The sequence below is a fragment of the Rhineura floridana genome, chromosome 2 (genome assembly GCF_030035675.1).
Source record: "Rhineura floridana isolate rRhiFlo1 chromosome 2, rRhiFlo1.hap2, whole genome shotgun sequence".
NCBI lineage: Eukaryota > Metazoa > Chordata > Lepidosauria > Squamata > Rhineuridae > Rhineura > Rhineura floridana.
The window spans coordinates 27,484,357-27,772,714 of NC_084481.1; the positions used below are offsets into that span (position 1 = coordinate 27,484,357).

The 288,358-nt window shown below is 42.6% G+C and overlaps 2 protein-coding genes across 8 annotated transcripts; one reads left to right on the top strand and one right to left on the bottom strand.

Annotated features, from left to right (window-relative positions):
* The first annotated feature begins 24,202 nt into the window (after nt 1-24,202).
* Nucleotides 24,203-75,274, top strand: STAT1 (signal transducer and activator of transcription 1). 4 transcript variants are annotated; one of them, XM_061608196.1, is made up of 26 exons: nt 24,203-24,302; nt 26,204-26,272; nt 27,670-27,751; nt 29,963-30,091; nt 30,655-30,799; nt 32,442-32,540; nt 33,873-33,962; nt 37,874-37,952; nt 39,098-39,192; nt 40,158-40,309; nt 40,825-40,983; nt 41,874-41,966; nt 42,471-42,530; nt 43,438-43,467; nt 43,577-43,667; nt 45,569-45,607; nt 46,066-46,149; nt 51,542-51,640; nt 53,425-53,560; nt 56,496-56,545; nt 60,923-61,017; nt 65,768-65,910; nt 67,285-67,470; nt 68,712-68,784; nt 71,408-71,504; nt 74,295-75,274. In XM_061608196.1, the coding sequence occupies exons 3-26, from the start codon at nt 27,732-27,734 to the stop codon at nt 74,316-74,318; spliced, it is 2,268 nt and encodes a 755-aa protein (XP_061464180.1). In that variant the 5' UTR covers nt 24,203-24,302; nt 26,204-26,272; nt 27,670-27,731; the 3' UTR covers nt 74,319-75,274. The 4 variants fall into 4 exon arrangements, with proteins under 4 accessions (XP_061464180.1, XP_061464179.1, XP_061464181.1 ...); XM_061608198.1 differs by having other exon boundaries at nt 24,228-24,307; XM_061608195.1 differs by lacking the exon at nt 26,204-26,272 and having other exon boundaries at nt 24,204-24,302.
* A 1,474-nt stretch (nt 75,275-76,748) lies between these two features.
* GLS (glutaminase) lies at nt 76,749-167,307 on the bottom strand. 4 transcript variants are annotated; one of them, XM_061608199.1, is made up of 18 exons: nt 166,862-167,307; nt 148,819-148,915; nt 147,904-148,025; nt 143,315-143,444; nt 141,515-141,594; nt 136,618-136,781; nt 131,336-131,394; nt 116,882-116,914; nt 115,345-115,403; nt 111,809-111,875; nt 111,278-111,328; nt 109,435-109,611; nt 107,455-107,586; nt 106,531-106,623; nt 86,005-86,066; nt 83,475-83,551; nt 83,318-83,381; nt 76,752-79,612 (listed from the first exon to the last, which is right to left on the bottom strand). In XM_061608199.1, exons 1-18 carry the CDS (start codon nt 167,206-167,208, stop codon nt 79,456-79,458), a joined length of 1,971 nt encoding a protein of 656 aa, XP_061464183.1. In that variant the 5' UTR covers nt 167,209-167,307; the 3' UTR covers nt 76,752-79,455. The 4 variants fall into 4 exon arrangements, with proteins under 4 accessions (XP_061464187.1, XP_061464183.1, XP_061464184.1 ...); XM_061608200.1 differs by lacking the exons at nt 76,752-79,612; nt 83,318-83,381; nt 83,475-83,551; nt 86,005-86,066 and adding an exon at nt 100,356-105,458; XM_061608201.1 differs by lacking the exons at nt 76,752-79,612; nt 83,318-83,381; nt 83,475-83,551; nt 86,005-86,066 and adding an exon at nt 105,321-105,458 and having other exon boundaries at nt 106,520-106,623.
* Between the last annotated feature and the right edge of the window lie 121,051 nt (nt 167,308-288,358).

A 288,358-nucleotide genomic window follows, 5' to 3' on the forward strand; every position in this document is an offset into this window, starting at 1 on the left:
TGGAGTGCGTTGTCATCAGTATGCTGATGACACGCAGCTCTACTTCTCCTTTTCATCTTCTTCAGGTGAGGCTGTCGATTTGCTGAACCGTTGCCTGGCCTCGACAATGGACTGGATGAGAGTTAACAAACTGAAGCTCAATCCAGACAAGACTGAGATGCTGTTGGTGGACGGGTTCTCTGATCGGATGGTGGATATATACCCTGTCCTGGACGGGGTTACACTCCCCCTAAAGGACCGGGTTCGTAGTCTGGGAGTCTTTTTAGACTCTTCCCTCTCACTTGAGGCTCAAGTAGCCTCGGTGGTTAGGAATGCGTTTTACCAACTTCAGTTGGTAGCCCAGCTACGTCCCTATTTGAGTAAAGAGGACCTTACATCAGTGGTACATGCTCTGGTAACCTCACGTTTGGATTACTGTAATGCGCTTTACGTAGGGCTACCTTTGAAGACAGTTCGGAAGCTACAACTAGTGCAAAATGCGGCGGCCAGATTGCTGACAAGGACCAAGCGGTCCGAGCATATAACACCTGTTCTGGCCAGCTTGCACTAGTTGCCAATATGTTTCCGGGCTAGATTCAAAGTGTTGGTATTAACCTATAAAGCCTTATACGGTGCGGGACCACGATACCTTGCGGAACGCCTCTTCCGATATGAACCGGCCCGTGCACTACGTTCTGCTACGAAGGCCCTCCTCCGGGTTCCAACTCACAGGGAGGCCCGGAGGGTGATGACAAGATCTAGGGCCTTCTCAGTGGTGGCCCCCGAACTATGGAACAGTCTCCCTGAGGAAGTACGCCTGGCGCCGACTCTGCTCTCCTTTCGGCGCCAGGTCAAAACCTTCCTATTCTCTGAAGCATTTTAAATTACACTGATTTAATTTTAAAAATGTTTATTGTGTTGGATTGTTGCTTGTATTTTAGTATTCTTTTGTTATTTATTGTATTTTTATGCTGTTTTATGTTCACCGCCCAGAGAGCTATTGCTAGTCGGGCGGTATATAAATTTAATAAATAAATAAATAAAATAAATTACTATTGAAGGTAGTAGTCATGCATAACTATTTATTAGTTGATTTTCACAGAATTATAGAATCATAGAACTGAAAGGGACGATAAAGCCATCGAGTCCAACCCCCTGCTCAATGAAGGAATCCAAATTAAAGTATACCCGACAGGTGTCTGTCCAGCTGCCTCTTGAATGCCTCAAGCGTTGGAGAGCCCACCACCTTCCTAGGTAATTGGTTCCATTGTTGTACTGCTCTAATAAGGAAGATTCTCCTGATGTTCAGCTGAAATCTGGCTTCCTGCAACTTGAGCCCATTATTACTTGTCCTGCACTCTGGGATGATCGAGAAGAGATCCTAGCCCACCTCTGTGTGGCAACCTTTCAAGTACTTGGAGTGCTATCATATCTCCTGTCAGTCTTCTCTTCTAAAGACTAAACATGCTCTTTCAGTCTCTCCTCATAGTACTTTGTTTCCAGTCACCTGATCATCCTTGTTGCCTTCCTCTGAACCAGTTCCAATCTGTCTGCATTCTCCTTAAAGTGTGGTGTCCAGAACTGGATGCAGTACAAAAGGTGAGGCCTAACCAGTGCCAAATAGAGGGGAATCAATACTTCACGTGACTTGGAAACTATACTTCTGTTAATGCAGCCTAAAATAGCATTTACCTTTTTTGCAGCCACATTACACTGTAATGGATGCAGCCACATTACACTGTTGGCTCATGTTCAGCTTGTGATCAATGACAATTCCAAGATCCTTCTCACATGTAGTACTGCTGAGCTAAGTATCCCCCATCTTATAACTGTGCCTTTGGTTTCTTTTTCCTAGGTGTAGAACTTTGCACTTGTTAAATTTCATTCTGTTGTTTTCAGCCCAATGCTCCAGCTTATAAGATCACGTTGAATTTTGTTTCTGTCTTCCAAGGTATTAGCTATTCCTCCCAATTTTGCATCATCTGTAAATTTGATAAGCATTCTCTGCACCTCCTTATCCAAGTCATTAATAAAAATGGTGAAGAGCACTGGGCCCAAGACCAAGCCCTGCGGTACCCCGCTCGTTACTTCCTCACAGTTTGAGAAGAAACCATTGATAAGCACTCTTTGAGTACGATTCTGTAGTCAGCTGTGGATCCACATGATAGTTGTTCCATCCAAGCCACATTTAGCTAGCTTGCTAATGAAAATATCATGGGGCACTCTGTCAAAAGCTTTGTTGAATTTGAAATATATTATGTCCCCAGCATTCCCATAGTCTACCAGGGAGGTTACCCAATCAAAAAATGAGATAAGATTAGTCTGGCAGGATTTGTTCTTGATAAATCCATGTTGGCTTCTAGTAATCACTGCATTGTTTTCAAGGTGCTTGCAGATTGACTGCGTTATAATCTGCTCCAGAGTTTTTCCAGGGATTGATGTTAGGCTGATTGGTCTGTAGTACTCAGGTGCCTCCTTTTTGCCCTTTTTGAAGATTGGGACAATATTAGCCCTCCTCCAATCATCCGGCACTTCACCCATCCTCCACGATTTCGCAAAGATAATAGACAGTGGTTCTGAGAGTTCCTCTCTCACTGACCTCAGCTCATTCTCAGCTTTAGCCTTCCTGACACCATTCCTGGAATTCCGTGATACCTGTCTGTACTCTTCCTTTGTGGCCTGGCCTTCCTTCCACTTTCTGTATGTGTCCTTTTTTGTTTTCAGGCCATCTCTAAGCTTTCTGTGAAGCCACACTGGCATCTTCTGCTGTGTTCCCCCTTTTTCCTTGACAAAATTGTTTGCCATTGTGCCTTTAGAGTTTCCTCTTTTAAAAACTCCCACCCGTCTTGGCCTCCTTCTCTCATTAGAGTCGCTTGCCATGGAACCTTACTTACCATTGTTCTGAGTTTATTAAACTTTAAACTGAGTTTATTGGCTTTCATGAAGTTCAGGGTACGTGTATAGCTACCCTCAACTTTCTCTTCCTTTAAAATCAAGATCCCAGAGTTCCTGTAACTACCACTTCATCCACCAAGTCATTTCTGTTGGTTAGAATCAAGTCAAGGATAGCCGATCCTCTAGTTGCTTCACTTTCCGTAAGAGAAAGTTATCTCCATCACAAGTCAGGAATTTCTTGGAAGGGCCATATTTGGCAGAATTTGTCTCCCAACAGATATCAGGGTAATTTAAGTCCCCCACTACTACTACATCATGCCTCCTTAAAACATTGGCAGTTTGCAAAAGTTTCATCTTTGTCTTCTCCTTGATTGGGTGGTCATTCCATTTTTATACATTTTTATGAAGAGTATTACTGGGGCCCATTAGAGCCATTCCCTCAGTTCCTCTTACTGTGCACAAGCCTTTGTTAGTCATTACTGCCAAGTTTACATCTCCCTCCCCCTTACGATTCAGTTTAAAGCTCTCCTGATGAATTTCTGCATGCTATGGCCAAACACATTCTTCCCAGTTCTTGTGAGGTGCAACCAATCACTTGCTAGCAGTCCATCTCCCAGGATTTAGATTACTGTATTTATATGCTGTCCTTTGCATAAGCCACAGGGCAGCTTCCAACAAATAAGATAAAAACAATACATAAAATACGTAAAACAGCACAATCCTTAAAATACACAACACAGCAACTAATAGCAACTTATTAAATAACAATTTATTAATAGTAGCAGCAGCAACTAATCCATTTACCTAATAAGGTCTCTCCTCCTCCTCCTCCATAACCAATCACAGCAATTTGTAAGAAGGGAATTGGAGAATTTGAAGGAGGGACAGCACTGTTGCGCCCCAGACACAAGGGAAGTTAGATCAGGAAGAGGAGTAAGATGAGGACAAGGCCCCTGGGGACTTTGTAGGAGGGGGGGCTCTGTCAGCCCACAGACTTCCTCGCCCATCCCTCCTGTTGAGGCAGATCCCGCCCTGTCTGCAAGTTCCCTGCTTGAGCCATTGGGAAGCGACCCTTCACACGCACCAACCGCACCCACGCCGGAATCCTCACCTGGCACTTCAAATGCTTCCCCGCCAACCAGCTTCCTGCTCCCTGAGGTCATGCCATCACCTAGCGAAGACCCACTGTCAGATTGGTCATTGGAGGCTCACCCCCCCCCCACGCAAGAAGACACAAGAAGAGGGAATTTCAGAGGGTGGAACTGCGGAGCCGACAGTTATGGGCAAATACTTTCCCTACTTAATCAGGTGCCCACCCAGACTCTAGTGCTGAGTCAACTCTCCCCACACGCTGCAGAGACTGCTTAGCTAGGCTAGCTAGGGCAAGTAGTAAGTCAGAATAGACAGGTGTATGAAGCACACTGCTTTGGATGTAACCATCACCGTAATAAAACGAGAATTAAACCAAGTCTCACCTCTATCTCGTGTCTCAGACTCTGGGCAGGACAAGCACAAGTGTGAGGCCAGTGGTCAAACCAACCAGTGTTATTTCACAGTATTGGCCTCTGAATGCCATTTGCTGAGGAGCACAAGTGGGGAGAGTGCTGTTGCATTCATCTCCTATAGTCCTCTGGATGGCCACTGCGGGATGCAGGACTATATGGGCCTTTTAGTCTGATCCAGAACGACTCATGTTCACAGCCAAGCAATCTAGATTTCTCACACCCAAACTCAGTATCTTCCTCTGTGTATGATTGTTTTATAAAACTAATTACAAAGCAACAAGAAATAGCTGAGTTACTGATAAAATTATATTATGAGAAGGGAAGGGACAAACACAATGCTACAAACTAAATCATAAAAATACATCAAGGTGGATCAAAATCAAATATCAGAATAATTAAAATGTTCAAAGCAAATATGAAAAAACACAAGGAGGAAATACCTCAGTATTGATAAATGGCAATACAGTGATGTTGCTTAGTGTTTTTCTTTTCTTTGGGTGTCTATGGGTAGAAACACACTCACTGTTCTACTGGTTCCAGTTGTTGCAGGAGCCCAACTGGGCTACCCCTGCTAAGCTCAATGCTGGGAGGCCCTATCTACCAACAGTCTCAAGACACAGAATTGATGCTTTGATTAGATAGCTTTATTTCAAGCAATTGCTTGGGAGGTTGCCCAGAGGTACAAATGTCTGTGCAAGCCCCCCGACATGTGGCAACTCTTCATCTTATATACCTTTAAAAAGTTACATGATTACACAATTATCACATGATGATAGATAACAATATGTCACTCAGTCCCATAACTTGGCATGAGTTTTCCTTACTTGGCATAAACAAGTAACTACATTTCTATGAAATATGCATGTCAAGGTAACTTTTCACTTCCTTTCACATACAAATTACTCCCTTTTCAATATGTCGCAATGCAAACAAGCACTTTGGTACATTTCAACCATTAACTTTTTCCTCACAGCTTTATGAATGCAGTTTCAGCAATATGCATACAGATATTGAGGCCTAGCCATTTTGGAGGCCTCACAAAAACCTGAACCAATATGGAAATTCTTCAACACAGTGCATCTCCACCTCTCTCCTCTGAAAATGAGGGCACACAACGCTAGACAGATCCTGCCCCTTTTTACTGTAAAACCTGGTTCGGAGCAGCTTGAGTGCATTTATTTTTTTAAAAAAATCAGCTTCAAAGAGATTTTGCAACTGACTGGCAGATCAACCTGTTCTCCTTCCAGGTGTGGCTAATGGAAATGCTTTGCTGTAGGCGACTAGTGTGTTTACAGCCTATGTAACCCAGAAATGAAAACCAAGTGGTAAAGAATGATCTGGTCTAGATGGATCCTTGACCAGTGGAGTGTCAACTGACATGTTTTTATGTTAGTTTACAGATAAATGTACATTAAGTGATCTCTCTTTTTAAAAATAACATAAAAAGCAAAAACAATGATGTTGGTCTATAAAAAAATAGTTCGAAATCCACAGTTGGGCAATATCTGTATTAGGACCAATGAAAATGTTGAAACCTTGCCAGATTTTTTTTGTAAGTTCTCTAGAACTGTTCATCAGGCAAGATGTTACACAAAGCAGGAGGTAGGTGGGTGGGCGGCTGGGTAGGGGGGATGAGAATTTTTTTTAAAAGTATCAAAATTAGGTTGAATGTTGCAGCTATGATGTCAGCTTACATACCCAGATCCAAGATGAAGATTGCAGGCTGAATAAGTCCTCAGGTTACACATCTAGGATTCTGCATACAGAAGCAATGAATGCACCCCATTCCTGAGAAATTAAAGTCTGGCTTGTAAGCCAGATCTGTTCCAAACATTAAATGAAATACACAGGTTCCAGGGTAGGCAGAGAGGGAAAGAATAGGGAAACATGACATTGTTTAATTTTTTAGTTATTTTAAAATTACTTTAAAATAAAAATTAGTTTATTAAAATGAACAATAGAAAAGATGAGGCTTTCAGTAATAACTACCATTTTGCGAGAGTTTTTGCAATGTTTAAGTAGAAACTAACAGACATGAAGTAGGGAGGCTGGTGAAAAAGCATATGCTAGACTCCTGAGTTATCTCTACAAGCCACTTCAGAAAAGCAATTCATTACTTGATGTTGCATCTGTAGGATAATGAACATGGATTTCTGAACTCACCCTTGGGGGGGTTTGGGGCAGAGGGGAAGCAGCAGCAGGATCTATGAATCCTTGTGAGAATCTCTGTCCATATGAAAATCTTCGTTCTAAATCTTGCAGCTGATGTGAAAAATACCAGCTGCCACCATGTGGAGACTAATTCTAAGAAATATTCAAAATACTACATTGCTGAGGTAAGATTGTCTTGTGATAACTTTTTGGGATACTATGGGCTCATCCAGACGACTGTATAATGTGCAATATGATCGCTTTGTGTATTCATTAATTTTAGGTGGTCCATACAAAGTCACCTGTTTTTCCGCATTTTCTCGTGGTTAAATCTGCATTTGCATTACCACAAAAAATGCGATTTGCTTTTTTAAATTGGGAATCATCCGCTGTACCTTCAGGTGCTCAGATACAATACCGCGAACTTTAGAGCTGTGGGCGTTTCATGGGCAGTTCTTGGGCGGTTCCCCATACCCCTTCCCTCGTTCCCAGCCAATCATGTATTTCCACTTTTGCGCATGTGCGTGAATGTCCAGGGAAAGCCCAGGAAAACTGAACCAATCAGAGCTATGGTGTGGTGTTGGGGGGGGCTCTGCAACCTCTACTGCGCAGATGCAAAAGTGTGCATTCGCGCAGAAGCAGCAACAGCCGTTAATTTTTAGCCAGTCTGTGAACTGGGCAGCTGCTTTGGGTGAGATCTGTAATTGTGGTTGTTTGTAAAGCCCCCCTTTTCTTGGCTGGTCTCACTCAAGTGCAGCTGGTTGGTGCAGGGAGCTCGCTTTGCTCTTTCCTCCTCGCTAGGAGACAGACAGACACACACAGGCACACACAGCGGAGAAAATCGAGAGCCTGGCGCTTTGCAAAGGGCCACAGGAAGGAAAGGGAGAAGGAGGGGGGGTGAAGGCAACGGAGCATCAAGTTTTGCCCAAAGTGGTTGGGAAGCTGCTGGGAATCCTCTCTTGGTGGCTCTTCTCTGATGCTGCCGATGCCACCACCTATGGAGAACGAGAGACAGGCAGAGAGAGAGCAAGAGAGAAAATGGGGAGGAGCTGGGAGCTGCTGCTGAGCGCTGCACTCTAGAAAAGCTCAGCATTTACCCTCTGCCGTTGATGGCAAGTGGGAGAGCGGCAACCAGCCTTGTGTCTTGTATCTCCAGAATCTTTAATATGCATAAAGGCAGAAAAGCATACAGTTGGTTTTGCGAAATATCGCAAAACAAGCAAAAAATAACACAGGAATTATTGGCATAAGCATACAAGTGGTTTGCTAGAGTGTCTCAGCCACCTGGAACCATAGAGACTGGTGGTCTACCTTCCTAGACATGACACATCTTTACTTGCTTTTCTGGAGAAATTAGTGGAATTTTCCAGCCGTCTGCATCTCCAAAAACGTATATACATAAAGGCCGAAAAGCATACAATTGGTTTTGCGAAATATCGCAAATACAAGCAAACAAAAATACAGGAATTATTGGCATACAAATGGTTTGCATGTTTCTTTTATCAGAGGGAACACCGCAAAGCCTGTGCTGGGCGCTTCAGTGCAGATTGACATAGCAGCGCATGAGGCTGTTTGCCTGCATTCCCTGCCCAAGCCCAGAGCGGCCACCTGCCGGGGGGGTATTTACTTCCCTTGGGGGCAGCATTCCTGCCACCGAGCCGCACAACGCCCTGCAGTGAATGAGCCCAGGGAATACGGGGGATTCGCCCGGCAATTACAAGCACTGATCCCTTGCACTGCCCACAATCCCCCTGGATGGTCAGGAGCACCTGGAGACACCCCCCCCAGCCGGCCCTGCTCCAGAGTGGTGAGCAGCAAGGAACTCCATTACAGCCACTACTACCAGACCATCAGGGAATTCAAACTTTTGCGCTCTTACGTTCAAGCGCATGCGCGTTATTGTGCTTCGGTGCAAAGAGGGAGAGGAGCATACATATTTTGCAGACCAATTGGCTGATAGGGGGTGGTGTTACAGGCGGAGCTTGGAAAAAGCAAAATGAATGTACGGGTCTTCCCCCTGCGTGTGTGGGTGCAAAAAAAGCATATTTTTTACATCGGGAAAGAGCAAACAAACAGGCAAAGTGGGAACTGTCAGATGACAAAGCGAATATGGAAAACATGGATTATCCGGGTCAGTTTGGACAAGCCCTATCCCTATTCAGATATTATGAAATGCAACATGCAACAGCAGAATGGGACTGTGCACATCAATGTCACTGCCAGCTCCATCCCGGACTTTTCCATGTTATCCCGTCCAGAGCCGAAAGAATGAGGCTGGAGTGTGTGTGCGAGTAAATCTCGTTTTATTAGAGTAATGGATACATCAAAGGCATTGCACTTCATAGGATACCCTAGACTAACTCACTGAAATCCCTAACTAAACTCTAGACATGCTCTGCAGCTTGTGAAGGAAGTTGACTCAACGACCCCCCACTGCGAGCGGCAGGCTTATATAGGAGATGTTTTTGAACGCAATCTCTGACTCCTTCATAATTCCTGTCTTTGCCCTGTCCGTTTCTCGCACCGGCGGGAACGAGGAGACAGGGGACGCGCATCCAACTGCTCATCAGAAGACACCTACTCGCGAGCAACAGGCTCGAGGTCAGAGGACGGAGCCGCACTGGAATCCGCCTGGGAACTGCTTGGAAAAGTAGGAGCTGGCACTGACTCTGAAACTTCCCCCCACTCGTTCTCTGCATCAGCTCGGCTCCTCGGGAAGGGCGTTACTCATGGGAACTGGCTGAAGAGCAGGCTGCCCCCCTCCCGTTCGCTCCTGCTCAGACACAACAATCCCCAACTCTGCTTCGTCTGGCTGCAGAGGTGCCTGAAACTCATAACTCCCCCCTTCCTGTCCCTTCTGAGCTGGCTGCAGTGTAACACATGTTGAGCAAGAATATTTGAAGGAGGATTGAATGCATATTTTGCTGAACTTTCTTAGGGTGGAATCACACTCACTGTTCTGCCAGTTCTAGTGCGTCTCCACCTCTCTCTTCTGAAAACAAGGACGCATGATGCTAGTCAAACCCCACCCCTTTTTACTGTAAAACCTGGTGGGATCATCTTGAGTGTGGTTTTTTTAGTTCAGTTTCAAAGAGATTTCACAACCCATTCCCCCTCCAGGTGTGGCTAATGAAAATGCTTTGCTATAGGCAACCAGTGTGTTCACAGCCTTAGAAGCCTCCCTATGATCAGAACCCTCACAAACGTTTAATGGATTATGTTGGTGTTTCATTCAATATTGCAAGCTGCTTTGGAAGCTTTATGGCAGAAAACCAGGGTATGATTGTAAATATAAATAAAATATTGGCCTACCTTACAGGGCAGTTATAGGGCTCACTGATACTATATACAGGACCAATCAGAGGGAGGGAGGCAGGAGAATCATTTGGCCTGGACCTCAAAAGGGGCCTCAAATTCAGACACTTGATATTTTGGCATTTGATAAGTTTCACAATTTGTTTTTGTGTGCATTGCACCACAATGTGACACGTGCTCTCAGATTAGAACTGCACATTTAAGCAAATAAGCAATGTAATTTGGTAAAAGACAAGATTTTGGTTAACTGATATAGATTTTGTCATATTAAAGAGTTAAAAATGTTCATAACTCTTAAGAAAATATCAGTCTGATGGGACAAGATTAGACCATGATGAATGTGTCCTCTCAGATCAGCTGATTATATAAACAAACCACTACTAGTGGCTGGTGCTGGATCAAGCGTGTGTTGAAAGGTAGAGAATTGTTACATTTTAGTGTCTTTGTAGTTTTCCATCTAGTTGACTAAGGGACTATGGGACAAGAGGACTTGAATGGACTCACCATGCATAAAAGCTAGATTTTTCCTCAATAATTGGTGCATTCACACAGAAAAAGGCTAGAAAAAAATCTAAAAAAATCTAAATTATGTCTCTATTTTCTCAGTGCCTAATTTCGTTTCATCATTTTTTGCTTTTATTATGACTACAGTCCTCAAAAGCTGGAAGTGGCCTGGGCTCATCTCAACCTCTAAAAGAGTCTGTACACATGAAGCATGTATAATGCTGTGATCCTTGATCATATGGGAAGCTTCTACACTGGCACCGCATATCCTTCAAAGCTGCTAGGGTGAATATTATACAGCCACGAGAGTGACTGTATACTATATAGCCAAAGTGGATTTTTCACATTCCGCAATGTTAAATTAAAAATACCCCCCTGCCATTCTAATGGTTCCTACAAGCTCATTTCAAAACAAAACCTTACACAACTTAGTCCTGGACTCAGAAACGCTTGCTTAACATCCCTCTCAATTTTCATGGTGATACACAAAATAGAGAGAATATAGAACTCAAAGTCTAAAAAGAGCGGGGGGAAACCCAGAGCCCTTTTGGACTTTTTTCTCCCAGAGTTCTCATAATCTGTTGAAATTTATTAAAAATCAGCCATGTTCACAGAGTACCTGTAATCCTAATACCGACCTTGTCCCATACTCTGACCTTCATCTTCTACAGTTTAAAAGTTAAAAAAAATGCCTGGCTGATTTTTAATTAATTTAAGAAATTTTGGCTGGAAGCCTATGATAATGCAGGGCATGCTCAGTAAGAACCAACTGTCAGTGTTCTAAAAGCCTCACAGCTGCTGTGCTTGGCTAATCAGAGGGCCACACCCACACCAGACTTGATTTCATTTGAGACAGTCATGGCTTCCCTCAAAGAATCCTGGGAAGTGTAGTTTGTGAAGGGTGCTGAGAGGAGACTCCTATTCCCTGAGAGAATGGTTTAACAGTCAGCCACTCTGATTGAAGGTCTGTGAGAGGAACAGGGTCTCTCCTAGCAACTCTAAGCACCCTTCATTAACTACACTTCCCAGGATTCTTTGAGAGAAACCATGATAGGCTTTGAGCCATGGCTATGGGAAAAGCCATGATAAATTATTTTAAATTGTGTTTTAAATTGTTTTTAAACGATGTGTTTTTAAATTTGTATATTTGTTTTTAATGTTTTTAGTTATTGTAAACCGCCCAGAGAGCTTCGGCTATGGGGTGGTATATAAATACAATAAATAAATAAATAAATAATGATTGTCCAAAGTGTAATACAGCTTTGTTTTAAATTTGGGTGGGAGGTAGGGTTGCCAGGTTCAGGGCCTGAAACTGATCCTGTATCTTTAGGAGAAGAGAAAGTCAGCCAAGTGCAGGTGTTCTTGCCACATTGTAATGGGCAAAACCACAAGGTGGAATTCTCCCTTCCCCCTGCACAACTTTTAAAGATACAGAAGACCTATTGGTTGCCCAGCCCAGCCTCCAAGAGGTCTTCTGTATCTTTAAAAGTTGTGCAGGGGGAAGGGAGAATTCCATGGTTTTTCCCATTACAGTGTTGCAAGAACACCTGCACTTGGCTGATATTCTCTGCTCCTAAAGATACAGGATCAGTCTCAGGCCCTGAACTGGTAACCCTAGTGGGAAGCTACATGTGCCTTCTGTAGAATAAAAAGGTGGGGGAAATGCTGAAAAGCAATGACACTGTTCACAATGTTTTCCTTTTGGAAAGGAAAGGGGCTTCCCTTCTGCCCAGTGCCCACCCATCCAATCTCCTTCCCTCCTCCCTCCCTGCCCCTCCCCCAGGTCAGTGTTGGACTATGACCTGTGAGACCAGGGCTCGAATCTCCACACAGCCATGAAGCTCACTGGGTGACCTTGGGCCAGTCACTGCCTCTCAGCCTCAGAGGAAGGCAATGGTAAAACCACATCTGAATACCATTTACCATGAAAACCCTATTCAAAGGGTCGCCATAAGTCCAGTCGACTTAAAAGCAGTCCATTTCCATTTTCAAACATGAATGCACATAAATAAATCCCATTGAACTAAAATGTATGCAAATGACCAAACCCACCCTCCCTTCTCCTCTCTCCTATCCCCTCCCTCTTGCCCCTTCCCTCCCGCTTCCTTTGCCCTTCCAATCCCCTCCTTCCCCTCCCCCCTCCCCCCCCTCCTCCCCCTCCCCTTCCTCCTCCCATCTTAATCTTAATCATGATTGCACGGAAGTAAATATCATTGAACTCTATAAGCATGCAAATGATCAAACGTGCCCTCCCCTCTCCCTTCCTTTGCCCCACTCCAATATGCTCATCCCCCTCCCTTTCCCCCTCCCCCATGGTCAGTTTTACCTATCCTAATCATGATTGCATAGGAGTAAATCTGATTGAACTCAATAATCATGCAAATGATCAGACCGGCCTTTCCCCTCCTTCCCGTTTCCTGTCCCTTCCTCCTCCCCTCCCCTCTTCCTTATTCCTCCTCCCCTGCCCACTTCAGCCCTCCGTCCCTCCCCCCCAGTCAGGTTTACCTATGCTAAGCATGATTGCACGGGAGTAAATCCCACTGAACTCAATAAACATGAAAATGGTCACATCTGTCCTTCTCCCCTCCCCCTCCTGCCTGCTCCCATCCTAGTCCTCCCCTCCCTCCTCCTCCTCCTCCTCCTCCTCCTCCCCTCCCCATCCCCTGTGGTCAGTTTCACCTATCCTAAGCATGATTGCAGGGGAATAAATTTGAATTTAAAATTGAAAATTTTTAATTATGTTTTATTGTGTTTTTGTATTTTAACCTGTTTTATTATGCTGTACACCGCCCTGGGAGCTTATTGCTATAGGGCGGTCTAAAAATGTAATAAAATAAAATAATAAATAAATCCCACTGAACTCAATAAGCATGCAAATGATCAATCCATTCTCAGCAACCTTGCACAGGATCCCATTTCTTACCTCCCGGATTAAAAAGCAGGGAAATTCACTAATAGGCAAAAAAACCCTTGCAGTTTAAGAACGTACCTATACAGATATTTATATCAAACTTTAAAAAGCAGGGAAATTGGGCAGCTGTAGTGAATGCACCAGGGGAGCAGGACACCTGACCTCCTCTCTGAGATATTGTACTGCCTTACAAATTTGTCAAAATGCAAACACAATTTGGGTTGGTCTTTCACAGTCCAATACACTTCCTGTGTAGCTTGGAAGAATTTGGTAACATGTGCCTCTGAGCATATGGTGAGTGGTGGCAACACCTGCAATCAGCCCAAATAATAGAAACAAGACATGTGCTGTGCTGATCTTCTTTTAGCAGGGAGGAAGCAACATTATTAAGACAGTTGATATAGTTCTGATGGTCACTTTAAATATGTCTCATTTACTTTGCAATTTTAGTGAAGTTTTCTATAGGAAATCATGTTCTTTTGCTTTTATTTCTATGAATATTTGAAGTACAGCAACACTTTGTAAAATTTACACTAAAAAAACTCCAAACATAATTGTGGAATAATGGCACTGACTTCTGCAGAATAGTCTCCAGTGGACCTCAGAAGTGTCTCAATTTGCACAAGATAAAACAGTGGGAGGTGAAATATATTCTAGCAAAATTCTAGGTGTGCTCTATGTTTTTAATTGATCGTGAACACCTTGCCTTAGATAAAGTGGTTTAAACATAGCAGGCTGAAAACATGCATCCTCTTTTTTCCAACAAGGAGGAGAAGCTCACCTAAGAACTTAAAATATCTATAGGGAAAGAAGTCCTCTAAGAACCTTCCCTACAGGAGAGACTATGCCAGATGACACCAGCCATCTAGCTGTTGCTGCTGGTTTTGCCGAGCTGACCTCCTTGCAGACTCAGGTTCCAGGAGAGGAAACCCACCTAAGAACATCTACAGGGAGAGGAAGTCCACCTAAGAGCTGTTGCTGTTGCTTTTGCTGAGTTGACCCAGCCAGTGAGACTTCTATAAGAGACCAACCTCCTTGCAGACCCGGGCTCCATCAGCCATTCAGTAATTCTGCCAGCATGTACCATCCTCCCCAGCTGTGGCAGCTGAGGGCTGGCAGATAAACGCAAGACTCCTATGGAGGTGGACTGCCGGTGGTGGGGTAGTAGTTGAGGAGGCGGCACCAAAGTTGATCCCCCCTTTAAGGGAGCCATTTAGGAGAACATAAGAGCAAGGGTCTGTAGTCCTGTGAAATGTAGCGTGCCCAGCACCCGGTTGTACCCGGTACCGACCTGTCCCAGGTAATCAGTTGAATTGATAGACACAGACGTTTGAAGATTTTAAGAGTCTTTACTGACTTAATTAAACAAGCATTAAACACACACTCCAGCTTCTCCTGACTACTGCTAAACATCCCCCACACTTAACTTTCGGTTTCTCCAAGAATATATACACTCCTCTGCCCTTGCTAGCCACATCTGTTGTGCTGACCTTGGCAGTCTTGAATGGAGTTTAACCCTGTAAGTGTCATTTCCACACTGTCTTTCTGTAAAACTACACAGTTGGTCTTCTGCATGGCCTACAGTTCCCACCTTTTACATAAAGACAGTCACATTACATTATTCTTTCCCATCACACAATGTAACATACATACATTTGTCCTTTACATTTTTCCAGTTACATTTTCAGGTTTCTGTTTCTCTTTATTTCTCACAATACAGTTGAGGTTTTACACAATATCATGTACAGTGGGCTACTCTTGGCTCAGGTCCTCTACCTTCCTCTTTCTATTCCTGTGTTTTCCCCAGATTAGTTCATTCAGAGCGTCCTTTAGAGGTATCTGAGGCTCTGTTTGCTCTGTGTCTCTGTTATCCACATTAGCATCAGGTTGTCCATTTCCCTCCTGTTTTATGGCCTGATCTATGCTTTGTTCAGTGACCGTATTCCCAAGACGGACATGTACTGTATGTTCCCCATCTTGCTCTTCTATTTCTATGCTATTGCTAAGTACCACATTTTTCAGACTTGGTAACCATACCCTATAACTTGCATTCTAGAAACCTAGTACATTTCCCTCCTGTGCTCTATGGGCCAATTTCCCTTGTCTTTTGCTTTTGGGTACGTGCACCCAGCACCTCGCTCCAAACCTTGCTATGTGTTGTAGCCTTGGTTTTCTTCCTGTAAGCTTCTCATATGGTGACATTCCTAGGGCTCTATGCAACAGCCTGTTTTGAATGTATGCAGCATACAGTATGCATTTCCTCCAAAACGCATTTGTCATCTCTGAATCATTTAGCATAGCTCTCGTAGCTTCTTGCAATGACCTGTTTTTCCTCTCTGCGGTTCCATTTTGAAACGGAGAGAATGGAGCAGTAAAGTTCTGTTCTATTCCTTTGTTTTCTAAGTATTCCCTTAATGCTTTGCCTGTGAACTCACCCCCCTGATCAGAACGTATCCTCCGTATAGGGACACCATGCTGCACTTCAATGTTCTTTATAAACATTTGTAGTTTCCCCTCTGCTTCATCTTTTTTCTTAAGCAGATAAACGGTGCAATACCTTGTAAAGTCATCCACTATGACCACAAAGTACTTAGCACCCCCTTGTGACTTTTGAAACGGTCCTGACAAGTCAATATGTACTAATTGGTATGGTGCGTCTGTAGTGCATTTCGCCTCTTTGTTTATGTGTGCTACTGTGGCTTTGGTTCTATTACATGTTTCACAATCAACATATTGCCCACACTCCTCCAGTTTCATATCCTCGCTGTTACTTGGAGTTTTCAATATTGTTTCATAATTTGCATGTCCCAACTTTCTGTGCCATTGATGTATGCAACTTTTATGTGGCCTTTTACATGCACTCATTACACACCCTGCATGCTTGCATTGAATGTAAAACAGAGAGTTTTTCAGGATCCCCTGCATACAGACCTCATCTCCCTTCAATATTTTACATTCCCTTTTTCATATGTAACAATGTAACCCATGTCTATCAATTTCTTAACAGATAGAATGTTACACTCCAACTGAGGCACAAATAACACATCAGTCATGATCGTATTTAACATACTTAACTTCACGGAACCTCGACCCAAAATCTCCCTTTTCGATCCATCAGCTAGAACAACGACTTCTTTCACGGGTTGCGAAGTGTGAAACAAGTTCATGTCCCTAATCATGGTGTGGGTTGCTCCCGAATCTAAAACCCATTCATCATAGTCTCTTTTGCCACAGCTTGTCTCTTTCTTAGTCTCAGCACTCACCAACTTAACGCTTGAAGGCTTCCAGCCTCGTTCTCTTCGCTTGGCTGCACAGTCTCTCTGTAGATGTGCTGTAGACCCACAATAGTAACACGCTTTCAGTCCATTTGATGCACCTTTGAAGTACGTCTTCTTACTTCCTCTTCGCTCTGTCTTTTCTTTTACTTCGATTTCTCTTCTTCTTTCCCATTCCTGAATAAGTTTTCCACCAACGTAATCCTCTGATAATCCTGCGTCAGACATGGCTTCCATCAATGTGACAAGATAATCCCAGGTTTCATCTAACGATGACAGGATGATATAAACCCTTTGTAACTGTGAGTATTCTACGTTTCTCTCCTATAGTTCAGCAGTCTTTTGAATTCCAGCAAATGCTCAGACATTGTGACATTCTCAGTCAGTCTCATTTGATATAACTTTCGCGCCAAATAAATTCTACTGTTGGCTGTTTGCCTGACATAAATTACGTTTAAAGCCATCCACATGCCCTTCGCTGTCGGCTGGTCTTTCACATGCAATAACTGAGAGTCAGATAATGCCAATATGATATATGCCCTTGCCTTTTCATCTCTGCATATCCAAGCTTGCTGCGGAGCTAATGGTGGGGCCGCATCAATCACCTCCCAAAGGTCTTCTTTCGTCAGAAAAGCTTGTATTCGGAGTTTCCAACTGGAATAATTCTTTTCAGTGAGCCGTTCCAGCAGCATTCCGGCTGTCAGTGAAATAGCCATCTTAGAGCAGCACTCTTCTGCTCACCTCTCGGCCGTGTTCTCACACTTCTGGCTTGCTTGCTTCTGGTTTGTTAGCCCTCGACCCGGGCTCTCTTCTTTCCACTTTACTGGTTACACTGGTCAGGCTTACTGGTTATACTGGGCAGGATGGGCCCATAACCCCTGTAGTCCTGTGAAATGTAGCACGCCCAGCACCTGGTTGTACCCGGTACCGACCTGTCCCAGGTAATCAGTTGAATTGATAGACACAGACGTTTGAAGATTTTAAGAGTCTTTACTGACTTAATTAAACAAGCATTAAACACACACTCCAGCTTCTCCTGACTACTGCTAAACATCCCCCACACTTAACTTTCGGTTTCTCCAAGAATATATACACTCCTCTGCCCTTGCTAGCCACATCTGTTGTGCCAACCTTGGCAGTCTTGAATGGAGTTTAACCCTGTAAGTGTCATTTCCACACTGTCTTTCTGTAAAACTACACAGTTGGTCTTCTGCATGGCCTACAGGGTCTGGCCTGTTGCCCAGATGGAGGAAGAAGGGCAGGGTCGATAACTGATGATTTTAAATTAATTGTTGTTGGGGGGTGGGTCTTTAGTGTAGTTGTGGGATTTTGAGGTGTTCTGGGTGGTTTAAGGGTGGGTGGCCTGCCTAAGCTGCGGACTCCAGCGTTAGGGGCATGTGTAAATCGGGGGGAGTGATGGGGGGAGGGGGAGACCAAGATATAACAAGGCTGGGTGGCAGATGTTGGTAGAGTGCTAGAGGCAGGCCACGTCAGGTAAGAGGAACTAGGGAGAGATGCGTAATATCTGTCCCATTCCGGGCCTGCCCAAAACCGAAAGATAGCTGGGGGATGCAGGACTCCATGTTCTGACCTTCGGTTGCTGCTGTGCAATGCCAGGTCCGTCACCCAAAAAACATCTCTCATCCATATGATATTGGATGAGGGCATGGACCTGGCATGTATTATGGAAACCTAGCTGAATGAGGCCGTGACTCCCATCCTTGAGGCCATGTGTCCAGCTGGGTTCCTATATGCGCAGCAGCTGAGGGTCGGAAGTTGGGGAGGGGGAGTGGCGGTCATCTATCAGGGGTCCCTGGTTCTCACCAGGCCTCCTCTCTGTGAGACCAAGGTTGCTGATTGCATGTACTGGAGGCTGGGCCCAAAGGGCAGCTTAGGGATTCTGCTCATGTACCGTCCACCCCGCTGCACGACAGACTCCCTGGCCAAGGTGCTGGAGGTGGTCTTGGATGTGCGGGTACAATCCCCAAACATGTTGGTGTTGGGGGATTTCAATGTACATTTGGAAGCCATCCTCACAGGGGCACCTCGGGACTTCATGGAAACCATGGCTTCCTGGGAGCTGCACCTTATTCCCACCAGGCCCACCCACATAGCTGGTCATGCACTTGACCTTGTATTTGTCTAGGGAGAGGAGGGGAGTGATCTGAAAATGGGGGATATATTTCTTACCCCCTTGTCATGGTCAGATCACTACTTGGTGAGGGTGGACTTCTCGATGCCACACACCCTCCGCGGGGGTAGAGGACCTATTAGGATGGTCCGCCCCATGCGTCTGATGGATCCTGATGGATTCCTGAATGCGCTTGGGGACTTTAGGGAGCCTGCAGACGGGCACTCGGTCGAGACCCTGGTGGAGGAGTGGAATGAGGTAATCACCGGGTCATTAGACCGGGTGGCTCCAAAATGCCCTCTCCCCCTGAATAGGACTCAGACAGCACCGTGGTATACTCCACAGTTGCGAACTCTGAGGCGGGAGGTGAGATGGCTAGAGCGTTGGTGGTGGAAATCTCGCTCTGATGATGATCGGACATGGGCTAGAGTGGCTGCGGCAGCCTACCATGTGGCGATAAGGGCAGCAAAAAAGGATTTTTATGCTGCCTCTATTGCGTCCGCAGAGTGCTGTCCCAGGAGGCTGTTCCAAGTGGTCCGAAGCCTGGTCGGTCTAGTTGCTTCGGAACCGATGGGACATTCTAAGACCTCCTGTGATGAGTTTGCAAATCACTTTGCGGATAAAATTGATCGTCTAAAGAGTGCGATTCCGCACGCTATGGATACAGTGAGCGAGCCAGAGTCGGCCAGTGGTTCTCCGGTGGTGTGGGATCGGTTCCAGCTTGTTCCTTCTGATGAAGTGGACAAGGTGCTTGCAACCTTAAGGCCAACCAACCGCTTACTCGACCCTTGCCTGTTGTGGCTCATTATGAGCTGCAAGGACAGACTGGGCAAGGGGGTCAAGGCGGTGGTAAATGCATCCTTGGAAGAGGGTGTAATGCCATCAGCCCTCAAGGAGGCAGTAATAAAACCAATTTTAAAGAAGTCCTCTTGGATCTCCAAGATTTGAACAACTTTCGCCCAATCTCAAACTTACCATTCTTGGGCAAGGCAGTTGAGCAGGTGGTGGCGAAGCAGTTGCAAGCACATTTGGAGGAAGTGGATTATCTGGATCCATTTCAGTCGGGCTTCAGGCCTGGACACGGGACTGAAACAGTCTTGGTCACCTTGGTGGATGATATGAGGAGAGCATTGGATAGGGGTGAATGCACCTTCCTCGTCCTCCTGGATCTCTCAGCGGCTTTTGATACCGTTGACCACGGTATCCTTCTGGACCACCTGGAGAGGTTAGGCATAGGGGGCACTGTACTGCAGTGGTTCCATTCCTTCCTGTCTGGTAGGTACCAGAGAGTGGCATTGGGAGATGAGGTTTCGGACCCTTGGCCTCTCACTTGTGGGGTGCCACAGGGCTTCATCCTCTCCCCGATGCTATTTAACATCTATATAAAGCTGCTGGGGGCTATCATCAGTAGATTTGGGCTGCAATGTCACCAATATGCGGATGACATGCAGCTCTATCTCTCATTTAAATCTTCACTGACAGTGGCTGTAGAAACTCTGTCCAAGTCCCTGGAGTCAGTGAGTGGCTGGATAGGAAGAAATAAGCTGAAGCTGAACCCTGACAAAACTGAGGTACTGTTCATGGGAGACAAGGGAAGATTGGGAGATTTGGAGCTGGTGCTCAATGGGGTACAATTGCCCCTGAGAGACCAGGTCTGCAGCCTGGGGGTCGTTCTTGACTCCCAACTGTCCATGGAAGCTCAGGTCTCGGTTGTAAGCCGGGCAACACTGTATCAACTCCATCTGATATGGAGGCTGCGCCCCTACCTTCCCAATCATCTGCTCCCATCAGTGGTACATTCCCTGGTCTCCTCTTGCCTAGACTACTGTAATGCGCTCTATGTGGGGCTACCCTTGAAAACGGTCCGGAAGTTGCAACTGGTACAGAATGTGTCAGCGCGCCTGATTAAAGGCAGCTGCCAGCGAGATCATATCACTCCAGTGCTAAAAGAGTTGCACTGGTTACCAGTTGCTTACCGGGCACAATTCAAGGTGCTGGTTTTGACCTTTAAATCCCTACATGGTTTCGGCCCAGTCTATCTGAAGGAGCACCTCCAGCATCATCAGCGATGCCTCCCAACAAGATCAGCCTCAAAAGACCTTCTCTCCATCCCACCAGTTAAAACAGCCAGACTGGTGAGGACTAGGGAGAGGACTTTTTCAATTGTGGCCCCCACCCTGTGGAACTCCCTCCCAAATGATCTCCGCCATGCCCCTTCTATGATGAGTTTCCTCCGAGCCTTGAAGACCTGGCTCTTTAGGCAGGCTTTTGGGGTGGGCTAGGTTTTACTATTATTGCTTCAGATTTTTAATGTTTAATGTATTGTACGTTTTATTTTGTACGTTGCCCAGAGTGGCTGGACAACCAGCCAGATGGGTGACTAATAAATTTAATAATAAATAATAAAACAGGTAGAGTCATTGCTGAAGTGGCAACATATTGTAATCAGTCTGATTTTACATCAAGCAGCAGTTTCAGATTCAACTGTTAATGCACCCAAAATAGAAATAGAACATAACCTCCAATTTGAAACACAAAAGGCTGTCTTCACCATCATATGACATTGACCAATAAAAAGACTTTGAAATTAATGAAAATGAATTTGATACAGATTTCTAGGATGAATAATGAGGGAAATAAAATTTTCTGGTTTAGATTCTCTGTAGAAACATTAGTAACACAGGAAAGAAGCAAAGTAAGAACACCAACAAACATACAAAAATATAATTCTCCATCTTTGGAGATGGCAGGTGTTGCCACCACTCATCATATGCTCAGAGGCACGTTACCAAATTCTTCCAAGCTACACTGCAAGTGGATTGTACTGTGAAAGACCAACCCAATTTGTGTTTGCATTCTGACAAATTTGTAGGGTGGTACAATATCTCAGAGAGGTCAGGTCTCCTGCTTCCCTGGTGCATTCACTATAGCTGCCCCATTTGCCTGCTTTTTAAAGTTTGATAGAAATATCTGTGGGCTATAGGTATGTTCTTAAACTGCAAGGTTTTTTGCCTATTAGTGAATGTATCATATGATCACATGGAAGCAGAGAGCAGATCACTTACATACACCATCCATGTGGGATTCCTCCACATGGGGAACTGAGTTTTGAACTTTCATGCAAATGAGGAACTGGAAAATAGTAACCAACTTCAGTATCCTTTACTTGACATATCCTGCTGCTGTTTTCACAAGAATGTGAATACAGATTTGGGCACCCTGGCACCAATTAAGCCCTGCCATCTAATGTCCAGCAGACACAACAAATTGCATCAGTGACAATTTCTTTCAATGCCAGTATTCATTGATTCCTTGACAACTCCCCTCTGAACTTCCTGTTTTTTTGTCTGGTTCTCATAATGGTTGTCAAGTCAACTGCAAGCCATATCGCATTGATCAGAAACAGCTTTTTTTCTTTTCTTGGATTCAGAGAAGGGTATTGAAATTGAAAGGAGGAAGAATAAAAACAGCCCTAGGGGCCACTTCCACTCTTCGACACCCCCTCCCCCGCCACTTCGGATCCTTTTTAACTTTCGTTTTCATCTCAACAGATGCTTTCCTGTACGGGTCCCTCTTTCTCAGAAAACACTTGTGGCTGTGCTGTTCCAGGAATAGCTTGCTCCTCCCGCCTCCCCTCCCTACTGTGTCCTTTTACTGGAACAAGCCAAGTGGGGCCCGGGGGCTGTCTTTGTGGTTTCCTCATATTTGACCTTGCACGTTGCCTTACTGAAAAGCTTATTAATACTGATGATCCTTTACAGACCTCTGCTTCATAGTTCTAGGGTGGAAACTGTGGCATCCATGAATCACAAAAGTTATACACAGGAAACTTTCTTTTGGTCTAAATGCATCATTTGCGGGGAGAGAAAGGGGCAGTGACACCCCCCCCTTCATATCCATAGTTTAGTAAGAGTTTTGATTAAGCACATCAATATTAATGTAAAAGAGGGGGGAAATGTATAACTGAAAGCAAAACAAAGGAAGTTTTGAAAAGGAGGCATGGCATCCTTTGCAGAAGTACAAAACTGTGGAAGAAAAGAGGTTGCAAATAAACGGAAGCTATAATCCCATACACTTTTACCTGGAAACAAGTCCCATGGTACTCAGTGGGATTTTCTTCTGAGTAGACATGCATAAGATTATGCAGTAAACCCCTTCTTGCTGCAGTCGTGGGGTCCCCGTGGAATTATTGAAAATCCAGCCTTCCCTTTCCAATCGGAGAACTAGGAAGACAAGAGACAAGCTGGAAGAAGATAAAAGAAAACTGAGATGGAAAAGAGAGGTTACAATCAACACTTTTTTGTGTGTCTGAACTTCTACTGGGCAAGGAGGAGTCAGGTAGAGCACCAGGTCGCACACTGCAAATGCCACTTGACAGACAATGTAGCTGTGGTGGAAAATCCCAAACGAAAACAAACATTTGGAGACCCTCATCATGCAATCAGGGATATTGTCATCTGGGATCTCAGGGGGGTCTTAGACTCCTTACTTTTTGGGAGCAGGGTCCCAGCAGGGTCCCTATGTCTCCAGCATCTTTTGAGCCAATCAGCATGAAAGGGGAGTGTGTTAGCCACTGAGAAGAGTCTTCTTTCTTGTCATTTCCTGCTGATTGGAGCCAATCAGAGTGAAAGGAGCTGAGTCAGCCACTGAGAAGACTCTTTTCAGTAGCTAACTCTCTTATTGCTTATTGGTTCCTAGGGAGGTCTGTTGTGGGAGAAGCAGTGCCGGATTTAGACTTGGTAAGGCCCTAAGCTATATAAAGCTTGGAGGCCCTTTGTTAAAAAATTACACCATATCTATCTATCTATCTATCTATCTATCTATCTATCTATCTATCTATCTATCTATCTATCTATCTATCTATCTATTCAGTACACATAAAATTTTAAAAGCCCCCCCAAAAAATTCTGAAATTTTTTGAGGCTCCTGTCGATTGTGAGGCCCTAAACTGTAGCTTGTTTAGCTTATGCCTAAATCTGGCACTGGGGAGAAGGCATGAACAAGGATCTCATTCTCAACGGGGGGGGGGGGAAGGATGGGAGGGATGTGGCTGTGACTATCATGAAGGGACACTGCACTTCTGAATTTGCCACTACACTACTGCTTAAAACAAACAACCATAAGAGGTTTTAATATCTTGTAAATCTGTATTGTAACACGCTGCAACAGCAATGATAAATTATGTCCAGAAACATCTGACGGGCGAAAAATGTTCTAAGAATTAAAAAAAAAAGAGGGGAAGGGACAGACGAAATAGAAGAATAAAGGGGGCGAAGCGGTGCGGGGGGAGTGTAGTTTATGAAACGTTCGCAAAAATTAAAACAAGATCAAACCACTACCACACGGCTACTACGCAGTGCCAGCTGGGCTTTGAGAGAAAGACAATAGGGCATATTTCAGCCGAGGAGGGAGGACGGCGAAATCACGATAACAGCCTCAATTATAAAAGAGGATGGATTTCCCCCTTTGATTGGTTGCTCGCTAAAACCAGCGCCTCGTTGATTGGTCGATGCCTGTCGCTGTTTGCTATTTCCTACTCAAAATTACTTTCGGTTTTGCCAGTCAGCGACGACTAGAGTGCAATAGCTGTGGCGGAGGGGTCTGACAGTTGTTGGACCAGCGGAGTAAATATAAAAGTAAGGTGCGGTTTACGTTCGTGGTTGCACGAAGGGGTAGTTTCCACGTCTTCTCCCACAACCTTTGATAGTTGCCTGGGGTGGCTTGGGAAAGAGTCCTGTGGGGTGGCTTGGGAGTATTTTCCATTTTACCATTTTTATCGGGAATGTGGCCGATAATAAATCCCTGCTTCTTTTGTGGATCGGTATATGGTATACCTTTGGCCCGCCAGGCATGGGAGATGGATTCAAAGAATGGCTTGGTGAGGGAAAGGTGGGAGTTTTGGGATTCAGGTTTGGCCCAGGGTTCGTGTGTACATTATTATATGCCCATTGTTCTGCATGGGCCTTATTCATTCCTGCGTCTGAGTGCATCGTTTCTCCGAAAGTAAAAAAGGCTGCAATCCTTTGCAGATGTGAGAGTAAGTCCTTTCAAAACCGGTGGAAGTTACTTATGAGTAAGCATGTTGCTTTCTTCGAATGTGTTGCAAGCTTTGGGTGTGTTGAAATTCCATCTGTTTCCTGAATTCTAGGTGTTACCAAAAAAAATAGCGGAAAAATTATTATTAAGATGTTACAGATGGGCTTGGGAATTCCCAAAACACTATCTTGGTCCAAACTGTTGCTTGACCTGGGTCAGTTCAGAATGCATTGAGCACAATCCAGACCAAATTAAGCGTTATTAAGTCCCATTGATTTCAAAGGATGACCGGTTAAAGCAAGTATGTTAAATTTTATTGAAACCAGTGGTGTGTGAAATTGCTTAACTGAGGGGCTGGATTGTGCTACTTTTCTGAATTAACATAAGCCTGATGGATCATTTCTGAAGTTTGCTTGGGCCTATCCAGATGGAGAAACGTTTTGGGATGGACCAGTAGCTTATATCTGCAGATATATATGTCATACCTACATTTCCATTCTCCCATTTATCAGGAGAATCCTGTACTTGGAAGTAAGCCCTGTTGCACTGAATGGGACTCGCTCCTAGGTAAATCAGTGTGGGATTGCAGCCTAAGGCTACAATCCAATACATGTCTATTCGGAAGTAAGCTCCATTGGATTCATTTGGACTTACTCTCAGGGAAGTGTGTATTGGAACGCACCCTAAATTTACTTCCAGACCCCCATTTTCAACCATTACTTGCATGTCCTCCACTAGCCTTTTCAACTCCCTGTTGCAAAGGCAAACTATGTGCGTTGCTCATATAGCTTTACAAAATCCAGTGTTTCTTGGCACAGCATTTTTGTTTGTTTTTTTGCACAGCTGTGCCTGATTAGTAGGCAGACTGTTCATTAGCTGACAGAGAAGGCTTGTGAATAAGCACACAAAAGTTACTAGCTTGCAGAACTTTTTTGCTACTTCCTTAAAAAGCTAGTAACCTGCATTTCCATGCTGACCTCAAAGAAAAGGAAGCTCCCTCCTGTGTGGTAGCATGGAAACATAGGCTACTAGCCTCTTAGTAGGCTAGCACACATACACAAAAAGCCTTCTACACAGTGAGCTGGTAAAGGAAGGATGGCTTACTCTGTCCATTTGCTAACCCACTCACCTGCATGGAATTCTGTGGTGGCCGGATGAGTTGCTAAATCCAAGGCTTTCGTACAGCCTGTTTCTCTGTTGCTACACAGTGTGGCATAGTTTAAGTATACATTGATAAGAACATTACAAAGGAACCTTCAGAGATTCATGGGTGGATATGGAGGGATATGCTTACATAGATGTCAACATACTGGGTTGTATAAATTGTACTGCCTGTACTCTACAAAATATAAATTGTACTAGGTGTAAGGTACAGATAATTACTTTGATTCTTTATTTATGAGAATATTTATAAATTGCCAATTCAAAAAATTTCAAGGCAGTGTATAATAAAGTCATGTAAAAATTACACATAAAATACTTTAAGCCTTCTTCCTTACAGATAAAGTTACACACGCGCACACAATCCATCGTGCTACCACTGATCCACAGCCTGACTCTGCCAACATAGGTAACCTAGTCCTAAGCATTTTAGGAATGTGTGTACTAACAACCTAGGCCTGCACCTCTGGGTCCAAACTATCCCTATCCAGGAATGGCCATAGCTGGTGTACCAGCTGAAGCTGGGGGGAAAAGCACTCTTAGCCACTGAGGATACCTGTGCCTCCATTGACAGTGATGGATTTTAGAGTATTCCCAAACGATGCACCTGTTCCTTCAGGGTGAGTGCAACCCCCTGAAGAGCAGGCAATCTGCCTATATCCCAAACTTGGGAATCGCTCAATCATAGGGCTTCTGTCTTCCCAGGATTCAGGTTCAGTTATTTAGCCCTCAGCCAGCCCATCATTGACTCCAGACACTGGTCCAGGACTTGCATGACCTAACTTAATTCACATATTGCGAAGAAAGTGGCATATTGCACCAGACTGAATGACTACCCCAGTGGCTTCAAGTAGATGTTAAAGATCATTGGACACAAGAAGGTACCCTGAGAGGCTCCATAGTGCAAATTCTAGGACTTACAGTCATCCAAAGCCACTCTCTGTGAATGGATCTGCGGCTAGGAAATACAAATTCCCATCCCACTGAGCCAGTCCAGGAAGATAACATGGTTGACGGTATTGAATGCCAGTGAAAGGTCATGTAACAACAGCAGGATCACACTCTTCCTCTCCCTCGCCTGATAAAAGTCATTCATCAGGACGACCAAGGCTGATTCAGTCCCAAAGTCAGATATAAATGGGTTAAGATAAGCAGTATCTTCTGCTAAGAATGCTTGCAGTTGTGCAGCTGCTGCTCACTTGAGCACCTTGCCCAAGAAAATACTTCGCAACCGGCTAATGATTTTCTAGCATAATTTGATCTACTGTTGCCTTGTTTAGGAGCAACCATAGACTGTTTTTAAGCCAGAGGCATCTCTGCTTCTTGTAATGAGACATTTACTGCCACCTGCCCCTCAGTCAAACCTCCCCAGATAGTTTTAATCAGCCAAGATGGGCAACAGTCAAGAGTGCATGTAAGCAAAAGTATGTTAGCAAGCACCGTATCCTTGGGCTGCATCAACTCAAACTGATCCCACAAAACTTGGTTAGATGAAATATTGGACACTTCCTCTGGACTTGCTATAACAGTGACAAGATAACTGTGGTCAAACGATTTTGCCCTCAAAGAGCCTTATCAGTCACGTTGGGCATATATATGCTATGCTCACCAGCCAAGACTTTTAATATGAATTGTTTTCATTGGTATTTGTAAGGCCTGATGCATATAAAATGAAGGTTTGATGTGTATAAAATAAGTGTTTAATCGGTTTTTGAAAGTTTTAGCTCTCCCTTGATTTTTATCATTAGCCAGTGGAGTAAATCCTTTGATGTTTGACTGTATCTGTTCCTTAATGACCTTTTTTAGATTGTCACTCTCAACACTTGCGAAGCAGTAGTTCCCTGTCCGTTTCTTGGTCAGTGATCACCATGGCTTGTCTTCCTGAGGGGTAAGCAGTGTTAATATGTAAAGCAAAAACAACAAAGTCTTGTTGCACTTTGAAGATGAACAGTGCCTAACTTGCTGTAGCTAAGCTTGGCATTTGAACCAATATATCTGTAGTTCTTGCACAATTTTTTCTCAGACCAGAGACTGGCTGCAGTCAGATGTGTTGTTTTTTTATAAATGTTTGCAAATTTAACAAATGAGAGAGGGGGAAAGGGGGGAAAAAGAGAAAATGATGGAAACAGAAATAATATATACATTATAATAATCCACCATCAACTTACATTAAGGATACAATAAGCATCAGTACATACATTCAAGTGTAGCCAGAGCAGTAAGATCCTCAGACAGTTTATTCTTCCAGGCTCGAGGTATGAATCTCTTTGTGACCATAAGGGCTTGCAGAGTCCACTTTCATTGCCCCGACGCCTCATTTTTTTTTAATCGTTCCCCCCTGCCGCTTCTAAAACTTCAACCCTTCTTCTCCTCCTGCTTCCTCAGGGAGAAGACGCTCCTCCTACTGCTGCCTCTAGAGGAGCATCTAGAACGTCTTTTCTTCGCTCTCCCTCCCCACCACCCTGCGAGGCCACTTTAGTTTTTGCAGTTTCTTTTTTAAAAGATAAATGAAAGAGGGGGGAAAGGAAGGACGGCAGTGGGAAAGAATTTGTACTCCCTTCCCCCCTTTAGGGCTTTTTTTTTTTGGTGTGTATTTTCCCATTTTCCTGCAAGCTGATCTTAGAGCCCCCACCCCGCCCTGGTCTTTTCGGACTGTGAGAAGCTGTTGGTGGCGTTACAATGAAGTCTTGGTGGGAGACGCTTTGTATTTATTTATTTATTATCCCCCCCCCAAAAAAAGTTTTTTGTTTGTTTTTAAATCTGTTCATTCAGCTCAAAGAGCAAAGCGCCTTTGAGTTGTTTTTTTAAAAATATAAATATAAAATTGGGATCCAGGGCAAGGAAGAATCGCAATACCTTTCCAAAGAGGAGCCTGGGTTAAAACTGACACGAAACTAACGAAGGCTGCCTTGACCTGCCTCCTGTTGCTGCTCCAATCATTCTCTGCAAAGGTTCAGAGGAGGGCAGCAAGGATGATCAGGGGACTGGAAACAAAGCCCTATGAGGAGAGACTGAAAGGACTGGGCATGTTTAGCCTGGAGAAGAGAAGACTGAGGGGAGATATGATAGCACTCTTCAAGTACATTAAAGGTTGTCACACAGAGGAGGGCCGGGATCTCTTCTCAATCGTCCCAGAGTGCAGGACACGGAATAATGGGCTCAAGCTGCAGGAAGCCAGTTTCTGACTGGACATCAGGAAAAACTTCCTGTTAGAGCCGTACGACGATGGAACCAATTACCTAGAGAGTAGTGTGCTCTCCAAAACCGGAGGCATTCAAGAGGCAGCTGGACAGCCATTTGTTGGGAATGCTTTGATTTGGATTCCTGCATTGAGCAGGGGGTTGGACTTGATGGCCTTATAGGGCCCTTTCAACTCTACTATTCTATGATTTGCAAATGTCAAGGATTTTGGCAATATTTTAGTGTTTCTAGCAAACACCTGTGTGAGTTTTGAGGTCACACACTCCCCCTACTCCTCTTCTCCTTCAGCACAGCTAGGAGAAGAGTTAAGAACTTACATTTTGTTATTAACTGTAGCTTAGTGGATCATCCAAACCCAAGTTGTGGTTAATCTTAACTATGGTTAGTTGAAACAAGCCAGCTTCCTGAACTGTAGTTTGAAGTTGTCTTGTATCAACAAATTATACTTAAGACTAATTACAGCTTGTCAAGGATTGAATGACACAGCAAACTGTGATTATTCTAAAGGAGAAGCTTTTGAGGGGGATGGGTGAATGCGCAAGCCTGAGACTTTATATGCTCATTCTTGTAATGCTAAATTGTGGTTTAACATTATGTCTGAATGATTCTATTGAAACCAGGATCTGATCCTGGCTTTGATTTCAGGTTGAGACAACCTAAGGCTACTGGTGATGACTAATATTGATCTTTTTCGATATCAGCAGTAAACCATAGTTATCACTAACCATGAAAGGGAAGGAAAATGTGTGGCTGGGGGACTACATGGGCAGGAGGGGAAAGGTGTAGTTCTCCCAATGTACATGAATTCTGAACTGGGCTAAAAATCTCTGCTGAGGTGTGTGTGGTAGAGAACATTCTGGTGAATATTCTAAAAACTATGCACATTTTGATTCCACAGAGTGAGTCAGTGGTATAAACTACAGCAGCTGGATTCCAAATTCTTGGAACAAGTGCACCAGCTATATGATGACAGTTTCCCCATGGAGATCAGACAGTATCTGGCACAATGGCTGGAAGCCCAAGACTGGTAAGAGACTGACTTGTATGTAAGATGTCAATTAATTGGACAACGGTCCAAAGTAAGAGAATGATTCATGGCCAAAATTGCTCCTGTCAAAAATAATAGGCTTTAAAAAGTGGCAAAGATTGTGCTTGCTTAGGAAATAAGCTCCATCACAATAAAAAAACAGCTTTGGTAAGCAAAGACGTTTCACATTGCACAAAACCAAGATCCTGAGATGTAAGCAAATTGAAAGCAACATCCTAGGTTTTGTGCTAACGATGAAGGAAGGATTGCTTCATTGGCATGATCTTGATTCCTGGTGTTGGTCAATGGTCATCAGCCAATCCAGGACATAATACTGGTGCATCAGTCCACTTTATTCATACCTGTTGGGTGCTAGATGCAGTATGGTGTTATTAAAGGGTTCACTGGGATTGTGGCTGCTAATCCCAAACCGAAGCTGACTACTGAAGGGCAGAGGGAAAAGCACAGAACTTTGCAAGAATGTTAGTGCTTAAGTAAGTGGCTGAAAGAGACTGAAAGTGAAAATGGAGGAGAAACCCATCTTCTATTACTTTATATCCTAGGGATCATGCTGCTGGTGATGGTTCGCTGGCTACCCTCCTCTTCCAGAACCTTCTGTCTCAGCTGGATGACCAATATAGCCGCTTCATGCAGGAGAACAACTTCTTACTGCAGCACAACATCAGGAAGAGCAAACGTAATCTGCAGGTATATTGTCTGTGAACGAGAGGTATTTCAATCTTTATAAAAGACCATACAACTTAGGCATATGGGGAACATGCTACCCGCCAAATATTGTTTGACTCCCAACATCCCTATCCACTGCCCATACTGACTGGGGCTGATGGGAGTCCCAATAACATCTGGAGGATCAGGCAGGTTTCCCATGTCTGCCTTAGTGTCACTAATTTAAGGAACAATTTTTCTGGATGTAGTTTAAGGTGTTGGACTACGACCTGGGAGACCAGGGTTCAAATCCCCACACAGCCACAAAGCTCACTGGGTGACCCTGGGCCAGTCACTGCCTCTCAACCTCAGAGGAAGGCAATGGTAAACCACCTCTGAATACCGCTTACTATGAAAACCCTATTCATAGGGTTGCCATAAGTCAGAATCGACTTGAAGGCAGTCCATTTCCAAGAACATAAAAAGAACTCTGATGGATCAGGCCAGTGGCCCATCTAGTCCAGCATCCTATTTTCACAGGGGCCAACCAGATGCTCATGAGAACCCCACAAGCAGGACCTTAGTGGACAGCACTCTCCCCACTTGTGATTCTCAGTAACTGGTATTCAGAGGCATACTGACTGTGACAGTACAGGCAGAACATAGTCATCGTAGATCTTTGATGTCTCAGTTGGAAAGCTCAAAGTTTACTACCTTATTCGTCTGTTTCCTAGTCGTCTTGCCTTATGCAAGCCAGCCTCACAGTGCCATTATGGGAATGTAACATTAATTTGATACAGCTCTCTTGTGAAGGGCAGCGATAATAACAACATTCCATAAGCTCAGTTTCCAGGGAATATTTCAGCGTTCATTTTAAAAAAAATAACCTTTCATAGTATCCCAAAACAGTGCTGGAAGTTTTTTCTGTGTACATACTACTGAAATGCATGATTTCAGTCCAAGAACACTGGATAAATGAAGGGTTGTGAGACCCAGATGGCTATGTTTCATTGAGAGAATGACAACTTTTCATACCAATCTTACCTGGTTCCAGTGCCTCTTTCAATTTCAGTTACATAGATTATCCCTTTTCCCTCCCTAGCAGCAACATGAATGTCTGCAGTCACTTCACAGTCTATATCAGTGTGTATTATGGTCCTGAAAGGTTTTAGTGTGTTTACAGATCAAAAGTATTGTTGGCAGATTTTTTTCCCCTTAATGTTTGCTCAACACTGCTTGGTCCACAACTTTGGAATGTTGAGCTACTCACACAATTTGGGATGCTGGTTGAAAGCTGAAGGAAAACTACTAGCAAAGCTTATTCTTGTTGGCTCTTGGGCTGCAACAAGCTGGTTCTGTGGGAGATGTTGGATGCTTGTGACCTAGCTGCAGAAACTCAAAATGACGAGAAGAGCATACAGTTGCACAGGCTTTTCCTGGCTTCATTGCATGCCCAGGTGGATGTGTGAATATGCTCTGCTTCTGCTTCTTGGAAGTTCCACTGTTCTAAGGTAAACCTCTTGAGCACTGAGCATCTTTTTATTTATTGGCTTTGAAGAATATCAGTCAGTATAGTTTTGTTCTATGTTGTTGTTGTTGTGTTGTGTTTAATGTAAATATAACAAAAAGAAAGATAAGATACAGCATCAGCTTACATCAACCTGTTATTTATGTTGTAATCTAGACCACTTTTGAGGAAGATCCCATGTTCATGGCCATGATGATCTCCAAATGCCTGCATGAAGAAAGGAGAATCCTTGAAACTGCTGTGTCAGCAGATCAGGTAACTTCCCTCGTTGCCTCTTCATCTCTGGACTGGACAAACAGCATCACATAGTTGAGAGATGTCCTATGGAGCTTTGCAGCTGCATTCACACAGCAGATCTAATGGAGTGTTGCCCCAACACTAACATCTTTATGCAGAAGTACATATTAGACTTCCAGCCAGGTTACCTGAAGGATCTCCTCCTCTGACATGCATGTGCCCAGATCATGTGATAATCTTCAGAGGATTTTTTCCTTTGGTGGTGCCCATGTCGAGTGAGGTGTGGATGGCTATTGGGGGAAAGGCCTTCTTGGTGCTGGCACCTCAGCTACAGTATGATCTCCCTGCAACTGAGATAGGCTCACTTGGTGCCACCTTTGTGGTCTTTGGGAAACCAGGTGAAGATTTTATTTTCTCAGGCCTCTTTAAACTTTGTAATCTTGGTTACATGTTATGTTATATTTTGGTTATATTTTATTTTCTAGTAGAAAGTTGTTGTTTTTAAGCTTTGTAATTAGGCAACACATGAAGTGTAGGTAATTTCTCCTATATGAACAGAGGGGCAAGCAGAGAGATTTAACATCAAGCCTGCAGTGTTCATGTTGCATTGTGGATGTGGGTCTGGAAATGGATTGGTCCATTCAAAGTAAGCATGGTCAGTAGCTAAATCTTAGCTGTTGTCTACACCTCATCATGAAAACAGTCATTGGCTCCATGATGCAATCCCCCAACTTGATGCAGTGTTTTCTGCATCAAGAAAACAAGTGTTTCCTGTCTGAGCCTCTTCTGATTTAAGCCCTAATGAAAATAAAGGTGGTATAGTGATTAGAGTGTTCCCCAGGACTCAAGCATAGGAAGCTGCCTTGTACCGAGTCAGGCCATCTAACCCAGCATCGTCTACTACACTGATTGGCAGCAGCCCTCCAGGGTTTCAGACAGGAGTCTTTCCCAACCCTACCTAGAGAGGTCAGGAACTGAATTTGGGGGCTTCTGCATGCAATACATCTGTTTCGCCACTGAGTTGTGGCTCCTCTCCTGAGTTCAAACCATCTGCCCTGATGTAAAGTGCCCTTGATGGCTTTCAGTGAGCCGTCTCTTGTAGGGGAGAAGAAGCAGTTGACACTGTGCTGGTGACAGTCTCTTCTTTGTGCCCATTTGGGTGTTGTATCTCAAGGATGGAGGATCTGTGGCCCTGTAGTTGTTGTTGGAACTCCCCTCAGCCCCAGCCAGCATGGCCAGTGGTCAGGGATGATGGGAGCTATAAATGAGTGATATCTGGAGAGCCACAGATTCCTCAGCTCTGCTGTATTTTAACATGCATTGTTGAGTCTCTTCCCCCCCCCATTACAGATGCAATTGGGGAATGTGCAGAATACTGCGATGCTGTGTAAAGTGAAGGAGCTGGATACAAAAGTCAGAAATGTGAAGGACAATGTCACTGTAAGTAAAAACCCCAATTGTTTAAGCTTAAACTTGTCAGCAAGTTGTGAGCAAAAGGTATTTGATGTTTTCGAAAACTCTCTTAGAAGGCATGCTGAGAGATGCAAGAGCAAGACAAAGCTTTCCTTTCCTTTTTTTTTTTTTTTTTACAACGTTTGGACAGGAGCTTACCATTTTACACACAGACTCTGCCTCACCAGTGGTGTAGTCAAAATTGATTTTACTTGTGCTCCTGCTATCTCATGGGAGCAAAAGCTACTGCAACTTGTCATCCAAAGAGGGTTTTGGCTTTGGCCCTTTCTGGACATAACATTTAGCCACGCTTTGTTAATCTAAACCAGCCTCTCTCAACTTTGGGTCCCCAGATACTGTCACGCTACTGTCCGCATCCTTCCTAGTCAGCATGGCCAATGGGAATTTCCCAGCAACCTCTGGGGAGCCAAACTTGGGGAAGGCTGTAACCATGGTTAAATGTAAACCATGATTGTGGTTGTGAAGCTATGGTTTAAAATGAGTTCGCAAAACCTCTTTTGCATTATCATGGTTAAATGTAGTCCCAGGGTATAGTCTGGGAGCATCTGGAACTGAAGAGTTGCTGAAACTGAGCAGATATGGACCTGTTTCTTCCTCTGAATGGGAGATGGCAGGAGAGTTCCATCTAAAAGCAGGACACAAATACAATATTTTTTAAAAATGATTTTTTGGGGGTGGAGAACTGAATCACAAAATTGGGGAAAGTGTGAATTTCATACAGTGGCTGTGTTTCGGTTTGCAGATTGGTTTGAGGAGTGTGGATTAAGTAGTTTCTCATTAAAATGCAAACAAAATTGAATTTCTCCCCCATCTCTACTTCATATGCAAAATATAATAGTTGGATTGGTAGGACTCGGTTCTTTGACCAATGCACATTTGTCTTCCTAAACTACACAAATGACATCCTGCATTTTAGACTTACCTTAATGTTTTTTTACTTGCCATGGCTGGCCATGGTTAAGTATTGAATCTGCAATGGGCAGTGCCACAGTTAAGCCTGTTTTGTTGCATCTCTGCATCTGAGGTGACCAAGAGGTCTTGCTAGTGTTTAAGAACATAAGAAGAGCCAGCTGGATCAGGCCAGTGGCCCATCTAGTCCAGCATTCTGTTCTCACAGTGCCCAACCAGATGCCCATGGGAAGGCCGCAAGTAGGATCTGAGTGCTAGAGCACTGTCCCATCCTGTGGCTACCGGCAATTGTTTTTTAGAAGCATACTATTCTATGGTGGCAGAGCATGGCCATCATGGCTATTAGCCACTTATAGCTTTATACTCCATGGATTTGCCTAATCTTTCAAAGCCATCCAAATTGGTGCCCATCGCCGCCTCTTGTGGGAGTAAATTCCATAATTTAACTATGTGCGGCATAAAGAAGTACTTTCTTCTGTTTGTCCTGAATCTTCCAACATTCTGCTTCATTGAATGTCCATGAGTTCTAGTGTTGCATGAGAGGGAGAAAAACCTTTCTCTATCCACTATTTCCATGCTGTGCATAATTTTATACACTTCTATCATGTTGCCTCTGACTCACCTTTTTTCTAAACTAAAAGAACCTCAAATGCTGCAACCCTTCCTCATAGGGAAGTCACTCCAACCCCTTGATCATTCTGGTTGCCCTTTTCTGAACCTTTTCCAACTCTATAATATCCTTTTTGAGGTGAGACGACCAGAACTGTACACAGTTTTCCAAATGCAGCCGCACCATAGATTTATACAACGGCTTTATGATTCAGTAGTTTTATTTTCAATACATTTTTTAGCATGGAATTTGCCTTTTAAACAGCTGCCATGTGCTCGGTCGACATCTTCATCAAGGTATCCACTATGACCCCAAGGTCTCGTTCCTGGTCAGTCACCTCCAGTTCAGACCCCATGAGCGTATATGTGACATTAAGATTTTTTTGCTCCAATATGCATACACTTGTTTACATTGGAGTTCATTTGTCATTTTACCACACTTTCACTTTGGAGAGGTCCTTTTGGAACTTTTCTCAATCCTTTTTTTGTTTTAACAACCCTGAACAATTTCGTATCATCAGCAAACTTGGCCACCTCACTTCTCACCCCAAACTCCAGATCGTTTATGAATAAATTTAAAAACACAGGCCCCAATACTGATCCTTGGGGGACTCCATTTTTTACATCCCTCTATTGGAAGAACTGTCCATTTATTCCTACTCTTCCTTTCTTGCTACTTAACCAATTCCTGATCCACAAGAGGACCTTTCCTCTTATTCCATGACTGCTAAGCTTACTGAGGTGTCTTTGGTGTGAGGTAAGTGTCAAAGGATTGTCCTCCTGGGGTCCCTTGCCCTCAGCACCCCAAGGGGGGTTCTTTGCTTCTGAGAACTGTCCCAGCACCTTTGAGTCTCTGCTTCTCAGGCAAACTATCCCTCCTTCAGGATTAAATCAATGGTAGAACTGCCACCAGCCCTCTTTCCAGCTTCCTTCTCTGAGCAAGGGGATCTCAGAGAGCTATGTGAGTTCTAAGGATATTAACCCACACTAATTATCAGTAATCAGTAGCGTTCAGCGATCAAGGACTGGATTTAGAATCATTAGTTTCAAGCCAATACACACCATTTATAAAAGAGTAGTTTATTTAAAAGAAAAGAAAGGTATGTACAAAAAGAGAGCAGCAATTGTTTCCTTAAAGCTAATCACTCTCAGCTGGGCTACACGAGATACATTGGCATAACAAAGGTGAGAGGTTCAATACAGACAAAAGAATATAACAAAGAGCTTACTAAGCTAAGATTCTATATTCTCAGTAGAATAGCCTGGTCCCCCAACGGCTTTACCCTGTAAAACTTCAGGCTAGTCGAGATAGATGGAAATAGGGAACCACAACTGAAGGAATATTCTTCATTTTTATGGAGTTTCTCGGTCCACAGGGAGGGAGGTGGCAAATAGCCATATTCCGCCCCTGCTGTGATCCACTCCTTTGAAGCCTTTGAAGATAAGGGGACTAGACAGCATCACCCAGGGGTCCTGATCTACAACACCCCCTCTTCCTGACTTTTGATCTTCGGAAGCTGGTAAGGGATAACAGCTAAGGTTCAGTTGCATCTTCTTGCAAGGTTGCAAATTGTCTGTCTGACACTGAGCCGCAGATCTCCCTCAGTAGGGTGACCCAGGGATCCACAGACTCTCAGAATTCTCTCTGGTTGACCCATTTCAGCTTGACCAAGGTTAGCTATTCTTGACAGTAAGTTTCCCTATATGTGCCTTCCGGAAGTAGGACTTAGCTCTGCAAGCATGAAAACATTGTGCATTTAGGATCTTAAACAGGGTTAAAGCTAACCATAGTTCAGTGCTAATGTCTTCAGTGGAGTGCTGGTTATCCTGAATGTCTAAATTTGTTTGCCTAGACAATTCTTGACTAAAGAGTTCCCTCCGCTACAATACGTTTACTGTAACAGAAAGTCACTGTGGTATAATGATTAGAGGGCTGGGTTAGAAATAGGGAGACCTGGGCTGAGATCTCTGTTCAGCTGTGATATTAGCTGGGTGACCTTGGGCTAGTTGTTTTCTCTCTCGGTCTGACCTTACCCCTCACAGCAGCCTTTCCCAACCAGTGTGCCTCCAGATGTTGTTGGACCACAACTCCCATCTTTCCTGACCATTGGCAATGCTGGCTGAGGCTGATGGGAGTTGTGGTCCAACATCTGGAGACACACTGGTTGGGAAAGGCTGCCTCACAGGACTTTTATGAGGATAAAATGGGGTAGAAGGGAGAACCTGAGCCAGGAAAAAGGATGGGACAAAAATGTAACAAACTTAATGGAATTTCTTACGAATTTGTTGCTATCTCTAGTAATACATGCAATTTCCCATTGAATAAACTTGAATGTCTAATGAGGCTGTTGCTTTTTCAGGAAATTGAGCAAATAATCAAAAATCTGGAGGATGCACAAGATGAATATGACTTCAAATATAAAACCTTGCAGGTCAGAGGTGAGCAATTCAAATTTGCAGCAATTCTGATGAAATGCTGCTAGTCAGTAATTGTCACTTGAGGATGTGCCTAACCTTTCATGTAAAGCTTATTTCAGAAGACAATATTTGAGTCAAAAGTCCATTCGTTTTGGGAAAGTTCAGTTACCACTGTTTTCATCGTATGTCCTTAAAATAGTTCAGAAAACCTTGGGAATACGCCTTTTCTCTCTGGAGCAGGAAAGTGCTTTCTCAGAGCATGAATACAGGAGTGCACATTATTTCACATTCATTTCACATTTGCCTTGGAAAGCAAATGTAGGGAAAGGTGCAATTGAAAGGGAAGATTGTCAGGAGGAAGAGAGGTTCTTAATCCTTTCTGTATGTACTGGTCCTTCCCTATAAACGCTGCGCTCTGCAATTTTAGAATTTCTACCTCAACTGATATCTGAAACCAGAAGTAAACTTTGTGTATGTTGTCTGAGGGGGTGGAGCTGAGAGGAGTGAGAAAACTTAGTTAAGGATACCTCCCACCTGCTGATTTGCCTCTGTAGGAGCTCCCTATGCCTTATCTCAGAAAATGAAGGTTTGGGCAGGGTCCACAGAAATCATTTTGCTGCCTGAGGCAGAACAGCAAATGTGGACGTGGCGGCTGGCTTAGTTTGTTTTGGCACCTGAATCAGAAAATCCCAAAAGCACCTCTGCCAGGGAGTAAAAACAGAGCAATCAAACAACATTTTGTTGCCCTTTCATGACACCCGAAATCATCTGCCTAAGGCTCGCTCTGAGTTTGGGAACATTAGTTTCCTGAGACAAAGAGTGTAATTCCACCTTGAATGGTTTACTTCTCTATTGAACACTACAGTATATACATTGCAGGCTTTGAAAATGGTTCTTGGGGAACTGCTAGCAATTCCATTAATGAGAAAGTTGAGCTTAAAATCTTCGTCCGTCATCCTAATGTGGGGAGAGGGGTCCCTGGTGTTCAGAGTCCTGCTTTTGAAGAGGGCAGAAATTCACTGGTAAAAACCCAGAACTCTTCCCTCCCCTCCATATTCCCTGCTGCTGTGACATGCAGTTTTACTTTTCTTTTTAAAAGTTCAGCAAACTTCTGAAATGCTTGGGAAATACCATACACATGATTTCTGCTTTGATATGTTTTGCAGAAGGTGAGGCCAGTGGCTTGAAGACAGACGACGACTATACAATGGAAAAAATGCAGCTCCACACTATGTATTTGCATCTTGACCTCATGAGACAGGTGATTCTTTCGAGTAATTGTGGAGAGGCATCGTATACTTGTCTAAATTGCTGGCATGTGCTTTTCCCCTCCCCCCTCCCCATTACTTGGCTTAGCTTAGGGGTGGGGAACTGGATTCAGCCAGTTGATTGGATTTTTACCTCCCCAACAGATCAACTTTGAGAAGTGAGCAGGGCCAACCCACCTGTCAGTCATCTGACATCATAATGATGTCTGGTGACTACTTCAAAGGAGCTCTTCGCATTCATCAGTGCAGAGAGCCAGCCCCTTTGAAGGCACCCTGTCTGCCAATCAGCTGACAAATCACCTTCAAAGGAACTCTCAGCACCACTTTATAGAAGAGAACCTGGCAATGCTCAGACACACACACCCCAAACCCAGGCAAAACACAGAAAACACCCCCTCCCTTAAACAACCTACCACCAAACACCTCCCAACCCTCAATTAAAAATAATAATTAAGTTGGAAAGGGTAGTTGGCACCATGGGGGTTGTTTGAGGGTGCAGTGGTGCCTATGGGTGCCACACTGGGAACCCTAGCCATAGGAACAGAGGAAATTGTCTTATACTGAGTTAGGCTGTTGGTCCATCTAGTTCAGCACTGTCAACACTGGCCAGAGGTAGCTCTCCAGGGTTTCAGCCAAGGTTTCTTTGCAGTCCTAGCTGGAGATGCTGAGGATTGAACCTGGGCATTTACTCTACTGCTGATCTGCTACCCTTCGACATGCATTCTTTGCAACTCAAAGGCTCGGACCTGAGTCTTCCAAAGTTGGTAAACTGTTGGCCTACTTTTATCCCTTGGGCTTTCATCCCAGAAGATTCCCAGTGTAGGCCATGTAAATGTCTGTAGCATGTTTGAATGAATGATATTCTAGGAGTGAAACCTTCAAATGCTGCTGATAGGAACACACTCTGTTTTTTAAGAATGCATTTTTTAAAAATGGCTTGCTCTCTTGTCCCCTTTAGGATGTGCTCAGCAAGATAACACTTTGTCTGAATGTGACAGAACACACACAGAATGCTTTGATAAGGGAAGAACTGGTTGAATGGAAGCAGCGGCAGCAAATGGCTTGTATTGGAGGCCCGCCCAATGCATGCTTAGACCAGCTTCAAAACTGGTAAGTCTCTTAAGCAAGACACTGTGAGAGCTGCCTGTTAAGAGCTGAGCACTTGCTGAAGAATTTTGTATACAGGACATTTTTTGTAAAGCTACCCAAGAGTCCTTGGGGAGGGAAATAATGTTTTGCAAGGACATCACCCTTGTTTTTGTTCTCAACCAATATCAATAGTGATGGACAATCCACACATTTTACAGACAGCCATTGCATGCAAGGCTTTTTTCATGTACCTGCTGGAGAGATGGTTACTGCTGGGTTGGAGAGCTTAGGAATAGAGATGGGCAACAGGATCCAGCTGGTGGGCTGGATCCTGAGCTCCCCCTCTGCATGTTGACTACTTTGTTAGGTGGTTGGAGACTCTTAAGTGTGCTTCTGATTCGTCCTTTGCAGCACAGCTTGCATTCAAGCCACGCCTGCAAAGGAACATTTGTGTCCCCTGGCCCCAAGGAAAGAATGTTTTCAATCCTAGGCCTGCTATGTAGCTCCATAAAAATATGTAACACTTGTAATGGCAGGTTTACTACAATAGCTGAGAGTCTTCAGCAAATTCGTCAGCAGCTGAAAAAACTGGAGGAGCTGGAGCAGAAGTTTTCGTATGAGGCAGACCCCATCCCCCAACAGAAAAAAGGGCTGTATGAACGGACGATGGGCCTTTTCAAGCAACTCATTCAAAGGTATTATTTCTAGTTGTGTAAAGTGGTGGAGCCACTTGTAACGAGGAGTGGCTGGTTCCATTAGCAGATATGTCCACCTGTTTACCAATATCAGGATAATCTTTTTGGATGCCTTCGGTCATTTTCTTTCAAATCATACATTTGCTACTCCCACACAGTTAAACAAAAAAAAAAAAATCCAAAAAGAGAGGCAATGGATTGGACAAATACAGAGTTGAGCTGACAGCATTCAGTTTTTAAACTCTTTGGCTGTTCTTCACTCAGTTTATTAGTAGTTTGCCCTATTGAGTCTTCAAGCGACTTAGGAAAAGATCATAAAGCTTAACACAGAATCAGAAAAAAATGCATTGCAATAAAAGTCATACCAAAGCCTATGAAAAAGGCCCGATGAAACAGCAGCAAAAACCTACCACGAATAGTCAGCAAAATCATCATGTGTCAAGTGCCTGGGAGAAGAGATGGGTTTTTACCTGGCACTAAAATGACATTAAAGAGAGTGCCGGACAGATCTTGCTGAGGAGGGCATTCCACAAATGGAGCCACAATCAGAAAGGCCCCCTCGCTTGCTGCCTCTCTCTGAACTCCTTATAGGAGGCACCCGCAAGTCAGCCTCAGATGGATAGGTTCATATGGGAAGAGGCACTCCAAAAGCTATTGAGGTTCTGAGCTCATGGCAGGGTTGGTGTTAGGTCAACAGCAGTGGCTTGAAGGAGGGGGAATGGGAATCCTTGTTCGATGTACTGATTCATCTGAATAAACTTTTTTTTTAAAAAAAGGCTAATATTAAAATTGATTAGATTTTTAAAGATGTCAGTCTTTTTGTACATATTGCATAATTCTCACTCTCGTATTGAGGCAAATTTAAACATCCTTCTCTATTCCTTGTCCAGTTCTTTTGTGGTAGAAAGACAGCCTTGCATGCCTACACACCCTCAGAGACCGTTGGTTTTGAAGACTGGAGTGCAGTTCACAGTAAAACTGAGGTAATTTTTTTCTTAAATTTATTTATACCAAGATTGTTGCCCCTTTAGGTTTAAAACAACAACTTTAAGGAACAGACCATTCCAATTCAGTTATAATGTTATAACTTCAAACAAGGAAGAAAATGGTACTTGTCTCTCACCACCACCACCAGCAGTTCCTCCTCTGATGAAGAGCCATTTCTTAAGAGCACTTCATGTTAGGTAGTGATTGAGAGGATACACAGCCACTACATGTGGCAGTTCCAGATGTGATTGACTTCTGGCAAGTGCACACATGATGAAGCTAGATGGGTAGCACCTTTTCAGAATGTGCACAGCCTTCACAACATTTTAATGTTCAACATATGAATCAGCTCTCCTGTTCATACATGGGCAAAGATGTTTGAAAAGAAGCTTCTTTCCCCAGAGTCTTTGGAAATTGCAGAAATTGCAAGGCTCATCATAAAGTTACAGATGGAGTGACTTCTTCAGAACATGCGAGTGATACCTGTCTTGTATTTGCAGATTGCTGGTGAAACTACAGGAGCTGAATTACAAATTGAAGGTGCAGGTTGTATTTGATAAGTAAGTGACATAATACATGTTATTGACATCCAGATCAAAATAACACTTTCTTAACGTTGAAGTATCAGTCAGTGGTGTTTTACTTGTGCCCTTTTCCCTCTACCCACTTACTACACCTGCTTTTGTTCAATGTTACTAATCTTGTGCACACTTGCTTTGAAGTCAGCCATATTGTACACAGCGCTACTTGTGACTTGGATTTGATAATGGCAGTAGCATAGCTGCATTCATGTTGGAGTAAATATTGATTCCTACAGATTTTGATGTAGCAGTGATTGGAATTGGGTGACTGTGAGGATGGGAGGGTATTTCTCTGTAGGTCGGGGGTGGAGAACCTCTGGCCTTCTATTTGTTGCTGTACTACAGCCCTGCCCACCCTGTTACTGGCCATGCTGGCTGAGGCTGATGGGAGTTGGAGTTCAACAGCATCTGGAGAGCCACATGTCTTGCAGTCCTGCTGTAGGTGCTGCCCCCTTTTCCCCAATTAACCTGTGCCAGTTGATCCCCATTATGCTTCCCGAAGTTTCACAATTCTCATTTTTCTATTTGACGCTGAAAGGAAAAGCTCTGTTTTGGTTTTCTTTCTCTTGATGGGTCCTATCTATTACTTTTTGAAAAATTATATCCTGCACTATATTATTTATTTATTTATTACATTTGTATACCACCCCATAGCCAAAGGTCTCTGGGCGGTTTACAACAATTAAAACATTAAAAACAAATATTCAAATTTAAAAACACATTTTTTAAAAAACAAACATTTTTTTAAAAAACATTTCTTCATCAGGGAAGTTTACCACTGCACGAAATCAATAGAACTGAAGCATCCACAAAAACTACAATAAAATGGAGAAATTCTCCGTATAGTTCTGCATAATGGATTTGACCTTTTTTTCTCCCTTGGCAGAGATGTCAGCGAGAGAAATGCAGTTAAAGGGTAAGCTGACTCCTTTACTTGTGTATGCTGCTGCATTTTGTTGTTGTTGTTACACAATAAATAGCTTTGTTTCAAGGGCTTTTTTAAAAAGAAAACTGTCTCACTAAAGATTTCGAAAATTTAACATCTTGGGGACGAATTCCAAAGTGATGAACATGGAAGAGTCAAATGGGAGCCTGTCAGCAGAATTTAGACATCTGGTAAGAAATACCTCTTTGGTATTCTGACTTCCAAAATAGCTTTGTTAAGGGCCTGTTCTCCCATGAAGGTTTTTTTATGCTCTCTGTGCTACTAACATTTGTGTGACAAAGGAATATATAGTCCATTTCTGCTTGTATATGTCACATGCATCCATCCTTTGGGGCTTAATGAGTTTTCCATTATCCTTTCCTGATAATTCTCTTGTTCTTCCCTTTTATGCTGGAGCTTTTTGATTGTTTTCTTTCCTTTTTAATTGCATTTTGATTAATTTTGAACTACCTATTTTTATTTACTATGAATGTGTACCTGTGTATCCAGGTTAATGTCTGTAAATTTCTTATAGGCCAAGCTAAACTTTCATAACAGTCTCACAGCCTGGTGATTTAGCTGGTCTATCTCAAAGTCTCCCAGGCTCCACGTCTCTGCTCCCTTCCCATCCCCAGCAAACGGTGAAATTTATGAGAGGTTTGTGGGTGGGCAACAATTTCACATATTCAGCGCTTGGTTAAGGGAGAAGGGGGATTTAAAACCAAAACGTTCACGATTCACGTGAAACATAATTGCACAATATTGCCATTTGTGAGTCTGGTACTGTAGGAAGCTGATTTGTTGACTAACTTCATCCGAAGCAGTCTTCATGAGAATCTGGTACGTTGGCAAAATCATCGGATATTATGGATCCTGCTTTTATACTTGGGGAGGTCCTGGGTGGGATCAGAGCTTGGAAAAGTTACTTTTTTAAACTACAACTCCCATCAGCCCCAGCCAGCAAGTCCACTGGATTGGGCTGATGGGAGTTGTAGTTCAAAAAAGTAACTTTTCCAGGCTCTGGGTGGGATGCACAGAAAACAGCAAGTTGTTGCTGATGGAGGCCACCAGATCAGTCCTCTATGCCACCAGACTCTTGGCAGCTTGCCAGGCATTTCTCTGCCTGCCTCCTAGGATTCTGGCCTGACCACCTGACAATATGATTGTGTCCTCTTGTGCATGGTCTTCACAAGGTTAGATGACCAAAAAAAACCCTGGCATTTCCACTTCATTGTGTTGGTTTCCTACCCCCACACACACTCCCCAGCCTGGCCTAGCCTATGAGCACCAAAGCAGGACTATATTTTCTTCTGATTGAGAGCTCGTCTTTTTCAAAGTACTCATGGCAGGCTAAAGCATTTGTTCATAAGTTGATCCTGATCGCTGTCTAAATAATAATTTTTTTCAGCTTAATGACCTGAACCACCTTGAGTATGTCTTTTAGGAACAGACAGGCAGGATATAAATCTCCACAAGAATAACATGAGTAGCCATGCACTTCTTGGCTGCATGCTGACAAGCTTCAGGCTAAATAGAGAAAGCATGGTGAGGGAAGTGTGAGTCACGTGTGCTTGGATACCATCTCCAATCCAGAGCTCAGAATCATTTTATGTCTGTAGCCCTGTAGTATCTTCACTGAATGGCAGTCATTCCCTTGAAGATTTTCCCAGGCCTGATGCCAGTGATTAAACTTAGGGCTTTATACATTCCATACAAAGTATGAGCTGTATTGCTGAGCAATTCCACTCTCTTCCCTTCTCACCCCTGAAAATCCATAGGAATAGTTTAATATTTCAGCACTGGTAAATGTCAGCTGTGGTAGTCAAACACTATACATTCTACAAACCCACAATAAATTGGGAGAAAAGGCAATAGCTTAACTTCAGTGGGGCCGATGGGAGATATAATCCTAAAAATTTCTAGAGGGCCCCAGGTTGGTGAAGTCTGGGTGAGAACGTTGCTCACCTCTGGCTAGTTAAAATGAGTGCCATGATTTGACAGTAGACATGTTGGTGTTTAAAACATGCTTTGATTATTTAGCATACAAAGAAAATAAATGTTACTCACTCTGAGATATTTTCTTATTCTGCAGCAATTAAAGGAGCAAAAGAACGCTGGAAGAACTAATGAGGTAAGAGGAATCCACACCTGCGCCATTCATTTTGCTTGCTCGATTTTCTTTTGATAAGACATCAGGATTAAAACCTGCTAATAAACCAGACCTCATCATTCTGTAGATCGCTAACCAGAAGGTACAAAGGCCTTACCTTTCATATAGAATGGGTGGGGAATGTTTTTGGCCTTGCGAGCCAGATCTTTATCTCCCCTACATCATAATGGTGTTGGGTAAGTGACAGGTGGGTTATCCTGCCCGCTTGTCAGGATTGGCTTGCAGGGGTGGGGGAAGATGGAGAGTTTAGTCCTGCATTCTGCAGGGTTCAGGTAAGCCAGCCAGGTCCTGTCAGCCCCAGCTAGCATGGTCAATGGTAAGGGTTGATGGGAGTGGCAGTCTGACAACAACTGGAGGAAAAAGGTTATGTATTTCCCATCTTAAAACACTTCCTGTTCTTGTTTTAACATTTAATAAAGGGGCCTCTCATTGTAACAGAAGAATTCCATTCTCTCTGTTTTGAGACTACGCTGGAACAGAGTGGTCTTATAATTGACCTTGAGGTAAGTGTATTAAGGAGGCATAGACATGGAATGAAAAATCAGTAACTTCATCCACATGGACATTCTGAAAGGCTACATTTCACAACTTTTTAAGCACAATTTTCTCATCCACATTTTTCATGGGAACAAGTTAGTTAGCACACAGAGCCAGACTACATGTTACATGCAGTGTAGGCAATGTTTCCCTTGAGGCCCTTTTGATCACAGAAGAAACTGTTCTCCCTTGGGTGCAGGATGTCTCCAAGTGAGTTTAGACTCCTGCTATTGCTCAAAGACAAGAAACTGATACTTCAAAGTAAGTTATTTGTCTTTCCTTCCTGTTGAGGCCCAGTTCATTTCCTGCCTTTACTTAGAGCACACCTGCGTTTTGTGACTCCTCATGCTTTTATCTTCTGTCTCTCATGTAAACCTTTCATCTGCCCTCCCTTTGTGTTTTAGCCCGTCTCTCTGCCTATATAAAAAAGAAGGAAAAGTTTCAACTTCACTCCCACTTATTCCTTTCTCTCCCTCCATCCTCACTTCTGTGCATCACTCCAGAGATTGGAGGGGGGGGACTCTTAAGCATCCTACAACACTGCTCAACCAGATGAGACAAATGGAAGGGAAATGTCCGGCAGTAGCTGGAGCTTAGACCCATGACCAATGTGGCAACAACACTGGTGGCTGCAAAACAAAAGGATTAACCTTTAGAGGCAAGGCCTTCCAAATGTGGCAATAGCTGCAGCCATAATGAAGTCTCCTTTCCAGCCCAATCCTGGTGCCACAGAGCATGATGCTCTCTTGTGAGTCCCTACTGTTAACTTTGGTCTCAGAAGCTGCAAGCACATTGAACTGGCACAGAGTGAAGGCTCTATTTGATATGTGGTGTCAGACCTCACCCAACTCACCTTCCCTCCCAAAGTGGAGCAGTGACAAGGAACAAGTATTGGAGATGGGACCCCAGCAGCAACTGAACATGAAAAGAGGTAAAGACTTCTCCCTCCCATCAGGCTGAACATACAGTATCTCTTTCCTTGCCTGCTCTGGACTCCCCACAACTAAGCCCACCTATGTTTCCCCTTTAGCAGGCTGCAATCAAGCAGATCAAAGAGGTCCTATTAGCAGACCTTAACTAGAGCCCTAAGCATCATTGAATGGAGTCTTCTGGCAATCCCAGAACAGCCCACATCCACAAGGGCTTCTGTGCTTCCATATCCAAGACCATCGGTTGGATCCATCCCAGTCCTTACATCATTGTAGTCTATGGTTAAGTCTGAATGGGTTTCTCTTCCACAGAATAAACAATTATGCTAATAAATGTTATGTATTAGAGCAGAATTTCATGCACGGTTGAAACTTCCAGCCATGGATGACCCCATAGCAGGTCTGTTATTTCAGTCTCCCTTTGTAAAGATGGCAATGCACAGCTATAAGACACTACGAAGCATAGGATTCACCTGAAACATCGATATTATACAGCCACAAAAGTGGCTGTATACTGTAGTCAGCATGGATTTTTTGCATTCCGCAGTGTTAAATTGAAAATACCCCCTGCCATTCTGATACTTCCCATAAACTCATTTCAAAACAAAACCTTACAAAAGTTAGTCCTGAACTCAGAAACATTTGCTTAACAACCCTCTCAATTTTCATGGTGATACACAAAACAGTCAGAGAGAATTGAGAGTTCAAAGTGTAAAAAGAAAAAAAAACCAGACCCCTTTTGGACTTTTTTCTGTCAGAGTTCTCATAATTTTTTGAAATTTAAAAATCAGCCATGTTCACAGAATACCTGTAATCCTATTACTGACCTTGCCCCATACTCAGACCATCATCTTCTGTAGTTTAAAAGTTAAAAATGCCTGGCTGATTTTTAATTAAGAAAGTTTGCATTGAACTGAATGCTAAGGCCGGGCATGCTCAGTAAGAACCAACTGTCAAGTGTTCCAAAAGCCAGACTCACAGCTGCTGGGCTTGCCTTATCAGGGGCCCGTACCCACACCAGACCTTTATTTCACTTTAGACAGTGATGGCTTCCCCCACAAAATCTGGGAAGTGTAGTTTGTGAAGGGTGCTGAGAGGAGACTCCTATTCCCCTGACAGAGGTCCAGTGGCCAGAATAGTTTAACAGTCAGCCACTCTCATTGAAGCTCTGTGAAGGAACAGGGCATATCCTAGCAACACTCAGCACCCTTCAGTAACTACACTTCCCAGCATTCTTTGGGAGAAGCCATGACTAACTAAAGTGTAGTAAAGGTCTGGTTTGGATGTGGCCAGTGACAGGTTTGGTTTAAATTTGGGTGGGAGACTACATGTGTCTGCTGTAGGATAAAAAGGTGGGGGAACCTCTGAAAAAGGATACTGTTCACAATGTTTTCCTTTTTGAAAGGAAAGGCGCTTCTACTCAATGCCCACATATCCAATCTCCTCCTCTACCCCTCCCCCAGATAAGTTTCACCTATCCTAAGCATGCTTGCGCAGGAGTAAATCCCACTGCCTAAAAAAGCATGCAAATGATCAAATCTCCCCTCCCTCTTCCCCCATGGTCAGTTTTACCTATCCTACCACTATGACCTGGGAGACCAGGGTTCGAATCTCCACACAGCCATGAAGATCTCTGGGTGACCTCAGGCCAGTCACTGCCTCTCAGGCTCAGAGGAAGGCAATGGTAAATCATCTCTGAATACCACTTACCATGAAAACCCTATTCATAGGGTTGCCACAAGTCACAATCGACTTGAAGGCAGTCCATTTCATTTTCAAGCATGATTGCATGGGAGTAAATCCCATTGAACTCAATAAGCATGCAAATGATCAAAGCTGCCCTCCCATCCCCTCCCTTTTGACCCTTCCTCACCAACAAACCAGCCTTCCATGCCTGCTCTAGGAGACAGTAGCAATTCTGGCTCGTTTCTGGGGGAGGACAGCCACAGATGTTTCTCCTAGCCTGGCAAGCCACAACCTCTGGGCACTTGGAACAATAGTCTTGCTTCAAGATCTAGCTTCAGGTGACACCACCACATCTTTCTCCAGAGTCCTCATCGAACACAAAGCGCTTCATCATACAAGCAGCCATAGACATAGAACAGGTGCTCATATAATAGGTGTGGTGCCTGTGTGGTGTAGTGGTTAAGTCGGAATCAACTTGAAGGCAGTCCATTTCCATTCCATTAGGTATCTACTCCATATTCTTTTATGTTCCAAAGAAGAATGGATCAGGAAAGGTGGTGCTCAACCTCAAGTACCCAAATTGCTTCATGAGTTACAAGAAATTCCATATGGAGACTAATATAATCAGAGCCCTTACAGCACACAGACCTTTTTGTATCTGTGAACCTCACAAAGGCATATCTCCACATTCCAATTCATACCAATCAGTGGTGATTTCTACACTTAATTTATGACAGGCAGCACTATCTGTACAGGGTTCTGCTGTTTGGACCTGCCTCAGGCTCCCAGGATCTTTACCAAGATAATGGTGACCCTTATGGCTAGCCTTGAACTGCAAGGTATTCCTGTCTCAAGTGCAAGATGATGTACAGATAGTCCTGGCAGCTGTCAAGGACCATGGCTTTGTAGTCAACACCTGAAAAAGACATCTATATCTAACAAGCTGCCTCCAGCTTATCAGGTCCATCAAACAAGGGTTCATCTCTCTAGCGCATGATAGAATCCAGAAAATCATGGCAGCCATCAGACTACTCATATCAGCCAGGGCAGCAGATATGATAGACTTAGCACAGTTTTTGGGAATTATGGAATAAGCAATTAGGATTACTTTGTGGGCTCCTGCCTGCTTCTTGCTGCCACATGAGGACAACATAGCCCACCAATATCACCTGCACATCCTCCTGATGGGTATCAGTGCTAGCCTGGGGGCCTGATCCACTCAGGGCCCAGTCAGAACAGATTCTGGGATACCAATATTAAACAAGTCCGCTTGTGTGGAAGAATTACAAAGGATATTGATTATACAGATGGAATATATATGCAAACTTAAAATATTAAAAGCAAGGAAAGCTCACAACTTTCAGTTTGTGGCCACAAGCCTTTCAATTGGTGTTGCACTGGTTCTCCGGGTGCAGTGTGGGTCACTCCATCGGTCTTGGTTCCCTCAGCAGTGAGCACTCTTCTGACTCCCAGGGTGAGAACAAAGTGCTAGTCTGTCATTTTAACAGAGCTGTTCCTCCTTCTGGGAAACAGTCACAAACTGTTAGTCTTACCATAAAAGGTTGGTTGTAAGTATGTCTCCAAGGCCACACCCTAGTCATGGCTGCCGTATTTCTCATACTAGCTCTGGCAGTTCCATCATGGTCTTATGTGCTGGGAGGACTTCTCTACCTCATGTCTAGGTTCTTGCTCCCTCTCGCTCTCTTGACTAACTGAGGCCTATATAGCAGCTTGTTCATGGAACGGAACTGAGGCCTCAACAAGAAGACAAACTCCTTTGAAGCTTCAGAGTTTCCTGTCTCTGAGTGATAGGAGGAGCCAAACTCATTTGGTGACATCTTTACACCTGAAGAGAAACTGTTTTTATTTTTTAAAGTTTTTAAGAAAACTAAGCAACAGTAGATTGTCCAAAAACATCAGTCTCTTAACCAGAGTCCAGTACTTATTTGCCAGATTACATAGGATTTTGAGTTAAGATTGCAGTCCTTTGTACATTTACTTTAGGAGTCATTGCCATTAAATTTGGCGCGTTTTACTTATGAGAAAACATGCTAAGGATGTTTCTGATTCTGGTTGCAGTCACTGCTAAGGCCTTCATGTGTGTTCCACAAGAGGCTTATGGAGTGCTGATGTACTAATGGCGCATGAAAGATGGATGGTAATACAGTTAATAACCATTCTTTTTTTACAATAGAGCTGATTTCCCCATTATTCTGGTACACTCTTGTTATATTCAAGAGCTGATCCTTCTGCAGTGGTTATCATCATCAGTGCTACCCAGGACAAAAGGCTATGTGGCAGCAAGTAGGGGTGGGGGAATTTAGGTAAAAGGTTTGTCCTTGATGAGCCCAGGAGCCAGATTGTGAATATAACACTGCACCTTTGTGTTTGTTAAATAGTAAGCTGGATTGGCCCAGTTGTCCCTTGCTTACCAAACTGTGCAGTTTACTTTTAGGCTAGAAGCAATTATATAGTTTGGCTCTCTAACTTTTTTTTTTTTTATTCATCAAAAAGGTTTGAGAGTAGAAACTGAATTACTTGGTTCGGATTCTCTGGCTTTGGCTATAATATCTAAATGTGTCAAATATCCAACCATGCTTTGTTCATTGAAGTGGTAATGAAGTGACATGGCTGTACAAAGGATCATAATATTGTGCCTCCTCTTAATTTTTGCATCTCTTTGTTGATGTTTATAATTCTATAGGCATTTGTTCAACTTTTCCCTGCAATCTTTCCTTTCTAGATCACCTCCCTTCCTATTGTTGTGATTTCCAATGTCAGCCAGCTACCGAGTGGATGGGCTTCCATTTTATGGTACAACATGCTGACGAATGAGCCCACGGTGATTTTACCAGGCTTTTTTTTTTTTAGTACAAAGGGGGAAAGTTGAAAAAATATTTTAACTGTATTAAAGCAAACATTATTTTATTTTTATGTCCAAAAAACCTTTCCAGAGTGGCTTACGTACAAAGATCAATAATGAGACATGACACAAAAGGAAAAGGGTTGTGAGAGAGGAGGAAAAAAAACGAACTCCTGGATGCCACTAGTTCTTAATTACAAAGGCTGATACCTGGTGTTAGTCATATTCATAATAGATCCGTTGAAATCAGTGGACTTATTCAGTGGGTCTACTCTGGGTATGACTAACATTGGATATTTCCCAAAATTCTTTGGACAACCAGCTGGAATGGAAACAGTCCAAGGAAAAGAAGAGTCAAAAGCTGGCGATATCTTAGCAGGATAGATGGGAGTGGCCCTGCTTCCTTTCTCTCTACTGCAGCCTGATGGAATGACTATTGTTAGGTGACAATGGAAAGAGAGAGGTAGCCTGATGGAGTCTGGCTTCTCAACAGCAGTTTTGCAATTTTACTTGGGTCTTCCTGTAAAATGGTACATTTTTAAAATTTAACCAGAAAGCTCTATTGGAGATGAGATTATTATATTCCTCTTCAGTAACCTATGCTGAAGCCTTGATTGGATGTTTTAGTTTTTGGAGTGACTATTCCATTAATATTAGCATTATGGAACTCTATATACGTGACACATTCTGGAAGTTTTAACAAAAGCAGTATTTTTCTTCGTAATCTAAATTACACAGGCAGTGTGTTCCCTTGCCTGAAAAGAGACATGTACAAAAATCACTTGTGTTTAAAAATAAAAACAACCAGTGGTTGTCTGTTAAAAATTGAAATGGTTTGAGAGCATACAAATGAATTGTACAGTTGTAAATCTTTTTTTAAGAAAGAAAAATAGAGGAAGAATGCAACAGAAAATGCAGACAGAAATTTCTGAATGTGTTAAGAAGCTGTATATAACAAAACTGGGAAAAGTTGAAGAATATACTTATATTCATAGCCAATTCCTAAAATTTAAGATGAGGATAAGTAACATAAGGGCAGGGTGAGGGAAGATCATAATTTTAAAAAATGCAGGAAGTTTTTTTCCTCAAGTGGAATAACAGATCATGTTTACTGAGTGTCCATTATTTTTAGGATTAGCTATTCCATAAAATCTCCTCTCTCCCTCCCATTCCATTTGCTTGCCTTGTTTGGGAATCTAAAGAACCCTTGAAGTCTGTGCAGCCATTTCTCCCTGGATTGCCCGTTTCCTTTTCCCATAGCAATGCTTTGTGCTGCACTAGAAGCCACCTCCCAATGTATACCATGTTTCAGGAACACATGACTTGAGTGAGAAGGGGGTGGAGTTTCCCTGATTGGGGCTGTAGAAGCTTCCCACATAGTTTATTGGGCCTAGCCTGTGAGAGCTAATGTGTTGCAGCGCTTAGCATTTCAAACTAGGACCAAGGAGGCTGGTTCAAATCCCTGCTAGCCATGAAGTTCATGGGTGACTTTGGGCCAGTCTCAAATCTGTTTTATGAGGGGAAGATAGGGGCATGAAATGGATGGGGGGGGGGAAGAAGTATCATCATAACAACTATTACTATTATTATATCCAGCAGTTTCCAGGTGACTTAAAACAGCTTTGAAACAATACAATATAAAACAGATTTTAAATCATACAATGTAAAACACCTGCCATCTGAGCTCCTTGGAAGAAAGGTGGGGCACACATCAAAGCAAATAAAATTCAGATTCTAAGTCTTTTCTTTTTTCCCCTCTCTAGAATGTCTCCTTCTTTCTGAATCCACCATGTGCAAGGTGGTCTCAGCTTTCTGAAGTGCTCAGTTGGCAGTTTTCTTCTGTCACAAAAAGAGGACTCAACGGAGATCAGCTGAACATGCTGGGGGAAAAATTGCTTCGTATGTGACATTAAGTATTCCTTGCACCAACTTTTTTTTTTATGTTGTGCACCTTCCCTCTATGTTTTATAGGTTATATAACTCCTTTCTTTCACTGGACATGTTTACACATGCCTGTGCCTGTGTCCATAGTAACCATTTTGTGTTCACATCCCCGGCACTTTTTTCTAGGTATGAGTACCGGCACCTCATTTTTTACCCCCCACAAAGCGCTGTAGCCATGATGTAAAGGTTATGCTGGATTTATTGTCGGTGACGGAACAGCTGCTGCTGCTGCACACATTTGGCATGCATTGTGGGGGCTGTGTGCCTGTTGCACTGAATTCTATACAGATTAGGTTCCTCAAGTATGGCACAAGAATAAGATATGAAGGGGAGTTTGTGGTAGCATGCTAAAAAAATTAGATGCATGCAGGGTTCAGGTTGTGCCAGTGGCACAGGACTGACTCTTGAGTGTTTCTGCCCTTAGTCTCACATCCTCCTTTTTTGTATTTAGTGGTATAATGTATATACAGCATACCATTAAAAAAAACTTGAATGGTTGACAAAGAATACAATAATAAAAATGCACCGCTAAAATCCAAGAAGTGCATAGTATCAAAATATTTAGTAAACTTCTAAATTGCAATACTGAGCAGGGCTGTCTGAAAAAACTTGTTTCTCAGAACATTCATTTCATATCAAACGTGACAACATAAGAAGCTGCCTTTCTCCTGAGTAAGACCGTTGGTTCATCTAACTCAGTATTGTCTACACCAGCCTTTCCCAACTAGTGGGCCACCAGATGTTGTTGGACCTCAATTCCCATCTTTCCTGACCATTGGCAATGCTGGCTGAGGCTGATGGGAGTTGTGGTCCAACAACACCTGGTGGCCCACTAGTTGGGAAAGGCTAATCTACACAGACTGGAAGCAGCTCTCCAAGATATCAGACAGGAGTCTGTCCCAGCTCTACCTGGAGATGCCTGGGGATTGAACCTGGGCCCTTCTGCGTGCAAAGCAGATGCCCTGCTGCTGAGCTATGGCCCTCCCTGCAGCAGAGCATTTTATTATAATTTATTAAAACTAACCATTTGTGCCCCTCTTCTCTGGCACACAAGGCCTAGCTCACAAGACTTTAGTTTAAAGAAGAAAGTAGCAATTTAATAAGTAATCTAGAACCTGAAGTCAGGACAGGGTGGGGAAACATAAGTTGGCAGATAATCAAACTCAATAGCAAGAAAGTCAGCAAGAAAGTCAAACATGAGGCAAAACCAGGCATCCATCGTGTCAAATCCTACAAACAGGTTAGTTTTGCTGACCTCCTTTTTAGCGCTGATCAGGAGCCAGCTGAAGAACACTTCTTAAAAAGTGGTTTTCCTTCTTACAAGCAGAATGATTTACTTAATAGACTGCACTCTGAAAAAGTCTGATATGGTTGCTGCCCCTAAGGAGAGAAAGCCTGATGCTTAAATAGCTGGCAATTCATCTTCCTTAATGCCTGACAAAAATGGGACCTGGGAGGCTCCAGTTTCTTGGGCAGACTCAGTTGCTGATCACAGAATTAAGAGTCCTTCTTCCTGAATCCACCATGTGCAAGGTGGTCTCAGCTTTCTGAAGTGCTGGGTTGGCAGTTTTCTTCTGTCACAAAAAGAGGACTCAACATAGATCAGCTGAACACGCTGGGGGGGAATTGTTTCTCATAGTGCGATGGGTGCCCCCATTGACTATTGAGCTTTATTACCTTTCTGAAATATGACAGGAATCTGTCATTCAGATATGTCTATCGAATTAAGATAATTGCCATCCAATAATAGCTTCATGGAATATGGTAGGCTGGTATAGTAAGCAAAGGAATATGTCATTTTTCCAGTTCCTTTAGCATAACTGTTTTACAGGAAATGTAGGCATTGAGTTATATTGCCCAAGATCAATAATGGCCAACCTGGTGGTCCAAAACATCTGGAGGGCAGCTCTCATCAGCCCCAGCTAATAGTGTCTGGGGCTGATGGGGGCTGTAGTCCAAATCATCTGGAAAACACCAGGTTGTCCATGGCTGCTATAGATAGTTCCAGACCTCACCATGTTAACGTAGTCTGGGCAGCTAATAAGGGTCTCCCTAGTTCTGTGGAAATAAATCTCGGCCTCCGTCTGCTAGTAGTATTTATTTATTTATGATAAATCATTATTTATAATAAATCAAATCAAATAATAAATAAATAATAAATAGTACTACTTCCCTAAAGAATTGTGAGCTGTTCACTGTTGGGATCTTGTTGAAATTTGAAAGCTTTCCAGTTTTTGTAATTATCAAAACATCCAATGGGTCAAAAACTGAAACAACAACAAAAATACTTAGTCTTAATTAGAATATAATTAGGGAGGGTCTGGGCATTACAAAGCATTGGCAGAGCAACATTGCATTGGAGAAGAGGACTGAGGGGAGATACGATAGCGCTCTTCAAGTACATGAAAGGTTGTCACATAGAGGAGGGCTGGGATGTCTTCTCGATCGTCCCAGAGTGCAGGACACGGAATAATGGGCTCAAGTTGCAGGAAGTCAGATTTCAACTGGACATCAGGAAAAACTTCCTGTTAGAGCCATACAACAATGGAATCAATTACGTAGAGAGGTAGTGGGCTCTCCGACCCTGGAGGCGTTCAAGAGGGAGCTGGACAGCCATCTGTGGGGAATGCTTTGATTTGGATTCCTGCATTGAGCAGGGGGTTGGACTTGATGGCCTTATAGGCCCCTTCCAACTCTACTATTCTATGTTTCTGTCAGCAGTTTTTCATGGGAGTTCTTCCTCACACTTTGTCCCTGGGATTTAAATTAATTTTTGTGTGTTCTTGGGTTGTAAGAGTTCATTTGTAATGTTGCATGTGATGCAGCTATATAAGACTAAGTAATTATTATCTGAAAAGTAAGTAACATGGTGATAACTTGTTTCCTTTAGCTAACGGATGCACTGCAGATGGCCCTATTACTTGGATGAGGTTCTGTAAGGTAGGAGTTACTCTTTTTTAAAGGGGATGGAATCCAACAAAGCAAAGCACTGTTCAGACCCGTTGATACCAGTAGGAGACTAAATCTTTTCCCATTTTAAATGGATGAGTCTGAATTGTGATTAACTGGGGCTGTATCCTAGCCATGATAGATAAATAAGAAAGCTTCTCTTGAAGAATGTAGAGCAGCTTTTGCTCTCTTCAAACACATGATTATATGTTGCTCAGAAATAGGATGTGCCCTGGAGGACCGCCTCCTCCAACCTGGTGTCTTCCAGATATTGTTGGGCTACAGCTCCCATTATTCCTGACCATTGGCTGTGCGGCTAGGGCTGATGGGAGTTGGAGTCCATAATTTTCAGAAGGCACTAAACTGCCGTAAGAGCATCATTGAGCTGCTTCCTGCACTGAGCCTCAGCCGGTCATGCCTTCTGCTTGACACTGCAGAGTTCCCAATACATGGCTCTTCTGAGCCTCCTGTAGATGGGATCCAGCAGACGTCCTTACTAAGCTCTTTGCACACAGGCTGTCTGTGCTGCTTCAAGCAAGAATAGCTTGTCCATTGATGTCCTGGAGAGGAATGGACCACTGGATCACTCTCTGGAAAACATACTTCAGAGGTGGGCAGGCTTCAGGCTTGTCTGATCTGTTTCATTGTTTAGTAGAACCCCAAGATCTACTAACCAGAGCCAGATGCAAAAGACAAAGAGAATTAAAGGTGCTTCTGAGCACACTTGATTTCATTACCAGAGCTTGAATGGAGTTCACAGTTGTTTCATATGCAAGTCCGCTTCTGGTTAGTTTTCTTCCTTTCAGCAGGTGGGAAAGGCCATTTTCTCATTGATGTTGCTAGATCAGCAAGGGTTTCTTACTGTTTATCAAAAGTCACTCAGAGATATCCCAGTAACCTGGTGTACCTTCTGCCCACCCCTGGCATATGTAATTGCTGAGTGGAGTGCTGAGAGCTGGTGGGCAAGGGGAGAGGAGGGCTCAGCACTATCATCTGAGGATTCAGAACTTTTTGAGCAGGAGAAGATGAACCATGCCTGATATTAGCAACAGAAGGGCTTGCCTTTCTGTGTGGCTTGAGTTGAGATTGGAGGTACAGTAGGTGTAGATTTTGCTTGCCTGGGTTTGAGACAGACAATGGCTTTCTAAGAGAGTTTAAGGTTGCATGATAAAGGCATTTGTTACCTCATCTCAAACGTAGGTTTTTGAGCCACTGCAGAAACCTATGTGTGGAGACCATGGTGGACAACAGTGCCTCAACTGTGTCATCGTCAATGATTTGAAAAAGCTGTTATTTGATAAAAGCAATCCATCTTGCATCTTATTGTTGTGCCAGTTTGCCAGCCTTATCCTGGCCTGTAGTTAAAATGGCTGAACACCAAAGCCTTGTGGGGATTTTTTCCCCTTGACATCTTTTTTGTTAACCTGCTAGCAAGCAGTTAAACGTTTGGTTCCCCCCCATCACTGTGACTTGGTGATTTTACAACACATCTGTAACAGCTTACAGTTCGCTTCGCACCTTCTTATCAGCAGAAGGGGCCTGGTTCCGTCAAGGCCGTAAAACTCCTTGAGTTTGTTATGGGAAACCAAGAGGAGGCGCCAGGTGCTGTGGGAACATAGTTTTTTCATCCCTTTGATGAAAATGTTAATTGTCTCCGGCTGGGTGGAAGATTTCTTCCATAAGAAGAAGCCCAGAACTTTGGGTTAAGTGTCCCACTTCGGAGCACCACCTTGCCTCTTTGGTGATGTTCTGTTGTGGCTCCATTTCCATCCTGACTTGCAATTCCCTGAGGGGAGAAGGCTATCCAGCTAGAGATCCTATGGTCTGTAAGTATAGCTTAGGCCAGAAAGCTTTGTTATTTTGACTTGTGCCAAAAACTTATCTTACTGTTTTTCTTACCAAACCTTGCCCGTTTGGGTGTATGGTACCAGGATTCAATTTGCTGCTAAAACTTACTTTTGTGCACCTCTTTGTTCTTCGTAATATTTTTATGCTTTTCTTATTTTTCTTTTTTAATAAACTTCAATTACTTTAACCAACGTGTGTTCGTTCCAGAGAGAGGGGTCAGTTCCTAAATTCAGTCCTTGCCATTCGACTACAACTACCATGTAACAAAGGAATGTTTTACCTGAGACTTTAGAAGGGGCAAGGAGTATATTTAGACTCTTGCCCTGAGAAGCTCTGGTGTTTAACTGGGCTCTGGAGTTCCCTTCGCCCCAGAGTAGCTAACCAGTTTGAAGGGTGGTGGCAGTTACTACCTTGCAGGGTTGGTGTGAGCGTGCACAACCTTGGTAGAGCAGGATTTGCTGGGATCAATTGCCCAAGGCTGGGAATTGACTCCTGGGACAGTGAGAGCAGACGGGGAGGGCTCCCCGCTTTCACTACACTTATAACTTTGCATTCTCATAAACCGTCAGCGGAGGGCACTAATTAGTACAGAAAAACCCTCAACCCAGCTTGGGTGTTTTAATATGGTGTTCTTGTTAATTGCAAGCAGAGGGCACCAATTGGCATTGAAAATGCTGCAGTTGCCTTGTAAGTGTTCAGTGTACTGAGCAACAGCCTGTTGTGGTTGTAGCCTTACTGATGCAAGTGGGCTCCAAGGAGAAGATGGTGAAGGGAAGGTTACCCAAGAGAGGATGTATTTTCAGAAGGGCAGGCCATCTTGAATGCACAACCCAGACAAAATTCTACTGCTGTACTGTAGTAATTGCTGTTTTGTGCTATTCATGTACCACTAGTGAAATGAAGGGCTGTAGAGACCCAAAATCGTAGAGAAAGGATGCTGGGTGTTTGGGGGATGCCCCTTTACAGAATGTGTGGGTAAGCCCTTAGATCAGGGATAGGAAACCTCCAGATGTTGCTGGACTACAACTCCCATCAATGGCTATGCAGGCTGGGGCTGATGGGAGCTGGAGTCCCAACAACATCTGGAGGGCTGCTCAGGTTCCTCATCCCAGATGTAGACAAAGTGGGGATGAAGGGATAAGAGCAGCACCTGATAAAATGGTAGACGCAAGAGAGGAAGAAAAAATTGGGCACTGATGACAGGGCCAAAAATACTCTGCTGAATTGGATCTGCACAGTTGACAGATCTAAGTAATTACAATCTGAAGAGTAAGGAACATTGTGATCACTTGTTTCCTTGGAAGAGGAGGAGTAAATTGAAGAGGGGGAGGGGTTACATAGCAGAAGGTGTTGTATTGGGAGTAAAAGAAAGTGACAGAGGGCAGCTGTTGGCAGCAGATTAACTTTAATTGAAATGATGACAGTGCTTCGGTGCCCCAATGTTGCTGAACCTTTCTGCTTGGTCTGCATTGGACCCAGGCCTTATAATGCCACCTTGTTTTCTCTCCTCCCCGTGAGGCTGCAGGAGCCCTTCCCAAGGGAGATGGCAATTGTGTGGGGATTTTGCTCTCATACCATGCCATTTTCTACACTACTTTTCTGCCAATGTAATTTAAATAATGACTGACAGCAGAGGTGGGGAACCTGTGTTCCTCCAGATGTTGCTGGATCATATGGCATTTTTAGGCCCTCTGTAGTTTGGGTCATTTTAAAGAGAGGCTCTGGCTGCGTACACACTATACACTTAAAGCACATGACTTTCCCTCCCAAAATTCTGGGAAGGATAGTTTACCCCTCACAGAACTACACTTCCCAGCACTGCTGACAAATGACAGTTCTCTGGATTGTTTGGGAGAAGTTACGTGTTTTAAATGTATAGCGTCTATGCAGCCACAGAGACATATGAGCTGTTGCGGTGCAATCTCTGTCGATGGCAGAGTGTCCTCCATAAAACATCAACACTCTTTGCTAGCTTTCACAAGGCTTGTTCTCATGTTACACTGAACAGAGGTACAGACTGTTGCTACATGTATTCAAGTGTTTGTGTGAAAGAGTGTACATTTGTTGCCTTTTGTGCAGTTCAACTACTTTGCACACAGATTTTACACTCGTTGAATACAGTGTGTGAACACCCTTCCACACAATGGGCTGTGCTACCTGAACCCTCCCCATATCTGCTCCAGAGTGTCGGGAGAAACCCCAGAACAGCATGGGGAGGGGAGATCATTCTGTCAAGCAAGCAGAGATGCTTACGCTGACGGAACGATTTTCTTAGCACTATATTGAATACAACCCAATAAGAGTTTGTGGAGGCCTTGGCACTTGTAAGACTTGCATGAATACTTGTGAGGATGTGAAGGGGTTAAAAAAACAACAACAGAAGACCAAGAACAACTAACTGTTAGAAAACATTAGAAGAACATCCTTGATATAATTGATACTTGTAATATATGAGTTCTTTTGTAGCTAGATAAATTGGCAACTTTTAACATGCTACTCTTTTGTCTCCTTCAATTTCAGGAAAACATAAATGATAAAAGCTTCCCCTTCTGGCTGTGGGTTGAAGGGATCCTTGAACTCATTAAGAAACATCTTCTCTTCCTCTGGAATGATGGGTAAGAGTTTCAGAGGCTTGTAGAGGGAGTGGAAAGGGTTGAAATCCTAAATAAATATATTTTGAAGGAATTGCACTTCGGTGTGGGCATCTTACAGCAGTGTCTTACACAGAAGTAAGTACCATTGAATTAATGAGATTTATTCCCAGGTCCTTATATCGGACTGGAGCCTTAATTCTGTTGGCAAAAGTTCCCATTAGCACAGGTTTTGCCTTTTGTATGAATTTCAGTTTGATGCCCTTAAATATTAAAATGGTCCTGGAAATCAAATAAGGCTTGAAAGGAAAAGCAATTCATTCCTTCATAAAGAACCTGAACAGATACTCAGGACAACATAAATCGGAACTTATTTTGGAATTGGCTTCCTTTTTCACTTACTAGCCCTTTGTATATTGCCTGACCAGGAAATGTCCTAGATTGTTTGTGAGGTTAGGTTTTAGGGTTAAATCATCTACTTTTTAAAGTTTTTAATAGTTTACTTTTTTAAAGTTGGAGTCTTGAAATTAAACGTGTTGCTACTGGAAGAAAACACTTTCAGGGCTGCTAACTTGCTAAAGTTTTATTTTTAAAATCAAAAACATACTTAAAGTTAGGTAAGGACAGAAGCATTCATGCAAGATACACTGTACAATACACTGTAAATAAGAAGGAACTGGAACATTCCAAAACAAATTTACAAACATTAAAAAGTGAATACAGCAAAGAGCATCTCAAAATTATTTATGTAGGGTTGGGCCTTAGCTTATAATCCTAGGCACACCTAACAAGGAAGTACAGTAGGGCCCCACTCATACGGCAGGTTAGGTTCCAGACCCCTACCGAAAACTGCAGAAAAGCGGATCAGCTGTACCACGGGGGTCTGGAACCTAACCCGCTGATCGCACCAGAGGAGGAGAAGATCAGATCTTCACCTCCTCGGGTGCGATCAGCTCCAGCGGGAGTCTGATCGCGCCAGAAGAGAAGATTGACTGTAGCTCACTACAGCTGATCTTCCCCTCCTTGGGCGCGATCAGCTGGAGTGCACAAGTCTGACTGCCCCTGAGGAGGATAAGATCAGCTGTAGCATGCTACAGATGATCTTCCCCTCCTCAGGCGCGATCAGCTCAAGCGGGAGTCTGATCGTGGGCGAGATCAGCTGGAGTGCGGGGAGCTCCAGCCCCCCCTCCAGCTGATCACCCCGCTGGTGCCGTATTAACGGAATGCCAAAAAGCGGGGCCCTACTGTAAGTCCTATTGAAAGAAATGAGACTTGTTTCCATGTGAGTGTGTATAAGACATTGTTGGAAAATGCACGTGCAACATGCCACAAAATGTTGCATTCTGGAGTGTTCCTGTTCAGGGTTCTGGCCAGCAGAGGCTTACACTGTTATTTATTGAGCTCTTATAGATGAAAGTCATATTATGGAATCTTATAATTTAATGATTTTTCTATTGTGTACATAGCTTCATATTGCTTTCTATTGGATTAAGTTGTAATAGCAGATTATTGCGTTGGAGTTGTCCCTAAGAGCCCCCTGTTGGTTTGATTTAATATGACCATCTTTAAGTTAGGCCTGTACTGACTGAGAAAATAGACTACAACTCAGCATCCCTTATCATTGGCCATGCTGGCTAGGGCTGATGGAATTTGGAATCCAACAACATCTTCAGGGCATCTCACTGGCTATCTCTGCTTTAGCATTAGTTATGAAGATTGATTTTAAACTTAGGTTATCTTCTAAAGCAAGGTGAGGTATCGCTCATATTTACATACTGAGCATTCTTTACAACCTGGTAAATATGAGAATATCAACAGAAACAGTTTTACATAGGTTTTTCTGAAGGCTGGCAACAATAAATATCATTGGGCACAATCCAGGCAAAAGCTGAGCACTGTAAAGCCCCACTGATTTTTAAAGACTTCTTATTTATTGAATTTATATCCCAGGGCAAAAAACATCAACAAAACATATTTAAAAAAGAATTCTAAAATCAGTCAAAAGTTAAAAACATTATTTTGTGCAGTGATGTCCAAGTTGTCAGGAACAGCTGTCAAACGCCTAGACCAGCGGCTCTCAAACTTTTTTGGTTCGCGGTGCACTGTAAAACATAAAAATTTTCTGGTGCACTTCATGTACAAAATTAAAAATATATTAATATATTTTAAACTATGAATAAAAATAAACTATAGAAAACTTACTTACCCTGTACAAATGGGTTTCTTCTCATTTTTAAAATATTCTTTCATAATATTTGAGGCACACCTAGCCACCTCTTAGGGCGCACCAGTGTGCCTGGGCGCACCATTTGAGAATCACTGGCCTAGGCACACAGGAATGCTTTCAAATTCCTCCTGAATGCCCTTCATCAGTCTGTGCTTCACGCCACTCAAAATCAATGAGGCTGAAGCATGCTTAACTTGCTCCATGCCAAACAAGGGCATTATGCATATGGAACAGTCCTAGGAACAAGAAGTGAAACAGAAGCACAATGGAAGTGATCTCATTTTAAGTGAGGAAGATTTAAGGGCAGGGATGGGGAACCTGTGGCCCTCCAGATGTTGTTTGACTCCAACTCCCATCAGTCCCAGCCAAAACAGCCAATGGTCAGAGATGATGGGTGCTTGAAGTCCGGTAACATCTGGAGGGCCACAGGTTCCCCATCCCTGTTTCAGGGACGGTTCTCATAAAAGGAGCGTAGACGACTCATCACTGTCAAAACACAGTTTAAAAAGCTTATTTTAGATCTGCTGGTAGGCTCTAAATTGCAGCTCTCTAATTAATTGGGTGAACAGTAATTGCTAGAAAGACCTAGCTCAGACTGTGAAACAGCATACAGTGCTGAATTTGTATCCATTTCTCAAAAACAAATTTTAATTGCCCTGAAATTGCTTTTTTATAGAGCGAAATAAACTGTATCTGGGAAAGAAGTCGGGCATAAATAAATCTCTAGAGAGCTATTGTAGCTTGTTATCTGTTGCATATCCAACATATTTTACTGAGAACGTAAAGCGTTTTTTAGTTCACCTTGGATTGCCTTCATTATGAAGGGTACATAATGAAAAGTGGAAATGGAGGGGGGAGGCAAACAGATCAGGATCTGCTGGATGATTTGCAGGGGGGAGGCAAGAGTTTCTAAACAGCAGAAAGGTTCTTTCTTGACCTCTCCATTGTAAATTAAGGTGCTGAAATGAAGAAAGTTCAGGGGGCAGGTTGTATATCTGTGAGTTTCTGAGTTTCCTAGTTGTACAAGACAAATTTCCTCTTCAAAGCATGGAGACAACACTGTTTCTTTAAAATCTTTTTAAAATAAATATCTGTCATGGCTAATTTTGAGCTGATGGATTACCTCTCAGCCTTTCTGATCCACACCTCTAAAATATTGCTACTAATTGGTTGCCTATGACCAGATCTTTGTTAACTCTGCGGGACAAAGATTTGTGTTAGACTCCCTGATCTGTAGTAACTCAAAAGAAATCTGGTTTTGTATATGTAGATCAGGGGTAGAAAGCCTTTTCTTTTCTTTCCTTTTTGGAAGAGGGCCACTTTCCCTTCTTGGTAACCTTCCGAGGGCCACATGCCAGTGGTTGGTGTGGCCAGAGGCAAAATTTGGCAGAGCAACAAACATAAATCTTACCTTTATACAGTAGGCTAATTTCTACCCATCTCTGTCTTCTATCCAGACAAGCAAAAGGCACTACCAGAGTTCAAGAACGTATTCTAGTCAGAGGCCTTTGGGAAAAGGGATTGATTGTTAAACCACTCTGGAAATTGTAGCTGTGTGAGGGAAATCAGGATCTCCTCAACACTCTTAGCACCCTTAACAGACTACAGCTCCCAGGATTCCTTGGGGGAAGCCATGAAGATTAGACAAATTCATGGAGGACAGGGCTATCAATGGCTACTAGCCGTGATGGCTGTGCTGTGCCACCCTAGTCAGAGGCAGCATGCTTCTGAAAACCAGTTGCCGGAAGCCTCAGGAGGGGAGAGTGTTCTTGCACTCGGGTCCTGCTTGCGGGCTTCCCCCAGGCACCTGGTTGGCCACTGTGAGAACAGGATGCTGGACTAGATGGGCCACTGGCCTGATCCAGCAGGCTCTTCTTATGTTCTTATGTTCTTATGGCTCTTTAAAGTTGTACAGGACTGCAGGGCCCGGGTTGGTTTAGAAGTCTTGCTTACCAATGGGAACTTTGTAATGCTTAAAGAGAACGCTGGCCATAAGCAGCAACAAGCAACTGGGAACGCTAATCCCGAAGCAGCTTTGGCAGTTGTAGCACTATAACTCTTGAGGACAGCCGTTCCTAAATTGGGGATCTCTGGATGTTGTTGGGCTTCCACCTGCCGTCATCCCTGACCATGACTAGCTATGATGGCTATGTTCTCCCTCTACGGTCAGAGGCAGTATGCTTCTGAATACTAATTGCTGGAAACCGCGGTGAGGGAGAATGCTCTTGTGCTCAGGTCCTGTTTGCGGGCTTCCCAGAGGCATCTGGTTCGCCACTGTGAAAACAGGATGCTGGACTAGATGGGCCACTGGCCTGATCCAGCAACTAGGCTCTTCTTATGTTCTTATTGGCCATGCTTGCTGGGACTGGTGGGAATTGGGAGTCCAACAATATCTTTAGGGGCTACCAGGTTGGGAAAGGCTCCTTTAGGGTCTTTTTTCCCCCCGGTCCTCTTGCCTCACTAAGAGGGTCAAGCCCGGTCAGAAATGTATTTGTGTGCTTTCTCAGAGGTAGACCGTGTGTGTGTGTTGTTTTTTCAACATTTCAGAAGCATCATAGGCTTTATCAGCAAAGAACAAGAACGCATCTTGCTCAACGATAAGCTAAACGGTACTTTCCTCCTGAGATTCAGTGAAAGTAGCCGAGAAGGAGCAATCACTTTTACCTGGGTAGAAGAAGGGCCAGGAAATGGTAAGCTAAAAAATGGTGTAGTGGTTAAGAGTGTTGGGCCGGGACCTGGGAGACCAGAGTTCAAATCCCTGCTCGGCCATGAAGCTCACTGGGTGATCTTGGGCCAGGCATTGTCTCTCAGCCTCACCTGCCTCACAGAGTTTGTTGTGGGGATAAAATTGGGAGGGGGAGAACCATGTTTGTACGCCACCTTGAACTCCTTGGAGGAAAGGTGGGATATAAATGTAATAATAAATAAATGAATAAACTCTCTTTGCCCATGGAAAGGTTCACCTGCTGACCTGCCCTTCCCATGGAGCAAGTTAGGCCATTTTTTTTCTCATTGGGACTCTCCATAGCCCACCTTCCATCACTGTTTTGAACAAGAACTGATAGCACTTCCACTGAAAGTTTCTGCTTTACAATGCAGGGGAGTGACAGGCAGAGCAATCCAACCTGCTCCCATGCCAGGCTGGTGTGTCCGTGTGTGTGAGTGAGTGGGTTGGAATGAGCGGAGATGTCCCTCTCTGCCCAGCTCTCCTGGCTAAGCCGGGCTTCCACTGGCTGCTGAACATGTGGGAGGGGCCACTGGAAAGCCCCAAAATGGGGGCGTTCTGAGGGTGGGGAGGGGGGTTCCAAGGGGGCTTGAGACCTCTGTCCTGAAGCTCTCCTCACCCCACCACCCTGACATGGTAAATTTGGGGAAGGAAGGGCATGATTGTCTCTGGCCCGATTCTGAAGGTGTTTGGTGCAGACTCCTGGTGTTGCATGAGCTATTTCCTCTGCAGTAACAGCAAAATAAATTTTACTGCAAGGCATTTCACTTCCTCCTTCATCCATGTCCCCTTTCCCCTAACTGTCATTACATGGTGGTTTTGTTTATGTATATATTTTTATTATTTATACCAATTGGGCCAGAGAATCAGAGATTCCAGCTTCTGAGTTGCACCCCAGTTTCCAAAATTTGCTGTCAGGAATGTGCCCCCACTTCCATTTTCATTCTTTTTTTAAAGCAAGTTCTTCCTGTGACCACCTTGGCAGAATTATACAACGAAGCCTTGGCAAGGTTTTGAGACAATCTGATAATGGATGAAACATTGAAGGAGAAGTTGCCAGTCTCTTAGGACCCATGCTCCTGTTTTAACAGCCACTGGACATGGTGTAGTAGGCACAGTCAACCTTTTAACTCCAGTGCCAGGGAAAAAACTCCTCACCTGCTAAATTTCTCTTCAGCTAAAGGCACTGCGTGGGAGTGGGAGAGCACCAAAATCTGAAGGGGAAAAGTTAGATACTAGCACTTTCCGTTCTCTTCATTTCCTACCAGGCAAAGTGCACTGAAGGTTGGGTTTTTAATCTTGCTTTTTAACATTTCCACCCTTTTTTTCTTTTTGCCAGAACCTTCCTTTCACTCAGTGGAACCCTATACAAAGAAGGAACTTTCTGCTGTTAGCCTGCCTGATATTATTCGCAGTTATAAGGTGATGGCGGCTGAGAATATTCCTGAAAATCCACTGAAATTTCTTTATCCAGATATTCCCAAAGACAGTGCATTTGGAAAATACTACTCCAGGCCCAAAGAGAGTGAGTAGTTTCTCTTTTTCTTTTCTTGCTTTGAAAAAGCCGTGTTATGGTTTGTTGTTATGTGCCTTCAAGTCGATTATGACTTATGGTGGCTCTATGAATCAGCGACCTCCAATAGCATCTGTTATAAACCACCCTGTTCAGATCTTGTAAGTTCAGGTCTGTATCTTCCTTTATGGAATCAATCCATCTCTTGTTTGATCTTCTTCTTTTTCTACTCCCTTCGGTTTTCCCCAGCATTGTCTTTTCTAGTGAATTATGTCTTCTCATTATGTGTCCAAAGTATGGTAACCTCAGTTTCATCATTTTAGCTTCTAGTGATAATTCTGGTTTAATTTGTTCTAACACCCAATTATTTGTCTTTTCAGGTCCATGGTACCTGCAAAGCTCTCCTCCATTACCTGTCATTACTTTAGTCTTCTTGACATTCGGCTGTAGTCCTATTTTTGTGCTTTCCTGTTTAATTTTCATCAGCATTTGTTTCAAATCTTTACTGGTTTCTGCTAAGAGTATGGTATCATCTGCATATCTTAAATTATTGATATTTCTCCCTCCAATTTTCATACCTCCTTCATCTTGGTCCAATCCCACTTTCCTTATGAAGTAGGCTCTATAAAGTTTCAGTAGCTGGATTCCTAGCAGTCAGTGCTTGCTCATTTTAACAATAATTTCTGATAATTGTAAACTAAATTAGGAATGATTCCCTGTTTTTTCCTGACCCAAAAGTGGGTCTAGAATGCTGGTGGCAGCTGGGGGAAGAGGGGCAGCTGTGTGGAACGTTGGAGGGGAGATGCACCAGGTGTGTGAAGGGTTAAGTATTTATCCTTATCCAGTGCCCTTCAGATCTCCTCCCTCCCCTCAACTTGGCTGCAAAACATCTAGTTCTGGGCCTGATAATGTATGATGTGACAATTTCTGATATAGCCAGTGTAATTTCAAAGTCGCTGATCGTATGGACAGAATCATTGTTAGCATTGTCTCCAGTCTATTTTTGTTGTAAACGTAAGTTCTAAAGAAACAATGGGAATGCTTTTATTGTAGGAGTGGAGACTCTGTGGCCTTCCAGATATTGTTTAACTCCAGGTCCCATCATCCTTGACTTCTAGCCGTGCTGGCTGGGTCTGATGGGAATTGGAGTCCAACAGCATCTGGAGGACCACAGGTTCTCCATCCCTAAGTAAGGCCTGTACGGTCACTTTTTTTAGTTACTAAAACAAGATTTGTGTACGCTTTCATTTCAGCCTCAGAACCCATGGACGTAGATGGTGGAGGAAAAGGATACATCAAAACTGAATTAATCTCGGTGTCTGAAGTGTGAGTTTGCTGAGAAGACACCTGAATGTACTTTTAAAACACTGTGATAAAATCTCAGAATGAAATCCCAATGTTGTGACAGGGTAGAAGTCACACACACACCTTCCTTGCTGCTTCTGCAGCTTAGACATGTGCCTTCAAAGTGACCTCTGGGGACCAGCAGAGCTGAACAATGTAATTGGTTCATGCCTGTGCTGATTCCGGAAGCTACAGCATGGACCAATCTATCCCCCAGACACACCAGCACTTATTGATGCCTTTGCCACTGCGCACCACCTCTCACCTGCTCACAGTTGTCTCTTTCCCTTGGAACAAAAAAAAAAGATGCGCATGGAGATGTCAAAATAAAATGTTAATATTGGATATTGGTATAATGTGCTTCTTTAACAGTATGTATTTTGAAAGGATAGCCAGATCTTCACCTGAGGAAGGGAGACTCTCCAAGTGAAGCTCCCAAAGAAATAGTTCAAAAGCTGTGGGAATGACTGACAGAGACTGGGCTGAGGGCTGGGCTGAGGGAGGTGATCTGCATAAGGTTGTGTGGTTGCATTGGCGGTTCATCTCAAGAAACGGCAATGCTTTAGGCATCTGCCTAACTGGGGAGAGAAACCTGCTCTAGATTGTCTCCCGCTCCTCTGCTTGCTCAGGGCAATCTTCTTTCATCTGCCCAATCTCTGTATTGTCTTTCTGCATGCTCCTGTCTACTGCCTTTATTCCTTTGTGCAAGATCCCTACCTTCCTAAGTCCAAAATTACGCCCTCCATTCACTAATTCTACCCTCTCTTTGCTGGTCTTTCTCCTTGGAACTCTCCATCTTCAGGTATCCATCCCGTGCCTTCCATTAGCATATTTTAAATGTCTGACGAAAAACTCTCTTCACCCTTGTATTTTTGTCTTTAACTGATCTACCTTTCCCTCCATGCACTCCCTTTTCTAAACTCTCTCTAGATTACTTAGTTTGGAAGGCTGGAGGGCAAGCCCTCTGTCTCCTTGTATGTGTTTTTAAACAGTACCAGTTCTTTTATAATAAAAAAAAAATTGCTGGTTTTCCATCCTAAAGACTCAGTTTACAACAAATAATTGAGAACTTGGTATGCCATAGTAAGGTGCTCAAAATCAAATAATGTTTTAGGATTCTATCTTGGTAATCAATCATGGGATAGGCTCCATCTGTTTTGTAGCCTATCCCATAGTACGGCATCATTGACCATATTTGGGTAAATGGGAGGAGCTATAGCTCAATGGTAGAGCATGCAGAAGGTCCCTGGTCCAGGCCCTGGTAGGGGTAAGAACGTTCCCTGTCTGAAGCTGTGGACGTCCACTGCCTGTCAGTGTGAGACATGTTCCAGTGTTAAATAGGTTTTAATTCGGGCTAGTGCCCAACTTTAAAAAGATCTTGTTGAATGAAAAATGCGTATTGATCCATTGACCATTACAAATCTTATTAATCAAATGTATACAAATTTCAATTAAAATTGAATTAGTCTTGAAGGAAAAAGCAAACGTTCCTAAGATGGCACCACCTTAGAAGAGGGTCTTCTCTAAGTGATTGCATTAAAAAAAATAATGTCTTGTTCAGTTAATCAGGATTGCCTTTTAAAATTGATTTCAAGGGTACTTAATTGAATTACAGCTTGCAGCCCTAGTTTTTAATACCACACAGGCCAAGGTTCCTGACAGGCAACATAGGTGGATCGGGTACAGTAATGTCATGGGGTTTTTTAAATTATGAGTGACATGGAATAACTGGAAGAATTTTGACGGCCTCTCTTCCTTATAGCTTGTTTTGATCCTCTTGCGTGTTCCCATTGTGTCTGCATGAAGGAAGAAATGCTCTGAATAGTTGAAACAGGCCAAAGATACATTCTGTCTGTAGCAAAGTTACAAGGCTACTAACCTCATATATGTTTTTTCTGGTATGCTACTTTTTCTGTGTGGTCTATAGAGTATTCAAACATGTGGTTCCCCCCACCCCACCTCCGATTTCAATCTGAATTTGTGAAGCAGCTCTTTTCAGGCTGCTTCTATTTTGCTATGAATACCTGCGCATGTAGTGCATCAGGTGTGAACCATCCATGCAAGTAAGGATATCCCCACTAAACACAGGCGTGACACATGGCTGTTGAGGAAGAATGGGGATAGCGCCCCCCTTGGGTTTAGGTCACATTTGGTTCACTTTTGCCTCAAGTATTTGCAAGGACAGTGCTTGGCTTAATGAAGGATATGATTATAATTCTATTGTGCTCTGAGGCAGTCCGATTGTGTGTTAGCCGGGCAAGAAACAGGTCTGCTAAGCAGCGTATCTTGCCTTGGGCATCATTTTATGGCTTCCAGCACTTTAAACCTAACACCACTATCTTAGGTATCCTAAAGTTATAGAGGTATCCTATGCTGCAGATATGAGGAACCTGTGATCTCCCATGTTGTTGGATTCTCAGCTCTCATCAGCCACACGCAGCATGGCCTATGGTCAGGAATGACGGGCGCTTGGAGTCCGACAACATCTGGAGATCACGGGTTCCCAGCTTGCCTATACCAGGACTAGAGATCCACTGGTATTCCCGACTCACTAGAAACAGTCATGTTCTTCTTGCGTTTTTTTTTGTTCCTTCTTATCTTGCAGCCATCCTTCCAGACTGCAGAGCACAGATAATCTCTTGCCAATGTCTCCAGAAGATTTTGCTGAAGTCAGACGGGTGATAAGCCCTGCAGAAATTATGGTGAGTAAACAACAGGACAGGCTGCGTTTGAAGCCTAATTTACTCAACAGGGGGCTTTCCTCAGGGAAGACAAGTGCAGGACCCTCAGGGCATGCCCAGCGTCGAGCTCCGTGGAAACCCCGGAGGGAGAGGGAAGCGGAACTGCAATGGCGGCAGGAGAGTCCTGGACAGAGCTGACAGAAATTATTGGACTACAGATAGGGCTGATGGGTTTGCAGGTGACTCCTACTCAGCAGCAACAGTTCAGAGTCAAAAGTGCTTTGGAGAAAATTGATAAACGTCTTTTGCCTTCATTTTCGGCTGGTGAAGACTTTCATGTGTTTTTTCAAGTCTTCGAGCAAGCCTGCAGAAATCAGGAAATTGCTCCCGAGCTGTGGATGAAACTGTTGCGTGGACAAGCTGATGGAGAACTCATGGAGTTGTTGCAAACTCTAGTTGTAGAAGAGGAGAATGACTACTCTTTCTTTAAAGCAGCGGTGAAAGAGCATTTTGCTTCAAATACGGGCTTTTGCCAGCACAAATTTGAGAATATACAAAAGATGGCCAAGGAAAGCTATGGTGCTTTCTCAACAAGAACCTTGAATACCCTGTGTTTGTGGAAGGAAGCGGCAGGAGTTAATACTGTGGAGGAGTTCATGGACCTGATGGCTAGAGAAAGGTTCTATAAAGGACTCCCTGCAGACTTGGCAGTTATTGTTCGGGACCAAGGACCTAAGACCATTAAGGAAGCTGGTCTACTTGCCGACAAGCTAGGTGCAAATCTTGTGCATGACAGTTCGAGCCAGTGGCTTCACCTTTGCTTCAAAGAGCAACAACGGGAAAAGACGACAGAGGCATTAAGGAAGTTCTGGAGCCAGCCAAAGTCACAAGGGGAGGAAAAGAATCCATCCAGTGCACAAGCATCTCCTACTCCCCCAACTTATCTCGTATGCTTTAATTGCAATGAAAGAGGACATGTAAAGCACCAATGTTCCAAAAAAACCCAAAAGCCAGCTGGAGCGTGCCCCAAAGCTCCTACGGTTGCGCCAGTGAGCTGTGCAGAGATGGCAGGACAAGGCAGGGTTGAATCCCCCGAACTTCCTGTACAAACTTCCAGAAGGACCAATGTGGAAGAAGGGATGGGTGGTGAGCCAAGCGCTGCCGTTGCTCAGCCCAGTGGGGTGAGTGTTACTAAGCAGCCCCAAGGAAAGGCACAGGGGGAAGGGCTGGGAGGACAAGCTTCGGGAAATATTGCTATGACTCTCATCCAGCCTGGACAACGGGCGTGGTCTGTTAAACAATTTAGTGAGCCAATTTATATCAACCAGGTTCTTGTTAACGCCTACCAGTATTCTGGTGCAGAATTGAGTTCTGTGGCAAGTAAATTGGTTCAGCCACATCAATATCTACCAGGGGTGAAGTTTGCTGTTAGTCCTTACAAAAGTGAGGCGTTGGAAGTTCCCGTGGCTAAAATTCCCATCCGCTATCAGGGTGAAGAGTGGGAACACACCCTTTTGGTCCACCAGTCTGGTAATCCATGGATTTTTTTACTTGGGAATGATACTGTTTTTAAAAGACTTTCTATGCAACCAACAAAGTCAAAAGCTAGGGCAGGGGCCTGTGATGGAAGAGTTAACACCTGCCAGCTGTCTGTGGATTGGAAGAGCTAATCCCTCAAGGCATCTCTCCCAATGAACCAGTCCCCATAGCAACGCCTGTTGAAAGCAGGGAAGCCGAGGAGGAGGGAGATAGCCCAGAGGCGGTGAATTCTTATGCTGATGCTCCTGCCGCTGAGGTAGATAATGCATTGTTAGGGACCACCATTGCTCTGTCTGCTAACTTTTGTTTAAAGAAGTAAAGCTGCGAGTTTTCTGGACAAATGGATAGTTGTATCAAGAGTTCATTCTTCAAGGGAATGCACTATGTTGGAAGCCAAATCCAGTTCTTAATCACTGAACACTAGTATGGTTGATAAAGTGGTCTAATTCCCCAGAGCATTAACAATAAGTCTGCTCTAGGAAACTGTTGGCACTCTGAGGTCCCCTTCCTCAGAGTAAGAAGCTGGAAAGGGGTGGTGGCAGTTACTACTGGGAATTTACTCCTGGAGGAGGGAGAGTTTGCTTGGGAAGCAGAGACCCAAAAGAGTTGGGACTGTTCTCAGAAACAAAGAACCCCGCTTGGGGTGCTGAGGTCAAGGGACCCTAGAGGGACAATCTTTGACAAAACACACCCAAGAAATTCACACACAGTGCACCCATCCCTGAGAGTAACTTGACCTTAAATGACACAGGCAAATACTTCTGCCTGCAAAAGAATTAATAAACTCTACAGGTGTGCATGAGCAGCTCATCTCCAGAAATGAAAGCTGGTCTTGCGTAGGTTCAGCCGTTCAGCTATTAGCCAAAATTGCTTCTGCATATATATTTATTATCCACCTTTCTTGGAAGACCTCCAGACATTGGCTAGCTGTAAGCTCTGTATTTCCTGTGCTGAGCAGGGCCGTAGACCAGATGGCCCACAAAGCCTCCTTCAAATCTGAGTCCTCAAGGTAACATAGCCTAACTTAAGGTGAAATGCGGTGGCTTATTCAAAGCTACTCAGTAAGCTTTATAGCGGATGCTAGTGCAGGACTTCTGCATGCGTATATATCCAAGCAACCTCATTTGAATAATAATGATTAGTACTCAGAAAATGGCTCTTGAGCTGGTTAAAAGCAGGTTTGTGGAATCAAATGGTCTGTGAAAGTGTGCAGTGTAAATTATGAGTATCATTCTTCATTTTGAGTTGGGTAACCTGTTTTTTCTTTTCCAGATATGTTCAGAATATGCAACATAAGAGCTGCTGGGTACGCCTGCATCAAGTCTTACGTCACTTTCATATCTACAGCTAGTGGAGGACCTATTGAGGCTCTAGGAGGATGCAGCATTTGGTCTCTTAGGCTGTGAATATGGCTCTGCATAATGTATCAGTACCATACTGCTTTGTTTGCCGAAAGAGCATCTAGAAAACTAAAAATGCTTTTGTATTCCTAAAATAGTGGTTTAAACTAGTAGTCCAGTACATAACTTATTTTCCTGCAACTCTGTTCTGTGTCAGTCCAAATTCATGGCTAAGTTGTTTTTTAGAAGTAAAATTCCAAACAATAAAGGGGGGGGCGTGTTGCATACATGCCAACCTTTTCCCTGTAAAATTGAATGTTCTTTCAAAAACAAAACACCAAGAATGTTTGAGAGAGGGTGTGAAGTGTAAGACTTAAGTACATCTTGCCCTGCAGAAATCCAGTCTGGTTCATTGCTGCCTCAAACAGAGCAGGGCTTATTGGCAGGATTGTAAGGGGCAAAATACATTCAAAGCAGGACTCCTTTGTGTGACAGGTATAGCTCCTAAGGGTACAGCTTGTTTATTTGGAATTATGTCCCACTCTGCTCCATGGGACTTAACTCAAGTACATTGCTTTTAGCCCCATTCTAGCACTGATGGCACCTTTTGTTGCCTTCATGGAACAGGTGCCACTAGCCTTGGTGTGGGATCAAGTGAAAATGTGTTGCATGAGGGGGGGTGAGGTAATGCCAGAAAAAAAGATCACTAACACTGCAGAGCGTTGGGGGAGGCAGTAGGAAGACAGAACTGAATGCCTCCTTATCCTGTAAGATCTTTGGGCTTAACTATAGATTACATGCAGCTACGCTTCTTCTAGGGAAAACATTAACTCTTGTGCTCTTCCAATTCCTTTTCCCTTTCTAGGATTTCAAACGTCCGTTTGCAAAAATAAACTGTTTCTGCCCGTCTTACCTGGAGGGTGTTTGCATATATTGTTGGCCCTTAAATGACAAGAAGTAATAGTTTTTCAACTTTTCACTTTAAAAAAGGGCAAAGGGGATTGGAAGGTGAAGTTGTGGCACTGATTGCTATAGAGCTCAACACCACCCTTATCATTGCTAGTGCCATACCCTAATTTTACAGAACAGAATGCCCTATTTGAAGTGGCCCTAAATACAGGTTCTCTGACATGCCGGCATGCTTTCATGATTTACCCTTGAAGCATTTAGACGGGATAGAGTTCTTTTAGGTAATACATACTGCCCTTACAACCATGCAAAGGTGATGTCAGTTTTTCCATGTGGCTTGGTGAGTGGGCTTGCGTGTTCCAATGAACTCTGTGAGCGATGCCCTCTGGAGTCATGTACTCCCAGCAGGGTCACCCATGGCAGTAAGGTCAAGGGAGAGGAACCAGACAAAGAACGATCCAAGAAAGTCCTCAACGGCAGAACAGGCAGAAGCTAACAATGTGTACGTTACAATGGCTGTGATGGCGGTTTATCCTATGCCATTGGATCAAAGCCTTTTTCTGTCAAGATTGTGTGTTGATCGTCGTGCACCGATCTCCCCACATAAAACAAACTCACGCACAGGTGTCTTCCAAAATCCAATCCAAGACAGTGTTGGAACTCTCCCATAAAATGATCAAGTTGCAAAACTCCAAAATGTTGATTATCTAAGCAACGCTGCTAAGACTGTTGTTTCCTTCACCCCGCCCCTTAATGCTTCATTCTGTAACTTTTAAGTTGTGGTTAGGACAATAAAAAATAATTCATATAGTGCTCACAAACAGCAAGCAATGGTGCCCAACGTAACACACGTGATTGAGACATGCTCTCTTACATGTCACAGTTTCAGTGCATTTTGTTGTTGAAGGAAGAATTGCTGATTTCCAGCAATGTCATTTTTAGTTATATGCCAGAGAAATTCAATACCCATAAAAGGGAATTACTTTTCACCTGTCTGGAAAAAGTTTAGATCATGTGTAATGAGGCTTTCCTAACTGATTTTGCATGTGAGATTTTCAGTGGCAGCTAAGATTTGCGGCCTCACTTCAACTCCACAAAGATTAGTACAACTATCCATGCTTAAAAGGATTAGCCTGCTTTTGGGATTGTAAACTTCAGTCCTAGCAGAGCACATTACACAATTCTGTACTTTACACAAGTTCAGCCTTCTAACCCTAGTCTTAAGACACACACTAAACAGTAATATGTAAAATAAATGCGGTCTATCCATGTTCTTGCCAACTGATGTGCCATCAATTTGCATACCTTCATTGTAGGGGAACAAACGCTGCCCCCCTTCCACTCTGCAACCATGTGGTTTATAATGCTGCTATAGAAACAAGTGTGAAAAGCTTAACATGCTTCAACTGAGAACAAAAAGGTCACAAATCAGGAGAGAAAAAAGAAAAGCAGTAAGCCAAACCTTTTTGTATGCACATTTATTATGTGAAATGCAATACCACTGAATTTATAATCTTGAAAATAAATCTTATGTTCAGAAGTGGTACAGCTCAAGTATTTTAAGTTTAAATTAAGTTATGGGAAGCTGTCAGAGGCAAATACATTCATTGTAGTTTCTCCCCTATAATAAGGAATGTCAAATGTCAAGCCAAATTTGTCACTATTACTCACTGAATTACTAAAAACAGTCATTGATGGTTCTGCTCTGAAGCTAAAAAGGACACCAGTCCAATACAACACATCTACCAAAAATATGGGATAGTTGATTCTAAGACCACTGCAGTATTTATTTATGAAGCATAAACCTGGCTTAAGTACTTCTGTATGCTTTGCTAAATAAGTAAGATAGTAAACTTTAAAACTTGAGTGTGTGTTCTTCAAGCAAAACAAGCTTTTTAATAACCAAAACACGTTTATCAGCAACAGAAAACAGAACTAAGGTACAGTACATTTATAAATAAACTCACATATAAATGAACTGCCTCCAATAGGCACAATTATTTGACAAAATGTGACTTCCTCTTGTAATAAGAAAAAGCTAAAACTACATACTTAAATAGCTTCTGTATATACTGGGGGGGGGACACATACTAATAATCTCAAACAATTGGGGTAAGATGGCTTTCATTTGCTTGTATGCATAATGCTCTTTTTTTTCTTTGCAGTATTACTGTTTGATTAAATAACGATTGATAACTACAGGCTACTGAAATGTCAGTTGAGTGGTCATAGGATACATTTGAATAGCTTAGCAGGGACCCATAGATGTTTATCAGCTTTGAAGAAAATTACAGCTATAAATGCTCTAGGCCCCTGCACATACACATTTAGTCCTAACGGATGGCCATTCAAGCAATATTGTTAAAAATCCATGAAGAGTTGCAATAAACTTTTTCCCCAATTTGGCTCAAAAAACAACAGTGGAGGGCTGTGGCACAGAGTCCAATGGATGGCATTTAGCAAAATAAAAGCTCTGGGCCTCTTAAGCAAAATTCTCAAACCTTGTGAATAAATATAATTTTCTACCAATAATGTGAGGTTTAGATTAAAATGTACAACTTTACCCCTTTTTAGTTGCAAGATCTGCTTTGTTTCCCCATCTTACTTAACATTATGCATTATCATTTTGCTTCTCTTCCCCATCTGTCTTATTCCTGCTCCACTTTCCCACTACTCCTTCTCACTACCCACCTTAGATTGGCCTTCAATTCAGTTTTGGGTCTTCACCAATGTTAATCCCTATCTCCTCATGTGCTTGTATTCTTTCTATGGTGTAAGCATTTCCTTAACACATTCTCCATGGATGCAATCAATAAATGTGAATAATGTAGAGACTGATCTTCAGCAAAACTCAGTCCATTCAGTACTAATGATTCATACTGGATAATTTTCCAGAGAGGGTACGTAGCATCAACACCACCACATGGAATTCTTGTTCCAAAATTATACAAATTTAGCATAGCCCCACCTTTACAAAAAAGTTTTGTTGCTATCTAGATTGGGTTGGACATGCTGAATGTCCATAATGACAGCAGCACCATTACTGCTTTGATCACTGTACAAGTTACACACATACCATGAGTGTCACCAAGTTGTGGAGGTTACTTGGTTCCTCCATTATTTACATGGAAGTACCCTTCTGCTGCCATCATTGCAACTCCCCTTGACTTCCATTGGTGTGAAGCCAACCCTCAGCTCTTCTTGAGCCACAAATAATTTGAATTGAGATTTATACTACTTTGAAAAGTGAGATTTATACTACTTTGAAATGTATTTGAAATAAATACATTTGCCATTCCAAAGGAAAGAATACAAGAGGAAACGCACTCTTGCCATCAGCCATGGACATGGTGAAAACAAAGTGTGTTAACTAGAAGCAGCAGCTGCCAGAGGACTGAAGAGTATTTCAGCAGCCAGACATGAGGAATTGAGGGCTGGGGACGAACAAAAGATAAAGCATATTTGAAAGAAACATCTAAATGTCTCATTGCACGATTATCTAATTACATTCCTCTATACCTTTTGGTCAAGCAAACTTTAGCATAGATTCCCTGATACAGCTCTTTGAATAATAGTTAAGCCTAGACCACTGACCATGGTCACCAGCCGATACTTTGAGAACTACATGATGTAAACAAGTATCATGGGAAATTAAAAACACAGTGAACATTAAGTGCAGACTGTATGCTCAGTGCACCCAAACTAAATCCACATCACGCAGTCGGACTAAATCCACATTAGCAACAACTCTTGAAAAACTAGCAAGACCACATTTACACTTGTGTACGGTAGCAGCCTAGTTCCACTCAGGCACACTTTCCAGACGGCTTCATTTATTTAAAAAAGAACTGCAAGCAGAACAAAAAAAAGTTCTTGCCCATGGAGTAAATCTTCACGGAGAATGGAAAAATAAATTACGTAGTGCACAAAGCCAACAGCAGTAATACGTTTCTATCGGTTATATGTAGCACGAGGTAATATTGCTCACATTATGCATGGAGACTTGGGAAGTTTTGTTTTTCAGAAAGAGAAACTAGATTTGTCCTGTGTGTACAATGAAGAAAGCTCCTGCAACACTGAAACAAAGATACTTCTGTAAAAGACACATCACTATCCAATAGAAACACACTCTTCATAATCATTTTTCCACAATAAGATTCTTGGGATCTAGCAAAAGAAGAGGGCTATAGTAAGCCATCGAGGTTTTTCTGTACAGTTTGGTTTTCCTTTCCATTGCTGGAATCATCTGGAGGTGTGTACTGAACCTGATATTCTTGAAGAATTTTAAATACATCATGATGTCCAAAGTGTAAAGCCTCATCCATAGGGGTGTTGTTCCATCTACAATAACAAGAATATTCAAGCTGAATAAAAAGATGTGGGTACCAAAATCTCTATACTGAAAGCTCTTCTATATAAACTCTCTTAGTCAGCAGACTAAGTTCAACTAATTTGTGTCCCCACTTTCGGTCAAGGGGCTCAGAACAGCATTTTAGAATTAAAATAAGCCTGTGATTTTGGCTGGCAGACTTACTTGCCCAAGCTCAGCCAGTAAGCTAAGCAAGGAGTTAAAACAGGGTTTGCCAAATCTAAAGCAAACACTTCAGCATTGCTACACATTGATTCCCAGATGGGAATTCTAGAGGAATTCCCTTTTCCAGAATGTGAAAAAAGCAGCTGTAAATAATCCCTGATCATGAGGTTTTTTTCCCTACAACTTTTGAGCTCTTCATCAGTGCTGACAGAAGTTGCGCAGGGGATCCTTGAGGATTTTGACTGTAGCAAATTCCAGTACAAACTGACCTGATCTGCACCTCCTGACTAATGTGTGGATTGGAGCTTAGTTATCTAGTGGTTTTCACACCTCCCAAATGTTCACAGTACTTGGCTCAAAACACTTATCAGAACACATTTTAACACATGTATTTTGAGGGAAAATACAAAACCTTAGTATAAAATAAGAATTTTCATTGCAGTTTTTTAAAAACTGCAGATTAACACGGAAACAGGATGGAACAAATTTAGGGTCAACACGTGTGGAAGTGAGGGAGACCAAAAACACTATTTTGCCTGCCCCAAACTCAAGAGTACTCTCTTGCATGCAGGAACTCCTAGTTGATTGAAAACATGATAAATACATACAGGATCAAGCATCATTTTGTTATCTCTGGTACAAACTTACAATAATCACCCTAAGGTCTTGTCTGTTTTGAAAAATCAGTCACTTGACTATTGTTCTTTAGCTTCTAAGTCCTTTTGTTTAAGCTCCTGCCAGTTCTGATGGACTGAGTACACTGCCATATCTTGGTACAGATGTACAATGTACACATTAATTATACACACAGGTGACAAATACCCTGTAAACATTTCTCCTCTGTACTTAGGATCTACTGTTGCTTCTTCGTCTATATACTCTGGAGACCAGAGGCTAACTAATTGGCTCCCAAATGTTCTGGGGCCTCAACATTTTATCAGCAGCACTGGATCACACCCAATTATTTTCCCTCTTGAGCATACCACTTCTAGCCAGATTTTGTTGGCTCCTCCTGTCTGTACATAGGAAATGCCATCATATACCAAGCAACTCTGAGACCTATAGTTCTTTGACAGAGCATGTCCCATGAGGTGGCATGCCCACCTCCCTCCCTCCCTCACAAAGAGGGTCTGGGCCAGCAGCTCCCTCTTAAGAAGGATCCTTGGTCTGTTCTATCATTGCTTCTGACCGGCTCCAGCAAATCTCCAAAAAGATCTTCAAGATCCAGACACCCAATATGGAGGTGTAGGATCATGACTGCCATCAAAGGGACAGAAAGTAGAGCCTGTAACTGATTTTATTTTCCCCCTTTTAGTTTTTACCTCTTTAGTCCCTTTTAATATCACTCCCCTATATTTCTGAATTGTATTTTATGTATTTTTATCTGTTTTAATGTTTTTGTGATTTTATTGTGTATGAATTCATTGTGAGCCACCCTGAGTACCCTATTCTAGGGTAGAAGGGCAGGATAGAAATAAATAAGGACTGTATGGAAGGAACTTCCCTCTCCTCCTGGCCTGGACACTGTCACCGGCTCTGCTCCTGGATCTAATCTGGTGGGGGAGAGGGATCATAGAATAGCAGAGTTGGAAGGGCCTAGAAGGACTCTGAGTCCATAACTTTTGGGGAAGGTTACTCTTTATCAAGGCCAAGACAACCAGAACCACCAAGGACATTGGCAAGGAGTTGCTGCTCTTGTAGGCAGCCAATATCTTCAGAACCATATAGCTACGCTGTGAGCCCTGGAGGACTTGAGCTTGCTTTTTCCTCCTCCCACCCATTTCTTCTTCCTTGTGTAATGTCTTTTTTAACCTGAGGACAGGGACTGCCTTAGGGTGGTTTACAAAAATAGGTACTGAGAGCCTTTTTAGCTAAAAGGTGGCTTATAGATGCTTTAAATAAATAAAATACAGAGAAATAAGATATCATAAAAATCCTTAAGCACGATCTGGTGATGCTTCAACCTTTAGTTGCCAAAGCAGTTATTTCTGAAATAAAGTTTTGCTAAATAAATGAAATTTTAACATCAATAGGTGCATTAAAAATGTAAGCAATGACTTCTGGATCAGGTTCAAGGCTTTTGTATTGATATACAAAATCCTGAATACCTTGGGTCCAGGATACTTTAAGGACCACCTGAGCCCTTATATCCCAGCCCAACCACTGAAATCATTTGGAGGAGCACTGTTAGTTGTTGCCTGCAGTATAGAGGCCTGGCTGGGCATTTAGTGTTGCTGGTCCCATGTTATGGAACACTTTTCCATCACAGATTTGGCAGGCGTCCTCACTTTTGACTTTCAGGCAACTCTTAAAGACTTCTTTTTTTTTTGCTGACAGGACTATACAGCTGTTTAAAAAAAAATTTAGCCAGTCATTTTAATGATTATTTTGTATTGTTTTTAAGTGTTTTTATGTTGTTGTGCACTACCCTGATGTTTTGCGAGAGGGTGGTATGTAAATGCTTTCAGAAATAAAAATTTAAAAGCCCGCTTGCTTGCATAACAAAAACCTGCTTGCATAACAGCACTTCCAACTTCTCTTCAGCCCTCCACATACCCCCCAAAATCTGCTCAGGAGGGCCCCCTAACTTTCTGGAGTAGATTGGGAGGGCACACAGGGGTGCACAGGGCAGGAAAGGAAGAGAAGCTACACTGCAATCTCACTCAATAGCCTAATCACTTTTTAACACAGAGATATGGTTGTGGTGAGGAACACAGAAGGAAACACAAAGTTCAGGCATGTGATGGGACTAACAGCCACTGAGGGAAAAACGGGTAAACTGCATGCCTGTGCAATCTTCACACTTCACAACCCATCTGCAGGTTGCATATTTCCTTCCTCTGTTAGGCCCCATACAATCCGCATAAGTAGTTTAAAGCTTCTGAAGCACCCCTGAGGTCCTTAGGTTTGTTTCCTGTAAATAGGGGACTCCCTAACAAACCCATTTCATTCCAGCAGTTTGGGTTACGTTAAAAGTAGTAAAGCAGAAGGTGAAATTCAAAATGAAGTTAATGATTACTTTTCATTAACCAAGAACAGTGTGAATGGATACCCAGGCTCTTTTGCACAGTCTGATCCGTGCCCACGTTTAAGTATGCCTAAGTTCATTCAGTCAATAGGGTTAAGAATGTCTTAACGCTACACAAGATCTGGCTGCAACTTTGTTACTTTGTACAAGCAGGCATGCTGACAAAATATTAATACGCTGGAGCATAATCTCTACTTAAGATCTTCTATTCCAATTTCATTACCTTGATTTTTTCCCACAGGGATATGTAGACTAGGCTTGTTCTGTAAATAAGCCTAGAACCCACCCACTCACCCACCCAGCCTGGCCAACTAGCAGAACCAGCAGACGGCCAGCTTAGATGTACAGAATTCTCATTACGTTCAACATAAAGCATCAGCTTTTCCTTGCACAAATTCCTTAGAGGACGTTGATTTCATAAACAACGCTGGCGTAAATTAATTGACTGTTAATATTCTACTATACGTTTAGTGCAGATGCTCACCTGTCTTTGGGGAAAGGATTCACTTTGCAGGCTTCCAGCAAAAATTTAACTACCTCTACGTGACCTAGAATACAAGAAAGGTTAATTTTATACATTCATTATATTAAACAGTGCTAAAATGTTAACAAAAATGTCAGGAATTATTCATGGGCACAACCTTCCGCAGCAGCTACGTGCAGCGCTGTCCGGGAATCGTAGTCTCTCTGCTCCATATCCATGCCTGACAAAGCAAATCTGAAGGAAAAGTTGAAAAATGCAAAGAGAAGAATCCAGTCACAAATAAAACCAAGCCAAGTTACTGCAATGTTGCATAAGCCTTTCATAAGAGGAGGAGTCAAAAGCTAGAAGAGAAAAATATACTGAGTGGTGTCCCATGTTCTCCATCTGCTGATGTAAGGCATTTGTCAGGAGGAGATGCAGGTTTTGGTAATTCCCCCTCTGCCCTTCAGCCCCTGGAGTCCTCCCCCAAATCTGCTCTAGAGAGTTGGGGATCTTCTAAAGCAGATTCACCAAAAACTCCCTCTTCCTCATTTCACTGATGCTTTCTGTCCGTGGATGGAAAGCACTGGACACCACCCATTGCCCTGGTTCACACATGATGCTAAATCGTAGTTTATTAAACTGTGACATAGTGTTATGTGTGAATTCAGCCCAGCAGCTTAACTATAGTTTATTAATAATAGTTAAAGGTTGCTCACTAAGGTTTGTAATTTGTTTATAAAGCTTAGTTAACATTAACCATAGCTTAGCATTATGTGTGTACTCAGACCTTCCCTTAATTATGGTTAAGGGTGAGGGTTGTGTTGTGAGGGTGGTTAAGGGTGAGGGTTGTGGAGCCATCCCCACCTAAAAGCTACAGAGCTGCAAATGAAGAATGGCAAAAACATTCAAACTGCTGTCAAGGTTCGTCTGCTCTCACTGGTGCTTTCGACTATTCTGTGACATAATAAACTAAGTTTAAGTGATCATCTGCCACACCTCAGCTTTAGCTATGGTTTATTAACTATGGCTAATGTTAAGCATGGTTTAGTGATATATGTGAACTAGGCCATTGACCGGCCAATGTATTTCAATCATCGCAAACTATTCTGTGTTTGCTAGAATACACTTTGTGAAATAACTTTTTTCCCTTTTGGTGACTCTGGAAAATCTTGGATCACTTTTGTATTCAAGTACCAGGTTGGTAATGCAAGATTAAAAGTAAAATAAAGTTGTAGCAGACACTGGTTCTGCCTATACAGAAAAGCCAGAACCTTTCAGATAAACAAATGCAAAAAAATTAAAAATTAGCAGAGAGCATTCAATCCTGCTCTTGCAATATTTTAGCCAGTTATTTTGTGCATTTAATTGATCAAAGCTTTAATTGGTATGCTTTTTAAAACCTGCAATTAAACTGGAAAACTCACTAGCATTACAGAATAGATTCCTTGCATTCTCAACAGTGCTCAGTTAAAATAATTGCGCACAAATGGGGTGGGAGTGTGTATTTCAACCACAATGTTATTTTAAAACAATTATATTGTGAGTGGTCTCTCAACTCTGCCAACGTTAACAACACTACTGTGGGTGAAGAACAGCTACTGACTGGGTAAACAGTAATCAAATATTGTCAGCTTCTGTTACCTCATGAATCACCAGTTAAACTCATACATTTACGGTGAGAGCATGGCCTGGCCATTGATGAAAAATGATTGTTGGATTTCTTTTCTGCAAAAATCAGGAGTGGCAGCCATTTTTTTCTTCTTTGAATTTTGAAGTTACATGTACATTCAAATTGGTTAAGAGCCAGTTTAATCAGCTAAAAGCTATGTCGTGTGACAGAATGGATAGTGTGTTGGACTTGGACCAGGGAAACTGAAGCCCAGGTCCTTACTCAGCCATGAAGTGCACTGGGCACCCCTGGACTTGTCATACTCAGTCAGCCTAACTTATCTCACAGCTTAAGAGGGTTATTGCGAGGAGGAAATGGGATGACTCCACCCTATCCTGAGGTGCAGGGTGGTGGGGAAAATATGGATTTTTTTAAAAAAAACCATCAATGATCTCAAACAGACCCAGGCTCCTGTATTTCTAAGATGTCAAAGGCAGAGAGTAACTCGCTAGGTTCTTCTTCTCTTATTCTTGGGCTGTATTCTTAGGACACCGCTAGCTACGTGGTGACCACTACGGCTTTATGCCTGCGGGAGCGGGTCATCTTTGAGCCAAATTCTCCCATTCTCCATTGGCCTACAGGAGCACAGTAACATTGCCTTTGTCACATCCACACCATACCCTTAAAGCACATTTATGCCACTTTAACAATCATGGCTTCTCTCAAAGAATCCTGGGAGCTATGGTTTACCCCTCACAGAGCTACAATTCCCAGCAAGCTACAGCTCCCAGGATTCATCAGGGGAAGCCATGTGCTTTAAATATATGGTGTGAATATGTCTGCTCTGCAACTGGAACATACAGATGGCTGGTTCCACATGAGACATGATTGTTAAGGAACCATGTAGTAATCCAATCTTCTTTCCACCTTGGATAGAGTGTCTCTATAGGGCTTTAATTCCATTTGTGTGGATCTTCCATTGTCCATAATGTCTCTTAACTTGGGTTAGCCAATTTAAATATACAAATACTATAATGCATGCACATTTCACTTGCTGCAGCACAAAGGAAACATTTTGCAACCACATTCATTTTACCTTCTTAGTGCAGACACATCACCGGTGTAGGCAGCAAACAACAGATTTATTACAGATTTCACCTGTAAGAAAAAGAGAGGGAAAACGATTTAAGGTTTTTCCCCCCCCTACTCTTTCTTTGGGGAGGCTCGACAGGGAGTGCAAAGCACGCTAAGAAATACCTGAAAACTTTTTTTGTCAATCTTACCAACTACAACCTTGCGTTTATGTACATTTGTAGTTTTCTAGATAGAGCAGAACTTCAAAGCCACTGAACTGGTGGCTCAAAGACAAAGTTGGCACTTAAAAAGGTTAGTAGTCAACATCTGAGGAAGACTGTGTTTAGTATCAGGAAACTCCCTCTCCTTTTTTCTTTTTGATCTATTAATGTTTGTAGCAACTTTATATTATAATTCGTTATTTAAAAGATACCAAAGAGTGGGTGAATGATGACTATAAGCCACAGGACAGGGAAATCTATTTACCAGGAGGTAGCTGTGTACAACGGGTGCTCAACACTTTTCAGACTTGCCATTTCACATTTTAGACTTGGGCACTATGCATGCACAGGCTTTCATGCAATCTGGAACCCTAATCACTCAGGGTTCAAGATTGCGTGGAAGCCTGTACTCAAGAAGGCTCCCTCCCTTCTGACATCTATGTTGTAGATATGTATACCAGGGGTGGGCCACTGCTCACTTTTTGCTCATGTGCTCTCCTTAACTGTGAGTTGCATGCTTGCACAGAGCTCAGCAAATCCTTCTAAAGTGGAAGCATCAGGGATTGAGCAGGATCCTGTCCCAGACTTTGCCTTCACATGTAACCTTTGGGCAGGCCTGCCTGCCCACCTGCAGGCAAAAAGCTATTTGTACTGTGTTGCTGTGAATGCATCATTAGCACCGTCATGACCAGGCTACTAGCAAAAGGAGCACATTTCTCACCAAGCAACCACTCCCAATAAACAGAACAATTCAAAACCACCAATGAGCCAAGGATGTAGAAAGCAACACAATCTGTTTGCAAGACTGATTCAAAATGCGGCGATTTCCTTCCATATGTGGATAAGAGATAAACAGTCCTTGACACTGTTTTGCTTAGATACAGAAACTATGAGAAACTGGAAGAGCAACAAGAGAACTAAGATAGCAATGAATTCACAAAAGGTCAAATGTTGCCATTCACAATGCTTTACTAAAGGAACCTTTGACCAAATTATTCAACCTTTTTCTAAGCTTCAGTGATGGTAAAGGAGTCGGTCAGTGGGAGATGCAGAAAGTCCTAGGTTCAGTTCCTAGCATCTTTAAGTAGGATTGGGATTGTCCCGTCTGAAACCCTGGTAAGCCACTGCCAGCCAATAGAGGGAATACTGAGATGGGCCAATGCTCAGATTCGGTATAAGGCAGCTTCCTGTGTTTAAGAGTGATCAAACATGAACTCTGGTTAATTGAGTTTTACTTAGTGAAGCTGGGATGACTGTGAATAAATTCACTCATCAGTTCACTGATAAGAGGCATTTTATTGCTGCCATTTGAAATAGCATATGTGTTTAAGATGTTTTTGTTTTTTAAAAAGGGCCAATACTCTAGTCAAGCTTACAACAAGACAGGAAAGCCAAATGGAAGGATGTGAAAGACAAGAAGTCAATGATATCACATGATAAGCTTTGCAACTAGCAACCATCTTCTTGGTTTTAACATGAAAAGTTCTTCAGCATTTTCATCTTCCCGGCCCTTTTATATATATATCTATATATACACACACACTTGGCCTAGGGCTCATAATTCAATACTGGTGCAGTCTAATTTTGCTTTAAACATTATTAAAGGGAACCTTCTTACAACCCGGCCTAGAGCCTGCAATTTTCTTAATATGGTGCTGGTTTTGATGCCAGAGCTGGGAAAAAATGTTGTTTTTTTCATGGTCTTTTTCCTATTTAATTCAGAAGCACATCCACCGCATTAGTAAGACAAGACTACGTATATGTGCTTTGACTTGTATAACAAAAAATGGGGCGTTAAGTGGCCCACCAAATCCATTAGCAATATCCAAGTGGTTGGGGAGGGAGAGTATGAGAATGACTGTCCTAGAAGGTCATACACTCTGGCAGAGAATGTGTGACTAAGGACTGATTCTTCCAACAAGCTGCTTCAGAGTCCCCAGATGAATCACTCCTGATGTGGCAGGTGTCAGCTCTACACTGCGTCAGCAGTGCCGGTGGGGGCTGGAAATTCCTGGGTGATTGGCAGGGAAGCAAAGTCCTTAGCCGGCAGTCTGGCCATAAATCTGCCAGGTCTTTGGATGAGGGAATCTGATAAGGGCCAGGCTTGTCCGAAGCGTACTTGCCGAGTCAGGAGTCCAGAAGCGAGGTCAGTAGAGGTCCGGGATCAAGTGCCAAGGGGTCAGTCCGAAAGAGGGTGCCAGGAAACTAGGAACACACAAGCCATGCCTGACGTTGCAGTCAGCAACAAGCTGCAGCCAAGGTGTGCCTTATAAAGAGCAAGGTTGACAGCAGGTGTGAGTCCTCAGCGTTTGGGCCTTAAGGAGACAGGCCTGCCTCTCTTCTGCCTGACCTTCTGCTGTCTACGTTCTGCAGGTGAGGGGGGAGTATCCTGTTCACTGTCTGTGTCTGGCTGCAGGGACTCTGCTGTATCTGGGGTGCTCTGCAGCTGAGGGGGAGAAGGAGCTGGATTCTCAGGAGGCTCCTCCATGTCTCCTGAGTCTGCTGCTCCTGGGTCTGCTGCTGTTACTCCCGAGTCGTCCTCATCTGAGGAGTCCTCTGACGGGGCCATGACAGCAGGTTAGCAGCAGTGAGCTTTCATTTAGAATGCATATTTTCCTTCTCAATTCAAAAGAGGACCAATTCCTTCCTCACTAAGGCCCTGAATTGCTATGCATACAAAAATAAATTCATTGAATAAATTAATTTTGCTCAAAGCTTAATTCCCTGAGAATTTTCTTCCCGAGGCCACGATGGTTTGAATTCAGATATAACAGCACATCCTGCTTTCCAGGCAACTCCTTCTCTGCTATCCAAAAATCGTTCCAGTCCTTAAGATTTCCAATTAAATATAAATATTAGAGGCTGTGGGATAAAGGGAAGCAGAACAACTTGTCCAGGCAAATGTTTCATTTTTGTTGAGAAATTCTTGCTTACATCATTATGGCAAAGCAAAAGGCCAGCATTCACCAAGGACATCCTTTGTATAAAGGATTTCTAGTCTTGTCCAAGATTTTAATATTTACAAAGGTGTTAACTAAATGCCACTCATCTTGGACAAGGTATGCATAACCTATTTTGTTCACTCTAACAACTTCACTATTGCTCAATAAAATTAACCAAATTCATCTCACTTTCTGAAATCACACATGTGATCCTCCCTGGCTCATTGATGGCTTTCCTTCCCAAATGAGTTGGATGGTTTCCAATATGGATTCAGGATTTTCAGAGCATTGTAACAGTATTGCATTCTGTCTATTGCCCATCTAAGAGAACCCATCTTAGCAACCAAGTGGTGTCTTTGGAGATCTACTAAGAGTAAACGCCAATGAATTTCAAGACAATCTTTGATTTCAGCCATGTCATAATCAAATTAACACACAGATTACATAGGCCAGTTCATAGGCTGCTTTATGATCTTGCATTGTACCTAAGTGAGCATTATTAGGGGGCAAGCATCCAAAGGCAAAATGTGGCAACAGCTGTTGTCCTTCCACAACTTATTGCACCTATTGTTAACAGGATATCCCTTGTTAATCCAGCTTAAAGTGAGATGAAGTCTGATATGCAAAAAATAGATTCTGTACTGTTTCTGATTCTGAAATGTGTTTCTGGTGAACCCGGATCAGTATCCTACTGTGAGTATTCCACATTCGCACTCACAGAATTTCTCTCTTCTCCATGAGAGTGTCAAAAACATTATCTATTACAATGTTGGTGTATGAAAGCATTAAAAAGAGCCTCATTCATGTTCATAACGACAGATAGATTATATACGAGACCCAAATTCACATACAAAATGCAACACTGTATTTCATTGAAGCATATTAACCTGTACCAACACAAGACATAGCACTTGCCATATTCTAAAACCAAACTTTTAAAGGGCCTGTAAAGTGAAAGCTGATGACACCTTTAAAACAAACAAAATCTCAACGCTTAACACAACAGTGAAAGCCCTTTATAAAACCACAACACTATGTTAACACACACCTCTAAAAGAGCTTAATCTTGCATGTGTGTGTGCTCTGAAAAGCTTATCATGCATGAAGTTTGACTCAAACCTCATGCAAAATCTATTATACACAAGAAACCTCAGCAACATCTCAAAATATTGAAATGCAGGAAGAAAAGGACAGTTGCACAGAATGGGCACAAACGGTTACAATACATTCTGCTTTTTGACTCTGGCAGCAACAATAAAGTTGATTTTAGTTCAACACACTTTTACCAAAATTCACTTCTATCTCTGTGTAAACCACTCAGACTAGCTATTCTGGTACCAGAATACCACCACTATATTTATCATGTCAAAGCATGGAAACAAGGATTTTATCAGTACTTTAGGAATTGGTCCCGTCAGGATTCATTTTCAGGATTCAGATATCTATATTTTTGCCCCCTAGGTGGTGCACATTCACAATCGTGCCTATCGTTTGTTCAGATTTTCCTCTCAATCCTCTGCTTCCCTACAAATGCACTGGCATTAAATTTACAGTGCTGTGGCTACAGCTTTTATTTTTGGAGGCTGGCTACAGCATTAAAGCTGCTTCCATGGAGTTTATTTTGGAAGCACAGATGCAAAAATAACTTGAAATGATGCTCATCTAAGCATTTATTTGTTCAGATAGAGCCACATACCCCTACACACATACCCCAACAAAGTCTATTTTGCCCTCAACTGTTTTAAAAGCGTATTGAAAATATAGGATAAGAAATACTATATATATTCTAACAGAGAATAGATCAAGACTCTTAGTCTTCTGTCAGATAGTTTTATATATAAATGAGGAGCACACAATCTACAAGTAAGCAATTTCTGAAGATTAAGAATATTTGACAAGAGGCTGGCACAACCCAGATTTCTAAGAAGATATTGTGAAACTACTAAATTGAACACCAAGTAGAAAATAAGAAAATAAGAAAAGTCCTGCTGCATCACAACAATAGCCCATCTAATCCAGCATCCTGTTCTCGCCGTGGCCAAGCAGATGCCTCTGGGAAGCCTAAAAGCAGGACCTGAACACAACAACACTCTCGTTACTTGTGATTCCCAGCAACTGGCATTCAAAAGCCTACTGCCTCTGACAATGGAAGCAGAACATAGCCATCATGATTAGTAGTGGTAACAATCTAGTTTGCTCATCCTAAACTTCTTTCAGCAATTGTTTAACATATGGGGAAGTACAAACATGATATGTCTGGGAGCAGCATGCAAGCTAGTATCTACAAATTAAAACAATGCAGTATTAGACTATGGTCTGTACACATTGCTGCAAACTTTATCGATGTGAAGAAGCACAAAGTGCGGGTATCAATATTTTCAGTGGAAGAACCATATCTACTATTACGCAGTTCTGAAATTGTAAAGTATTAGGGCTAAATAGCCTATAGCTTTTGTGGATTTCATCATTTTCAGCCTTAAAACTTCTCTTTTATGAAGTTGAAAGATGGAGCCTATGCAAAGATGAGATTACTCACTACTTTCCCTGGAAAGTCTACCATCTCCTCATGCTCAACATAACCTTTTCTGAACCCAATGCTTCCTTTGGATTGCCAATGTACTGTTTTCTGCAGAGGTAGCAAACCATATATCCAGTGAAACTCCTCTACACACAAAAGACATGGCATCACAGGGAAGCATTATTAAGAACAGTGTTAATTTCAAGACAGCCAACAGTGGTGTCCATTGTCACAGCCATGATTTCTGAGCCAATCACAGGATAGCTGCAGCTAGAGCCACATGGGTATCATGAAGCAATTCACACCGCTTTCCATGCAATCACAGGCGTGTGCCTGACAAGGATCACAGGTGTTTATGCATAGGGGAAATAGATTGTGAACCAGGCCTAACTCTGTCAAGAAAGCCACAAGTGAAATCCATAACAGCAGCAATGCTTTTACCTTGTTTACCTGCGCTTCATGGTTTTAAACTTTGCATGGTTTTTAAAATTGTATGTTTGCTTTTAACGTTCAATGTTTTAATTTTTGTAAACCACCCAGAGAGCTTTGGCTATGGGGCGGTATATAAATGTAATAAACAAATAAATAAATAATGCAGACTTAAACACTATTGACACATCAGGAGTGTGATATTTAAGATTTCCATTGATTTATATTCTAAAATTACCAACAATGAAAAGAAAACAAATACAACAGAAAAAGTGAGCTGTGGGTTAATTCGGACAATTTGATGTTCACCTCTGCACCCGAAAGGACAGAATGATGCAAAATGTGAATAGGATGAATGGAGTCTCAAATAATAGAATCCCAGTTCTTGGGGCAGTTCCTGTGACAACAAAAAATGTGCCACTGGAATCACAAAAATCGTTACCAAGTGAAACAACTCTTTGTGGAGATAAATACAAGGCATTCTCTCTTAAAATGTATCTTCCACCAGAAAACAGGGAACATGCAAACAAAGGCCAGGACTGAGACCAGAGTGAGTGGCTGCTCTGCTCATACATTAGAGCTTTTAAGCTCCCCTTTCAACAGCTCCTTGAACAGTCTCTTCCCAAACCAGGAAGCAGTCCAAAGCAGCATCCTATAAAGCTGTCGTCATAATGAATTTGTGCCCTCCCGTGCACAAGCCAAAACAATTTGAACTTGTGAAATGTGTGCATAAATTTCACCCATTGTCACTGCATGTAAGTTGGACATGTGCCAGTCTTTGTGGGTGATGGCCAGGTCAGTTCTGGATCAATTATGGGCTGAGACAGCTAGTAAGTTCTTGGATGGGGATGGGCTGCCAATTTATCTAAGGAATCTTCCACCTCCTTTTAGCAAAACTTGTGGAGCTCGTGAAAGGCTCATGAATTCTTTTATTACCCATTTCCACCTATCTTCTAGCATGAAACAGATAGTTTTCACTGATGGAAAAACTGAGCATGGAAATTAACAGGGAAATTCTTCCATGCTGATAGTTACCATGGGCCATGGTATTTAATTATACCAACTGACACTGCAGGTAGATGTGATGGAGAAACTGTCAAAACGGTTTTGCTCCTCACCCACTCCCCCAACCCCAATACTCAGAAGACAGCCTTATGGGACAGATGTTAGGTCCTTTGAAGACTAGTTTCTGGCATTCCATAAGGACTGATATTATGATGTGTTTTAATGTCTGCATGTAAGCACATGTTAAGAAGCAACACACCAATTACATGGGCCAGTTCATAGGCTGCCTTATGATCTTGCACTGTACCTAAGTGTGCTTTATTAAGGGGCAAGCATCACAACCTATTGCACCTATTGTTAACAGGATATCCCTTGTTAATCCAGCTTAAAGTGAGACGAAGTCTGACTGAGGGAATGAAACTTGGAAAAGTTTATGGAGCATCTACCCAGAGAAGAAAAAATAAGACACCTTTAGAGAATTAACACGAAGATTATAATGAAAGCTGTATAAACTTGAAAAATGACACCTAGATGTATATGTGGGCCTAATATCACTCCAAAATAATAATTTAATTGCAGATTAAATGAAGGTTTTCATGAAAGTTTTCATGAAACTAGATTAGAAAAAATAAAGTGGGTCTCTTTAGCTGAAGAGTTACCAACTCCTTTCAGATACAATTGGGAAAATTTCAAATGTGTGATATTTGGCAATATTTTAATTCAACAGCCAGATATTATACTTTTCTCCCTTACCAATGCATATCTTATTAAATTATTATTATTTTGTAACATCAAGTACAGGTGTATATAATACCAGGTTTATTTATTTATATCAACCATGCCTCTATTAGTGGGTAGCTAAGTACACAAGGTTAGAGGCAATTAAATATTTTTTTAACAAAGTAAGCGTTAAATTATTTTAGAAAAAGTTTTAACAATGAAATACATGGAAAGCTGGAAGTGCAATAGTGTGGACATGTTACAACATGAGGTAATATTACAGAAACAAAAGCAAAGAACTATTAAGTTTCTTAGATCAAATCCAAGGTGGCAAACAGTGACAAAAGAAAACAAGATTGTCTCTAAAGTTCACTATTACAAACTGGAAACTTGTTTTCCAAACTAGGTAAATGCAAAATCATACCATTCCTCCCCCTAAAACTGTTCTCTTGCTTCAAATGCAAAATGTGATTCTGCAAGATTCTGCATATTCAGAGACAGCACTGAGAACGTTAGGTGACCAAAGCCAGCTGCTTTGTACTCATATATGTGCAAAAGTTAAGCCACCTGCTCACAATGAAACTCTGTGGATTGCTGTGAACTACATGACAAGACCAAGGCACCTGACTAAGCAGTCTTTTGCTTAGCGAGTATCTTTGGTATGTGGGTTCATTTGCCTCAATTTTACTTGCAAACATTTTATATAGTTGCCGCCTCCTATTCACCTCTAAAATCCTCTCTGGATGCCAGGTATATTTGAGCAGTTTATCCATGGTGGGGAGCTGAATGTTCAGAAAGGCCTGTCTGGTGCGGAAAACTACCATTCCTGGAGGCAATGCAATAAAATGTAGTTGCATATGACACTATCAGCACACATACTTAATATTGTGAGCTGGGAGGAGTCCCCCCCCCACAAAAAAGATAACACTGGCTGAGAAGATTTGCCTAAGAAATTATGAGCTAGTACAAGCAAAGGAAAGGTAATCATCACTAAAGACACTGATTTAATATTTTTAATGTGTTTCTGAAGCAGAAGGAATAAATCTTGCAGATGAGCATTTTCCTAATGAGCAAAAATCTCAACCAAAACACACCACTAAGGGACAATATTTGGTAACCTATTCAAAACCAAGGTGAGAGCCCAGAAGAAATTGCAAAGGTTTTTTGGCTTGTGCGTAATATTTCAATAAATAGTTTAGCTAGAGTAACTTTGAACTAGATTTCAGTCTTGGGATCAACTGAAAATCCAAGAGTTCTCAACACATAATGACTTTTGAAGCAACTAGTTATGAGGTCAAGAAAGCCATTTTGAAATTTAAAATAGTAAATTTCTGGGACTGGATGGACTTTCAGTCAAATAATTATAAAGCCTTCTTTATACAAATACCTTATTAGATTCCCTAAGCAATATTATAAATGAAGTTATGAGGGAAGGCATCTTACCTGCATCACAGGAAGCAAAGAAGTTTCTAACTAGAGAAAATCTTACTAGACGTATTGTTCTAGATCTGTGTATCAAGATTTCAGAGTTATGGACATCCTGACAGCTATATTAAAAACTTTTAAATGTAGTCATGAAGGTAAAACAGGCTTTATTAATGGGACAAAATTTAATAGATAGCATCAAGAGCTCACCTAATTTAATATATTTAGTGAATAGGGTACAATCTGCCTATATATTCTTTTGTTGGATGCAAACGAAGTGTTTTAACAGGCTAAAGTGGCTATTCTACTAAAAGTTCTTAATATAGTCTAGGATATAATTTCATGTGATATAATCATTACAATATAATAATCCAAATATTGTGTGGCTTCTTTGACTACTGTCCTACTCATTTTCTGCTTTGTCAGTATAATGTGACTATTATTGCCACCCTGGCTCCTGCTGGGAGGAAGGGCAGGATATAAATCAAATAATCAAATAAATAAATATTATTGTAAAAGATAACAGATCAATGTGTGTGAGTTAAGTTTTATTTTCTATGAGATATTACTCTATACCAGCAATGTTGTATGCAATTACACTATCAACGCTAAGTAATAACTTCAGTAGCAACTGGTAGCATTTAAAAGATGCGGGTAAACTGAGAAGGCAAATCCCACTTACTCCACTCTGAAATCCTATGTTTAAATCCATGTTTAATAGTGTGGGTAAAAATTACTACTATAAGTGAAGTGATACAGCAAACAAAAGGATATCAAATAACTTTTAGGGGTTTTTTTAAAAAAAAATTAAAGACAGCTTGTTGAGTAGAACTTTTGCTCTCATGGTTTGGGAGGTTTGCTGCAATAAGGATGTCAGTAATTTTTCTTCTTTGCAGCATTATCAAATTTGATTAAAAGAACAAAAGCAAAGTCATAGCAAGGAGACCTCAATAAACAGATCCAGAGAAATAAGGCAGCACAGAATTGATGAAAATCAAAGGAAGATTTGAGATGTTCTACCTCATATGTTTGTAATCAGTCATCTAGGGTCTCAGGGGTCTTAGACGCCTTACTTTTTAAGGAGCAGGGTCCCAATGTCCAGCATCTTATATCTTCTAACATGCTTCCTTGTCCTTTCCTGCTGATTGGAGCCAATCGGAGTGAAAGGAAGCCAGTCAACCACTGAGAAGACTTTGTTTCAATAGCTAACACCCCTCTTTTGTGCTTATTGGCTCCTAGCGACGTCTGTTATGGGAGAAGACATTAACAAGGATCTCATTCTCAGTCCAGAAGCAAAAAAGAGCGAGGGGTGTGGCTGTGACTATCATGAAGGGACCCTGCACTTCTGAATTTACAACTACACTACTATTTCGTGTTACAAAAGAGCAGCTAGAGCCCAAAATTGATTTTTCAAAATCTAAAATACTAAATTAGAACAGATGAATACAAATATGACAATAAAAGTAAGTTGTGGTTTCAACAAAACTGAACAAATATTTGGTTACATGAGGCAACTCAGCTAACCATATCTAAAATGCCTGGAAAAATGTATACAGTTGCAATGTAAATGATCTTCAACATTTTTATGTTAAAAATATTAAATTGCTGGGACATATTTTCTAGGGGGGATAGATTTCAGGAATGAATGCTGTCATATGAAGTGACTGATAAAAGACAATTTCTGTCCTTCGGTTCCATAAATTTAAACATATAACATTCACAGATTATGAAGTATGGCCAAGCAATAGCCAACTCAAATTGGAAAAAGTTTGTACTAATTGGCAAGGATGAAGGATACAGATTACTATACAAATTAATGAAACATTTGATCATCCCATTTATGTCAAAGGAAACACAAAAAGGAATTAATAACCCAAGATATATGAATTATGACCTGGTCTAATATACTTGTGACCAGTTAGGTGAACGGATGTAAAATTATGATGCAATATTAGATACTGTATAAAATTACAACATTTTCTAAGCTGGAACATGCTACGTTTTGGTGATGTAACAAAAGAACCAGGAGTTTCTATGCTTATTGGGGAATAGTATATAAAAAAAGCCACCACACAAACACAAGACAAAGCACCACCTTATAGAGCACAAGCAAGAGATGGGTGTGATTGTAAACTTCCAATGGATCCTGTAGCATTCCTTAGAATTATATGAAAAAATCTAACTGAACGGTGAAATACGAAATGTATTGTGGTACAAGAGTTTATGTTTCCCCAGTATAGAATAAAATGTACCATCTTCAATGGACAGTTAAGTGGAAAACAGAAATGTTTACATTAACAAATGTGGCAAGAATGAATAATGAACCTAAAAATAACATTTCCCCAAACTTTTTAAAAAAAATTTATTATTAAATTATGATTTTTTACAATCATGTTTGTTACTTCTACTTGGGTACTGTGGTTTATTTTGTCTCATCTGGGTTTTGTTCACAAAAAGAGAAGGAAAGCCTTGCAAACTGCCCAACTGCTTAACCAGCTGCCCATTTCAGACATGTATCTGTGCACGCTGAATGCTAACAGATCTAGAAAAAGCTGTTTACGCAATGTTAGTTTGCAATTGGGAGTTTCGGGGATATGGCAAAAGTAATACATCTAATATCATTGGCCTTCAGAGAGTCAGTTGAAAGGTGGATTCTGCTTATAGGCTGGAAAATATTGTTTACTAACTTCAATTGTCAAATACAGGGATTAAATGAGATGTTAAAGAATACACTGAAGATTCAGTCAAGAATGAATTTCATGTGAAGATGAGCCAGAGAAGTACTATACTGAATATCTGCTCTCTTTTTCTTCTGGTGTGTTTGAATTGCACGGCACAAAGTTGGCTTAACAGACCTCGTAGCAACATTGATCTTAGAAAATATCGAGCAAATGTGGCGCTCTCTCTTACAAAACCAACTACTTAAAAGAAAAAAAAATACTGGGAAGCAACCTTTGGTCTCAGGTGTAGGTGTGGAAACCGAAAATAAAGATATTGTATGACCAAACTGGCAATTACCTAGCTTAGTGTGCTATAAATCTATATTCAGTTAAACCAGACTACTTGGATTTGAGATGATTTAATGCTGTTTAGACTTTGGTTTTTCCTGCTTGTGTCTTAGATACAACTTTGATGGAATACTTTACCTTGTGGGCCAGATACAGGAAGAAATTGTGCATGCCAGAGCTGCTGCCACTGCTTAAGGCAAGTGTGGGGACATTTGGCCCTGCAGATGTTGCTGGACTACAACTCTCATTACCCCAACAAGCGTGACCAATGGCCAGAGATAATGGGAGTTAGAGCTCAGCAACATCTGGAAGGCCAAAGGTTCCCCACATCTTACTTGAAGGAAAAGAGGAAGCCTGTGGATGTGGGATCACCACACTCATGGAGCCCTCAGAAGTGTCAGTCCACTTGGTCCTTATATCCTCGTTCCTCATGCAGAACTACTAGCACACAATCAGAGAGACTTCAGTTTTGTTTCATTTACCCACCAAGTTTTGTTTTATGCTTTTAATCACCAAATCTACAAATACCTCAAATAATGGTAAATTCTTCCATACAGAGAATTTGAGTCACCTAGGAAGCTGTGGAAACAGATATTAAAAATACAGTTTCTCTCTAACTTTGTATCCTTGCTGGATGAAAAATGCAATTAGTTAACCCACACCAGACACAAAATTTGAAGACAATTGCTTTGTATATCATAATTTGAAACTTACTGGGAAGAGACAGATTTAAATTTAATATTTTGCAAAAAGGTTTCAGAGTATCTGCTCACTGAACCACACACTGAACTCCTAAAGTGCTGCTCAATAAAATAGATTAAAAATAGACGTGACCAAGCACACACACAGTGTCATATGTTATTCACAGCACAGTCCTATACCTGTTTACTCAGAAATGTCCTACAGATTTCAGCAGGGCTTATTCACAAGTAAGTGAGTATATAGGACTGGAACCTCAATGACATGTAGGTATCAAAACCTGGGGGGAAAAGTGTAAGCAACAGTATTTTCAAAAAATGTGTTGTTTTCCCTTTCCTTGTATTTTTCCCACCATTTCCATTTCCCCCCTCAGCTTCCATCCCACTGTATATATTTTCCACATTAGTAGTTAGTCACAGTTAATAACCAAAGCAAAAAGATGCAGCAAGGTGCATAAAATTAAATCTGAAAGAAAACAGTTATTCCTGAATCTCACTGAGATCAATTGAATTTAAGTTAGTTGTGTCTAACTGGAGCCACTGATTTCAGTGGACTTAAGAATTATTCTTTCAATTGGGGTCTACAGTCATGATCTATAAAATTATGTGCACCTGCATACAGAAAGGTAGACACACTTTTTAAAAATGGCTTTGCACAGCAACTCCAGCCACTCTCTCTAACAGAAAGGCAAATTCATTTGCTGTCGGGAGCTGCTTTGAGAAAAATAGTAAAGAAAACTTTCATCTGTGTTGATCAGATCTTGCCCAGTGCTCATATAGTGCCCAGTGCATGAATGTATGGCATTTTTACTAATTCGGGGTGGGGGGGGGAAAGAGAGAGAGAGAGAGAGAGACAGAGAGAGAGACAGAGAGAGAGACAGAAAGAGACAGAGACAGAGAGACAGAGACAGAGAGTCACCAGTTTCTGTCAACTGGTCCTAACTTTAGCCCTTTTTCTACTACCACCCCATACCATTGATTCTTCAAACTTCTACCAAAGTGTCTTTTCAGGTAGCAAAATGGTCTGCATCAGAAGGGAGGCAAATATATGCAATGCAGAGCATGCACTTATTGGGATTCAAGCCAACATGTCCCCAAAACATCACACCAAACTGAATGTGGCTGCAACAAAAAATGCAAGGCTGGAAAAATATAAAAGAACATGAGCAAAATAAATTCGGTTACAAAGAAAGGTTAAAATTATAACTTAAAATGCAACTAAAAATTGGTTACTGAACCAGTACTAAACTCCATTATATCATATTTATACAAAATGGTATTCTGATTTAAACACATGAGATAATCGGATGTGTTTTTTATTCCTGAGTTCAAATGACGGCTTGAGTTGCTATAGGAAAGGAACAAAAAATACAAAATGAGAAGCTTAAAATAAAATTTATTGTAATACAAAAGGGTATGTGCTTAAGATACATAAATAACATACAATGCAAACGAAAAATGGGGCACATGATATATCACTTCAACTGAAGCAAAAGCATACAACACATGCCAAAGCAAAGTTTAAATGCTTTTACATTTCCAAAGGAGCATTAATGATGCCAACAAAAGAAAAAGAAAAAATACGACAAGTAAAATGCTTGAATATCAAGAACTGGTATTGCCGTGAACACAAAAGTACATTAAGCTTTATTAAGAATATTTAGGCAAAAACATTTAATATTTTGCAGCGCTTAATACAATATTTGTGATCTTGCTCATGTGACAGATTTCCACCGGAATGTAGCTGCTGCTGAATATAATCAGGCCCATTAGGCTGAGGTCACATCCTATTTTATACGGTCACATGGGCATTTCCATACGTGAGGTGCTTCAACAGGTCTTTAGCATGACTGCAAAACCTAGACTGGCCAAAATGCTCATTCACATTACACTTTCTTTTGCAAAGATGCAGAGAAAACTATTGTCAAAGATTTTGTGCACACATAATACTAAACCATAGCACTATGTGTACAAGATGGAGTATCAGTCTGCACCCTTCCTCCTTCCCCTGCAGCATTTAGTTTCACTTTCCATGATCCTTGGCTTGTTCTTACATACAAACCGGATAACAAATTCTGGTCAGTTTCAAAACAAACCAGCTAGTTTAGCTAACCAAAGTTTAAACGTTTTAAACCATGACTTCTGGTTTGTACATTAAGACAAGCCAGGATTCACAGAAAGTGAAACTAAATGCTGTAGAAGTTCTTCTCGTGGCTGTACAGGAGGAGGAAGAGGAGGGAGAGCACACAAACCTGAGCCTTCACTCAAGCTTGTCTCCGCTTGTGTACACAGCACTAACTTGTGTATGAAAATTCTTCATCATGGATGATCTAGGTTGTCATACTGGCCCAGACATTATGGGTTATATCCACCGAAATCACCCATTCACAAAAGCCACTTGCACAATGGAAGTTTCCCTCTCTCTCCCTGCAGCCTCCCCCCTCAAATTTGCTCTACAGGGTTGGGGCACAGCTTCATTGTGCAAGTAGAAATTCTTCCACAAACAGGATGGCTTTGTTGGATACAACCCTAACTTACTAAATTAACACTTTCCTTTACTATCTATTGAAGCAAGTTAAGGAGGGCTTCCTAAATACAACCATGCCAAGGACACCAAAGATCAGCAAATGCTTCAGAGATGCTTATTTTGTAAAGAACTGAAATGAAGAGCCCAGGAAAGTAGTAATGGTGCTGTTGGGACAGGAGAGAATTGTCTCCATCCTGATGTATACCTCAAAAAAACTGAAACCCACTCTTAGCAACACTTTCCATACCACATAAATTAATGGTTTCATGGTCTCATATTTATGAGCTATCCTCCATGCTAAATCTTGTGCAGACTCGCCTTTCTCAAAGTGGGGAGAGAAATATGCAGGAGAGTGGGGGAGTATGCAAACTAACACAAGTCCACTTCTTATCACCTCTCTCCAGGAAGCACCCAGCTCCACAGAAAGAAAAAAGGACAATATTAATTGCCACCACCAACCTTTTATGGAAAGCCATCACAAAGCAGCTTACAATAAAAACAACTAAATATAAAACAGCATAAACTAAAATTATAGGGGGCCAGCAACAGAATCAACAAAAAGTTCAGCAGTATAAAAATACCACAAGGGAAGGGGCCAAGCACAGTTCTTAGGAAACGGAATTCTGTAAGTGTGGGGCCACTACTGAGAAGGCCTTGTCCCAATATCCACTGATCTGATCAGCCTTAGTAGTGGGCCAGACAGCCTGACCTGCAAGGTCCACATAATGACCCAGGGAGATCCATATAGGTGTAGGAGGTCCTTCGAACAACACTTAAATTGAACCCAGAAACAAGTGGATAACCAACGCAACTGATATAAAATTGGTCTAATGTGTTCAAACTGCCTAGCCTCTACAAACATTCTAGTGGCTGAATTTTATGGCAGCTAAATTTTCCAGACTGTCTTTAAAAGGCAGCCCTACCAATCCAAATGTGACAGGCACCCAACACCTTCCAGTCCAAATATGATTATTCAGGTCCTCCCAGTCATTACAATATAGGAGGCTTTGAGTGCCACATTTCTCTACCCCAACAGTTGTGCTGATTGATCATTCAGGAGTTCATGGAATTGATTTGTGCATAGTTTTGGTTTTTGTTATTTTAATTTGCAGCACTCCTTTTTTCAAAGACTTTTAAAGCATATCCCAGAGCTATTATGGTCCTACTCTTTCTTGTTGATTAGGTCCATCAGTCACCACACACATCCCCCATAAAATAGACACACACACCCCATGTTTATCTGAGGGCCTGCATGGACAATATTTTACTTTCTTGGGATTGACTGGTATGAGTCTTGGGCTTGTGACTGTCTCCTCTGTAAGAGAAGATTTTACATTAAAAGGACCTACAGGACCTTCTAAATCACTGAGGAGGAAATGCACAAGCTGTCAGAAGATGGAAACACTCTCTTCCCAAGGAGGATGACGTATACACATAAACACCTATCTACAGCAGGCCTTTAGTTACATATGCTGCCTTTTTCCCTTGTCCCCCTTCCCACATGAAAGTCTGAATGTCCCTTATCTAGGACAGGGATAGGATTGCTTTCTTCTTGTGTGATAGACCAACCCATTTTAAGCTTACAAAGACAGACTTAATACTTAGGATCCCCTAATAGTTTAGGAATAACCATGTGCATTAAGAAAGCTAACCAGTGATCTACTTTGATTGAGAAATGCCTTACATGATAAGACCAACAACCACTCAATCCAGCATTCTTTGCAAGAATCCCAGTAACCCACAGGCACTAGTGGGAGACAAGTGGATCAGTCTACTTTCTTAGCCTGTTCTAGATCAAAGAGGTAGGTTGCTTCCACACTAACCCTTTCCTCTGGAATTGACATCTCTTGTTCACTCACTTTTTATAGGGAATCAGCACAGCTTTTGTGATATCCTCCTGTGCTTTGCCCAGACCTGATTTGTTGTGAATTTATTTGCTGTAAAATACAATTGCAGCACCATCAATTGTGCACTGATAAATCACTGCTGGAACTTTTAGAGGGAATTGTACTTTTCAACAGAAAGCTTCCTGGTCGCAGATCCAGGCTATTTTATTGCGTCCCTGGTCAGCAGCTGGAGATGAATTGCCCTTTATTTAGTCCATTTTTACCAGAGTGGAAGGCAGGGAGGGCTGCTGCTGCATACTTAGTCTCCTGTCGGGGGTTGCTGCACTTAGTGCTAGGAATTGAGGAGAGGCAGTGAGGAGGTGGGTGGTGGTTAGGCACATCAGAAGAGCCAATGCAGCACTCCCACAGTGCTAACCTACACACCCCGATCTTTCTTTCTCCTGGAAAGCGCATTGACACTGCTGACAGGAAGCCAGATACACAGTGTCACCCCTTCCCTCCAGCCGCTCCTGTGCTTTGCTCCCCAATGGGGGTGGGGTAGAGAGGAGAAGAAAAGTTAAATTACTGGGTCTCTTGCCATTCTTGCTCCCCCCCTCTTTTCTTTCACTAAGCACTAATTATAGCACTAATTTAATTCACACATACAACAGGAACAGAAGCTGACTAAATAAGTGATAATCACTCACTAATCGTTCAGCAACACTGACCACAGAAGCAATAAAACAGGCAAAGCTTGTGAACTGGAAGCTTTCAATTAGAACGGGAAAGAGCATTTGCTGAATGCCACTTTCTTGTGAACAGGCATTATAAGATGATCTCAACCATGTGGAAGGGCACTGCTAACTGCACAGGAAGTTGTCTAACACCAAGTCAGACCATCAGTCCATCTACCTCAGTAAGGCCAAACTAAGCAGCACCTCCCAGACTGAATCTGGGCCCTTCTACATGCAAAGCATTTTGACCACCCCAGGCTCTTTCCTCTTGCTTACATAGAAATTAGAGGTTCCAAAAAGCACTTAATACATTTTCAGGTAATGGGAGAAAAACAATACCTCAGTAGTGTTAAAAGGATCTAGCGTGAAATCAACTGTGCTACACCCCCACTGCTACTTGTGATTTTATTTGCAACATTATTAAATACATACTTAGTGCACCTATTGTTATTTATTCATTCATGGTATGCTTTAGGTAGAATCTAGAGTAAATATCTCAATTTTGGTGCCTCAACAATTGTTTCAATCAGCTTTTGGAAATCAAAGGCTCAATACAAGCAGTTTTCCAATATGCTGCTATTAGAATATTTACTTGGGCTTACTATCAATGCTTTTCTACGCTGTAATACGTTCCAATATTTATAAGCATGTTATATTGTTTAAACTATATTTCTACATATTGTTACAAAATGATTGATACAAAGAGTCCTGTCACCTCAGTTCATTTTCAGCTTTTTCCAGTGCTGTACAAATTGAATGGATGACTTTGCATATATTTGCTTACATTGAAAGCAACTGAAGGATTAAGGTCCTTAAGAACAGAACAGAGAAAAATCTAAGAAACGATTGTTGTGTGCTAAAATCCAACCAAACCTTAACGGTAAAATGTATCCACTTATAAAAAATATATGATTTGGGTATGAAATTTCCTATACCTATTGCTCCAATTTTCTTTGTAACAGTTATGCCTTTAACAGTTATACCTAGAAAGGTTTCTGTATTTTTTCAATACCCCTAGAAATTCCCTTCTGAATTCAGTCCTTAGGCATGACACAACAGCAAGTTTAGACAACACACTTTTTCATGTTTTTTTCCAATTTGCTTTCTGAAAAAGCAATTAAAGCAATTTGTATTACATTAGATACTAATTTTTGGTATCTCAAGCAATATTTACAAAACACCAAAAACAAAACTAAATTATCTGGAACTGCAATCTAGAGAAACTGGAGCATGTTTAAAGATAAAAGCAAACTCTCTGAAACTAGAGCCCATTCCTTTAGTTTTGCTCTCCCCGACCTTCCATTCTATACACTACAGTAGTGGAGATGTCCTCATTTGACTCGGGTGACACTTTTTTCCACACAGTCTCTTTTAATGCAAGTTCGTGCTGAAGACTCTCATAGTCCAATGGTCCAAAGGAATGCTAGTTGTTCAAGCAACATACATTATTTATTAGATTACTGGTGGAAAAAAAACACATTCTAGCATTACTGATATTTAGCAAATAGCATTAGTTAGCTGTCAACATTAACTCTTCACTGCCTCCTGACCTTGCTAAATATTCAGTTTCAAGACAGTAAGGGAATTTGTATACTTTAGAAAACAGTGGGGGATGGGGAGGAGAATCACCCAACCAACTTCATTCACTATAGGATAAGTTGGTAATATTCAGAGGGCCAAATATTACATTTCTGAGGCTCTCTTCCTCCTTCAGTTATCCCTCCCCCCCCCAACGTTCACATTTCAGCTTTCCTCTTAACCTTGCAGCTGCAGGTGGGCAGCTGTATTCCATACCCAATCCCAAGCTTTAAAGGTTGAGAACTGGGCTTGTTTGACTTGACACATGCCTCTAGCCCCCGCCCCCGCCCCAAAATACTCTGTGAGATCTAACACCTATAGTAAGAAGCAAAAGGTAACTGAAGTCTCTCTCTAAACCATCTAGTATAGTTAGAAGAAAAAACTGGGAAGCTTCCATCCTTCTCATTACATCTCCCAGCAATTCCCAATTCAGCCATCAGAGCACCAGACACTGCAGAAACCAGTTCACAACTGTTACCCTGAGCACCAAGTGCTTTTTCATATCTTATCTATGATGCAAATACCTTATGTACAAGAAGACTGGAATATACTTGGGTGGGCATACAAATTCATGGTAACTGGCCCAAGATGACTTTAGGCCATTATACATATTGCTCAATCTTGCTTGAGGCTAGATTGAATATAACAAACCTAGGTTTGTTAAAAGCAGCAGTAAAAAATGGTGTGCTGCCAGGTGCCAAATTACTAATAAAGTAGGCAAAATGGCAAAAGCCAGTGATTAAATAATTACTTGTTTAGCATCTGGCATTGAGCTCCAGATATCACAATTTGGTTTAATTGTACTTGAACACTCAGAATGTAAGTATTGATGCAATACATTTCATTGAGCAATCAGAAAATGAGAAACCTACAATATACACATTATACACAAATATCATTAAATACCTTTGACTTACCCGTTGATCACCACCTTCCCTGCGAGGATCAAGCTTCTTTGCAAAGTGCCTCAAGTTATCATAATTATGGAAATTGCACAAAGAAACCAGTTCCTGCAATGGTCAGAACATCACATTGTTCTATATACAAATCAACAGAGTTTATACGCTACTATGATTCACATCTATAGTCTGGCATTATCTAATTACATAGCTAATCAGATCACATAAAAAAGTCGACTTGTTACTCTACACTTTACCAAAATAAATTCTAAAATTGGTTTGAAATGTAGTTGAAACATTGATTCACAAGGAAATAAAAAGAAAGGAATCAGCATTTTTGGCAACCAACATTATGTGAACAGCTGAACTAAAATAGCTGTGTGTGCATTTTGTGAATACTTTTTCACTTGTAAAATGCACCCCCTCTCTTCGCAGGGAAGACTGGGCTACAGCTTTAGCATCATCTTTGCTCAACAGGCAGCCTTCTTTCTAGTGACATCATGAGACAGCATCAGCAAGTTGCTTCTTGTAGAACTGTTATTAGAGAGATGGCTGACGATTTTCAAAAAATGCCATCCAAGCTGCAGCCAAATGGGTCAATGAACACCAACAAGCCATAGGAGAGAGGTTTGCTTTTGGCAAACCTTTAGGGGACCTGAACACCATTCTAAACTGAAAAAAAATATTCACACCTTAATATCTGGCTCAGCCCTATGAATCAAGGTACAAGAACAATTGTTCATGCTTGGATCTGCAAAAGGTTTCTCCAGATGACATTTTCCAAATGCTTGTAGAAATTCTAATTTGGCAGAGGAAGTACAACTTTCCCTGCCCATCTTCTAAATTAGCAATGATTAAATATGAGGTGGGCATGCAAAGAGAACGTCTACTAAAATTCTGATGCAGACCAAAGAAAATATTGAAGTGAGAAGCCCTACTTACATGACAAAAGTGTATCCCCTTAACGCTGTTGCCCATCTTGTCCAGAGGAGGTGACCAGCACATCATCCCCATAACATTGGGAACAACCAGGAGAATGCCACCAGCAACTCCTGATTTTGCAGGAAGACCAACCTATATTAAATGGAACAATAAAAATGCTTCAATTTAAGTATTTAAATATATTAAATCAGCACACAGTGTTTAGTGGGCATCTGTAACAGTAGTCCTATGGTCAAGGAGACAGTACTCCTGCTCCTATGCCAGCGTCAGTGAGGTATCAGACCTTAGCTTACTTACAGAAGTTAAGAAGGGAGCTATGAATTTAACAAATATGAACAAAAAGATGTCCGCAAACGTAAGTCCTTGTTGCATCTTCCTATTATATCCATACATAATAAAATAACGACTAAAAGAGAATGGGGCAGTATCATTTATGCTTTCAGCAGTAAAAGAGCAAGTAAGCCATTTGGAAGAGATGAACCACTGTCCTTCTGTGATGTCTACACATGCTAGTAATAGAGAAATTCACATCTAATGATTGAAGATATGACAATGCAAGAAGGAAGTTTAAGGCTCTCTCTCTCTTTAGGAACACTAGTCCAAAGAGAGACTGACTACAAGAGGAAAAATGTAGGCCTCTAACCAGCAACTGAATGCAAGGCAATTGTCTAGTTTAACACAGGTTTTGGGTGTCTCTCCAGGTACAGGTGTGGGCAACCATAGAGCACAAAGTCTTTTCAGGACTGACTTATTGGTATCAACTTATGTTTTAGGTATTTAGTGATAACCTCATACAACTTAGCTTGGAGTTCCCCATTATCATAGAGACTGCTTGGGCCTCCAAAGACAAAGTGCCTTTCACTCTAGCTGCAGCTGTGATCACTGATGAATAGGGATGGTCTTATCATGATCATCTAGGCTCCAATAGCCTCCTGCTTAGGATACTGCAGTATGTTACACATGGAACTGCCCTCAAAGATTGATAGGAAGTTTCAGTTAGTTCAGAATAGTAACTGGAATAGCTTGTTAAGAGCACAATCATGCAATTTTAAAGAGTTCCACCAATTGCTTGTTTGTTTCAGAGTCCAATTCAAAGTCCTTGAGACTTATTATGAATATGCCCATATGCTTAAGGTGCAATCCTAACCCTAGATCTACTGGGATGCGCATGTTAGGATCTGGCAGATCTCCAGCTGAGCCATCCAGGTCCTGGCGTTGCCAGGCTATGCCAGCGTGACTCCATCCTGGCTCATCTGGAGATACACTGGTGTAAGTCCCTCAGCCAACGCAGCAGAGACCAGCGTAAGTCCAAAAAAAAAGGGTGTTCCAGGGGAATGGTAAGGAGGGGGACTTTCTCTGGATCCTAATTCCATTCAGCTTGGTCATGGGACCTGGGGGTGTTACGTCAGACTCTATTTTAAAGGCTTGTTTTCCCTTTGCCAGGCCTGGACCAGCTCAGCCAGCAGTAGCCTCACTCCTGAATGGCATCTGGATCTGGCATACTTTACGCCAGCTTTAGTTTAGTTAGGATTGCTTCCTATGTTAACTGCCAATTGTATTTTCTGAGTATGTCCGCCATCAGAAGTGAGGCAGATGTCAATCAAAGTGGTCTTTTTGCTATAGCAGCCCAATTATGTAATGATCTCTCCAAGGATGCTCATTTAGTGTCAACTTTATTAAACTTTTTATTCACACACATATTTTAAATAAGGTTCATTTGATTTTTCTTCATTTGCCATTTTTAACTGCAGTTTTTACTGTTGGTTTGTTTTAGTGAGCTGTATTTTTAACTTAGTGTCTGTTCTTTTATACTGTTGTCAACTGCCTTGGAATCAGTTTTGATGAAGAATGGGATATAAACATTTTAAATAAAATAACATTTAGTGAAAAGCTAGAATCTATTTTACAGAGTGTATGTCACCACTTAGCCTAGATCCTTTTAGAGCTTCTGTCAAATGCTAGTGTGAAAACGGTACTTACATGGAAGGCAAACTGTCCTGAGAAGTCATACATGCCACAGGAATGCATTAAACTCAGAGTGTTTCGAACTGCTTCCGGACTCAGCACTCTCTCGCCAGTGATTGGGCAAAATCCTCCATTAGCCAATGTTGCTGCCATTACACTGGCCGACTCACAAGTCACTTCTATGGAACACAGCTTAAGAAAGGGGGTGGGGGGAAGGTGAGTATACGAACACTTACAAACTATTACATACAAGCAGTAAGCAAATAGATGAAAGGACTACCGTACAAAAGCTAGATGCAACTACAGACGACTGTATTAACCTCTATGAACAATGTCAGCAAAGCATACATGGAATGAGTTGTCAGCAGATTAGGGAGGAAATCCATATCTGACAGAGTGAATCACAAATGCTGGGTTTTTAAATGATGGTAGATAAATGCTTTAGATCAATAAGCAAGGCACTATAGTTATTATGTTCAACATAAAAATATTAATTTGCTATTCCTAGAAGATGCAATTTTACCCATCAGATGAATCTTCTAGACAACACAATACACAATACAGAAAATTATTCTGCTTCCACAGAGTTGGATTGCTACCTTCCATTAAGATCAAGCAGTGAAAAATGAAGATTTCTTTGAGCTATGCAAGTGGAAGCTTGCTTGCACAACCGTCTTGCCTACTCTTGCCCCCCCCAAATTAAATTATTTTATTTGTGACACTTGTATACCACCCCATAACAAAATTATCTTGGCAATTTACAATTAATAATTCTAAAAACAATTTAAATATAAGACAAATGCATAAAATCAAAAGTTAGCATGAAAAGCAGTTCCTGGGAATCAGGGGATGCTCTGTAACAGTATGGAATACAGTGTGTTGGGTGGAGGGGGGGGAGGGGCACTGCCATCTCATTTCAGTGTCTCATGCTTTGGATCCAACCAAGCCAAAGACAACAGAAACTTACAAGAAAAAATATGCCAAAAACCTCACCAATACTATGTTTACACAGACTATAGGATCTCCTAAACACCACTTCCTTAACATTATCAAATCACAGAATAAGTCCATAACCACTTGAATCCATTTCAACTATTGGTCTCCATTTGCAGCTTGTATAAAAAATAATTCAAACTGAAACGTCTCCAGTACAAATCCTCCACTCCAATATAACTCATCCAGTTTGCCAAACTTACAACTGCGTATGTATATGGATATATGGCAATCTTAATAGTGGAAGATCCAGGGGAGACATTGGAAGCCTGCTTTGTGTGCCAAAGAGGATCCCACAGTGTACTCTAAATATATTTGATTTGAAATGTTAGATATAAGCTGCTAGAGAAGCCAACAGTTATTATGCACGTTAATTAATTTTATGTATTTATATAAACATCAAATAAGACAATGAAATAAAGCAGGTAAGTACAGTAACATAAAAAACCAAAGCCCCCTACCCCCCAAAAAATTACACCTTAATATCATTTGACTGTCCCTTATAGGTATCATCTCTGTCCAAAGTTTAAGAAATGCAGCCGAAAAGGCTAGATTGGATCAGAATTCCATATTGATTCATGTTATGATCTCATAATACTGCAACAGCAATCTGACAGAGATCTTGACTGCACATGAGATTAGTGTACTGCAATTTTATTGTCTTTACGGTTCCTACTGGGAGAAAGAGCTGGATATAAATAAATTAATAAGCAAGCAAGCATATGTGAATAAGTTAAGTAATGTAGAATTGTTAATTGTTGATCCCAGTTTAGAGGTTCTGGTCATCGCTTTGGGTGCACAACTATTTCTGTAGCTTTTTACGTTTCTATTTGAGGATTACAGACATGAAGACTACTTAAGTTACCTGGAAGTAGAAGTCCAATATGCCAACCATATCTGTGCCTTCTGGAAAACACTGGAAAATAGTAGCAGATTTTAGTACTCTAGCTTTGTCATGAAGCTTCACAGATGGGGAGAGGGAGATGGCATGATGACATCACAGCTGACAGCCAATTAGCACCGTGCAGAGATAGTTTCTCATTGAAACCCACTAGAACAGGTTCTATACAAGTTCATTATTGGACAGGACTAGGTACATCTGACTAGAATGTGGCAAGTGCAAGTGAATTGTTATATTTATTGCTGTTCATCTGATACGAGTGTGCTGCTTTAGGCACCATTTTGTGGTAAAGTGGCATACAAATAAACAAATCAGTTAATTGTGCTTGCAGACAGCAAAAACTGCTGTTTTACTATGTACTGTATGCACCCTTTAGTTGATCAGGATTGTACCTTTTTTATAGTTGTTATGCAGTGAAAGGTTGTTCTGTTTGGTTTGTTTAGTAGACAGTATGAAAATTTAAGAAATCTGTGGCAATATAATCCAAAAGCATACCTTTTTCTCTTTCAAATAATAGCCTATTGCAAAGTTTCGGTCTCCACTCTCTCTTTCAGACTGAAACCTATAAAAAATGCAAAAATGCACCTCAAGACCAGACAATTATCAAGGAACTCACTACCACTTCTGCAATTTCCACTGTTCAAACAAAACCAGAAAAAGGAGAAGTGAAAGTCACTATGCACATCCAGCACCTTGCAAAAGTACTCAGACCTCTGACCAATGCTCTCATATTACTGAATTACAGATGGAACATTATAATCTCATTCTGTATCGTATTTTATTTTGAAATACTGAAACTCAAAATCAATTATTGTAAGGCGACATTTGTTTTATGTTGGGAAATGTTTGTAAGAAACATAAAAAACTGAAACATTTTGCTTGCATAAGCATTCAACCCCCACACATTAATATTTAGTAGCGCAACCTTTCACTGCAATAACAGTTTTAGGTCTTTTGGGGTAGGTATGTACCAGCTTTGCACACAGTGTCGGAGGGATTTTGGCCCATTCTTCCTGGCAGATTTGCTCCAGGTCGTTCAGGTTGGTTGGACATCACTTGTGGACCACAATTTTCAAAGAGTGCCACGTAAGGACTTTGACTGGGCCACTGTAGGACACTAACCTTTTTGTTCTCTAGCCACGACAATGTTGCTTTGGCCTTGTGCTTGGGGTCATTGTCCTGCTGAAAAGTGAATTTTCCCCCAAGCTTCAGTTTTTTAGTGGACTGAAGCAGGTTCTCTTGCAGTATTTCCCTGTACTTTGCTCCATCCATTCTTCCTTCAGTTTTAACAAGATACCCTAGTCCCTGCTGATGAGAAGCAGCCCCACAGCATGATGCTGCCACCACCATACTTCACTGTAGGGGTGGTGTGTTTTGAGATATGGGCAGTGTTAGGTTTGTGCCATACATAACGCTTTGAGTTTTAGCCAAAAAGCTCTATCTTGGTCTCATCTGACCACAGAACCTTTCCCACATCTCAGCTGGGGCACTCTCATGCTTTCTGGCAAACTCCAGACGTGCTTTCAGATGGTACTTTTTGAGTAACAGCTTCTTTCTTGCCACCCTCCCATACAGGCCAGTGTTATGCAGAGCTCTTGATATAGTTGACTGGTGCACCATTACTCCTCTCCTACCCACTGAACTCTGTAGCTCCATCAAAGTGATTGTTGACTTCTCTGTGGCTTCTCTCACAAGTGTCCTTTTTGTTCGAGCGCAGAGTTTTGAGGGACGGCCTTTTCTTGGCAGTGCCTGGGTGGTGTGATGCAGCTTCCACTTCTTGATTATTGATCCACCTATGCTCACTGGGATATCCAAACATTTGGATATTATTTTGTACCCTTTTCCTCGATAGGGCAATTTCTTTTATCTGTGTAAACTGGGAGCTTCCACAGCACAGGGGTTGATTTTAAGCAACATGTTTCAGTTTTTTATGTTTCTTACAAACATTTCCCAACATAAAACCAATGTCACCCTACAAGAACTGATTCTGAGTTTCAATGTTTCAAAATAAAATATCATACAGAATGAAATTACAGTGTGCCATTTGTAATTCAGTAATATGAGAGCACTGGTCAGAGGTCTGAGTACTTTTGCAAGGGACTGTACATGCTGATGAGATTATGGTAACAGCAATAACTCTACTGCCTTCCTTGATAGACCTAAGTGGCTACATTGGGGTAACTAATATGACATCTGTGGGTGCCAGCACGACCACCAGAACCTCCGACAGTGTTTGCAAAAAGTCTCAGTATATATCTCCTCAAAAATCTGCAATGCGTAAGAGACTTCTTGATGCTCCTGCTCAGTTCCTGTTTGCACTAGCTCAGCCTCTCCTACATTAAAAATACCCCTCAGATATGCTCACATTTCATTGGATGCCAGGACTTGACATCCACCTCCCTTCCATTCCGAGAAGTGCAGACAGCTTCTCTCCTTGAGTGAATAGAGTGGTGGCTAATGTAGGTGACTTTTTCCCCACACCTCATACCTTTTTGTGGTCCTAGCTCTTTCTGCTTTTATATGTAGCAGCCATTTTGTGATATCCCATACCCACCTGTGGCAGCCATTTTGTGACTAGTGCCCATGGCACTTCCTCAAAATTCCAACTGGCCTAAAAGGGTTGATGGCCCTGCTCTGTTTGGCAAGGCATAGGTTATTGTTGAATATGGGAAAATGTGGATTTTATGGGAATTAAATAAAAACATGAATTGGTGTTGAGGACTATTATTGGCCTTAAAAAAGGCTATCTACTGAGCATTTCTTCAATGTTGTTTCTGATAAGACTGCAATTCCTTATTATTAGATTTTAAAAAGCTGGAGAGGGTCATAGAAGATACCTAGTGCAATCCTATAAATGTCTACTGAGAAGTCACACTAAGTTCAATGGGTCTTACTCTCAGGTAAGTGCGCAATTTACAGATGCTATTCTTAATTTTGTTAGCAAAAAGTCATTTTTAAACTAGAGGTTTAAGCAGATGATTGTGTACATCACTGCATATGTGCACTGGGTGAGGAAATAGCAAACTGTAATTGCCACATAATTTTGCAGGTAGTCCAGGCTTTAACTGGTACAAGATACAGCAGGCCATTTCCTGATAAGCCATTACTGGAAGCAAACTCTGGCAGCATTCTGGAATCTGCACTGGCTTGCCTTTGGAAGACCATTCAAGGTGCTGCCTCTTCCCATTCCTCTTTTTAAACTTACAAAGCCATTAACAGTTTGGTTTAAGCATACTTAAGAGAGTCTGTTCCTTAACCCAGATCGAATAATGTAATGAGCCACGTTCACACTGCAAAAGACACAGAGAAGCATAATGGCTGCACTACAGCAATACAACTCTTTCCCTAGGAGATGCTCCAGTGCCAAACCATCTTTCAACAACTTGCAGGATCTTTATTTGGGTTTGACTTTTGTTGGCTACAACTAAGTCAATGAAGCAGTGGAATTTTAGAATAGCTTGCTTTTAAGGAGCATCTTGCACATGTTTGAACCAGTATTTCATAAAGCTGTTTCTCTCCTAGCCAGTGGCAATATCCTTCCCCTATCTGGTGAATACTCCCTGACCTTTCTGTATTGCAAATTGGGCATGCATATCTCCAGCTTCGTAAAAATAAATCCTACAGGAAAGGGAAAGAAACAAACATATTATTTTCTCTAAGGAGAGTTTAGAAGGGGCGTTTTTTCTCCCTCTTGCTGGGGTTTGGAGGAGGCAGCAGTAAGGCATGGCTGGTGCTTTCTGCAAAAGCCAAATTTCCAAAAGAAAAACCACTTCTCTCCACTCTACCTCACTCTATATGGAGAAAAGGTGAGGTCATTTCTCTCCCTCCCCAATGGGCTTTTGCAGGAGGCACCCTTCCCTTCCCCAAGTCCCAGAAGTGAGAGGTTGGGTGGGAACAATCCTACATAATGTTTATTTGAATAAATCAACACTTGCTTTAACTCATTTCTACCTAGCTCATGAAAGAATTCTGTATTAGCAAATGACAGTATTAGGTACAAAGGAAAATTTAAAACTAAGAAACATACTTACGTGGCATTACTGAACCCAACATATTCATTTCCAGCCATATTATTCATGAACTGCATCACCTATTAAAGAATCATCACAATTTTTTTCAGAATGCACAATAATATATTCCCATAAGCCTAGTATTCAACATTCATTGGCTTGGTTTTGCACCAGTCTTGGGTTTAAGTGCTTCCCCCTCTCTTTTGGCATATCCATGAAATTGGAAGCACCCACTCCTTGGTTTATTATGTCATTTCCCATTCAGGAACTCTAGTTAATTTAAATTGATCATTTAGTGAAGATCAAAGTGAGGTACATTCCAGCCAGGGATATAACATCTGCAGGCCAGGGATTACTGGTCGTTCCTCCAATGCGAACCACCCTGTAAAGGTTGCAGACCTTTCAGGATTTGGTTCTGTGTCTGCCGAACAGCCTTTCTGTGGCACTTCGGCTGGAGGAGGATTTTACCCATTTTCAGAAGTGTCTGAAAACCTTCCTTTTTGATTTGCCAGAATAAACAAATGGGCTAACTGAAAGGGGGTTGAGAGGGTTTGGGGTGGGGACTTGGTTTGTAGGAGAATATATGATTTGGTTTGGGGAATGGGCTTTAGGTGCCTTTTACAATGATTGATATTAGGAATTGTGCTATTTTATGTATTAAATATTATATGTTGTTGTTAGTTAATTGTATATGTTTGGTATGTCGCCCATTGGTGGAAGGGGCATTATAAATATACATGATGATGATGATCTTGGATTATTTCAATGAGCCATAGTTTAAAGTAACCATAGTTTGGTCCGGGTCAGATGTAAATGATGAATTGCTGTTTTTGGAAGCAGGAAGTGAATGCTTTTATCTCTTCTTTGTAGCTGCACTTAATAATAATAATAATAATAAATTTTATTTTTCAGTCGCCTATCTGTCCAGGTTAGGGACACTCTAGGCAACGAACAACAGAGGTAAAAACAATACATATATATATCAACACAACCAAATTTAAGCTAAAAGACCATCCTTCAGTTCATATAACATACAATTAATCTGTCCCAATCTTGTAGGCCTGCCTGAATAGCCAGGTCTTTAAGGCTCAACGAAAGCTTGACAAGGAGGGAGCATGTCTGAGATCAAAAGGGAGGGAGTTCCAGAGAGTGGGGGCCACAACAGAAAATGCCCTCTCTCTGGTCCGCACCAGCCTAGCTGTTCTCACCGGTGGGACCGAGAGAAGGTCTTGTGAGGCTGATCTCGTCAGGCGGCATAATCGGTTATTCTGGAGGCGTTCCTTCAGATATACTGGGCCGAAACCGTATTAACAAAGAAAGGGCAGTGTGCCCATCTGTGGCTTGTCTCCAGAGTGCTAAACAATGGTTTAACATTATATTTGAACTAGGCTGTTAAGTTGCACAAAGGATGCTTACATGTTTAAATGCTTATTACCACATCAGACCAACAGATCACAAATTAGAAGGGGAAAATGGGAAATACAGAAATAAAATCTGACCCTGCACTTTCAAACTCAAGTATGGGAAATAATTTCAAAAGGTTCTAAGGTTCACTTACATAGTCAAATTTCTCAGCATTATTTGCTCCTTGCTGAAAGGAAAGAAGACATATTTACAAAGTTTGTTAATACAAAAAATGTTTTAATTCTAATTTAACTTAGTTTAAATAAAATAATTCATATAATAATCTACAACTACTTAAATATTATTATTTAATATTAAGCTGTTGCTTTATTAATTAGTCTAAATACCTAATGTTAGATTACTAATTTGTTTGCATCAAACTTTAAAGAATACTACAGAAAGTTTCATTTTTAAAAAGTACTAATGTGAAGAGAACAGAGCTGAACATTGAATAAGGCTAGCTTTATTTTAAGGGCTCTACTCAGTTACAGATTAGTACCTTGGAAATTCACTTGAAGTTTTTTTGTAATCAGTGGATACATTACTTTCCGTTCTTATACTCCAAGGCTGAATTTTACATTATATTGGATACTAGGATGTTCAGTGTTGCTGATAATCATTTTATTTAGGGGCTGGGGACAGTATTTAAGCTATTGGATAGAAGAGGAGCATTGCCACTGCTATAAGAACAAGTGCATGAAAAAGTCTGACTCGAACCAAAAAGCCCTGCTGAGAACTTCCATTTGTGCATCCCTTCCGGCACTTGATAAGCTGCTCTCAAAACTCAGGAAATGACTCCAATAACAGCATGATGAACAGCAATTGGGGAAAGTATTAAGGAAGCCCTGATGCACACATGGGAAATCTTGGGCACATCAATAAGCATCTTTACACCCACCCATTAATGTCCAAAGTTTTATAGGTAAACGTTTTATTGATTGCATCTAGTTCAACAAATGCCTTAAATTGGAAAGTTTTATTAACTAATGATGTCCACTGTGGTATCAGTGGTACTTAAAGGACTGAGCACAATCCTCATGCTTCTCTCCCCACCTTGGCACAGCCTTTAGTTCAACATTATACTATGCTTTATAAACTCAGGGGGCTGCAAAAAGGGAAGTCTACAATTAATATTGTTATGTTTTACATTGCTACATCACATAACAAATGTATAAATTCTGGAATCATATATATACAAACACACAGGCATCTGTCCAAGAACCCTGCCCGTTACTATGTATAAACTGTATCAGGGATGAAGAGAACTTGCTACCTCAAAACAGAAAGAGACCCACTCTCTACTCTGAGTTCTGGCACAGAATCAAGATCGCTTACAGATACTTCACATCTGTATATTGAAAAGGGTTATTTCCTTTAATGAAAAACAAACGTTGTTTGCTCCATATGTAGTCTCTTATTTTTAGGAACATCTATGGTTGTTGTTCTTGTTATGTGCCTTCAAGTCGATTATGACTTATGGCGACCCTATGAATCAGTGACCTCCAAGAGCATCTGTCATGAACAGCCCTGTTCAGATCTTGTAAGTTCAGGTCTCTGGCTTTCTTTATGGAATCAACCCATCTCTTGTTTGGTCTTCCTCTTTTTCTACTCCCTTCTGTTTTTCCCAGCATTATTGTCTTTTCTAGCGAATCATGTCTTCTCATTATGCGTCCAAAGTATGATAACCTCAGTTATGGTTGCCAGATCAAAATTTCAAAAATAAATTATATTAGGGAAACACAGCTTTAAACTGCTATGGAGGTGGAGTACTTTTAATAAGGCAGGATGATTGTATTTTATGGGGGTGCAGTGGTAATAGTATAGAGGAACATTTATGTTCATAATATGGACAATCTGGCAACGTTATCCATGTGACCAAAGGACTAACCTGCCAGGCAATTTCAAAGAGATTAGCTGTGGATAGCATTTTAAAAAATAGATTGTCTCCAGAACTAAATGTGATTGGGAATCTATTGTTCAGAATCAAGTGGATGTGTATTGTATAAGGTTTTTTTCTTCATTATACACATGCTCAATAAAATTTTAAAAAACAGATTATCTCAAATTAATAGGCCTTAAATGCCACAGAAACATCTGGTTAATATTTTATTTAGTTTTATTCTCTAAAAGCACTACCTCAAAACAATCCAAAAAATCCCTTGCACTTTTTAATATAGGGGAAATAAATAAAAAACCTGAATCCTGTATGTACCAGAATTCTACTCATGAAATGCATAAAGCCAGCCTCATTTCCAATTCTACAAGTGGATTAGGGTGTTGCAGATAATATGTGAAGCCACACGCACCAGCTCATCTAGTGATGTGCAGTCATACACGTATGATCACCAGCTGAAAGAATACCACACTGTTGTGTCAAAGTTATGCACCAATAAAGTCAACATACTGCTACCCATAGTCAATGACTACTTAAGAAATATGCTAAAAAGATTAAGCATTGTGTTGAAAGGCATTAGAAAAACAAGTTTTTTATAAAGTGTAACTCCAAATCTGTTCAATGAAAAATAATTAAAAGAAGAAATTACCAACTTCATTGAACTGTTGCAGTTGTCAAAACATTCCATAGATCCTAATGCTGTAAAATATGTAACAACATTTAAACCACAAAAACCTTTTAAATGCACAGTGAATGTTGCTTTGGGGAAGTGGGTCAGCATTAGTTACAGGATGCTGTACTAGTCATTGTTGTACAGTTAAGACAATTAAACTGAAACAAGTTTTGCATTCCTCCCCTACATTTAAGGGAGAAGGAGAAAGATGTTTAATGCCAGAAGTACAGTAAAGTTTGGTTCTTTTCCCGCACCCCACCTTAACTGCAAAAAAAAAAAAAAAAAAAAGCATCTTCACATTTGATACTCTTAACAGAATACACGCAGTAAACAATAGTGTCTGAGCATATATCAAGGCAAACTTATTTCAGCATTTATCAAATTAAACATCTCCTTGCCTTTAAGCTCCAAGAAAAAATTCTGACACACAAAAAGAACTCTTTCACAGCATCTTCTAGATACCAGTTTAAGCACATTGATAAAAGGTGCTGATGAGCATCTTTAAAAAGCACCCCTAAACCTGACTTTAGCTTGTTCTGCATGAACTCTTCTTTAAAATGGGAATCTTAATGCATATTCTTAACACTGCCACTTTGCTATTTTCAGACAACCATGGCCAGTTTTTCCTATTTCTTTTACAGATTAAGAGAGAAAAGTTGTAGGTAAATTAAATCAGAAATGAGGCACCAAATCTTTTAGAGGTTTTCCCCCTATGACAATTCTGAAAATATTTCCCCTAGCAACTTTAATATGGAACACAGAGCAGTTCTTTGTTTTCTCTAGATTTTATTTTATGTTGAGGTCTAATCTTCCAGTTTGTGGAGTCTCAAGTTGTACATATGAAACTGTACAAGCAGTTCATCTGTCTAACAAGTGTACCATGCAATAACTTCACAAACATAATATATACATATATGCACTTACAATGTGCATGCTTGCATGTATATTTATGTGTATATGCACACTACTGTGTATATACAAGTGAACGTCTATGAACACAAAATAGTTTAAGACTTAGACGAGCTAACGACACACCACTCATGCATGTTTCTCAAAGAATATATACATATCAGTATTACATTAAAAGACAGGATCTCATTTTATTTATATTAAAATTGCACCAGCACACAATAGGATCTCAGCAACACTTAGTTTTAAGTTTTGAGATACTACCTCACCATGTTTAATTCTGTGCTTATTACTACTATTTTCGTTGCATTACGCAAGTGTATGTGGTTGTTCCTCCCAATGCTGATTAACCAACAGATTTCTGAAGTGCCCCTGACCACTTAACAATTTAGTTAAATATGGCTATATTACTGTCTTATCAAATAGAACACTTAATACACTAGACTACTATTTTATTACCCTGATCTAAAGCACTATATTTAAACATTTATAAACCATATGTATACTGCAGTCCTGTGAAACTCAGTATGTACAGAAATTGCACATCATTTCAATAACAAGTAAAAGAGTCACCCACAAAATCACAACTGTATGCCTACATTTTTCCCCAAACAGTGACACAGAAGAGAAATTTCAGTGTGTAAAACAGAACCCATTTGTTCCATTGAAATGGAACCGTTTTACTCACCAGAAAGGTGTTTCTCTGGGGGCACTAGGACACCACCAAGTGAGTATTGTCTTCCTCTCCTATTGATTGAGGCAGGAAAGAGTTAACACTCCAAAGGAGACTCACCTCAGCCTCTCACAGAGTGCTAATTTATTGTTAGTTCACTTGAAAGTATAACGTTTGTAACAGAGAAAAAACACTAGCATACCAACTCAAAATAATATTGAACTCACTGAAGCCAACATGAAACAACTTTCTAAATCTAGTAGATCAGTCCCCTGACCCTTTGTCACCTACCTTTCCTTGTTATTTTTCCTTGTGTAACATCCCAGGGTGGGCCTCGGCAGTGTCCTGGTGCCCCCAAAGAAACATCTTTCTAGTGAATAAAATGGTTCCTTCTCCAGTGGGCACTAGGACACCCCCTAGTGGGATGTTCCAAAGCTGACCTTTGTGGGTACCTACCTCTTAATGATTTGGCAACACCTACTGAAGAACTCGCCTCCCAAAGGCTGCCTCTGCAAATGTGTAAATGTCTATCTTATAGTGGTTGGTAAACATATTTAAGTTTGCCCATGTGGCTGCCCAACCAACCAGTTCAAGAGGTCCATTTGTTGAATATCATGCAGTTAATAGTTGCTGCTCTTGTTGAATGGGCCACGATACTCAGTGGTGGGGACAGGTGCAGAGTGCAATATGCTAAAGCAATGCACCCTTTAATCTATCTTGCCGAAGTGCAAGATGAAACTTTCTTCCCCAAACTACGTGGATGGAATGAAACAAAGAATCTGTTTGTGTTATTGACCTTGTCCTATTAATAAATACTTTTAAAGATCTCCACACATCTAAAGAATGCCAAGCACATTCCAGAGCATGAGATGGTGATGGGCAAAAGATTGGCAAAACCAATTCCTGCTGACTGTGAAAAGCTGTATTTACTTTTGGAATAAAGACAGCATCATTTCAAAGTACCACTCTGTCTTTGTGAAACACAGTTCAGGTATTTGTCTAGCTGATGTTATAGCTACTAGGAACACCACTTTGTAGGACATTATTCATAGAGTACAGGTTTTTAGTGGTTCAAAGGGCAGTTTCTGGAGAGCTGACAACACTTTATGCAGATCCCACATTAGGAAAAAATGCTGGACAGGTGTAGAAGTCAAAATTGCCCATCTAAAATTGTTTCAAATAATGATGAGCACTCAGTGACTCAGATGGAGACTTGGAGAGCACTGTTGCCAATGCTGATGCTTGTCTGCACAGCGTGTTGGGCTTCAAACCGTGCTTCAGTCCATCGTGTAAAAAAGGTAACAGCTCAGCAATGCCTGCCTTCCATATGCTCACATGGTTTTTGTTGCACCAGCATAGAAATGCAACCCAGGTATACTGCTGGTTCTTGTTGTGGAAGGTCTTTGGGGAGCCAATATAGAGGTATTCACCTCTGGTGGCAAACCTCCTCTCAGTAACTTTCTCCACTCAGCCTCCACATGGTTAAGCGCAACCATTCTAAACTGGAATGCCTCAAAGGCCCCTGTAGTAGTAGATCTGGGCAGAGACCATGGGGGCTCCACAGCTAAGTTGATCGGTTCTGAGAACTACAGCCTTCTCAGCCAATATGGTGCAATCAGAATGACACTGGCCCTCTCTAGCCTCATTTTCGTTATCAGTCGAGTTAACAGTGGGATTGGTGGAAAGATTTCCTGTTGGCCATGGAGAATTCAATGCATCTGCATCTTCTGATGCTAATGACGGGTACCTCGGATAGTACCTCAGTAGGTGATTGACATCAGATGCAAAAAGATCCACATCCATTCTTCCAAACCATCTGTGAAGCAATCTGAACACCTCCTTGTGAAGTTGCCACTCTCCCAGCAACACATTCTGTCAGCTCAGCCAGTCCGCTTGCATGTTATTTATTATTTATTTATTTATTACATTTATACCCCACCTTTCTTTTCATCATAGAAACCCAAGGTGGCTTACATATGGTTCCCAAGCGGTTTCCCATCCAGGCACTGATCAGACGTGACCCTGCTTAGCTTCAGAAGGGTGCTGGCCTCATGTGCCTTCAGACACAGCCTAGGACCCACCCCTCAGATGTACTCTGCTTTCGGGGACTTTAATGATCTCTCTACCCAAGCCAATAGTCTTGATGCTTTTTGATGGAGAACCTGCAATTTTGTTCCTCCTTGATGACTGCTGAACACCTTCACCGAATTGTTGTCTGTTCTCAACATCACCTGCTCGAGGAGAAATAGCGAAAGGAAATGTTGCAGTGTCAGTTGCCCTCAATTCCAATAAGTTGCTTTGTTTTGCTTCCTGAGAGGACCACGGTCCTTGAACAAGCTCGCCCCTGCAATGAGCACCCCAACCTCTTAGGTTCGCGTCTGTTGCTACAACCTTCCTTGCTGGGTCCTTCAGAGGCATACCTCTGTGTAAATTGCAGTCCTTTGTCCACCACCTTGCAGCCAATCACAACTGGCTTCTTAGAGGAGACTGCAGATGTTTGGAGTGTGTCTTTGCAACTGGTAAGGTAGAAGTGCCCACTGCAGAGAACAAGCATGGAATCTGGCCCATGGTGTAACTTGGATGGCAAAAATTAACATCCCTAAGACCTTTGCTAAGGTCATGAGACCCTCCAAGGTTTTTCCCAGCAATGGCTGAATGGCCACCCTTATCTTGTTCACCCTCTCCTCTAAAAGAGATATTATCTCCCATTTTGTATCTATCATTGCCCCCAGATGCTACAACCATTGCGTTGGGGTCAGATGACTCTTCAGTTTACCAAGAACTCATTGTCCTTGATAGCTGCTAGGATGACACGTATGTCCTGATACACTGACTATATTGACTTTGACCAAAATGTCTAAGCCTGGGTACAGGTGCACACCCTCTTGACATAGATGAGCCACAAGGGTCACCATGATTTTTGTGGAGACCCTTGGAGCTGACACCAAGCCACAGGGCAGTGCTTTGTACTAGTAAAGTAAAAAAGTAAAGGTGTCCCCGCACTTATAGTGCGAGTCGTTTCCGACTCTTAGGGTGACATCTTGCGACGTTTACTAGGCAGACCGTATATATGGGGTGGGATTGCCAGTTCCTTCTCCGGCCTTTCTTTACCCCCCAGCATATGCCGGGTACTCATTTTACCGACCATGGATGAATGGAAGACTGAGTGGACCTCGACCCCTTTTACCGGAGATGCGACTTCCTCCTTCTGTTGGAATCGAACTCCGGCCGTGAGCAGAGCTTCAGCTGTGTTACTGCTGCTTACCACTCTGCGTCCTAAGTGAAACAAAGATATTTGCAGTGTCCTGGATTAATTGGCATGTGGAGGTACACCTCAATCAACTCTATGGAGGCCAGATTCACAGTTGCAACATGTCCCTTATCAAAACCAAGATTTCCATGTGATGTTTTCGGTACCTCATGAATTTGGTCAGGGATTTTAGGTCCAATACAGCCCTCAAAGCACCCTCTTTCTTTGGCTTCATAAAGAGCAGAAAATAAACACCACAGAACTTCTCTTGCTGGACTGGTTCTATAGCCGCTATCTGCAGCAGATGATCTATTGCCTCCTGAACTAGTATGGGCTTCTCTGGATCCAAAGAAATTGATGATGGTACAAATCTACTTGGAGGTGGAACCTGAAATTCTATTTGATACCTGTGATGCACAGCATCCTTGACCCAACAGTCAGATATTGTTGCCTCCCACCACTGAGCAAAACTTAGCAGCCTGCCGCCTGCTGAAATTTGTAGTAAGTCAGAACTGTGTTTGTTTCCTTCCATCTCTGCTGATGGTAGCTGAACTTGGAACATGATCCTCTTCGCTGCTGGTTGCACAGTTGGAATCTTGATCAACCCCAGGCCTGCCTGTTGGAATGGTAATCTCACCCTCTTCTGCCCAATCTGGATGGATGGTAAGTCTGGCTGGTAACGACAAAAGGAATGCCAGTTCTCTCTTCTTTGGTTTGTTACTGGCATTGCTGCCTTCTTCTCCTTTGTCTTCACTAAAACATCCTTCAAGACATCCTCACCAAAGAACTTTCTGTTCACATAAGGCTCTGTTGCGAGCAACACATGGGAGGTAGCATCTGCCTCCCAATGGCAAAGCCACAAAATCAAGCCACCACTTCAGCTGCCATGGATCTGGTGAATTGTAGCATTAGCAATATATGCCTTCACTCTAGTAATCTTCAGAATGGTTTTATCTGAATCTCTTGGGATCTTGATCTGGATTGTCCGAAACATTGTCTAACCACAGTAACGTTGCCCTTGAAAACACAGAAACTGTACATGAAGCACATATGATCAATGCTGAAACCTCATGAACTTTCTTTAATGCCAAATCTAACTTACATTCTGTGAGATCCTTTAACAGAGCATCTCCATCCCTTGACAAGAAATTTTGGGATACTAAGCAGAAATTGGAGCATCAGTTGCCAGAGTCTTCAACTGTTCCATGAACTCTGCTTCTAAAAGGTACAATTTTTTAGCATGACATAGATTTTTTAGACTGAATTGGTGAATCCCAAGTAAAGACCGATTTGATATTTTAAATCAAGAATATAAGCCAGCCAGACTGAAGAGCAAGGTGAAAGCAGTGCTGCTCAAACGAGGCAGGAAAACTAAGGTGAGGGGCTGAGGTGAGAGTCCTTTGGAGTGTTTCCTGCCTCAAGCAATAGGAGAGGAAGACAATACCCACCTAGGGGTATCCTAATGCCTACTGGAGAACAATGGATCTACTCAAACTATGACTATATCTGGATCAAACCCATGATCAGAGCTTGACTGAACCATTTAAAACTGTATCTGAACATGAACAAGACCAGTGCAAAACAGTCCTGTATCTACTCACTAAAATTTTAATACATATAACTCAATTTGCAATTGTTGCTCACAAGTTACATTAAAACCTTCAAACCAACATGGAATGCAGTTTGATTTTTTTTTGTATGGTTATGTTTTACATCTGATTAACATTTCTAGTCTCTTTGTACATACACACTTTGAAATGTCAATTTGAAATGTCTGCTTGAATTGGAACCTAGGAGACCTTAGATTAAGTAACTTTCACCTCAGAGACAGACATCCTGGGGAGCCTTGATCAAATTACTCAGTGGGACTACTTCTATAAGATGGGAATAAAGGGTTGCCAAGATAGAAGCAACAACCTCTGACAGCAGAAGCACTGTATAAATGAAAATTTTAATCAAATTCTTTGGTAAAAAAAGAGACACAGGTACTCAGTAAAAGTGCTATGGGTGCTAACATAAAATGGATGCCAATGACATCCAAAAAAAGATGACGGTACTCCATACTGGTGAGTACTGACACAAAAAAAGCCTGATTTTAATAAACAACAGACCATGCATTGGTTAACCGTCCATATCAGCAAGTTACTATGAATAATTTTTCAGATACATATAAAAATGTGAAGACAATGCAGGAAGAGATAACTATCAGGTTTGAATTAGTAGGTGGGAAAAAGAAGGAAGATGATCCATATTTAAAGAAACAAGCTGTTTCTGTACATATATCCATCTAGCAGCAGGATTACTAAACTGAGTTATCAGCTGAAACACAGAAGAAAAGGGTATATATATATAGTTTTCAACAGCTTTCATGGGACAAGTAAATGGACTATATTCCGGGACACAGCCTACTCTAGTCAGTTTGATCCTTAGGGACATAGTGTCCACACGAAGATTACTAAAGTCCATTTCTTTTAATGGGTCTACTTCAAGTATTCCTTTGTTGGATATCACCCTGTAATTATATTTATTATCTCATAGCTGAAGCTGAAAATTGTCATTTTCCTTCACTGCATCCTTAGAGAACATTGTTGGAATCCTTCAGTTGCCTAACAGCACCTTAACTACGCCATCCAACATCAATTCTGATATTGATCAAGCCATGTACATAATTGAATTTCCAGTCCTTTCCTCCAAACTGACTTCAAAGAAACCTTCAAGCACCTTTTCCCTCCACCATAATCTTTAACATCTGTTCTATTAGTGAGCCAAATTCTTCCACAGACTCAATAAAATAGTAAACTAGAACAGACCTCTAGGATACCTCAAATCCTTAAATCAATCTAGTCCATCTTGGAAGTTTATTCTGGATTGCAATAGACACTGCAAAGCCTATCAAATATTAAGTGAAAAAATGACCAGTGGAAGCATTATGACAAAACATTTCAAAGACAAAAAGCAATGTTTTTCTGAAAGACTAATGGTTGACAATTGTTGCTTACCTCTAATTGCCGTGCATATTAACTACACTTAAAACTAATGACAATTCCAAATGCTATTTCAAACTGTAAATCTAGAGATTACAAAGCAAGTTTAGAAAGAGTACAGATTTCTTAAGCCACATGTATCTTTTGGTTATTATTTGGGATTCCCATATAAGCTGATTTTTTTCTAAGGGGTAAATCATTAGTTAAGAATGTAGAAAAAGGGAACATCTTTCATTCATTAGATTAAATTGTCAGGACAACAAGAATGGGAAACCTTGTTTATGTATTCTCCCTTGAACTGTTGATTGATTCTTTGAATCCTTTGCATTATTATTGAATTTATACTTTTATTATTGACTTTCCAAACATGTATTTAATATCTAAAGCTAAAGATAACATAAAGTTCTCTACTTTGTTCATTTGCTATTAGAAAAGATTAGTAAGAGCAAATAACTATAAAATTCCAACTCATATGTATAAATCTCAACCACAGTCAGAACTGTAAGGTCTAATCAAGGGAAGAAATCATCCCATTATGTTTTGCTGCTGCACACTATCATTTATTTATTCAATTTCAATCCCGTCCTTCCTCCTAGAAAATGGATAAAAGTGGGCAGTCACTGTTTGTTACTGCATTCTTCACTCACCTGTGCTCATGATTATCACCATTTGTTATTCCCACTGAGCACCAATTCTTAAGGTTTGCTACAATGAGGCCTGCTGCTCTTGTTCATTTGACCTTTTCTAGATCACCTCATTCTCTTTTAACAGTGATCCTGTGAGAGGCTGCATGTGAATTAAATCTTCAATGCTCCAATGCCAATCAACCAGTATGGATTGCATCCACAGAATCATAGAAGAGTTGGAAGGGGCCTATAAGGCCATTGAGTCCAACCCCCTTTAATGTAGAAATCCAACCTAAAGCATACCTGACAGATGGCTGTCCAGCTGCCTCTTGAATGCCTCCTGGGTTGGAGAGCCCACCACCTCCCTAGGTCAATGGTTCCAATGTCATATCATTCTAACAGGAAGTTTTCTCTGATGATCAGCCGAAATCTGGCTTCCTGTAACTTTAACCCATTATTCCATGACCTGAACTCTCGGATGACCAGGGAGAGATTCTGGCCCTCCTCTGTATGACAACCTTTCAAGTATTTGAAGAATACTATCATATCTCCCCTCAGTATTTTCTTCTCAAGGCTAAACATGACCAGTTTTCTAGGTTTTCTCAGACTAAACCTATTTAAACTAATGCCCTAAGACATGACCATTAATTTCAATGGGTCTGTTTTGCATAGTATTAACATTGGATATGACCCTATGTTTTGTGTCACAAGACACTATTATTCAGTAGGTAGGTCTACATGGTGAGCCTCTCTCATTCGTTATAGGCAGCCCTTGTCATATGGCTGCTACAATGCAAGATCCAATGGTGTATAGCAGCACCTTGATTGAGAAGCAATTGACTACAAAGTATTCACAAGACCAAAAATCCCTAGTCAATAAGAAAAGCTTTCTTAAGCTATACCAGAGGTCTATCTAGCCCAGCACTCTCTCCAATAGTGGTCAGCAAGACACCCAGAAACGTTTTTACTATACACACACAAAATACAGCTGCATTCAAGTACAAGGTAAGTTTAATTAAATTATATGTTTATCACTGGCCCAGTTTGCACATCACATTAAACCACAATTTAAAACAAACAATGGTTCAATGTGAACGAGTAGCAGGATGGTGCATGCTGCTCAAATAGTTCCTGTAACACTCCTGCCCCACTCCTGCAGCTACCACATCACAGCCAAAATAAGCCAAGGTCTGGCTTGTTGCACTGTTTGAACCCAGGTTCATTTTAAACCATGATTTAGTGTGACAGGTACACCAGGCCACTGATTGCCCTAGAAAAGACCTCTTTCTCTTATGTACCATAATTTAAGAGTCACAGTGACCAATACTCTTTAACCACTCAAGCTCAAGGGACCTGTGTAATTTTCCTTATATACAGGAAAGGATTTTGACACAACTCAGCATTGCCTTGGTGCTATAGACCCTGTGCTATATTTTAATGGTTTCAAATGTCTGTTGGTTTGGAAAAGTATCATGAAATGCAGTAGTAAACAAGAAAGGATGCTAGCCAGTTAGAACTATTGCCCTATTACATATATACTTGTGATACACCGCATGTATTTAAGATACACAACTACTGGATTTCCAAGGTTGTGCACCATCTTCAACAGAAGTGATTACCAGCCATTTGCCTGGCCACTCTGTATAAAACCAAGCAAAGAGTTTATCCTACGAACGTGGGCTAGCAAGTGCTGTGAATTCTTTTATATGGCTGCTGCAATTCTATACAGTTACTTAAAATTAAGTCCCACTAAAGAAGCAAGGCTTACTTCCAAGTAAACATACCATCAGGCTGCACTTATGGATATTACTAAATGCAAGCTTAAAATTATCTCAGGAATGAGTGGCAAAATATTTCTAAATTATAACCAAGTATAAAAATCCAGTGCTGAATCCAGCTCTTATCATCACTTGCTTAATTTTCATGAAATAGCTTTCCAGTAGATGTATCACATGAAATGTCTCACAATCACTCTAAACAGATGAAACAGTATGGTGATTTATGTCTGCTGGACATGCAAATATTACATGCAAAATTTCAATGCAATCCAGTATTGGCTAGCAATTTTATCATTTTCTTGTAATAATGTCACAACTGCATGCAGTAAAAACTAAAGGTGCAGTACATTACAATAGTCTGAAACCTGCACTGGTGTGGTAGAAGACCACATTTTAGACATTTACCCCAATACAAAATGCATTTACTTTGAAGCAAATTCCTCTAACTTCAATTAAACCTATTTCAGGTAAGTATGCACTTTGGATTTTACTTTACAGTACTTTGTAACAGGCTATACTGTGGCAATATTTACACTTAAGTATTTGATGTATTGGGTACCACTTATTCTAACTTGTCAAAATGAATTTCAAAGTTATTTAAACCTATAGAAAAAATTAAACATGAATAAATTTACCTGTCATACTTAAGACCATTTTCCTTCACCTATAGCTATTAAAGATAAATGTTTTAAGCAGGATTTTATTTCATTCAGTATAAAGAAAAGCAGAAAATCATGAGCCAAGACTGCAGTAGCCTTTCATAACTAGAAGTCTGGAAACAAATTAATGGATGTTAAGATTTAATCAGCAGCATAGGTTGTCTATTTTTAAATCTAATGAAATAATGAAATCTTGATTAGAAGCACTTATTTCTAGAGATCCACTGCTTCCATTTTTTAATTTTTAATTCTCACAGAGATCGCATTATGCTGAATATGTAATTAAGGCATATTAATGAGGCAGATACCAAAAATACGTTTATACTTGTAAATATTATGAACAATCCTACCACTCAAAATATACACTTGAATTTATGCAGAAGCACGACTAAAAGTCCTACATTCATTAAACTATGAAACCAACTATTTTTATGAATATATTTATCTAAGTAAGAAGACATCCTTGGTCTGGTAAAGTATGGGAATGTTTAATACTAAAGAAATGCCAGGAGATTTGGCTTTGCAGCTCATGAAACTAATCAAAATATAAAGCATATTCATTAGTAGTTACAAAAAAAAACAATTTTTGTTTTAAATTCTCTACAGAAGCCTAACTGCAACAAGTGCTCAAAAAAGTCTTAGGAAATATTTTACGCTACAAATTAAAACTGATGTACAAGTTCTTATATAACACCCTTTAAAATGAGTTGCATATTTCCCAGAAGGTATTATGTTTGTCTAATATTCTTCCCATTTTATATTTTAGGCCACAAGTCTAGAGAAGCATGTGGTAGTCTTTAAAAAAGAAGTATAGTAAGCCACCCTATAGCAAACAGCAGCTCAGAATTCAGAAAATTGAAAGGGAGATGGAAAATAGAGAAATAAAAGACCTCCAGCAGCATTTCCCCTTAAAATTAGTTTATACCATATATCAAAAATGCTTTTTAAACGTACCTGAGGCAGGGGGTGTAGTTTCAGAAAACTAACACTGAAAATAGTTTCACATACACCCCTCTAGATTCAAACTTTTTTGTATGTGCAACAGTTGCAGTTTTGGTTAAGAGTTTCCATATCCATACAATATCTAACATTGCACAACATAGCTTTCCACAAAAACTATTCATAATGCAGTTCTCAGGAAAATTAGTTGTAAACATTTTACCTTGATCAAGGAAGTGATCACAATTGCTCCAGCATTCACCATAGGATTGTGTGGCCTGTCTGTGAAATAAAAGGGTAATCAGTCACACAACTAGAATAAAACCCAGCACTATCCTTCTCATAGTTCTGATAATCAGATAATGGATGCAACATGCCACCCCCTCATCAACTTGCTGAATTCTTGTGCTCCTTCTCCAAACTGCAGTGCTTTCCCACTTGGACTTCTATCTAGTCTGTATCTTTCCTTCTGCTTCTTTCAGTCACCTACTGGAAAAGAGCCAATCTTAATACAGACAAGATTGAGGCACTGTTAGTGAGTGGTTCTCTATACTGGATGGATGAGATGTGGCCCATTCTGGATTGGGTTACACTCCCTCTGAAGGAGCAGGTACTGTCACTTGAGGCTCAAATGGCCTTGGTGTAGAGTGCCTTCCATCAGCTTCAACTGGTAGCCCAGCTGCACCCCTATCTGGGTGGTGACAGCCTAACTTCTGTTGCCTACCCTTTGGTAACCTCTAGGTTAGACTACTGCAATGAGGCTGCCTTTCGGTTCAGAAACTGCAGCTAGTGCAAAATTCAGCAGCCAGGTCTGAGCATATAACACCAATTCTGGCACAACTGCACTGGCTACCAATTAGTTTCCGGGCTCAACTCAAAGTGCTGATTTAGACCTATAACCCCATATGCGACTCAGAGCCCCAACACCTCAAGGACCGTTTCTGCCCATATGAACCAACCCAGACGCTGTGATTGACATCCTTCTTTGTGTGCCTCCTCCACAGGATGTTCAGAGGGTGGCAACACGTCCCCCCAGCTGTGGAATGCTCTCCCATCATTATCTTTATCTATCGTCAGGCACCAGGCAAAGACCTTCCTCTTTACCCAGACTTTTGACCCTTAATGTGTGGTGTCTTGGTTATTCTTGGCCTCTGTTACTCGGGTAGGACCTATTGACCTGTCCTTCAAATTTTTATTTGTATTTGATGTGTTTTTTAGGTTTTTATTGATTGACTGTGTTTGGTTTTGTCTAGTTTCAATGCAAGTTGTTTGGATCACTTAAGTAAGAAAAGCAACTAACAAATATAATAAATAAATAAATATTGTGTATTAAGCCCCACAATGAAATGGCATGTGTACTTTTCTACCATTGTGGCTCTGAGGTCCCCACTCACTCTTCACAGTTCAAGGCTCCCCTCAGGTCCTGAAAACTGGCTCAATTTTCCTCCCAACTTAGCGAAAAGAGACAATACGTGAAAAGCATGTGGAAACATATAGCAAGTACAGGGCCCCACAATTATTCTGCAGTGAAGAGCAATTGGATTTTTATTGGTACCAGGCAGAGAATTTAAACTTTCCCTCCCCATGATCACTGTCCATATTGAGTCTCTTCCCAACTATTAGGAAGGAAGGAAAGCATGCACACGCTAAATGCATGACTACATATTTAAAAGTATATATAATCTACTTTGGCCCTTTAACAACCAAGTGACAACCTTATCCCACAGTCTTAATCACCTTTGAGCCACAAGCAGGCAAACTTAGAAATTAAATATTCTAATTCAAATAGATAAAAACAGAGTCTAGCAGCTCTGATGTGCCAATATTTATGACATCACAAAATCACAATCAGCATCTAGGGAAGACTTGCTGACTAAATGTTATCTTTAGTAATGCTTTCCACCAGTTTTCTTGGCTGAAGTGCTGAACTGGCGTGGCCATTTTTTTTTTAAAAAAAGGAAATTATGAAAGGGATGAAAAATCTTTTGGTATCACAGAAGAGCAGGGGGCCACAGGAGCTGTCAGTTTTTTAAAAATGGACAAACGTATGTATTTGAGGGAGGGAACCCAAAAACCTTTTGGCATCACAGCAAGGGACCCATTTGAGCAATCTATTAAAAATACATTTAAAATCTCTCCTCTGCATCAAAAACTTTATGTGGGTAGAGAAGGCAAAGTCTCTAACCAACTACACATAAAATGAAAATTGGTTGGTATTTCCCTACATATTGCAATTAATGCATCACTTCTGCCACATTTCCTCATTTATGATCGCACCCTATTTATGCTTTGTCTATAAATCCTACGTGCAAAAAAAGAGTTGTTACTGAACTATTATTTATTTATTTATTTATTACATTTATACCCTGCCTTTCTTTTCATGAGAGAAACCCAAGGCGGCTTACAAATGGTTCCCAAGCAGTCTCCCGTCCAGGCACTGACCAAACCTGACCCTGCTTAGCTTCAGCAGGGAGCTGGGCTTATGTGCCTTCAGACAATAGCCTGGGACCAGAACATCTATAACATCCTATCTGCTACAAAACCTACTGTTGTCAAGGTATCCAACATGCTGTCAAGAAAGGTACAATGAGGAAATAGTCACAGGAAAACATTCAGAATGAGTGTTAATAAAAAAAAAAAAATTAAAGGCTTATGGCAAAGTGAAATTAGCTCAGCTGTTTTCAGTATTTCAGCAATGTGATATATAAGAATACTAGTGGACTATATTTAAAGAAAATGAAAGTGCACGCACTGTGTACCTAATGAAATATTGAGCTGGCACACAGCATTAATTTTTAGACACAACAGTTGATGCAACTTGCCTTTGGAACAGACTACCCTCACATACTTGGAACTGTGCCAAAGGCATTACAGTCTCCTAGCTCCTGTATATTAAAAGCTTAGTAATCACCATCAAGAAGTTAATGGCTTGGAATTCAAGGCTAAATACATCTACAAGTATACAAAGTTACTTATGTTCCTAGGCTAATGATTCCTATAGATGGATCCTAAAAAAGGAAGGGGAAGAAAAAGGAAATGAACAGAGAGCCTATGGAACTAGCAGACCTTTGGCCAGTGTTCTTTTTAATGTCTCAACAAAAGTAACATTAATTACATCTCAGATGATCATGGAGACTTTTTTATATCAGCATTTTCTATGCTCCATTAAAGTTGTGTCTTTCAAATACATGTTCTCTACTGAAAGTATAGACACATTCTCTAAACATACAGAGAAGTAGTTCACATCATTTACATTTACTGTTAACTTAAGAACTTTCCTGAGTCTGTACAGCATCTATGGGCACCAATAAAACTGTGTTAAAACACAAGAAGCAGCTAGACAAGTTAATTATATTTTATAACTAAATATCTGACTTTTAACAGTAGTTTTAAAACAAAGATGTATGTGTTCCTAAATTACAAGCATTTTACTTTCAGATATACAAACACATGAAATCTATTCCTCACCAGAAAGATCACATGGTCTTCAAATGCAATCTCTTAATTCTCATTCTATTAAAAATTAATTTGGTGTCATAGCAACCAAGAGGCAAGTCTTCTCTTACAAAGCAAAAGATACTAGCAGTATGTAGATTTTTCACTAATACACACAGTACTTAGTTTAGAGCTAAATTTAGAATTTAGTTTAGAATCACCAACATAATTCTACCTTTCAACATATTTAGTAAGAGCTTATACAAAAAAATACACAGAAGGAGAGATCCTACATCATACCAAGGGATGTAACTTCTCATTCCTCCTCACTGCAAATCCCCATGCCCCTCACCCCCAAACAAATTTTCGGAGAATGCGGGGAACTGCAGGGGGGAAAGAAGACAAAGGGTAAGTTCTGTTTGCACAAGTGAGAAGTCTGTTGCACAAATGGGATGGCACAATTGGATATCCCCCAGAAAAACATACACAAACTTTCAACTTGAGAAGAGCAATTTGTTTTGAAATGGGAACAGAGTTCTATCAAATGATGAGCAAAAGAAAAGCAGTCATAGCTTTCACTTTTGTTATAGGAACCTCACTTAGGCTTTAATTCAGTATTGCTGTCTACCACCAACTGTGGAAACGAGAATGCAAAAATGGTTTGTTTCAGTTAACTTAGGACATTCTGGCTTAGATCCAGAATACTGAAAACAGAACTTCTATAAGGGAGCACCACGCAAATGATGTTCCTCATTATATTATCATCATACATCAGAAGGGAAAAAGGTGCTGCACATCAGAACAGGGATGGCTAACCTTTCTCAGCCCAAGGACCACACTGACCACATTGACAGTCTGGATCACATGCCAATAGTTGGTGTGGCATACATCTCTCACACACATTCTCATTCACACAGTCTTCACATGGAAGTACAAAGAACACTCTCTCTTACACACACACACGCCACTCTCTTCCCCTCTGCGATAGGCAGGAGAAGAAATGTCTCTTGCTCTTCCAGCATTGTTCCTTGAAGAGCAAGAGACAGTGCTGGGAGCACGGCTTTGTAAATTTGAGCTTCAAAAGGTTCCTTGAGATTGGAGAAAGAGCACTACAGCACACTTTGGTTATTTTTCCATCACAGCACTGGGGGAAGAAAAGAGGTGTTAAAAACTTCTCCAATCAGCCCAGCAGTGCAATGGGGTGATTTCTCTCCATCTGCTTACCTTTCAAAAGTGTGGGTTAATCTCTGCTGCTCTATAACAAAGGGTAGGCATGACTAAGTGCCAAGGAAACCCACTGGTGCCTGGGCCAGCTTTATTGTACAGAGCCACTACAGGGATTCTTTATGGACAACTATCACCCCCAGCTTCTGCTCCTCCTGTAACCTTCTGCTGCTATTCCTCGCAACCACAAAGAACAGCAGCAGTTACAGACACACCAGTCTAGGGTACTTACTCATGAAACTACCCATGTGCCTGGCTGATGTTCTGTCTCAAGCAGAAGTACTTGCTCATGAGTCTGACTATTCCCAGCCATTAAATCCAATGTTCCCAAGATGTCTTTTAGGACAGCATGGAGAAGTAGTGATCCTCTTCAAAATATATATTTATTTTTCCACAGCCAAACCCAGGTATGGAACACACCAGGTGACAGTGTGGAACAATGCAAACACCACAATTTTTCCAGGAACATAACTAGCATAAGCATGCATGCCATCATGGGTTGTTTTTTGTTTCGTTTCTTAAACACAGATGGCCTGCTACCTGAGTTCTCTGGCATGCACATCTGAATGCACATACCTTCTTCTCACTCACTGCTCTTAAACCATGAAAGGACATTAGCTGTAATCATATCTCATACCAAAAGGAAAAGTAAAGAACTGCCATTACAATTTCACAGAATAGGTAGACGGACGGGACAATTCAGTCTATTTTTCCCTCTGAGTTGCTTCTCCATCTTCCTTCACCCCTTTTTAAATATATATATATACACATATACATATATACATACAGATATACATACATATATAGACTATTGAGAAGTAGCAGTTACATGTATAGCTAACTTACCATCTTCATTGAGAAACAATTTGTTGAATCTTAGTCCACTAGGCTCTTTACCAACATATCTGTGTACATATTCCGTGCCAAGGTCATTAACAGCAACAGCATACTTCAAAGGCTTTACACAGGACTGAAGACAAAATGGAACTTTGGTATCCCCAACAGAATGCCTGAGAGACAAATACCATATTAGTCATCGCACATTTTCCCCATGGAAGTTCTAATAACATTGTCATAATAGGTTTGCAAAATAAATATAATCCTGGGGCACGGACATCTGAAGGGCATTCTATTATTGTGATTATTCAGTTCGTATGGCCCATCAAGACAGAACAGGCTTTTTCAAAAAAATCATATTACAGTAATACCTCAGTTAACAAATCCTCCAGGAAGGAAGCTCCTTTTAACAAAGTCTTTAAGGTGAAACTGATCAGCCTTGCTTGTTATAGATAAACTTTCAAGCCTATGCCTTTGCTTTAAGGTGAAACTGTCTAGCCTGTGTTTTTGCTTTGCTATCAAACTTTCAAGCCTGTGCCTTAGCTTTCCTAGGGTGAAACTGACAAGGCCGTACTTTTGCTTTACATTAAAGAGATCTCTTGCGTTCTCCCAGGGCTGGGGAGGGAAGGATCCAATTCAATTCAGACGAGAAGTGGGTGGGTGGGTGCCGGGTAGGCACCCTTTAAAGCTTCTGTTGAAGCTGACCCCACTATCTATGAGCAGGTGTAGGAACTTATCCCTTACTTTCCATGTTATTCCTATCTCTGGTAGGAAAGTTTCTCTTAAAGAAGTAATGTGCAGGAGGAACGCATCTACCATGTTAACTGAGGTATTACTGCATTTCATTACTAACATAGGTTGTTTTGGCAGGAAAAGCAAACAATTAAAAATAAATGAAAAACCCACCAGTTGAAACATTCAGCAGCACAGTTCTTTAAATACTACAATAGTACTAATGAAGCATAAATAATTGGTAACACATATACCCAGAACCTATAAGAAATCAGTATTGGATGCAAATAAGTTCCTTTAGCAACAGTTTCGGCTATTACATACCTATAGTCAGGAATTAGCATCTATCAACAAGTTCTCAACTGCCATAGCCTGTGCTGAATATATTAACTCTCTTGATAAACATATATGGGCCAGCTTACTTTAACAAAAATCAGATATGGATTTGAGTCTTCAAGAGCTGACTTAATTTAGTACCATTTTAATAAGTCAACAGAACATGAACCTAGATATTAAATAAAATAATCTCAAGCGGGCCCAACCTTGTTTTCTTACAGCACATATGGGCAACTCACTAATCAGCTGGAGTGATGGGAGGCGCTATGTAATCTCAAAACATCAGGAGAGATTTAAAGCCCCCTTCCTCACATACCAAGAGGATGGGGGAGAGAAGTGTATATAGTTGTGTGTCTGCATGGTGGAAGGGGGTGCAGCTGTGGATCCATGGATGAGACCGAGTGTGAGGAAGGCTAGATATCTGTTTGTGTCCCAAATATTTCCACTTAGCTGCTCTCTTTTTGTAGTCCCAGGTATCTAGCATGCTGCAATACATGACTGAGCTTTTATTCAGGGAGATTCACTGAGCTTCATCTTTGCTGGCTAACCCAAGGAATAGCTCCCAAGGTTGAGAACCTCTCCCTGAACTTGATCACATGATCTGGCTTTGACACTGGAACAATTCCTTGAAGCCTTAAGAAAGGAAAATAACAGCCATTTGGGCTTCCTGCACAGTAGCCTGTGAAAAGTGCTATTTGTTTAGTACTTGAATTAAAAACAAATATAGATATTTGAGCCAGCTATAAAAATCCGAAGTATGATAATAGCGACAATAAAACCAAAACCAAAACTTCATATACTGCTTTTGTTCAACTCTGTTTCATTTGATTCTCAATACATTCCCAGCGGAAGTGTTACACCAAAAATGCATCAAGATCCTTTGTGGATTTTCCAACCTTTTTGCTTTGATCAGAAAAAAAAAATAAAAAAATGCTTGTTTCTTTCAAAAGAGACTTGCATAAAAGTCTATTAACAAGAAGACACACCTGTAAATGGTGTAGAACAGCAGAGAGGTTTACAATATATGTATTTTAGCAGCTTCAAGCACACAAGCCAAGGCCCATTAAAGTCACATCTCTCATTGGGTTTATTATTGTTATTATTTATTAAACTCCTATCACACCCTTCCTCCCAGAAGGAGCCCAGCGTGGCAGAGAAAGAACAAAACACTAAAAACATCTTAAAACATCTCAAAAACAAAACTTCTTAAAAACATTTTTTAAAAAATCTTAAAAAACATCTTAAAAAGCAATTCCAAAACGGATGTAAACTGGAAAAAGATCTCGACTTAGAAGGCTTGTTGAAAGAGGAAGGTATGTACCGAAAACATAACAGAGATTGCACCTGTCTAATCTTTAAGGGGAGGGAACTCCAAAGGAGAGTTGCCACAACACTGAAGGTCTGCTTCCTATATTGTGCAGAATGGACCTCCTGGTAAGATCGTATCTACAGGAGGCTTTCACCTGTAGAGTGCAGTGACTGACTGGGTATATAAGGGGTAGTAACAGCAGTAGTAGTTTATTGTTTTTAGCCAATGGCCATTACAATGTGAATGTCAATAAAAAACATCTGGTAAAACATGCATATAAAACATATATAAGACAATAGCAATCTATCCAATGATACGTACATAAAACCCTTATATAAGGGGTAAGACAATCTTTCAGGTATCCCAAAAGCCATCTAGGGCTTTGTACACCAAAACCAGCACCTTGAACTTGGCCTGGCAGCTAATGGGAAGCCAATAGTCAAGAATTCCACATTCAATAAATTATTGCATATTTTATACCCCAACTTTTATTTATTTAAAGTATTTTTAAAGCTCTCTCTATATACTATATATTTATCCTGGGTGGGTGGGTGGGTGTAGCTAGATCTATCTAGTATGTCTGCCTAAAACACTGGCACGTACCATGTTTTGCTGCATTATTTCATTACTAGCAGCCAGTACATTCCCTCACAAGGATTTCCCTGCCCACCAAAACTTAATTTATAATGCCAGTAATTGTAATTACAGCAATGTAAATTATACACTATAGTCAGCATGGTTTTTTGCATTCCGCAATGTTAAATTGAAAATGCTCCCCATGCCATTCTGATCCTTCCTATAAACTCATTTCAAAACAAAACCTTACAAAACCTATACTCCTGAACTTAGAAATGCTTGCTTAGCCCTCTAAATCTTCATGGTGATACACAAAACAGTCAGAGAGAATCGAGAGTTCAAAGTCTAAAAAGAAGGGGGGAAAGACCCCTGTTGGACTTTTTTCTGTCAGAGTTCTCATAATCTGTTGAAATTAATTAAAAATCAGCCATGTTCACAGAATACCTGTAATCCTATTACTGACCTTGCCCCATACTCTGATTCATCTTCTGCAGTTTAAAAGTAAAAAAAAGCCTCGCCAATTTTTTATTAATTTAAGAAATTTAGCATTGGAGTCAATGATAAGCCCGCACATGCTCAGTAATAACCAACTGTTGGTGTTCTAAAAGCCAGACTCGCTGCTGCTTGGCTTCCCTAATCAGACCAGACCTTTATTTCACTTTAGACAGTCATGGCTTCCCTCAAAGAATCCTGGGAAGTGTAGTTTGTGAAGGGTGCTGAGAGGAGACTCCTATTCCCCTGACAGAGTTCCAGTGGCCAGAGTGGTTTAATACTCAGCTGCTCTGACTGAAGCTCTGTGAGGGGAACAGGGCATCTCCTAGCAACTTTCAGCACCCTTCACTAACTACACTTCCCAGGATTCTTTGGGGGAAGCCATGACTGTCTAAAGTGGAATAAAGGTCTGGTGTGATGTGGCCAAGTGACAGCTTTGGTTTAAATTTGGGTGGGAGACTACATGTGCCTGCTGTAGAATAAACAGGTGGGAGAAACGCTGAAAAAGAATGATACTGTTCATAGTGTTTTCCTTTTGGAAATGGGCTTCTCCTCTGCCCAGTGCGCACCCACCCAATCTCCTCTCCTCCCCCTTCCTGCCCTCCTTCTCCCCACCCTGCCCCTCCCCCAGGACAGTTTCACCAATGCATAATTGCACAGGAGTAAATCCCATTGAACTCAATAAGCATGCAGATGATCAGACCCGTCTTTTCCCTCTTTCCCCTCTCCTTTCCCTTCCTCTCCCTTCCTCCTCCCCTGCCCACTTCAGCCCTCCCTCCCTATGGTCAGTTTATCCTAAGCACGATTGCACGGGAGTAAATCCCACTGAACTCAATAACCATGCAAATCTGCCCTCTTCGTGGTTTGTATGGGGAAGACAAACAATTCCAGGTTTTAGACCCAAGACTAAGTCAAATCATGACTCAGCCCCTGCAAGTGTGGCAGCAGCAGAAGCACCAGGAGAAGAGCACAGCAGCCATAATCTTTTTTCCAGGAACTCTCACATTTGCTTGTTTGCACTAAGTCATAGTTCAAAGAAATGTCATCCTAGTTTTCTATTGAATAAGAGACTGCACAGAACAGAACATAAAGCAAATTCTCCAGGTAGAGCCATAAGGAATACATACCATGGATTTTACAGCACTGCCTTATGGCAAATTTGGATTCTCAGAGTTAGGATACTACTTCTATCACTTATACAGATGGGCCCCGCTTATATGGCAGGTTCCGTTCCAGACTGCTGCCGTAAAGCAGAAATCGGCGTAAAGCGGAACCCACTGAGTATAATGGGGCGCGTCACGAGAAAATGCCACAAAAGCGCAAAAACAGCTTTAAAATGGGGAATTTCCCCTAATTGAAAGCCGCCGCATGAGCGGAATGCCAGAATGCGAAGCGCCGGTAAGCAGGGCCCTACTGTAGCTGAAATTTGGACAGTTCACATATTGAAGTATCATACCATACCTCTGTCCATCGACTGTACAGACAGACACTCCCCACAAGTCAGGACTGAATTTAGCCAGTTGTGGAATATAGTCAGCAACCTACCCAAAATGAGATCAATAATGTTAATTAGGGATTATTACACTGCATTACTACAAGTGCTTTAAAGGAGAAGCATAGCTATGAAAAAAATGTGAGAGAGATAAACAAAACAAAGTTCAAACTACAAACATACAGTGAAGGCTCTTCCATTATAAACTTATTAAGGCATTAATAACATCCCCCTTTGGGGAACAAAGCTTGCTAGCTGAACGAACATGTTTACCATAGGCCCAAAAGATCACATCTATCCATTATTGTGCCAACTCCAAAAAAGCTGCTTACATATACTGTTGGCCTGGACTCCATGACAAACTGTATTAATTCATTTTATGCTGCTCATTTTTGTTAATGTATTTTGTGCATTAATTTGAAAGCAGCCACGGATTGACTTCTAAACAAATAAATAAAGACAACTATAAACATTTGTATGTTTAATATAGTACTGAAACAAACATCTCTCCCCATGAAGTTCTGAAATGAAGATTTTAATTTTTTTAAAGGCAACTATTTCAATGCTTTCTGGTCAGATATTTTTTTTAAGTCCGATTTTAAGAAAAAATCCAAGATAAAGAGTATAGCACCTGTAACCCAAACATGAGGCAGTATACTTGCTGGGGAGGAGGATAAGGGAGAGAGCTCTCTAGCTAGATTTTAGAAGCCTTTAAAGCTTTGTCTTCAATTGCAAAAGAAGCTACTGCTCCAATTAAAACCTGCTGGCTCAACACCAGTATTTTTTAGTAGCAATGTTTCCCTTTTGCACTAAAATTTTAACATGTTTCACTATGAACATGATTATTTTCAAGTATCTGAAATCATGTAGTAGAATTTACTTGCTCGGTAACAGTCCTGTACTCCCCATTCCCATCTTCCATGTACACTGCTCTGAGCAACTTGGAAAAGGGGCAAGATAAAAATGCAGTAACATAAAAATGTGCACACAGAAGCAGCACAGCAAGATGCAAGGGAAAATGGTATTCTTATGCAATCCTCCTATCCAACCCCTTCCAGTGAAAATTATGTGTGTTCCAGAGCATAAGCAACTTATATAGAGGCAAGTGAAAAAGCTAGCATGGGAGGTATGCACAGATCTACTATTCACCCTAAAAGCCCACTGTGCTAGCTATGTGTGCATGCAATTGTACATGCTGCATGGAAAGGGGCTGGGGAGAGCAGGTCTGTGTTGAACTGTTGGGAATTCTTTGCCCATGAGCAACAGACTGGATCATGCCCATAAATATGTAAAAAGGAACCAACATTCCAGTTCAAAAAGAAAAAATCGTATCTTGCACAGCCTTAGAAACACATTCTGAAATCAAGAATTCCAGTTGCCATTCTAGAGTAAAGCATTCTTCAGAGCACTTAAAAAGCAAAGGTAGCCATGATGGCCCATAAGAAAAAAATTCCACAATTGAGCAATATTTTTATTATGACCAAAACGCCCTTTTTAGTCACAAAATGTGACAGGTTTGAGTTCTCAAGGACTCTTCATTAGGCAAGATGTTTTATAACTTGCACTTCCTGCACTGTATAGCATCTTGTCTGAGGAGTTCTGGGGAACTCTTTAGCTTGTCACATTTTTGTGACTTTATAGTCACAATAATAAAATAGTTTATTAGGACTTTTTGGTACTAATGAAAGGATTACCCAAATATGGGATTTGGAGATGGGTTAATATATGGGTAGATGCTAACACAGCAGTTATTTTATCCGAGCACTTACCTGTCCTCCAGATTGTTTTTTAGCATTTTCATACAGCTCATCAATGTGGGAGGCAAATGACATATAATCTGGAATGACAAACTTTCGCCTAAAAGCCTGAGTAAGTAAGACAATGTTGCTTTGGACACACCTATGAAACATGAAAAATGGTTACATGAGTGACAATTCCAATTATGTTCGTCAATGGTTAGTTTGTAAACTAGCCAGCTACTGGTTACAGAGCTGATTTGTTTAACCACTGTAAACAGAATCTTTGTTTCATACAAAACAGAGTCTTTGAAAATAAAATTAAACTCAGAAGAAGTCCTTCCCCTTGCTGCATGGGAGAAGGGGGAGCACACAGCTGGGAATTTAGTTTCACTATTACCATACATCCAGTTGAAATGTCAGGTTAAAATTCCCAGAGGACTGCCAAGATTATGTTACACTTTCAGAGGAACAAGCCAATACCTATTTATGGGTTGTATCCAACAAAATCAATATGTAATGGAACTTCCTTCCCTCTCCTCCCCCTTTGCACCATATCAAACCTGCCTTGGGTTTTCCCCCAACCCTCCAGAAGATTTAGAAGGCTGCAGGGACAGGGACAGGAAAAGGAGGGAAAAGTCCCACTGCACAAGCAGAAGTTTATTATTTGATTTATATCCCGTCCTTCCTCCCAGCAGGAGCCCATGGCAGCAGAAGTTGTTCAACTCATACAATTATTTTGTGAGATATATCCCAATGCTTCCCCCAACATTTAATTATCAGAAATGGTGAAAAAACAGCAGAGTGTAACAAATTCCCTCTTAATTAAGAAGTCAACAGCTCATTACATTTATTAAGAAATTGCAGATTGAATATATTATATTTTTGCAAGATTTGATAAAAGGACTGCAACAAGAACATGTGAAGTTGGAAGACCCAAGAGTCCAAATACACAAAAAACATACACAAAAAAGTACACTGTAAATATCCTCCAACATGGCTGAAAAAAATTCATTTAAATCATCAAGAAAAAAGAATTCTAAAAGAAATCAGTTTCCAACCTTCTAATGTATTTTATTACTGGAAAAATATGCTTATCAACTAGGGTTACCAGGTCTCCGGTTTTCAGCTGGAGTCTCCAGTTTTTGGGGGTCCCCTCCAGTTCTCCAGCTAGCGCCCCTTAATCTCCAGACTCTCAGCTTCAATTTAAAAAAAACACTAAGTTTCTAGGTGGTCTGGTTCCCGAGATATACACCAAAACGTCAACCGCCCCCCCCGCGCGACTGTTAAATCTGTTTTACAGATCTTTATAACAGCTCCTAGCTCTAACTACAACTCCCATCAGCCCAATCCAGTGGCCATGCTGGCTGGGGCTGATGGGAGTTGTAGTTTAAAAAAAGTAACTTTTCCAAGCTCTGGCTCTAACCCCGCCCTTTCAGGATTGTAGCCAATAAATGAAGTCAGGGTTGTGACTTGTTGAACCAGGCATGCCTAGGCTTAATTTCAACGTGAGAAAATAGTGGCTTTGAGATTTTGCAGTTTGCGTATGTAATATGGCTTAAAGGTTTTTTTCTCTTTTGTGCAAGAGTCAGACCCTGGGCTATGAAATATGAAAGTATTTAATCCAATACTTGCTTTCCATGTACCTGGCATAAACCCCACTGAACTCCATTAGGACTTACTTTTGAATAGACATGGTTAGGATTGTGCTGTAAATTAATGGGACTTTTGAGTAAACAGCACAGACTTCTGTTTGTGTTGTAAATCTTTCTCTCCCTCTCCGCTCCTATTTTTAAAGCAACTGGGCAGGGTTTACCTAGGTATCACAGTTTTTATTATGTAGGAAATTAATAATGATTTTTTTTTTTTTAAAAGTTCCTCAATGACCAACTGGTTTGACAATAAACTATTATATGGGGTGTTTTTTTACGCGAGTGAGTGAGTGAGTGAATGAGAGAGAGAGAGAGAGAGAGAGAGAGAGACAGAGAGAGACAGAGACAGAGACAGAGAGAGAGACAGAGAGAGAGACAGAGAGAGAGACAGAGAGAGAGACAGAGAGAGAGACAGAGAGAGATTCCAACAATCCTGTGAGGTAGGGTTGGTGATTGGAAACTAAGGCAGCTCACAATAAGAAATAAATCCCTTTAAAAACCAATAACCATAAAACAAGTATAAACAGTTGGAAAACAGCTTAAAGTGGCATGATTCCAAATTTTGGGTTGGGTGAATGAAGTCTATTTATTTATTTATTTATTATTTTTTATTTGATTTATATCCCGCCCTTCCTCCCAGTAGGAGGCCAGAGCGGCAAACAAAAGCACTAAAAACACTTTAAAAATAATAAAAACAGACTTTAAAATATATTAAAACAAAACATATTTAAAAACATTTTTAAAAGCTTTAAAAACATTTTTTTTAAAGAAAAGGTTTAAAAACATATTAAAAAGCAATTCCAACACAGACATAGACTGGGATAAGGTCTCAACTTAAAAGGCTTGTTAAAAGAACAAGTTCCTTATCACTTGAGGGTACAGTTTTCCCTGGTTGAGTAAGCCCCACTGAATACATTGGGACTTGCTTCTGAGTAAACAAACATAGGATTGCACGATAAATATCTTTACAGGTTGTGTAAATAATGAACATATTTGATAGTCATGCTTATATAAATATTTTGTCATACTGTGTCCCAATAAGTATCCAATTTCACACTATGGTTGTACAATACTTCCTTTACATTTTAAGTATGCCTTGGGGTGGTCATGGTTCTCCATTGTTTTCATCCTGATGGGCAGATAGGCTGAGAGATGGTGAGTAGCCCATGGTCACCCACTACAGTTTAAAGCTCATTTCCATTTTGAAAAATTAATTAAAACAATTTACATGCTGGCCAAATTTATTAAGTGGATTCACACAATACGTTTAAAGCACATCCAACTCGCATTTAAAGTGCACTAAAGAATCCTGGGAAGTGTCGTTTCCCCCTCACAGTTATAGTTCTCACCACTCTTAACAAACTGCAGTTCCCATGATTCTGTTGTGCAATTCATGTGCTTCAAATGGGTGTTGAATGTGCTTTAAATGAATGTTTTGGATCTGCCCTAGGTATGATGTACATTCAAGGGTGAATTGAAAAGAACAATTTTAAAAGATACTTCTTACTCTTACTCATTTCTCAGACCTTTTTCTGAAGTGAAAGGTCAAATCTTTAAAGATGTTTGGAGCAGCCACGTTAAAAGATAAGGGCAGGGCATTCCAGGCAGGGGGTTGCCAACCCTGCTTGAAGATGGATGTCTTTGCAGAGGATCCCTAGTCAAGGTTTACCAACAGCACAATCCAAACTATATCTACTCAGAAGTCAGTCCTGTTGAGTTCTATGGGGCTTAATCCCTTAGTAAGTGTGTTTAGAATTGTAGCCTTCAAGAGCATCCATCTTTACTCCCGAATGCTCCCATGTATCATCTCCACAACACTAGGCTCCTTTGTGTCCCTACAGTGGCCTTCTGATGACTGGCCTGGCCTGAAGGAACTTAAACTCTTCTTGCTGAAAGCAAGTAGGCTAGATTAAATGTTCCCTACTCAGGCTCCATCTTTTAGCTAAGATTTCTATTTTAATTTCCAATCAGCTATTTTTTTTAATTGTATGCTCCAAGCAACTGTGATTGATGCTTAATGTATCATGCTTAATGACATCACTCGGGCCCGCCCCGTGACATCACTCGGGCCTGCCCCTCAAATCTCAGGTTTTGGGATGCTTCTGACCTGGCAACCCTATTATCAACTGGTTGCTATAACAATTTAATTTTTTTAACAGTTCAGTAGTTACGCTATACCCAGGAGCGCAGTCAAAAGCCTGTGGATGTGCAGCCCACATGCCTTTTATTGACATCCCTTTTATATCTGCTTAAGGAAGCAATTGTGAATTTGAATATCTGTCTATGCCAGGGGTTGCCAACATGGTGCCCTCCAGATGGTGTGTACTACAACTCCCTATCAGCCCAACCTGCATGACCTGTGATGATGGAAGTTGTTCTACATCTGAAGAGCACCACATTGGCTACCCTGTTCAGTACACATGTAAAGGCCCTAAGCAAGATTACCTGAAGACATATATGCCCAGAATTTTCCAGAAGCAAGGCAGAGTAGCATTTTTCCATTACATGCCAAGTATGTGTTCAAGTACCTGAATATATATAATTATGGATTAACTATGCAATCATTCCTCCTGGGACAACTAGTCACTTTGTGGAAAAGTCGCTAGGCCTGTGCTGCAGGATTGGGGAAGTTAAACACTCTGTTCACAGTTCTGACTCCTACAGCCACTATTAAACTTTAAAATCTTGGCATGCTAATTATAATCAAGCAGGAATGGCCCCAACAGTTTGGCTCTGAAAGGGATCTAAACTGCCAAGGGACAAAGATTTTATATTAGTAATATCTATTCATTCTTCAAAATGATTATCCACTATGCTGCCAGAAAAATCAAGCAAGTTTTAAAAAGCCATTATTTCTAGGGATATGGCTAGCTTCATTCATCCATCATTCCCCCACCCCACTATTTCCATATCAATAAGCTGGATATGGCAAATTTAAGACTTTGTTTTAGATAAAAAAGAGGTATTTACTTTTTAAAGAGATCTTTATCAAGCATGACACCATCTGATGTTGTTTGAAGAGTTAATCTTAGCATATCCATGCATTCTTTCAGTCTTGGGTCAGATGTTCGTAAACCTGTAGATTTCAGAGCCTATAAAAAAATTTAAACCATTAAACAATTTTCTTCTTCAGAACATAGATTTGGATAACATGCAACTCTAGTACTGAGCACCATCTTGTCTCATTTTCCACCACAATGCAGCAGACGGCTAACAGACACATTCACAGAACAGCTCTATTTTTCAGTACCTTGCCATAACCATGTTTAGACGATTCATAACAACGTACCCTCAGTTTTACAATGCGGATTGATTGATTGATTGATTGCATTTGTATACCGCCCCATAGCCGAAGCTCTCTGGGCGGTTTACAACAATTAAAAACATTAAAAACAAATATACAAATTTAAAAACACATTTTTAAAAAGCAATTTAAAAACACATGCTTAAATGCCTGGGAGATGAGGAAAGTCTTGACCTGGCACTGAAAAGATAACAGTGCTGGCGCCAGGCACACCTCATCAAAAAAATCATCCCTCTCCCTTGTTGCCAGACTCCCAGCTTCCCTCACAGTAGGCACCCGCGGGAGGGCCTTGGATGTTGAGCGTAGTGTACTGGTAGGGTCAGGAGAGGCGTTCCATCAGGTATTGTAGTCCCAAGTCATGTAAGGCTTTACAGGTTAAAACCAGCACCTTGAATGAACAGATTATATCAAGTGCAACCATCTTTCGAGAGTTAAATATCTGAAATGCTCATCTTTAATAACCTCCCATTAATAGACATTCAGCAACCTTGTGACATGCATTGCTTTTCAAAAGTTACCAAAACAGAGCAATATTCAACTATGCTATTTACTGTATAGTTTATTCAAAACAAAAAACCTACCGTGATGAACTTGTGAACTGGTATTTTTTCTTGACCTTCCGCAATAGTATAAAACAACAAATCTTCCAAGCTAGGCAAGAGACCTTGCTTTGTCTTACTATAAGGAGAAACAAGACATGGAAAGAGTGAGAAAACAAGAATCAAGTTCTAGGTAATTTACGCTCTTAACAGTTCACCAACTGCACACTCAAACATATCTAATCAGTTTTTAATATTTCATTATGAAACAGTAATAAGTGTAACCCATTAATTTGCTTTATTGCAAGCTTTATGTTCCATCTAGCATGTACAAGTCTCCCAAAATATGAACATTAAGATTATAGTATATTCAAAATTGAAGTGTTATAATTCAAAATATTAAACTTCAGTTCAATTTTGTGAAATGGATATCTGTTTAAAACAGACTGATAAATGTCGTGCATCATTCACATCTGTTGCAGTTAAATCAAGCAGCCTAGCCCAATATTAGCTCTGGAAGCGACCCAGCTAACAAAACAAACATAGCAAACATTCAATTTACATACAGAATATACCTGAAATGGACAATTCTTGGATAAAGCTTATCAGTTGAAACTGCAGTATAAGCTTTTTCTTCCCCTATTTCCCAGGTCAATACTGTTATGTAATGTTTGTTCAGCCTAATAGCAGTGCTTTAGCATCATTAAACACTTAAAAACATACATATTCAGCATATACCAAAAAGAGCTAAAATACAAAGCGGACATGGTATTGTCATAGTTATCTTTACTGTGTGGAAGTGAGTGTTTACTCTCAGAAAAGTTTCTACCTGGAAAAAAAAACAGACAAGCCATTTGAAGGCAGAACACATGTTACAAACAGTGATGGCCTTCAAAGGCCTAATACAAGGCCATATAGTGAAACCAGTTACTACATCTCAGTTCTCCATTTGCAAAGTGGGAATGGTAGTGACCTAGTTCACTATCCTAAAACCAGTTGAGGACCCATCAAGTATTTGTTTATTTATTTAATTTATAGACCACCTATTCTTCCAAAAGCAAGATGGTGTACAAGGTTCTCCCCCCCCAATTTTATCTTCGCAACAACCCTGTGAGGTAGGTTAGACTTATATGTTTTGGCATATAAGTATGTATGACATATCTAGTAAACAAAAAGGAAAAAAAGACTATGCCATGTTCATTTTACATGGTGTGTGTTGTATCCAACTGAGTGGCTTCACAAGGCTCTTTAATCTAGCAGAGGCTTCCATTAGCAAAAAGGGTAGAGGCCATTTTTGCCAATTCCTCCTTCCCTCAACAGTCCCTTGTACCCCTCCTGAAGTAGTCAAGAGGGTTGGCAGACCTTTATGGGGCTGCAGGAGCAAACCAGGAATTTGCAAAAATCACCTTGCCCCCTTTTCAGCTCACAGAAGCCCTGGCAGATCAAAAAATCTTCCATCAGTGAGGAGACACAATCAAATACAACCCCATATAAATACATCACACTTTTTCCCAATAGCTAAAAGTATCTGAAGTAAAATTTCTGATGGGAGGGAGGTCAATAAAGCACACGTCATGTGGCTTAGATATTATAACAAATATCAAAACTCATTCAACATTGTGTGTGGAAATTATTCTTCCTGGAATACTTGTAACTATTTTAACCATATATGCTTCTATTCTATGTTTTAGATGTTAAGGGGGAAGGCACTGAAGACTACTGTATTACTTAGCATGCCTTATAATCCCCTGAAAAGGAAAATGACGTGTTTGATTTTAGATATGATTGGTATGGCATCCATTCCAGTTGCTCCGTTTGACCTGTATTTTATTAATTATATTTTTAGAAATGTATTGTTTAATTATTGTTTTAATTCAGCTAAGTATAGCACTTTTTTTTTCTGCCCGTGTCATCTTTATCAAGATATGAGTACCAGCACTTTTTTTTTTTTTAACACACACAAAAAAGCACTGGGTATATAGTGGTGAGAAATTTTCTGGAAATTTTTCCACTCACCCCCAAAGTATTTCCTGCAAGGATAAAAGATAAGGATGACAAAGTCTCTTCCCTTTTTAACAGTAGAAATGATACAAAAATAGTAGCTTCTTCCTTCCAGAACTTCAGTACAGTAGGGCCCCACTCATACAGCGGGTTACGTTCCGGACAGCCGCTGTAAAGCAAAAACCGCTGTAAAGCAGAATAGGATGGCACACGATGCCCGAAAACCGCCATAAAAGCAGAACAAGCGCCGTATGAGTGGGGCTTTAGTCTAATTGTGTCTAATTCCGCATGCCGTGGACACAGGAAGCGGGCCAGAGGCGATCAGTTGCGATCCGGTCCGGTGGAATCGGTTTCAGCCTCTTCCCTCTGAGGAAGTGGACAAGGTGCTCTCTACTGTGAGACCGACCACTTGTTTGTTTGACCCTTGCCCCACGTGGCTCATTGTGGGCTGCAAAGAGAGACTGAGCGAAGGGATAATGGCGGTGGTAAATGCTTCCTTGGAAGAGGGTGCATTGCCATCCGCCCTCAAGGAGGCAGTAATAAAGCCCATCTTGAAAAAACCCTCCTTGGATCCCCAAGATTTAAACAACTTTTGCCCAGTCTCCAATTTACCATTCTTGGGCAAGGTGATCGAACGTGTGGTGGCCAAACAGCTACAGACACACTTGGAGGAAACAGATTACTTAGATCCATTCCAATCGGGCTTCAGGACTGGATATGGAACTGAAACAGCCTTGGTCGCTCTGGTGGATGATTTAAGGAGGGCGTTGGATAGGGCAGAACACTCCTTCCTCGTCCTCCTGGATCTCTCAGCGGCTTTTGATACCGTTGACCACAGTATCCTCCTGGATCGCCTGGAGGGAATGGGAATTGGGGGCACTGTTTTACGGTGGTTCCGTTCCTATCTCTCTGACAGGCACCAGAGGGTGGCATTGGGAGAGGAGGTTTCAGACCCTTGGCCTCTCAATTGTGGTGTGCCACAGGGTTCTATCCTCTCTCCCATGCTGTTTAACATCTATGTAAAGCCGCTGGGGGCTATCATCAGGAGATTTGGGTTGCAGTGTCACCAATATGCAGATGACACTCAGCTGTATCTCTCATTTAAGTTCTCACCGGAGTTGGCTGTGGAGACTATTTCCAAGTGCCTGGAGTCTGTAAGTGAATGGATGGGAGGAAACAGGCTGAAACTGAACCCTGACAAGACCGAGGTACTGCTTGTGGGAGATAAGAGAAGGATAGGAGATATTGACCTGACGCTGAACGGGGTTAGATTGCCCCTGAAGGACCAGGTTCGCAGCCTCGGGGTCATTCTTGACTCCCAGCTGTCCATGGAGGCTCAGGTGTCAGCGGTGAGCCGGGCAGCTTGGTATCAATTACGTCTGATACAGAGGCTGCAACCCTACCTTCCGGTCCATCTGCTCCCACGGGTGGTGCATGCCCTGGTCTCCTCTCGCTTAGACTACTGTAATGCGCTCTACGTGGGGCTACCCTTGAAGACGGTCCGGAAATTACAACTGGTACAGAATGCGGCGGCACGGTTGATTAAAAACAGCCGCCGCCGGGATCATATCACCCCAGTGCTGGAAGATCTGCACTGGCTACCAGTTGTGTACCGAGCCCAATTCAAGGTGTTGGTGTTAACCTTTAAAGCCCTATATGGTGTCGGTCCAGTTTATCTAAAGGAGCATCTCCAGCATCACCAAATATGCCGCCTGACGAGATCTGCCTCACAAGACCTTCTCTCGGTCCCACCAGTTAAGACAGCTAGGCTGGTGCGGACCAGAGAGAGGGCATTCTCAGTTGTGGCCCCCACCCTCTGGAACTCTCTGCCATACGACATTCGCCATGCCCCCTCCCTGGCAGGTTTCCACCAAGGATTGAAAACTTCGTTGTTTCAGCGGGCATACAAGTCTCCTAGATAATTTTAGTTTACAGTGTATAGATGTAGGTTGGTGGATTATAATTGTTTTATATGTTAAAACTGTATTATATGTTGTATTTTTAATTATGTACGCTGCCTAGAGTGGCCGTTCATTCAGCCAGATAGGCGGCCTAAAAATAAAATTTTATTATTATTTATTAATTGAGACCGCTGTATTAGCGAATTGCTGTAGAGCAAAGTGCCGTAAAGAGGGGCCCTACTGTACATTGAACAACTCATTCAAGTTATGTACTGCTTTCCATTCAGATGTGCTAACTAGTTAACCCAGGTCAACTTCCCCTTTCATTTTGTATTACAAATATTTTTCTAGGTTTGAATTTGAGAATGTTGGTATGTAAATCCAGTTTCTCTCACTGGGAGATCCAGTGCCTGCAAGGGAAGAGGACCATCACCGCCCAGGGAGGGAGAGCCATCTGCCTGCTTTGCTGCTGCTGCTGCTGCTGCTTGGCCAACATCTCTGCTCTCTCCTTCTTGGGCTCCTGCTCTGCACGTGGGCACCTTGCAGGACCAGGCTCCAGGTACTCATCCAGCTGTGCCTGATACTGTTCCACCTGTCCCTTCTCTGGAGGGGATATATAAGCCGGCTGGCTGAGGGGGCTTGGGAGATCCAGTGCCTGCAAGGGAAGAGGACCATCACCGCCCAGGGAGGGAGAGCCATCTGCCTGCTTTGCTGCTTGGCCAACATCTCTGCTCTCTCCTTCTTGGGCTCCTGCTCTGCACGTAGGCACCTTGCAGGACCAGGCCTCAGGTACTCAGCCAGCTGTGCCTGATACTGTTCCATCTGTCCCTTCTTTGGAGGGGATATATAAGCCGGCTGGCTGAGGGGGCTTGGGAGATCCAGTGCCTGCAAGGGAAGAGGACCATCACCGCCCAGGGAGGGAGAGCCATCTGCCTGCTTTGCTGCTGCTGCTGCTTGGCCAACATCTCTGCTCTCTCCTTCTTGGGCTCCTGCTCTGCACGTGGGCACCTTGCAGGACCAGGCCTCAGGTACTCAGCCAGCTGTGCCTGATACTGTTCCATCTGTCCCTTCTTTGGAGGGGATATATAAGCCGGCTGGCTGAGGGGGCTTGGGAGACCCATTGCCTGCTGTCCATCGCTTTTGGGCCCCTATTACATCAGCTACTACGGACTGCCGGTTGCTGAAGCCCCTCGGATGCTGCTGTGCTGTCTGAATGTATGAGTGGGTTGTATGAGTGAGTGTGTGATTGTGTGTATATGCCATGAGTTTTATTATTTATTTTATTTTTATTATGTGCCTGGGCGAGAGGACAGTGTTGTGGGAGGGTGGACCAAAGGGGGCCCCTATTAGTGTAGTGACGGGTAATGGGAGGTATGGCGCTGTGAGTAGGACATGCCAGTTAAGGGGAACTCGCCCCAGACAACTAGTGGCTGTGACGTGTTCCGGTCCTCCCCACACCCACAGGATTGCTGGTAGTTCTATCAGCCAACCCTCGGATCTCCAGTTGCTGCTTTTCAATGCCAGATCAGTAAATAATAAAACCTTCCTCATCCATGACCTAATTGTGGATGAGGCGGCCGATCTGGCATGTATTACCGAGACCTGGGTGAGCGATCTGGGAGGTATTAATCTCTCCCAGTTGTGCCCACCTGGGTATTCGGTTCAGCATCTGGGTAGATCCGAGGGTCGGGGAGGGGGAATCGCTGTGGTCTATAGAAGTTCCATCCCTCTTGTTAGGCACCCTATCCAGGTGGCTAATGGTCTAGAGTGTCTACACATAACGTTGGGTCAGCGAGACAGACTGGGAATACTGTTGGTGTACCGTCCACCCTGCTGCCCAACAGCCTCCCTAACTGAGCTGACAGAGGTGGTCTCGGATCTATTGTTGCGTTCCCCCAAACTTTTGGTATTGGGGGATCTCAACAGTCATGCTGAGGCCGCTTTATCTGGAGCAGCTCAGGACTTCATGACCTCCATGACAGCCATGGGGCTGTCTCAATTTGCTACTGGCCCTACGCATGTGTTGGGGCACACTCTGGACTTGATTTTTGCCTCTGGATTAGGGGATGGTGATCTGAGAGTCAGGAATTTTACATCTATTCCTTTGTCATGGTCAGATCACCGCCTATTAAGGTTTAGACTCACATTGTCTTCTCCCCTCTGCAAGGGTGGAGGACCAATTAAGATGGTCCGTCCCCAGAGACTAATGAATCCTGAGGGTTTTCTGATGGCTCTAGGGAATTTTCCGGCTGATAGAACTGACGGTCCTGTCGAAACCCTGGCCACGCTGTGGAATACAGAAATGGCCCGGGCAGTTGACACGATCGCCCCGGTGCGCCCTCTCCGTTGCAGAGCTCAATTGGCTCCCTGGTTTACCCCGGAGCTAAGAGTGATGAAGCAAGAAAGAAGACGGCTTGAGTGCAAATGGAGGCGAACTCCCGACGGCTGTAATCATGCACTTGTGAGGGTCTCTACCAAACTCTATGTGAAGGCAGTGAGAGCAGCAAAGAAGCAATACTTTGCTGTCTCTATTCAGTCATCTCTTAACTGCCCAGCGGAACTTTATAAAGTTGTCCGGAGACTTTTACACTCTGGTCCCCAGGACGCAATAACACCATCAATTGCCCGCTGTAATGAGTTTGCGCGACACTTTCGTGATAAGATCATGAACATCCGCCGGGACCTTGACTCCATTATTGTAGCAGTTGATCCTAATAAGGTGTCCAGAGCACAGTCTTGTCCTGTTTTACTGGATGAGTTTCAGTTGGTACAGCTCGAGGATGTGGACAAGGTGCTTGGACAGGTGCGGGCGACCACTTCTGCTCTGGATCCTTGCCCCTCATGGCTAATAAAAGCTAGCAGAAATGGAACAGCCGGCTGGGCCAAGGAGGTGATTAATGCCTCTTTACGAGAGGGAGTGGTCCCACCCTGCCTGAAACAGGCGGTGGTGAGACCGCTCCTAAAAAAACCCTCCTTGGACCCTGATAATTTGGACAACTATAGGCCGGTAGCAAATGTTCCATTCCTGGGCAAGGTCCTAGAGCGTGTGGTCGCTCGCCAACTCCAGGCTCTCTTGGATGAAACTGATTATCTGGACCCATTTCAATCGGGCTTACGGCCGGGGTTTGGTACAGAAACGGCCTTGGTCGCCCTGTATGATGACCTCTGTCGGGAGAAAGACAGAGGGAGTGTAACTCTGTTGGTTCTCCTTGATCTCTCAGCGGCGTTTGATACCATCGACCATGGTATCCTTCTGGAGCGACTTACGGATTTAGGAGTGGGAGGCACTGCTTGGCGGTGGCTCTGCTCCTATCTCGGGAATCGTCTCCAGAAGGTGATGCTGGGGGAACATTACTCGAGTCCCTGGGTACTCCAATATGGGGTCCCGCAGGGTTCAGTTCTGTCCCCCATGCTTTTTAATATCTATATGAAGCCGCTGGGTGAGGTCATCAGGAGTTTTGGAGTGCGTTTCCAGCAATATGCTGATGATACGCAGCTCTACTACTCCTTTTCATCTTCGTCAGGTGAGGCTGTTGATGTACTAGACCGCTGCCTGGCCGCGATAATGGGCTGGATGAGAGCTAATAAACTGAAACTCAATCCTAACAAGACTGAGATGCTGTTGGTGGGAGGGCCCTCTGCCCAGATGGTTGATGTTCGACCTGCCCTAGATGGGGTTACACTCCCCCTAAAGGAGCAGGTATGTAGTTTGGGGGTCTTATTAGACCCGCTCCTGTCACTTGAGGCTCAGGTAGCCTCGGTGGCACGGAATGCATTCTACCAGCTTCGGCTGGTAGCCCAACTACGACCCTATCTGGACAGGGAGAATCTCGCCTCAGTTATCCATGCTATGGTAACCTCTAGATTGGACTACTGTAATGCACTCTACGTGGGGCTACCTGTGAAGACGGTTCGGAAACTTCAGCTAGTGCAAAATGCTGCGGCCAGAGTTCTCACTGGGACAAAGAAATTTGACCATATAACACCTGTCCTGGCGCAGCTGCACTGGCTACCGATATGTTTCCGGGCCAGATTCAAAGTGTTGGTTCTTACCTATAAAGCCCTAAACGGCATCGGACCGCAATACCTGGTGGAACGCCTCTCTCGCTATGTACCTACCCGTTCACTACGCTCGACGTCGAAGGCCCTTCTCCGGGTCCCAACTCATAAAGAGGCCCGGAGATCAACAACTAGATCTAGGGCCTTCTCGGTGGTGGCCCCCGAACTATGGAATGCCCTCCCAGACGAGATACGCCTGGCACCTTCTTTGTTATCTTTTCGGCGCCAGGTAAAAACCTACCTTTTCGCCCAGGCTTTTTAAACATTTTAAATTTAATTTTAAACCTAATATGGATTTTAATTTATAAACTCAATGGCAATTCTATTTCGGATTTTTATCATGTTATATTTTTCACACTTGCTCATATTTTAATTGTGATTTTATTTGTTGTACACCGCCCTGAGAGCTTTCTGCTATAGGGCGGTCTAGAAATGTAATTAAATAAAAATAAAAATAAAATTAAGTGAGTGAAAAGATGCATTTAAAACATGAGAAAAGTTCCATATAAGAACTAGTTTGTTTTTCAGAAGCTTAACAGGATATTTTAAAGCTTTCCAATATAAAAGGATAACATAAACCAGGGGTAGGTAGCCTTTTTTCCCCAATCAGGGGTCAATGACAGGAGGGAGGGGGAATCAATCAGGAAGCCTCACACAAGTAAAAATCTCCTCTCCTGCCTGGCCAGAAATGACTCCTCAGATGAAGATCCCAATGACACAATATTTAAAGATGTTATGAGCCCTTCTGATGCCAGCACTATCCCAGGCACTCACAGCATCTCTGCAAAAAGTGACACTATAACCATCTGGAGCAGAGGAAACTAGGGACAAGGTTCCCAACACACCTATGACAGCTCCTTCATCTGCGGAATCAGAGTGGGAGGTCAAACTACCTCCAGATCCAAGAAATGCTGGCTTCAGAAGGTATAGGCACAGGCAGTCACCCATCAAAAGATTGCATTCCTCAAGGACCAAAAGAACCAAGCTCCTCAGGAGTAAGGGGGCTCCTAAGAAGCAGAGAATCCTGAAGGCTGGGCTAAAACATTATAGCTGGGTCTGGGTGACCAGGCTACATAAGCTTCCCATTGATTATTAGTTGCTGGAACAATGCAGGACTTTAGCTCTCTGTAACCCACCTTCTTGTTCTTGCTTCCTACCCTGACTGACCCTGTGCTACAGGCCCCTGTTAATACCTTGCTCTTGAAAAGCTGCCTGCCTTTGGACTTCTCTGCTGTGTTTGCTTCATGACCCTAGTATTGGACCACATCTTTTTTTTTACTGCCTCACCATGTTGGTCCTTAAGACCCCGTGTTTCTGGATTGGTCTGATATGTGATGGCTACCTAAACTCTCGAGAGCCCGTGTGGCACAGTGGTTAGAGTGTTGGACTATGACCTGGGAGACTAGGGTTCAAATCCCCACACAGCCATGAAGCTCACTGGGTGACCTTGGGCCAGTCACTGCCTCTCAGTCTCATGAAAACCCTATTCATAGGGTCGCCATAAGTCGGAACCAACTTGAAGGCAGTCCATTTTCATTTTACCTTAACTCTCCAGAGTTTGGTCATCTCCTTGTCCTAGGGATCTAGCTTTCCCACCCGATACAAAGACAATGCATTAGTCACTTCTAGCCAGCCTTTGTACATATTTGGTAACAAAAAGTTACATTTCAAAACTGTGCACTCTTTTGTACAGTATCAGACACATAGCTAGTACTGTATAAATGAACATTTAACAAACAATATTGTGTAATGATAATGATCCTGGAGGCATAGCGAACACTTGGCTTGCACACATGATCCACCATAATCTATGGGGTGGAAAGATCCACAAATGTACAAAGCACATACTATATAGCTACCAGATCTTCAGGAAATTCAGGTGACCTTTGGTTATACATTTTCTCTATTATGACATGGTGGATGGTCTAGTGGTTAGACCAGTACTGAGCAAATCTAGATTCAGTCACTCAGCCATGAAGGTCATCTGGTGACCTTCAGCCAATCTCTCAGCATGGCCTACTTCACAAGGTTGCTATGAAAATAAAATGAAGGAGAGAACCGTGTGCACTCTGTTGTATCCAGATGCGTAGTGCTCAGAGTAGATCCACAACTGAGGATGAAATATGGAAAAGTCTACCAGGGCAGGGTAGAAAAAAAGTGCTGGATCAGATCTCCCATACCACAGCAGATAAGTACATGCATGCTTCATGCTGCCAGGGGAGAAACAATCCTAACAAGAGCTAACAGTATGCAGGCATTAATACAATTACAGAAAGTGAGAAGGGTGGAATTTTTTCTGTAACAGAAAGTTCTCTGCTGCTATATTCTTCTGCTGAACATTTTCTGTTTCCAAAAATGCATCGTTCTATGAAATTCATTAGTAAGATAATGGATACGATACCAGTCAATTGGGCAGTTTCAAAGTTTGTAATTATTTTTTCAAGATGACTAGACTTAGGAAATATCTATACATCTAACGCACAACTTTTTGAGCAAGCTTGAATTTGCATTTTAAGAATTTTCAGTGCATTGTGTGGGTGACTGTGATTTGGTGAGTGTGTATTGTGTGTTTTATTGGTTTTAATATGTGCCTGGGAGAGAGTATTATACATCGACCGGGGAGACTTTCGGGGGCCCCAATTAGCGTAGTGACGGGTAATGGGAGGTACGGCGTTGTGAGGAGAACGTGCCAGATAAGGGGAACTCGTCCCAGACAAGTAGTGTCTGTGACCTGTTCCGGTTCTCCTCACATCCCCAGGACTGCTGGTTGTCCTATCAGTCAGCCTTCGGATCTCCATGTGCTGTTGTTAAACGCCAGGTCGGTTCACCATAAGATCTCCCTTGTTCATGATTTAATTGTGGAGGAGGCGGCCGACCTGGCGTGCATAACTGAAACCTGGGTGGGCGATCAGGGAGGAGTTGCTCTTTCCCAGCTCTGCCCACCTGGGTATACGGTTCAGCATCATGGTAGAACCGAAGGACGGGGAGGTGGGGTTGCTGTGGTCTATAGGAGTTCTTTCTCACTCACCAAGCACCCTGTCCAGGTGTCGACTGGTTTGGAGTGTCTCCACCTTGTGCTGGGCCAGAGAGACAGACTGGGAATTTTGTTGGTGTACCGCCCACCCTGCTCCCCAACAAATTCCCTAACTGAGCTGACAGAGGTAGTCTCGGAGGTATTGCTGCGGTCCCCTAGACTATTGATACTGGGGGACTTCAACATCCATGCCGAGACTGCTCTATCTGGGGCGGCTCAGGACTTCATGGCCTCCATGACAACCATGGGGCTGTCTCAGGTTGTTACTGGCCCAACGCATGTGTCGGGACATACTCTTGATTTGATCTTCGCCACTGGACATGGAGATGGTGATCTGGTGGTTGGGGGTTTTTCATCTACCCCATTGTCATGGACAGATCACCGCTTGCTGAAGTTTAGGCTCACAGCGACCCTTTCCCTCTGCAAGGGTGGGGGACCTATTAAATTGGTCCGCCCCCGGAGACTAATGGATCCTGAGGGTTTCCAAAGGGCTCTGGGGGATTTCCCGACTGAGAAGACTGGCACTCCTGTCGAAGCTCTGTTCGGATTGTGGAATACGGAGATGACCCGGGCGGTTGACACGATCGCTCCCATGCGCCCCCTCCTATGTAGAGCTCATACAGCTCCATGGTATACCGTGGAGCTGAGAGTGATGAAGCAAGAAAGGAGGAGGCTTGAGTGCAGATGGAGGCGAACTCCTGACGAATGCAATTATGCCTTGGTGAGTGCCTCTTCTAAGCAGTATATAGTAGCGGTGAGGGCAGCAAAAAAGAGATATTTTGCTGCCATAATTAAGGCATCTCTCTCCCGCCCGGCGGAGCTCTTTAAAATCGTACGAGGGCTTTTACATTCTGGCCCTCGGGACATCATAGATTCATCTGTAGCCCGCTGTGATGAGTTCGTGAGGCACTTCCAGGATAAGATTGCATGCATTCGTTGGGACTTAGACTCCAATATTATGGCAGTGGGATCTAATGAAGCATCCAGAACACGGTCTTGTCCTTGTTTATTGGATGAGTTTCAGTCTGTACAGCTTGAGGATGTTGACAAGATCCTTGGACTGGTGCGGGCGACCACATCTGTGCTGGACCCTTGCCCCTCTTGTCTGGTGAAAGGTGGCAGGACCGGAACCGCTGGCTGGGCCAAGGAGATAATAAACGCCTCTCTGAGAAAGGGAGTGGTCCCTGACTGCCTAAAAGAGGCGGTTGTGAGACCGCTCCTGAAGAAACCCTCTTTGGACCCAGATAACCTGAACAATTATAGACCTGTGGCGAATGTTCCGTTCCTGGGCAAGGTGCTAGAACGGGTGGTTGCCGGCCAGCTCCAGGGGCTCTTGGATGACACTGATTATCTTAATCCGGTTTCAGGCCCGGTTTTGGCACCGAAACAGCCTTGGTCGCCCTGTACGATGACCTTTGTCGGGAGAGGGACAGGGGGAGTGTGACTCTGTTGATTCTCCTTGATCTCTCAGCTGCTTTTGATACCATCGACCATGGTATCCTTCTGGGAAGACTCATGGAGTTGGGAGTTGGGGGTACTGCTTGGCAGTGGCTCCGCTCCTACTTGGTGGGTCGCCACCAGAAGGTAGTGCTTGGGGAACACTGCTCGATGCCCTGGACTCTCCATTGTGGAGTCCCGCAGGGATCGGTACTGTCCCCCATGCTTTTCAACATCTACATGAAGCCGCTGGGTGCGGTCATCAGGAGTTTTGGGGTGTGTTGCCATCAGTACGCTGATGACACGCAGCTCTATTTCTCCTTTTCATCCTCTTCAGGTGAGGCTGTTAACGTGCTAAACCGCTGCCTGGCCGCGATAATGGACTGGATGGGAGCTAACTGAAGCTCAATCCAGACAAGACCGAGACGCTGTTGGTGAGTGTCTTCTCTGCCCAGATGGAGGATGTTCATCCTGTTCTTGATGGGGTTACACTCCCCTTGAAGGAACAGGTGCGTAGCTTGGGGGTTCTTTTTGATCCTTCCTTGTCACTTGAGGCCCAGGTGGCCTCGGTGGCACGGAATGCTTTCTACCATCTTCGCCTGGTAGCCCAGCTACGTCCCTATCTGGACAGTGACGACCTCGCCTCAGTTGTTCATGCTCTGGTAACTTCTAGACTGGACTACTGCAATGCGCTCTACGTTGGGCTGCCCCTGAAGACTGTTCGGAAACTACAACTAGTCCAGAATGCAGCGGCCAGATTGCTGACGCAGACCAGAAGGTCCGCTCATATAACACCTGGTCTGGCCTGTCTGCACTGGCTTCCTGTTTGTTTCCGGGCTAGATTCAAAGTGCTGGTTTTGACCCTATAAAGCCCTACACGGCATGGGACCGCAATACCTGGTGGACCGCCTCTCCCAATATGAACCTACCCGGACACTGCGCTCAACATCTAAGGCCCTCCTCCGAGTGCCATCCCATCGAGAAGCTCGGAGGGTGGTGACTAGAACCAGGGCCTTTTCTGTGGTGGCCCCCGAACTGTGGAACAGCCTCCCCGATGAGGTGCGCCTGGCACCGACGCTACTATCTTTTCGGCGCCAGGTGAAAACCTTTTTATACTCCCAGGCATTTTAATGTGTGTTTTAATGGTATTTTCATCATTATTTGTATTTTTGGATGTTGTTTGGTTCTTTTATTGTTTGTTTGTTTTGTTTTCTTGATTTATTATATTTATATATTGCTTGTTTTTTATCTTTTTGTACACCGCCCAGAGAGCCTTCAGGCGGTATATAAATTAAATAAAATAAATAAATAAATTTTCGTTTAGACCTGGGCACTGAGGTATATTTGTACCCCAATGAGATTTCCAATGGAAGGAAAGGGTAACTTTGTCCCCCAGAGACCATTTTTTCCTGTGTGGTCAGCATAAGTGTGCTTGACAATACCAAAGCACCTTGAGCCAAAAAAAAAACCACACTTATTCAGAGGTGGTAGATTTTTTCTGAGCTGGCCCCTTCCCTGTGCATATTGAACAGAGTTTGGCAGGATTCTATAATCCAGACAGACTGGTGGATTACTCAGTTTTGGTGGAAGCAAAGCTGTACAGATGATGGGATTATTTTATAGGGGATCAACCATTATTAAGAAATGTATGGAGGGAAAAGTTAGGAGAGGTGAGGGCACCCTGTAAGACATAGTTTCAACTGTTTATTCACAAGCCTGCGATTATAGACGTGGGTACCAGGTCCTGACATCATGAGAAACATGGATCTCTAGTATCTAGTGTTAACAGTAATGACAAAGGACTGGTATCCAGGATATATAAATACTTAGGAAGTGCGGATACGAGGATGCAACAAACATCTAAGGCATATTGGGAAAGAGAACTGGGAATAGAAATAGATGAGGAAAGATGACAGGATATGTGAGTTAAGTTCCCTTATATCTCAATTGCCAATTCACATAGATAAACAACATTAAAAATAATACAGAGATGGTATTGGACACACACCCCTTAGGATGTGGCATGTAATGAAAACTGGATCCCCAGAGTGTTGGCAGAAATGCAGGGGATGGAATCCTATAAGCACATGTGATGGGATTGTGAGAATGTCAAAAAAATGGGTTCAGGTACAAAATGAAATGGGTAAGATTACTGAACAGACGGTGCACCTGCCGCAAGAATTAGCACTGTTAAATTTATTCGTAAATGAAAATACTGGAATGCCAAGTAAAAAATTACTTAGTTTTATGTTAATAGCTGTCTGCTGGAACGATCTAGTGGGGGTGTCAGTAGACAGATGGTATGGAAAAATATGGGAGATGGCATTGTTAGAAAAGTTAACTCAGATACTGAAAGTGAGCAAAGGATTAAAAAAAGAAATACACATACACACAATGTTAGCAACAATTTCTTCTCTTCACATCACATGCTGAAACTTGAACAGTACCCACCCCTTAATAAAATTGTGGAGATCATGATCACCTTCTCTATACATTATGAAATAAGCGAGAACGATAATGAATGATGGAGTGCAAAATATAAGGGTACGGATAAATAAGGATTTGGAGCAATGTGCAGTGGGTAGTGTGGGGACCAGCCTTCACAGGGCCAGCCTACAATGTAGAGACACACACACTTCAACTTCAGACTTTCACCAATGCATGAAGTTTATTGGGGTTGGGGGCAGCGAGCACAGCCCCAGTTTTACCTCTACCCGACTCTCATTGCATAAGCAACTTAACACCCAAACAAGGTTTTAACTGTAGCTACAAACAGAAAATATAATCCCATGCTAAAGTGTTTATATTCTGCTATCAACAAATCCAAACACTTATACAGTTGATTTGATTTTAGTGTTACTTAATTCCTTCTAGTTGCAAAGCTTGGCATCTTTGAAGAATATTGCTAAGGAGAACAAGTAGAGTGAGCATGAGACTTTTTTTTTTGTTTATTTCCTACACATCTTCTTTCCAAAATGAAAGAAGGAAGCAGCATACATGTGGCTCCAGGCACTAGCCCATCCAGGCACTGACAAGACTCAAACCTACTTAGTTTCAGCAAGGTAGTTGTCTCATACGCTTTCACGTCTGTGGCATGAACCTGAACCATGAGCATCATACATCTGTCTGCTTACATTATTTTCCTGCCTGCTGAAAGCTCCAGGTAGGCTCTGTGGATTTCAAAGTATATAGTAGACAGGAGCTGCATGTTTTCTGTAACCTTCTCTTTCACAAAAGTGAAAAAGATTTGATCGGAGAAATAATAGAAGGGTCAAGCTCCTTAACTCTTTCCCTTCCAGCCATTTTCCCATTCAAAATCACTCTCTAACTGCTCTTCCAATGAAGAAAAAAATACAACCTGCATTTTCTCTCAGGGGGTGGGTGGGAGGGATTTGAAAACTTAAATTTTATCGCACCTTTTTATTAACCATACGCCACTTCCAGCAAAGTCTCAAAGCGGGTTAATCTACATACTAGCCAATGATGCTATTGAAAACATAGCTGATTTTTGATAGATGCGTTGCAAATGGTCTTGACTCAACCTTTAAAGGTGACTTGTGATATCAAAGCTAGCACTGAAAATTAAATTTTACTTATTTCAACAGTGAGTTAGCTAAAGGTTGTAGAGCTAACAAGTACAGAAATATTATTTAGTATGACCAATTATCACTGGATTAGAAAAAGGAGAGAATATTTGCATTGCGCTTGATACAAAGAGGCTAATAATTCAACTGCATATTTCTGCACGCAGCCACTTTATCCTTACTGAAAAAATAGTGACTTGTCATGGCGCCTTCCTAGGGAGGCAAACAAAAACTTTTGTGACACTTCGAAGACTAACAACTGAGTTCATTCTAAAATACCTATCCAGTTATCTCTTTTGCCAGTACAGGACTAACAACTAAAGAATGACTAATTCAGCCAGAAGATTCTTTCCAAGCTACATGTAGGGATGGAAAGATCTGACCATTTTGGTTCTCTCAGTTTCTCACTTTTCTAATGTTAAATTCAGTTATCTACATTTCTGCAGCAAACTGCAAAAAAAATTTAAATCCTCATGACAATTCTCCACCATCTTAGTGCAAATTTCTCCAAATAAACACATTTTTGTAGGCAGTTATGACAAAGGTACACATTTTTGCAAGCCATTTCTCATCATTTCATGCCTTTTTGCATGTTATTTTTACTCATGTATTCATTTTTATGCACACTTTCCCCTAATATATGCGTTTTTGTAAATGGTGTTTAGTTGGCAAACTGCAGCCCAAAATTCTCATAAATGCGAATTTCAAAGGATGGCTGTGTTTTGGTTCTCATATTGTTTCGGAAAGTGCGAATTTGATAAATTCTGCTTGAAATGTGAACTGAATCAAAATTCTTACCCATCCCTAGCTACATGCAACACTTAGATGCAATGTTTTGTTGTTAAAGATAATGTTTCATCTTATGCTACCCACAATGTTCAATTCTTGATGCTGGGAGGTAGCAAAGGACAAGAAAACTCAACCAAGGAGTGTAAAGGATGACAAAGTAGCCAGTGTAGCATTTCTTCACAGGCAAATTTCCCTGAATTCATCCTCTCTTGCACTCTGTATAGTGATAACGCCTTGCATAGGGGGGTGGAGAGAGTACAGCACAGTTAATCACAGCCTGATCAAATCTAAATACATCACAAATGCTACATACAAGTGTTCACTTTTATACATATTTACTAATCCAAGACCCACCCAATAGAAAAGCAGTTCCCCTTATTCCATAAGCACATTCCAGAAACTGAAACCGAGACCTTTTGCATGCAAAGCATGTGCACTATCATGAGTTACACCCCTTCCCCAAAAAGGATGATAGATCATGCTTCTATAGCTAGGATACAACCCTAAATATATACAGTATTTTAGTGGGACTTACTTCTGAGTAAGCATGCACAGGAATGCTGTCACTCACCTTTAAGACTGTAGCTAAGAAGCATTAAAGACATAACCAGCCAACATCAACACACTCTAAATACCCACATGCTTCCCACGTGAATAGCAGCAGTGTCTAAGGTAGCAGGGCTCAGGCTTAACAGGAAGAGTCTAAATGTCTGACCCACTGTTCTGGAGTACTTGGATGCCCAAGAGTTGACTGGAATTACTCAATAATGCAGAAAACCAGCCAGCACATGTTCAGAGACACCTTCGAACCATCATTACTTTACTATTTCCGAAACCAAGGCCTTGGCACCCAGTCCCACGGCCGAGCCTGGGAAGTCATACCCCCGCCCTACGTTGACTGTAAAATGCCTGTTCCTCCAATTCCATAGGAAAAGTAAACGTCAAGAGGAAGGAGGATGGTGGGAGGGAAAACGAGCCCCAACTATACGCCCCTCTCGCCACAAAAGGCCTCCGGGGGAGTCCTAGTTTTAACTTTCATTTTCTTTCCTTAGAAAACCTGTACCAATTTAAAAGGGGTGGAGGTCTGAAGACCCGAAATCTGGGGACTGTCCCATCCTGACATACCACTCCCTATCACGTGTCAGGGGCAGGAGAGAAGGAAGGAAAGAATCAAGAAAGCAGAGGCAGGCAAGCAAGCTGGCGCCTCCCAGTCAGGAGCATCTTTCCCCTCTCTCCCTTTCAGCGTGGCCTTGCATCCCCAACCCATTGCCGCCACTCACTTTTCCCCCAAGCCGCCTGCTTCTTTGCTGTGGCTGTTATTGGTAGCTGCCGGGGCGGGCTTTTCCGTGGATGGAGCCGCCTGCTCCTGCAGCTGCTGCTGCGGAGGGCCCTTGCCCGCTCCCTCCAGGATCTCCTCTGACGGGGTACATAAGGAGCGTGCGCCGCTGCCGCCTGGCGCTAGCCGTATGGGTGGACGGCAGCCGGCCACGGCGGGCAAAGCGAGATGCAGCCGCCTCAGCACCGGACGATGGCAACAGCCAAATCCGCCACCGCCAACGGCCACCGCGCCGCTCTGGCTGAACCGCAGCAGATCCCTCAGCAACGCAGGGCTCCGGACCCGCATCATTCTGCGCCGCTCGGCCTCTTTCCCTCGGCGGAAAGGAGAGAGAGTGCCCCAGCCACCGCCAGCCGACCGCGCTTTGCTCACACACCCAGCGGGCCCCGCCTCAGAACCCACCTCATTGGGCGGTGGCTGCCGTAACCGTCAAGCGCTTTCGGCGATCATTGGTCCAGCCTGCACGTCAATTTTAAAGTCTTCTCTGCCACCCCTCTTCTGCCTCTCCCCTTCAGCAGACTAGAAGATGTGGCGCACTTGGAGCTGGGCCTGCAGAGCAAAAGGGAAGCGCGGAGGGGGGAGAAAGCAATGCAGAAATAGACTCAAACTCGGAGTTGCCGCCTTTTCCAGCCCTAAGAACACTCGAACATTTGAAACGTATATACACAATTAAAACTTAAAATTACAACTTTTTTTTTTTTTTAAAGAGCCTTGGGCCTGAGGTGAATAAAAATGTTTAATAACGTTCCTGGCTCCCACTTCGGTAAATGAGGGAGAAAATAGCAAGAAGATTGACAGGAGATTATAAAAGGGCAGCAGAGCTTCAGCAAAGAAAACCACAGAGACTAACTAAGACTGACAGCTGGACGGTGCTGCCAGGAATCCCTGATGATGCGGACTGCCCCCTAATTCGTTACTGTCTACAATAGCTGAAAGATCCTAAAACTTAAGCCGTTCCCCCCTCCCCCCACAAAATGGATATATTCTAGACTAGAGACAAATCTCAGAAGGGAACACAGGAGTCCTGTTAGTTTGTTACAAAGGCACCACAGGGGGGGAAAGGGAGGTTGTGGCACTTTTTAAAAACAGAAGTAGCCAAAGTGGTTAAGCAAGTGGCTGCAAGCAACTCCCAGCCACGGATGGCCAATGCTCAGGGATGATGAGAGTTACAACATCTGGACAGCATCACGATGGCTACCCCCGTTATAAAGTTGTTATGCTGACAGAAGCTTTCGAGAGCTTACACCACAATAATGTTAGTCCTCAATTCAATAATGTGCTAGTTTTTAAGTAACCCAAAACTCTTTTCTGGGTATCCTTTGGACATCACCTTATTTTATTGATTTGTATCTCAATAATAGGGTAGGCTGAGTGACGCCCCAAGACTGGGATGTAATGTGAGAGAGCATCTCTGGCCGAAAAGGGAGTACCAGAGGAGGAGTGCCAAGAGAGAGGCCCAAACAGGAAGTTAGGGAGGGCGATCGGCCAATGTGTGGACAAATGGACTGGAAAATCGTGTGGGCAGACGGACACGTAGCTATAGGATTCAGTAAAAATAGTAAAATTAAATTGAATTCATGGAAACTTTAGCCCAAAAGTCCTAATGAAATTTTAGCCTTAGCGTCATCGTGCCCGCTTTTCTTCTGCCCACCCCTTCCCCCCCAGCTCAGACATTTTGGACATTCTCGTTTCTACTGGTTAACAGTTCTCGTTTCAACACTCGTTCTCTCTCTCTTTCTGGAAGTTTGAACAAAACCCAGATGCCTTGAGTGAATTACCCAGCCGAGGGAGCCGAGAGAGGAGACAGCAGCGCTCGGAACACCGACATTCTCATATTTAATATTTTGTTTTAAAACGGAAGCGATGAAGGTTTTTTTTAAAAAAAAATACTGAGAGTTTGATAAAACGGGATAGAAATATACACGAAAATACATGTAAAACATATACAACAAACGTTTTAGAATCTGTCCAACTTTTCTGTGGAATTTTGTGGTGTTCACTAAAATAGGCCTTTCTGTCATGAAATGGAGGTCCCTTGTTTAAAAGATCGAAACTAGGGAAACCAGTCTGACGGCCAATAAAATGGCCATTTAGCATCTTTTAACAAGACTTAGTATCAGAAACAGTTAAAAGTGTTCCTGAAGGTGTTGATTTGAGCACATATTACACATGTAGCACTTTCTATTTCTGACTCGTTTAAAATGTGTTAGAAATGGACGAAATAGCTGTAATGTCACGCTATAGTTACCATGGCTACAAGTTACATGACATACCAAATGTGCTGCCACCTTCTGGGAAAAAGGAGGAACCTAACTTGATAGATACAAACATAACAGTAATTTATAACATAGTCGTAATGAGCTATTAACAATTAATACATTTTGGTCAAAAACTCTTGAATACCCAAATTACTGAAAATATGAGGGGCTAATAATGCAAAAAAATTGTCAATGGTTATTTATAGATAATCTAGTCATTTACAGATCGATAAGATCCATATTCATTAAATATTCATTAAATATACAAAATCATAATCCTGATGGCCTATAGGAGTAATAGTGTGTTAAGTCTTTCACTTCAAGCCCCTGAAGAGTTTCTCTTGTTAAAACTCCAATAATTGTTTGCAAAGTTAGTTTTTGTTTCCAATGTGTGCTTTTTAAAAGCCTAAAGTAGCAAGAAGATGACATCTGTCCAAGTTTATTTAAAAGCTCTGAAACTGGTCGACTGATTTGCACAAAGGCAAAGGCACCAGCATTTTAAAGACCATGTACAGGCAATACTTTTAAGAAAAGTTGCTCATTGTCCTTGACATTCAAACAGCAAGGTTTCTCACAGTGCAGTCCAATACATGCCTACTAGGAAGTAAGTCCCATTAACTTCTGTGAATAGCAGTGGTAGGGAACTTCAGGCATGGGCCTCTCTATCTGGCCCTCAGAACTCTTCTCAGGCCACACCCCTATCCTCAGGCTACATTCCTCAATGACCCTGCTGTGCACTCTCCTGAAGTGCTTTTTCCTGTCTGGAATGTGTCCTTGAACAGTGCTAATGCCTCTTGCTTGCATTGATGGAGGATAGAGACAGGTGCGGGGGGTGTATATAGACATCTCTGATTTGTACAGTCCAAAGGTAAGAGTCACACCTGTTGCTCCACCCACTGTTGTCTCTGGCCCAGTCTATCACTGACATGACACACCACCACCCCTTAGGTTGCCCATGAGGGAATGCAGCACTCTGGTTGAAAAAAAAGTTCCTTACGTCTGATGTATAGGATTACAATCTCAGTTACACTTTTATAGCAACTTGCATGGGCCAGAACTGCCTGTCCTCTCTGACATCAGGGCAGCTAAGCTAAGGACAGCAAGATTACCTTGAAATTCAAACAGTAAGTCTCTCACAGTGCAGTCCTATATATGTCTATTCAGAAGTAAGTCCCACTGTATTCTATGGACTTACTCCCAGGTAAGTGTGCATAGGATTACAACCTCAATTATATTGCTGTGGCCAGTTGCATGGACCAATGTTGTCTGTCTTCTCTGATATCAGGGCAGTTAAGTGGCTAGAGTGTTGGACCAGGACCGGGGACACCAGGCTTCACATCCCCACTCGGCCATGAAGCTCACTAGGTGACCTTGCGCCAGTCTCATGTCTAACCTACCTCACAGTGTTGTTGTGAGGATAAAATGAGGAGGGGGAGAATCATGTATGCCACCTTGAGCTCCTTGGAGGAAATAATAATAATAATAATAGCTAGAGGGCTATGATGACATTTCTTATAGGTGGTGAAATCTGACTACATCACCTAGTTGCTTCCAGGTGGCATTCATTGTCCAGTTGTGAACCTGTCGTGCAGGACCCCAACCCACATTCCACCTCTATAAAGTTAAGTTAGACAAGATGAATGTTGATGTGGCCAAGCTGAGCTGGGACTGAAACAAAGAGCTGGAACACCCTATTCATGAGAGACAGTGACAGGTTGCACTGGCCTCTAAGCTAACAACAACAACAACAGTTTTTTAGCATATTGGATTCCCCACCATCTCTTCCAAAAATGCATTTCATCAATAGACTCTTGTTGGTCCTGTGGAACATCATGGCAGTGCTGAAACACTTGATCTGGTCCTGTCCTATGGTGACACCGTTTTGATCAGAGGTCATCATCCACATTAATGTAGATTGTTTATTAGAGGCCCGCTGTAATCAGTTTGCCGATCACTTCCAGAATAAGATCTCATGTATCCGCCAGGACCTAGACTCTCAAGTTATAGCAGTAGATCCTAGTGAGATGTCCGGAGCACGCTCTTGTCCTGTTTTGTTGGATGAGCTTCAGTTGGTTCAACTCGAGGACGTGGACAAGGTGCTTGGACAGGTACGTGCAACCACTTCGGTACTGGATCCTTGCTCCTCCTGGCTGATAAAAACTAGTAGGAATGGAACAGGTAGCTGGGCCAAGGAAGTGATAAATGCCTCTTTACGAGAGGGAGTGGTCCCGGGCTGTCTGAAAGAGGCAGTGGTGAGACCACTCCTGAAAAAGCCTTCCTTGGACCCAGACAATTTTAACAGCTACAGGCCAGTGGCGAATGTTCCATTCCTGGGCAAGGTCTTGGAACGGGTGGTTGCTGGCCAGCTCCAGGCGCTATTGGATGAAACTGATTATCTAGATCCATTTCAATCGGGTTTTAGGCCCGGTTTTGGCACTGAGACAGCCTTGGTCGCCCTGTACGATGACCTATGTCGGGAAAGAGACAGAGGGAGTGTAACTCTGTTGACTCTCCTTGATCTCTCAGTGGCTTTTGATACCATCGACCATGGTATCCTTCTGGAGAGGCTCGCGGAGTTGGGAGTTGGAGGTACTGCTTGGCAGTGGTTCCACTCCTACTTGGCGGGTCGTCTCCAGAAGGTAGTGCTTGGGGAACATTGCTCGACACCGCGGGCTCTCCAATATGGGGTCCCTCAGGGGTCAGTTTTGTCCCCCCTGCTTTTTAATATCTACATGAAGCCGTTGGGAGAGGTCATCAGGAGTTTTGGAGTGCGTTGTCATCAGTATGCTGATGACACGCAGCTCTACTTCTCCTTTTCATCTTCTTCAGGTGAGGCTGTCGATTTGCTGAACCGTTGCCTGGCCTCGACAATGGACTGGATGAGAGTTAACAAACTGAAGCTCAATCCAGACAAGACTGAGATGCTGTTGGTGGACGGGTTCTCTGATCGGATGGTGGATATATACCCTGTCCTGGACAGGGTTACACTCCCCCTAAAGGACCGGGTTCGTAGTCTGGGAGTCTTTTTAGACTCTTCCCTCTCACTTGAGGCTCAAGTAGCCTCGGTGGTTAGGAATGCGTTTTACCAACTTCGGTTGGTAGCCCAGCTATGTCCCTATTTGAGTAAAGAGGACCTTACATCAGTGGTACATGCTCTGGTAACCTCACGTTTGGATTACTGCAATGCGCTTTACGTAGGGCTACCTTTGAAGACAGTTCGGAAGCTACAACTAGTGCAAAATGCGGCGGCCAGATTGCTGACAAGGACCAAGCGGTCCGAGCATATAACACCTGTTCTGGCCAGCTTGCACTGGTTGCCAATATGTTTCCGGGCTAGATTCAAAGTGTTGGTATTAACCTATAAAGCCTTATACGGTGCGGGACCACGATACCTTGCGGAACGCCTCTTCCGATATGAACCGGCCCGTGCACTACATTCTGCTACGAAGGCCCTCCTCCGGGTTCCAACTCACAGGGAGGCCCGGAGGGTGATGACAAGATCTAGGGCCTTCTCAGTGGTGGCCCCCGAACTATGGAACAGTCTCCCTGAGGAAGTACGCCTGGCGCCGACTCTGCTCTCCTTCCGGCGCCAGGTCAAAACCTTCCTATTCTCTGAAGCATTTTAAGTTACGCTGATTCAGTTTTAAAAATGTTTATTGTATTGGATTGTTGATTGTATTTTAGTATTATTTTGTTATTCATTGTATTTTTATGCTATTTTATGTTCACCGCCCAGGGAGCTATTGCTAGTCGGGCGGTATATAAATTTAATAAATAAAATAAATAAATAAATAAATATGTGGATCTACATATCTCCACATTAATCTGGTCCTGGAAAAATCTCTAGAATTTTAAGATGTTAATATTGTGTTTAATTATATTCTTGCACTGTAGAGTTTGATGGGAGGGCAACCAAATTTGATCCTGTGATGGCCAAGAGGCTACAGTATTATTTTTAATTTTTTAAAATTTATACCCTGCCTTATGGCCAAAAGGCCCTCAAGGTGGCTTACAAGAAAAACACAAACACAGGAATACATCCATAAAACAATACAATTTACAAAATTAAATAACAAATAACATTATTAAAAAACAGCAATTACAAAACTTCCAATGAAAATACAATGTGGTGCAGGTGCCTGGACCAGCAGAAACATCTCAGGCTACCCCCAACAAAGCTGTGGGTTGGTTCTCTCTCTTTCCTTCTATACTTGCAAGTCTGACACCTTCAACTGAACTTCTAATCAGCTTCTCTGATGGCAAAATACAAGTAAGCTTTCCCCACCACCAGCCAGTCCTGCAGAAGCAGGGTGGGTCATGGCCTGGATGTTGTTCCCCATCCCACCGCTGTAGCTGTAATTGACATTGGCGGTCCCCTGCTTGGGAAAAAAATACTGCACCCCAATCACCCAAAGGGTTGGAGGACATCAGTTTTCACAGCATATGAAAAGCAATATTTTATAGGCGACAACAGGCAAGTAGGCACTCAGACATTTAGACCATACAGTAGGGCCCTGCTTCCTGGTGCTTCGCTTCCCAGTGTCCCACTAATGCAGTGGTTTTCATTCCCCATTTTAAAGCCGATTTTGCGGCATTTTGCAGCATTTTCGCATCATTTTCACGCGATGCGCCCCATTATACTCAATGGGGTTCTGCTTTACGGTGATTTCCGCTTCACGGCGGGGGTCCGGAACGGAACCTGCCGTATAAGCGGGGCCCACCTGTACATGGAGCTATTCGCATAAGGTACACAGTCAGTGGGTTTAATCAGATAATGTTTACCACCACCATCTTCTCTCTCTCTCCATTTCCTTTCATTATTGTATTATCCTGCAATTATTATTTTATTCTTGTCTGGTTGTTTTTGTCTTTTATTATTATCTTGTCTAATTGTAATTTTATAAAACCAAAAAAATAACTTTTTAAAAAATAATTGTGAACTTGTATATTAGGGTTGCCAGGTTCATGGCCTGAGACTGATCCTGTATCTTTAGGAGAAGAGAATGTCAGCCAAGTGCAGGTGTTCTTGCCACACTGTAATGAGAAAAACCACAAGGTGGAATTCTCCCTTCCCCCTGCACAACTTTTAAAGATACAAAAGACCTCTTGGAGGCCAGGCCTGGCAACCAATAGGTCCTCTGTATCTTCAAAAGTTGTGCAGGGGGAAGGGAGAATTCCACCTTGTGGTTTTTTTCATTACAGAGTTGCAAGAGCATCTGCACTTGGCTGAATTTCTCTTCTCCTAAAGATACAGGATCAGTCTCAGGCCATGAACCTGGCAACCCTATTGTCTATATATGTGTAACAGAGCTACACACAAAAAGATGTATATTTTCTCATATCAGACAGAAGAGGACTGGAAACAGCAAATCCTCAACAAATTAATATTTATTTTTTCTAAAGGGTTTCAATACTAGATGCTATATAACTATGAAGTTTGAAAAACCACCTGCCTGCAAGACTACAGTCTTTTATTTATTTATTTTAAAGACACATAGTATTAGTATCTGATGTAAAAAGATTTATCACCACACTCACACATAGATGAAATATTTTCATCCTTTGCAGTGACTTCTTTTAGAGTTTTGATTTTGGAGAGTACTTTTTTCTCTTAGATGGACCTCTGTACCTTTAACAGCAGCATTGGATCTCTATTAATTGCTTGACCAGCTGAATTGTTGCCTGCCATGAAGCTACTAAAGGCACAGCAACCTTAGGCAATAGTGTACTGGCAAATTCAGAAGTGCAGGGTCACTTCATGATAGTCACACCACACCTCCTCACAGCCATGTCCCCACACAGCCATACCCTCAGCTAAGATTATACAACCTTCTAAGATTTTACAGTAAAATGAGCTTTCAGTCTCTTACTTTGACTACTTTCCCTTAGTGATGCTTTGCAACAATCAACACAGATCTCTGTGTGTTGCCTTTCAGTTAGATCTTCTATTTTCTATGCACATACATGGGCAAATGTACTACTGTAAGGTAAGGAACTTGCTTTACTGAGTTTCACTTCTTGGTTGCTACACTAAGATTCAGAGTAACTGCATTTGAGCAGAGCTTATGAGTTTCTGGAGGAAATATAAGCATAGAAATTCCTGATCCTAACCTCTGGTGTTGGCAGCCCTCCCTGCACGCACGCACACTCTCTTTGGCATATTTATTTGCATTCAACCTTACCATAGATGACACATACACACATACATATATATCTAGATTATCATTAAAAGCTGAAACACCATCACACACACACTTTCTCTCCCTCTCCCCATTGTACTTTTTCCCTTCTCCTCCTCCTTGCTTTGGGCTGGAGCAAAACCACACATATGCTCCCTCCCCTCCCCTTTTTTGTTGCTGGGTTGAGAATAAGATGCTTGTTAACAAAGAGAAAGCCATGCAGCAAAGAGAGAGAGGGAAAGAGACCCCTTCAGCCCAAGTTTTCACCTCCCCTAACACCTTTTCCACTTTTCCTTGCTTGATTGCTGTCCATCGTCATCACCACACTCCTCAGTCCTTTGCCACACATGCCTACTCCCACAACAATAGACAATCAGCATGAAAGGGGAGTGTGTTAGCTACTGAGAAGAGTCTTCTCAGTGGATGACATGCCTCTTTTCACTCTGATTGGCTCCAATCAGCAGGAAAAGACACTGGAGACAATGGGATCCTGCTGGGACCCTACTCCCCCCAAAAGTAAGGGGTCTAAGAACCTCTGGGACCCTGAATGACTACACACCTGGTGCTGGTGATTGAACCTGGGATCTGAATTTAAAGCAGGCGCTGTACCACTGAGCTACAGCCCTTTCCTACGGCATTCTGTGTCTACTGTACTGTTAGTACAATATCTAAAAAATGAATGTTATAAAAATAAGAAGTTAGCCTAGTGGAATAGAGGGTGCTTTATATCACATGCTACTGAGAGGAGTAAGAGGAAGCAACCTGCAGTACCTGTACACACACACTCACGGTGTTCAGGAATCATATTTAGTCATGGCAGAACAGGCACATTTTCCAGTACACTGAACAACATTTACATACACTCTGTACCTCTACTGTGACTGCCAGTTTAATGTAAATGATAGCACTGTTAGCAAGTTCATCAATGTTTAACTTAACATTTTCATCAATGTTTAACTTAACATTTTAAGTGATGTCCTTACTGAACTTGCTCCTTTTTGTTGAGCACAGAATCTAGGCTTTTAGAAAGCATCTATACAGATATTTCTAACACCTTCACTTTACAGGCGAAGCCTTGCAGAACAATCCTACGCTTAAATTAGACGAGGACCAGAAATACGCCACTGCTACACTGGCAGAACAACTGCTGTACTGAATGTGTGGTCTGGCTAGGAGGGGAGGGGAAAAACTAGAAAAACTCCAAACAGTATATAAAAGGACAGAGAGACCTCCAGAATCCATGGAAGCACTATCAGGGCCCAACAACCAGGATTGTGCTGCCACCTTCATGCCTCTCTCTCTCTCTCTCTCTCTCTCTCTCTCTCTCTCACACACACACACACACACACACACACACACACACACACACAGAGTATACACAATGATGGACACACATTAGGGCTGCCAGGTTCATGGCCTGAGACTGATCCTGTATCTGTAAGAGAAGAGAAAGTCAGCCAAGTGTAGGTGTTCTTGTAACACGGTAATAGGAAAAACCACAAAGTGGAATTCTCCCTTCACCCTGAACAACTTTTAAAGATACAGAAGATCTCTTGGAGGCTGGGCTTGAGATGTGACTTTTAGATGTTAAAATATCCTCTTTTTAGACTTTTATAGTAATCAAGGTGTCTTAGGCTGCAATCCACTACACATTTACCAGGGAGTAAGTCCCACTGAACCCAATGGAGCTGAGTAGATGCATATTGGATTGCACTGTATTTATACCATGGGTTGTATTCAACAAAATCCTATTCAGAGTAGACCCATTGAAATTAATGAATCTAAGTTGGTCAGGTCCATAAATTTCAGTGGGTCTACACTGAGTAAGATTAGCCTTGAATACCACCCATATATCTCTCTAGTTAACATGAGAGAAACTTAACTATTGGGGGGCACAACTTCTATTTTGTGGTGGAAATGTAGCAATGTGACATTTTCATATGCTTCTAGTAATCAGCCTGTCTTGGGTTATACATATTCCAAATTTCAGGTTTCTAATTTGTATGGAAACCTCCACAACTTAATAGGGTACACCACCATACTGTGTCCTATAATTTATGAACAATAAATCCACCCTATTCTATATGACTCCATGCAAAATAATCCTTTGTTCATGTTTACACTTTCATTTCCACAGGGCAAGGGAAACTTTGTTAATCCCTTTGTGGCAAATAACTCTGGATGAAAAGTAGTAAAGGTTGTTCCACTTCAGGTACATCCACCAATAACGGTTTGAGGGAAATTATAAATCCACTCATCAGATTTGCAGGACAGATGTTAGATCAGTAGCAAAAACTAAGGATTATCTTGAAAGCAACATGAAAATTATTGCTTTGCTATTTTAAGCAGTTTGATTGGCTGCACATTTGATGTAGAAAAATGTCTTTCTAAACAGATAAGAAAAGGATATGACATCTTAATCCTTACTGTAGGAGCAAATGATATTCCTCTCAGGAAACTTGAATCTAACTGCCATAGTCAACATATACAGTATCAATGTTAATATAAACTATAGACCCACTGGGCACATAATTTCAACACAAAAGGTTGTTTTTAGCTCGACATACAGAAAATAATATGTTTTTGTTCTGATTACAGCTATAATTACAATTACAATTATTTGTCATTCCAACTCAGATGGGAATAGTTCCTATTCAACAGATTCCCCGGAGGAGAAGGAACAGAAGTGTAAACGGTAACTATGGTAATTTTAACCTAAAAAACATGTAAAAGACAAACACTTGGAGAGCAGCAATCTGATAGCCAGACTGAAATTTGGTACAAAAAGGGAAGGATGAAGAGATCGTAAAATACAAATTATTAACTTAAATATTGTTGCGTGCCACCCCAATCTCCAAGCAGTGAGAGATTTCCAGGGGTCCCTGTGCTTGCCCAGGGTTTGGTTTCCTTGGAAAGAAGGTCAGCAGAGTCTGTGGTGTCTTTATGAAATATGGTTTATGTATTTACACACATTCCAACCTGAGCTTAGGACGGAGTGGTTCAAGGCATCAGCAGTCCAATAGATCTTTCCTTTCCATCAGGCTTACAGGAGGCACCTTAAAACCATGGTGCAGATAGACAGCCTCTGTGCCGCCTTCAGTCCCCAGCCTCTTTCTCTGACTCAACTCCAAACTCAAGCCTGTCCTTGGCCTCAGGAAGGAGGGGCTCTCCTGAGGAGTTTCAATAACAATAGGATCTCCCTGGCCCAGTTAATGGGCACTTGATTAACTCACCTGGCCACTCTATTAGACTAACAAAGGGAGATCAGGCCAGCAGAGCCGATTTCTCACCTCCAGGTGCAGGCTTCCAAATCAGAGGCTGAAGGGGACTCATAGAAATCATCTGTCTCAAACCCATAACACTATTATATAACATTCTTCAATAAGATCCTCTGTGGCGCAGAGTGGTAAGCGGCAGTAACGCAGCCGAAAGCTCTGCTCACGGACGGAGTTCGATTCCAACAGGAGGAGGAAGTCGAATCTCCCGTAAAAGGGGTCGATGTCCACTCAGCCTTCCATCCATCCATGGTCGGTAAAATGAGTACCCAGCTGGGGGGTAAAGAAAGGCCGGGGAAGGAACTGACAATCCCACCCCATATATGCGGTCTGCCTAGTAAACGTTGCAAGATGTCACTCTAAGAGTCGGAAACGACTCGCACTACAAGTGTGGAGACACCTTTACCTTTACCTTAATAAAAAAGAAAAAACAGTTATTTATTTCCCATACAAAATGATTTTACAGACACTAAACAAGCGAAGGTTTTCTACCAGGAATTGTATGGGATCTCAGCATTGCTCCTCCACCATGTCCATAAAGCATCCCCATTGCAGTGGGCAACAGGTGGCTCCAGCTCCTCTCTCTCATTCTCTCACCCCACCCATTTTACAAAAGTCCACTAGCAGCAGATGGTCAGAACATCCCAGACAACAGCAATAACAACAGTGGTGGTAACCCCAATTGTGGAAAGCCCTCCCATTGGAGGCCCAGTTGGTGCCAACAATGTTGTCCTTTAGATGACAAGTCAAGACCTGGCTGTTTGCCCAAGCATTTGAGGTATATTATGCTTCTATACTCTGTTCTGCTGAACAACTGATGTTCTGTATTGCACTATATTGCAGTAGCGGCTGGTGTGTTAGGGTGAATGGGGCACTGTCCCACCACTTGCCTGCCTTCTTACTTATAATCAGTCAGGGAGTGGCTCTGCCGGTTATGCTCTGGTTCCACCTAGTGCTGGTCTTCCTGCCTTACACCCTACCAGTCCTAATTAGCACTAGCCACCACTGGTGTATTATTGGTCATTGTGGTTTTATTGTTTGCTTTAGTTGGCTTGTTACTTGTCCTGAAATTATGTGATATGGGGTGGGCTAGAAATAATTAAATAATAAATAAAGCATCAGCCCTTAGTGTCCACCGGGACATTCATCAATTTCAGCACTCTTTCTCCAGCAGAGATCAGCCAGATGCTTTTTGGATGATAACACGAACAAGACAAGGTGATGAAAAACAGCCCAGTTGATTGTCTGTAGCACCTGGTAATCAGATGACAGATGACTCAACCAACTGCAGATTTTGTTTTATTTCATTTTGTGTTTGCAATATTTGGAGCTTCACAGCAAATGTAAAGGAAAGAACACTCTTGGGTTCTTACCAAATTTGTTGCTTCAGTATCTAGTTGCTCTGAGAAAAACAAGACAGAAAGGATGCATTGGCATCTCTTTCTACTGGAACAGCTTTAGCATCTTTTATCGATTTTCTTTTTTCTATCTAATAATGTCATTATTTTCAGTACTCTCATGGTTGAACCTTTCCTCCATTTTTATATCACTGATCTTACTATTCTTTTGTCATCTTTGCATTACTTTGGTTTCTGCAATCATGTGCTTTTAGGGCTGTCTTCTCAGCTGTCCATGTGCTCCTATTGTGTACCCATTAATGGGCATTTTTCTGCTTCATTTCCTTTACTTGTACTTTCTCTGTCTATTGCTTGTTGGACCACTCATACGTTCTTTTGTTATGATCACTTTTACTGATTATTTACAATATTTGTTTTTGCTTCGCATCTTATCCCTTTGTCAATCACTTTTATTTCTCCCTATTTCTTCTTGGACAACATTTTACTTTCTTCAGCTGAATTGCTCAGAAATTATTTTTTCCTCCTTCAGCTTCTTTTCTAGTTCCTTCTGTTTCTATTTCTGTTTCTGTATGTCACACGTCAGAAATCTTGAGTTTGACATTAGTAGGGTATCCAGCTTCTGTGTCCTGTCAATGCAAGGATTTCCACTTCCCCAATGGGACTTTTCCCCCTCTCCCCCCCCCATGTGCACCCATGCCCTTCCCAAATCTGTTTCAGAGGGTTGGGGGAACACCTAGAACAGATTTGGGGAGGCACAGGGGAAGAGAGAGGGAAGACATTCTAATGCACAAGGAGAAATCCTTGCGCTGAGGGAACAAGAGAGTTAGCACTGCATTGAATTCCACCATTTGTGTTTTTCATTGCATCTTCAGGCACATTTTAAAGCATGCCATTATCAGCCTATTAATTTTGAGAAAATACATGATTTTCTGAAGATAATGCTTAAACTCTTGTTGACAATAAGAACATAAAAAGAGCCTTGCTAGATCAAGCCAAGAGCTTATTCAGCCCAGCATCCTGTTCTCACAGGGGCCAATCAGATGCCTATGGGCCAATCAGGATCTCAGGGCAACAGGAATCTCTCCACCTGCAATTCAGAGTCAGACTGCCTCTGACAGTGGAATTAGACTATAGCCATCATGGTTAGTAGCCACTGATAGCCACTGATGTTCTATTATCTATGCTTATCTTCATGCTCTGCTTGTGGTCTTCCTTTATTCCATCCAAAATCACTAGTATCCACTCTGTAGTTTGACTCCTATCCTTTGCCCATAGACATGACTATGTTTCTCCTCTTTTCTCTTTGAACTAGCATTCTTTCCCTGATCAGCTTAATTTAATTTTTTTCTTATCTTGAATGCTTGCCCTCTCGTGCTTCGTTAAATATTGCTTTATACTCCCTTCTAGAGTTCTGCATTCCTCTAGTACCAATATCACAAGTTAGACGAATGAGGCATCTGCTGTCTCACGTCTCTCTCCAATTTCTTTGGCAGCATCTTATCATCAGAATCCATTGCCTCCAGATATTTGTATGACACAGTCCCTCCCAGGTATCTATTTTCATGCACCTTTTCTAATTAGCAGGGATATGTTAACTTAATATCCCTTCCTCCATTGTCTCTCCTTATACCCTTCCACTTTCCTTTTCCTTGTGTGTTCCGTTTATTTAGATTGTAAGCCTGTGGAAAGAGTTTTATTGTTGTTAGGTCAGTATATTTTACATTGCACAGTGTCTTGTTTCCATTAAGAATACTCTTATTACTACAATAGAGACATACAACAAAACGTTGCAGTACATCCTCACCTTCTGTAGGAGTGTTTCTGTTCAGGGTCCCAGCCAGCCAGTCAGCCAATCATGCCCTCTTCCAGGATGTTGTAAGCTGCAAGAGGCTCAAGCAGGCCTATTCCCTTCCCTACTTTCTTTTTTTCTTTTCCAACTGGCACTTAACATTCCATGGCTCCTGGAGATTACTGAACATGCTCAGGCCTCCTTGAGTTGTTTTGGGGTTGTATTATTTATTCTTTCTTTTCATTTAGAATCTCACCTACTTCAGCATACTTTAAGGAGTGCCCCAAGGAAGCAGCTCCATTTTGCTTTAAACTGACAATCACTCAACTGCCCAAGTTTGTCTATTAGTATATCCAAGTTAGACCTGCAACAAAATGTTGCTGACTATCCTCACCTCCCAGCAGGAGTGCGTTCGTATTCAAAATGCAGAGCGCAAGTTTCAAATTTCTGTGCAACATGAGGCTTGCATTTTGCACTGTTAAAATAATATTCTCAGAAAATAATTTTGTAGTGCAATGGGACATAGAAACGGAGGCATCCTTAAAGCCATTTAGGGCATTATACATAAAAAACAGCATTGGGAGTTGACTCTGAAATCTATGGAGACCAGCACAAATGCACAATGTATGGTGTTGATGTGATATCCTCCCATCTGAGTTCAAGCTGCAGCATTCCTCACTACCTCCAGCCTCTGGACTGTTCTTCAAGAGCATCTATGCCTACTGTAATGTCCCAGGACTCAGACACATAAGAACATAAGAAGAGCCTGCTGGATCAGGCCAGTGGCCCATCTAGTCCAGCATCCTGTTCTCACAGTGGCCAATCAGGTGCCTGGGGGAAGCCTGCAAGCAGGACCTGAGTGCAAGAACACTCTCCCCTCTTGAGGCTTCCGGCAACTGGTTTTCAGAAGCATGCTGCCTCTGACTAGGGTGGCAGAGCACAGCCATCATGGCTAGTAGCCATTGATAGCCCTGTCCTCCATGAATTTGACTTATATTTTAAAGCCATCCAAGCTGGTGGCCATTACTGTGTCTTGTGGGAGCAAATTCCATAGTTTAACTATGCGCTGAGTAAAGAAGTACTTCCTTTTGTCTGTCCTGAATCTTCCAACATTCAGCTTCTTTGAATGTCCACGAGTTCTAGTATTATGAGAGAGGGAGAAAAACTTTTCTCTATCCACTTTCTCAATGCCATGCATAATTTTATACACTTCTATCATGTCTCCTCTGACCCGCCTTTTCTCTAAACTAAAAAGCCCCAAATGCTGCAACCTTTCCTCGTAAGGGAGTTGCTCCAACCCCTTGATCATTCTGGTTGCCCTCTTCTGAACCTTTTCCAACTCTATAATATCATTTTATATCCTGCATAAGAACCATGAGAAAGGGGAACCTTGAGAAAGGGGCTCTCTCTTACCACCTTGAGAAGCAAACACTGAGAAAAAATCTCTTGCAAAAATATCCACAGAGTACCATAAGGGGCCATGTCTCCTCTGTTCCCTCCTTTCAAGCATGTTTTGCCAACCCTGCTTGGATACAAAGAATTCCTTTCCAAACTATCCTCCAACAATTCAATTCTTCATCACCATATTAGTTTCAGAGGCAGCAGGGGATATACCACTGTCAATTCAGCATGTCTCAGAAAAAGAGCACGACTAAGAGCTGGTGTCTTCCAAGAAGACAGGATCTAGTACAGTACTGCATCAACAAAATTCCAGGTTACTTGGCCTTTGACCTAGGAGAACTGCCCAAAGTCCTGACACTGGAATTACAGTGCATGCCCTTCTCTTTTGCCTGCCAGCCAAGTTATGCAGTTATGCAATCTGCAAATAGACCCCCCTCTCATCTCCTTTGTAGGCTCCCATCCTGGGTCTTCAAGATTACATCAATTTGTAAATTTCTCAGTGCCCAGAGGAATGTTACAGTTTCCTTTTACCAGGTGATGGTGGTAACAAGCAGAAGCAGAGAAGAAAAGGAAGAAAGGAGGAGAAGAGACAAATAAAAGAAGTAAAGGGAGGAGGGGGAAAAGAGAAAAAGCAAAAAGAGAAGAAATAATAAGAAAATATTGAGAATTCCAGGGAAAGGTTTTAGTAATCTCCAGGCATATTTGCTCTGACCTTTTTTTGGAAAAAGGAATAAAATGTCACTGGATCAAATTCCATGAATAAGATTTGGCCTGCCTTCAAGTGAGTGTTATTTCAATGTAGCCATCAGTCCCTCAAAGACCCAACAGCATCTGAACATAAGAGAGAATCGCTGCAATTTCTTTTTCTTTGTGGTCTTGTGTATTTATTCATTCATTTGTTTATAAAAATCTTTATATATCACTTTTCATTAAAAAAAGAGTGGTGTACAACACATAAATATAAGATAAAATCATATAAAATTTAAAATCAGAATTCATTAAATAACTACTGCAAAAAGATATCTTCTCAATTGCCTGCATAAGCCTGGTGACAGAAAAAAATTCATCAGGCATTTAAAAGTCAGAACAGATGGTGGCTGCTGAATTTCTATTGGCAGAGCATTCTACAGGACTGGGCTGATGACACTAGAGACTTGATGTCTTCTTCTTGTTAAATTAGCCTCACCAACTCGGCGGACAACCAATGATGCTCCTGCAGATGATCTGATTGAGCTGGGTTATAAGGGTTCAGGGGGTCCCTAAGGTACCCTGTACTTAAATTGTTCAGGACTTTGTAAAATATTACAAGGACCTTGAACTGGGCTTCTCATTTGTAAATAAGAATGGGAAATTGATTTAACTTGATGCAGACTTTGCCATTCATAGTAGCTGCAGTAATTGAATGAGCTATATGAAAACATGCCACATTTTGTTAGTCAAATATGATTTTTGTTGTAAACTCAGGAAGAAAAATATAGAGCTGATGCTGAATAATATGATTAATAGAAAAAAGCCCATATAAGCTATTGTTCATTGAAATGTCAGAACAAAGTTAATAAAATGAGAACCTTAACAGCAGAGTGCATGCATATTTACTCAGAAGTAAAACCCATTGTGTTAAGTGGGCCTTACTCTCATGTAAGTGTGCAAAGGCCTGTAGCCTAAGATACCTATGTCATGCAAAGTTAAACAATGCACTCATCTTCTTGCAGCCACTACAACCACCAGTTATATCTATAGTGCTCTGGCTCAAGAGCAGGCAACTATCTCTGGCTGGCAGGCTGGCAGACTGGTCCTCTTCACCACAAAATTATCCAGATTTAGGAGAGGCAGCACACCTAAGAGTTTTATATCAGGCAGTGATACCGGATTGGTCCTCTGGTGTCACCTGATTATCCAGACAGGAAGAAATATGGGCTATGATGTGCATGTCCCAGCTGAAACTGCCTGTCACTCCCATCTCTGATCTGTACCCATGGTGGCACAGGGAGCCAGCATGACATTAAGATTAGTATCTTACATAGAAAGAAGTCACAATTTTTGGAAGCACCTTAAGTGTGCTTATGCTATTACTACCAATATTGCAAAACTCCAAAAAATATTAACTTCTGTCAGCAACAGATATGGGGGAAGAAGAAAAAACCACCCCGTAATCCCAACCACATCCTATCCAACGAGTTCTCTTTGAAAAAGTATAAAATGGTGGTGATGGTGTAACTCTTGTATCAACAGACCTCCGCATGTGACGGTCACACAGTCCAATCATTTGGAAAAGTTCTTGTTTAACATTGATATAATTATCTTATCAACTTGACCTACACTGATATATAGCACTCCTAGACTGATTTATGTGTGTATATACACAAGGAGATTGCACCTGGTTAGCTAACATTGGTCTAGAAGCAGCTAAACTGCCACAAGCTGCATATGTGGACAAGGCCTTACAAGTGATGTTTCACCTCCTCTTTTCAAAGCTCTCACCATGCCTTAGTTATGCTGCTGCTACCACATCATAAAAACATTTAGTTAGGAGATACATATTCCGCTTATGACCATATGCAAAAACTAATTAAGGAAGAGTACATTAGCGAGTACGTTTGACATAAGGCAAAGCTGGGGAATCTATGGCCCTCTAGATCAGAGGTGGGGAACCTCAGGGCCAGGGGCCAAAAGTGTCCCTGTGGGCCTCTCTACCTGGCCCTCAGAAGAGTCCTTCTGATATACTGAAATTTTACTGGCACTCCCAGCAAGTTCTGTTTTCTGCCCTGTTTCCATCTGATGGTACATACATTCATTTTCATTTCTGCCCATTTTTCCTGCCATCTCTTATCAGTGCTGTAAGTAATACCCATGATAGTAGTCCAGCTAACAACAATTGGGCTACAGATATTTGTTTTCTGCAAAGGAAGTGCATGGTGATTTAGGGACAGATCTATTATCCCACTATTTCCACCAGCTGATTGTGGTGGCTGCAACTAACCAATCTTCCTAGCCACTGAAGAAACTAGAGTAGTTTGTCTACAGAATAAAACAAAAGTAGTCACAGTTCAGCAAAGCTTCTGCCATAATCTCCAAATCCGACTCATCCATTTTATTAAATAGCTGGTTACAGAGTCCCACTGAAGCAGACAAAGGACTTATAAAGTGCCAAAAAGGCAATTAATTAATGCACCAGTATGGATGTGATGAGTACCCGGCATATGCTGGGGGGTAAAGAAAGGCCGGGGAAGGAACTGGCAATCCCACCCCATATATACGGTCTGCCTAGTAAACATTGCAAGACATCACCCTAAGAGTCAGAAACGACTCGCACTATAAGTGCGGCAACACCTTTACTTTTTTATGGATGTGTTGGACAGGTAAAACAATGGGATTTTGAATTATAGAGATACACAGACTTGCAAAAGGACGAGAAGGCCATTGGATCCATCTCCTTAGTACAATGCAGAACCACACGTATGCCAGCCTTATCAATGGGCAATGGCCAACTAAGTCATACTCAGAGTAGACCCATTGAAATCAGTAGGAAATAAGTCAATAGATTTCAGTGAGTCTGTTCTGAATATGACTAATGTTTGGTTTCTGTGAGAATTGGTTTATGCAACGCATAGCACCAGAGCAGAAACTAGGTGCACTGTTGTAAGGATAGGGGGCACATACCTACCAAAAAAAATTAGATTCTAATTGTCAGACCACACTAGGAGCGAAGGCAGAACACAGTGACCAGCCAATTGAACGTGGAAGAAAATGTTTTCTCTATCCCAAATATGGTGACCAGTCAGAGATCTGCTGGACCATCCACAAAGGTAATGTTATTGAGATTAAAGTCCACATCTTTTCTTATGGTAAGGGTAACTGCTGAAAAGAAATGGAAAGTTTATTAAAAACCTTTTTCTGCTTTCGCTGATTAAAATTTCATTATTTTCAATGTTGGGTGAGCTCTCCAATTATTAGGGGGTAGAAAACATTTTAAAAATGTGATGAGCATATATTGACTTGCCTCACACTGAGAATGCTTTCAGGCAGGAGCCTTACATTGCAAACAGGGTGTAAAGATATTTTTTCTGGGTGCATTTGGCATAGTAGTGTACTGTCCACACATTCCTGTTTTTTCAGTCATGGATATCCTTTCTATTTCACTGTTTGTCATTCACATCAGTGGGCAGAGCTTGATGAAATAAATCAGTTCTGTGGGTTTTTTTGTCCCTCTCCTCTACTGATGGCTCAGGAGTGTGTGTGCGTGTTTTGGCAGTGGTGTCCTCTTGGCAGTGGTGGTGCTGCACTTTCTGGGAGAGAGATGGAGTGGAAAGAAGCAACAGTGGCAAGGTTGGAGGAGCTTTAAGTTGGCAGAGCTGCCACTGCTGGGAAAACACCACTACCTGTCCGCCCTGTCACAAGCCTCCCCCCTCCTCTCAGTCACTCCTCCCCCATCATCCACTACATTTTCCCATTCTAAGCATGCACACAGGTATTTCTGCACACACACATTTCAAAAAAATCCGAGGAACTGGGTAAGAGCACAAGAGCAAACTGCAAACATTACTACCCTTAATCATTATGTTCCATAATGGGCAAAATGGAGATTTGTGTATTGGCAGGGGGAGGGAATATCTATTTCCATTTTTAAAAAATACTGAGATCTTTCATAAGAGTATTATTTACCTTACTTGTATAAGACTTGCACAAGAGTGATTAAGAGGTCTTGCGCAAGACCTCATTGTTGTTGTTGTTGTTGTTGTTGTTATATCTCAGTTTTTCTCCAAAGAGCTCAAGGTGGCGTGCAGAGTTCTCCCCCTCATCATTTAATCTCCACAAACCTGTGAGGTAGGTTAGGCTGTGATTGGCCCAAGGTCACCCAGTGAGCTTCATGGATGAGTAAAGATTCAAATCCTGGTCTCCCAGGTCCTAGCACAACACTCTAACTACTACAACATTCTTAACCTTTTTTGGGTCATGGACCCATTTGAGAATCTGTTCAAATCTATGGATCCCCATAAACAAATAACATTTTATTTCATTGGAAATTGATTTTTGGTGCCTGATTCTCAGACCCTCTGAAGCCAATACATGGACCCTAGTTTAAGAACCCCTGGATTACAGGGTGATAGCAAGCTGTCATACTTAGAGGAAACCTACTGAAATAAATGGACTTGTCCATTGATTTAAGTGGTCAAATATAACTAACATTGGATATCACCCACAATATCCAAGGTAATCCCTCATGTACTGTGTGACCATCTTGAGAGAACAGTTCCTCCAAACTGGGTTGTTGAAATTTGACCATGCCTTCAGCTGTCAGTGGAAATAGGCATGCCTGTATCATTTGGGCCACCAAAACCAAAATGGCTGGCTTCTGCTCAGGTGAGGAACAAACAGAAGCAGGGCCCTGGCAATAGAGACCACCCACCACAATTTTGAACTATAGCTGCCATCATCCTTGACCAATGGCCATGCTGGCTCAGGCTGATGGGAACTGGAGTCCAAAACATCTGGAGGTCACTATGTTGGCTACCTCTGACATTCAAATCCAGACACATACTTCTATATGCCAGTGGTGTTAATGAATCAAGCTCTCAGGGCTTGGAACAAAGCATAACAGCACATAGAACTACCTGAAATGTAGTGCATTGATCCTCATGGGAAGTAGGGAGATCAGTTAACATCTAATTTCAATGGGCAAAGACCAGGATTTAGTCATGGATAGAAGTGGAACTGGTAAAGACCGCTGTCTGAAATCCTACAATGGGTGCCTATCAGAACAGAGAGCATTGGATTTAATGGACCAGTACAAGACAGTTCCTAATATCTACCCGCAAGAGCCCTTTGGCAAGTTCGACAGATAGAGGATGTTAAATAGCTACTGATGTTTGTGAGGCTGACCTTCTCTTCTTGGATTTCACCTCCCAGGTATTAAACAATGGTCTTATGACTCCAGAATGTTGAGCTTTTAGAAATGCACTGAGTATCAAGAGATGTCTGATAAAATTGCTTGTGTGAGCAACACAGGAGAATAGCTATACGAATCAACAAAACTGTATGCCCTTTAACAATTCTTGAGTTTTGAATATGGAACTTGGTTTTTCTTCTGGTATCCATTTTTGTTTTGACGGCTATGGTGCATTTTTTAAAAAACCACCCATGACTAATAAATGCACTGAAAGGTATTTGTTTCTTCAGTGTAGGGGAAATTTTATCTCCCGTTTCTGATTTTTGACAGCATGCTACGAGCAGCATCACACAATGTTCCATCGCAGTCTAAGGTCATTTACCCATGTTTGAACAAGATTCTAATCTTTCAAACTATTCCTAAGCATGAGAACTCTGGTGATGACTGAATGTTTATGACATTGGCCCAGTTATAAGAAGGAGAAATAGTCAGGCCTCTCCTGATTAATAATTGACAATGCCACATAATTATTTTATTATAAAGAGCAACACATGATCTGTGCAGCAAAAGAGCATACACTATAAATGTGTGTAAACATATAGGTAGAGGCAGAGGTATGCTATGATCATCAACATTGGAAACTTATTGATGGTGTAATCCTGATTAAATGTAAATTATGTATGTGCTTTCTGAAAAGTATCATGAAGGAAGAGGCCGCACAGAGGATCTAAACTATAACAATAACTTTACTATAACTAATTATATACAGAGAACAAGGCCCACAGCATGGTGTTGCTTGTAAGGCAGGCCTGGAACTGAAATTGCCACAGCCTGGGGCTGACTCAGCAGTTCCTGGTATGGCAAGCCTGGAGGGCCAATACACTACACCACTTCCCCCTAGATCTCATAGTCCTGAAGATACCTGGGACAAGCCCTGGTGCGGGTCGATTGATTACAATTTTGCATTGAAGTTGAAAGTGCATTCCCTAGTTCCCCATTTGGCTCTGGTTGATGCTGGTCCACTGCCATGCAGCATGCTTGTCAAGAAGGCGATACAATGGTTCTGCCACTGTAGCCTTATGTTTCAGAAGGCATGATAGAAGTCCCAAGAAGGCTTGGAGTTCCTGTTTATTACGGGGTGCACTGGAGCTTCATGAATTGCTTTACATTTTTCCAGGGTAGGCCGAATGCCAGTGGCATCAATACTGTAGCCAAGGAATTCAATTTGGGAAACACCAAATACACATTTCTCATGCTTGACCTGGAGACCAGCAACAGCAAAACAGTGCAGTACATCCCACACCCGTGAGGCAAGTTCAGCAATGGAGTTGCCAGCAACCAAGACATCATCAAAATACGGTATGGCACTTGGTACTCCTTTGAGAATGTCCTCCATTAAGCTCTGAAAAATTCCAGGGGCCACAGAAACACCAAACTGGAGGCATTTTACTCTGAATGCTCCACGATGAGTGGTGATAGTCTGAGCATTGGCAGTAGCATCCACAGACAGTTGCTGATAGGCCTGGGCAAGGTCAAACTTCGCAAAAACTTTTCCTTGTGAAAGTGATGCCAAAAGATGACTCACCACTGGGATTGTATATGGATGCTGATGCAGGGCTTTATTGATAGTGCACTTGTAGTCACCACAAATGCGGATGTCACCATTGGCCTTCAATGGAGTGGCAGTGGGTGTCTCCCATGTAGGATGTGTCACTGGCTCCAAGATGCCTTGCTCTATGAGGCGATCAAGTTCAGCATCTATCTTTGCTTGCAGTGCAAACAGAACACGACGTGGTTTCATACGGATGGGGGCCACAGTAAGATCCAAGAACAACTGAATAGGAGGCCCCTTATATTTCCCAAGACCTTTATCAAAAACAGCTTTGAAATCATTTAGGATGCAATCACATAATGATTCACCAATCTGGTGGACCCCCATGAGAGCAATGCCCAATGGCTCAAACCAGTCTAAGCCAAGGAGACTGGTGCGATGCCCTTGAGCAACCAATAACTGTAAAGTTCCATGGAAAGTTTGGTAATGCACCTCAACTTCACAGATGCCATTTATTGGAACCTGATTTTCCTGGTAATCAGTAAGTTTGGAGTGGAAAGGGACAATTTGTGGGCCCCCACTAGAAAATATTTGCTGGTAGATTTCCGATGAGATGATAGTATAACCTGAGCCCGAATCAACTTCCATGATGCATGGAGTGCCCTGGATAGCGACTGTCACCTTCACCTTCCTCACATCGGCAGAGTACTGCAACCCTGGCTTGATGTGGTTAATCACATCTTCTGCGTTGTCATATGTGGAAAACGTCTGTACAGTGTGTGTGGTACTGCTTTGTGTCCTTGATGGGATTTTCCCTTCTACCGCACTTCTGGGGGCAGCTGCTTACACTTTGGCTTGGCATACTCGCTCAAAATACCCACCTTTTGACAATATTGACACTGTGCATCTCTGAAACAGCAGGCACGCCGTTCATGGGATCTGCCATAGCTCTTACATTTCACTGGAGAAACTTGTCTGGATCTCGGTGGTCCTGTAGCACCTACTCTGGTTGATGAGCATTTGCGCTGCAGCCTGTGGATCTCTAGAAGTTGTTGATTTAATCTTTAGCCAGCTGGGTTTCTGAACAGGGTGAGTTTCTTGCCAAGCATAATTCTCGGGTGCTTGCTGCTGGTGGTTCTGTAGCCAGAGCTTCCTCTAATGCAGTCTTGAACGTGAGCTGTCCTTTTGCAAACAGATGCTTTTGCAGGCCCTCATCATGCAACCCACAGACCAGGCGATCACGCAGCATCTCCTCAAGGTTTGGGAAATTGCAGTGTTTCACCATGCGTCTAAGTTCAGCAACATACAGTGATAAACTCTCTGTTGGGCCCTGATTTCGTTTGTAAAAAGAATTATGTCGTGCTATTTCAGACAGTTCTGGAGAGAAATTTCCTTGTAAAGCATTCAGGATATTCTCATAAAATGTATTAGCAAGTTTTGCTGGTGCTAGGAGAGGCTGGGCTAGGTCAAAAGTGTCCGGCCCACAGACACTGAGTAACACAGCATGCTTCTTCTCTGACTCTGTAATGCCATTTGCTGCCAAGTAAAACTCCAGCCCGGCTGCATAACTTTCCCACTTGCTGGGACATGCAGGGTTAAATTCTTCAAGATGCCCTTGGGTGCCCATATTCCACAAAATACACACTGACCTGGAGTGCTTTGCAGTGGTTTCCACAAGGCTCAAGCTGATGTCCTAATCCAGTCTAAGGATAAATGTTCTCTCCCTTTCAGCTTCTAATGCATGAACAAAACAGTCTGTGTGTCTCACAGAATCCCATCCTCGTCGCCAGTGAAAAGTATTAGGAAGGAAGAGGCCAAACAGAGGTTCTAAACAATAACAAGAACTTTACTATGACTAATTATATACAGAGAACAAGGCCCACGGCATGGTGCTGCTTGTAAGGCAGGCCTGGAACTGAAACTACCACACCTTGGGGCTGACTCAGCAGTTCCTGGTATAGCAAGCCTGAAGGACCCATACACTACACTTTCTAACATTTTAGAATGCTCACAATGTTGACAGTTTAATTCAGTTGAATCAAGCAAATTCAAAATCTATATTTTTAAGGTTCTAGCCACACCACATTGATTTGGATTAATACCCCATGTTTGGTGCTCATAGTCACTAACAGAGCAATTCTATACATGTCTCCTCAGAAGTCAGTCCCATGTGAAGGCAGTAGTACGTGTGAAAGGATCTTGATGTCTTAGTTGATCATGAATAGAGCCAGTAGCATAATAAAGCTGCATTAGCAGGAGCATAGTGTCCAGATCACAAAAAATATTGTTCCACTGTGGTCTGTGCTGTAGTCCACATCTGGAGTATTGTGTCCTATTTCTGGGTGTCATGTTTTAAGAAGGATGTACACTGAACCATATCCAGAGGAGATGACCAGGATGGCAAGGAGTCTGGAAACCAACTCCAGTGAGGAACAATGGAAAGAGTTAGAGTGGAGAAGAAAAGATTAAGGAAGGGACCTGATAGCAGTCTACAAATATCTGAATGGCTATTACATAGGGGGGAGACTTGTTCTTTGTTGCTCCAGAGGGCTCCAGAGGGCATAGTATCATAGAAGAGTAGAGTAGGTAGGGCCCTATAAAGCCATAAAGTCCAACCCCCTGCTCAATGCAGGAATCCAATTGAAAGCATACCCAACAGGTGGCTGGAGGGAAGGATTAGAATCAATAGGAAAAAACTGAATGGAAGCAGATTTTGGATAAATGGGTATAGGATTGTAGATTCTCTGCTTTACAGATGCATTGAATCTCCTCTGCCACAAAGCTCAGCATTGCAAGCAGATTTTTTTAATGAAGGAAGCTGTGTTGCTCTAGAAATAGTAATGCAGTACCTTTAGACAGAGCAAATGAAATACTGAAAGTAGTGAGCAAACTTTCCATTTCACAAGAGTTCACCAGTCCTCAAAGTGATTCGGGAAAATCAAAACTGAATGTTACAATCCTGTTAAAAGTACCTGTAACAAATAACATTATTTGTTCCCTTTGGGAGGGTGAGGTGTAAATTTAATAATAAATAAATAATAGGCAATGTAGCACACACCCGCAAAAGCACATAAAACCAGACATCTCCCAACAATCCTACACGTACACAAGCTCCAAATTCTGAAGCCTAGGCCCAAATTTCACTTTCAGTGCATTCCTATGCAACTTTGCTCAGAGGTAGGTCCCATTGTACCCAATGGGTTTTGCTCCCAGGAAAGTTTATCTGGCTCAAGATTGTACCCTTAACCATTAAAGTTTGTTATTTTCTTTGTTCTAATTATAGTAATATAGAATAACCTTTTTTCAACATCCCTTTAGGTTAGGATGATTCTCTCTTCATCCTCTAAATGCTTCTTTCAGTCTCCTGGCTCCTCCACTACTTTATTTATTTATTATTTGATTTATATCCCGCCCTTCCTCCCTTTTATATAAGGCCCCCTTCTTTCAGTAGCTAACTCCTTACTGGGGTCCTTGCCATCCTTCCTTTGTGACACCAGAACACTTCAGCCAATGGCAGTCCAATGGGAGGCTTCACAACCCAACTAACACATTATTATTATTAAAGTATAATAAAAAGAACATAAGAGCCCTGCTAGATTAGATCAGAGGCCCATCTAGTCGACACTGGCCTCACAGTGGCCAGTCAGGTGCCTATGAGAAGCCCGCAAGCAAGGCCTGAGTGCAACAGCAATCTCCCCATTTGTGATTCCCAGCAACTGGTATTCAGAGGCACACTATATCTGACACTGGAGGTAGGACATACCTATCATGGCTAGCAGCCATTCATTTTATTTATTTATTTATTTATTTATTTATTTCATTTGTATACCGCCCCATGGCTGTAGCTCTCTGGGCAGTTTACAACAATTAAAAACATCAAAAACAAATATACAAATTTAAAAACACCTTTTAAAAAAGCAATTTAAAAACACATGCTAAAATACATTGGAGAAGAGGAAAGTCTTGACCTGGCGCCGAAAAGATAACAGTGTTGGCACCAGGTGCACCTCATCAGCAAAATCATTCCATAATTTGGGGGCCACCACTAAGAAGGCCCTCTCCCTTGTTGCCATCCTCCAAGCTTCCCTCAAAGTAGGCACACAGAGGATGGCTTTTAAATTAAGCATAGTGTATGGGTGTAATAGTCCTACCTATCCTCCATGACACATAGCTGTATCCTCCATGAGTACAATCCTATGCATATTTATTCAGAAGTAAGCCCTACTAAATTCAATAGGACTTTACTCTCTAGTAAATGGATTTATGATTGCAGCTTCACCTAAGGAGAGAGGAGAGATGAGGTCCATACAAAGCAGCTCTGAGTGAGTTCTAAGTTTACTGTAACTTAAGGAGCAAACTCTCACCTTGATTTTATCCTACAAGGAAGTGATCAAATATTAACTATATCTGTTTGAGCTGCCTGGAACTTGAATGTAACCTCATTACCTGCATTGCCGAATGCTCAGGGTGTAGGTAACAGTTTAAGCAGTTAAAGGTGTAATCTTTTTTGCAGACTTCATTTATGAAGTCAACCTGCTTATTCCAGTTAGAATCAGTAGCTATTTAACCTACAGGTCTTCTCTCCTATTAAAGAGCAATGGTTCGTTTTTTTTAAAAAAAGAAGAAGATACAATAATGTTAAAATTCACTTCCTATAAGACATGGTTGAAAGAAAATGTAACAAATTAGAATCTAAAAAAGATGTGGAGACCTGCACTGAAAACTATATCGTGGGTGAACATGACTCAGTGTTATTTGTCACTCTTAAATCTTTGGGGAGAGATCATGAGAATGGTACCATTAACTTATTGAGGTACACATTCATTCTCCATATTTATGTTTTTGATGTCTTTGGTATATGCCTGTTAATCTCAGTACACAGTTCATTAGCATTAATTTTTTTTAAAAAAACCCTCATAAACCTTTCAGGTTTGTTTTTCTGCAAAACAAATCATTCAGCAACTAATTTAAAATGGCAGCCAGAGAAGGGACTTTAAAAGGCTTGAATGACTGAATCTTTATTGCTCAGAGCCATAGACTACCACAATTCAACACATGTAAAAGGAAAATACAAAATACATATTAAAATACAAGTCATATTTCAACAAAACACAGTTCAACAACATACAGTAAAGGAACAGCAACACATTTCAAATAAAATTTCCTCTCCCGAGTGAAAGATATACTGACCCACCCCATGATTTAGTGTACAGTATATATACTACAGTCATAAAAGCATTGGGGCACATCCCACTCTCCCTACAAGGTGTTTTTGGTATCTAACTCTTAATTTTCCTGCAGCTAGAGCAAATTTTGCCACCTGGGTAGTTATAAATACGCCATTGCCTGCTAGCAGAATGCTATCTGCTCCAGGGAAGGTCTATTTGACAAGGAGCAAAGGATATAGAAAAGAAATTTTAACTTTGGAGACTTGTATAGGGGGCAGCTTAGTAAACAATGTACAATGTCCTCAACTTCACCAGATCCACAGATACAAACTCTTTGATGAGTTGGAATGTTAGAAAACCTCCCATCCAGAAAAGCAGAGGGCATAGTCTGAAGTCGTAAAGCTGTGAATGATTTTCTCAGAGGTGCCAGTGTCAAAAAATGTGAAGTATTGCTCCATAAGAACATAAGAACATAAGAAGAGCCTGCTGGATCAGGCCAGTGGCCCATCTAGTCCAGCATCCTGTTCTCACAGAGGCCAACCAGGTGCCTGGGGGAAGCCCGCAAGCAGGACCGGAGTGCAAGAACACTCTCCCCTCCTGAGGCTTCCGGCAACTGGTTTTCAGAAGCATGCTGCCTCTGACTAGGGTGGCACAGCACAGCCATCATGGCTAGTAGCCATTGATAGCCCTGTCCTCCATGAATTTGTCTAATCTTCTTTTAAAGCCATCCAAGCTGGTGGCCATTACTGCATCTTGTGGGAGCAAATTCCATCGTTTAACTATGCGCTGAGTAAAGAAGTACTTCCTTTTGTCTGTCCTGAATCTTCCAACATGCCAAATGTTGTTTTATATAGGGGGAACCAAACAGAATATGACATTTGGGTAACTGTGTAGAGGTCCCACCGTTTAGAATAAAGATGGATCCTCTCTTTGAACAGCTGTTTAACTCTAGCAGAAGAGAAGGTAGGTAAAACTTTCATGTTGATCCCATAAGCGGACAGAGTGGGTTTAACAGGATTCAGGTTTCTTTCAGGTTTCTTTTTCTACAGAACAACTCATTCAGCAATGAATTTAAAATGGCAGCCAGAGAAGGGACTTTAAAAGGCTAATCAACAAAAAAAGTAAAGTGCTTGGATTTTAAGCTCATCTACTCAGATACACAGGCAGTAGGATTGGGTATAAGGCAGCCTTTCCCAACCAGTGTGCCTCCAGATGTTGTTGGACCACAACTCCCATCAGCCTCAGTCCAACAACATCTGGAGGCACACCAGTTGGGAAAGGCTGGTATAAGGACTTCAACATTGGTGAAAGGACACAGACAGTGCCCCGTGTTGGTACTTGAATCTGTTCAAGGTTTAGCGGGGCAGCCATTTAAACAACTGCTTTGATATCTGAACCCTATCCCTTGTGCAATAATGCTGTGTAACAGCCTTCGCCAACCTAATGCCCTCTAGATGTTTTGGACTACAACTCCCAACTGTCCCAGACAGCATGGAACACTAATGCAATATCTACAGGATATGAGCCCTTTTCTACATTCTGTCTAATCCCACATGGCCATGTACCATACATGACCCCTCCCCCTCTGCGATTCACGTTGAGGAAGAAAGCAGGGTTTGGAATTTCTGCACAGCTGGGAACATGGGCACTGCTCCTCTTCTTTATTATTTATTTTATTTATTATTTATTATTTATTTGATTTATATCCCTCCCTTCCTCCCAGCAGGAGCCCAGGGCGGCAAACAGAAACACTAAAAACACTTAAAAACATCATAAAAACAGACCTTAAAAGGAAAAGCTGCTGTATTCTGAGCAATGGGGTATTTCAAAAGAGACCAACATGAGGAATAAGACAGACTACATATATTGGACCTCTCAAATCTTCAGTATGACATAGTGGGCCCCAAGATGACTGGACTGGACCTGTGTTGTAACATTCCTGACCTACTGCTGGTTAATCCAGCCATTCGTAAAACATTAAAAACTCCCACAGATGTATATGCGAATGTGTGATATTTCTATAGCCATATCTATTGTCTATTTCTTTCTCCCTCTCTCTCTCATACACACATACATAGTCACACAAACACATACATACTTCATAGATAGAACCACAGCTAGAGAAAGGTTTGATTTTAGTTTTATTTATTTATTTATAATTTGCCCTTTGTAAAGTTCAGGTTTTCTATTCGTCCATGTCACTGAAGTATATTGAAAGCTCGAGACTTTCCTCTGTAGATATAACTGCTGTTGACGAAGTGAATGACACTTTATGATGATATACAGGTCACATCAGGTGTAACCCATAAATGGAACACTGTGTTAGATATAGAAAGAACACCCGCCTTCCTTGTACAACCAAAGTTATGCATTGCGATGCTTGCAGATTGGTTCCAAGTGATGGCTCAATAGGTCATATAGCTCACATATCGCTCTCTGATCTCTTGAGCCAGAAAGATCCTTCCAAGCACTCAGCATAACTCACACTGGCTGGCCCAATCCTGGACAATAGATGGTCTCCCCTGGTGCCCTTTTATATCTAAGTTTACACTTTGAAACAATTAATACACTCACGTGTCAAAACATGTCTACTTGATAAATGGCACAGTGATAGCTTTCTGAGAGCAATAAGGGCCAAAGCCCAAAGTATATATGCTTTGCAGAGATATGTCACAGAGAGGAAGTCATGTCAAGAGTGCAGCCGGCAGCTGTTTACAGCTGAACCAAAAAGGTCATATGAGGAGAACAAAATTAAATACTTTGAATAGCTGTGACTCTGTGTGTGTCTTTGAGAGTGAGAGAGAAACTAGCTCACATGTGCATGCACACACATAGAGAGATCCTTATTAACTCCCACACACTAAGATGTAATATTATAACATATCGTTCTTACCCTAAATTAAAATTATAATGCTAGGTCAACTGCCATCAGCTGTGACAGGAAAGGCTAAAATCTGTCACAATGTGGTATAGCAGGAGTGCCTAGCTGATAGCCCATATCTGCCCCACAAAGTTTTTTGTGATCTTCCCAAAGTGCTCCCCAAATAGATTTTTTAAATCTATTTTTTTAAAATTATTAACTGCTCCCACAGATCCCCCACTGTGATGCCATGATGCCAAAGAAAAATTTTTTTTGTGCCCCCATTTGTCCCTTTCCCCCCAAACTTTAGCCACGTAGAGTCTGGCTAAACAAATGCCTGAATCTGATACACACACACCCATGGAGAAAGCTACAAACAAAAAAACTCCAAACAAAATGGAGGAAGAATATTGTTGTGTGCCACCCCAATCTCCGAGCGGTGAGATTTCCAGGGGTCCCTGCGCTCACCCTGGGTTTGGTTTCCTTGGGAAGAAGGTCAGCAGAGACTGTGGTGTCTTTATGAAATATGGTTTGTTTATTTACACACATTCCAACCTGAGCTTAAGATGGAGGGGTTCAAGGCATCAGCAGACCAATATCCAGTTTTTCCATCAGGGTTACAGGAGGCATCCTAAAGCCACGGTGCAGACTGCCTGCCTCCAGTTCCCAGCCTTTCCTCAGACACAACTCAAAAACACAAGCCTCTCCTTGGCCCCAGCAGGTGGGGGAAGGCTCTCCTGAAGAGTTTCAATGACAAAAGGATCTCCCTGGCCCATTCACCAGTTGATGGGCACCTGATAGACCCATTAACCCACTTGGCCACTCTATTACCTTAACAAAGAAACTCACCTGACCAGCAGAGCGAGTTTCTCATCCCAGGCACAGGATTCCAAATCAGAGGCTGGAAGGGAACTCATAGGAATTATCCATCTCAACCCCCCAAATTCACAACTATATTAACTAGTGACCTGTCATGGACTAACTGACTGTGTGTTTATATAGGTGACAGGAAGACCCAGCCTCTCCACATATACTTAGCTTTTAGAGTCTGTGAGGATACTGCTTGTCAGTCTGAGGGAATCAGGGGCAAGGGCAACTTATGGCAGTCACAGGTTTAGTTTGAAAAATGGCAGTCAGAGTTCAAAGGGGCCAGAGGCAAGTCTCATAGTCCAACAGGAACAGGCAAGGTGGTTAGACTCTGAAAGGCAGCAGTAGATGTGGAAAGAGGCTGGGTACAAGGCAAGGCTTCCGGAGTCTGTGGAGTAACAATTCAGGCTGACAAATTGCTGTGGGCCAAAGTACACATGATGATGGAGATCTCTCTCTCTCTCTCTCCAAATATAAACCACCAGAAGGTGAGGGGAATCTTGATCAATTCAGAACCACAGGGATTAAGCCTTTCCACCCACACCATTTTCATGATGAAAATCCCCTCCCACACTGGAAGCTGCTATTTGCTCTGCCAGCAAAATCCTATGCACACACTGTCATTGGGGACGGGGATGATTTAAAAAAAGATAAAGGTGTCCCCGCACTTGTAGTGCGAGTCGTTTCCGACTCTTAGGGTGACATCTTGCGACGTTTACTAGGCAGACCATATATATGGGGTGGGATTGCCAGTTCCGTCCCCGGCCTTTCTTTATCCCACCCAGCATATGCCAGGTACTCATTTTACCGACCACGGATGGATGGAAGGCTGAGTGGACCTCGACCCCTTTTACCAGAGATTCAACTTCTTCCTTCCGTTGGAATCGAACTCTGGCCGTGAGCAGAGCTTCGGCTGTGTTACCGCCGCTTATTTCCTTCCTCTAGTTTAGTTTTTTGCCACTCAGACTAAACAACATTGGAGCTATGTAAGGCTAGCCCCTACTGGCTCTCCAAATCATCTGATCTGGCAGCCTGTATACTTTTGTAAAGGGGCTAGAAAGATCAGGCCAATGCTGCAGAGCAGCAAAGACTGGGCCAGCAGTTCCTCCTGTGAGCTGGTCCTGTGGCACAGAATCGAAAGCTCCTGGGCCTGCTGCTTATCATATCCCCCCTCAGGAATTCAGATTTCCTGTCAAGCCTGTTGGGAGTCTGAGTTTACAATGTGTGTGTGGGAGGGAGGGAGACTCAGCCTGAGCCTACCATGATGCTTGTAGAGCAAGCCTGTAGAACTTCTGAAGCACCAACTCAACAGCAGCTCACACAGAAGCAGGATTCAAAAATGTCTCATTTACATAGTTATGGCATGATTAAAGTAACAAGTCTCACTTCCCTATTATGCCAGGCAGAACAACAAAGGAAGGCCTAGGCCAGATTCTTCCTCTTTGTCTGTAGCAGTTAGTGCAGATTCATGGTTGATGTGTAGCCCACCAGAAGACAGTGTGGGAAGCCTAGGGAGACAGCAGGAAGGCATGAGGACTACAGAGCTCTCCCTGCTCCTTCAGCAGTCCCTTTCAGCCTCATGGACTGAACATGTTTTGTTGCCTGTGGCAAAGGATAAAATGATGCCCCTCATTTAGGGTTGCCATATTCCAGTTCCAAAAATCCAGGCAGGATAATTTGCACATTATGCAAATTGTTTGCTAATTATGCAAATTAAGAATATTACTGGTTGCATTATCCAATTGTTTTGTTTTTGTGTCTAGTATTACCACCAAAACCTGGGGAGGATATGAGTAATCTTTTTTTTAACTTACCGTTTTAGCCTTATATGCCTAGACTCTAGTTTCCAACACTTTAGAATATTTATTTGTTTGTTTATTTAGAGGATTTATACCCTGCTCTCAGGACAGCTCACAAAAACAATAAAAATACACAATCAGTCAATTAAAAGCAATATTGTGACCAAGAGGTTGTCTGAGCAACAATTAGGAAATGTGAAATGAACACTACTGTTATGCATATGCAGAGTAACTCAGTGGTCTGAGCTGCATTTGCCAGTGTGTGAATTTACCTTAGAAGCAGGCTTTTACCCTGCATTTTAATAACTGAGACTTAAGACTTAGTAAAATAAGAAAAAGCTCCTTTATTTATAGAAATACATAGTAGATAGGAAAGGCATATCAAGTTCTAACTAACTAAGTTGGAGGCACAATGCCCAGACTAGGGTATTGCCCTCATGGTTCAGGAGAGAGAACAAAGAAAGAGCTGTCTCCTCTCTCCTGGGACAGTCAAAGAAGAAGACAAAGGAAGGAGGGGCATATGGAAGGAAGTTAGGTACAGAAGAGCACAGGAAAAGGTAGGCAACCCCAGCCAGCTGGAGAACTCTCTCTCTTCCTTCTGGAATACAAACAAAAGAATCCAAACAGGAGTTGCTCTTGCCCCACTTTCAACAGCTACAACCTGTAACGCAGAGTTTTTGCCTTCTTTTTCTCTCCTGAGCTGCACTCAGGTTTCTGCAGCTGGTTCAGAATCTAGAGCAGGGAAACAGGTTCCGCAAACTTTTTCTGCCCTTTCGGATCTTGGGCATCATATGACGTGAGTTTGAGATGCTTTGGATACTTTTCATTTTTTTGAAAAAACCTGACCCGCGGGTCACAGTTTTTGCCTTCTTTTTCTCTCCTGAGCTGCACTCAGGTTTCTGCAGCTTCTTCAGACAGTTTTTGCCTTCTTTTTCTCTCCTGAGCTGCACTCAGGTTTCTGCAGCTTGTTCAGAATCTAGAGCAGGGAAACAGGTTCCGCAAACTTTTTCTGCCCTTTCGGATCACGGGCATCATATGACGTGAGTTTGAGACGCTTTGGATACTTTTCATTTTTTTGAAAAAATCCTGACCCCGGGGGTCACAGTTTTTGCCTTCTTTTTCTCTCCTGAACTGCACTCAGGTTTCTGCAGCTTGTTCAGAATCTAGAGCAGGGAAACAGGTTCCGCAAACTTTTTCTGCCCTTTCAGATCTCGGGCATCATATGACACGAGTTTCAGACGCTTTGGATACTTTTCATTTTTTTGAAAAAATCCTGACCCGCGGGTCACACTTTTTGCCATCTTTTCCTCTCCTGAGCTGCACTCAGGTTTCTGCAGCTTGTTCAGAATCTAGAGCAGGGAAACAGGTTCCGCAAACTTTTTCTGCCCTTTTGGATCTCGGGCATCATATGACGCGAGTTTGAGATGCTTTGGATACTTTTCATTTTTTTGAAAAAATCCTGACCCCGCGGGTCACACTTTTTGCCATCTTTTCCTCTCCTGAGCTGCACTCAGGTTTCTGCAGCTTGTTCAGAATCTAGAGCAGGGAAACAGGTTCCGCAAACTTTTTCTGCCCTTTTGGATCTCGGGCATCATATGACGCGAGTTTGAGATGCTTTGGATACTTTTCATTTTTTTGAAAAAATCCTGACCCGCGGGTCAGAGTTTTTGTCTTCTTTTTCTCTCCTGAGCTGCACTCAGGTTTCTGCAGCTTGTTCAGAATCTAGAGCAGGGAAACAGGTTCCGCAAACTTTTTCTGCCCTTTTGGATCTCGGGCATCATATGACGTGAGTTTGAGACGCTTTGGATACTTTTCATTTTTTTGAAAAAATCCTGACCCCGGGGGTCACAGTTTTTGCCTTCTTTTTCTCTCCTGAACTGCACTCAGGTTTCTGCAGCTTGTTCAGAATCTAGAGCAGGGAAACAGGTTCTGCAAACTTTTTCTGCCCTTTCGGATCTCGGGCATCATATGACGCGAGTTTGAGACGCTTTGGATACTTTTCATTTTTTTGAAAAAATCCTGACCCGTGGGTCAGAGTTTTTGCCTTCTTTTTCTCTCCTGAGCTGCACTCAGGTTTCTGCAGCTTGTTCAGAATCTAGAGCAGGGAAACAGGTTTCGCAAACTTTTTCTGCCCTTTCAGATCTCGGGCATCATATGACGCGAGTTTGAGACGCTTTGGATACTTTTCATTTTTTTGAAAAAATCCTGACCCGCGGGTCAGAGTTTTTGCCTTCATTTTCTCTCCTGAGCTGCACTCAGGTTTCTGCAGCATGTTCAGAATCTAGAGCAGGGAAACAGGTTCCGCAAACTTTTTCTGCCCTTTCGGATCTCGGGCATCATATGACGCGAGTTTGAGACGCTTTGGATACTTTTCATTTTTTTGAAAAAATCCTGACCCGCGGGTCATAGTTTTTGCCTTCTTTTTCTCTCCTGAGCTGCACTCAGGTTTCTGCAGCTTGTTCAGAATCTAGAGCAGGGAAACAGGTTCTGCAAACTTTTTCTGCCCTTTTGGATCTCGGGCATCATATGACGTGAGTTTGAGACGCTTTGGATACTTTTCATTTTTTTGAAAAAATCCTGACCTGTCACAGTTTTTGCCTTCTTTTTCTCTCCTGAGCTGCACTCAGGTTTCTGCAGCTTCTTCAGACAGTTTTTGCCTTCTTTTTCTCTCCTGAGCTGCACTCAGGTTTCTGCAGCTTGTTCAGAAACTAGAGCAGGGAAACAGGTTCCGCAATTTTTTTCTGCCCTTTCGGATCTCGGGCATTATATGACGTGAGTTTGAGATAATTTGGATACTTTTCATTTTTTTGAAAAAATCCTGACCCGCGGGTCACTCTTTTTGCCTTCTTTTTCTCTCCTGAGCTGCACTCAGGTTTCTGCAGCTTGTTCAGAATCTAGAGCAGGGAAACAGGTTCCGCAAACTTTTTCTGCCCTTTCAGATCTCGGGCATCATATGACGCGAGTTTGAGACGCTTTGGATACTTTTCATTTTTTTGGAAAAATCCTGACCCGCGGGTCACAGTTTTTGTCTTCTTTTTCTCTCCTGAGCTGCACTCAGGTTTCTGCAGCTTGTTCAGAATCTAGAGCAGGGAAACAGGTTCCGCAAACTTTTTCTGCCCTTTCGGATCTCGGGCATCATATGATGCGAGTTTGAGACGCTTTGGATACTTTTCAGTTTTTTGAAAAAATCCTGACCTGCGGGTCACAGTTTTTGTCTTCTTTTTCTCTCCTGAGCTGCACTCAGGTTTCTGCAGCTTGTTCAGAATCTAGAGCAGGGAAACAGGTTCCGTAAACTTTTTCTGCCCTTTCAGATCTCGAGCATCATATGACGCGAGTTTGAGACGCTTTGGATACTTTTCATTTTTTTGAAAAAATCCTGACTCGCGGGTCACAGTTTTTGTCTTCTTTTTCTCTCCTGAGCTGCACTCAGGTTTCTGCAGCTTGTTCATAATCCAGAGCAGGGAAACAGGTTCCGCAAACTTTTTCTACCCTTTCGGATCTCGGGCATCATATGACGCGAGTTTGAGACGCTTTGGATACTTTTCATTTTTTTGAAAAAATCCTGACCCGCGGGTCATAGTTTTTGCCTTCTTTTTCTCTCCTGAGCTGCACTCAGGTTTCTGCAGCTTGTTCAGAATCTAGAGCAGGGAAACAGGTTCCGCAATTTTTTTCTGCCCTTTCGGATCTCGGGCATTATATCACGTGAGTTTGAGATAATTTGGATACTTTTCATTTTTTTGAAAAAATCCTGACCCGCGGGTCATAGTTTTTGCCTTCTTTTTCTCTCCTGAGCTGCACTCAGGTTTCTGCAGCTTGTTCAGAATCTAGAGCAGGGAAACAGGTTCTGCAAACTTTTTCTGCCCTTTTGGATCTCGGGCATCATATGACGTGAGTTTGAGACGCTTTGGATACTTTTCATTTTTTTGAAAAAATCCTGACCTGTCACAGTTTTTGCCTTCTTTTTCTCTCCTGAGCTGCACTCAGGTTTCTGCAGCTTCTTCAGACAGTTTTTGCCTTCTTTTTCTCTCCTGAGCTGCACTCAGGTTTCTGCAGCTTGTTCAGAAACTAGAGCAGGGAAACAGGTTCCGCAATTTTTTTCTGCCCTTTCGGATCTCGGGCATTATATGACGTGAGTTTGAGATAATTTGGATACTTTTCATTTTTTTGAAAAAATCCTGACCCGCGGGTCACTCTTTTTGCCTTCTTTTTCTCTCCTGAGCTGCACTCAGGTTTCTGCAGCTTGTTCAGAATCTAGAGCAGGGAAACAGGTTCCGCAAACTTTTTCTGCCCTTTCAGATCTCGGGCATCATATGACGCGAGTTTGAGACGCTTTGGATACTTTTCATTTTTTTGGAAAAATCCTGACCCGCGGGTCACAGTTTTTGTCTTCTTTTTCTCTCCTGAGCTGCACTCAGGTTTCTGCAGCTTGTTCAGAATCTAGAGCAGGGAAACAGGTTCCGCAAACTTTTTCTGCCCTTTCGGATCTCGGGCATCATATGATGCGAGTTTGAGACGCTTTGGATACTTTTCAGTTTTTTGAAAAAATCCTGACCTGCGGGTCACAGTTTTTGTCTTCTTTTTCTCTCCTGAGCTGCACTCAGGTTTCTGCAGCTTGTTCAGAATCTAGAGCAGGGAAACAGGTTCCGTAAACTTTTTCTGCCCTTTCAGATCTCGAGCATCATATGACGCGAGTTTGAGACGCTTTGGATACTTTTCATTTTTTTGAAAAAATCCTGACTCGCGGGTCACAGTTTTTGTCTTCTTTTTCTCTCCTGAGCTGCACTCAGGTTTCTGCAGCTTGTTCATAATCCAGAGCAGGGAAACAGGTTCCGCAAACTTTTTCTACCCTTTCGGATCTCGGGCATCATATGACGCGAGTTTGAGACGCTTTGGATACTTTTCATTTTTTTGAAAAAATCCTGACCCGCGGGTCATAGTTTTTGCCTTCTTTTTCTCTCCTGAGCTGCACTCAGGTTTCTGCAGCTTGTTCAGAATCTAGAGCAGGGAAACAGGTTCCGCAATTTTTTTCTGCCCTTTCGGATCTCGGGCATTATATCACGTGAGTTTGAGATAATTTGGATACTTTTCATTTTTTTGAAAAAATCCTGACCCGCGGGTCACTCTTTTTGCCTTCTTTTTCTCTCCTGAGCTGCACTCAGGTTTCTGCAGCTTGTTCAGAATCTAGAGCAGGGAAACAGGTTCCGCAAACTTTTTCTGCCCTTTCAGATCTCGGGCATCATATGACGCGAGTTTGAGACGCTTTGGATACTTTTCATTTTTTTGGAAAAATCCTGACCCGCGGGTCACAGTTTTTGTCTTCTTTTTCTCTCCTGAGCTGCACTCAGGTTTCTGCAGCTTGTTCAGAATCTAGAGCAGGGAAACAGGTTCCGTAAACTTTTTCTCCCCTTTCGGATCTTGGGCATTATATGACGCGAGTTTGAGATGCTTTGGATACTTTTCATATTTTTGAAAAAATCCTGACCCGCGGGTCACAGCTTTTGTCTTCTTTTTCTCTCCTGAGCTGCACTCAGCTTTCTTTAGCTTGTTCAGAATCCAGAGCAGGGAAACAGGTTCCGCAAACTTTTTCTGCCCTTTCGGATCTCGGGCATCATATGACGCGAGTTTGAGACGCTTTGGATACTTTTCATTTTTTGAAAAAATCCTGACCCGTGGGTCACACTTTTTGACATCTTTTTCTCTCCTGAGCTGCACTCAGGTTTCTGCAGCTTGTTCAGAATCTAGAGCAGGGAAACAGGTTCCGTAAACTTTTTCTGCCCTTTCGGATCTTAGGCATTATATGACGCGAGTTTGAGATGCTTTGGATACTTTTCATATTTTTGAAAAAATCCTGACCCGCAGGTCACAGCTTTTGTCTTCTTTTTCTCTCCTGAGCTGCACTCAGGTTTCTGCAGCTTGTTCAGAATCTAGAGCAGGGAAACAGGTTCCGCAAACTTTTTCTGCCCTTTCGGATCTCGGGCATCATATGACGCAAGTTTGAGATGCTTTGGATACTTTTCATTTTTTTGAAAAAATCCTGACCCGCGGGTCACACTTTTTGACATCTTTTTCTCTCCTGAGCTGCAGTAAGGTTCCTGCAGCTTGTTCAGAATCTAGAGCAGGGAAACAGGTTCCGCAAACATTTTCTGCCCTTTCGGATCTCGGGCATCATATGACGCGAGTTTGAGACGCTTTGGATACTTTTCATTTTTTTGAAAAAATCCTGACCCGCGGGTCATAGTTTTTGCCTTCTTTATCTCTCCTGAGCTGCACTCAGGTTTCTGCAGCTTGTTCAGAATCTAGAGCAGGGAAACAGGTTCTGCAAACATTTTCTGCCCTTTTGGATCTCGGGCATCATATGACGCGAGTTTGAGACGCTTTGGATACTTTTCATTTTTTTGAAAAAATCCTGACCTGTCACAGTTTTTGCCTTCTTTTTCTCTCCTGAGCTGCACTCAGGTTTCTGCAGCTTCTTCAGACAGTTTTTGCCTTCTTTTTCTCTCCTGAGCTGCACTCAGGTTTCTGCAGCTTGTTCAGAAACTAGAGCAGGGAAACAGGTTCCGCAATTTTTTTCTGCCCTTTCGGATCTCGGGCATTATATGACGTGAGTTTGAGATAATTTGGATACTTTTCATTTTTTTGAAAAAATCCTGACCCGCGGGTCACTCTTTTTGCCTTCTTTTTCTCTCCTGAGCTGCACTAAGGTTTCTGCAGCTTGTTCAGAATCTAGAGCAGGGAAACAGGTTCCGCAAACTTTTTCTGCCCTTTCAGATCTCGAGCATCATATGACGCGAGTTTGAGACGCTTTGGATACTTTTCATTTTTTTGAAAAAATCCTGACTCGCGGGTCACAGTTTTTGCCTTCTTTTTCTCTCCTGAGCTGCACTCAGGTTTCTGCAGCTTGTTCAGAATCTAGAGCAGGGAAACAGGTTCTGCAAACTTTTTCTGCCCTTTCGCATCTCGGGCATCATATGACGTGAGTTTGAGACGCTTTGGATACTTTTCATTTTTTTGAAAAAATCCTGACCTGTCACAGTTTTTGCCTTCTTTTTCTCTCCTGAGCTGCACTCAGGTTTCTGCAGCTTCTTCAGACAGTTTTTGCCTTCTTTTTCTCTCCTGAGCTGCACTCAGGTTTCTGCAGCTTGTTCAGAAACTAGAGCAGGGAAACAGGTTCCGCAATTTTTTTCTGCCCTTTCGGATCTCGGGCATTATATGACGTGAGTTTGAGATAATTTGGATACTTTTCATTTTTTTGAAAAAATCCTGACCCGCGGGTCACTCTTTTTGCCTTCTTTTTCTCTCCTGAGCTGCACTCAGGTTTCTGCAGCTTGTTCAGAATCTAGAGCAGGGAAACAGGTTCTGCAAACATTTTCTGCCCTTTTGGATCTCGGGCATCATATGACGCGAGTTTGAGACGCTTTGGATACTTTTCATTTTTTTGAAAAAATCCTGACCTGTCACAGTTTTTGCCTTCTTTTTCTCTCCTGAGCTGCACTCAGGTTTCTGCAGCTTCTTCAGACAGTTTTTGCCTTCTTTTTCTCTCCTGAGCTGCACTCAGGTTTCTGCAGCTTGTTCAGAAACTAGAGCAGGGAAACAGGTTCCGCAATTTTTTTCTGCCCTTTCGGATCTCGGGCATTATATGACGTGAGTTTGAGATAATTTGGATACTTTTCATTTTTTTGAAAAAATCCTGACCCGCGGGTCACTCTTTTTGCCTTCTTTTTCTCTCCTGAGCTGCACTAAGGTTTCTGCAGCTTGTTCAGAATCTAGAGCAGGGAAACAGGTTCCGCAAACTTTTTCTGCCCTTTCAGATCTCGAGCATCATATGACGCGAGTTTGAGACGCTTTGGATACTTTTCATTTTTTTGAAAAAATCCTGACTCGCGGGTCACAGTTTTTGCCTTCTTTTTCTCTCCTGAGCTGCACTCAGGTTTCTGCAGCTTGTTCAGAATCTAGAGCAGGGAAACAGGTTCTGCAAACTTTTTCTGCCCTTTCGCATCTCGGGCATCATATGACGTGAGTTTGAGACGCTTTGGATACTTTTCATTTTTTTGAAAAAATCCTGACCTGTCACAGTTTTTGCCTTCTTTTTCTCTCCTGAGCTGCACTCAGGTTTCTGCAGCTTCTTCAGACAGTTTTTGCCTTCTTTTTCTCTCCTGAGCTGCACTCAGGTTTCTGCAGCTTGTTCAGAATCTAGAGCAGGGAAACAGGTTCCACAAACTTTTTCTGCCCTTTCAGATCTCGGGCATCATATGACGCGAGTTTGAGACGCTTTGGATACTTTTCATTTTTTTGGAAAAATCCTGACCCGCGGGTCACAGTTTTTGTCTTCTTTTTCTCTCCTGAGCTGCACTCAGGTTTCTGCAGCTTGTTCAGAATCTAGAGCAGGGAAACAGGTTCCGCAAACTTTTTCTGCCCTTTCGGATCTCGGGCATCATATGACGCGAGTTTGAGACGCTTTGGATACTTTTCATTTTTTGAAAAAATCCTGACCCGTGGGTCACACTTTTTGACATCTTTTTCTCTCCTGAGCTGCACTCAGGTTTCTGCAGCTTGTTCAGAATCTAGAGCAGGGAAACAGGTTCCGTAAACTTTTTCTGCCCTTTTGGATCTTAGGCATTATATGACGCGAGTTTGAGATGCTTTGGATACTTTTCATATTTTTGAAAAAATCCTGACCCGCGGGTCACAGCTTTTGTCTTCTTTTTCTCTCCTGAGCTGCACTCAGGTTTCTGCAGCTTGTTCAGAATCTAGAGCAGGGAAACAGGTTCCGCAAACATTTTCTGCCCTTTCGGATCTCGGGCATCATATGACGCGAGTTTGAGACGCTTTGGATACTTTTCATTTTTTTGAAAAAATCCTGACCCGCGGGTCATAGTTTTTGCCTTCTTTATCTCTCCTGAGCTGCACTCAGGTTTCTGCAGCTTGTTCAGAATCTAGAGCAGGGAAACAGGTTCTGCAAACATTTTCTGCCCTTTTGGATCTCGGGCATCATATGACGCGAGTTTGAGACGCTTTGGATACTTTTCATTTTTTTGAAAAAATCCTGACCTGTCACAGTTTTTGCCTTCTTTTTCTCTCCTGAGCTGCACTCAGGTTTCTGCAGCTTCTTCAGACAGTTTTTGCCTTCTTTTTCTCTCCTGAGCTGCACTCAGGTTTCTGCAGCTTGTTCAGAAACTAGAGCAGGGAAACAGGTTCCGCAATTTTTTTCTGCCCTTTCGGATCTCGGGCATTATATGACGTGAGTTTGAGATAATTTGGATACTTTTCATTTTTTTGAAAAAATCCTGACCCGCGGGTCACTCTTTTTGCCTTCTTTTTCTCTCCTGAGCTGCAGTAAGGTTTCTGCAGCTTGTTCAGAATCTAGAGCAGGGAAACAGGTTCCGCAAACTTTTTCTGCCCTTTCAGATCTCGAGCATCATATGACGCGAGTTTGAGACGCTTTGGATACTTTTCATTTTTTTGAAAAAATCCTGACTCGCGGGTCACAGTTTTTGCCTTCTTTTTCTCTCCTGAGCTGCACTCAGGTTTCTGCAGCTTGTTCAGAATCTAGAGCAGGGAAACAGGTTCTGCAAACTTTTTCTGCCCTTTCGGATCTCGGGCATCATATGACGTGAGTTTGAGACGCTTTGGATACTTTTCATTTTTTTGAAAAAATCCTGACCTGTCACAGTTTTTGCCTTCTTTTTCTCTCCTGAGCTGCACTCAGGTTTCTGCAGCTTCTTCAGACAGTTTTTGCCTTCTTTTTCTCTCCTGAGCTGCACTCAGGTTTCTGCAGCTTGTTCAGAAACTAGAGCAGGGAAACAGGTTCCGCAATTTTTTTCTGCCCTTTCGGATCTCGGGCATTATATGACGTGAGTTTGAGATAATTTGGATACTTTTCATTTTTTTGAAAAAATCCTGACCCGCGGGTCACTCTTTTTGCCTTCTTTTTCTCTCCTGAGCTGCACTCAGGTTTCTGCAGCTTGTTCAGAATCTAGAGCAGGGAAACAGGTTCCGCAAACTTTTTCTGCCCTTTCAGATCTCGGGCATCATATGACGCGAGTTTGAGACGCTTTGGATACTTTTCATTTTTTTGGAAAAATCCTGACCCGCGGGTCACAGTTTTTGTCTTCTTTTTCTCTCCTGAGCTGCACTCAGGTTTCTGCAGCTTGTTCAGAATCTAGAGCAGGGAAACAGGTTCCGCAAACTTTTTCTGCCCTTTCGGATCTCGGGCATCATATGATGCGAGTTTGAGACGCTTTGGATACTTTTCAGTTTTTTGAAAAAATCCTGACCTGCGGGTCACAGTTTTTGTCTTCTTTTTCTCTCCTGAGCTGCACTCAGGTTTCTGCAGCTTGTTCAGAATCTAGAGCAGGGAAACAGGTTCCGTAAACTTTTTCTCCCCTTTCGGATCTTGGGCATTATATGACGCGAGTTTGAGATGCTTTGGATACTTTTCATATTTTTGAAAAAATCCTGACCCGCAGGTCACAGCTTTTGTCTTCTTTTTCTCTCCTGAGCTGCACTCAGGTTTCTGCAGCTTGTTCAGAATCTAGAGCAGGGAAACAGGTTCCGCAAACTTTTTCTGCCCTTTCGGATCTCGGGCATCATATGACGCAAGTTTGAGATGCTTTGGATACTTTTCATTTTTTTGAAAAAATCCTGACCCGCGGGTCACACTTTTTGACATCTTTTTCTCTCCTGAGCTGCAGTAAGGTTCCTGCAGCTTGTTCAGAATCTAGAGCAGGGAAACAGGTTCCGCAAACATTTTCTGCCCTTTCGGATCTCGGGCATCATATGACGCGAGTTTGAGACGCTTTGGATACTTTTCATTTTTTTGAAAAAATCCTGACCCGCGGGTCATAGTTTTTGCCTTCTTTATCTCTCCTGAGCTGCACTCAGGTTTCTGCAGCTTGTTCAGAATCTAGAGCAGGGAAACAGGTTCTGCAAACATTTTCTGCCCTTTTGGATCTCGGGCATCATATGACGCGAGTTTGAGACGCTTTGGATACTTTTCATTTTTTTGAAAAAATCCTGACCTGTCACAGTTTTTGCCTTCTTTTTCTCTCCTGAGCTGCACTCAGGTTTCTGCAGCTTCTTCAGACAGTTTTTGCCTTCTTTTTCTCTCCTGAGCTGCACTCAGGTTTCTGCAGCTTGTTCAGAAACTAGAGCAGGGAAACAGGTTCCGCAATTTTTTTCTGCCCTTTCGGATCTCGGGCATTATATGACGTGAGTTTGAGATAATTTGGATACTTTTCATTTTTTTGAAAAAATCCTGACCCGCGGGTCACTCTTTTTGCCTTCTTTTTCTCTCCTGAGCTGCACTAAGGTTTCTGCAGCTTGTTCAGAATCTAGAGCAGGGAAACAGGTTCCGCAAACTTTTTCTGCCCTTTCAGATCTCGAGCATCATATGACGCGAGTTTGAGACGCTTTGGATACTTTTCATTTTTTTGAAAAAATCCTGACTCGCGGGTCACAGTTTTTGCCTTCTTTTTCTCTCCTGAGCTGCACTCAGGTTTCTGCAGCTTGTTCAGAATCTAGAGCAGGGAAACAGGTTCTGCAAACTTTTTCTGCCCTTTCGCATCTCGGGCATCATATGACGTGAGTTTGAGACGCTTTGGATACTTTTCATTTTTTTGAAAAAATCCTGACCTGTCACAGTTTTTGCCTTCTTTTTCTCTCCTGAGCTGCACTCAGGTTTCTGCAGCTTCTTCAGACAGTTTTTGCCTTCTTTTTCTCTCCTGAGCTGCACTCAGGTTTCTGCAGCTTGTTCAGAAACTAGAGCAGGGAAACAGGTTCCGCAATTTTTTTCTGCCCTTTCGGATCTCGGGCATTATATGACGTGAGTTTGAGATAATTTGGATACTTTTCATTTTTTTGAAAAAATCCTGACCCGCGGGTCACTCTTTTTGCCTTCTTTTTCTCTCCTGAGCTGCACTCAGGTTTCTGCAGCTTGTTCAGAATCTAGAGCAGGGAAACAGGTTCTGCAAACATTTTCTGCCCTTTTGGATCTCGGGCATCATATGACGCGAGTTTGAGACGCTTTGGATACTTTTCATTTTTTTGAAAAAATCCTGACCTGTCACAGTTTTTGCCTTCTTTTTCTCTCCTGAGCTGCACTCAGGTTTCTGCAGCTTCTTCAGACAGTTTTTGCCTTCTTTTTCTCTCCTGAGCTGCACTCAGGTTTCTGCAGCTTGTTCAGAAACTAGAGCAGGGAAACAGGTTCCGCAATTTTTTTCTGCCCTTTCGGATCTCGGGCATTATATGACGTGAGTTTGAGATAATTTGGATACTTTTCATTTTTTTGAAAAAATCCTGACCCGCGGGTCACTCTTTTTGCCTTCTTTTTCTCTCCTGAGCTGCACTAAGGTTTCTGCAGCTTGTTCAGAATCTAGAGCAGGGAAACAGGTTCCGCAAACTTTTTCTGCCCTTTCAGATCTCGAGCATCATATGACGCGAGTTTGAGACGCTTTGGATACTTTTCATTTTTTTGAAAAAATCCTGACTCGCGGGTCACAGTTTTTGCCTTCTTTTTCTCTCCTGAGCTGCACTCAGGTTTCTGCAGCTTGTTCAGAATCTAGAGCAGGGAAACAGGTTCTGCAAACTTTTTCTGCCCTTTCGCATCTCGGGCATCATATGACGTGAGTTTGAGACGCTTTGGATACTTTTCATTTTTTTGAAAAAATCCTGACCTGTCACAGTTTTTGCCTTCTTTTTCTCTCCTGAGCTGCACTCAGGTTTCTGCAGCTTCTTCAGACAGTTTTTGCCTTCTTTTTCTCTCCTGAGCTGCACTCAGGTTTCTGCAGCTTGTTCAGAATCTAGAGCAGGGAAACAGGTTCCACAAACTTTTTCTGCCCTTTCAGATCTCGGGCATCATATGACGCGAGTTTGAGACGCTTTGGATACTTTTCATTTTTTTGGAAAAATCCTGACCCGCGGGTCACAGTTTTTGTCTTCTTTTTCTCTCCTGAGCTGCACTCAGGTTTCTGCAGCTTGTTCAGAATCTAGAGCAGGGAAACAGGTTCCGCAAACTTTTTCTGCCCTTTCGGATCTCGGGCATCATATGACGCGAGTTTGAGACGCTTTGGATACTTTTCATTTTTTGAAAAAATCCTGACCCGTGGGTCACACTTTTTGACATCTTTTTCTCTCCTGAGCTGCACTCAGGTTTCTGCAGCTTGTTCAGAATCTAGAGCAGGGAAACAGGTTCCGTAAACTTTTTCTGCCCTTTTGGATCTTAGGCATTATATGACGCGAGTTTGAGATGCTTTGGATACTTTTCATATTTTTGAAAAAATCCTGACCCGCGGGTCACAGCTTTTGTCTTCTTTTTCTCTCCTGAGCTGCACTCAGGTTTCTGCAGCTTGTTCAGAATCTAGAGCAGGGAAACAGGTTCCGCAAACATTTTCTGCCCTTTCGGATCTCGGGCATCATATGACGCGAGTTTGAGACGCTTTGGATACTTTTCATTTTTTTGAAAAAATCCTGACCCGCGGGTCATAGTTTTTGCCTTCTTTATCTCTCCTGAGCTGCACTCAGGTTTCTGCAGCTTGTTCAGAATCTAGAGCAGGGAAACAGGTTCTGCAAACATTTTCTGCCCTTTTGGATCTCGGGCATCATATGACGCGAGTTTGAGACGCTTTGGATACTTTTCATTTTTTTGAAAAAATCCTGACCTGTCACAGTTTTTGCCTTCTTTTTCTCTCCTGAGCTGCACTCAGGTTTCTGCAGCTTCTTCAGACAGTTTTTGCCTTCTTTTTCTCTCCTGAGCTGCACTCAGGTTTCTGCAGCTTGTTCAGAAACTAGAGCAGGGAAACAGGTTCCGCAATTTTTTTCTGCCCTTTCGGATCTCGGGCATTATATGACGTGAGTTTGAGATAATTTGGATACTTTTCATTTTTTTGAAAAAATCCTGACCCGCGGGTCACTCTTTTTGCCTTCTTTTTCTCTCCTGAGCTGCACTAAGGTTTCTGCAGCTTGTTCAGAATCTAGAGCAGGGAAACAGGTTCCGCAAACTTTTTCTGCCCTTTCAGATCTCGAGCATCATATGACGCGAGTTTGAGACGCTTTGGATACTTTTCATTTTTTTGAAAAAATCCTGACTCGCGGGTCACAGTTTTTGCCTTCTTTTTCTCTCCTGAGCTGCACTCAGGTTTCTGCAGCTTGTTCAGAATCTAGAGCAGGGAAACAGGTTCTGCAAACTTTTTCTGCCCTTTCGGATCTCGGGCATCATATGACGTGAGTTTGAGACGCTTTGGATACTTTTCATTTTTTTGAAAAAATCCTGACCTGTCACAGTTTTTGCCTTCTTTTTCTCTCCTGAGCTGCACTCAGGTTTCTGCAGCTTCTTCAGACAGTTTTTGCCTTCTTTTTCTCTCCTGAGCTGCACTCAGGTTTCTGCAGCTTGTTCAGAAACTAGAGCAGGGAAACAGGTTCCGCAATTTTTTTCTGCCCTTTCGGATCTCGGGCATTATATGACGTGAGTTTGAGATAATTTGGATACTTTTCATTTTTTTGAAAAAATCCTGACCCGCGGGTCACTCTTTTTGCCTTCTTTTTCTCTCCTGAGCTGCACTCAGGTTTCTGCAGCTTGTTCAGAATCTAGAGCAGGGAAACAGGTTCCGCAAACTTTTTCTGCCCTTTCAGATCTCGGGCATCATATGACGCGAGTTTGAGACGCTTTGGATACTTTTCATTTTTTTGGAAAAATCCTGACCCGCGGGTCACAGTTTTTGTCTTCTTTTTCTCTCCTGAGCTGCACTCAGGTTTCTGCAGCTTGTTCAGAATCTAGAGCAGGGAAACAGGTTCCGCAAACTTTTTCTGCCCTTTCGGATCTCGGGCATCATATGATGCGAGTTTGAGACGCTTTGGATACTTTTCAGTTTTTTGAAAAAATCCTGACCTGCGGGTCACAGTTTTTGTCTTCTTTTTCTCTCCTGAGCTGCACTCAGGTTTCTGCAGCTTGTTCAGAATCTAGAGCAGGGAAACAGGTTCCGTAAACTTTTTCTCCCCTTTCGGATCTTGGGCATTATATGACGCGAGTTTGAGATGCTTTGGATACTTTTCATATTTTTGAAAAAATCCTGACCCGCGGGTCACAGCTTTTGTCTTCTTTTTCTCTCCTGAGCTGCACTCAGCTTTCTTTAGCTTGTTCAGAATCCAGAGCAGGGAAACAGGTTCCGCAAACTTTTTCTGCCCTTTCGGATCTCGGGCATCATATGACGCGAGTTTGAGACGCTTTGGATACTTTTCATTTTTTGAAAAAATCCTGACCCGTGGGTCACACTTTTTGACATCTTTTTCTCTCCTGAGCTGCACTCAGGTTTCTGCAGCTTGTTCAGAATCTAGAGCAGGGAAACAGGTTCCGTAAACTTTTTCTGCCCTTTCGGATCTTAGGCATTATATGACGCGAGTTTGAGATGCTTTGGATACTTTTCATATTTTTGAAAAAATCCTGACCCGCAGGTCACAGCTTTTGTCTTCTTTTTCTCTCCTGAGCTGCACTCAGGTTTCTGCAGCTTGTTCAGAATCTAGAGCAGGGAAACAGGTTCCGCAAACTTTTTCTGCCCTTTCGGATCTCGGGCATCATATGACGCAAGTTTGAGATGCTTTGGATACTTTTCATTTTTTTGAAAAAATCCTGACCCGCGGGTCACACTTTTTGACATCTTTTTCTCTCCTGAGCTGCAGTAAGGTTCCTGCAGCTTGTTCAGAATCTAGAGCAGGGAAACAGGTTCCGCAAACATTTTCTGCCCTTTCGGATCTCGGGCATCATATGACGCGAGTTTGAGACGCTTTGGATACTTTTCATTTTTTTGAAAAAATCCTGACCCGCGGGTCATAGTTTTTGCCTTCTTTATCTCTCCTGAGCTGCACTCAGGTTTCTGCAGCTTGTTCAGAATCTAGAGCAGGGAAACAGGTTCCGTAAACTTTTTCTGCCCTTTCAGATCTCGAGCATCATATGACGCGAGTTTGAGACGCTTTGGATACTTTTCATTTTTTTGAAAAAATCCTGACTCGCGGGTCACAGTTTTTGTCTTCTTTTTCTCTCCTGAGCTGCACTCAGGTTTCTGCAGCTTGTTCATAATCCAGAGCAGGGAAACAGGTTCCGCAAACTTTTTCTACCCTTTCGGATCTCGGGCATCATATGACGCGAGTTTGAGACGCTTTGGATACTTTTCATTTTTTTGAAAAAATCCTGACCCGCGGGTCATAGTTTTTGCCTTCTTTTTCTCTCCTGAGCTGCACTCAGGTTTCTGCAGCTTGTTCAGAATCTAGAGCAGGGAAACAGGTTCCGCAATTTTTTTCTGCCCTTTCGGATCTCGGGCATTATATCACGTGAGTTTGAGATAATTTGGATACTTTTCATTTTTTTGAAAAAATCCTGACCCGCGGGTCACTCTTTTTGCCTTCTTTTTCTCTCCTGAGCTGCACTCAGGTTTCTGCAGCTTGTTCAGAATCTAGAGCAGGGAAACAGGTTCCGCAAACTTTTTCTGCCCTTTCAGATCTCGGGCATCATATGACGCGAGTTTGAGACGCTTTGGATACTTTTCATTTTTTTGGAAAAATCCTGACCCGCGGGTCACAGTTTTTGTCTTCTTTTTCTCTCCTGAGCTGCACTCAGGTTTCTGCAGCTTGTTCAGAATCTAGAGCAGGGAAACAGGTTCCGCAAACTTTTTCTGCCCTTTCGGATCTCGGGCATCATATGATGCGAGTTTGAGACGCTTTGGATACTTTTCAGTTTTTTGAAAAAATCCTGACCTGCGGGTCACAGTTTTTGTCTTCTTTTTCTCTCCTGAGCTGCACTCAGGTTTCTGCAGCTTGTTCAGAATCTAGAGCAGGGAAACAGGTTCCGTAAACTTTTTCTCCCCTTTCGGATCTTGGGCATTATATGACGCGAGTTTGAGATGCTTTGGATACTTTTCATATTTTTGAAAAAATCCTGACCCGCGGGTCACAGCTTTTGTCTTCTTTTTCTCTCCTGAGCTGCACTCAGCTTTCTTTAGCTTGTTCAGAATCCAGAGCAGGGAAACAGGTTCCGCAAACTTTTTCTGCCCTTTCGGATCTCGGGCATCATATGACGCGAGTTTGAGACGCTTTGGATACTTTTCATTTTTTGAAAAAATCCTGACCCGTGGGTCACACTTTTTGACATCTTTTTCTCTCCTGAGCTGCACTCAGGTTTCTGCAGCTTGTTCAGAATCTAGAGCAGGGAAACAGGTTCCGTAAACTTTTTCTGCCCTTTCGGATCTTAGGCATTATATGACGCGAGTTTGAGATGCTTTGGATACTTTTCATATTTTTGAAAAAATCCTGACCCGCAGGTCACAGCTTTTGTCTTCTTTTTCTCTCCTGAGCTGCACTCAGGTTTCTGCAGCTTGTTCAGAATCTAGAGCAGGGAAACAGGTTCCGCAAACTTTTTCTGCCCTTTCGGATCTCGGGCATCATATGACGCAAGTTTGAGATGCTTTGGATACTTTTCATTTTTTTGAAAAAATCCTGACCCGCGGGTCACACTTTTTGACATCTTTTTCTCTCCTGAGCTGCAGTAAGGTTCCTGCAGCTTGTTCAGAATCTAGAGCAGGGAAACAGGTTCCGCAAACATTTTCTGCCCTTTCGGATCTCGGGCATCATATGACGCGAGTTTGAGACGCTTTGGATACTTTTCATTTTTTTGAAAAAATCCTGACCCGCGGGTCATAGTTTTTGCCTTCTTTATCTCTCCTGAGCTGCACTCAGGTTTCTGCAGCTTGTTCAGAATCTAGAGCAGGGAAACAGGTTCTGCAAACATTTTCTGCCCTTTTGGATCTCGGGCATCATATGACGCGAGTTTGAGACGCTTTGGATACTTTTCATTTTTTTGAAAAAATCCTGACCTGTCACAGTTTTTGCCTTCTTTTTCTCTCCTGAGCTGCACTCAGGTTTCTGCAGCTTCTTCAGACAGTTTTTGCCTTCTTTTTCTCTCCTGAGCTGCACTCAGGTTTCTGCAGCTTGTTCAGAAACTAGAGCAGGGAAACAGGTTCCGCAATTTTTTTCTGCCCTTTCGGATCTCGGGCATTATATGACGTGAGTTTGAGATAATTTGGATACTTTTCATTTTTTTGAAAAAATCCTGACCCGCGGGTCACTCTTTTTGCCTTCTTTTTCTCTCCTGAGCTGCACTAAGGTTTCTGCAGCTTGTTCAGAATCTAGAGCAGGGAAACAGGTTCCGCAAACTTTTTCTGCCCTTTCAGATCTCGAGCATCATATGACGCGAGTTTGAGACGCTTTGGATACTTTTCATTTTTTTGAAAAAATCCTGACTCGCGGGTCACAGTTTTTGCCTTCTTTTTCTCTCCTGAGCTGCACTCAGGTTTCTGCAGCTTGTTCAGAATCTAGAGCAGGGAAACAGGTTCTGCAAACTTTTTCTGCCCTTTCGCATCTCGGGCATCATATGACGTGAGTTTGAGACGCTTTGGATACTTTTCATTTTTTTGAAAAAATCCTGACCTGTCACAGTTTTTGCCTTCTTTTTCTCTCCTGAGCTGCAGTCAGGTTTCTGCAGCTTCTTCAGACAGTTTTTGCCTTCTTTTTCTCTCCTGAGCTGCACTCAGGTTTCTGCAGCTTGTTCAGAATCTAGAGCAGGGAAACAGGTTCCACAAACTTTTTCTGCCCTTTCAGATCTCGGGCATCATATGACGCGAGTTTGAGACGCTTTGGATACTTTTCATTTTTTTGGAAAAATCCTGACCCGCAGGTCACAGTTTTTGTCTTCTTTTTCTCTCCTGAGCTGCACTCAGGTTTCTGCAGCTTGTTCAGAATCTAGAGCAGGGAAACAGGTTCCGCAAACTTTTTCTGCCCTTTCGGATCTCGGGCATCATATGACGCGAGTTTGAGACGCTTTGGATACTTTTCATTTTTTGAAAAAATCCTGACCCGTGGGTCACACTTTTTGACATCTTTTTCTCTCCTGAGCTGCACTCAGGTTTCTGCAGCTTGTTCAGAATCTAGAGCAGGGAAACAGGTTCCGTAAACTTTTTCTGCCCTTTTGGATCTTAGGCATTATATGACGCGAGTTTGAGATGCTTTGGATACTTTTCATATTTTTGAAAAAATCCTGACCCGCGGGTCACAGCTTTTGTCTTCTTTTTCTCTCCTGAGCTGCACTCAGGTTTCTGCAGCTTGTTCAGAATCTAGAGCAGGGAAACAGGTTCCGCAAACATTTTCTGCCCTTTCGGATCTCGGGCATCATATGACGCGAGTTTGAGACGCTTTGGATACTTTTCATTTTTTTGAAAAAATCCTGACCCGCGGGTCATAGTTTTTGCCTTCTTTATCTCTCCTGAGCTGCACTCAGGTTTCTGCAGCTTGTTCAGAATCTAGAGCAGGGAAACAGGTTCTGCAAACATTTTCTGCCCTTTTGGATCTCGGGCATCATATGACGCGAGTTTGAGACGCTTTGGATACTTTTCATTTTTTTGAAAAAATCCTGACCTGTCACAGTTTTTGCCTTCTTTTTCTCTCCTGAGCTGCACTCAGGTTTCTGCAGCTTCTTCAGACAGTTTTTGCCTTCTTTTTCTCTCCTGAGCTGCACTCAGGTTTCTGCAGCTTGTTCAGAAACTAGAGCAGGGAAACAGGTTCCGCAATTTTTTTCTGCCCTTTCGGATCTCGGGCATTATATGACGTGAGTTTGAGATAATTTGGATACTTTTCATTTTTTTGAAAAAATCCTGACCCGCGGGTCACTCTTTTTGCCTTCTTTTTCTCTCCTGAGCTGCACTAAGGTTTCTGCAGCTTGTTCAGAATCTAGAGCAGGGAAACAGGTTCCGCAAACTTTTTCTGCCCTTTCAGATCTCGAGCATCATATGACGCGAGTTTGAGACGCTTTGGATACTTTTCATTTTTTTGAAAAAATCCTGACTCGCGGGTCACAGTTTTTGCCTTCTTTTTCTCTCCTGAGCTGCACTCAGGTTTCTGCAGCTTGTTCAGAATCTAGAGCAGGGAAACAGGTTCTGCAAACTTTTTCTGCCCTTTCGGATCTCGGGCATCATATGACGTGAGTTTGAGACGCTTTGGATACTTTTCATTTTTTTGAAAAAATCCTGACCTGTCACAGTTTTTGCCTTCTTTTTCTCTCCTGAGCTGCACTCAGGTTTCTGCAGCTTCTTCAGACAGTTTTTGCCTTCTTTTTCTCTCCTGAGCTGCACTCAGGTTTCTGCAGCTTGTTCAGAAACTAGAGCAGGGAAACAGGTTCCGCAATTTTTTTCTGCCCTTTCGGATCTCGGGCATTATATGACGTGAGTTTGAGATAATTTGGATACTTTTCATTTTTTTGAAAAAATCCTGACCCGCGGGTCACTCTTTTTGCCTTCTTTTTCTCTCCTGAGCTGCACTCAGGTTTCTGCAGCTTGTTCAGAATCTAGAGCAGGGAAACAGGTTCCGCAAACTTTTTCTGCCCTTTCAGATCTCGGGCATCATATGACGCGAGTTTGAGACGCTTTGGATACTTTTCAGTTTTTTGGAAAAATCCTGACCCGCGGGTCACAGTTTTTGTCTTCTTTTTCTCTCCTGAGCTGCACTCAGGTTTCTGCAGCTTGTTCAGAATCTAGAGCAGGGAAACAGGTTCCGCAAACTTTTTCTGCCCTTTCGGATCTCGGGCATCATATGATGCGAGTTTGAGACGCTTTGGATACTTTTCAGTTTTTTGAAAAAATCCTGACCTGCGGGTCACAGTTTTTGTCTTCTTTTTCTCTCCTGAGCTGCACTCAGGTTTCTGCAGCTTGTTCAGAATCTAGAGCAGGGAAACAGGTTCCGTAAACTTTTTCTCCCCTTTCGGATCTTGGGCATTATATGACGCGAGTTTGAGATGCTTTGGATACTTTTCATATTTTTGAAAAAATCCTGACCCGCGGGTCACAGCTTTTGTCTTCTTTTTCTCTCCTGAGCTGCACTCAGCTTTCTTTAGCTTGTTCAGAATCCAGAGCAGGGAAACAGGTTCCGCAAACTTTTTCTGCCCTTTCGGATCTCGGGCATCATATGACGCGAGTTTGAGACGCTTTGGATACTTTTCATTTTTTGAAAAAATCCTGACCCGTGGGTCACACTTTTTGACATCTTTTTCTCTCCTGAGCTGCACTCAGGTTTCTGCAGCTTGTTCAGAATCTAGAGCAGGGAAACAGGTTCCGTAAACTTTTTCTGCCCTTTCGGATCTTAGGCATTATATGACGCGAGTTTGAGATGCTTTGGATACTTTTCATATTTTTGAAAAAATCCTGACCCGCAGGTCACAGCTTTTGTCTTCTTTTTCTCTCCTGAGCTGCACTCAGGTTTCTGCAGCTTGTTCAGAATCTAGAGCAGGGAAACAGGTTCCGCAAACTTTTTCTGCCCTTTCGGATCTCGGGCATCATATGACGCAAGTTTGAGATGCTTTGGATACTTTTCATTTTTTTGAAAAAATCCTGACCCGCGGGTCACACTTTTTGACATCTTTTTCTCTCCTGAGCTGCAGTAAGGTTCCTGCAGCTTGTTCAGAATCTAGAGCAGGGAAACAGGTTCCGCAAACATTTTCTGCCCTTTCGGATCTCGGGCATCATATGACGCGAGTTTGAGACGCTTTGGATACTTTTCATTTTTTTGAAAAAATCCTGACCCGCGGGTCATAGTTTTTGCCTTCTTTATCTCTCCTGAGCTGCACTCAGGTTTCTGCAGCTTGTTCAGAATCTAGAGCAGGGAAACAGGTTCTGCAAACATTTTCTGCCCTTTTGGATCTCGGGCATCATATGACGCGAGTTTGAGACGCTTTGGATACTTTTCATTTTTTTGAAAAAATCCTGACCTGTCACAGTTTTTGCCTTCTTTTTCTCTCCTGAGCTGCACTCAGGTTTCTGCAGCTTCTTCAGACAGTTTTTGCCTTCTTTTTCTCTCCTGAGCTGCACTCAGGTTTCTGCAGCTTGTTCAGAAACTAGAGCAGGGAAACAGGTTCCGCAATTTTTTTCTGCCCTTTCGGATCTCGGGCATTATATGACGTGAGTTTGAGATAATTTGGATACTTTTCATTTTTTTGAAAAAATCCTGACCCGCGGGTCACTCTTTTTGCCTTCTTTTTCTCTCCTGAGCTGCACTAAGGTTTCTGCAGCTTGTTCAGAATCTAGAGCAGGGAAACAGGTTCCGCAAACTTTTTCTGCCCTTTCAGATCTCGAGCATCATATGACGCGAGTTTGAGACGCTTTGGATACTTTTCATTTTTTTGAAAAAATCCTGACTCGCGGGTCACAGTTTTTGCCTTCTTTTTCTCTCCTGAGCTGCACTCAGGTTTCTGCAGCTTGTTCAGAATCTAGAGCAGGGAAACAGGTTCTGCAAACTTTTTCTGCCCTTTCGCATCTCGGGCATCATATGACGTGAGTTTGAGACGCTTTGGATACTTTTCATTTTTTTGAAAAAATCCTGACCTGTCACAGTTTTTGCCTTCTTTTTCTCTCCTGAGCTGCACTCAGGTTTCTGCAGCTTCTTCAGACAGTTTTTGCCTTCTTTTTCTCTCCTGAGCTGCACTCAGGTTTCTGCAGCTTGTTCAGAATCTAGAGCAGGGAAACAGGTTCCACAAACTTTTTCTGCCCTTTCAGATCTCGGGCATCATATGACGCGAGTTTGAGACGCTTTGGATACTTTTCATTTTTTTGGAAAAATCCTGACCCGCGGGTCACTCTTTTTGTCTTCTTTTTCTCTCCTGAGCTGCACTCAGGTTTCTGCAGCTTGTTCAGAATCTAGAGCAGGGAAACAGGTTCCGCAAACTTTTTCTGCCCTTTCGGATCTCGGGCATCATATGACGCGAGTTTGAGACGCTTTGGATACTTTTCATTTTTTGAAAAAATCCTGACCCGTGGGTCACACTTTTTGACATCTTTTTCTCTCCTGAGCTGCACTCAGGTTTCTGCAGCTTGTTCAGAATCTAGAGCAGGGAAACAGGTTCCGTAAACTTTTTCTGCCCTTTTGGATCTTAGGCATTATATGACGCGAGTTTGAGATGCTTTGGATACTTTTCATATTTTTGAAAAAATCCTGACCCGCGGGTCACAGCTTTTGTCTTCTTTTTCTCTCCTGAGCTGCACTCAGGTTTCTGCAGCTTGTTCAGAATCTAGAGCAGGGAAACAGGTTCCGCAAACATTTTCTGCCCTTTCGGATCTCGGGCATCATATGACGCGAGTTTGAGACGCTTTGGATACTTTTCATTTTTTTGAAAAAATCCTGACCCGCGGGTCATAGTTTTTGCCTTCTTTATCTCTCCTGAGCTGCACTCAGGTTTCTGCAGCTTGTTCAGAATCTAGAGCAGGGAAACAGGTTCTGCAAACATTTTCTGCCCTTTTGGATCTCGGGCATCATATGACGCGAGTTTGAGACGCTTTGGATACTTTTCATTTTTTTGAAAAAATCCTGACCTGTCACAGTTTTTGCCTTCTTTTTCTCTCCTGAGCTGCACTCAGGTTTCTGCAGCTTCTTCAGACAGTTTTTGCCTTCTTTTTCTCTCCTGAGCTGCACTCAGGTTTCTGCAGCTTGTTCAGAAACTAGAGCAGGGAAACAGGTTCCGCAATTTTTTTCTGCCCTTTCGGATCTCGGACATTATATGACGTGAGTTTGAGATAATTTGGATACTTTTCATTTTTTTGAAAAAATCCTGACCCGCGGGTCACTCTTTTTGCCTTCTTTTTCTCTCCTGAGCTGCACTAAGGTTTCTGCAGCTTGTTCAGAATCTAGAGCAGGGAAACAGGTTCCGCAAACTTTTTCTGCCCTTTCAGATCTCGAGCATCATATGACGCGAGTTTGAGACGCTTTGGATACTTTTCATTTTTTTGAAAAAATCCTGACTCGCGGGTCACAGTTTTTGCCTTCTTTTTCTCTCCTGAGCTGCACTCAGGTTTCTGCAGCTTGTTCAGAATCTAGAGCAGGGAAACAGGTTCTGCAAACTTTTTCTGCCCTTTCGGATCTCGGGCATCATATGACGTGAGTTTGAGACGCTTTGGATACTTTTCATTTTTTTGAAAAAATCCTGACCTGTCACAGTTTTTGCCTTCTTTTTCTCTCCTGAGCTGCACTCAGGTTTCTGCAGCTTCTTCAGACAGTTTTTGCCTTCTTTTTCTCTCCTGAGCTGCACTCAGGTTTCTGCAGCTTGTTCAGAAACTAGAGCAGGGAAACAGGTTCCGCAATTTTTTTCTGCCCTTTCGGATCTCGGGCATTATATGACGTGAGTTTGAGATAATTTGGATACTTTTCATTTTTTTGAAAAAATCCTGACCCGCGGGTCACTCTTTTTGCCTTCTTTTTCTCTCCTGAGCTGCACTCAGGTTTCTGCAGCTTGTTCAGAATCTAGAGCAGGGAAACAGGTTCCGCAAACTTTTTCTGCCCTTTCAGATCTCGGGCATCATATGACGCGAGTTTGAGACGCTTTGGATACTTTTCATTTTTTTGGAAAAATCCTGACCCGCGGGTCACAGTTTTTGTCTTCTTTTTCTCTCCTGAGCTGCACTCAGGTTTCTGCAGCTTGTTCAGAATCTAGAGCAGGGAAACAGGTTCCGCAAACTTTTTCTGCCCTTTCGGATCTCGGGCATCATATGATGCGAGTTTGAGACGCTTTGGATACTTTTCAGTTTTTTGAAAAAATCCTGACCTGCGGGTCACAGTTTTTGTCTTCTTTTTCTCTCCTGAGCTGCACTCAGCTTTCTTTAGCTTGTTCAGAATCCAGAGCAGGGAAACAGGTTCCGCAAACTTTTTCTGCCCTTTCGGATCTCGGGCATCATATGACGCGAGTTTGAGACGCTTTGGATACTTTTCATTTTTTGAAAAAATCCTGACCCGTGGGTCACACTTTTTGACATCTTTTTCTCTCCTGAGCTGCACTCAGGTTTCTGCAGCTTGTTCAGAATCTAGAGCAGGGAAACAGGTTCCGTAAACTTTTTCTGCCCTTTCGGATCTTAGGCATTATATGACGCGAGTTTGAGATGCTTTGGATACTTTTCATATTTTTGAAAAAATCCTGACCCGCAGGTCACAGCTTTTGTCTTCTTTTTCTCTCCTGAGCTGCACTCAGGTTTCTGCAGCTTGTTCAGAATCTAGAGCAGGGAAACAGGTTCCGCAAACTTTTTCTGCCCTTTCGGATCTCGGGCATCATATGACGCAAGTTTGAGATGCTTTGGATACTTTTCATTTTTTTGAAAAAATCCTGACCCGCGGGTCACACTTTTTGACATCTTTTTCTCTCCTGAGCTGCAGTAAGGTTCCTGCAGCTTGTTCAGAATCTAGAGCAGGGAAACAGGTTCCGCAAACATTTTCTGCCCTTTCGGATCTCGGGCATCATATGACGCGAGTTTGAGACGCTTTGGATACTTTTCATTTTTTTGAAAAAATCCTGACCCGCGGGTCATAGTTTTTGCCTTCTTTATCTCTCCTGAGCTGCACTCAGGTTTCTGCAGCTTGTTCAGAATCTAGAGCAGGGAAACAGGTTCTGCAAACATTTTCTGCCCTTTTGGATCTCGGGCATCATATGACGCGAGTTTGAGACGCTTTGGATACTTTTCATTTTTTTGAAAAAATCCTGACCTGTCACAGTTTTTGCCTTCTTTTTCTCTCCTGAGCTGCACTCAGGTTTCTGCAGCTTCTTCAGACAGTTTTTGCCTTCTTTTTCTCTCCTGAGCTGCACTCAGGTTTCTGCAGCTTGTTCAGAAACTAGAGCAGGGAAACAGGTTCCGCAATTTTTTGCTGCCCTTTCGGATCTCGGGCATTATATGACGTGAGTTTGAGATAATTTGGATACTTTTCATTTTTTTGAAAAAATCCTGACCCGCGGGTCACTCTTTTTGCCTTCTTTTTCTCTCCTGAGCTGCACTAAGGTTTCTGCAGCTTGTTCAGAATCTAGAGCAGGGAAACAGGTTCCGCAAACTTTTTCTGCCCTTTCAGATCTCGAGCATCATATGACGCGAGTTTGAGACGCTTTGGATACTTTTCATTTTTTTGAAAAAATCCTGACTCGCGGGTCACAGTTTTTGCCTTCTTTTTCTCTCCTGAGCTGCACTCAGGTTTCTGCAGCTTGTTCAGAATCTAGAGCAGGGAAACAGGTTCTGCAAACTTTTTCTGCCCTTTCGCATCTCGGGCATCATATGACGTGAGTTTGAGACGCTTTGGATACTTTTCATTTTTTTGAAAAAATCCTGACCTGTCACAGTTTTTGCCTTCTTTTTCTCTCCTGAGCTGCACTCAGGTTTCTGCAGCTTCTTCAGACAGTTTTTGCCTTCTTTTTCTCTCCTGAGCTGCACTCAGGTTTCTGCAGCTTGTTCAGAATCTAGAGCAGGGAAACAGGTTCCACAAACTTTTTCTGCCCTTTCAGATCTCGGGCATCATATGACGCGAGTTTGAGACGCTTTGGATACTTTTCATTTTTTTGGAAAAATCCTGACCCGCGGGTCACAGTTTTTGTCTTCTTTTTCTCTCCTGAGCTGCACTCAGGTTTCTGCAGCTTGTTCAGAATCTAGAGCAGGGAAACAGGTTCCGCAAACTTTTTCTGCCCTTTCGGATCTCGGGCATCATATGACGCGAGTTTGAGACGCTTTGGATACTTTTCATTTTTTGAAAAAATCCTGACCCGTGGGTCACACTTTTTGACATCTTTTTCTCTCCTGAGCTGCACTCAGGTTTCTGCAGCTTGTTCAGAATCTAGAGCAGGGAAACAGGTTCCGTAAACTTTTTCTGCCCTTTTGGATCTTAGGCATTATATGACGCGAGTTTGAGATGCTTTGGATACTTTTCATATTTTTGAAAAAATCCTGACCCGCGGGTCACAGCTTTTGTCTTCTTTATCTCTCCTGAGCTGCACTCAGGTTTCTGCAGCTTGTTCAGAATCTAGAGCAGGGAAACAGGTTCTGCAAACATTTTCTGCCCTTTTGGATCTCGGGCATCATATGACGCGAGTTTGAGACGCTTTGGATACTTTTCATTTTTTTGAAAAAATCCTGACCTGTCACAGTTTTTGCCTTCTTTTTCTCTCCTGAGCTGCACTCAGGTTTCTGCAGCTTCTTCAGACAGTTTTTGCCTTCTTTTTCTCTCCTGAGCTGCACTCAGGTTTCTGCAGCTTGTTCAGAAACTAGAGCAGGGAAACAGGTTCCGCAATTTTTTTCTGCCCTTTCGGATCTCGGGCATTATATGACGTGAGTTTGAGATAATTTGGATACTTTTCATTTTTTTGAAAAAATCCTGACCCGCGGGTCACTCTTTTTGCCTTCTTTTTCTCTCCTGAGCTGCACTAAGGTTTCTGCAGCTTGTTCAGAATCTAGAGCAGGGAAACAGGTTCCGCAAACTTTTTCTGCCCTTTCAGATCTCGAGCATCATATGACGCGAGTTTGAGACGCTTTGGATACTTTTCATTTTTTTGAAAAAATCCTGACTCGCGGGTCACAGTTTTTGCCTTCTTTTTCTCTCCTGAGCTGCACTCAGGTTTCTGCAGCTTGTTCAGAATCTAGAGCAGGGAAACAGGTTCTGCAAACTTTTTCTGCCCTTTCGGATCTCGGGCATCATATGACGTGAGTTTGAGACGCTTTGGATACTTTTCATTTTTTTGAAAAAATCCTGACCTGTCACAGTTTTTGCCTTCTTTTTCTCTCCTGAGCTGCACTCAGGTTTCTGCAGCTTCTTCAGACAGTTTTTGCCTTCTTTTTCTCTCCTGAGCTGCACTCAGGTTTCTGCAGCTTGTTCAGAAACTAGAGCAGGGAAACAGGTTCCGCAATTTTTTTCTGCCCTTTCGGATCTCGGGCATTATATGACGTGAGTTTGAGATAATTTGGATACTTTTCATTTTTTTGAAAAAATCCTGACCCGCGGGTCACTCTTTTTGCCTTCTTTTTCTCTCCTGAGCTGCACTCAGGTTTCTGCAGCTTGTTCAGAATCTAGAGCAGGGAAACAGGTTCCACAAACTTTTTCTGCCCTTTCAGATCTCGGGCATCATATGACGCGAGTTTGAGACGCTTTGGATACTTTTCATTTTTTTGGAAAAATCCTGACCCGCGGGTCACAGTTTTTGTCTTCTTTTTCTCTCCTGAGCTGCACTCAGGTTTCTGCAGCTTGTTCAGAATCTAGAGCAGGGAAACAGGTTCCGCAAACTTTTTCTGCCCTTTCGGATCTCGGGCATCATATGACGCGAGTTTGAGACGCTTTGGATACTTTTCATTTTTTGAAAAAATCCTGACCCGTGGGTCACACTTTTTGACATCTTTTTCTCTCCTGAGCTGCACTCAGGTTTCTGCAGCTTGTTCAGAATCTAGAGCAGGGAAACAGGTTCCGTAAACTTTTTCTGCCCTTTTGGATCTTAGGCATTATATGACGCGAGTTTGAGATGCTTTGGATACTTTTCATATTTTTGAAAAAATCCTGACCCGCGGGGTCACAGCTTTTGTCTTCTTTTTCTCTCCTGAGCTGCACTCAGGTTTCTGCAGCTTGTTCAGAATCTAGAGCAGGGAAACAGGTTCCGCAAACTTTTTCTGCCCTTTCGGATCTCGGGCATCATATGACGTGAGTTTGAGATGCTTTGGATACTTTTCATTTTTTTGAAAAAATCCTGACCCGCGGGTCACACTTTTTGACATCTTTTTCTCTCCTGAGCTGCAGTAAGGTTTCTGCAGCTTGTTCAGAATCTAGAGCAGGGAAACAGGTTCCGCAAACATTTTCTGCCCTTTCGGATCTCGGGCATCATATGACGCGAGTTTGAGACGCTTTGGATACTTTTCATTTTTTTGAAAAAATCCTGACCCTGGGGGTCACAGTTTTTGCCTTCTTTTTCTCTCCTGAGCTGCACTCAGGTTTCTGCAGCTTGTTCAGAATCTAGAGGAGGGAAACAGGTTCCGCAAACTTTTTCTACCCTTTTGGTTCTTGGGCATCATATGACGCGAGTTTGAGACGCTTTGGATATTTTTCATTTTTTTGAAAAAATCCTGACCCGCCGGTCACAGTTTTTGCCTTCTTTTTCTCTCCTGAGCTGCACTCAGGTTTCTGCAGCTTGTTCAGAATCTAGAGCAGGGAAACAGGTTCCGCAAACTTTTGCTGCCCTTTCGGATCTCGGGCATCATATGACGCGAGTTTGAGATGCTTTGGATACTTTTCATTTTTTTGAAAAAATCCTGACCCGCGGGTCAGAGTTTTTGCCTTCTTTTTCTCTCCTGAGCTGCACTCAGGTTTCTGCAGCTTGTTCAGAATCTACAGCAGGGAAACAGGTTCCGCAAACTTTTTCTGCCCTTTTGGATCTCGGGCATCATGTGACGTGAGTTTGAGACGCTTTGGATACTTTTCATTTTTTTGAAAAAATCCTGACCCGCGGGTCATAGTTTTTGCCATCTTTTTCTCTCCTGAGCTGCACTCAGGTTTCTGCAGCTTGTTCGGAATCTAGAGCAGGGAAACAGGTTCCGCAAACTTTTTCTGCCCTTTCGGATCTCGGGCATCATATGACGGGAGTTTGAGATGCTTTGGATACTTTTCATTTTTTTGAAAGAATCCTGACCCGCGGGTCAGAGTTTTTGCCTTCTTTTTCTCTCCTGAGCTGCACTCAGGTTTCTGCAGCTTCTTCAGGCAGTTTTTTCCTTCTTTTTCTCTCCTGAGCTGCACTCAGGTTTCTGCAGCTTGTTCAGAATCTAGAGCAGGGAAACAGGTTCCGCAAACTTTTTCTGCCCTTTCGGATCTCGGGCATTATATGACGCGAGTTTGAGACGCTTTGGATACGTTTCATATTTTTGAAAAAATCCTGACCCGCAGGTCACAGCTTTTGTCTTCTTTCTCTCTCCTGAGCTGCACTCAGGTTTCTGCAGCTTGTTCAGAATCTAGAGCAGGGAAACAGGTTCCGCAAACTTTTTCTGCCCTTTCGGATCTCGGGCATCATATGACGCGAGTTTGAGACGCTTTGGATACTTTTCATTTTTTTGAAAAAATCCTGACCCGCGGGTCACACTTTTTGACATCTTTTTCTCTCCTGAGCTGCAGTAAGGTTTCTGCAGCTTGTTCAGAATCTAGAGCAGGGAAACAGGTTCCGCAAACATTTTCTGCAATTTCGGATCTCGGGCATCATATGACGCGAGTTTGAGACGCTTTGGATACTTTTCATTTTTTTGAAAAAATCCTGACCCCGGGGGTCAGAGTTTTTGCCTTCTTTTTCTCTCCTGAGCTGCACTCAGGTTTCTGCAGCTTGTTCAGAATCTAGAGGAGGGAAACAGGTTCCGCAAACTTTTTCTGCCCTTTTGGATCTTGGGCATCATATGACGCGAGTTTGAGACGCTTTGGATACTTTTCATTTTTTTGAAAAAATCCTGACCCGCGGGTTACACTTTTTGCCATCTTTTCCTCTCCTGAGCTGCACTCAGGTTTCTGCAGCTTCTTCAGGCAGTTTTTGCCTTCTTTTTCTCTCCTGAGCTGCACTCAGGTTTCTGCAGCTTGTTCAGAATCTAGAGCAGGGAAACAGGTTCCGCAAACTTTTTCTGCCCTTTTGGATCTCGGGCATCAAATGACGCGAGTTCGAGACGCTTTGGATACTTTTTATTTTTTTGAAAAAATCCTGACCCGCGGGTCACACTTTTTGCCATCTTTTCCTCTCCTGAGCTGCACTCAGGTTTCTGCAGCATGTTCAGAATCTAGAGCAGGGAAATAGGTTCCGCAATTTTTTTCTGCCCTTTCGGATCTCGGGTATCATACGACGTGAGTTTGAGATGCTTTGGATACTTTTCATTTTTTTGAAAAAATCCTGACCCGCGGGTCAGAGTTTTTGCATTCTTTTTCTCTCCTGAGCTGCACTCAGGTTTCTGCAGCTTGTTCAGAATCTAGAGCAGGGAAACAGGTTCCGCAATTTTTTTCTGCCCTTTCGGATCTCGGGCATCATATGACGCGAGTTTGAGACGCTTTGGATACTTTTCATTTTTTTGAAAAAATCCTGACCCGCGGGTCACAGTTTTTGTCTTCTTTTTCTCTCCTGAGCTGCACTCAGGTTTCTGCAGCTTGTTCAGAATCTAGAGCAGGGAAACAGGTTCCGCAAACTTTTTCTGCCCTTTCGGATCTCGGGCATCATATGACGCGAGTTTGAGACGCTTTGGATACTTTTCAGTTTTTTGAAAAAATCCTGACCTGCGGGTCACAGTTTTTGTCTTCTTTTTCTCTCCTGAGCTGCACTCAGGTTTCTGCAGCTTGTTCAGAATCTAGAGCAGGGAAACAGGTTCCGTAAACTTTTTCTGCCCTTTCGGATCTTGGGCATTATATGACGCGAGTTTGAGATGCTTTGGATACTTTTCATATTTTTGAAAAAATCCTGACCCGCGGGTCACAGCTTTTGTCTTCTTTTTCTCTCCTGAGCTGCACTCAGGTTTCTGCAGCTTGTTCAGAATCTAGAGCAGGGAAACAGGTTCCGCAAACCTTTTCTGCCCTTTTGGATCTCGGGCATCATATGATGCGAGTTTGAGACGCTTTGGATACTTTTCATTTTTTTGAAAAAATCCTGACCCGCCGGTCAAAGTTTTTGCCTTCTTTTTCTCTCCTGAGCTGCACTCAGGTTTCTGCAGCTTGTTCAGAATCTAGAGCAGGGAAACAGGTTCCACAAACTTTTTCTGCCCTTTCGGATCTCGGGTATCATATGACGCGAGTTTGAGATGCTTTGGATACTTTTCATTTTTTTGAAAAAATCCTGACCCGCGGGTCAGAGTTTTTGCCTTCTTTTTCTCTCCTGAGCTGCACTCAGGTTTCTGCAGCTTGTTCAGAATCTAGAGCAGGGAAACAGGTTCCGCTATTTTTTTCTGCCCTTTCGGATCTCGGGCATCATATGACACGAGTTTGAGACGCTTTGGATACTTTTCATTTTTTTGAAAAAATCCTGACCCGCGGGTCACAGTTTTTGTCTTCTTTTTCTCTCCTGAGCTGCACTCAGGTTTCTGCAGCTTGTTCAGAATCTAGAGCAGGGAAACAGGTTCCGCAAACTTTTTCTGCCCTTTCGGATCTCGGGCATCATATGACGCGAGTTTGAGACGCTTTGGATACTTTTCAGTTTTTTGAAAAAATCCTGACCTGCGGGTCACAGTTTTTGTCTTCTTTTTCTCTCCTGAGCTGCACTCAGGTTTCTGCAGCTTGTTCAGAATCTAGAGCAGGGAAACAGGTTCCGTAAACTTTTTCTGCCCTTTCGGATCTTGGGCATTATATGACGCGAGTTTGAGATGCTTTGGATACTTTTCATTTTTTTGAAAAAATCCTGACCCGCGGGTCACAGCTTTTGTCTTCTTTTTCTCTCCTGAGCTGCACTCAGGTTTCTGCAGCTTGTTCAGAATCTAGAGGAGGGAAACAGGTTCCGCAAACTTTTTCTGCCCTTTTGGATCTTGGGCATCATATGACGCGAGTTTGAGACGCTTTGGATACTTTTCATTTTTTTGAAAAAATCCTGACCCGCGGGTTACACTTTTTGCCATCTTTTCCTCTCCTGAGCTGCACTCAGGTTTCTGCAGCTTCTTCAGGCAGTTTTTGCCTTCTTTTTCTCTCCTGAGCTGCACTCAGGTTTCTGCAGCTTGTTCAGAATCTAGAGCAGGGAAACAGGTTCCGCAAACTTTTTCTGCCCTTTTGGATCTCGGGCATCAAATGACGCGAGTTTGAGACGCTTTGGATACTTTTTATTTTTTTGAAAAAATCCTGACCCGCGGGTCACACTTTTTGCCATCTTTTCCTCTCCTGAGCTGCACTCAGGTTTCTGCAGCTTGTTCAGAATCTAGAGCAGGGAAACAGGTTCCGCAAACTTTTTCTGCCCTTTTGGATCTCGGGCATCATATGATGCGAGTTTGAGACACTTTGGTTACCTTTCATTTTTTTGAAAAAATCCTGACCCGCGGGTCAGAGTTTTTGCATTCTTTTTCTCTCCTGAGCTGCACTCAGGTTTCTGCAGCTTGTTCAGAATCTAGAGCAGGGAAATAGGTTCCGCAATTTTTTTCTGCCCTTTCGGATCTCGGGCATCATATGACGCGAGTTTGAGACGCTTTGGATACTTTTCATTTTTTTGAAAAAAACCTGACCCGCGGGTCACAGTTTTTGTCTTCTTTTTCTCTCCTGAGCTGCACTCAGGTTTCTGCAGCTTGTTCAGAATCTAGAGCAGGGAAACAGGTTCCGCAAACTTTTTCTGCCCTTTCGGATCTCGGGCATCATATGACGCGAGTTTGAGACGCTTTGGATACTTTTCAGTTTTTTGAAAAAATCCTGACCTGCGGGTCACAGTTTTTGTCTTCTTTTTCTCTCCTGAGCTGCACTCAGGTTTCTGCAGCTTGTTCAGAATCTAGAGCAGGGAAACAGGTTCCGTAAACTTTTTCTGCCCTTTCGGATCTTGGGCATTATATGACGCGAGTTTGAGATGCTTTGGATACTTTTCATATTTTTGAAAAAATCCTGACCCGCGGGTCACAGCTTTTGTCTTCTTTTTCTCTCCTGAGCTGCACTCAGGTTTCTGCAGCTTGTTCAGAATCTAGAGCAGGGAAACAGGTTCCGCAAACTTTTTCTGCCCTTTTGGATCTCGGGCATCATATGATGCGAGTTTGAGACGCTTTGGATACTTTTCATTTTTTTGAAAAAATCCTGACCCGCCGGTCAAAGTTTTTGCCTTCTTTTTCTCTCCTGAGCTGCACTCAGGTTTCTGCAGCTTGTTCAGAATCTAGAGCAGGGAAACAGGTTCCACAAACTTTTTCTGCCCTTTCGGATCTCGGGTATCATATGACGCGAGTTTGAGATGCTTTGGATACTTTTCATTTTTTTGAAAAAATCCTGACCCGCGGGTCACAGTTTTTGCATTCTTTTTCTCTCCTGAGCTGCACTCAGGTTTCTGCAGCTTGTTCAGAATCTAGAGCAGGGAAACAGGTTCCGCTATTTTTTTCTGCCCTTTCGGATCTCGGGCATCATATGACACGAGTTTGAGACGCTTTGGATACTTTTCATTTTTTTGAAAAAATCCTGACCCGCGGGTCACAGTTTTTGTCTTCTTTTTCTCTCCTGAGCTGCACTCAGGTTTCTGCAGCTTGTTCAGAATCTAGAGCAGGGAAACAGGTTCCGCAAACTTTTTCTGCCCTTTCGGATCTCGGGCATCATATGACGCGAGTTTGAGACGCTTTGGATACTTTTCAGTTTTTTGAAAAAATCCTGACCTGCGGGTCACAGTTTTTGTCTTCTTTTTCTCTCCTGAGCTGCACTCAGGTTTCTGCAGCTTGTTCAGAATCTAGAGCAGGGAAACAGGTTCCGTAAACTTTTTCTGCCCTTTCGGATCTTGGGCATTATATGACGCGAGTTTGAGATGCTTTGGATACTTTTCATTTTTTTGAAAAAATCCTGACCCGCGGGTCACAGCTTTTGTCTTCTTTTTCTCTCCTGAGCTGCACTCAGGTTTCTGCAGCTTGTTCAGAATCTAGAGCAGGGAAACAGGTTCCGCAAACTTTTTCTGCCCTTTCGGATCTCGGGCATCATATGACGCGAGTTTGAGACGCTTTGGATACTTTTCATTTTTTTGAAAAAATCCTGACCCCGGGGGTCACAGTTTTTGCCTTCTTTTTCTCTCCTGAGCTGCACTCAGGTTTCTGCAGCTTGTTCAGAATCTAGAGCAGGGAAACAGGTTCCGCAAACTTTTTCTGCCCTTTCGGATCTCGGGTATCATATGACGTGAGTTTGAGATGCTTTGGATACTTTTCATGTTTTTGAAAAAATCCTGTCCCGCGGGTCATAGTTTTTGCCTTCTTTTTCTCTCCTGAGCTGCACTCAGGTTTCTGCAGCTTGTTCATAATCCAGAGCAGGGAAACAGGTTCCGCAAACTTTTTCTACCCTTTTGGATCTCGGGCATCATATGACGCGAGTTTGAGACGCTTTGGATACTTTTCATTTTTTTGAAAAAATCCTGACCCGCGCGTCATAGTTTTTGCCTTCTTTTTCTCTCCTGAGCTGCACTCAGGTTTCTGCAGCTTGTTCAGAATCTAGAGCAGGGAAACAGGTTCTGCAAACTTTTTCTGCCCTTTTGGATCTCGGGCATCATATGACGTGAGTTTGAGATGCTTTGGATACTTTTCATTTTTTTGAAAAAATCCTGACCTGTCACAGTTTTTGCCTTCTTTTTCTCTCCTGAGCTGCACTCAGGTTTCTGCAGCTTCTTCAGACAGTTTTTGTCTTCTTTATCTCTCCTGAGCTGCACTCAGGTTTCTGCAGCTTGTTCAGAAACTAGAGCAGGGAAACAGGTTCCGCAATTTTTTTCTGCCCTTTCGGATCTCGGGCATTATATGACGTGAGTTTGAGATAATTTGGATACTTTTCATTTTTTTGAAAAAATCCTGACCCGCGAGTCACAGTTTTTGTCTTCTTTTTCTCTCCTGAGCTGCACTCAGGTTTCTGCAGCTTGTTCAGAAACTAGAGCAGGGAAACAGGTTCCGCAATTTTTTTCTGCCCTTTCGGATCTCGGGCATTATATGACGTGAGTTTGAGATAATTTGGATACTTTTCAGTTTTTTGAAAAAATCCTGACCTGCGGGTCACAGTTTTTGTCTTCTTTTTCTCTCCTGAGCTGCACTCAGGTTTCTGCAGCTTGTTCAGAATCTAGAGCAGGGAAACAGGTTCCACAATTCTTTTCTGCCCTTTCGGATCTCGGGCATCATATGATGCGAGTTTGAGACGCTTTGGATACTTTTCATTTTTTTGAAAAAATCCTGACCCGCGGGTCACAGCTTTTGTCTTCTTTTTCTCTCCTGAGCTGCACTCAGGTTTCTGCAGCTTGTTCAGAATCTAGAGCAGGGAAACAGGTTCCGCAAACTTTTTCTGCCCTTTCGGATCTCGGGCATCATATGACGCGAGTTTGAGACGCTTTGGATACTTTTCAGTTTTTTGAAAAAATCCTGACCTGCGGGTCACAGTTTTTGTCTTCTTTTTCTCTCCTGAGCTGCACTCAGGTTTCTGCAGCTTGTTCAGAATCTAGAGCAGGGAAACAGGTTCCGTAAACTTTTTCTGCCCTTTCGGATCTTGGGCATTATATGACGCGAGTTTGAGATGCTTTGGATACTTTTCATTTTTTTGAAAAAATCCTGACCCGCGGGTCACAGCTTTTGTCTTCTTTTTCTCTCCTGAGCTGCACTCAGGTTTCTGCAGCTTGTTCAGAATCTAGAGCAGGGAAACAGGTTCTGCAAACTTTTTCTGCCCTTTCGGATCTCGGGCATCATATGACGCGAGTTTGAGACGCTTTGGATACTTTTCATTTTTTTGAAAAAATCCTGACCCCGGGGGTCACAGTTTTTGCCTTCTTTTTCTCTCCTGAGCTGCACTCAGGTTTCTGCAGCTTGTTCAGAATCTAGAGCAGGGAAACAGGTTCCGCAAACTTTTTCTGCCCTTTCGGATCTCGGGTATCATATGACGTGAGTTTGAGATGCTTTGGATACTTTTCATTTTTTTGAAAAAATCCTGTCCCGCGGGTCATAGTTTTTGCCTTCTTTTTCTCTCCTGAGCTGCACTCAGGTTTCTGCAGCTTGTTCATAATCCAGAGCAGGGAAACAGGTTCCGCAAACTTTTTCTACCCTTTCGGATCTCGGGCATCATATGACGCGAGTTTGAGACGCTTTGGATACTTTTCATTTTTTTGAAAAAATCCTGACCCGCGCGTCATAGTTTTTGCCTTCTTTTTCTCTCCTGAGCTGCACTCAGGTTTCTGCAGCTTGTTCAGAATCTAGAGCAGGGAAACAGGTTCTGCAAACTTTTTCTGCCCTTTTGGATCTCGGGCATCATATGACGTGAGTTTGAGACGCTTTGGATACTTTTCATTTTTTTGAAAAAATCCTGACCTGTCACAGTTTTTGCCTTCTTTTTCTCTCCTGAGCTGCACTCAGGTTTCTGCAGCTTCTTCAGACAGTTTTTGCCTTCTTTTTCTCTCCTGAGCTGCACTCATGTTTCTGCAGCTTGTTCAGAAACTAGAGCAGGGAAACAGGTTCCGCAATTTTTTTCTGCCCTTTCGGATCTCGGGCATTATATGACGCGAGTTTGAGATAATTTGGATACTTTTCATTTTTTTGAAAAAATTCTGACCCGCGGGTCACAGTTTTTGTCTTCTTTTTCTCTCCTGAGCTGCACTCAGGTTTCTGCAGCTTGTTCAGAAACTGGAGCAGGGAAACAGGTTCCGCAATTTTTTTCTGCCCTTTCGGATCTCGGGCATTATATGACGTGAGTTTGAGATAATTTGGATACTTTTCAGTTTTTTGAAAAAATCCTGACCTGCGGGTCACAGTTTTTGTCTTCTTTTTCTCTCCTGAGCTGCACTCAGGTTTCTGCAGCTTGTTCAGAATCTAGAGCAGGGAAACAGGTTCCACAATTCTTTTCTGCCCTTTCGGATCTCGGGCATCATATGATGCGAGTTTGAGACGCTTTGGATACTTTTCATTTTTTTGAAAAAATCCTGACCCGCGGGTCACAGCTTTTGTCTTCTTTTTCTCTCCTGAGCTGCACTCAGCTTTCTTCAGCTTGTTCAGAATCCAGAGCAGGGAAACAGGTTCCGCAAACTTTTTCTGCCCTTTCGGATCTCGGGCATCATATGACGCGAGTTTGAGACGCTTTGGATACTTTTCATTTTTTGAAAAAATCCTGACCCGTGGGTCACACTTTTTGACATCTTTTTCTCTCCTGAGCTGCACTCAGGTTTCTGCAGCTTGTTCAGAATCTAGAGCAGGGAAACAGGTTCCGTAAACTTTTTCTGCCCTTTCGGATCTTAGGCATTATATGAAGCGAGTTTGAGATGCTTTGGATACTTTTCATATTTTTGAAAAAATCCTGACCCGCAGGTCACAGCTTTTGTCTTCTTTTTCTCTCCTGAGCTGCACTCAGGTTTCTGCAGCTTGTTCAGAATCTAGAGCAGGGAAACAGGTTCCGCAAACTTTTTCTGCCCTTTCGGATCTCGGGCATCATATGACGCGAGTTTGAGATGCTTTGGATACTTTTCATTTTTTTGAAAAAATCCTGATCCGCGGGTCACACTTTTTGACATCTTTTTCTCTCCTGAGCTGCACTCAGGTTTCTGCAGCTTGTTCAGAATCTAGAGCAGGGAAACAGGTTCCACAAACTTTTTCTGCCCTTTCGGATCTCGGGTATCATATGACGCGAGTTTGAGATGCTTTGGATACTTTTCATTTTTTTGAAAAAATCCTGACCCGCGGGTCAGAGTTTTTGCCTTCTTTTTCTCTCCTGAGCTGCACTCAGGTTTCTGCAGCTTGTTCAGAATCTAGAGCAGGGAAACAGGTTCCGCTATTTTTTTCTGCCCTTTCGGATCTCGGGCATCATATGACACGAGTTTGAGACGCTTTGGATACTTTTCATTTTTTTGAAAAAATCCTGACCCGCGGGTCACAGTTTTTGTCTTCTTTTTCTCTCCTGAGCTGCACTCAGGTTTCTGCAGCTTGTTCAGAATCTAGAGCAGGGAAACAGGTTCCGTAAACTTTTTCTGCCCTTTCGGATCTTGGGCATTATATGACGCGAGTTTGAGATGCTTTGGATACTTTTCATTTTTTTGAAAAAATCCTGACCCGCGGGTCACAGCTTTTGTCTTCTTTTTCTCTCCTGAGCTGCACTCAGGTTTCTGCAGCTTGTTCAGAATCTAGAGGAGGGAAACAGGTTCCGCAAACTTTTTCTGCCCTTTTGGATCTTGGGCATCATATGACGCGAGTTTGAGACGCTTTGGATACTTTTCATTTTTTTGAAAAAATCCTGACCCGCGGGTTACACTTTTTGCCATCTTTTCCTCTCCTGAGCTGCACTCAGGTTTCTGCAGCTTCTTCAGGCAGTTTTTGCCTTCTTTTTCTCTCCTGAGCTGCACTCAGGTTTCTGCAGCTTGTTCAGAATCTAGAGCAGGGAAACAGGTTCCGCAAACTTTTTCTGCCCTCTTGGATCTCGGGCATCAAATGACGCGAGTTAGAGACGCTTTGGATACTTTTTATTTTTTTGAAAAAATCCTGACCCGCGGGTCACACTTTTTGCCATCTTTTCCTCTCCTGAGCTGCACTCAGGTTTCTGCAGCTTGTTCAGAATCTAGAGCAGGGAAACAGGTTCCGCAAACTTTTTCTGCCCTTTTGGATCTCGGGCATCATATGATGCGAGTTTGAGACACTTTGGTTACTTTTCATTTTTTTGAAAAAATCCTGACCCGCGGGTCAGAGTTTTTGCATTCTTTTTCTCTCCTGAGCTGCACTCAGGTTTCTGCAGCTTGTTCAGAATCTAGAGCAGGGAAATAGGTTCCGCAATTTTTTTCTGCCCTTTCGGATCTCGGGTATCATACGACGTGAGTTTGAGATGCTTTGGATACTTTTCATTTTTTTGAAAAAATCCTGACCCGCGGGTCAGAGTTTTTGCATTCTTTTTCTCTCCTGAGCTGCACTCAGGTTTCTGCAGCTTGTTCAGAATCTAGAGCAGGGAAATAGGTTCCGCAATTTTTTTCTGCCCTTTCGGATCTCGGGCATCATATGACGCGAGTTTGAGACGCTTTGGATACTTTTCATTTTTTTGAAAAAATCCTGACCCGCGGGTCACAGTTTTTGTCTTCTTTTTCTCTCCTGAGCTGCACTCAGGTTTCTGCAGCTTGTTCAGAATCTAGAGCAGGGAAACAGGTTCCGCAAACTTTTTCTGCCCTTTCGGATCTCGGGCATCATATGACGCGAGTTTGAGACGCTTTGGATACTTTTCAGTTTTTTGAAAAAATCCTGACCCGCGGGTCACAGTTTTTGTCTTCTTTTTCTCTCCTGAGCTGCACTCAGGTTTCTGCAGCTTGTTCAGAATCTAGAGCAGGGAAACAGGTTCCGTAAACTTTTTCTGCCCTTTCGGATCTTGGGCATTATATGACGCGAGTTTGAGATGCTTTGGATACTTTTCATATTTTTGAAAAAATCCTGACCCGCGGGTCACAGCTTTTGTCTTCTTTTTCTCTCCTGAGCTGCACTCAGGTTTCTGCAGCTTGTTCAGAATCTAGAGCAGGGAAACAGGTTCCGCAAACTTTTTCTGCCCTTTTGGATCTCGGGCATCATATGATGCGAGTTTGAGACGCTTTGGATACTTTTCATTTTTTTGAAAAAATCCTGACCCGCCGGTCAAAGTTTTTGCCTTCTTTTTCTCTCCTGAGCTGCACTCAGGTTTCTGCAGCTTGTTCAGAATCTAGAGCAGGGAAACAGGTTCCACAAACTTTTTCTGCCCTTTCGGATCTCGGGTATCATATGACGCGAGTTTGAGATGCTTTGGATACTTTTCATTTTTTTGAAAAAATCCTGACCCGCGGGTCAGAGTTTTTGCATTCTTTTTCTCTCCTGAGCTGCACTCAGGTTTCTGCAGCTTGTTCAGAATCTAGAGCAGGGAAACAGGTTCCGCTATTTTTTTCTGCCCTTTCGGATCTCGGGCATCATATGACACGAGTTTGAGACGCTTTGGATACTTTTCATTTTTTTGAAAAAATCCTGACCCGCGGGTCACAGTTTTTGTCTTCTTTTTCTCTCCTGAGCTGCACTCAGGTTTCTGCAGCTTGTTCAGAATCTAGAGCAGGGAAACAGGTTCTGCAATTTTTATGCCCTTTCGGATCTCGGGCATTATATGACGTGAGTTTGAGATAATTTGGATACTTTTCAGTTTTTTGAAAAAATCCTGACCTGCGGGTCACAGTTTTTGTCTTCTTTTTCTCTCCTGAGCTGCACTCAGGTTTCTGCAGCTTGTTCAGAATCTAGAGCAGGGAAACAGGTTCCACAATTCTTTTCTGCCCTTTCGGATCTCGGGCATCATATGATGCGAGTTTGAGACGCTTTGGATACTTTTCATTTTTTTGAAAAAATCCTGACCCGCGGGTCACAGCTTTTGTCTTCTTTTTCTCTCCTGAGCTGCACTCAGCTTTCTTCAGCTTGTTCAGAATCCAGAGCAGGGAAACAGGTTCCGCAAACTTTTTCTGCCCTTTCGGATCTCGGGCATCATATGACGCGAGTTTGAGACGCTTTGGATACTTTTCATTTTTTGAAAAAATCCTGACCCGTGGGTCACACTTTTTGACATCTTTTTCTCTCCTGAGCTGCACTCAGGTTTCTGCAGCTTGTTCAGAATCTAGAGCAGGGAAACAGGTTCCGTAAACTTTTTCTGCCCTTTCGGATCTTAGGCATTATATGAAGCGAGTTTGAGATGCTTTGGATACTTTTCATATTTTTGAAAAAATCCTGACCCGCAGGTCACAGCTTTTGTCTTCTTTTTCTCTCCTGAGCTGCACTCAGGTTTCTGCAGCTTGTTCAGAATCTAGAGCAGGGAAACAGGTTCCGCAAACTTTTTCTGCCCTTTCGGATCTCGGGCATCATATGACGCGAGTTTGAGATGCTTTGGATACTTTTCATTTTTTTGAAAAAATCCTGATCCGCGGGTCACACTTTTTGACATCTTTTTCTCTCCTGAGCTGCACTCAGGTTTCTGCAGCTTGTTCAGAATCTAGAGCAGGGAAACAGGTTCCACAAACTTTTTCTGCCCTTTCGGATCTCGGGTATCATATGACGCGAGTTTGAGATGCTTTGGATACTTTTCATTTTTTTGAAAAAATCCTGACCCGCGGGTCAGAGTTTTTGCCTTCTTTTTCTCTCCTGAGCTGCACTCAGGTTTCTGCAGCTTGTTCAGAATCTAGAGCAGGGAAACAGGTTCCGCTATTTTTTTCTGCCCTTTCGGATCTCGGGCATCATATGACACGAGTTTGAGACGCTTTGGATACTTTTCATTTTTTTGAAAAAATCCTGACCCGCGGGTCACAGTTTTTGTCTTCTTTTTCTCTCCTGAGCTGCACTCAGGTTTCTGCAGCTTGTTCAGAATCTAGAGCAGGGAAACAGGTTCCGTAAACTTTTTCTGCCCTTTCGGATCTTGGGCATTATATGACGCGAGTTTGAGATGCTTTGGATACTTTTCATTTTTTTGAAAAAATCCTGACCCGCGGGTCACAGCTTTTGTCTTCTTTTTCTCTCCTGAGCTGCACTCAGGTTTCTGCAGCTTGTTCAGAATCTAGAGGAGGGAAACAGGTTCCGCAAACTTTTTCTGCCCTTTTGGATCTTGGGCATCATATGACGCGAGTTTGAGACGCTTTGGATACTTTTCATTTTTTTGAAAAAATCCTGACCCGCGGGTTACACTTTTTGCCATCTTTTCCTCTCCTGAGCTGCACTCAGGTTTCTGCAGCTTCTTCAGGCAGTTTTTGCCTTCTTTTTCTCTCCTGAGCTGCACTCAGGTTTCTGCAGCTTGTTCAGAATCTAGAGCAGGGAAACAGGTTCCGCAAACTTTTTCTGCCCTCTTGGATCTCGGGCATCAAATGACGCGAGTTTGAGACGCTTTGGATACTTTTTATTTTTTTGAAAAAATCCTGACCCGCGGGTCACACTTTTTGCCATCTTTTCCTCTCCTGAGCTGCACTCAGGTTTCTGCAGCTTGTTCAGAATCTAGAGCAGGGAAACAGGTTCCGCAAACTTTTTCTGCCCTTTTGGATCTCGGGCATCATATGATGCGAGTTTGAGACACTTTGGTTACTTTTCATTTTTTTGAAAAAATCCTGACCCGCGGGTCAGAGTTTTTGCATTCTTTTTCTCTCCTGAGCTGCACTCAGGTTTCTGCAGCTTGTTCAGAATCTAGAGCAGGGAAATAGGTTCCGCAATTTTTTTCTGCCCTTTCGGATCTCGGGTATCATACGACGTGAGTTTGAGATGCTTTGGATACTTTTCATTTTTTTGAAAAAATCCTGACCCGCGGGTCAGAGTTTTTGCATTCTTTTTCTCTCCTGAGCTGCACTCAGGTTTCTGCAGCTTGTTCAGAATCTAGAGCAGGGAAATAGGTTCCGCAATTTTTTTCTGCCCTTTCGGATCTCGGGCATCATATGACGCGAGTTTGAGACGCTTTGGATACTTTTCATTTTTTTGAAAAAATCCTGACCCGCGGGTCACAGTTTTTGTCTTCTTTTTCTCTCCTGAGCTGCACTCAGGTTTCTGCAGCTTGTTCAGAATCTAGAGCAGGGAAATAGGTTCCGCAAACTTTTTCTGCCCTTTCGGATCTCGGGCATCATATGACGCGAGTTTGAGACGCTTTGGATACTTTTCAGTTTTTTGAAAAAATCCTGACCCGCGGGTCACAGTTTTTGTCTTCTTTTTCTCTCCTGAGCTGCACTCAGGTTTCTGCAGCTTGTTCAGAATCTAGAGCAGGGAAACAGGTTCCGTAAACTTTTTCTGCCCTTTCGGATCTTGGGCATTATATGACGCGAGTTTGAGATGCTTTGGATACTTTTCATATTTTTGAAAAAATCCTGACCCGCGGGTCACAGCTTTTGTCTTCTTTTTCTCTCCTGAGCTGCACTCAGGTTTCTGCAGCTTGTTCAGAATCTAGAGCAGGGAAACAGGTTCCGCAAACTTTTTCTGCCCTTTTGGATCTCGGGCATCATATGATGCGAGTTTGAGACGCTTTGGATACTTTTCATTTTTTTGAAAAAATCCTGACCCGCCGGTCAAAGTTTTTGCCTTCTTTTTCTCTCCTGAGCTGCACTCAGGTTTCTGCAGCTTGTTCAGAATCTAGAGCAGGGAAACAGGTTCCACAAACTTTTTCTGCCCTTTCGGATCTCGGGTATCATATGACGCGAGTTTGAGATGCTTTGGATACTTTTCATTTTTTTGAAAAAATCCTGACCCGCGGGTCAGAGTTTTTGCATTCTTTTTCTCTCCTGAGCTGCACTCAGGTTTCTGCAGCTTGTTCAGAATCTAGAGCAGGGAAACAGGTTCCGCTATTTTTTTCTGCCCTTTCGGATCTCGGGCATCATATGACACGAGTTTGAGACGCTTTGGATACTTTTCATTTTTTTGAAAAAATCCTGACCCGCGGGTCACAGTTTTTGTCTTCTTTTTCTCTCCTGAGCTGCACTCAGGTTTCTGCAGCTTGTTCAGAATCTAGAGCAGGGAAACAGGTTCCGCAAACTTTTTCTGCCCTTTCGGATCTCGGGCATCATATGACGCGAGTTTGAGACGCTTTGGATACTTTTCAGTTTTTTGAAAAAATCCTGACCTGCGGGTCACAGTTTTTGTCTTCTTTTTCTCTCCTGAGCTGCACTCAGGTTTCTGCAGCTTGTTCAGAATCTAGAGCAGGGAAACAGGTTCCGTAAACTTTTTCTGCCCTTTCGGATCTTGGGCATTATATGACGCGAGTTTGAGATGCTTTGGATACTTTTCATTTTTTTGAAAAAATCCTGACCCGCGGGTCACAGCTTTTGTCTTCTTTTTCTCTCCTGAGCTGCACTCAGGTTTCTGCAGCTTGTTCAGAATCTAGAGCAGGGAAACAGGTTCCGCAAACTTTTTCTGCCCTTTCGGATCTCGGGCATCATATGACGCGAGTTTGAGACGCTTTGGATACTTTTCATTTTTTTGAAAAAATCCTGACCCCGGGGGTCACAGTTTTTGCCTTCTTTTTCTCTCCTGAGCTGCACTCAGGTTTCTGCAGCTTGTTCAGAATCTAGAGCAGGGAAACAGGTTCCGCAAACTTTTTCTGCCCTTTCGGATCTCGGGTATCATATGACGTGAGTTTGAGATGCTTTGGATGCTTTTCATTTTTTTGAAAAAATCCTGTCCCGCGGGTCATAGTTTTTGCCTTCTTTTTCTCTCCTGAGCTGCACTCAGGTTTCTGCAGCTTGTTCATAATCCAGAGCAGGGAAACAGGTTCCGCAAACTTTTTCTACCCTTTTGGATCTCGGGCATCATATGACGCGAGTTTGAGACGCTTTGGATACTTTTCATTTTTTTGAAAAAATCCTGACCCGCGCGTCATAGTTTTTGCCTTCTTTTTCTCTCCTGAGCTGCACTCAGGTTTCTGCAGCTTGTTCAGAATCTAGAGCAGGGAAACAGGTTCTGCAAACTTTTTCTGCCCTTTTGGATCTCGGGCATCATATGACGTGAGTTTGAGATGCTTTGGATACTTTTCATTTTTTTGAAAAAATCCTGACCTGTCACAGTTTTTGCCTTCTTTTTCTCTCCTGAGCTGCACTCAGGTTTCTGCAGCTTCTTCAGACAGTTTTTGTCTTCTTTTTCTCTCCTGAGCTGCACTCAGGTTTCTGCAGCTTGTTCAGAAACTAGAGCAGGGAAACAGGTTCCGCAATTTTTTTCTGCCCTTTCGGATCTCGGGCATTATATGACGTGAGTTTGAGATAATTTGGATACTTTTCATTTTTTTGAAAAAATCCTGACCCGCGAGTCACAGTTTTTGTCTTCTTTTTCTCTCCTGAGCTGCACTCAGGTTTCTGCAGCTTGTTCAGAAACTAGAGCAGGGAAACAGGTTCCGCAATTTTTTTCTGCCCTTTCGGATCTCGGGCATTATATGATGTGAGTTTGAGATAATTTGGATACTTTTCAGTTTTTTGAAAAAATCCTGACCTGCGGGTCACAGTTTTTGTCTTCTTTTTCTCTCCTGAGCTGCACTCAGGTTTCTGCAGCTTGTTCAGAATCTAGAGCAGGGAAACAGGTTCCACAATTCTTTTCTGCCCTTTCGGATCTCGGGCATCATATGATGCGAGTTTGAGACGCTTTGGATACTTTTCATTTTTTTGAAAAAATCCTGACCCGCGGGTCACAGCTTTTGTCTTCTTTTTCTCTCCTGAGCTGCACTCAGGTTTCTGCAGCTTGTTCAGAATCTAGAGCAGGGAAACAGGTTCCGCAAACTTTTTCTGCCCTTTCGGATCTCGGGCATCATATGACGCGAGTTTGAGACGCTTTGGATACTTTTCAGTTTTTTGAAAAAATCCTGACCTGCGGGTCACAGTTTTTGTCTTCTTTTTCTCTCCTGAGCTGCACTCAGGTTTCTGCAGCTTGTTCAGAATCTAGAGCAGGGAAACAGGTTCCGTAAACTTTTTCTGCCCTTTCGGATCTTGGGCATTATATGACGCGAGTTTGAGATGCTTTGGATACTTTTCATTTTTTTGAAAAAATCCTGACCCGCGGGTCACAGCTTTTGTCTTCTTTTTCTCTCCTGAGCTGCACTCAGGTTTCTGCAGCTTGTTCAGAATCTAGAGCAGGGAAACAGGTTCCGCAAACTTTTTCTGCCCTTTCGGATCTCGGGCATCATATGACGCGAGTTTGAGACGCTTTGGATACTTTTCATTTTTTTGAAAAAATCCTGACCCCGGGGGTCACAGTTTTTGCCTTCTTTTTCTCTCCTGAGCTGCACTCAGGTTTCTGCAGCTTGTTCAGAATCTAGAGCAGGGAAACAGGTTCCGCAAACTTTTTCTGCCCTTTCGGATCTCGGGTATCATATGACGTGAGTTTGAGATGCTTTGGATACTTTTCATTTTTTTGAAAAAATCCTGTCCCGCGGGTCATAGTTTTTGCCTTCTTTTTCTCTCCTGAGCTGCACTCAGGTTTCTGCAGCTTGTTCATAATCCAGAGCAGGGAAACAGGTTCCGCAAACTTTTTCTACCCTTTCGGATCTCGGGCATCATATGACGCGAGTTTGAGACGCTTTGGATACTTTTCATTTTTTTGAAAAAATCCTGACCCGCGCGTCATAGTTTTTGCCTTCTTTTTCTCTCCTGAGCTGCACTCAGGTTTCTGCAGCTTGTTCAGAATCTAGAGCAGGGAAACAGGTTCTGCAAACTTTTTCTGCCCTTTTGGATCTCGGGCATCATATGACGTGAGTTTGAGACGCTTTGGATACTTTTCATTTTTTTGAAAAAATCCTGACCTGTCACAGTTTTTGCCTTCTTTTTCTCTCCTGAGCTGCACTCAGGTTTCTGCAGCTTCTTCAGACAGTTTTTGCCTTCTTTTTCTCTCCTGAGCTGCACTCAGGTTTCTGCAGCTTGTTCAGAAACTAGAGCAGGGAAACAGGTTCCGCAATTTTTTTCTGCCCTTTCGGATCTCGGGCATTATATGACGCGAGTTTGAGATAATTTGGATACTTTTCATTTTTTTGAAAAAATTCTGACCCGCGGGTCACAGTTTTTGTCTTCTTTTTCTCTCCTGAGCTGCACTCAGGTTTCTGCAGCTTGTTCAGAAACTAGAGCAGGGAAACAGGTTCCGCAATTTTTTTCTGCCCTTTCGGATCTCGGGCATTATATGACGTGAGTTTGAGATAATTTGGATACTTTTCAGTTTTTTGAAAAAATCCTGACCTGCGGGTCACAGTTTTTGTCTTCTTTTTCTCTCCTGAGCTGCACTCAGGTTTCTGCAGCTTGTTCAGAATCTAGAGCAGGGAAACAGGTTCCACAATTCCTTTCTGCCCTTTCGGATCTCGGGCATCATATGATGCGAGTTTGAGACGCTTTGGATACTTTTCATTTTTTTGAAAAAATCCTGACCCGCGGGTCACAGCTTTTGTCTTCTTTTTCTCTCCTGAGCTGCACTCAGCTTTCTTCAGCTTGTTCAGAATCCAGAGCAGGGAAACAGGTTCCGCAAACTTTTTCTGCCCTTTCGGATCTCGGGCATCATATGACGCGAGTTTGAGACGCTTTGGATACTTTTCATTTTTTGAAAAAATCCTGACCCGTGGGTCACACTTTTTGACATCTTTTTCTCTCCTGAGCTGCACTCAGGTTTCTGCAGCTTGTTCAGAATCTAGAGCAGGGAAACAGGTTCCGTAAACTTTTTCTGCCCTTTCGGATCTTAGGCATTATATGAAGCGAGTTTGAGATGCTTTGGATACTTTTCATATTTTTGAAAAAATCCTGACCCGCAGGTCACAGCTTTTGTCTTCTTTTTCTCTCCTGAGCTGCACTCAGGTTTCTGCAGCTTGTTCAGAATCTAGAGCAGGGAAACAGGTTCCGCAAACTTTTTCTGCCCTTTCGGATCTCGGGCATCATATGACGCGAGTTTGAGATGCTTTGGATACTTTTCATTTTTTTGAAAAAATCCTGATCCGCGGGTCACACTTTTTGACATCTTTTTCTCTCCTGAGCTGCAGTAAGGTTTCTGCAGCTTGTTCAGAATCTAGAGCAGGGAAACAGGTTTCGCAAACATTTTCTGCCCTTTCGGATCTCGGGCATCATATGACGCGAGTTTGAGACGCTTTGGATACTTTTCATTTTTTTGAAAAAATCCTGACCCGCGGGTCATAGTTTTTGCCTTCTTTATCTCTCCTGAGCTGCACTCAGGTTTCTGCAGCTTGTTCAGAATCTAGAGCAGGGAAACAGGTTCTGCAAACTTTTTCTGCCCTTTTGGATCTCGGGCATCATATGACGCGAGTTTGAGACGCTTTGGATACTTTTCATTTTTTTGAAAAAATCCTGACTCGCGGGTCACAGTTTTTGCCTTCTTTTTCTCTCCTGAGCTGCACTCAGGTTTCTGCAGCTTGTTCAGAATCTAGAGCAGGGAAACAGGTTCCGCAAACTTTTTCTGCCCTTTCAGATCTCGGGCATCATATGACGCGAGTTTGAGACGCTTTGGATACTTTTCATTTTTTTGGAAAAATCCTGACCCGCGGGTCACAGTTTTTGTCTTCTTTTTCTCTCCTGAGCTGCACTCAGGTTTCTGCAGCTTGTTCAGAATCTAGAGCAGGGAAACAGGTTCCGCAAACTTTTTCTGCCCTTTCGGATCTCGGGCATCATATGACGCGAGTTTGAGACGCTTTGGATACTTTTCATTTTTTTGAAAAAATCCTGACCCCGGGGGTCACAGTTTTTGCCTTCTTTTTCTCTCCTGAGCTGCACTCAGGTTTCTGCAGCTTGTTCAGAATCTAGAGCAGGGAAACAGGTTCCGCAAACTTTTTCTGCCCTTTCGGATCTCGGGTATCATATGACGTGAGTTTGAGATGCTTTGGATACTTTTCATTTTTTTGAAAAAATCCTGTCCCGCGGGTCATAGTTTTTGCCTTCTTTTTCTCTCCTGAGCTGCACTCAGGTTTCTGCAGCTTGTTCATAATCCAGAGCAGGGAAACAGGTTCCGCAAACTTTTTCTACCCTTTCGGATCTCGGGCATCATATGACGCGAGTTTGAGACTCTTTGGATACTTTTCATTTTTTTGAAAAAATCCTGACCCGCGCGTCATAGTTTTTGCCTTCTTTTTCTCTCCTGAGCTGCACTCAGGTTTCTGCAGCTTGTTCAGAATCTAGAGCAGGGAAACAGGTTCTGCAAACTTTTTCTGCCCTTTTGGATCTCGGGCATCATATGACGTGAGTTTGAGACGCTTTGGATACTTTTCATTTTTTTGAAAAAATCCTGACCTGTCACAGTTTTTGCCTTCTTTTTCTCTCCTGAGCTGCACTCAGGTTTCTGCAGCTTCTTCAGACAGTTTTTGCCTTCTTTTTCTCTCCTGAGCTGCACTCAGGTTTCTGCAGCTTGTTCAGAAACTAGAGCAGGGAAACAGGTTCCGCAATTTTTTTCTGCCCTTTCGGATCTCGGGCATTATATGACGTGAGTTTGAGATAATTTGGATACTTTTCATTTTTTTGAAAAAATCCTGACCCGCGGGTCACAGTTTTTGTCTTCTTTTTCTCTCCTGAGCTGCACTCAGGTTTCTGCAGCTTGTTCAGAAACTAGAGCAGGGAAACAGGTTCCGCAATTTTTTTCTGCCCTTTCGGATCTCGGGCATTATATGACGTGAGTTTGAGATAATTTGGATACTTTTCAGTTTTTTGAAAAAATCCTGACCTGCGGGTCACACTTTTTGACATCTTTTTCTCTCCTGAGCTGCACTCAGGTTTCTGCAGCTTGTTCAGAATCTAGAGCAGGGAAACAGGTTCCGCAAACATTTTCTGCCCTTTCGGATCTCGGGCATCATATGACGCGAGTTTGAGACGCTTTGGATACTTTTCATTTTTTTGAAAAAATCCTGACCCGCGGGTCATAGTTTTTGCCTTCTTTATCTCTCCTGAGCTGCACTCAGGTTTCTGCAGCTTGTTCAGAATCTAGAGCAGGGAAACAGGTTCTGCAAACTTTTTCTGCCCTTTTGGATCTCGGGCATCATATGACGCGAGTTTGAGACGCTTTGGATACTTTTCATTTTTTTGAAAAAATCCTGACCCGCGGGTCACAGCTTTTGTCTTCTTTTTCTCTCCTGAGCTGCACTCAGCTTTCTTCAGCTTGTTCAGAATCCAGAGCAGGGAAACAGGTTCCGCAAACTTTTTCTGCCCTTTCGGATCTCGGGCATCATATGACGCGAGTTTGAGACGCTTTGGATACTTTTCATTTTTTGAAAAAATCCTGAACCGTGGGTCACACTTTTTGACATCTTTTTCTCTCCTGAGCTGCACTCAGGTTTCTGCAGCTTGTTCAGAATCTAGAGCAGGGAAACAGGTTCCGTAAACTTTTTCTGCCCTTTCGGATCTTAGGCATTATATGAAGCGAGTTTGAGATGCTTTGGATACTTTTCATATTTTTGAAAAAATCCTGACCCGCAGGTCACAGCTTTTGTCTTCTTTTTCTCTCCTGAGCTGCACTCAGGTTTCTGCAGCTTGTTCAGAATCTAGAGCAGGGAAACAGGTTCCGCAAACTTTTTCTGCCCTTTCGGATCTCGGGCATCATATGACGCGAGTTTGAGATGCTTTGGATACTTTTCATTTTTTTGAAAAAATCCTGATCCGCGGGTCACACTTTTTGACATCTTTTTCTCTCCTGAGCTGCAGTAAGGTTTCTGCAGCTTGTTCAGAATCTAGAGCAGGGAAACAGGTTTCGCAAACATTTTCTGCCCTTTCGGATCTCGGGCATCATATGACGCGAGTTTGAGACGCTTTGGATACTTTTCATTTTTTTGAAAAAATCCTGACCCGCGGGTCATAGTTTTTGCCTTCTTTATCTCTCCTGAGCTGCACTCAGGTTTCTGCAGCTTGTTCAGAATCTAGAGCAGGGAAACAGGTTCTGCAAACTTTTTCTGCCCTTTTGGATCTCGGGCATCATATGACGCGAGTTTGAGACGCTTTGGATACTTTTCATTTTTTTGAAAAAATCCTGACTCGCGGGTCACAGTTTTTGCCTTCTTTTTCTCTCCTGAGCTGCACTCAGGTTTCTGCAGCTTGTTCAGAATCTAGAGCAGGGAAACAGGTTCCGCAAACTTTTTCTGCCCTTTTGGATCTCGGGCATCATATGACGTGAGTTTGAGACGCTTTGGATACTTTTCATTTTTTTGAAAAAATCCTGACCTGTCACAGTTTTTGCCTTCTTTTTCTCTCCTGAGCTGCACTCAGGTTTCTGCAGCTTCTTCAGACAGTTTTTGCCTTCTTTTTCTCTCCTGAGCTGCACTGAGGTTTCTGCAGCTTGTTCAGAAACTAGAGCAGGGAAACAGGTTCCGCAATTTTTTTCTGCCCTTTCGGATCTCGCGCATTATATGACGTGAGTTTGAGATAATTTGGATACTTTTCATTTTTTTGAAAAAATCCTGACCGGCGGGTCACTCTTTTTGCCTTCTTTTTCTCTCCTGAGCTGCACTCAGGTTTCTGCAGCTTGTTCAGAATCTAGAGCAGGGAAACAGGTTCCGCAAACTTTTTCTGCCCTTTCAGATCTCGGGCATCATATGACGCGAGTTTGAGACGCTTTGGATACTTTTCATTTTTTTGGAAAAATCCTGACCCGCGGGTCACAGTTTTTGTCTTCTTTTTCTCTCCTGAGCTGCACTCAGGTTTCTGCAGCTTGTTCAGAATCTAGAGCAGGGAAACAGGTTCCGCAAACTTTTTCTGCCCTTTCGGATCTCGGGCATCATATGACGCGAGTTTGAGACGCTTTGGATACTTTTCATTTTTTTGAAAAAATCCTGACCCCGGGGGTCACAGTTTTTGCCTTCTTTTTCTCTCCTGAGCTGCACTCAGGTTTCTGCAGCTTGTTCAGAATCTAGAGCAGGGAAACAGGTTCCGCAAACTTTTTCTGCCCTTTCGGATCTCGGGTATCATATGACGTGAGTTTGAGATGCTTTGGATACTTTTCATTTTTTTGAAAAAATCCTGTCCCGCGGGTCGTAGTTTTTGCCTTCTTTTTCTCTCCTGAGCTGCACTCAGGTTTCTGCAGCTTGTTCATAATCCAGAGCAGGGAAACAGGTTCCGCAAACTTTTTCTACCCTTTCGGATCTCGGGCATCATATGACGCGAGTTTGAGACTCTTTGGATACTTTTCATTTTTTTGAAAAAATCCTGACCCGCGCGTCATAGTTTTTGCCTTCTTTTTCTCTCCTGAGCTGCACTCAGGTTTCTGCAGCTTGTTCAGAATCTAGAGCAGGGAAACAGGTTCTGCAAACTTTTCCTGCCCTTTTGGATCTCGGGCATCATATGACGTGAGTTTGAGACGCTTTGGATACTTTTCATTTTTTTGAAAAAATCCTGACCTGTCACAGTTTTTGCCTTCTTTTTCTCTCCTGAGCTGCACTCAGGTTTCTGCAGCTTCTTCAGACAGTTTTTGCGTTCTTTTTCTCTCCTGAGCTGCACTCAGGTTTCTGCAGCTTGTTCAGAAACTAGAGCAGGGAAACAGGTTCCGCAATTTTTTTCTGCCCTTTCGGATCTCGGGCATTATATGACGTGAGTTTGAGATAATTTGGATACTTTTCATTTTTTTGAAAAAATCCTGACCCGCGGGTCACAGTTTTTGTCTTCTTTTTCTCTCCTGAGCTGCACTCAGGTTTCTGCAGCTTGTTCAGAAACTAGAGCAGGGAAACAGGTTCCGCAATTTTTTTCTGCCCTTTCGGATCTCGGGCATTATATGACGTGAGTTTGAGATAATTTGGATACTTTTCAGTTTTTTGAAAAAATCCTGACCTGCGGGTCACACTTTTTGACATCTTTTTCTCTCCTGAGCTGCACTCAGGTTTCTGCAGCTTGTTCAGAATCTAGAGCAGGGAAACAGGTTCCGCAAACATTTTCTGCCCTTTCGGATCTCGGGCATCATATGACGCGAGTTTGAGACGCTTTGGATACTTTTCATTTTTTTGAAAAAATCCTGACCCGCGGGTCATAGTTTTTGCCTTCTTTATCTCTCCTGAGCTGCACTCAGGTTTCTGCAGCTTGTTCAGAATCTAGAGCAGGGAAACAGGTTCTGCAAACTTTTTCTGCCCTTTTGGATCTCGGGCATCATATGACGCGAGTTTGAGACGCTTTGGATAGTTTTCATTTTTTTGAAAAAATCCTGACCTGTCACAGTTTTTGCCTTCTTTTTCTCTCCTGAGCTGCACTCAGGTTTCTGCAGCTTCTTCAGACAGTTTTTGCCTTCTTTTTCTCTCCTGAGCTGCACTCAGGTTTCTGCAGCTTGTTCAGAAACTAGAGCAGGGAAACAGGTTCCGCAATTTTTTTCTGCCCTTTTGGATCTCGGGCATTATATGACGCGAGTTTGAGATAATTTGGATACTTTTCATTTTTTTGAAAAAATCCTGACCTGCGGGTCACTCTTTTTGCCTTCTTTTTCTCTCCTGAGCTGCACTCAGGTTTCTGCAGCTTGTTCAGAATCTAGAGCAGGGAAACAGGTTCCGCAAACTTTTTCTGCCCTTTCGGATCTCGGGCATCATATGATGCGAGTTTGAGACGCTTTGGATACTTTTCAGTTTTTTGAAAAAATCCTGACCTGCGGGTCACAGTTTTTGTCTTCTTTTTCTCTCCTGAGCTGCACTCAGGTTTCTGCAGCTTGTTCAGAATCTAGAGCAGGGAAACAGGTTCCGTAAACTTTTTCTCCCCTTTCGGATCTTGGGCATTATATGACGCGAGTTTGAGATGCTTTGGATACTTTTCATATTTTTGAAAAAATCCTGACCCGCGGGTCACAGCTTTTGTCTTCTTTTTCTCTCCTGAGCTGCACTCAGCTTTCTTCAGCTTGTTCAGAATCCAGAGCAGGGAAACAGGTTCCGCAAACTTTTTCTGCCCTTTCGGATCTCGGGCATCATATGACGCGAGTTTGAGACGCTTTGGATACTTTTCATTTTTTGAAAAAATCCTGACCCGTGGGTCACACTTTTTGACATCTTTTTCTCTCCTGAGCTGCACTCAGGTTTCTGCAGCTTGTTCAGAATCTAGAGCAGGGAAACAGGTTCCGTAAACTTTTTCTGCCCTTTCGGATCTTAGGCATTATATGACGCGAGTTTGAGATGCTTTGGATACTTTTCATATTTTTGAAAAAATCCTGACCCGCGGGTCACAGCTTTTGTCTTCTTTTTCTCTCCTGAGCTGCACTCAGGTTTCTGCAGCTTGTTCAGAATCTAGAGCAGGGAAACAGGTTCCGCAAACGTTTTCTGACCTTTCGGATCTCGGGCATCATATGACGCGAGTTTGAGATGCTTTGGATACTTTTCAGTTTTTTGAAAAAATCCTGACCCCGGGGGTCACAGTTTTTGCCTTCTTTTTCTCTCCTGAGCTGCACTCAGGTTTCTGCAGCTTGTTCAAAATCTAGAGCAGGGAAACAGGTTCCGCAAACTGTTTCTGCCCTTTTGGATCTCGGGCATCATATGACGCGAGTTTGAGACGCTTTGAATACTTTTCATTTTTTTAAAAAAATTCTGACCCGTCACAGTTTTTGCCTTCTTTTTCTCTCCTGAGCTGCACTCAGGTTTCTGCAGCTTGTTCAGAATCTAGAGCAGGGAAACATGTTCTGCAAACTTTTTCTGCCCTTTCGGATCTCGGGCATTATATGACGCGAGTTTGAGACACTTTGGATACTTTTCATTTTTTTGAAAAAATCCTGACCCGCGGGTCAGAGTTTTTGCCATCTTTTTCTCTCCTGAGCTGCACTCAGGTTTCTGCAGCTTGTTCGGAATCTAGAGCAGGGAAACAGGTTCCGCAAACTTTTTCTGCCCTTTCGGATCTCGGGCATCATATGATGGGAGTTTGAGATGCTTTGGATACTTTTCATTTTTTTGAAAGAATCCTGATCCGCTGGTCAGAGTTTTTGCCTTCTTTTTCTCTTCTGAGCTGCACTCAGGTTTCTGCAGCTTCTTCAGGCAGTTTTTGCCTTCTTTTTCTCTCCTGAGCTGCACTCAGGTTTCTGCAGCTTGTTCAGAATCTAGAGCAGGGAAACAGGTTCCGCAAACTTTTTCTGCCCTTTCGGATCTCGGGCATCATATGACGCGAGTTTGAGACGCTTTGGATACTTTTCATTTTTTTGAAAAAATCCTGACCCCGGGGGTCACAGTTTTTGCCTTCTTTTTCTCTCCTGAGCTGCACTCAGGTTTCTGCAGCTTGTTCAGAATCTAGAGCAGGGAAACAGGTTCCGCAAACTTTTTCTGCCCTTTCGGATCTCGGGTATCATATGACGTGAGTTTGAGATGCTTTGGATACTTTTCATTTTTTTGAAAAAATCCTGTCCCGCGGGTCATAGTTTTTGCCTTCTTTTTCTCTCCTGAGCTGCACTCAGGTTTCTGCAGCTTGTTCATAATCCAGAGCAGGGAAACAGGTTCCGCAAACTTTTTCTACCCTTTCGGATCTCGGGCATCATATGACGCGAGTTTGAGACTCTTTGGATACTTTTCATTTTTTTGAAAAAATCCTGACCCGCGCGTCATAGTTTTTGCCTTCTTTTTCTCTCCTGAGCTGCACTCAGGTTTCTGCAGCTTGTTCAGAATCTAGAGCAGGGAAACAGGTTCTGCAAACTTTTTCTGCCCTTTTGGATCTCGGGCATCATATGACGTGAGTTTGAGACGCTTTGGATACTTTTCATTTTTTTGAAAAAATCCTGACCTGTCACAGTTTTTGCCTTCTTTTTCTCTCCTGAGCTGCACTCAGGTTTCTGCAGCTTCTTCAGACAGTTTTTGCGTTCTTTTTCTCTCCTGAGCTGCACTCAGGTTTCTGCAGCTTGATCAGAAACTAGAGCAGGGAAACAGGTTCCGCAATTTTTTTCTGCCCTTTCGGATCTCGGGCATTATATGACGTGAGTTTGAGATAATTTGGATACTTTTAATTTTTTTGAAAAAATCCTGACCCGCGGGTCACAGTTTTTGTCTTCTTTTTCTCTCCTGAGCTGCACTCAGGTTTCTGCAGCTTGTTCAGAAACTAGAGCAGGGAAACAGGTTCCGCAATTTTTTTCTGCCCTTTCGGATCTCGGGCATTATATGACGTGAGTTTGAGATAATTTGGATACTTTTCAGTTTTTTGAAAAAATCCTGACCTGCGGGTCACACTTTTTGACATCTTTTTCTCTCCTGAGCTGCACTCAGGTTTCTGCAGCTTGTTCAGAATCTAGAGCAGGGAAACAGGTTCCGCAAACATTTTCTGCCCTTTCGGATCTCGGGCATCATATGACGCGAGTTTGAGACGCTTTGGATACTTTTCATTTTTTTGAAAAAATCCTGACCCGCGGGTCATAGTTTTTGCCTTCTTTATCTCTCCTGAGCTGCACTCAGGTTTCTGCAGCTTGTTCAGAATCTAGAGCAGGGAAACAGGTTCTGCAAACTTTTTCTGCCCTTTCGGATCTCGGGCATCATATGACGCGAGTTTGAGACGCTTTGGATAGTTTTCATTTTTTTGAAAAAATCCTGACCTGTCACAGTTTTTGCCTTCTTTTTCTCTCCTGAGCTGCACTCAGGTTTCTGCAGCTTCTTCAGACAGTTTTTGCCTTCTTTTTCTCTCCTGAGCTGCACTCAGGTTTCTGCAGCTTGTTCAGAAACTAGAGCAGGGAAACAGGTTCCGCAATTTTTTTCTGCCCTTTTGGATCTCGGGCATTATATGACGCGAGTTTGAGATAATTTGGATACTTTTCATTTTTTTGAAAAAATCCTGACCTGCGGGTCACTCTTTTTGCCTTCTTTTTCTCTCCTGAGCTGCACTCAGGTTTCTGCAGCTTGTTCAGAATCTAGAGCAGGGAAACAGGTTCTGCAAACTTTTTCTGCCCTTTCAGATCTCGGGCATCATATGACGCGAGTTTGAGACGCTTTGGATACTTTTCATTTTTTTGAAAAAATCCTGACCTGCCACAGTTTTTGCCTTCTTTTTCTCTCCTGAGCTGCACTCAGGTTTCTGCAGCTTCTTCAGACAGTTTTTGCCTTCTTTTTCTCTCCTGAGCTGCACTCAGGTTTCTGCAGCTTGTTCAGAAACTAGAGCAGGGAAACAGGTTCCGCAATTTTTTTCTGCCCTTTCGGATCTCGGGCATTATATGACGTGAGTTTGAGATAATTTGGATACTTTTCATTTTTTTGAAAAAATCCTGACCCGCGGGTCACTCTTTTTGCCTTCTTTTTCTCTCCTGAGCTGCACTCAGGTTTCTGCAGCTTGTTCAGAATCTAGAGCAGGGAAACACGTTCCGCAAACTTTTTCTGCCCTTTCAGATCTCGAGCATCATATGACGCGAGTTTGAGACGCTTTGGATACTTTTCATTTTTTTGAAAAAATCCTGACTCGCGGGTCACAGTTTTTGCCTTCTTTTTCTCTCCTGAGCTGCACTCAGGTTTCTGCAGCTTGTTCAGAATCTAGAGCAGGGAAAGGTTCCGCAAACTTTTTCTGCCCTTTTGGATCTCGGGCATCATATGACGTGAGTTTGAGACGCTTTGGATACTTTTCATTTTTTTGAAAAAATCCTGACCTGTCACAGTTTTTGCCTTCTTTTTCTCTCCTGAGCTGCACTCAGGTTTCTGCAGCTTCTTCAGACAGTTTTTGCCTTCTTTTTCTCTCCTGAGCTGCACTGAGGTTTCTGCAGCTTGTTCAGAAACTAGAGCAGGGAAACAGGTTCCGCAATTTTTTTCTGCCCTTTCGGATCTCGCGCATTATATGACGTGAGTTTGAGATAATTTGGATACTTTTCATTTTTTTGAAAAAATCCTGACCGGCGGGTCACTCTTTTTGCCTTCTTTTTCTCTCCTGAGCTGCACTCAGGTTTCTGCAGCTTGTTCAGAATCTAGAGCAGGGAAACAGGTTCCGCAAACTTTTTCTGCCCTTTCAGATCTCGGGCATCATATGACGCGAGTTTGAGACGCTTTGGATCCTTTTCATTTTTTTGGAAAAATCCTGACCCGCGGGTCACAGTTTTTGTCTTCTTTTTCTCTCCTGAGCTGCACTCAGGTTTCTGCAGCTTGTTCAGAATCTAGAGCAGGGAAACAGGTTCCGCAAACTTTTTCTGCCCTTTCGGATCTCGGGCATCATATGATGCGAGTTTGAGACGCTTTGGATACTTTTCAGTTTTTTGAAAAAATCCTGACCTGCGGGTCACAGTTTTTGTCTTCTTTTTCTCTCCTGAGCTGCACTCAGGTTTCTGCAGCTTGTTCAGAATCTAGAGCAGGGAAACAGGTTCCGTAAACTTTTTCTCCCCTTTCGGATCTTGGGCATTATATGACGCGAGTTTGAGATGCTTTGGATACTTTTCATATTTTTGAAAAAATCCTGACCCGCGGGTCACAGCTTTTGTCTTCTTTTTCTCTCCTGAGCTGCACTCAGCTTTCTTCAGCTTGTTCAGAATCCAGAGCAGGGAAACAGGTTCCGCAAACTTTTTCTGCCCTTTCGGATCTCGGGCATCATATGACGCGAGTTTGAGACGCTTTGGATACTTTTCATTTTTTGAAAAAATCCTGACCCGTGGGTCACACTTTTTGACATCTTTTTCTCTCCTGAGCTGCACTCAGGTTTCTGCAGCTTGTTCAGAATCTAGAGCAGGGAAACAGGTTCCGTAAACTTTTTCTGCCCTTTCGGATCTTAGGCATTATATGACGCGATTTTGAGATGCTTTGGATACTTTTCATATTTTTGAAAAAATCCTGACCCGCGGGTCACAGTTTTGTCTTCTTTTTCTCTCCTGAGCTGCACTCAGGTTTCTGCAGCTTGTTCAGAATCTAGAGCAGGGAAACAGGTTCCGCAAACGTTTTCTGACCTTTCGGATCTCGGGCATCATATGACGCGAGTTTGAGATGCTTTGGATACTTTTCAGTTTTTTGAAAAAATCCTGACCCCGGGGGTCACAGTTTTTGCCTTCTTTTTCTCTCCTGAGCTGCACTCAGGTTTCTGCAGCTTGTTCAAAATCTAGAGCAGGGAAACAGGTTCCGCAAACTGTTTCTGCCCTTTTGGATCTCGGGCATCATATGACGCGAGTTTGAGACGCTTTGAATACTTTTCATTTTTTTAAAAAAATTCTGACCCGTCACAGTTTTTGCCTTCTTTTTCTCTCCTGAGCTGCACTCAGGTTTCTGCAGCTTGTTCAGAATATAGAGCAGGGAAACATGTTCTGCAAACTTTTTCTGCCCTTTCGGATCTCGGGCATTATATGACGCGAGTTTGAGACACTTTGGATACTTTTCATTTTTTTGAAAAAATCCTGACCCGCGGGTCAGAGTTTTTGCCATCTTTTTCTCTCCTGAGCTGCACTCAGGTTTCTGCAGCTTGTTCGGAATCTAGAGCAGGGAAACAGGTTCCGCAAACTTTTTCTGCCCTTTCGGATCTCGGGCATCATATGATGGGAGTTTGAGATGCTTTGGATACTTTTCATTTTTTTGAAAGAATCCTGATCCGCTGGTCAGAGTTTTTGCCTTCTTTTTCTCTTCTGAGCTGCACTCAGGTTTCTGCAGCTTCTTCAGGCAGTTTTTGCCTTCTTTTTCTCTCCTGAGCTGCACTCAGGTTTCTGCAGCTTGTTCAGAATCTAGAGCAGGGAAACAGGTTCTGCAAACTTTTTCTGCCCTTTTGGATCTCCGGCATCATATGACGCGAGTTTGAGATGCTTTGGATACTTTTCATATTTTTGAAAAAATCCTGACCCGCAGGTCACAGCTTTTGTCTTCTTTTTCTCTCCTGAGCTGCACTCAGGTTTCTGCAGCTTGTTCAGAATCTAGAGCAGGGAAACAGTTTCCGCAAACTTTTTCTGCCCTTTCGGATCTCGGGCATCATATGACGCGAGTTTGAGATGCTTTGGATACTTTTCATTTTTTTGAAAAAATCCTGACCCGCGGGTCACACTTTTTGACATCTTTTTCTCTCCTGAGCTGCACTCAGGTTTCTGCAGCTGGTTTAGAATCTAGAGCAGGGAAACAGGTTCCGCAAACATTTTCTGCCCTTTCGGATCTCGGGCATCATATGATGCGAGTTTGAGACGCTTTGGATACTTTTCATTTTTTTGAAAAAATCCTGACCCGCGGGTCATAGTTTTTGCCTTCTTTATCTCTCCTGAGCTGCACTCAGGTTTCTGCAGCTTGTTCAGAAACTAGAGCAGGGAAACAGGTTCCGCAATTTTTTTCTGCCCTTTCGGATCTCGCGCATTATATGACGTGAGTTTGAGATAATTTGGATACTTTTCATTTTTTTGAAAAAATCCTGACCGGCGGGTCACTCTTTTTGCCTTCTTTTTCTCTCCTGAGCTGCACTCAGGTTTCTGCAGCTTGTTCAGAATCTAGAGCAGGGAAACAGGTTCCGCAAACTTTTTCTGCCCTTTCAGATCTCGGGCATCATATGACGCGAGTTTGAGACGCTTTGGATCCTTTTCATTTTTTTGGAAAAATCCTGACCCGCGGGTCACAGTTTTTGTCTTCTTTTTCTCTCCTGAGCTGCACTCAGGTTTCTGCAGCTTGTTCAGAATCTAGAGCAGGGAAACAGGTTCCGCAAACTTTTTCTGCCCTTTCGGATCTCGGGCATCATATGATGCGAGTTTGAGACGCTTTGGATACTTTTCAGTTTTTTGAAAAAATCCTGACCTGCGGGTCACAGTTTTTGTCTTCTTTTTCTCTCCTGAGCTGCACTCAGGTTTCTGCAGCTTGTTCAGAATCTAGAGCAGGGAAACAGGTTCCGTAAACTTTTTCTCCCCTTTCGGATCTTGGGCATTATATGACGCGAGTTTGAGATGCTTTGGATACTTTTCATATTTTTGAAAAAATCCTGACCCGCGGGTCACAGCTTTTGTCTTCTTTTTCTCTCCTGAGCTGCACTCAGCTTTCTTCAGGTTGTTCAGAATCCAGAGCAGGGAAACAGGTTCCGCAAACTTTTTCTGCCCTTTCGGATCTCGGGCATCATATGACGCGAGTTTGAGACGCTTTGGATACTTTTCATTTTTTGAAAAAATCCTGACCCGTGGGTCACACTTTTTGACATCTTTTTCTCTCCTGAGCTGCACTCAGGTTTCTGCAGCTTGTTCAGAATCTAGAGCAGGGAAACAGGTTCCGTAAACTTTTTCTGCCCTTTCGGATCTTAGGCATTATATGACGCGATTTTGAGATGCTTTGGATACTTTTCATATTTTTGAAAAAATCCTGACCCGCGGGTCACAGCTTTTGTCTTCTTTTTCTCTCCTGAGCTGCACTCAGGTTTCTGCAGCTTGTTCAGAATCTAGAGCAGGGAAACAGGTTCCGCAAACGTTTTCTGACCTTTCGGATCTCGGGCATCATATGACGCGAGTTTGAGATGCTTTGGATACTTTTCAGTTTTTTGAAAAAATCCTGACCCCGGGGGTCACAGTTTTTGCCTTCTTTTTCTCTCCTGAGCTGCACTCAGGTTTCTGCAGCTTGTTCAAAATCTAGAGCAGGGAAACAGGTTCCGCAAACTGTTTCTGCCCTTTTGGATCTCGGGCATCATATGACGCGAGTTTGAGACGCTTTGAATACTTTTCATTTTTTTAAAAAAATTCTGACCCGTCACAGTTTTTGCCTTCTTTTTCTCTCCTGAGCTGCACTCAGGTTTCTGCAGCTTGTTCAGAATCTAGAGCAGGGAAACATGTTCTGCAAACTTTTTCTGCCCTTTCGGATCTCGGGCATTATATGACGCGAGTTTGAGACACTTTGGATACTTTTCATTTTTTTGAAAAAATCCTGACCCGCGGGTCAGAGTTTTTGCCATCTTTTTCTCTCCTGAGCTGCACTCAGGTTTCTGCAGCTTGTTCGGAATCTAGAGCAGGGAAACAGGTTCCGCAAACTTTTTCTGCCCTTTCGGATCTCGGGCATCATATGATGGGAGTTTGAGATGCTTTGGATACTTTTCATTTTTTTGAAAGAATCCTGATCCGCTGGTCAGAGTTTTTGCCTTCTTTTTCTCTTCTGAGCTGCACTCAGGTTTCTGCAGCTTCTTCAGGCAGTTTTTGCCTTCTTTTTCTCTCCTGAGCTGCACTCAGGTTTCTGCAGCTTGTTCAGAATCTAGAGCAGGGAAACAGGTTCTGCAAACTTTTTCTGCCCTTTTGGATCTCCGGCATCATATGACGCGAGTTTGAGATGCTTTGGATAATTTTCATATTTTTGAAAAAATCCTGACCCGCAGGTCACAGCTTTTGTCTTCTTTTTCTCTCCTGAGCTGCACTCAGGTTTCTGCAGCTTGTTCAGAATCTAGAGCAGGGAAACAGTTTTCGCAAACTTTTTCTGCCCTTTCGGATCTCGGGCATCATATGACGCGAGTTTGAGATGCTTTGGATACTTTTCATTTTTTTGAAAAAATCCTGACCCGCGGGTCACACTTTTTGACATCTTTTTCTCTCCTGAGCTGCACTCAGGTTTCTGCAGCTGGTTTAGAATCTAGAGCAGGGAAACAGGTTCCGCAAACATTTTCTGCCCTTTCGGATCTCGGGCATCATATGACGCGAGTTTGAGACGCTTTGGATACTTTTCATTTTTTTGAAAAAATCCTGACCTGTCACAGTTTTTGCCTTCTTTTTCTCTCCTGAGCTGCACTCAGGTTTCTGCAGCTTGTTCATAATCCAGAGCAGGGAAACAGGTTCCGCAAACTTTTTCTACCCTTTCGGATCTTGGGCATCATATGACGCGAGTTTGAGACGCTTTGGATACTTTTCATTTTTTTGAAAGAATCCTGACCCGCGGGTCATAGTTTTTGCCTTCTTTTTCTCTCCTGAGCTGCACTCAGGTTTCTGCAGCTTGTTCAGAATCTAGAGCAGGGAAACAGGTTCTGCAAACGTTTTCTGCCCTTTTGGATCTCGGGCATCATATGACGTGAGTTTGAGACGCTTTGGATACTTTTCATTTTTTTGAAAAAATCCTGACCTGTCACAGTTTTTGCCTTCTTTTTCTCTCCTGAGCTGCACTCAGGTTTCTGCAGCTTCTTCAGACGGTTTTTGCCTTCTTTTTCTCTCCTGAGCTGCACTCAGGTTTCTGCAGCTTGTTCCGAAACTAGAGCAGGGAAACAGGTTCCGCAATTTTTTTCTGCCCTTTCGGATCTCGCGCATTATATGACGTGAGTTTGAGATAATTTGGATACTTTTCATTTTTTTGAAAAAATCCTGACCCGCGGGTCACTCTTTTTGCCTTCTTTTTCTCTCCTGAGCTGCACTCAGGTTTCTGCAGCTTGTTCAGAATCTAGAGCAGGGAAACAGGTTCCGCAAACTTTTGCTGCCCTTTCAGATCTCGGGCATCATATGACGCGAGTTTGAGACGCTTTGGATACTTTTCATTTTTTTGGAAAAATCCTGACCCGCGGGTCACAGTTTTTGTCTTCTTTTTCTCTCCTGAGCTGCACTCAGGTTTCTGCAGCTTGTTCAGAATCTAGAGCAGGGAAACAGGTTCCGCAAACTTTTTCTGCCCTTTCGGATCTCGGGCATCATATGACGCGAGTTTGAGACGCTTTGGATACTTTTCATATTTTTGAAAAAATCCTGACCCGCGGGTCACAGCTTTTGTCTTCTTTTTCTCTCCTGAGCTGCACTCAGGTTTCTGCAGCTTGTTCAGAATCTAGAGCAGGGAAACAGGTTCCGCAAACTTTTTCTGCCCTTTCGGATCTCGGGCATCATGTGACGCGAGTTTGAGACGCTTTGGATACTTTTCATTTTTTTGAAAAAATCCTGACCCGCGGGTCACAGTTTTTGTCTTCTTTTTCTCTCCTGAGCTGCACTCAGGTTTCTGCAGCTTGTTCAGAATCTAGAGCAGGGAAACAGGTTCCGCAAACGTTTTCTGACCTTTCGGATCTCGGGCATCATATGACGCGAATTTGAGACGCTTTGAATACTTTTCATTTTTTTGAAAAAATTCTGACCCGTCACAGATTTTGCCTTCTTTTTCTCTCCTGAGCTGCACTCAGGTTTCTGCAGCTTGTTCAGAATCTAGAGCAGGGAAACATGTTCTGCAAACTTTTTCTGCCCTTTCGGATCTCGGGCATTATATGACGCGAGTTTGAGACACTTTGGATACTTTTCATTTTTTTGAAAAAATCCTGACCCGCGGGTCAGAGTTTTTGCCATCTTTTTCTCTCCTGAGCTGCACTCAGGTTTCTGCAGCTTGTTCGGAATCTAGAGCAGGGAAACAGGTTCCGCAAACTTTTTCTGCCCTTTCGGATCTCGGGCATCATATGATGGGAGTTTGAGATGCTTTGGATACTTTTCATTTTTTTGAAAGAATCCTGATCCGCTGGTCAGAGTTTTCGCCTTCTTTTTCTCTTCTGAGCTGCACTCAGGTTTCTGCAGCTTCTTCAGGCAGTTTTTGCCTTCTTTTTCTCTCCTGAGCTGCACTCAGGTTTCTGCAGCTTGTTCAGAATCTAGAGCAGGGAAACAGGTTCCGCAAACTTTTTCTGCCCTTTTGGATCTCCGACATCATATGACGCGAGTTTGAGACGCTTTGGATACTTTTCATTTTTTTGAAAAAATCCTGACCCGCGGGTCACACTTTTTGCCATCTTTTCCTCTCCTGAGCTGCACTCAGGTTTCTGCAGCTTGTTCAGAATCTAGAGCAGGGAAACAGGTACCGCAAACTTTTTCTCCCCTTTTGGATCTCGGGCATCATATGACGCGAATTTGAGATGCTTTGAATACTCTTCATTTTTTTGAAAAAATTCTGACCCGTCACAGTTTTTGCCTTCTTTTTCTCTCCTGAGCTGCACTCAGGTTTCTGCAGCTTGTTCAGAATCTAGAGCAGGGAAACATGTTCTGCAAACTTTTTCTGCCCTTTCGGATCTCGAGCATTATATGACGCGAGTTTGAGACGCTTTGGATACTTTTCATTTTTTTGAAAAATCCTGACCCGCGGGTCAGAGTTTTTGCCTTCTTTTTCTCTCCTGAGCTGCACTCAGGTTTCTGCAGCTTGTTCAGAATCTAGAGCAGGGAAACAGGTTCCGCAAACTTTTTCTGCCCTTTCGGATCTCGGGCATCATATGACGTGAGTTTGAGACGCTTTGGATACTTTTCATTTTTTTGAAAAAATCCTGACCTGTCACAGTTTTTGCCTTCTTTTTCTCTCCTGAGCTGCACTCAGGTTTCTGCAGCTTCTTCAGACGGTTCTTGCCTTCTTTTTCTCTCCTGAGCTGCACTCAGGTTTCTGCAGCTTGTTCCGAAACTAGAGCAGGGAAACAGGTTCCGCAATTTTTTTCTGCCCTTTCGGATCTCGCGCATTATATGACGTGAGTTTGAGATAATTTGGATACATTTCATTTTTTTGAAAAAATCCTGACCCGCGGGTCACTATTTTTGCCTTCTTTTTCTCTCCTGAGCTGCACTCAGGTTTCTGCAGCTTGTTCAGAATCTAGAGCAGGGAAACAGTTTCCGCAAACTTTTTCTGCCCTTTTGGATCTCCGGCATCATATGACGCGAGTTTGAGATGCTTTGGATACTTTTCATATTTTTGAAAAAATCCTGACCCGCAGGTCACAGCTTTTGTCTTCTTTTTCTCTCCTGAGCTGCACTCAGGTTTCTGCAGCTTGTTCAGAATCTAGAGCAGGGAAACAGTTTCCGCAAACTTTTTCTGCCCTTTCGGATCTCGGGCATCATATGACGCGAGTTTGAGATGCTTTGGATACTTTTCATTTTTTTGAAAAAATCCTGACCCGCGGGTCACACTTTTTGACATCTTTTTCTCTCCTGAGCTGCACTCAGGTTTCTGCAGCTGGTTCAGAATCTAGAGCAGGGAAACAGGTTCCGCAAACATTTTCTGCCCTTTCGGATCTCGGGCATCATATGATGCGAGTTTGAGACGCTTTGGATACTTTTCATTTTTTTGAAAAAATCCTGACCCGCGGGTCATAGTTTTTGCCTTCTTTATCTCTCCTGAGCTGCACTCAGGTTTCTGCAGCTTGTTCAGAATCTAGAGCAGGGAAACAGGTTCTGCAAACTTTTTCTGCCCTTTTGGATCTCGGGCATCATATGACGCGAGTTTGAGACGCTTTGGATACTTTTCATTTTTTTGAAAAAATCCTGACCTGTCACAGTTTTTGCCTTCTTTTTCTCTCCTGAGCTGCACTCAGGTTTCTGCAGCTTCTTCAGACAGTTTTTGCCTTCTTTTTCTCTCCTGAGCTGCACTCAGGTTTCTGCAGCTTGTTCAGAAACTAGAGCACGGAAACAGGTTCCGCAATTTTTTTCTGCCCTTTCGGATCTCGGGCATTATATGACGCGAGTTTGAGATAATTTGGATACTTTTCATTTTTTTGAAAAAATCCTGACCTGCGGGTCACTCTTTTTGCCTTCTTTTTCTCTCCTGAGCTGCACTCAGGTTTCTGCAGCTTGTTCAGAATCTAGAGCAGGGAAACAGGTTCTGCAAACTTTTTCTGCCCTTTTGGATCTCGGGCATCATATGACGCGAGTTTGAGACGCTTTGGATACTTTTCATTTTTTTGAAAAAATCCTGACCTATCAGAGTTTTTGCCTTCTTTTTCTCTCCTGAGCTGCACTCAGGTTTCTGCAGCTTCTTCAGACAGTTTTTGCCTTCTTTTTCTCTCCTGAGCTGCACTCAGGTTTCTGCAGCTTGTTCAGAAACTAGAGCAGGGAAACAGGTTCCGCAATTTTTTTCTGCCCTTTCGGATCTCGGGCATTATATGACGTGAGTTTGAGATAATTTGGATACTTTTCATTTTTTTGAAAAAATCCTGACTCGCGGGTCACAGTTTTTGTCTTCTTTTTCTCTCCTGAGCTGCACTCAGGTTTCTGCAGCTTGTTCATAATCCAGAGCAGGGAAACAGGTTCCGCAAACTTTTTCTACCCTTTCGGATCTTGGGCATCATATGACGCGAGTTTGAGACGCTTTGGATACTTTTCATTTTTTTGAAAGAATCCTGACCCGCGGGTCATAGTTTTTGCCTTCTTTTTCTCTCCTGAGCTGCACTCAGGTTTCTGCAGCTTGTTCAGAATCTAGAGCAGGGAAACAGGTTCTGCAAACGTTTTCTGCCCTTTTGGATCTCGGGCATCATATGACGTGAGTTTGAGACGCTTTGGATACTTTTCATTTTTTTGAAAAAATCCTGACCTGTCACAGTTTTTGCCTTCTTTTTCTCTCCTGAGCTGCACTCAGGTTTCTGCAGCTTCTTCAGACGGTTTTTGCCTTCTTTTTCTCTCCTGAGCTGCACTCAGGTTTCTGCAGCTTGTTCCGAAACTAGAGCAGGGAAACAGGTTCCGCAATTTTTTTCTGCCCTTTCGGATCTCGCGCATTATATGACGTGAGTTTGAGATAATTTGGATACTTTTCATTTTTTTGAAAAAATCCTGACCCGCGGGTCACTCTTTTTGCCTTCTTTTTCTCTCCTGAGCTGCACTCAGGTTTCTGCAGCTTGTTCAGAATCTAGAGCAGGGAAACAGGTTCCGCAAACTTTTGCTGCCCTTTCAGATCTCGGGCATCATATGACGCGAGTTTGAGACGCTTTGGATACTTTTCATTTTTTTGGAAAAATCCTGACCCGCGGGTCACAGTTTTTGTCTTCTTTTTCTCTCCTGAGCTGCACTCAGGTTTCTGCAGCTTGTTCAGAATCTAGAGCAGGGAAACAGATTCCGCAAACTTTTTCTGCCCTTTCGGATCTCGGGCATCATATGACGCGAGTTTGAGACGCTTTGGATACTTTTCATTTTTTGAAAAAATCCTGACCCGTGGGTCACACTTTTTGACATCTTTTTCTCTCCTGAGCTGCACTCAGGTTTCTGCAGCTTGTTCAGAATCTAGAGCAGGGAAACAGGTTCCGTAAACTTTTTCTGCCCTTTCGGATCTTAGGCATTATATGACGCGAGTTTGAGATGCTTTGGATACTTTTCATATTTTTGAAAAAATCCTGACCCGCGGGTCACAGCTTTTGTCTTCTTTTTCTCTCCTGAGCTGCACTCAGGTTTCTGCAGCTTGTTCAGAATCTAGAGCAGGGAAACAGGTTCCGCAAACTTTTTCTGCCCTTTCGGATCTCGGGCATCATGTGACGCGAGTTTGAGACGCTTTGGATACTTTTCATTTTTTTGAAAAAATCCTGACCCGCGGGTCACAGTTTTTGTCTTCTTTTTCTCTCCTGAGCTGCACTCAGGTTTCTGCAGCTTGTTCAGAATCTAGAGCAGGGAAACAGGTTCCGCAAACGTTTTCTGACCTTTCGGATCTCGGGCATCATATGACGCGAATTTGAGACGCTTTGAATACTTTTCATTTTTTTGAAAAAATTCTGACCCGTCACAGATTTTGCCTTCTTTTTCTCTCCTGAGCTGCACTCAGGTTTCTGCAGCTTGTTCAGAATCTAGAGCAGGGAAACATGTTCTGCAAACTTTTTCTGCCCTTTCGGATCTCGGGCATTATATGACGCGAGTTTGAGACACTTTGGATACTTTTCATTTTTTTGAAAAAATCCTGACCCGTGGGTCAGAGTTTTTGCCATCTTTTTCTCTCCTGAGCTGCACTCAGGTTTCTGCAGCTTGTTCGGAATCTAGAGCAGGGAAACAGGTTCCGCAAACTTTTTCTGCCCTTTCGGATCTCGGGCATCATATGATGGGAGTTTGAGATGCTTTGGATACTTTTCATTTTTTTGAAAGAATCCTGATCCGCTGGTCAGAGTTTTTGCCTTCTTTTTCTCTTCTGAGCTGCACTCAGGTTTCTGCAGCTTCTTCAGGCAGTTTTTGCCTTCTTTTTCTCTCCTGAGCTGCACTCAGGTTTCTGCAGCTTGTTCAGAATCTAGAGCAGGGAAACAGGTTCCGCAAACTTTTTCTGCCCTTTCGGATCTCGGGCATCATATGACGTGAGTTTGAGACGCTTTGGATACTTTTCATTTTTTTGAAAAAATCCTGACCTGTCACAGTTTTTGCCTTCTTTTTCTCTCCTGAGCTGCACTCAGGTTTCTGCAGCTTCTTCAGACGGTTTTTGCCTTCTTTTTCTCTCCTGAGCTGCACTCAGGTTTCTGCAGCTTGTTCCGAAACTAGAGCAGGGAAACAGGTTCCGCAATTTTTTTCTGCCCTTTCGGATCTCGCGCATTATATGACGTGAGTTTGAGATAATTTGGATACTTTTCATTTTTTTGAAAAAATCCTGACCCGCGGGTCACTATTTTTGCCTTCTTTTTCTCTCCTGAGCTGCACTCAGGTTTCTGCAGCTTGTTCAGAATCTAGAGCAGGGAAACAGGTTCCGTAAACTTTTTCTGCCCTTTCGGATCTTAGGCATTATATGACGCGAGTTTGAGATGCTTTGGATACTTTTCATATTTTTGAAAAAATCCTGACCCGCGGGTCACAGTTTTTGTCTTCTTTTTCTCTCCTGAGCTGCACTCAGGTTTCTGCAGCTTGTTCAGAATCTAGAGCAGGGAAACAGGTTCCGCAAACTTTTTCTGCCCTTTCGGATCTCGGGCATCATGTGACGCGAGTTTGAGACGCTTTGGATACTTTTCATTTTTTTGAAAAAATCCTGACCCGCGGGTCACAGTTTTTGTCTTCTTTTTCTCTCCTGAGCTGCACTCAGGTTTCTGCAGCTTGTTCAGAATCTAGAGCAGGGAAACAGGTTCCGCAAACGTTTTCTGACCTTTCGGATCTCGGGCATCATATGACGCGAATTTGAGACGCTTTGAATACTTTTCATTTTTTTGAAAAAATTCTGACCCGTCACAGATTTTGCCTTCTTTTTCTCTCCTGAGCTGCACTCAGGTTTCTGCAGCTTGTTCAGAATCTAGAGCAGGGAAACATGTTCTGCAAACTTTTTCTGCCCTTTCGGATCTCGGGCATTATATGACGCGAGTTTGAGACACTTTGGATACTTTTCATTTTTTTGAAAAAATCCTGACCCGCGGGTCAGAGTTTTTGCCATCTTTTTCTCTCCTGAGCTGCACTCAGGTTTCTGCAGCTTGTTCGGAATCTAGAGCAGGGAAACAGGTTCCGCAAACTTTTTCTGCCCTTTCGGATCTCGGGCATCATATGATGGGAGTTTGAGATGCTTTGGATACTTTTCATTTTTTTGAAAGAATCCTGATCCGCTGGTCAGAGTTTTTGCCTTCTTTTTCTCTTCTGAGCTGCACTCAGGTTTCTGCAGCTTCTTCAGGCAGTTTTTGCCTTCTTTTTCTCTCCTGAGCTGCACTCAGGTTTCTGCAGCTTGTTCAGAATCTAGAGCAGGGAAACAGGTTCCGCAAACTTTTTCTGCCCTTTTGGATCTCCGGCATCATATGACGCGAGTTTGAGACGCTTTGGATACTTTTCATTTTTTTGAAAAAATCCTGACCCGCGGGTCACACTTTTTGCCATCTTTTCCTCTCCTGAGCTGCACTCAGGTTTCTGCAGCTTGTTCAGAATCTAGAGCAGGGAAACAGGTACCGCAAACTTTTTCTCCCCTTTTGGATCTCGGGCATCATATGACGCGAATTTGAGATGCTTTGAATACTCTTCATTTTTTTGAAAAAATTCTGACCCGTCACAGTTTTTGCCTTCTTTTTCTCTCCTGAGCTGCACTCAGGTTTCTGCAGCTTGTTCAGAATCTAGAGCAGGGAAACATGTTCTGCAAACTTTTTCTGCCCTTTCGGATCTCGAGCATTATATGACGCGAATTTGAGACGCTTTGGATACTTTTCATTTTTTTGAAAAAATCCTGACCCGCGGGTCAGAGTTTTTGCCTTCTTTTTCTCTCCTGAGCTGCACTCAGGTTTCTGCAGCTTGTTCAGAATCTAGAGCAGGGAAACAGGTTCCGCAAACTTTTTCTGCCCTTTCGGATCTCGGGCATCATGTGACGCGAGTTTGAGACACTTTGGATACTTTTCATTTTTTTGAAAAAATCCTGACCCGCGGGTCAGAGTTTTTGCCATCTTTTTCTCTCCTGAGCTGCACTCAGGTTTCTGCAGCTTGTTCGGAATCTAGAGCAGGGAAACAGGTTCCGCAAACTTTTTCTGCCCTTTCGGATCTCGGGCATCATATGATGGGAGTTTGAGATGCTTTGGATACTTTTCATTTTTTTGAAAGAATCCTGACCCGCTGGTCAGAGTTTTTGCCTTCTTTTTCTCTTCTGAGCTGCACTCAGGTTTCTGCAGCATCTTCAGGCAGTTTTTGCCTTCTTTTTCTCTCCTGAGCTGTACTCAGGTTTCTGCAGCTTGTTCAGAATCTAGAGCAGGGAAACAGGTTCCGTAAACTTTTTCTGCCCTTTCGGATCTTGGGCATTATATGACGCGAGTTTGAGATGCTTTGGATACTTTTCATTTTTTTGAAAAAATCCTGACCCGCGGGTCACAGTTTTTGTCTTCTTTTTCTCTCCTGAGCTGCACTCAGGTTTCTGCAGCTTGTTCAGAATCTAGAGCAGGGAAACAGGTTCCGCAAACTTTTTCTGCCCTTTCGGATCTCGGGCATCATATGACGCGAGTTTGAGACGCTTTGGATACTTTTCAGTTTTTTGAAAAATCCTGACCCCGGGGGTCACAGTTTTTGCCTTCCTTTTCTCTCCTGAGCTGCACTCAGGTTTCTGCAGTTTGTTCAAAATCTAGAGCAGGGAAACAGGTTCCGCAAACTGTTTCTGCCCTTTCGGATCTTGGGCATCATATGACGCGAATTTGAGACGCTTTGGATACTTTTCATTTTTTTGAAAAAATTCTGACCCGTCACAGTTTTTGCCTTCTTTTTCTCTCCTGAGCTGCACTCAGGTTTCTGCAGCTTGTTCAGAATCTAGAGCAGGGAAACAGGTTCTGCAAACTTTTTCTGCCCTTTCGGATCTCGGGCATTATATGACGCGAGTTTGAGACGCTTTGTATACTTTTCATTTTTTTGAAAAAATCCTGACCCGCGGGTCAGAGTTTTTGCCATCTTTTTCTCTCCTGAGCTGCACTCAGGTTTCTGCAGCTTGTTCAGAATCTAGAGCAGGGAAACAGGTTCCGCAAACTTTTTCTGCCCTTTCGGATCTCGGGCATCATGTGACGCGAGTTTGAGACACTTTGGATACTTTTCATTTTTTTGAAAAAATCCTGACCCGCGGGTCAGAGTTTTTGCCATCTTTTTCTCTCCTGAGCTGCACTCAGGTTTCTGCAGCTTGTTCGGAATCTAGAGCAGGGAAACAGGTTCCGCAAACTTTTTCTGCCCTTTCGGATCTCGGGCATCATATGATGGGAGTTTGAGATGCTTTGGATACTTTTCATTTTTTTGAAAGAATCCTGACCCGCTGGTCAGAGTTTTTGCCTTCTTTTTCTCTTCTGAGCTGCACTCAGGTTTCTGCAGCATCTTCAGGCAGTTTTTGCCTTCTTTTTCTCTCCTGAGCTGTACTCAGGTTTCTGCAGCTTGTTCAGAATCTAGAGCAGGGAAACAGGTTCCGTAAACTTTTTCTGCCCTTTCGGATCTTGGGCATTATATGACGCGAGTTTGAGATGCTTTGGATACTATTCATTTTTTTGAAAAAATCCTGACCCGCGGGTCACAGTTTTTGCCTTCTTTTTCTCTCCTGAGCTGCACTCAGGTTTCTGCAGCTTGTTCAGAAACTAGAGCAGGGAAACAGGTTCCACAATTTTTTTCTGCCCTTTCGGATCTCGGGCATCATATGACGTGACTTTGAGACGCTTTGGATACTTTTCATTTTTTTGAAAAAATCCTGACCTGCGGGTCACAGTTTTTGTCTTCTTTTTCTCTCCTGAGCTGCACTCAGGTTTCTGCAGCTTGTTCAAAATCTAGAGCAGGGAAACAGGTTCTGCAAACTTTTTCTGCCCTTTCAGATCTCGGGCATCATATGACGCGAGTTTGAGACGCTTTGGATACTTTTCATTTTTTTGAAAAAATCCTGACCCGCGGGTCACAGTTTTTGTCTTCTTTTTCTCTCCTGAGCTGCACTCAGGTTTCTGCAGCTTGTTCAGAATCTAGAGCAGGGAAACAGGTTCCGCAAACTTTTTCTGCCCTTTCGGATCTCGGGCATCATATGACGCGAGTTTGAGACGCTTTGGATACTTTTCAGTTTTTTGAAAAATCCTGACCCCGGGGGTCACAGTTTTTGCCTTCCTTTTCTCTCCTGAGCTGCACTCAGGTTTCTGCAGCTTGTTCAAAATCTAGAGCAGGGAAACAGGTTCCGCAAACTGTTTCTGCCCTTTCGGATCTTGGGCATCATATGACGCGAATTTGAGACGCTTTGAATACTTTTCATTTTTTTGAAAAAATTCTGACCCGTCACAGTTTTTGCCTTCTTTTTCTCTCCTGAGCTGCACTCAGGTTTCTGCAGCTTGTTCAGAATCTAGAGCAGGGAAACAGGTTCTGCAAACTTTTTCTGCCCTTTCGGATCTCGGGCATTATATGACGCGAGTTTGAGACGCTTTGTATACTTTTCATTTTTTTGAAAAAATCCTGACCCGCGGGTCAGAGTTTTTGCCTTCTTTTTCTCTCCTGAGCTGCACTCAGGTTTCTGCAGCTTGTTCAGAATCTAGAGCAGGGAAACAGGTTCCGCAAACTTTTTCTGCCCTTTTGAATCTCGGGCATCATGTGACGCGAGTTTGAGACACTTTGGATACTTTTCATTTTTTTGAAAAAATCCTGACCCGCGGGTCAGAGTATTTGCCATCTTTTTCTCTCCTGAGCTGCACTCAGGTTTCTGCAGCTTGTTCGGAATCTAGAGCAGGGAAACAGGTTCCGCAAACTTTTTCTGCCCTTTCGGATCTCGGGCATCATATGATGGGAGTTTGAGATGCTTTGGATACTTTTCATTTTTTTGAAAGAATCATGACCCGCGGGTCAGAGTTTTTGCCTTCTTTTTCTCTTCTGAGCTGCACTCAGGTTTCTGCAGCTTCTTCAGGCAGTTTTTGCCTTCTTTTTCTCTCCTGAGCTGCACTCAGGTTTCTGCAGCTTGTTCAGAATCTAGAGCAGGGAAACAGGTACCGCAAACTTTTTCTCCCCTTTTGGATCTCGGGCATCATATGACGCGAGTTTGAGACACTTTGGATACTTTTCATTTTTTTGAAAAAATTCTGACCCGCGGGTCAAAGTTTTTGCCTTCTTTTTCTCTCCTGAGCTGCACTCAGCTTTCTGCAGCTTGTTCAGAATCTAGAGCAGGGAAACAGGTTCTGCAAACATTTTCTGCCCTTTTGGATCTCGGGCATCATATGACGCGAGTTGAGACGCTTTGGATACTCTTCATTTGTTTGAAAAAATCCTGACCTGTCACAGTTTTTGCCTTCTTTTTCTCTCCTGAGCTGCACTCAGGTTTCTGCAGGTTCTTCAGACAGTTTTTGCCTTCTTTTTCTCTCCTGAGCAGCACTCAGGTTTCTGCAGCTTGTTCAGAAACTAGAGCAGGGAAACAGGTTCCGCAAACTTTTTCTGCCCTTTTGGATCTCGGGCATCATATGACGCGAGTTTGAGACGCTTTGGATACTTTTCATTTTTTTGAAAAAATCCTGACCCCGCGGGTCAAAGTTTTTGCCTTCTTTTTCTCTCCTGAGCAGCACTCAGGTTTCTGCAGCTTGTTCAGAATCTAGAGCAGGGAAACATTTTCTGCAAACTTTTTCTGCCCTTTCAGATCTCGGGCATCATATGACGCGAGTTTGAGACGCTTTGGATACTTTTCATTTTTTTGAAAAAATCCTGACCCGCTTTGTCTTCTTTTTCTCTCCTGAGCTGCACTCAGGTTTCTGCAGCTTGTTCAGAATCTAGAGCAGGGAAACAGGTTCCGCAAACGTTTTCTGACCTTTCGGATCTCGGGCATCATATGACGCGAGTTTGAGACGCTTTGGATACTTTTCAGTTTTTTGAAAAAATCCTGACCCCGGGGGTCACAGTTTTTGCCTTCTTTTTCTCTCTTGTGCTGCACTCAGGTTTCTGCAGCTTGTTCAAAATCTAGAGCAGGGAAACAGGTTCCGCAAACTGTTTCTGCCCTTTTGGATCTTGGGCATCATATGACGCGAATTTGAGATGCTTTGAATACTTTTCATTTTTTTGAAAAAATTCTGACCCGTCACAGTTTTTGCCTTCTTTTTCTCTCCTGAGCTGCACTCAGGTTTCTGCAGCTTGTTCAGAATCTAGAGCAGGGAAACAGGTTCCGCAAACTTTTTCTGCCCTTTTGAATCTCGGGCATCATGTGACGCGAGTTTGAGACGCTTTGGATACTTTTCATTTTTTTGAAAAAATCCTGACCCGCGGGTCAGAGTTTTTGCCTTCTTTTTCTCTCCTGAGCTGCACTCAGGTTTCTGCAGCTTGTTCAGAATCTAGGGCAGGGAAACAGGTTCCGCAAACTTGTTCTGCCCTTTCGGATCTCGGGCATCATGTGACGCGAGTTTGAGACACTTTGGATACTTTTCATTTTTTTGAAAAAATCCTGACCCGCGGGTCAGAGTTTTTGCCATCTTTTTCTCTCCTGAGCTGCACTCAGGTTTCTGCAGCTTGTTCGGAATCTAGAGCAGGGAAACAGGTTCCGCAAACTTTTTCTGCCCTTTCGGATCTCGGGCATCATATGATGGGAGTTTGAGATGCTTTGGATACTTTTCATTTTTTTGAAAGAATCCTGACCCGCTGGTCAGAGTTTTTGCCTTCTTTTTCTCTTCTGAGCTGCACTCAGGTTTCTGCAGCATCTTCAGGCAGTTTTTGCCTTCTTTTTCTCTCCTGAGCTGTACTCAGGTTTCTGCAGCTTGTTCAGAATCTAGAGCAGGGAAACAGGTTCTGCAAACTTTTTCTGCCCTTTTGGATCTCGGGCATCATATGACGCGAGTTGAGACGCTTTGGATACTTTTCATTTTTTTGAAAAAATCCTGACCTGTCACAGTTTTTGCCTTCTTTTTCTCTCCTGAGCTGCACTCAGGTTTCTGCAGCTTCTTCAGACAGTTTTTGCGTTCTTTTTCTCTCCTGAGCTGCACTCAGGTTTCTGCAGCTTGTTCCGAAACTAGAGCAGGGAAATAGGTTCCGCAATTTTTATGCCCTTTCGGATCTCGGGCATTATATGACGCGAGTTTGAGATAATTTGCATACTTTTCATTGTTTTGAAAAAATCCTGACCCGCGGGTCACTCTTTTTGCCTTCTTTTTCTCTCCTGAGCTGCACTCAGGTTTCTGCAGCTTGTTCAGAATCTAGAGCAGGGAAACAGGTTCCGCAAACTTTTTCTGCCCTTTCAGATCTCGGGCATCATATGACGCGAGTTTGAGACGCTTTGGATACTTTTCATTTTTTTGAAAAAATCCTGACCCGCGGGTCAAAGTTTTTGCCTTCTTTTTCTCTCCTGAGCTGCACTCAGGTTTCTGCAGCTTGTTCAGAATCTAGAGCAGGGAAACAGGTTCTGCAAACATTTTCTGCCCTTTCGGATCTCGGGCATCATATGACGCGAGTTGAGACGCTTTGGATACTCTTCATTTTTTTGAAAAAATCCTGACCTGTCACAGTTTTTGCCTTCTTTTTCTCTCCTGAGCTGCACTCAGGTTTCTGCAGCTTGTTCAGAAACTAGAGCAGGGAAACAGGTTCCGCAAACTTTTTCTGCCCTTTTGGATCTCGGGCATCATATGACGCGAGTTTGAGACGCTTTGGATACTTTTCATTTTTTTGAAAAAATCCTGACCCCGCGGGTCAAAGTTTTTGCCTTCTTTTTCTCTCCTGAGCTGCACTCAGGTTTCTGCAGCTTGTTCAGAAACTAGAGCAGGGAAATAGGTTCCGCAATTTTTATGCCCTTTCGGATCTCGGGCATTATATGACGCGAGTTTGAGATAATTTGCATACTTTTCATTGTTTTGAAAAAATCCTGACCCGCGGGTCACTCTTTTTGCCTTCTTTTTCTCTCCTGAGCTGCACTCAGGTTTCTGCAGCTTGTTCAGAATCTAGAGCAGGGAAACAGGTTCCGCAAACTTTTTCTGCCCTTTCAGATCTCGGGCATCATATGACGCGAGTTTGGGACGCTTTGGATACTTTTCATTTTGTTGAAAAAATCCTGACCCGCGGGTCACAGTTTTTGTCTTCTTTTTCTCTCCTGAGCTGCACTCAGGTTTCTGCAGCTTCTTCAGACAGTTTCTCCCTTCTTTTTCTCTCCTGAGCTGCACTCAGGTTTCTGCAGTTTGTTCAGAATCTAGAGCAGGGAAACAGGTTCCGCAAACTTTTTCTGCCCTTTTGGATATTGGGCATCATATGACGTGAGTTTGAGACGCTTTGGATACTTTTCATTTTTTTGAAAAAATCCTGACCTGCGGGTCACAGTTTTTGTCTTCTTTTTCTCTCCTGAGCTGCACTCAGGTTTCTGCAGCTTGTTCAGAAACTAGAGCAGGGAAACAGGTTCCACAATTTTTTTCTGCCCTTTCGGATCTCGGGCATCATATGACGTGAGTTTGAGACGCTTTGGATACTTTTCATTTTTTTGAAAAAATCCTGACCTGTGGGTCACAGTTTTTGTCTTCTTTTTCTCTCCTGAGCTGCACTCAGGTTTCTGCAGCTTGTTCAGAATCTAGAGCAGGGAAACAGGTTCTGCAAACTTTTTCTGCCATTTTGGATCTCGGGCATCATATGACGCGAGTTTGAGACGCTTTGGATACTTTTCATTTTTTTGAAAAAATCCTGACCCGCGGGTCAAAGTTTTTGCCTTCTTTTTCTCTCCTGAGCTGCACTCAGGTTTCTGCAGCTTGTTCAGAATCTAGAGCAGGGAAACAGGTTCTGCAAACTTTTTCTGCCCTTTCAGATCTCGTGCATCATATGACGCGAGTTTGAGACGCTTTGGATACTTTTCATTTTTTTGAAAAAATCCTGACCCGCGGGTCACAGTTTTTGTCTTCTTTTTCTCTCCTGAGCTGCACTCAGGTTTCTGCAGCTTGTTCAGAATCTAGAGCAGGGAAACAGGTTCCGCAAACTGTTTTTGCCCTTTCGGATCTCGGGCATCATATGACGCGAGTTTGAGACGCTTTGGATACTTTTCATTTTTTTGAAAAAATTCTGACCCGTCACAGTTTTTGCCTTCTTTTTCTCTCCTGAGCTGCACTCAGGTTTCTGCAGCTTGTTCAGAATCTAGAGCAGGGAAACAGGTTCTGCAAACTTTTTCTGCCCTTTCAGATCTCGGGCATCATATGACGCGAGTTTGAGACGCTTTGGATACTTTTCATTTTTTTGAAAAAATCCTGACCCGCGGGTCAGAGTTTTTGCCTTCTTTTTCTCTCCTGAGCTGCACTCAGGTTTCTGCAGCTTGTTCAGAATCTAGAGCAGGGAAACAGGTTCCGCAAACTTTTTCTGCCCTTTTGAATCTCGGGCATCATGTGACGCGAGTTTGAGACACTTTGGATACTTTTCATTTTTTTGAAAAAATCCTGACCCGCGGGTCAGAGTTTTTGCCATCTTTTTCTCTCCTGAGCTGCACTCAGGTTTCTGCAGCTTGTTCGGAATCTAGAGCAGGGAAACAGGTTCCACAAACTTTTTCTGCCCTTTCGGATCTCGGGCATCATATGATGGGAGTTTGAGATGCTTTGGATACTTTTCATTTTTTTGAAAGAATCATGATCCGCGGGTCAGAGATTTTGCCTTCTTTTTCTCTTCTGAGCTGCACTCAGGTTTCTGCAGCTTCTTCAGGCAGTTTTTGCCTTCTTTTTCTCTCCTGAGCTGCACTCAGGTTTCTGCAGCTTGTTCAGAATCTAGAGCAGGGAAACAGGTACCGCAAACTTTTTCTCCCCTTTTGGATCTCGGGCATCATATGACGCGAGTTTGAGACACTTTGAATACTTTTCATTTTTTTGAAAGAATCCTGACCCGCGGGTCAAAGTTTTTGCCTTCTTTTTCTCTCCTGAGCTGCACTCAGGTTTCTGAAGCTTGTTCAGAATCTAGAGCAGGGAAACAGGTTCTGCAAACATTTTCTGCCCTTTTGGATCTCGGGCATCATATGACGCGAGTTGAGACGCTTTGGATACTCTTCATTTTTTTGAAAAAATCCTGACCTGTCACAGTTTTTGCCTTCTTTTTCTCTCCTGAGCTGCACTCAGGTTTCTGCAGCTTCTTCAGACAGTTTTTGCCTTCTTTTTCTCTCCAGAGCTGCACTCAGGTTTCTGCAGCTTGTTCAGAAACTAGAGCAGGGAAACAGGTTCCGCAAACTTTTTCTGCCCTTTTGGATCTCGGGCATCATATGACGCGAGTTTGAGACGCTTTGGATACTTTTCATTTTTTTGAAAAAATCCTGACCCGTCACAGTTTTTGCCTTCTTTTTCTCTCCTGAGCTGCACTCAGGTTTCTGCAGCTAGTTCAGAATCTAGAGCAGGGAAACAGGTTCCGCAAACTTTTTCTGCCCTTTCGGATCTCGGGCATTATATGACGCGAGTTTGAGACGCTTTGGATACTTTTCATTTTTTTGAAAAAATCCTGACCCGCGGGTCAGAGTTTTTGCCTTCTTTTTCTCTCCTGAGCTGCACTCAGGTTTCTGCAGCTTGTTCAGAATCTAGAGCAGGGAAACAGGTTCCGCAAACTTTTTCTGCCCTTTCGGATCTCGGGCATCATGTGACGCGAGTTTGAGACACTTTGGATACTTTTCATTTTTTTGAAAAAATCCTGACCCGCGGGTCAGAGTTTTTGCCATCTTTTTCTCTCCTGAGCTGCACTCAGGTTTCTGCAGCTTGTTCGGAATCTAGAGCAGGGAAACAGGTTCCGCAAACTTTTTCTGCCCTTTCGGATCTCGGGCATCATATGACGCGAGTTTGAGACACTTTGGATACTTTTCATTTTTTTGAAAAAATCCTGACCCGCGGGTCAAAGTTTTTGCCTTCTTTTTCTCTCCTGAGCTGCACTCAGGTTTCTGCAGCTTGTTCAGAATCTAGAGCAGGGAAACAGGTTCTGCAAACATTTTCTGCCCTTTTGGATCTCGGGCATCATATGACGCGAGTTGAGACGCTTTGGATACTCTTCATTTTTTTGAAAAAATCCTGACCTGTCACAGTTTTTGCCTTCTTTTTCTCTCCTGAGCTGCACTCAGGTTTCTGCAGCTTCTTCAGACAGATTTTGCCTTCTTTTTCTCTCCTGAGCTGCACTCAGGTTTCTGCAGCTTGTTCAGAAACTAGAGCAGGGAAACAGGTTCCGCAAATTTTTTCTGCCCTTTTGGATATCGGGCATCATATGACGCGAGTTTGAGACGCTTTGGATACTTTTCATTGTTTTGAAAAAATCCTGACCCGCGGGTCACTCTTTTTGCCTTCTTTTTCTCTCCTGAGCTGCACTCAGGTTTCTGCAGCTTGTTCAGAATCTAGAGCAGGGAAACAGGTTCCGCAAACTTTTTCTGCCCTTTCAGATCTCGGGCATCATATGACGCGAGTTTGAGACGCTTTGGATACTTTTCATTTTTTTGAAAAAATCCTGACCCGCTTTGTCTTCTTTTTCTCTCCTGAGCTGCACTCAGGTTTCTGCAGCTTGTTCAGAATCTAGAGCAGGGAAACAGGTTCCGCAAACGTTTTCTGACCTTTCGGATCTCGGGCATCATATGACGCGAGTTTGAGACGCTTTGGATACTTTTCAGTTTTTTGAAAAAATCCTGACCCCGGGGGTCACAGTTTTTGCCTTCTTTTTCTCTCCTGTGCTGCACTCAGGTTTCTGCAGCTTGTTCAAAATCTAGAGCAGGGAAACAGGTTCCGCAAACTGTTTCTGCCCTTTTGGATCTTGGGCATCATATGACGCGAATTTGAGATGCTTTGAATACTTTTCATTTTTTTGAAAAAATTCTGACCCGTCACAGTTTTTGCCTTCTTTTTCTCTCCTGAGCTGCACTCAGGTTTCTGCAGCTTGTTCAGAATCTAGAGCAGGGAAACAGGTTCCGCAAACTTTTTCTGCCCTTTTGAATCTCGGGCATCATGTGACGCGAGTTTGAGACGCTTTGGATACTTTTCATTTTTTTGAAAAAATCCTGACCCGCGGGTCAGAGTTTTTGCCTTCTTTTTCTCTCCTGAGCTGCACTCAGGTTTCTGCAGCTTGTTCAGAATCTAGGGCAGGGAAACAGGTTCCGCAAACTTGTTCTGCCCTTTCGGATCTCGGGCATCATGTGACGCGAGTTTGAGACACTTTGGATACTTTTCATTTTTTTGAAAAAATCCTGACCCGCGGGTCAGAGTTTTTGCCATCTTTTTCTCTCCTGAGCTGCACTCAGGTTTCTGCAGCTTGTTCGGAATCTAGAGCAGGGAAACAGGTTCCGCAAACTTTTTCTGCCCTTTCGGATCTCGGGCATCATATGATGGGAGTTTGAGATGCTTTGGATACTTTTCATTTTTTTGAAAGAATCCTGACCCGCTGGTCAGAGTTTTTGCCTTCTTTTTCTCTTCTGAGCTGCACTCAGGTTTCTGCAGCATCTTCAGGCAGTTTTTGCCTTCTTTTTCTCTCCTGAGCTGTACTCAGGTTTCTGCAGCTTGTTCAGAATCTAGAGCAGGGAAACAGGTTCTGCAAACTTTTTCTGCCCTTTTGGATCTCGGGCATCATATGACGCGAGTTGAGACGCTTTGGATACTTTTCATTTTTTTGAAAAAATCCTGACCTGTCACAGTTTTTGCCTTCTTTTTCTCTCCTGAGCTGCACTCAGGTTTCTGCAGCTTCTTCAGACAGTTTTTGCGTTCTTTTTCTCTCCTGAGCTGCACTCAGGTTTCTGCAGCTTGTTCCGAAACTAGAGCAGGGAAATAGGTTCCGCAATTTTTATGCCCTTTCGGATCTCGGGCATTATATGACGCGAGTTTGAGATAATTTGCATACTTTTCATTGTTTTGAAAAAATCCTGACCCGCGGGTCACTCTTTTTGCCTTCTTTTTCTCTCCTGAGCTGCACTCAGGTTTCTGCAGCTTGTTCAGAATCTAGAGCAGGGAAACAGGTTCCGCAAACTTTTTCTGCCCTTTCAGATCTCGGGCATCATATGACGCGAGTTTGAGACGCTTTGGATACTTTTCATTTTTTTGAAAAAATCCTGACCCGCGGGTCAAAGTTTTTGCCTTCTTTTTCTCTCCTGAGCTGCACTCAGGTTTCTGCAGCTTGTTCAGAATCTAGAGCAGGGAAACAGGTTCTGCAAACATTTTCTGCCCTTTCGGATCTCGGGCATCATATGACGCGAGTTGAGACGCTTTGGATACTCTTCATTTTTTTGAAAAAATCCTGACCTGTCACAGTTTTTGCCTTCTTTTTCTCTCCTGAGCTGCACTCAGGTTTCTGCAGCTTGTTCAGAAACTAGAGCAGGGAAACAGGTTCCGCAAACTTTTTCTGCCCTTTTGGATCTCGGGCATCATATGACGCGAGTTTGAGACGCTTTGGATACTTTTCATTTTTTTGAAAAAATCCTGACCCCGCGGGTCAAAGTTTTTGCCTTCTTTTTCTCTCCTGAGCTGCACTCAGGTTTCTGCAGCTTGTTCAGAAACTAGAGCAGGGAAATAGGTTCCGCAATTTTTATGCCCTTTCGGATCTCGGGCATTATATGACGCGAGTTTGAGATAATTTGCATACTTTTCATTGTTTTGAAAAAATCCTGACCCGCGGGTCACTCTTTTTGCCTTCTTTTTCTCTCCTGAGCTGCACTCAGGTTTCTGCAGCTTGTTCAGAATCTAGAGCAGGGAAACAGGTTCCGCAAACTTTTTCTGCCCTTTCAGATCTCGGGCATCATATGACGCGAGTTTGGGACGCTTTGGATACTTTTCATTTTGTTGAAAAAATCCTGACCCGCGGGTCACAGTTTTTGTCTTCTTTTTCTCTCCTGAGCTGCACTCAGGTTTCTGCAGCTTCTTCAGACAGTTTCTCCCTTCTTTTTCTCTCCTGAGCTGCACTCAGGTTTCTGCAGTTTGTTCAGAATCTAGAGCAGGGAAACAGGTTCCGCAAACTTTTTCTGCCCTTTTGGATATTGGGCATCATATGACGTGAGTTTGAGACGCTTTGGATACTTTTCATTTTTTTGAAAAAATCCTGACCTGCGGGTCACAGTTTTTGTCTTCTTTTTCTCTCCTGAGCTGCACTCAGGTTTCTGCAGCTTGTTCAGAAACTAGAGCAGGGAAACAGGTTCCACAATTTTTTTCTGCCCTTTCGGATCTCGGGCATCATATGACGTGAGTTTGAGACGCTTTGGATACTTTTCATTTTTTTGAAAAAATCCTGACCTGTGGGTCACAGTTTTTGTCTTCTTTTTCTCTCCTGAGCTGCACTCAGGTTTCTGCAGCTTGTTCAGAATCCAGAGCAGGGAAACAGGTTCTGCAAACTTTTTCTGCCATTTTGGATCTCGGGCATCATATGACGCGAGTTTGAGACGCTTTGGATACTTTTCATTTTTTTGAAAAAATCCTGACCCGCGGGTCAAAGTTTTTGCCTTCTTTTTCTCTCCTGAGCTGCACTCAGGTTTCTGCAGCTTGTTCAGAATCTAGAGCAGGGAAACAGGTTCTGCAAACTTTTTCTGCCCTTTCAGATCTCGTGCATCATATGACGCGAGTTTGAGACGCTTTGGATACTTTTCATTTTTTTGAAAAAATCCTGACCCGCGGGTCACAGTTTTTGTCTTCTTTTTCTCTCCTGAGCTGCACTCAGGTTTCTGCAGCTTGTTCAGAATCTAGAGCAGGGAAACAGGTTCCGCAAACTGTTTTTGCCCTTTCGGATCTCGGGCATCATATGACGCGAGTTTGAGACGCTTTGGATACTTTTCATTTTTTTGAAAAAATTCTGACCCGTCACAGTTTTTGCCTTCTTTTTCTCTCCTGAGCTGCACTCAGGTTTCTGCAGCTTGTTCAGAATCTAGAGCAGGGAAACAGGTTCTGCAAACTTTTTCTGCCCTTTCAGATCTCGGGCATCATATGACGCGAGTTTGAGACGCTTTGGATACTTTTCATTTTTTTGAAAAAATCCTGACCCGCGGGTCAGAGTTTTTGCCTTCTTTTTCTCTCCTGAGCTGCACTCAGGTTTCTGCAGCTTGTTCAGAATCTAGAGCAGGGAAACAGGTTCCGCAAACTTTTTCTGCCCTTTTGAATCTCGGGCATCATGTGACGCGAGTTTGAGACACTTTGGATACTTTTCATTTTTTTGAAAAAATCCTGACCCGCGGGTCAGAGTTTTTGCCATCTTTTTCTCTCCTGAGCTGCACTCAGGTTTCTGCAGCTTGTTCGGAATCTAGAGCAGGGAAACAGGTTCCACAAACTTTTTCTGCCCTTTCGGATCTCGGGCATCATATGATGGGAGTTTGAGATGCTTTGGATACTTTTCATTTTTTTGAAAGAATCATGATCCGCGGGTCAGAGATTTTGCCTTCTTTTTCTCTTCTGAGCTGCACTCAGGTTTCTGCAGCTTCTTCAGGCAGTTTTTGCCTTCTTTTTCTCTCCTGAGCTGCACTCAGGTTTCTGCAGCTTGTTCAGAATCTAGAGCAGGGAAACAGGTACCGCAAACTTTTTCTCCCCTTTTGGATCTCGGGCATCATATGACGCGAGTTTGAGACACTTTGAATACTTTTCATTTTTTTGAAAGAATCCTGACCCGCGGGTCAAAGTTTTTGCCTTCTTTTTCTCTCCTGAGCTGCACTCAGGTTTCTGAAGCTTGTTCAGAATCTAGAGCAGGGAAACAGGTTCTGCAAACATTTTCTGCCCTTTTGGATCTCGGGCATCATATGACGCGAGTTGAGACGCTTTGGATACTCTTCATTTTTTTGAAAAAATCCTGACCTGTCACAGTTTTTGCCTTCTTTTTCTCTCCTGAGCTGCACTCAGGTTTCTGCAGCTTCTTCAGACAGTTTTTGCCTTCTTTTTCTCTCCAGAGCTGCACTCAGGTTTCTGCAGCTTGTTCAGAAACTAGAGCAGGGAAACAGGTTCCGCAAACTTTTTCTGCCCTTTTGGATCTCGGGCATCATATGATGCGAGTTTGAGACGCTTTGGATACTTTTCATTTTTTTGAAAAAATCCTGACCCGTCACAGTTTTTGCCTTCTTTTTCTCTCCTGAGCTGCACTCAGGTTTCTGCAGCTAGTTCAGAATCTAGAGCAGGGAAACAGGTTCCGCAAACTTTTTCTGCCCTTTCGGATCTCGGGCATTATATGACGCGAGTTTGAGACGCTTTGGATACTTTTCATTTTTTTGAAAAAATCCTGACCCGCGGGTCAGAGTTTTTGCCTTCTTTTTCTCTCCTGAGCTGCACTCAGGTTTCTGCAGCTTGTTCAGAATCTAGAGCAGGGAAACAGGTTCCGCAAACTTTTTCTGCCCTTTCGGATCTCGGGCATCATGTGACGCGAGTTTGAGACACTTTGGATACTTTTCATTTTTTTGAAAAAATCCTGACCTGCGGGTCACAGTTTTTGTCTTCTTTTTCTCTCCTGAGCTGCACTCAGGTTTCTGCAGCTTGTTCAGAAACTAGAGCAGGGAAACAGGTTCCACAATTTTTTTCTGCCCTTTCGGATCTCGGGCATCATATGACGTGAGTTTGAGACGCTTTGGATACTTTTCATTTTTTTGAAAAAATCCTGACCTGTGGGTCACAGTTTTTGTCTTCTTTTTCTCTCCTGAGCTGCACTCAGGTTTCTGCAGCTTGTTCAGAATCTAGAGCAGGGAAACAGGTTCTGCAAACTTTTTCTGCCATTTTGGATCTCGGGCATCATATGACGCGAGTTTGAGACGCTTTGGATACTTTTCATATTTTTGAAAAAATCCTGACCCGCGGGTCAAAGTTTTTGCCTTCTTTTTCTCTCCTGAGCTGCACTCAGGTTTCTGCAGCTTGTTCAGAATCTAGAGCAGGGAAACAGGTTCTGCAAACTTTTTCTGCCCTTTCAGATCTCGTGCATCATATGACGCGAGTTTGAGACGCTTTGGATACTTTTCATTTTTTTGAAAAAATCCTGACCCGCGGGTCACAGTTTTTGTCTTCTTTTTCTCTCCTGAGCTGCACTCAGGTTTCTGCAGCTTGTTCAGAATCTAGAGCAGGGAAACAGGTTCCGCAAACTGTTTTTGCTCTTTCGGATCTCGGGCATCATATGACGCGAGTTTGAGACGCTTTGGATACTTTTCATTTTTTTGAAAAAATTCTGACCCGTCACAGTTTTTGCCTTCTTTTTCTCTCCTGAGCTGCACTCAGGTTTCTGCAGCTTCTTCAGACAGTTTTTGCGTTCTTTTTCTCTCCTGAGCTGCACTCAGGTTTCTGCAGCTTGTTCCGAAACTAGAGCAGGGAAATAGGTTCCGCAATTTTTATGCCCTTTCGGATCTCGGGCATTATATGACGCGAGTTTGAGATAATTTGCATACTTTTCATTGTTTTGAAAAAATCCTGACCCGCGGGTCACTCTTTTTGCCTTCTTTTTCTCTCCTGAGCTGCACTCAGGTTTCTGCAGCTTGTTCAGAATCTAGAGCAGGGAAACAGGTTCCGCAAACTTTTTCTGCCCTTTCAGATCTCGGGCATCATATGACGCGAGTTTGAGACGCTTTGGATACTTTTCATTTTTTTGAAAAAATCCTGACCCGCGGGTCAAAGTTTTTGCCTTCTTTTTCTCTCCTGAGCTGCACTCAGGTTTCTGCAGCTTGTTCAGAATCTAGAGCAGGGAAACAGGTTCTGCAAACATTTTCTGCCCTTTCGGATCTCGGGCATCATATGACGCGAGTTGAGACGCTTTGGATACTCTTCATTTTTTTGAAAAAATCCTGACCTGTCACAGTTTTTGCCTTCTTTTTCTCTCCTGAGCTGCACTCAGGTTTCTGCAGCTTGTTCAGAAACTAGAGCAGGGAAACAGGTTCCGCAAACTTTTTCTGCCCTTTTGGATCTCGGGCATCATATGACGCGAGTTTGAGACGCTTTGGATACTTTTCATTTTTTTGAAAAAATCCTGACCCCGCGGGTCAAAGTTTTTGCCTTCTTTTTCTCTCCTGAGCTGCACTCAGGTTTCTGCAGCTTGTTCAGAAACTAGAGCAGGGAAATAGGTTCCGCAATTTTTATGCCCTTTCAGATCTCGGGCATTATATGACGCGAGTTTGAGATAATTTGCATACTTTTCATTGTTTTGAAAAAATCCTGACCCGCGGGTCACTCTTTTTGCCTTCTTTTTCTCTCCTGAGCTGCACTCAGGTTTCTGCAGCTTGTTCAGAATCTAGAGCAGGGAAACAGGTTCCGCAAACTTTTTCTGCCCTTTCAGATCTCGGGCATCATATGACGCGAGTTTGGGACGCTTTGGATACTTTTCATTTTGTTGAAAAAATCCTGACCCGCGGGTCACAGTTTTTGTCTTCTTTTTCTCTCCTGAGCTGCACTCAGGTTTCTGCAGCTTCTTCAGACAG

Excerpts from the sequence above, each read along its gene's own strand:
- GLS (XM_061608199.1), bottom strand. The coding sequence starts at position 167,208 with ATGATGCGGGTCCGGAGCCCTGCGTTGCTGAGGGATCTGCTGCGGTTC. Across the intron at positions 111,329-111,808 it reads ATTATTTGAAAGAGAAAAAG|TGTTTTCCAGAAGGCACAGA; the intron begins GTATGCTTTTGG and ends ACTATTTTCCAG. Across the intron at positions 106,624-107,454 it reads AGGGGATACACTTTTGTCAT|GAACTGGTTTCTTTGTGCAA; the intron begins GTAAGTAGGGCT and ends TGACCATTGCAG.
- STAT1 (XM_061608196.1), top strand. The coding sequence starts at position 27,732 with ATGGCTTGTCTTCCTGAGGG. Across the intron at positions 37,953-39,097 it reads TAAAACCTTGCAGGTCAGAG|AAGGTGAGGCCAGTGGCTTG; the intron begins GTGAGCAATTCA and ends TATGTTTTGCAG. Across the intron at positions 68,785-71,407 it reads TTAATCTCGGTGTCTGAAGT|CCATCCTTCCAGACTGCAGA; the intron begins GTGAGTTTGCTG and ends CTTATCTTGCAG.